This window comes from Procambarus clarkii, chromosome 28, assembly GCF_040958095.1.
Source record: "Procambarus clarkii isolate CNS0578487 chromosome 28, FALCON_Pclarkii_2.0, whole genome shotgun sequence".
Classification (NCBI taxonomy): Eukaryota; Metazoa; Arthropoda; class Malacostraca; order Decapoda; family Cambaridae; genus Procambarus; species Procambarus clarkii.
Window position 1 is genome coordinate 9,667,606 of NC_091177.1, and position 288,358 is coordinate 9,955,963.

Below are 288,358 nucleotides of genomic sequence, written 5' to 3' on the forward strand. Positions count from 1 at the left end.
CAAATAAATAAATAAATGTGATTTCAGTAGAAATCCGGTTGTAGGACTTTCACAAGTCAGCAGTGGTCTAGTGGTAGAGTACGCGACTGGCAATGCTGAGGGTCGTAGGTTCTCGTCCACCTCATGGTCCTGTAGATTTTCGCATTGATATATGTTACGTTGATGTGATTGTGTGTTTCTGAAGTTGGGGAGTAAGGTGTAAGACCACTTTGCACTTCCACCCAAGTGCTTGTGGGTCATATGTAAAAACTTGGACTGACTCTATTCAGTAGGGGCCTTCAAACCCAGGCATTGCTGCTTGTGAACCAAATTACTGTGCTACAGGATTCAATGTGCCAGCTAGGTTTGGAAAATTAGCTTTTGAATCTCTTGACACCTTACCTACTGATTTTAAAGTACTGACTGTGGCTGGTTGGGTTAAAGCTTTTTAGCTTAATTAGTCTCTACTTGGAGCTAATAATTTTAATCGGCCTGCATTTTTTTTTTCTTTTAATGCAGTGTCATTTGATGCTTCACTATTTTCAGTGAGATATGGTTTTCCTATTGTCTCCTGGTTTTAAATTATAAAGACTTGGACACAAGCATCTTCTCTCTAAGAAAAATATAAGAAAATTCACTTTTGTCGACAAAGTGGTAGACGGTTGGAACAAATTAAGAGAGACGGGGTTGGAGGCCAAAACCGTCAGCAATTTCAAAGGGTTATATGACAAAGAATGCTGGGAAGATGGGACACGACGAGCGTAGCTCTCATACTGTAACTACACTTAGGTAATTACTATTGGGACATCATTTTAGAAATCTAAATTTGTTTGCTCCCTCATATAACATGCATCCTATATTGTGAAAAGTTATCATAATAGTTTAGGCTTTATGCTTATAACCTTGTCGTTGACAAGAAACCTTTCTACATGGAGGCACATTCTTATTTTTATTTAATTATTTTTAGTTTACACCATTTTACATGCATGTAATTTTTTTTGGATTCTCTTGGTTATCCATGTGTGGCACTTATTATTTTATTTATTGTTTATTTAACCATTAATTTATTTTAAGTTTTGGATTATTTTTTATTTTCACCTCCTGTCACTCCTTGTTGGTAGACGTCAGCATATCACCTTCGGGTGAGCATGATTCACGGTGATAACCGAGCTATCATCGAAAATCCCAAAGGACCTTCGGTATGCGATTTAGGGTTCTAAGTAACGTCAAAGCAGAGATTTTGACAGACGATTAACCCTGGACCGGCCCGATAGTCGCAGACCTCAACGTGGTGGGCCGGTGAACATGGAATATCACACTGTTGTAATGGTATTCCATGGCCAACTTGCGACTATTAGTTAGCTAATTTTGTCGAACATGCAATATCACATTACTGTATGTATTGTAGTGGTATTCCATGGCCAACTTACGACAACTATTAGTTAGCTAATTTTGTCAATTTTGTTTATACATAAAAATTCTTGTACTGTACCTTTGTACTTACAATTTATTACATTACTGTATTGTTAAACTTGTACAACAGTAAAAAATCTCAACATTTCATATATATTACTTTTGCACATGTACTGAACATTGTCAAAGTTTGTATAAGTGTAAGAATCTTTTTGACCCTTGTAAATATTATGTTTGTTTAATATTTGCAGTAGAATTGTTTTGTAATGAAGGTATTATTTTGTTACATTCATTACTGAAATGTCAATGTTACATGACCTCCTTTAATTGCTTGTGTGTACTTAAGCACACTGCTTAGTTGTAAATTTTTAAACATTGAGGACATTTTGTTTTTTTACTAAAAAAATTCATCTTACAGCTAGGCAGGCATCCAGTGAAAGTCAACATGCCTGATTAAGTGCCTATCCTGCTTTGGGAGTCAAACCCATGCTCTTTCGGTTTTGGACTGACTTGACGGCCGGGAACGATCCGGGTGTTCTCAGGTTCTAAGGAGTAATTTCATATTGACCTATTTGCTGCTAGGTATACATAGGCACTGAATGAAAGTAAACGTGCCCGATTAAGTGTCTGTCAAGCCGTGGGAATCAAACCCAGGCCATTTTGGTTGTCAACTGACTTGATGGCCCACGATGAAAATGTTAAACAATGGGTGTTCTCAAAATTTTACGGAATAATTTCGTATCAATCTGTTTGCTGCTAAGTATACATAGGCACCGAGTGAACGGTAGCATGCCCGAATACGTCTGTCCTGCCATGGGAGTCAAACCCAGGCTATTTTGGTTGAGAACTTGACACGAATGCCCACATCCTCAATTGTTGATACTTGAGGATATTCTCGGGTTTTATTGAGCACTGTAATTTCATATTTACCTATGTGCTGCTGGGTGTATGAAGGCACCGAGTAAAAGTTGAGGTGCCTGAATTAATGTCTTATGCTGCCATGGGAATCAAACTCATGCCAGTTTGGATGTGAACTGATCTAATGGCCCTTGATGTATTGAGGATATTCTCAGTTTTTGTTAGGAATACTGGTACAGTACTTCCATGTATACGTGTTTACTGCTAGGTATTCACAGGAAACAAGTGTCCGTCCTGCCATGGGAAATCAAACCCAGGCATTCCAAATTACTGTCTGTGCTTCAGGAATCAATGTACCAACTAGGTTTGGTTAAACATTGCTTTTAAATCTGTTGACATTTTACAGTTTTAAAGTTCTGACTGTGGCTGATTGGGTTTAAGCTTTCTACAAACCCAGGCATTTTTGTAATGCCTGAATTAATGTCTTATGCTGCCGTGGGAATCAAACCCATGCCATTTTGGATGTGAACTGATTTAATGGCCCTTGATGTATCGAGGGTATTCTCAGTTTTTTAGGAGTACAGTTCTTCCATGTATACCCGTTTACTGCTAGGTATTCACAGGAAACAAGTATCCTTCCTGCCATGGGAAATCAAACCCAGGCATTGCTGCTTGTGAACCAAATTACTGTACTGTGCTACAGGACTCGATGTCACAACTAGGTTTGGTAAAACTTAGCTTTTGAATCTCTTTGCCACTTAACCTACTGGTTTTAATGTTCTGACTGTGGCTGGTTAGGTTTAAGCATTTTAGCTTCATTAGTCTCTTCTTGGAGCTAATGGTTTTAATCGGCCTGCATTTATTTTTTCTCTTTTTAAAGCAGTGCCATTTGATGCTTCACTATTTTCAGTGAGATATGGTTTTCCCATTGTCTCCTGGTTTTAACTTGTAAGGGCTTGGACACAAGCACCTTCACACTACTGGGACATCATTTTAGAGACCTAAATTTGTTTGCTCCCTCATATGACATGCATCCTATATTGTGAAAAGTTATCACAATACTTTAAGCTTCATGCTTAATAACCTTGTCGTTGACAAGAAGCCTTTCTACATGAAGGCACATTCTTATTTTTATTTAATTATTTTTAGTTTACACCATTTTACATGCATGTGATTTCCTTGGATTCTCTTGGTTATCCATGTGTGGCACTTATTATTTTATTTATTGTTTATTTAACCATTAATTTATTTTAAGTTTTGCATTATTTTTTATTTTTAACCCCTGTCACTCCTTGTGGGTGGCCGTCAGCATATCACCTTCGGGTGAGCATGATTCACGGTGATAACCTAGCTATCATCGGGAATCCCAAAGTAACCTTCGGTGCGTGGTTTAGGGTTCCACGTAACGTCAAAGCAGAGTTTTTGACGGACGATTAACCCTGGACCGGCCCGATAGTCGCAGACCTCAACGTGGTGGGCCGGTGAACATGGAATATCACACTGTTGTAATGGTATTCCATGGCCAACTTGCGACTATTAGTTAGCTAATTTTGTCGAACATGCAATATCACATTACTGTATGTATTGTAGGTGGTATTCCATGGCCAACTTACGACAACTATTAGTTAGCTAATTTTGTCAATTTTGTTTATACATAAAAATTCTTGTACTGTACCTCTGTACTTACAATTTATTACATTACTGTATTGTTAAACTTGTACAACAGTAAAAAATCTCAACATTTCATATATATTACTTTTGCACATGTACTGAACATTGTCAAAGTTTGTATAAGTGTAAGAATCTTTTTGACCCTTGTAAATATTATGTTTATTTAATATTTGCAGTAGAATTGTTTTGTAATGAAGGTATTATTTTGTTACATTCATTACTGAAATGTCAATGTTACATGACCTCCTTTAATTGCTTGTGTGTACTTAAGCACACTGCTTAGTTGTAAATTTTTAAACATTGAGGACATTTTGTTTTTTTACTAAAAAAATTCATCTTACAGCTAGGCAGGCATCCAGTGAAAGTCAACATGCCTGATTAAGTGCCTATCCTGCCTTGGGAGTCAAACCCATGCTCTTTCGGTTTTGGACTGACTTGACGGCCGGGAACGATCCGGGTGTTCTCAGGTTCTAAGGAGTAATTTCATATTGACCTATTTGCTGCTAGGTATACATAGGCACTGAATGAAAGTAAATGTGCCCGATTAAGTGTCTGTCCAGCCGTGGGAATCAAACCCAGGCCATTTTGGTTGTCAACTGACTTGATGGCCCACGATGAAAATGTTAAACAATGGGTGTTCTCAAAATTTTACGGAATAATTTCGTATCAATCTGTTTGCTGCTAAGTATACATAGGCACCGAGTGAACGGTAGCATGCCCGAATACGTCTGTCCTGCCATGGGAGTCAAACCCAGGCTATTTTGGTTGAGAACTTGACACGAATGCCCACATCCTCAATTGTTGATACTTGAGGATATTCTCGGGTTTTATTGAGATTTCATATTTACCTATGTGCTGCTGGGTGTATGAAGGCCCCGAGTAAAAGTTGAGGTGCCTGAATTAATGTCTTATGCTGCCGTGGGAATCAAACCCATGCTATTTTGGATGTGAACCGATTTAATGGCCCCTGATGTATCGAGGGTATTCTCAGTTTTTTAAAATTACAGTACAGTATTTCCATTTGTACCTATTTAATGCTAGGTATTCACAGGAAAGAAGTGTTCATCCTGCCATGGTAATCAAACTCAGACATTGCTGCTTGTGAACCAAATTACTGTGCTATAGGAACCAATGTGCCACTGCATTAAGTTGGTGGATTTCATTTAACTATCTACCTTTGAGCTCAGGAGTTTGTACTGACCTAACTTTATAAAAGTTTTTTGGTTTCTGAATTTTCCTGATATACAAATTTCAAGAAAATCTTAAAATAAATCTGAATCTTGGAATAAAAAATTAAATATTTAATGTGGGTGTTTTATTGAAATAAATCATTTCTTAGGTTGAAAAGAAGCAAAATATGAAGGTCCTGCCTCAATTAGATTCACAATTGTGACTTGTAAGCCAATATAGTGTAATTTTTTCACTTTGGCTACCCATGCTGCATTAATACGTAAATTACCTTCATGTCATTTACCATCATACAAAATTATATGAAAATCCTTGTTTTGAAAAAAAAAAAAATGCATTTTTTTTTTTTTTTTACTTTGTTCTGAATGACACATGTCTAGTGAGAGGTAAGGTAAGTTCCAATAAATGGATAAGATTGTACTTGACAGCAAGAAATGTGGCCACATTAGAAATATACTGGAGGGATAAAGTTTTTCCAAGGTTCAGTTCTAGACCTATTGCTATTCCAAATTCATGGATAGACCTACTCAAGAAATTGCATTCTAGTACATCAGTGTTTAAAGATTAAACAACAATGAAATAGTGAAAACTGATGACCAAAATCCAGTAGCGAGTAGACAACTAACTGGTAAAGAATTTAAATCCAACAAAAATAAAATTAGAAAAGGTTGCAGAAGAAATCTACAGATATCTGAGAAGAGGCTTGAATGTGACTAATTCTAGTACTAATACAAGAAGCTCAATAAACAGAACAACATAAGGGTCATACAGGAAGCTAGTAATTAGTTTTACAGTAAAGAGAGACCAAATAAATTATAAACAGTATTGAACTTTACTAAATTTTATTAATGAATCCAATACTCAATTAGTTAACAACTAATATTTATTGATAATTATAAGATTAAAATTTGAATAACAGTATTTACAGTCATCACAAAATATTTCAAAAGTTTAATAACCTTTCCCTATCATTATTCAGTTTTATTCATTTATATTTTAATTAAAAGGTATAACCATTCAATTTTATCTGAAGAGGAAAATGTTGCCCTTATCTATGGTGCAGTACACTTTTTTTTGTCAGCAATTTGAATTTAAATAATAATGAAAGCACGGAGGGAGAAGGAGACTTAAACTCTAGTAACTTGCGCACGTCGTCTCTTTGAGTGTCTTCTTGAAGCTTCCAACTGTTGATATTGAGGAGATATTTCTCTGAAGATGTCAACCTGCTCCTCCTCTGGTATTGTTGCTCTGAGAAAACAAACATGTAATAGAAAAATACACAAAATATACAGTACATATAAGTTAAAGAGCTGGTCTAATTTATTGCTCACCTTTGAACTAAAAAGTTCTTTGAAATATGGAAACTAAATAGTATCTTATAATAAATCTGTATACAACTGAAAATCATGATTGCTTTAGTCCATAATATCTATACTGTAATAAGACTGAATTTAAGACAAAAAAAAAAAAGAAACTTCCACTGGGTTTCAAAGCCAAAGCTTTATCCTATGAAGCAATTATGCACTTCACAGGAACTCATTGCACTATTGGAAGTTGTGAAAATACTTGAGAAGCAATTAGCCTAAGTTGCATTGTGAATATAAATGAGATAAGGCTACTTTTTTTTATTTTGTGATTTGCTGTCAAGGTAGTTACTTGTGGGAAGTGTTAACAAGTACATCAATTGTCTGAAGTAAGTTATTGCCACAATGCAAATGTTACTTTGCTAGCTAAATCATAAATAAGCCATGTAGGCACTGATATATAATGATAGATCAATAACAATACATACCTGTAATCTTTCATGAGATCATACTTCTCCCATGGTTTCTCCAGCAATTTTGCACGTTTATAGAATTTTTCAGGTAGACCTAGGTCCATTACGCCCTGTAGATTTTTTCTCTCCCACCGCTCATGCCATGGCCGACCTCTTAATTGCACCTGAAATGATAAATGCGGTTATCATATGGTAAACAAGTGAAGATAATAACTGCTAAATACATTAATATTTGGTTGAAAATGCTTTGCTTAAATAAGATTAATTTACAATTTTTTGTTCAGGTAAGCACTAATCAGACTTTACACTGCAAGCCTTATAAAATGCTCACATATACAAAAAATTTACATAGGTACATGTACCAGCAATTTTTTTAGTAGTAAAAAGTACCAGCTTTTATCATTACAGTACCTCTATTTCCCACTTTTATAGTTGGAAGAGATAATAAAAAAAGTAATTGAGCAAAAGGTTATAGACATTAAACAATAATATATTAAATAATACTTGTCCATCACAATATAATTCATAACACAGTATAACATCATAGATAAACAAGCAACTACTGTACCACGATCCAGCAGTAACCAACCATTTCATAACACCAGATATTCTGGGCTCTTTATGCAATATGGACACTTGATAAAGGATATCTATAAACATGTTAAAATAATTATCTAAATCATAATGTTTTACACCACCTACTATTGACAATTCCAACTACAAATACTAACAATGTATTATACTTCAAAGAAATTCAAGAGATGACTAATCTCCAACACTAGGTGAATTTTACAATAGGGTTGGATATAGCTTACTTGAATTCCTGTGGACACCCAAGATCTTTGGGATATTATAAATATGCAATGCATATACTAGTGAAACTCTTAAAGACTGAGAGATGAATACCTGGCTTAGAAACCACACTGCAGTACTCAATATCCTAGCCTCTACTATCATGTCATCTACAAAAATATTTAAGTTAATTTCTCAGTTGGTGTTGCATCTACAGACAAGATTCTGGTGTCATTTTATAAAACATCTCTTCATTAAATTCATAAAGATTCCCTAAAGGTTAATAATGCATATTTAACATTGAAAACCAATAAATTTTTAACATGGCTGGTGACTGCTCTACATTACCTTAAAAGTGTGTTAAAAGTTATTCTTAAAGATCAACATTCAAATACTTTGAAATTGCTACACCTTACATTTATGCCTCAGATTACTCATGTAGTTGTGAAGCGTTCTCAAAAGAAAACCTACAATTTGTGGTGGTAAAACGGCATAAAAAGGATACATAAAACAATTTGAAATTAACCCACAAGTTTCTAGTACTGAATTAATTAATTTGTCTTGTTGGTAAAAGAGCGAGATATTATGAGTGAGAGAGGGAGGGAGCATGCATGTGTAATTACCTAATTACATAAGTGTACAGTATTTACAGGATGAAATCTACGCTCACGGTGTTCCGTCTCCTAAGCACTCTTGTCATATAACGCTTTGAAATTACTGAAATTATTGTATGTGAAAATTTAAATTACTGTGTGTGTAGTGAGGGTGGAGGGGTGGCAACTGCACTACAAGAACCACAAATATAAAGTAATGTAAAGCATTAACTCGCAAAACCTAAGCAGATGAGGAGTCACAATAATGTGGTTGTAAATATAATAACCAAACCACACATCAGATGGAAAAATGACGACGTTTCAGTTCGTCCTGAACATTATCAAGACACATGCGAGGAAAATACAAAACAAAACCTACCTTTAGAGGATTAATTGGTACAGGAGCTCCTTCCTGCAGAATCTCAGGTATCATATCCAGAGGAAAGGTAGAGTATTCAGGTAAAGCATCACGGAGATACAGAAGCTCATCATCCAGACGCTTCTCCAGTCGCAACACCTCAATATTTTGAATTAACGGAGAATACATTTCATACCTGATTTCAATGCCTAGAGAAAAAGAGAAATGAGATACTGTATAAAGTATTTTAAAGGATGTGAAGGATGAAGAACATACAGTATTTTACAGTACATGTTATCAAAAATTAATTAAGACAATTATATACATATATATGTATATGTATATATATAATTATACTTATATATTTATTTTACTTCCATTATTTAAGCCAAATTAATTAAGGATGGGTTCTGTCGGCGTGTACTCTCGAGTACGGCTTTCAAGCTCGTACACTTACATGTGTTGAACTAGGGTCCAAAATGATAATGAAAAATGTCAATTATTTTCCTCCATGTTTTTTTTTACTTACCTTGATGATCAATTACATTTCGAAGAATAAACCATGATCGTAGACCTGTTCCACCACGTTGAATACAAATCCCTACAAATCGATTTGTTTTGCCTGAAGCATTGGGATCTCCAACAGACACAGCCATGATGGAACCTACAAGATAAAATCTCTCAGATAAACATGTTCCATAATTATGAGAAAATGCAAATCCACATACTGTAAGCAATGAACATTACTTCTATAATGAACATTTTTGTTTCCATATCCATATCATGTTAACATTTTTAAAACTTAAAAGATGTGAAAAATGCCTCCCCTCATTAAATATTTAATAGTTGTTTGTCAGCCCTGGTTCTGTCCAATGAAGTTTGGATTGGGGAAAGATATAGAAGTGGGCATTGCTTAGAATACCTTAATCATAAATTTCATCATTTAGGACATTTTCCAGTGGTGTATCCTGCATGTTAGGTATTTTTTGCTCGTGTTGGTAAAATTCCTGTAGTGAAGTAGCACATGCTCACCTAAGATAGCATACAATATGTGAGACACGACTTTGAATATCTTCTAATAGATAATGTTTATGTAAGAAAGCAGTGTCCAATTCTTATTTGTTTTTGTCATCTCAACATATAATGATACTATAACTGCATTATCCTGGGGCTCAACATATGATGACAACCACACTTTAAGGGTTAAATTTCAGTAAATCACATTTGAGCCTCAAGACCATGCAGCCATCTTGCACCTAATTCTGTGAACTTTCACCAGAGCATAGGTAACCTGGCACCTCTTACCAACTAGTGTTATATGTTCCCATACATTAAATGGGTCAGAAACATAACTCAGTAATTTGCTATAAAAAAAATACATCATTCTTTTGGTCCATACAAGTTATAGAATACAGAAAGGAAAAATTTATAGATTGAGTAATGAAAAATGATAAAATAAATAATAAAAATAAAGAAACGTTTACCTACCAACATAAAACTCAGGGATTTCCATAATAGCCCTGCGTGCCAACATATCATGCCGTTCCAGCTTTTCGCGGAGTCTGTTTCTCCATTCAGGTTTTGGATCAGGCAGAAACTCTGGAAACGCTATCCTGGTAAATGAGAGCCAAATTCAATGTATGTTTTAAGTGATGATCCTTATGTTAAGTGTCCAATAATCTAGATATTACCCCAACATCAATTGATGAATATCAATTATAGTACAGATTGCAACATGCTTTACAAACGCAGAGTATCTGAAAATGCCAGTTCCCAATTTGGGTTGAAGGGGTGGTGGGGGAGGTCTGTCAGTGGTTGGGCAGGGATGGGCTCAATCCGATAATGCTTATGACACTTGACCCCGTTGGCCAGAATTTTGTCTTTAATTGTTGATGTACATCATATATATTTTTGGTTACAGATTTTGTTTATTAACATTATTAGGATAATAAAAATATATACAAATACTTGTTTTATGAATGTTATTGTATTAGACGGAAACTCTCTAGGCTATTTCTGGCTGGCAATCTAATGAGCTAGTCACCTACCAGCAGGTTCTCTTGGGGTGAGAGGGAGAGCAACAGTGAGGGTGGGAGGGAAAGCATCAGTGTGGGTGGGAGGGAGAGCACCAGTGAGGATGGGAGGGAGAACAGCAGCGAGTGTTGGAGTAAAAGCATCATTGAGGGTTGGAGGAAGAGAGGCAGTAAGGGTCCTAGGCAATGAGGGAGCACCAGTGAGGATGGGAGGGAGAACAGCAGTGAGTGTTGGAGTAAAAGCATCATTGAGGGTTGGAGGAAGAGAGGCAGTAAGGGTCCTAGGCAATGAGGGACTGAGGTAATGAGAGAGAAATGAGGAATTTGTATATGAAGTTTTTGAAAACAAGAGCGAAGGGAACGAAACAAATATACCTGTAAATTAAAAAGTCTTTTACAAAGGTCTCCAAGAAAGCTCACATTGCACCACCTGCACCTGACTCATCACATGTTGACCCAAATTCTTCAACATCTGAGGTTACCTCATCACTATTAATCTCCACTTCAGTCAACCCAACACCACCAACATCCACCACCACCTCTTCCGTGTACAGTATATAACAATGCTCCATCAACAATAAAAATCAAGTTAGAAAGTGGATCAGGACGTCTCGTATTGTTTTGAGTACAAACAAAAGACTGTCAAATTATATCTTGAAATTTTAAATTTTTTCCCCCAGATTTTCAGGATGACAAGACCACATATATAAACACAAGTTATCCGACTAGTCTCAGCCCCGAGGGGGTTTGTAAAGCACGTGGCTGTCTCAATGTATCAGATTGAAGAAAATTAAGCTAATATCAATGCTTTATTATCTGTATAAAGATTCATTGTAGGCTACATCTTAGCAAAATTTTAGTTTATCTCTGAATATAGTATCTCTAGTTTTGATGCTTTGTGTTCTCTTTCCTTTAAGGGGCTGGCAATATGCAAAATCTCCTTTAAAATGTCTAACTTTATGTAGGGAATAGTACCCAACCACTTGGACCATCAAGGATAAAACCCTGAACCTGCAAGGAGCAAGTACCAACCAGTTCATGTGGATGGGAAATTATTATGTCCTTTAATATTAATTTTAGCTTGTTTACTTCACTATTACTGTATTTATTTAAGGCAAAGTAGAAAAATACCTGAAGTCATGAGGCATTTGTAGCTGTTTTTCACTGTCACCATCCTGAGCTTTCCTATAGGGAAGAACTTTTGCTGTTGAAACCTGGGCAGGTCCTTTTCTAAACCATTTAAAACCTATGAATGAAACGCAGGTAAAATTAAAATGTTACTGTATATGGTATTTTGACAAGGTCATGAACTTGAATTTTAGTTATTTAGTGCTGTAATAAAACTATATTACATATAGTTTTATAGAAATTATATATATATTACTATATATAGTAATATATCTCTATATATATTATATATATTAGATGGGTAACACTTATAACCTTATATCTGCTTAAGGGGATTCTGTAAATACTGTAAATGTATATGGATTATTCACATAGGGTAATCAATGGAAGCAATCCTGGCCTCCAACTTCAAATAATAATTTTAAATTAAAATATAAATGCCTCCCAGAAAAAATGTCTAAAATGAACCAGATAACTGCAGAACAAAATTTCTTATTTGGTACATATAAATTATAATTTGTAAATGTACCTATTATAAGAAAAAATCCCTTAATTGATTTTTTTTCAAAATATTTACAAGGTTAGCCGGCACCCAGTGCCAAAAAACATCATGGGGTCTGAATGTGACCCTGCCACGCTGTTCCATTTTTAATTCTGGCAACCCCAACCAGCCAAATTTCATCCCGGGCCACAGATCATTATCTCTGACAATCTGAGTGAAATTAGGACCAAGCGTCTGGCCTCCAACTTTGAAAAACTCTCTCTCTCTCTCTCTCTCTCTCTTATATAGAAACAGTACAGTATATGAGTGAAGTTATGTGTATGGAACTGATGGTAATGTTAAATGCCAATGTATGATTTGATCAGACCCAGTACAATAAGATCATATCACAAAGTATGCATACTGTAGGTAGTGCATTGTAAACTTTCCACCACTGTTCACTAGATGGGTGTGGGGTGCATGATTAGTGAGGATGCAACTGGTTCACCGCAGATGTTAATTGTTCGGTTTAGACTTATGGTCCAATTCTTGAACCATTTGTGCTATAAAAGGCAATTTATATATTTATATATATTAAACTGTGTATATAACTTAACACATCTTATCATCCTTGAGAATGAATAGGTAGTATAGTCGGGTTCGTTCTCGTCACACAATCGAGAATTCTGGGCTCGAATCCCAGGTGGGACAGAAATTGTTGAGCGCATTTCCTATCACCTAATGCCTCTATTCACCTAGCAGTAAGTAAGTACCCAGAAGTTGGCTTGTTGTGAGGTTGCATCCTGGGGGAGGTCACGGTAATTCGACCCTGGGAGGGACCTCTATATAAACCTATCGTATAAATATACTTTGGCTGCCTGTCTCCCGACACAATAAATTATTATTATGAATTAATTATCAGATTGCAGTGTGATAGCTAAATGAATTTGGGGAATTGGTTTCTAAAATAATTGACAGTGTATCCCTATGTACTTAAATCATTCAAATTCAAATGTTTATTCAGGTAAAAGTACATACATAGAAGATGAGATACAAACATAATGTTGGATTTATAGAGCTAGTACATACAATACCTAAAGCCACTAATACGCTTGGCGTTTCGGGCAAGGTGTGGGGGGAAAAAACACTTAAGACTAAAACTTAATACTAATTGAGATTCAAATATAAATTGTGTTGAAATGGTTGGAGGGGACATGGCAGAAATCAGCAATTAAACGAGTTGGTCATTGAAAATAACACATGGGTTGACATTCAGGGGGTAAGGCAGGTGATGGAATATGCAATTCGTTCCTATTTAAAGATATTTCTCATTTGATTAAAGGGCATTGTATCACATAACATACCTGAGAATTGTCTTGGTGCGCTCAATATCCTCGTTGAGGTGATATTCTTTAAGATGAAAGAAGTTTTTGTGGTAATGCCGGCCATTTTCATTTGTTTACTTCATCACAGTTGCCATACGTGGTAGCAGGGAACGTTTAGCTTTGAAAATGGTTCAATCAATATAATGAATTGATATACAAAATATAGGACAACAAATATATGGCACAACAAATATATTGCACAATAAATATATATAGCACAATAAATATATATATGAATGTTTATTTAGGCACGAGTTCATACATAAAAGCAATAGCGCAATAAATATATCGTTGAACAAATATTTAACAAACAAAACATAAAGCCCAATAACCAAGTAAATGTACTCTACGACAATTTAGAGCACAATATAATTCCACGTGACTAGCCATCCTATGAAATGGGAGTTATTAGATGAATTCACAGCTAGTCTTTGATCTAAACTGTAATTCGTTATACAGAATAGGGTAGAATACACATTTATTTATTTATTTATTTATTTATATTGCTGTGTATACCTAAACCTGTTAATAAACAAAATTATTTGCAGGATGCTCGTATAAAATATTAATATTTGTAAATGTGTATAGATTTATACTAATCGTATATTTTAAGCTCGAAGTGTATTTATATTTATAGGTTGTTAGTGATGATAACTATAGCTGTTTTTTTGTTTTACATAATGTTTTGGTGACCATAATTGATGGTTTATCAAATATGGTAATATCAAACAACCTTATCATTGTGTTCATTGCTGTCTTCTTTTATGTGCTAGCCATATGCTGTATTGTGACTACCAATTTTTGTCAACTACCATTCAAGCTGTCATTGCAATCAATCTTATATTGTTTCTGCTGTATTGTGCCTACCAATTTGTTGTCAACTACCATTTTAAGCTGTCATTGCAATCAATCATAGCTACCTATGTGCTTTAATATACTGTACCTATAATTTTCTCTCATTTTTTTTTTCATTCCATGTAATCTGTTAGCATTTTTTTGTCTATAAATTTTGCAAGTATTTACCTCCTTAAAATTTTCTTAGATTAAGGACCTGCCCGAAACGCTGCGCGTGCTAGTGGCTTTACAAGACTGTAATTACCATAATTGTATCCTCACATTCCTTATGTACATTCTTGTATATGCATAAATAAATAAATAAATAAATAAATAAATAAATAAAGTTTAAGTAAATTCTCGCGGCGTTGGCACAACTATGCACAGGAGACCTCTGGCGGGTCTGATGGATACTACTGTTACCATGGCAATACAGACGCCGCCTCGGACACTGGTGCAAAAATAATAATACAGCATTAACAGCGATAAAACTACGTTGGATTGTGTATCGCAATCTCCACTAATGTTGAGTTGTATATTTCATCAACTGAAACTTGAGGTGACTAAAAAAGATTTCTTCCTTTAATGATTGCAGTATAAAACTAGATAATTACCAGAATTTACCTGAGAGCCATTAAGACTAGTGGCCTCGATGATGACAGGAAGCCGGCTGCTTGTCAAAGGTCCCTATTTGCTATAAATAATAAAAAGTGCAAGAATAATAATAATAATTATTATTATTTTAAATCTCTAGTTTTATACTAAAGTTAATCATTTTGATTTTGTTCATTTATAAATATCCCGTTTGCTAACTGAATGTAGTAACTAAGTGATTGTAACCTATCCACCGCTGCCCACTGGATGGGAGGCAGTATGGAGGATACATATCTCAATTATGATACTAGCTTTCCATATAAGCCAGTTGCTTAATTTAGAAAATATACTTGGGATCGGTCTCTAGCCCATTGTTGATGTGACGATGTGCATTGAATTTTGTAACTAGCTCATTAGGATTGTAACTTGCTTAGCTACATGAATTGTTGGGTTCATCCCTGAGCCCATTATGTGCCTCTGTAAACCTTTCCACTACCGCCCATGATGGGTATGCGGTGCATAATAAATGAGCTAAACTAAACTAACTTCATTTATCATGACCCCAAGATTCATCCTATGAGCTGTAGTGGAAAAGTGAGAGGCATAATGGGCTCAGGAACTGAACCCCAAAGTTCATTTAGCTAAGTAATTTGCAATTTTAAAATACCTATAGTTGTAATTAAATAAATGTCAAATCTTTTATGCCAAAATTGGTTCAAGTATTGGACCACAACATTCTCAACGCTAAACAGTTTATATCTGTTTTGAGCCAATCGGTACTTTTTACATTAGTAGTAGACATCCATCAGTCTCTGGAGACTATGAAGTTGTGCTCTGGTTGTCGGTCTGGAGTGGCCTCTCCAGGGCGCAAAGCCAGGGTAGGTTGATATGGGGGAGAAGCTGTCACCCATGCAGCAGGTCATCCCCTCTCCACGGCGCTGAAAGTCTTCAATGAAAAAGCAAACGCCAATACGATTGATTCCAGCGCCGTCGCAGGAACTATCAGAACGAGGTGGAAGGTAACATCGAACTGCCCCCAGGGGCTCCAGCTCCGGAGGTTACATCGAAGTTGGTAAAAGAAGGCATTTATGAACATTAGTTCATTTATTATGCACCCCATACGCATCCTGTGGGCAAATAGTGGAAAGGTTACAGATGCACATAATGGGCTCATAACACTTTCTTCCGTAGTGCAAGGGAGATTTTTGAGGTGCAGAGAATGGTAGTCAATTATATAAGGACCTAATGAAGATCACGTAGAACATTCTGACATATTTAACATTAATATTAATGTATTTTCAGGAAATGTTTTAACGGGTTTTAGTATTTCTTTAAACCTTAGCTGTAGTTCGCTTACAATCTCACTTTTATTGTTCACACCGAGATATATGTATTGCCTGCTTAATCTCTAACTCTTGAATGCAAATCAGTAGGCTTGGCAAATTCTCTCAAAGTAAAAATGAACGCAGTCAAGCACTGTATATAGTGATACAGTGAGGGTAATCTTTTTAATTCCTGAAAAATAATTACTTTATTTTTTCAGAAAAGAAGATGGCCACCGGAGAGAATTTTTTTTGCACTTCAGTCGGAGAGAAGCGAGGCATCCCACCCCTCAGGCTACAGCGTAGTCAATCAGCCCGTCCACGGAAGCCTTTGGACGCTCGTGCCTCCGCCAGGATGCGTCTTCCGTCTGCAGTTGTCAATTCTAGCAACACCCAAGGCCATACATCTCCACCTGACCACGCTGAAACCATCATGGAGGAGCTGGAGCTCACAGAAGAAAGACCCCGAGTGACACAAGAATCCCGTAGTGGTAGTATTGAAACTGACTATCACACCAAATCATCAACCAGTAGTTCATACCACACCAGTGACGCCTTTACATCAGCACCTTCATCTCAGGAGAAGCTAAAGACACACCTCTTGCCTCTTAAGCATAGCAGAGATCAAGAAATATCTCTTAAGCGACCCAAATCCTCTGTTGTGAAGAGTGATAAACAGAAGAAACTGAAAGTTAAGACACAACCAGCAAGGGAAGTACTGATGGTCCCCGAAGAGGAAGACATGGAGTTTCCTCCCGTGGTCCTCGATTGTTTCAAGACAAAGGCTGTGTTAGCCAAGGTATGTATTATTTGCCGATGAGTCACAATAACGTGGCTGAAGAATGTTGACTAAACCACACACTAGAAGCTGAAAATACGACGACGTTGTGGTCCATCCTGAACCATTATCAAGTCGATTGTGAAGAGACGATTAATTGATGAAGATTGATGAAGAGTAAGCCACCCAAAAGGTGGCACGGGCATGAATAGCCCGTAAGTGGTGGCCCTTTTGAGCCATTACCAGTATCAAGAGCTGATACTGGAGATCTGTGGAGGTGCGGCTGCACCCTGCGTAATGGAAGATGTCTCCCGTGTGTCCCCTCTGAAAGAGACGATTGATTGATTGATAAAGATTAAGCCGCCCAAAAGGTGGCACGGGCATGAATAGCCCGTAAGTGATGGCCCTTTTGAGCCATTACCATGGAGATCAGTGGAGGTGCGAGTGCACCCTGCGTGACGGGAGATGTCTCCCGTGGAAGAGACGAGAAAGGCACAGGCATAAGTAAGGCAAGATTATTGCCCCCTACAAATCCTTTATCACACCTATCTTTCGACTTGCTTTTACCTTCCTCTAACATTTCCTCCTCCTCGTCCCTTTCTCACCTTACTTATGCCCGTGCCTTTTTCGTCTCTTCATTATGGGCTATTCATGCCCGTGCCACCTCTTGGGTGGCTTAATCTTCATCAATCAATCGTCTCTTCACAATCGACTTGATAATGGTCCAGGACGGACCAAAACGTCGTCGTCTTTTCATCTTCTAGTGTGTGGTTTGGTCAATATGTTTTATTTATTCGTCTTTACATTAAACATTTATTTGAGTAGTTTGTGTATTCACAATGAGAAAACAATGAGAGTATTTTGTTTTAAGATTGTAGCTTCCATAGTACTTTAATTGTTGTTGTATCTTGGATTTATTATTTTATATAGCTGTGATGGTTATTGTATTAATGAAGGTGAAGGAAAGACCCAATATATGTGTAAGTATATTAAAACCAAATTTTCGGATGCAACGTACATCCTTTCTCAAAGTGCTGTAGACAGTGTTTAGCAGAACATTACTTACAGCACCTTACAATGTAGTTACAATGACGACAAATAATACTGTATTTGTTGTCATTGTAACTACTGATGATGGCTCCTGTACGTGGACCTATAGTGCTGTATCGGTCGTTACTCTAGTACTGCTGAGAATGGTGCCTGTGTGTGAACCAATAATACTGCATATTAGTCACTAACATTAATAATAGTGGTCCCTATATGTGGACCTATAATAGTGTATGTGTCGTCACTGTAACAATGCTAATGTGGTCCCTGTATCAGGCATTATGTTACTGTATCTGTCGTCACTATAGCACTGCTGATGGTTGTCCTTATATCAAGCACTATAATACTAAATTTGTCGTCACTAACGCTGGTAATGGTGGCCTTCAGCGTGTGAGCAACGTGTTGACCCCCAGTGAGAGGATCGGCTGCAACTTCACCCCATACTCCTACTTGGTGAGGATCCCGCCAAGGTTTCCACAAGGCCGCCAACACTACTCCGTTCTGCCCTACATACTCCAATACAACACTAGGGTTAGTACTACACCTCCAGCCTGTCCTGCATGTTCCAATACAATGCCAGGGTGAGTATCTCCCCTATCTCAATCAAAATCCGCACTTTGTTTTAACCCCTCAATCTTAATATTAATTTATAAAACTACCTCTGGTGAAATTTTGAAGGAAATTTAAATTTTGAATGGAAATAGTTTAAATTTCACCAATTATATTAGGCTTCTTTGCATATACATCGGTCTTAAGTGTACTCGTACACCATGTATAGACCTGTCTATATATATTCATGATTATAAATAACATAAATCTTATAACTTTCCACCATGTTATGTAAAGTGATTCAAGTTTACAGCCTCCAAGGAACCCAGAGAGCCGGGTGGTGGTCCTAACGAAGTTACTGCAGCGACGGTATCGAGTGTGGGCGTCCTCCCAGGCTGCCTCTGCTAGGGCCCGAACTGCCAGGACTCAGCTGCTCTCTCAGCTCTCGGCAGCCTCCTCCACAATGTCCACTGTCAGGGTCTCTCCAGCCGGCCTCAAAGTCATTGAGGAGTTTCATCTGCAGGATCTCTTGAAGAAACAAGAGCAACGCGCAAAAATTGAAGCAGAGAAGCTCAAAAAGACGAAAGGAATAAAGAAGGTAGGCTTCAATTTGACCCATGGAATAAATGGTAAAATGTTAGAATGAACAAAACAATGGTTGAAGGGAAGAAAACAAAGGGTCGTGCTAAATAGAAACGAATCTGAATGAATAAATGTGATAAGTGGGATGTCCCAAGGGTCCATTTTGGGACCTACCTAAGGTCCCAAAAAGCTAACCAAACTCTTGGTTAGGTCCCTCAATAAGCTAACCAAACTCTTGGGATAATCAAACGTACTTTTGACTATAAGGAAACGAAGGTAATGGTTCAACTGTATAAGTCTCTGGTGCGCCCCCCATTTGGATTACTGTAACCATGCATGGAGACTTCATTTCCAGGACATAGCTGCTCTGGAGAAGATGCAACAAAAGTAATTCCAGAGCTAAGTCGTCTCTCGTATCAAGAACGCTTGAAGGGTACAGGGCTATGAACACTGCAAACCAGGCATGGCAGGGACGAATCTCATTGAAACTTAAAATACTGAACAAGTTAGAGGATGTTGATCCGGATATTTTCTTCAGAAGGTCAGATGTAACACAAACTTGTTGCGGTTTCAAGCTCAACAAGCCATAATGTTGGACTGAGAACAAGAGACGTTTTTTCACCCACATGGTTATTAACCCATGGAACCGCCTATCCACTGAAGCCGTAACTGCCAAAACTGTGCCGAGTTTTAAAATATACCTAGAAAAGATCATCAAGGCAAGTGGGAGAGGGGGGGGGGGACCTTCGACAAGCCGCCGGCTTCCTGTCCTCGTCGAGGCCACTAGGGTTAGCGGCCCACAGGTAAATTAGGTAAACTTTGATTAATTGCACTGAGTTCTCGTCCTGAGCTCAAAAAAATAGTTTTTCGTGTTATTTTATTTATTTATTTTTATTTATTTATGCATATACAAGAATGTACATAAGGAATGTGAGGATACAAATATGGTAATTACAGTCTTGTAAAGCCACTAGCACGCGCAGCGTTTCGGGCAGGTCCTTAATCTAAGAAAATTTTAAGGAGGTAAATACTTGCAAAATTATAGACAAAAAATGATAACAGATTACATGAAATGAAAAAAAAAATGAGAGAAAATTGTAGGTACAGTATATTAAAGCACATAGGTAGCTAAGATTGATTGCAATGACAGCTTGAATGGTAGTTGACAAAAAAATTGGTAGGCATATTGGTAGGCATGTTATTTAATATCACTAATTTTGCTTTTGTTATATTATCATATATCCAGATTAAATTTAATTATCAAACTATATCAGTAAAATTAAAGTATCTCATCCCCCGCCTGATGGTTCAATTTGCTTTACAAAAGAGTATTGGTAAAGCTAGACTAATGAAGAAAACGTTGAGAAGGTGTGTCTTCTGACTTGCGTGTTGTGTTGGGTGCAGGTGGCGAGGAAGGTAAAGCCTCCAGTGAAGTACCGGGAGGCCTCAGAGCTGCGTGGGCTGGAGGAACAGCTCCAGCTACAGAGGGAGGCCGTCGCCCGCCGACCCTCGCCTTCCCCTCAGGACCTCGCTAGGTAAATCCCCTCCTGCCGCCATCTTCCCCTTCGCATCACGACTTCGCCAGATGACTCCTTTCTAATTTCCCCTCCAGGTCCTCCCGCCCTCACTGAAGTCACGTATTTTCAGTCATGGTATTTACATTATTTATTTTGCAGGCGATGAGTCACAATAACGTGGCTGAAGTATGTTGACCAGACCACACACTAAGGTGAAGGGACGACGACGTTTCGGTCCGTCCTGGACCATTCTCAAGTCGATTCAATCGACTTGAGAATGGTCCAGGACGGACCGAAACGTCGTCGTCCCTTCACCTTCTAGTGCGTGGTCTAGTCAACATTATTTATTCTCTTTATATGTTTAATCGTTATTTTCTGGGACCTTATTTTTAATTATTTACGGTTCCCGGTGTATTATTTGGCATCTGAAAATAAACTCTCTGATCTACAACATTCCTTCCTTGGGTTTGGTGAAGGTTCGACCAATACCTGAGTCTAGGGATTAAGGACCACCAGGTGACATCTCCGCCACCTAACCTCCTGAAGGTCGTCACTCTCGACGTCGACAAGATGGTCCTCCGAAACATCAGGTAACACTCCCCTTACCGTTTTCCTATACTACAACGTATCAAGAATAGCATATATATAGCTACTATATGGTATATGAACAGAATGTAAACTGTTGCGTCCCGGAAAGTCTTACTCCTCTCCAGCTTGGAATTGTATTACTTTCATTTAAATTTCAGCTTTAGCCATTTATTTTCAAAATTCCAGTTCTAGCGACTTGTCAGAGGAATTTATTCTGGTTTATGCAAATCAAAAAGCATTAAAACTTCAGGGTTTTTCACAAAATCATAAATAACAAAGTTGGACATGGTAACAATATTTAAGATTTCTTTAACAGTTCAGTCAAGGAAGATAAACAGTCGTCACAGATTGATTGATCTATTAAAGATAGGGCACGCGAATTGTAACACTGAGATCATTTACTAAGTGTATAAATGTGTTACTGAAGGTAAACAGATATCAATGGAAATGTGTTCACGATACACAATGCAAAAAAATATATTCACTTTTAGATGGTCATCGATAATACCTCTTAACATGGCGAGGAAAGCACAACAACATACATATAATTAACTTACACGGAGTTCGTTTGTATGGACAGGTTCAGGCTGGTGGTGAGCGAGCTGGTGGAGGAGCTGCGACAGTGTTACCTGAGGGGGGTGAGGATTGCTGTCCTCAGGTATGCCCTCCTGTGTCCAGCCGTCAGGGCAAGGTAAGCAGGCGATGAGTTACAATAACGTGGCTGAAGTATGTTGACCAAACCACACACTAGAAAGTGAAGGGACGACGACCCTTCTTTTATGACCCTTAAGATTCGACGACGAATCTTAAGGTAAGATTCTGTGAGGGGTATACGTAATTCAGTCTGTATAACCATAGTGACTTATATAACTATGCCAAAATGGTTATATAGCACTGGTTGTAATATGGTGTTTAATTGGGTCATTGTTTCCCTCTGACGGGAGTGTGGCGTTTAGAAGAATGGGATAATTTATTAGTCATACTGGTTTTTGAAGAGTTTGTTAAGATAATATACACTTTATCGGTATTATTTAATGCTATCTCTAATTCTGGGTACTTGGCATCCTCTGGTGAACCTCCCATCTTTAAAACATATGTAATATTGTATCTAAAAAAAAGGGCAGTGTCGACGGGTTTCGTTGCTTGCACTGCCTAGCATTTTATTAAACAAACAACCTTTCTTAATGTCACTGATGCACTGTTATTTGAATTCTGTATATTACGTGCATCAAAGTATCGGAGAACCACGTTACTGTATTGAATGACCAGTATGTCACTGGTTCACTGAGATTAAGAATTCATTTACAATTTGTTTGTGACTTTATACAAAATTTTAGCATATAAAGTAAGGTCTTACATCCTTCATAATATATATAAGCAGCTAGCACTAACACACGGGTGGGACCTCAATATATTGTGCGGTATGGATCAACACTTTCACACAGGTGGGACCCCACATTGTGTGGTGACCATCAGCACCAACACGCAGGTGGGACCCCACATTGTGTGGTGACCATCAGCACCAACACGCAGGTGGGACCCAACATTGTGTGGTGACCATCAGCACCAACACGCAGGTGGGACCCCACATTGTGTGGTGACCATCAGCACCAACACGCAGGTGGGACCCAACATTGTGTGGTGACCATCAGCACCAACACGCAGGTGGGACCCCACATTGTGTGGTAGTGGCCAGCACCAACACGCAGGTGGGACCCCACATTGTGTGGTGACCATCAGCACCAACACGCAGGTGGGACCCAACATTGTGTGGTGACCATCAGCACCAACACGCAGGTGGGACCCCACATTGTGTGGTAGTGACCAGCACCAACACGCAGGCGGGACCCCACATTGTGTGGTAGTGACCAGCACTAACACGCAGGTGGGACCCCACATTGTGTGGTAGTGACCAGCACTAACACACAGCCGTGATCATCACCAGACTGGGCATCAAGGTGGCGCCTGAGAGCCACGAGCCACTAGTTATCCGCGCACCAGTCCCCTGGCACCAGAACTTCATCACCGGCGCCCATCACTGTTACCACAACCTCTTCGCCCTTAACCACCTCCTCAACACTCTCGACACCATCTGGGAGGAAAGGTGAGCTGCTCCACGACAGTTTCTATAAGAACTTTGTATCTTGAGTACCGTTCTTACGGCTGAGATGGTATACTAATTACTGCACCAAGGCATATATAAATCACATCTCTTCCTCGCCTCTCCACACTCTCTTTCCTTCCTTTTTCCTTCACATTTCCACATTCTTCATTACACAATTTGTGCAATGAGTATGAGTAACGGCATAGAATTCCTTTTGAAGATAATCGAAGAAATCATACGAGCTAACAAGTCACTTCCCAGTTAAGCGCTACCGCAGGGATTATTATAGATTCTGATATTTCTTAAAGAGTGGAACTAGGACCGACTTTGAATGGCCTATGTCACTCATATACCTCCAGGTATCATCTTGTAAAATTGGAAATCTGGCCTCCTACTGTGGACAGTCAGGTAGACAAACAAACGGACATATATTCACTTCTATAGATGTAGATGTAAAATTACTGGTTTATGGAATTTGACTCGTACAGCTTTCACATCTATTTTGGATAATATTGATCAGGTGTTTCAAATAGTATTCCTTTGCATATAGCTATTGTACATCTTTGCTATTAAGCATTTTATTGCGGTTTAAACAGTTTGTGTTGGCAGACTTAATAATTTCCAAAACTGTTTTTTTTTTACTAGTCATATTCACCTCAGTGTAGTACTTTTAATAGGCGCGCAGTTCAAGAGTTAACAGCGATGCTACGGCTGTTGGTTCTCTTGGTTCACGTCTCTCTTGGTTCAGGTTCGCTAATTTGCGCTTCGTCAACATGGTGGTCCTGACCGGGGCAGACGACCACAAAGCACCCACACCAGAGACTCTGGAGAAAGCCATCAGGGCCCAGTGTGCTGACACCAGAACCGTTCTCCTACAAAGGTAAGGGGCGCTTAGGACGTTCATAATGTAATGATACATAGGCACTGTTTGCCAAGAATTCACGTTCAATTAACATTATCAATGTCGATTCAACTTTGAATTAACCTTACTCGTGCATATTTTGCCCACTGGGCTGGGAGCATGGGAAGGCGATCTAAACCTCTTAATAAAACTGCAAGCGCTCTCACCACCGGAATATTTTTCATATTACCAAGTGACTCTCATAAGTACGTTTGAATTATCTAATGACAAACGTTTCCCGTGGCTCTTCCTGGGTCAGGTGGCTTCCGGCCGTGGCGCGGGTGTTCGGGGAACAGGTTGAGTCATGGCGGTCGCTGGTTCCAACCGACGTAGCCGACAGTCTCAGGCAGGTCCGACGCTTCTTCAGCGCCGTCAGGTCCCGAATGTCTCTCCAACTGCGGCGACTCGTCCTTGACTCCATCAGCGACTTTCGTGATTGCCTTGTTAAGCACCAGGTTAGTTAGGTCAATTATTTCAAAGGTAGAAACAAATGGGCAGAGTTTCTTTCACCATGGTGTCTCTGTTCAACTAGCAGTGAATAGGTTCCTGGGAGTTAGACAGCTACTACGGGCTGCTTCCTGGGGATGTGTGTGTGGGTGGGTGTGTAAGAGTAATATATGTAGTAGACATAATAGAGAAAAAAGATTGGTTAAAAAGGCGGGGTCCAAGAGCTAATAGCTCGATTCTGCAGACACAAATAGCAAATATACCCACACACACACACACACACACACACACACACACACACACACACACACACACAAAATAAGAGAACACCAGAGAGCAGGAACGAGTACCTGAGAGTGAGGAGAGAAACAGAGACAGTATGAAAATGAAATTGCGAGTAAAACCATGACCCAACTAAAACTGCTCCACAGCCACATCAGCAGTAAAGAAACAAGTGACGAAACTGAGAAAAGGGAAGAACAGATACACAGAGAATGACAAGGAGGTGTGTGAAGAACTCAATAAGAGATTCTAGGAGGTCTTCACAATAGAGGAAGGAGAAGGCCATTCACTCAGAGAGGAGGCGACAAACCAAGCAACCTTGTAGGAATTTAAGCTCGCCAGTCATGAGGTTAAAAGGAATCTGTTGGAGCTGAACGTGACAAAGGCTGTTGAGCCTGACAGAATCTCTACATGGATACTCAAAAATGGTGTACTAGGGTGTACTTTCTTGAATTGAGAGTACCAAGCCGACGCTGCATACTACACTGTACTAGGCTTAAGTATGTGATGTGCAATGTTCTCAGCTGCGTACTAATATTTCTAAACGCTGTTCCTTTCTTTACCAGGAAATGTTTCAACTCTATTTTTGTTATATCTAAAATAATTGTGTTTGTGGTTTTCCAGGCTGGAAACGACTATAGTGGGGAGTACATAGAAGAGAGTTTCATAGAGCGGGCAGTTGTGGAGGTGTCAGTGACAGTACAGGATAAAAAGGTGTTGTTCCGTCCACCCTTACCAGAGACCCATGACCGCTTTCTTAGCTGTCTCTCAGCCATCATTGAACACAATCAACGCATTCCCAGAGTCGAGAAACTCCTCTTTCCTGGTATGCATAGGTGTTAATATGTGTTTCCGTACTAGCTATGTGTGTGTCTCTACCAGACATTAAATCTAAACACCTGTTCTGAACGTGTGTGTGTGCTGCATTTTAGTAGTCAACACACAACATTCCTCTTTAGACTGCATCAGTTCTCTATAAATAATATGTCGTCCCTGGCAGAGATGTCGCGGCGACGGCTGTACCTCCACGCTGTGAGTGCTGAGGAAGAGGCTGTGCTGACGGTGAAGGCGGAGGTCTCGGCCCTCTTCAACGCCAACGCCCCGGGACCTTACACCTATGTGGCTGTTTACGACCAATACACGCACTTCCTCGACGACACTACGCTAAATACCGTGCAAGACTTCATTAAGAACTGTGGCATCTTGAAGGTGAGCCTCTCGGGCTGTGGGGGGGGGGGGACAAAAACATGATGAAGTGGAAACAAGACGACAGGGAACAAAAATATTCGATAAAAGAATAATAAAATAATTATGAGAATAATGTAAAGTAACTGTCAATTACACGATGGCTTTGAACACAACATTATTTCCATTGGCTATTTACTCATAAATAGTTTCCATTTTACGTAAATGCCTTCTACCATCTAGAGGGAGAAGAAACATTAGGTCACTTAGTCTTTCAATTTTATTGCAACGTTTCGTCAACAACGTGATATGTTTGGTAATATACAAATGGCACGGAAAACACGAGTATACTAGGATACTAAAATTATATTTAAGAGTTAAAGAATCCAATTATTGGAGTTCTTAGGAATGAATAGGTCTTAGGTGAAGCGGGTCAGATGAAGCGGGTGATATTTGTCTAACCTGTCATGCATCTCAGGGTTTGAAAATATTATCTACAACCCTTTTTTACTTTATTTTGTAATGATTTTTTTAATTTAATGTATTAAATTTTATTCCATATGGTATGACACATAACTATTACATTTCTAGAACCTCTTCCAGCGTCGGACACATGCCCAGGATGTAGCAAGAAACAGTAGTCATGATACAGAACTTGTGGTCCATTTACAGGGTTGCTTGTGAGAGTAGTTACCACACGGCATTACATCATTAATTTCTGTAAGTGTGTATTATCACTAACTTTCACAATGACACAGGTAACCAGCTTTGACTGAGATAAGACATCCAAGTCTTTCCTTCAGGTGAATTTGGAGTCTGGCGTGCGGAAGGAAGTCAATGCTCACAGAACAGCCATGTTGGAGGTGACACATTACTGAATATCCATTATTACACTGTTCTTCTTGTACATATTACTGTCTTTTGTCTCGTAATCTTCCATGGGTTGTGTTTCAACTCGTTACAGGAGATTAAAAAACTCTTTAATAAGAGTCTCATCGTAGTCTTCTTTCTTGTGCTATAGCAAAGACCTCGAGGCTACGAAGTAGCCTCCGGAGGTCACCTCCCCAGCTGTTTGCACAGCAAAAGCAAAATTTTATGATCGGTGTTCTAAACAGCCAAACACAGCTGAGAATTTTGGCATGATATATTTTTCTCAAACAACGTGCCTCAAAATTCTTGGTGTTTTGCACCCCATTGAAACACGTGTGTATCATGAAATGCCTGAGAAGTTGCTTATAGAACTGAAACCTTCCTTCACAATCCTGTGTACATGATTGTCATAATTGGCTGCCACCGAAGAACAGTGGGTCTCGCATCTTCAGGAGTTATACAGTAGTTGCATGGCGTTAACATGTGCAGGACGTGAACAAAGGTTGCAACAGGGAATATGAGCTCTTCTCTAGTGTGCGCCAACACTGTGGCCTACGGAACGCCAATAAAGGTGTAGGCTGGTGTCATATCTCAGGGTGTAGTGAGAACTCCCTGAGCTCGTAGCTTGAGATGTGTGTGGTAGTCGTTGTTATGGTGGAGCACATGTATTTTATACGCTTTCCAGCTAATGGAAATATTTTTCGTGATATACAGTAAACATTTTGTGTAGCCCATGTATATTGTTCGAGTGTAGAGATACTGTATATATTTTTTGTGTATATGACTGTATATTTTGAGGAAGTTTTTTGTACAGCCATTGACTGTGTACAGAGTCAAAGGAACAGGCATGTGCATCACAAGGATTGGAATGCAGCCAGAGGAGGAAATGTTCCCTTCGTCCACCTTTACATTGTTAATGCGGCCAACATGACGATCCGCAATTCTCTTATTACTCTTCGGTTGTTTAGCTTTAGTGATAAAGATGCATGTATTAAATAATACGTTCTCGAGAAGCATGTATTTCCATAACACACACACACACACACACACACACACACACACACACACACACACACACACACACACACACACACACACACACACACACACACACACACACACACACACGCACGCACACACACACACACACACACACACACACACACACACACACACACACAAACATTTGTGTAATTCAGATGTGCTAATCTAAAATAGAATTATCTTAGTACTCAACCATCAAAATGGCTCTAGGAGAGAACTTGCAGAAGCTGTGTGAATATGTATGATGGGACACGCCAACACCAGCTGCTACGAGAGATGATCTCCTGTCATCATGTCTGTCTTTCCTGGGACATACCTCCTGTCATAATCAGTCCAGACTCATTCTCTGAGACTATAGTTAAAATTCAGATCCTTTATTTGACTTTAGAAGACATTGGAAAAAGTAATAATTAACCAAGCCTACTAAATAACTCTATTTATTGTATTCGTCGTTGGTCGGTTTGATGAGGCGAGGATAACAAGTTATCCTGGGTTGTCCCACAGAGTCAGTCATGGTGATCAAACGCTTTTTAAACCGTAATTTAGAAATAAATTAAAATCCATTTCACTTGAAATAAATAAATAAATAATCTATTCCCTAAATAGCTGTCATAGAATTCAAACAAATATTTATTATTAACATAAATAATATTAATCGAAATTGCATATTTAAATAAAATATTAACACATAGTAGTCAACATCTAGTACTCTGGCCCTTGTTTACGCTGAGGAGAGCGGTGTCAGCCACTGGTGCTACAGCGTTTTGTTGGTGTTCTCCAGGAGGGCAAGAAGCTGCTGGCCACGCTGCAGCAGCTGGGCGGCCAGGTGGTGCAGCTGAGGGACTACGTACCTCTTGGACTCGTCCTTCTCAACTGTCACGATATCAACCACCTCCTACACCAACAGGTGATGTACCTTCCACACACACATGAATACGCAGTATATTGACCAGTCCACACACTAGAAGGTGAAGGGACGACGACGTTTCGGTCCGTCCTGGGCCATTCTCAAGTCGATTGTCGCCCATAAAGATCAAGATTCTCAAGTCAATCGACTTGAGAATGGTCCAGGACGGACCGAAACGTCGTTGTCCCTTCACCTTCTAGTGTGTGGTCTGGTCAACATACTTTAGCCACGTTATTGTGACTCATCGCCTGCACGCAGTATATCATCATCTTACTGTTTTAATTCGTTACAGGAGATAAAAGAAACTCTTATAAGTCTCTTCGTAGTCTTGTTGTCTAACCAGTTTAAAAGTCCTATGATAGTATGACGAGTGATGGGGAAGACTGGAGAGAATGTTCACTACACTACATAAACCCAGATTGTCAAAAGGACTTTGACATGATGTCTTACAGGAGATTAATTTTATAAATGGAAAAGCTACCAGTATTTTTCTGAATACTATTCTGCTGATTATAAAGTACATGACAAACAGAAGTGCAGGTCAGAATGTTTCAAATTGATTCTTCACCCCAGGGTTCAGTACTCAGACCCACCATCTTACGGATATACTTAAACTAAGTGAAAAAATCGATGTTTGAAGACGTTACAAAGTAACAAATGTAATAACAATAATTACTTGCATTTGACCAATAATTACTTGTATTTGAGCAATATTTGCCTGTATTTGAGCAATATTTGCTTGCATTTGAGAAATATTTCCTTGCAATAATCACAGGAGTATAAACACGGTATCATGGGAGTATCTAACCCAGCTAGTCTTACGTTATACAAGATTGTCTCCTGAATCTATCTTCCAAAAAATTAATCTTATGCTGAAAATAGGTACAGCATGGCTCTTTTCCTGCGAAACTTCCCAACACGCTATATGTTCCGCACCTACAACCCCCCTTTTCTTCCTCACCAACTCTAATACTCCCCTACGATATATATTCTTTTAACACGTCTCACATTACGCTTCAGCTTCAGTTCTGCAATTTGTAGACATGACTACAAAAAAAAGGTGTATGGCATGGACAAAAATGAATATAGAAGGGGTGATATTTTTACTGAAGATATTAACCCTATAAAGCATTACATTTAAATGTAGGTAATTATCATTTCTCTTAAGACTGAATCGTTTCTACCTAACAAGTCAATTAAATATAGTCGACATTATGTGAATAATGCTCTTAATCAATTAATCTTCTTTTTTTCTCTAGAAAATGTTTTACAGACAAGTTGTATAAATTATCCTTTATATGTTTCACAGGTGAGGGAGTTGACGGCGTCCATATTGGAGTACTTCGTAGTTCGCAATAAGGAGCACGACAAGGAGTGAGTAACTTAGTTTTATGCTTGATTCATTATATATATATAATGTCTGCCCATAGTGGGAGGCCAGGCATTTGGGGCTAGCCTCACCCAACTTTCCAAGCTAACACATTGGGATATATAAGTGACAGACCAATCGGAGTCAGGCACTACTCGGAACTTTTTTGTTCCGAGTAGCTGAATCTAAAGCAATGACAACATCAGAGTCAGGCCCAGTGCCACCATTTAGGAGATATCAGCATCTATAGTAACCCCTCTGTGATTTTTATGGTCTGAAATCGGTGATGTTTTTCCGTAGAATTTTTAGCAGTTTTTCTGGAGTTTTGTAACGAGTTGACTAGTTCACAGGTACCTATTTACTGCTAGGTGAACAGAGACATTAGGTGATAGGACACGTGCCCAACAATTTCCGTCCCGTCCGGGATTCGAAGCCGGGATTCCCAATTGTGAGTCGAGAACGAACCCAACTGTACTAACGAGTCCCTCAAATGTATAAGTAATGATATAAGTATAGTATAAGTAATTTTTAATGTAAGTGTTGATATAGTGTCGACAATTCTTACAGTGTATGTCGATCATTTGACGAAATGTCGACGAAGCTGAGCCAGGTGACGGACGTGACAGCGGAGATCGTAGAGCTGAGTAACTACCTGCACATCTGCTCCTCCCAGACCATGACGCAGCTCCTCCAGGAGATACAGAACGCCACTGACCGGCTCATGTTCCTCTTACAGGTAGGGTCGAGCACCTGCCCTCACCTGTTACCTAGAGCAGGTGTGTAGCAGGTGTGTCCAACATGCGGCTCGTCACCCTTCCATATATGTGGCTCCCTGCTTACTTGCACAGTTTGTGAGCACAGTTTAACTCCAAAGCACTGTCTATGTATTGATAAATTACTGTTTTTGTATATTGTGCCCATTCAAGGGTAATGTGCTTGTAGGTCATATAGCGTATGATTTTTGGTTATTCTCAATCAAGTAGATATCAGTTATTTATAGTTTTAAACAGACCACCGGACTAGTTTTAAAAGTAAATTCGAAAAGTAATTTTTTTTTATTTTCTATTACAATTGATTTAAGTAAAGAAACAGAAAAGAAATTGGTGGTGTAGTGGTAAGACACTCGCCTGGCGTTCCGCGAGCGCTATGTCATGGGTTCGTATCCTGGCCGGGGAGGATTTACTGGGCGCAATTCCTTAACTGTAGCCTCTGTTTAACGCAACAGTAAAATGTGTACTTGGATGAAAAAACGATTCTTCGCGGCAGGGGATCGTATTCCAGGGACCATAGGATTAAGGACTTGCCCGAAACGCTACGCGTACTAGTGGCTGTACAAGAATGTAACAACTCTTGTATATATCTCAAAAAGAAAGGATATACATGAACTGAATGATATTAGATGGGCTCGAGAGCTAGTTTAATTCCATCTAACACAAAACCATATCGGTGTTGTGTGTTTGTGTGTATGTATTCGCCTATTTATACTCATCTATTTGTTCGTACAAGATCAAGTCTCAGTTCTAGCACCCACTTCTGGTACCGCTTGTTTCAGTCGTCGTTCGTTTAATGCAATGACTCCCGATGTATCAAATTCAAATGTTTATTCAGGCACATTATTCATGTACATTATTTATTCTTGTACACATGTATCACATCGTTTAATCTTTTAGGGTGGTCGTCTAGTTCATTTAATTTTCCTATTATTTTAAAGCTAAGGTCTCTGTTATGCCTTCTTCCTCTGTTGTATTTTTTTAGCTTTGTTTAGTTCAGCTTCTTTAACATTTCTTTGTACTGGGCAACTGTTCTCATTAGAAAGATGTTCTCACCTAGTTGTGCTTGAACTTCGGCTCTTTGATCCCGCCTCTCAACAGTCAATCAACTGGTGCACAGATTCACGAACCTATTAGGCTCTATCATATCTATATTTGAAACTGTCTGATCTGCCTCCACCACATCACTGCCTAGTGCATTCCTTTGTTATTCAGTAGCGGTGATATGACCTGATTCTAACTAATCTCCTTGACCTTATTCCTGCAATTCATTTATCATTAACTTATGTGTGTATATATATATATATATATATATATATATATATATATATATATATATATATATATATATATATATATATATATATATATATATATATATATATATATATATATATAATATATAAACTGTATATAAACTGACGGGTTAAGTGTTATATTTATGGTCGTAAATAAATAGTCAGACATACCGAGAATTCATTGGTAATTCAGGTGTGCGCAGGTGTTATGACTATTGAGGCCGCCACTCTCTTCATCAAGCCATATTGGTCGAGAGCTAACAGAGCAACAGTGCTGAGGGTTGGAGTATTGCCGGCGCACGCCACGCAGTGGACCGATAACCGTTCAGCGTTGCTATAAAGGTGGCAGGTGAACTGTATTCTTAAGCAGACTGAGTGAGATGACCGCGTTGATAAGGATAAGCGTGTTTGTGGCAACAGCCATCGCCACTGTTGCTTTTGGCCCAACGTTGGCTCGTTCCGTTTATTGTGGAGGACACGCAGATCTCCAAGTTGGTTATTCTATCTCCATTCGTTCTCCCAACCATCCCTACGCTTACCCAAGGCCTTTGAAATGCATCTGGACAGTCTCCTCACCAGCAAACACGGTTATGAGGCTAATCTGTCCCACTTTCCATGTAAAACCAAGTAGTAAGTGCCAAGACGATACATTCTGGGTCTTTCCCAGTGCCAATATTTACGATGTAGACGGCAAGTACTACTGTGGCACCGGTACTTTAAATGTCCTCATAAATAATAACAGCTTCGGTGCAATATTCGAAGCCAGTCCCATATTCTATTTTGATTATTATACAGGCTTCAACTGCAAACTTACGGTGGAAAACAAGATCATTACATCCACTACTATTTCGCCTAAAACCGTAACTTCCAGTATTACTGAACAATGTGGAGTGAAGGGAGCCTCAAGAGTTGTGGGAGGTCAAGATGCAGCTGTGAATGAGTGGCCGTGGCAGGCAGGTGTCCGCCGCATGTCTGACGGAATGTTATTCTGTGGTGCAGCGTTAATATCTTCCCAGTGGTTAGTGACGGCGGCTCATTGTGTCGTACCTTTCACTGTACAGGATATCTTTGTAAGTTTGGGGGATCACGAACTGAAGCTGGGAGAAAATACACCCTTCACAAGGCACATAACTGTCGCTGAAAAGATCGTACATGAGAAATTCAATCCTCATACCGCCAATAACGACATCGCTCTAATTCGTTTAAGTGGGTCCGTCAAGTACAATGCAGGCATCAGGTCGATCTGTCTTCCATGTCAATATGTCAAGTATAACCTGAGCGGGGAAAACGGCACGGTGACTGGCTGGGGAACTGTCAGCGAAGGTGGGAAGCAGAGTGATGTCTTGCAGGAGGTGGAGTTGCCCATCCTTACAACTGATGAATGTAAGGCGCACTTGAATGAGAGCGTGACGGCCAACATGATATGCACCTATCTGCCAGGTTACGATGCATGCAAAGGCGATTCTGGAGGCCCACTGAGCTGGCTGAAGAAGGAGAATTACTATTTAGTGGGAGTGATATCCTTTGGTATTGGCTGTGCCAAGCAGTCTCTCCCAGGTGTCTACACCAAAGTTGCCAACTATTTGCAGTGGATAGAGAAGAAGTCCTCCGTCAAGTTTTGTTCTTAAACACTCAAATGTGAATAATTTATAATATGAAATAAGTGAAACTTTGACAAATAACGTTACGTACAAATAACGTTAAGTATGACGTCATTCCTATTCCTGTGAATAGAAAATATCCTCTAGTAATTAATCTGCATGGTAGGAATAACCAACGTATCTTAGAGATTAAGATGATTTTACAGTTACACGTTACAATTGTATCATGAGACAATTGTTTTGGGTTCTGTGATGATAAGTAGTTATCAGGAGATGAAGGGCAGGTAATGAGACTAGACTATGAATTCAAATCCAGGCTGACATTGACCAGTGATGGGCTTCAACATTAGTACCACTTGGAGATGGGCTCCAGCAACTGAACACTTAATGTTGAATTCAAGCAAGTGAGCACCTGGTGATGGGTTCCAACAAGTGAATACTTAGTGATGGGCTCTGGTAAATGTAGACCTTGGAATGGGTTCTACTAACAGCACTGCCTCTCCTCTCTGGCTCTTCGAACTATTCATCACATAAAACAAATTGTTATCCTCATTTAGTCAAAGATCTACAAACCATACAATTATTAAATCTGGATGCTTGAAGTGCATACATTAAAAGTTTTGAACAAGATACTGAAAGTTAAAGCGTTTCAATACCTATTATTTATTTATTTATATTCAAGAAGGTACATTGGGGATTAATAGAGAACATAGAAATTGAGTTGATTTTACATTCTTGTAAAGTCACTAGCACGCATAGCGTTTCGGGCAAATCCTTAAACTAACAGATAATTTTAGACAATTCACAGCAAAATTGACAAAAAAATGTTTACAGGTACTTTACAGCGTTACTGTACAGGTACAGATAATTTTAAGTAGAATAATTACAGCAAATCGTCAAAAATGTTTACAGGAACATTGCAAGAACTTTTGACACAAAAGCAGATTAGAATAATAACAATACACAACAATGAAAGGATTACTAGGTACATTATGACAACATTCCAGGGTTATACATTGGTTCAATGAAGTAAAATATGAGGATCATTTCAAGGAATAATGCAGCAGGATATGTAGTCAATACAATATGTTCTCTGTTAATCCCCAATGTACCCAATATTAACAAATTATTTTAGAAAGTACAATATTTAGTGTGTCATATTCTAAGGCAAAATTTATTTCCTGTCCCATAATATATGAATGAGATCCACTCTATATAGAAATAAGTTCTAGATATTAATGTTTTTCTTGCCCGAAACGCATTGCGTAATAGTGGCTTTAGGCATTGTATGTACTAGCTCTATCTATATATCAATCCATTAATGTAACATCACTTGTATGTATATACCTTACCTGAATAAACATACTTATACTTATACTAAATAAAAAGAATTATAAATATTATCTTTTATTCCGGTAGTTCACATTTTCTCTATTCTTACACTCCAGGTAGTTGAATTTCTGAACCTCTCCAGATTTCTAAACCTTAACCCTATCAGACCGGGATCTGGATTCATCAAGCTGTTACGTAATTACTTTGGAACCACCCATTGGCGTCTTTGTTTACATTTTTTTATGTTTACTAATAAAATAACATATGTACGAAGATAATTAAAATCAATCAAAATACTCCTCAAAGACACAGAACAACCAGAACACTTACTAACAATAATCACATTCATATTAGCATGAAATTTTTTTCATGCTAATTTTTTTTTGTTTGAAATTCAGGAAGGGAGGAAAGATGAGAACTCAGAAATCCCTTGAAATTCATACTGTAAGAAAAACAATTCGAGGCCACACCCAGCACTTTTCCAAACCGCCCAATTACACCTGAGATCGTCTTTTCTGTCATTTTAAACGGAAAGTCTCGAACCGAGGCGAAACTGAAATGCTGGCTGAACTCCGACACTTGTATTGTCTCTTCACCCCGTGGCGGGGAAAGCACCGGCTCCTCAAACTCTCGTAAGCAGTCAGTAAACATCTTGAGGTTGCCAAGCTTCACCAAGACTATTCCACTTGACATCTGCACTCCTGCAACATCCTCGATCTTCGCCTGAAGCACATCTCAGATAACCACAAAGACCACGGTGTAATCAGGCTTGCTGGTGGGCTGCACAACCCGTCCCGTCCTCGACTCAAGTCCATTACATCCAGCTAGCGGTCAACCCCACAGATGCATTCATAAATTTTAACATGCTGTTCATTCAAAACAGAAATTTTCTCAAACATAAATTAATATTATAATATATTAGCATATTGTGTGTATATATAGGCATAGGTAAGGTGTTTAGGTTCTGTTGGCCAATTGTACGTGGGTGAAGCATTTACAGCGTTGTGGTTCGAACAAAATTCGTCAGTGAAGCACTTGTTCCGGAGCTGTTCAAACGTCAACAGTTGTGAGTCGTGTGTAAACAGTTTTTCATTCATAAACAGGGGGTTTGGCGGGTGCATGGAATGATTTTTGAGTCTTTGTTTGGAGGAAGGCCTTTTTATACACACGACTCGCAACTGATTTCGTTCGAACACTTCCCGAACAAGTGCTTCACTGACGAATTTTGTTTGAACCACTAAGCTGTAAATGCTTCACCCACGTACTACAAATAATCGCCAACCGAACCTAAACACCTAACCTAACCTATACCTATATATGCACAACAGGCTAATATATTATATTAATTTATATTTGAGAAAATTCCCGTTTTGAATGAAGAGCATGTAAAAATTTATGAATGCGTCTGTAGGGTCGACCGCTGGATGGAATGGACTAGAGTCGAGGACGGGTTGAAGATACCCCATCCAGTCGCCGGGGACCCAGCCTTACGACCGGTAACTTGTTTACAATTATTAAAAAAAAATGATGAACTCCGAAGCACTAGAAAGGATGTTTATAACAATACTAACATTTTACTGGGAAATTTTCTGTGTTAATATTCTCGCAACCATTACAAAAAATGCATCAAAGACTTCGACATATCAATATTCTTAAGACGCAAAAATATTTCTTGCAAATATAAATTGACTAATAGACATTGGGAGCCAAGCAGAGTAAAAAATAATACAAACACTATACAAAATTTTGAATTTGTATTTTGAATTTGTAATGAAAAAATAATACAAAAGTACACGTCAGTTAAATTTGCCACAGCACTGACTGAACTAATAAGTAATATTAATTATGATATTAATAAGAAACTATTTATAATATTAAGTAGTTCAGTCCAGGACTAAAGTATATTTACTGGTTGACCAGTTAGCCTTTACGGCAGCTTTGATAACTTGATAAACGCTATGCGTGCTAGTGGCTTTACAAGAATGTAAAATCAACTTCATTTCTATGTTCTCTCTTGACCCCCAATGCACCTTTTTGTATATAAATAAATAAACTCTCCCGTGGGCCACAACACCAGACCTAACCCAGGTGTGACGAACATATCAAATATATTTGAAGAAACAGTTGATTGATTGACAATTGACAGGCGGGCCCAAAGAGCCAGAGCTCAACTCCCCTCAAGCACAACTAGGTGAGTAAAGATACAGGAAAGAATACATGTCTAATTATACAAGAGTACATGGATAGAAAGACATTGGTATAGGGATACATAAGATTCTTATGTATCTTTTGTATGATTTCTTACATTTCTTATGTATGATTCCCCTCCCCCCTCTCAACATTCTGCCGGATGTTGAGGGGGGGGGGATCCGGCAAAGCCCCCCCCCCCCTAACAGCCAGGACCAGCTGCTAGGACGCACCCCCCCCCCCCCCCAAAAAAAAAAAACAACAACGGCAAAACAGAATTTCTGGGTCGAGCGAAATTTTAATTTAGGAGTGGGGAAACCATTTTAATTAAAATATATTTTTATAAGCAAAATGCACTCTCGTATATATCAAGAAATGGAATACACTTTCATACATACATATACACACAGCATATATACATGCTGTGTGTATATATGCTGTGCGTCATATCTCTATTTATGTAATTTAATATTATTTATTTATTTACATGAAGGTACAATGGGTTTGTGAGATTACATAATACTGGTATTTTTACATTCTCGTAAAGCCGCATAGGGCAGGTTCTTAAACTAAGTAGATCAGATAAGATGAAAAGTACATTGTACCAAAATTGTATTTCAATATATAACTTCAAGATAAATTGACACTGGTGAAGATTGAAGTACTCAGGATATACTCAGTATATTCTGAGTACTAATTTTGGGGAGTGGGTACCACAAGATAGTGTGAGTTTGAAGCACAAGGTAGGAAACTACCTTGAGGTGCTTCCGGGGCTTAGCGTCCCCGCGGCCCGGACGTCGTCCAGGCCTCCTGGGCTATGAGGATGAAACTATGAGGATGAAATTAGGTACTTTTGTATTTTACTTTTAGAATGAGGCATAGATTGAACCTATTTTGAATTCATTAGGGAGTGAGTTCTATGGACTGGATCCTTTTATTTGCATGGAGTGTTTATACAGATTTAGTTTGACTCTGAGGGTGTCAGAGTCAATCCAGTCAAGTCAGATATTTCGGGTGTGATGCTCATATGTTCTATTACACCTATCAAGGAAACGTTTCAGATCAAGATTAGTATTTAGGAACAAGTTTTTTTTTTACATGTAAATAACACAAGAGAATGAGTGGAGTGAGTGTATGTGTAGCATGTATAGAGATTTAAACAGAGGGGCTGTATGTTGTCTGAAGACAGTTTTCTCGTTACAATTTTCTTCATGCTCTGTCACGGCACATTAAATTTCGGATTTTGGTATAGAAACATATAAGTTTTGCAGCTGAATCTTCTATACGAATAGATGAAAAATACTTAATTTTTTAAAATTACGATATGGGATTTACTACTAATAAAACCAGAGCTTACTTGTGTTATATAATCGTTGAATCGTTGATTCGTAGGGATGTGATATTGATTAAATGTCACTTATGTGATTCAAGTTTATGCAGAACATTTCAGTATTTAACGAACCTTTTATCTTTTTTTCATATTGAAAACTAAACTTTTTACACCAAACGAAATTAATGTACTTGTTCAATATGTTCAGAACCCACATACATATTAACATATGCGGGTATAACGTATGCGGGTTCGATCCAATCCATATTTTCACGTCTTGTTCAGTGGTAATCGATTTATTGTATCCTATCATGCATATATGTCCAGCTTGATGCAGGCTAGGATAATCAGTCAATATGTAGTACTGTCTACCACATTCTAGTCCACTACACTTCTGTCCACCACATTCTAGTCCACTACACTTCTGTCCACCTCATTCTGGTCCGCTACACTTCTGTCCACCACATTCTGGTCCGCTACACTTTTGTCCACCACATTCTGGTCCGCTACTCTCTGGTCCACCACATTCTGGTCCGCTACACTGAACATGTACCAAGAAGTCAGTGTCATACGGATCATCTCTAATTCTCCCTTCCATGACACAGTTTGGACGGGTGCCAGAGGACCAGGTGCCTCTCATCAACCGCATGTATGCCTGGCCACACAAAATACAGGAGGATTTTCGACTCGCCGAGACGAGACTCTCCCATAAGCGAGACTTGAAGGAGACGGCACTCAAGGCTCGCGTCGCAAATTTCGAGAAAACGTGAGTTTTTAGAGTATAATGCTAAGAGTAGATTAATATGTAATATATTTACACATGTACATCAACATATTTTTGGGATGAAAATGACCGGGATTAAGCGTAACAATTCTACGGAAAATACGTGCCAGATTTTATTTCAAGACTGAAAAACACAGAGGTCCCTATAGATGGTAATATTTCTTATAGCATGGCACCTGGACCAACGCCTATTGGCCTATGATACTCGTATACAACCATGTTTCGTGTGTGAAAGTTGAATGAGGCTAACTCCAAGCATCTGGCCTCATACATCGTACAGAAAGACAGATATTCTGTTTAATACTGGTAGATATAAATAAAATGAGGATTCTATGATAATGCCACATATATTCCTAAATTGATTAAAGTGGTATACAAGGTCCTGAATGACATTTTCTGATTTTTAAAAACTATTTTTATCCTGGGTAACCATGTATATTCAGCTGATGTTGCCCGTTTGGCGAGGATTCAGGAAACCACGATCTGTGTAACTCCCAGAGCTATATATATTTTCGGTTACAGTAGAACTTTCTCTTCCATTTGCTTTTGTGTGTTTCTCATGTCCTCAGCACCCACATTCATTACATTACATCTACTTGAGTTAAAACTCTAGCGACGTGCTCGTGATTCTTCGGCACCGCGTGTCGATTCACGCACTGATTACCCGTGTGAATCATGTTTTGATTCACACAAATTACTCGTGTGTATCTCCAAGCTACCTTCCACAGTCTTCAAGTATACAACAAGGAATTAGAGGACTTGCGGGGCCGAGATAACTTTATTATGAAGGAAATCCGTGTCGACACCATGAAGCGGAACGTGGAAATGCTGGACCGCCTAACCATGCAGTTCCAGGAGGCCAAGACCGAGCTGCAGGTGAGTTGTTTATGGAATGTGGTGTGTGTGGGCGTGCTGTGGGCGTGCTGTGTGTGTGGGCGTGCTGTGTGTGGGCGTGCTGTGTGTGGGCGTGCTGTGTGTGGGCGTGCTGTGTTTTGAGTGTAGCATGTGTCGAGGTGTTATTTCAGGGTTTATGTTAGGAGTATTGTGTGGGGGTTAGTCTTTGTGTGGGGTGGGCTGCATGTGGTGTATGTTACACGGAGCGTGGATTGGATATTCAGTTGGCTGTGGATGGGGGTTAGTCTGTGTGGTGGACTGTTTGGATATGTCTGTATATTGACTAGGCTGTGAATGAGGTGGACTGTATATATGATACGTGATGGGTAGTGTGAGGTGGGCTGTGCCAGATGATGTGGATTATATTTAACTCCTCTTGTGCATGCTGAAAGAGGTTAAAAATGCTGAAAGTATGAAGGGATTACATGTGACAGACCAAGTGAGTGACCGTGGGAGAGGGTTAACACCCGAGTATGAATGTTATGTTTAGTATGACATGTATATATGTCTCTATACGAACTATCATCGGCGGATAGTCACACATGTTCAGTTGTTTAAACATTGTGCGATGATCATACTTGATGAGCATTTGATTAATAAACACTTTGTTGGTTAATGAATTCTTTTTTGTGAACACTTGATGAATACATGTTTGGTGAACACTTTTTTGGGTAAATCATATTTGTGAGCATATGAGTTTTGAGCGCTTGCTGACGAACTCCAATCAAATGCTCTCCAAACAAGTATTTATTGAGTAAAACATTTGTTTGGTAAACATTTAGTGATTACTTGATTAATATATTTTTGTTCTGTGGAGGGTAGTACCCGGCATTGCCCAGGTCTGCCCGTTTGTCTTCACTTGCCCCCCCTTCCCCACCCATGTATATAATTAGAACAACAAGGAATTAGAGGACTTGCGGGGCCGAGATAACTTTATTATGAAGGAAATCCGTGTCGACACCATGAAGCGGAACGTGGAAATGTCTTCACTCGTCACTTCACCCATCTCTCTCTTTCACAATATTGCTAACAACACAATAAGAGGAAGAATCGGTGTGTCTTCATAATTAATGGAATAATAACATATTTGGAAAGTTGGTAGGTCGGCCTTCAGAAGGATAATGCAGTTTTTTTGATCTGTTTTCTACCACAGACGTGGCCACACGTCTGTGGTAGAAAGTCCTTGGTAGAAAGTTCTTCTGTCCTCCATGGACAGGGTTAGAGATTTATAAGGCAGTGGGAGGAGAGGTAACTGTATTGAAGTTACGTATTATATGGTACTACAGCCAAATTATGAATAGCGGAACCTTTATCTTTCCTAGTACTGGTTAATAATATCACTATAAGAAAGACTACTCTTTTTTTATTCTTATAAATACATCTTTACAATTAATGATATATTATAAATAAAAGTTACCCATTTGCTTTGCATGTGGGAAAGTGTGGGGTAGTCTACGGTAGGAGGCAGCTGTGGGAGAAGAAAAATTATAAGTGTCGCTTAACTGTTACTACGGGCATGTGTGGAAAATGGCATATTCGGGTGATATACGTGTTCAGTAAATACCTTACGATGGGACACTTTGTTTGATGAATACCTTCTGACTTAAGTTTTTCCCTTGAAGAGTACATAGTAAATAATCATAAAGAGGTTTTAATGAAAGCTTACGCTGAACTGTTATATTAGTTGCTATATATAGTAATATAGAGCCTTCCATGATCAGTATATAATGCCGGCCAGCAACGTCAATTACTCCTTGGAGAGGACCATAATTTCTGCATTACGTCATGGACTGCAATGACCGTGGGCGGTGCACCTGTGTGTATCCAAAACTTGTGGGTAAATAGTTTTCTTCACGTGCTCATATATGTTTGTGTGTGCGCGCACACACACACACACACACACACACACACACACACACACATACACACCAAAAATAACCTGGTAACACATCTGGAGAGAAGGGACTTCGTGACAAATCGCCAACATGGGTTCAGGGAGGGTAAATCTTGCCTGACTGGCTTAATAGAATTCTACGACCAGGTGACAAAGATTAAGTAAGAAAGAGAAGGCTGGGCGGACTGCATTTTCTTGGATTGTCGGAAAGCCTTTGACACAATACCGCATAAAAGGCTGGTACATAGGCTGGAGAGACAGGCAGGTGTAGCTGGTAAGGTGCTCCAGTGGATAAAGGAGTACCTAAGCAATAGGAAGCAGAGAGTTACGATGAGTGAGACTTCAGATTGGTGTGAAGTCACTAGTGGAGTCCCACAGGGATCTGTACTCGGTCTTATCCTGTTTCTGATATATGTAAATTATCTCCCGGGGGGTATAGACTCATTTCTCTCAATGTTTGCTGACGATGCCAAAATTATGAGAAGGAGTAAGACAGAGGAGGACTGCTTGAGGCTTCAAGAAGACCTAGACAAGCTGAAGTAATGGTCGAACAAATGGTTGTTAGAGTTTAACCCAAGCAAATGTAATGTAATGAACATAGGTGTAGGAAGCAGGAGGCCAGATATAAGGCATCATCTGGGAGATGAAATTCTTCAAGAGTCAGAGAGAGAAAAAGACTTGGGGGTTGATATCACGCCAGACCTGTCCCCTGCAGCCCATATCAAGAGGATAACATCAGCGGCATATGCCAGGCCGGCCAACATAAGAACGGCATTTAGAAACTTGTGTAAGGAGTCATTCAGAACTTTGTATACCACATATGTCAGGCCAATCCTGGAGTATGCAGCCCCAGCATGGAGTCCATATCTAGTCAAGGATAAGACTAAACTGGAAAAGGTTCAAAGGTTTGCCACCAGACTAGTACCCGAGCTGGGAGGTATGGGCTACGAGGAGAGACTACGGGAATTAAACCTCACGTCGCTGGAAGACAGAAGAGTTAGGGGGGGACATGATCACCACATTCAAGATTCTCAAGGGAATTAATTAATAGGATAGACAAAGGCAGGCTATTTAACACAAGGGGCACACGCACTAGGGGACACAGTTGAAAACCAAGTGCCCAAATGAGCCACAGAGATATTAGAAAGAACTTTTTTAGTGTCAGAGTGGTTGATAAATGGAATGCTTTAGGTGATGTGGTGGAGGCTGACTCCATACACAGTTTCAAGTGTAGATATGATAGAGTCCAATAGGCTTTGGAACCTGTACACCCGTTGATTGACGGTTGAGAGGCGGGACCAAAGAGCCAGAGCTCAACCCCCGCAAGCACAAATAGGCGAGTACACACACACACACACATACATCTACCACACGCACTTAATTACACCCTCCAACACCGCACCCACGCACACACACAAAGACACGTGTACGGGAGGGTTCTAGCTATGAGAAAAACTAAAGAAGTTGGAACGCACAACACTAGAATGAACAGTGAGTACAAAATAACGACATACACGTTTCTAATGGAAAATTGACAAAATAGAACATAGACAAGTTTGTTTGATGGATCCTAGGTTCGAATTCCCGGATAACTTGCTTTTATTGTTTCATACGAGTGTGAACTGAGTTTTCCTTGAATAACGGGGATCAAATAAAACCATGTCAGTGTCCTAATGACGTGTTTAAATGTGCCCTAATCTTACTAAATTGAAACCTATATCATCAAAACTTCAAATATGGAAATTTCCATAAGCCGTAAGCCTTGTAGGTCTACGATTCTTTTGACCCAATATAGTTGCGTACACATGAGATTGGGACACACCCAATTTTTAATTTAATAAGAGTCCTTGTCTCTAGAATTAAAGCATTATTATGTCATTTTGGATTTTAAAGTCACGTACAGTAGTGTTTTGGATAGATTATTTGTACCATGTTACAGTTCACGAATGCCAAAGGTATATAGGTCAGGTATAAAGTGAAGTTTTGGGGACGTGACGAGTCAAAGTTTTCTTCTGTTTAGGCAATCAACGAGGAGCAGAGTCTATTGAGCTGGGAGATGACCAAATTTCCGCTGCTGCAGTCCATGATAGCCCTAAAGGAGCCATACGACAAGCTGTGGCACACCACCTACGACTTTCACCAGAAGTACGAGCGCTGGTACAATGGTAAGCTGCGGAACGAGTATCACACTCGTCTCCCCCACCTCGTTACTCGTGCAGTTCTCGGCATGAAATGTTTATCAGTAGTAATTATATTCTTTAAAAATAAACAGATTTCGTCATCAAGATCACACCGAATGTGTTTAGTAAACTACACTAGACTTTATAATAAAGGCTACGTGGATTATCTAATTAGACTTAGCTTGGACCTAGGGTCCGTAGGTCTAAGACTGCCTTGGGGCCTGACGGCTGAGTGGACAGCGCTCGGGATTCATAGTCCTAAGGGTCCAGGTTCAATCACTGGCAAAGGTGGAAATAAATGGGCAGAGTTTCTTTCACCCTGATGCACCTGTTCACCTAACAGTAAATAGGTAGCAGAGTTAGACAGATGCTACGGGCTGCTTCCTGGGGGCGGGGGGGGGGGGGGGGGGGAGGGGTTTTGTGTGTGTAGAAAAAAATCAGTTGGTTGATGGTTGAGAGGCGGGCCCAAAGAGCCAGAGCTCAACCCCCCCCCCCAGCACAACTAGTTGAGTACTTGCCATGAAAACATCCTAAAGTATCTGAAACATCATCTATCTGATTTAACTGAGGGCCACATCTATTATTGCATCGATAACCCTTAGTATTTTGTATGTATGAATCATATTCCCTTTGGTTCTTGTCTACAGGTCTTTTATTATGTTTTGTTTTCTGTAATGAAAGGTTAGTTTAATTTGTTCATTTATTATACACCCAATACCCATCCTGTGGGTGGCAGTGGAAAAGGTTAGAGGCACATAATCTGTTTGATATATTTAATTAATTTTGTCGGGGGGGGGGGGGGGAACCAGTTTATACTTACTGTGCATGTTATGCTTATTTCGAGATCATCCCCTGAGGGTCGAATTACTGACCCTCTCCGGGATGCAATCCAACAAGCTGACTAACTCCTAGGTACCTATTTACTGCTAGGTGGAAATGGGGCATGAGGTGATAAGTAACACACCCAACCATTTCTGTACTATCCGGGATTTGAGCACTGAATTCTCAGTTGTGAGTCGAGAATGAACTCGACTGTACTACAGGGACCCTTAAATGTATGCTGCATGTGGATGTTGCCAAATAATACATTAGTAGGTATTAAACTATAACCATGCATGCCCACAAGAACATACTATTTGTGATAAATATGTAAGTGACAAATTACATGAATATAAGGCTGCCAAATTAGAGCTTATACAAGTCACATTGTTCACAAGAATATTCGCTAACGGATTTTTGAAACCTACCTAACTTGACCTAGCCTGACCCGACCTGACTAACCCAACCTAACCGAGTGAAGTACAGTATAACCTAAGCTAATACATCTTAGCATAACAATATACTTGGTTTTAACAAACAAAATAAATAATTATAAAACAAGCTTCGTCGAATCGTCTCGAGTCCGAAACAATCATACCCCAGCTCAACCTAACCCAACCCATCTCATCCCAACCCAAATGAGCCCAATACATCTTAACATACGCTAATACAGCCTAACATAATAATGTACTGTATACGGGTTTTAACAAACAGAATTAAATTTTTTTAAATACTTTTTTTTTTTAATGATTTGGAGGATGTTGATCCAGACAATTTCTTCAGATCAGATTTACCTGAATTTAACCGAGAGCCACTAACGAAAGGGGCCTCGACTAGGACAGGAAGCCAGCGGCTTGTCTAAGGTGCTCCCATTTGCCTTAATAATTGTTTCCAATTTGATTTTGAAATTCAACAAAATCTTGGCATTTACCCAAGAAGTCTGAAGAAAGAAAATCACATCTGTTAATTTATATTGTACAGTAGTTATAAATTTTTCTATAATGTAGTCCCTTTTGTACCTTTTCATCTTACCTGTCGGCTTAGTGCCTTCTATTGATAATTACTTGCTTCATCTTATCTGATATGTTAGCATTTTGGGCAGGTCCTTAATCTATGAATGTTAGTGGCTTTGCAAGAATGTAAAAATACCGATCTTTTGTAATCTCACATACCCATTGTACCTTCTTGTAAATAAATATTATTATACTGTAATAATAATTTATAAGTAACACAAACAAGGAGCCCATGCCCCTTAGGTAAATTCAGATAAATTCAAAAACTTTTCTCAAATAACCTTCCTCTCCTGCTCTTCTCACCTATTTTACACATCCACCAGGTCCCTTCATTGGGCTAGATGCGGAAGCCATCAACGAGGAAGTGGAGGCCATGTGGAAGACCATGTACAAACTCACAAAGACCTTCATGGACCAGGTGGGTGTGGAAGACGAAGTGAAAATTCACCGATTACGTTTAACTCGTAATATGGTTATTAAAGAAGCAGTTTTTACAAGCGTCTTTTCTTTACGTATTATGTTTTAGGGCAGGATAAATCATACATTTTGTTGATACGAGTCTGTGATTTTCTAACCAATACATAAGTTTCTGTATTAATAATCCTCCATATTTGTTAGAATTCTTTAACGTGTCTCGGGGATATGTGAATAATGAATAATGGGTTGGTAATGAAACACTCTTAGAAGAGACAGGTGAAAATCTAAATAACTCCTCCATTAATAATAAATAAGTACAATACAGTATCTCCAAAATATTTATAGGAATGTAAAATATACACGGTCATATTGATAAGATTTTAATGTCTTCGGTTTCTCATTTCTGTTTTCTTCTAAAGCATTTTTTAAATTGGATGTCGAGGCATTCTAAATGATTTTAAATGATTATACCTGTACATACAGTATTTAGATGATTAACACCATAATCACAGGTGGAAAGTTTAGCAAGTTGTTACTTAATTTTGTTTTTAATAATTGGAGGATCAGTGTTTGTTGTTGCATCAGTTGTAATTAGCACTTCATTGTTTTTGTATTTAATGCTCAAAAGATCAATAAATAAATCTATCATATAGTACAGCCTATAAAATTTGTATTTTAAAATTTTAGAGAAATTATTTCAAAAGTCTTGCATGTTTTCTTGGGACTTTATATTTTAAAGTGTTGATAGATCACTCTGTCTGTGATGCCATTTACTGATACAGTACCTTATTGTGAATAATTTGTTTATGTAATTTTACGGTTGTTTAAATAGTTTCTTTTATATATTCAAGTTCAGAGTGATGGGATATTTATTATCCATGTCAGCAGTTATATCAGAAATGCTTTGGCTAATTAGTGGCTTTATGAAATATAGAAGACACTTTGAAGTTGTTAAGTTCACTCTGAATACGAGATAGAATTTATATAATTAAATGTAAAATCATCTGAAACTCGGTGTCACCAATCCTTGTAAACTTCATGCAAAATAAAGTATTGATCATAAAATTGCACTTGTGTAGCATTGAATGTGCTGTTTAATAAAGCCCTTTAATTTAAAGGATGTTGGTGGTTTTATAAACAAAACATTAGCAACAAAATGTGGAATGGCAACAGCTTGTAGGTAGCACTTTGTAGTAGTTAGGGGGAAAGCTTAATTTACATAATTCATGTTCATCATGATCACAAGCTTTATGACATCATGCCATATTCTTGTATTGTTTCTTTTAACCAGCATCAGTAATGTGTTTGAAGGACACATCAAAGAAATGTCCGAGTTCTGCAAAGCATGTTTACCAAATTTTGGCTGTACCCAGATGCAAAAGTTCTCCATTTCTTTTACCCAATACCTTATTTCATCCATTTTATGTAAGTAATAACTTATTGCATATCTAGGTTGGGTCACGTCGTGTTGCAGAATATGTCAAGGAGCGCATTGAGAAGTTCCGCCTCCATGTACCTGTCCTCCAGTGTATCTGCAACCCTGGTCTCCGTGACCGTCATTGGAATCAGGTGAATACATGAACATGCATCTAAACTTGTACAATCTAATTGTAGCCAATATACATAGATTTTCTATGTTGGGTCTTTAAACATAGATTTTCTATGTTGGGTCTTCATGTTTAATATGCTGTACCTATTCCTTATACCTCCAGCAGTATTATATGATCCTTGACTACCATACTCATTCCACCTTAGTTTCTTTGCTGAATTTATTCTTTCTCTTTTAAAACAGATATTATTGTATTTGCATTCACCCTTATTCCATAGCCTTTGTTCAAGGACCTTGTTTATTTAGTGTAATATTAAATTTCCTTTTTTCTTTCTCTTTTTCTCATCTGATTCAATTTCTCCAAATGCTTACATCAGCACTGTTAATTACACCTATGCAAAGGAGCAGTTGCAGTAGTATTGGTAATAGTAGTATTGATATAGTAGTATACACATTGGAGCAGCACACTGGCATCCACTACAACTGTGTCTGTGTGTCATGTGATTGTGTTGCAGCTCGGTGAGCATCTGGGTGCCGAGCTCAACCTGACACCAGAGACCTCCCTGGCTGACATGATTGAAGCTGGTCTGCCCTCTGTCCAACGCAAGCTTGAGGAAATCAGTCATGCAGCTTCCAAAGAGTTTAGTTTGGAGAAGGCATTAGAAAAAATGAAGGGAGAGTGGGCCAATGTCGTCTTTGAGTTTAAACCCTGGAGGTTAGCACTTTGTTCTTATGAAATTCAGTACCTCAAAGTTGTTTGTAACTGTATTAACTTTATTTTTCTTTACTTAATCAGTCCAGTTTTTAATTCTTGGTGTAGTCTGGACTTCCTGGATAGATTTGCATGGCATTTGATTCTTAATGGAAATCATGCATTTTATTGTCAGATTTACTGATCTCTGCCTGAACCACATGTATTTTGCATATTAGTAGCTTTGTACAACATGTAATTTGTATACTTACTAATAGACCACTGTAACATGTTTCAATGTATATTGTGTAAGAAGAAATTTATTATAAATTTATAATTAAAATATTTTTATATATTATTTGCTTACCATAGCTACCTGGTGGGTTATTTGCTATGGTTTAATTGTCAACTTACTAGGTGAAGCAACATTTAAATTTTGCTAGAAATTACCTACTTAAAATTATTTGTTACATTAAGGACCTGCCCGAAACGCTATGAGTGTGTGGCTTTACAAGAATGTAAAAACATCAATGCTTTGTACTCTCATAAACCCAATGTGCCTTCCTGTATATATGTAAATAAATAAATAACATCAGGGTCTTTGGCAGTGAACATACAGTACTTTATTTATTTATTTATTTATTTATTTATTTATTTATTTATTTATTTATTTATTTATTTATACAGTATACAAGAAGGTACATTGGGTTTATGAGAGTACATTTCAAGAATGAAATTTTTACATTCTTGAAATGTACTCTCATAAACCCAATGTACCTTCTTGTATACTGTATAAATAAATAAATAAATAAATAAAGTACTGTATGTTCACTGCCAAAGACCCTGATGTTATTTATTTATTTATTTATTTATATTGTATATATATATACACGAAGGCACATTGGGTTTATGAGAGTACAAAGCATTGATGTTTCTACATTCTTGTAAAGCCACTAACACACATAGCATTTCAGGCAGGTCCTTAATCTAACAGATAATTTTAAGTAGGTAATTTCTAGCAAAATTTGAAGAATATTAATGGGTACATTGTAGTAAAATTTGAGAATTATCAACAGGTACAATGATTACAATGGTGAAGTTGCATGGCTTAGGCATATATATTGGAGGAGTGGGTAGCACTAAATACAGTGCGTGTTTAATCATAAACTTAATCATTATCTCTAGTTTATTCATAATTATTGTAATTAAGATGTTAAAAGAATAATGATGTCTATGATTAAACTTTAATCATAAACAATATGGATGAAGGTTATTAAAAATTAAATACACATCATAAGTTATGATACAAAAGCTATTTACAATACTGTACTTCATAATTGCTCATTATAGGTTCGTGCAACATAATGTGGGTTAAAATAAACTAAAAATTTATATAGACTACAAGAACCTAATCAGTTTTTACACTTGTAGTTTCCTCTCAAAAAACATGTCTAGTTACTATGGAATAACCTCTTTGCCCATCATGGGGTTATGTACTGTGAAATAATCTCGTGGCCGTAATCTCCAGTGGCCTCGATGACAGAAATCCAGAGGCTTGTTAAAAGCCTTCCCTATTATTCCTGAGGATTTTTGCCAGCTTATTTCTCCTCTTATGAGCATTCACATTTAGTCTCATAATTTAAATTAAAAGTTTCCTGCATTGTAAATATTTGCATTTTCTTTTAGCATTGAAGATGGAACTGATGCTCTGAAATGTTTGACAATTAGCAATGTACATCATTTGACTTTTATTCTTGATCCATTTTATATAATCACATGATTATTTAAAATTCATATTCAGTAAACAGTATCACTGTATATAAACATTAAAATTTTATTTAATACTTTTAGATTCACTAATAGCATAGCAAAATGCTAGGTTATAGATGGCTTAGCTCACTGTCAATATCTATTTGGCCCTCTCTGCTCTTCAGGGAAACAGGAGTGTCCATCTTGGCAGCAGTGGATGACATCCAAGTGCTACTTGACGAGCACACCCAGAAAGTTCAGACTATGCGAGGATCACCATATGTTAAGCCATTTGAAGCAGAGATCCGTACATGGGAGGAGAAGCTCCTGTCCATGCAGGACATTTTGGATGCCTGGATTAAGGTGAGGTGATACTGGTCTTAATACTGCCATAGACATTGTGGCCAGCTGCACGTACTACTGCATAGAACTGTCTTGTTGTTTTTGTGTGTGTTTTTATGCCATAACACATTTATTTGTTTAAGTTCTAAACATATGTATATATTTGATTAAAGTACATAAACAGTAATTGTAACCAAATAATCAAGAATGTCGAAATTAGTGACCAACGATAAAAAGCCTAATGCATATACTAATTGTGAATACATTTTGTAAATAGTACTGTCTTGCCTGGTTGGGCTTTAGTATAAGGTAATGTCTAACTTGGTTGGATCTTTCAAATTAATTCCAGAATTTGAAGATATCTTGACAGTTCTAGGTTACAGTACCTGTAGTAGGTTTCGCCTACAGTGGTCTCAGTGGTGTTCAGTCTCTTTGCTAATCTTATTAGTTATATTAACCAGAGATATTACCACAGTAACAAAAAATCTAGCTCTAACTATGAATTAACACACCACTTTTGTAATAACCATTGACACTATGAAAGTTTGTATTCTTCATAGTGCCAAGTGACCTGGCTGTACCTAGAGCCCATCTTCTCATCCGAGGACATCATGAAGCAAATGCCTGTGGAAGGGCGAAAGTTCACCCGTGTGGATGCCACCTGGAGAGAGTTGATGGGTACTGCTGTGAAGGACCCGCATGCCCTAGTTGCCACTGAACAACCCAACATGCTTCCCAGGTGTTTTCCTCTGTCCATAAGAGTAGACGTGTACTAGTGTAGTTTAATACTCTAATGTATCAGGTACACATAGGTATACTCATCAGTATACACATAAGATCACGCAGAGATACAGAGAAATTAAATAATTACGTAAGAAGAAGGCCTGGGTTCTTTTCTTGTTCGGGGAGGATTAACTGGGCGCCAATCCTTAACTCTGTAGCCTCCGTTTACCCAACAGTAAAATGGGTACCTGGTTGTTAAATGATTTGGCGGGTCATAGTCCGGGGAACATTAGGAATTAAGGACTGTCTTCCCATTACTCTTGTTCATATAATGATTGAAAGTACTGAGAGTTTTGTTCTACACCACCTTCTCACTTTTGTTCCAACCATCTACCACTCTACTGTATTTGGAAAAGTGAATTTTCTTATGTTTTTGACAGCTTTGTTTTATTAGTTTGAACCTATATCATCTTATTCTTGACGTTGCAGTTTTCAGGAAGTCATATTTGTCTGTTTTGTTGATTCCTGTTACTATATTGTACATAGTGATTATATCACTTTTATCTTCTAGCTTTGATATATTTAATGCCTTTAACCTCCTCTTGTAGATCTTGTTTTTCAGTTCTGGAAGCCATTTAGTTTTTTGTCATTGAACATTTCTAGTTTAATGATGTAATTACTTAAGGTGTAATTACCTAAGTGTAGTTACAGGATGAGAGCTACACTCATGGTGTCCTGTCTTCCCAGCACTCTTTGTCATGTAACGCTTTGAAAATATTGACAGTTTTGGCCTTCACCACATTTTCACTTAACTTGTTCCAACCATCTACCACTTTTTGCGAAAGTGAACTTTCTTGCATTTTTTTGGCAGCTTTGTTTAGTTAACTTAAATCTGTGACTTCTTGTTCTTGAAGTTCCAGGTCTCAGGATTTCTTCCCTATCAATTTTGTCGATCCCCGTTACTATATGGTACGTACTTCTTGAGATGTGTGCACCATAAAACCACTGCATATACCATCTTTGGTTTCACAGAAGTCATGAATAATTCATTAATATTTTGCCATCTATGTATTTAAGAGCAGTTCTAAAGTTGGAAAGCATAGCATATGCTCTGCACACAATGTTCTTTATGTGATCCTCGAGTGAGTTTTTTTTTTTATCCAGAACCACCCTTAGATATCTCTCACTTCAGAATTCCTTTCAGCTTTTTCACATAATTTGTAGTTTGCATGTGCCATATTTTCTCCTATTCCATATTCCATAACATAACATTTATTCATATTAAATTCTTTTGCCAAGGGTTGCTCCCTACACTTAATTTGTCCAGGTCTTCTTGAAGGGCATGAAAATCAGCTAAGTGTCTTATTTTCTCTAGTAGTGAGACATCAGCAGCAAACATGTTCATATAATTCTGCATTCCTTCTGGTAGATTGTTTATATAGCTAATGAACATTACTAGTGCTAGAACTGAGATGTGAGGAGAAATGAGAAGGTGGTGGATGCCAAAACTGTAGTTTAAAAACAACATATAACAAAGACTACTGGGGAAATGGGATACTAGGAGCATAGCTCTCATCCTGTAATTACACTTCGTAATTACAACATTGGTATATACTGTACATAAATAATTCAAATGAAATGAAATGAAAATAGGTGAAAATATTAATGATAAAAAATTCTCCTCCATAGGTTGCAGGAGTGTAACCGCCTTCTGGAAGAAATACAAAAAGGCCTCAATGACTACCTGGAAAAGAAACGCCTTTTCTTCCCAAGGTCAGTCACTTATTGTTTGTTATTCCTGGTTTTATGTCTCTGAGGGGCATTGCAAAACCTGTTTCCCCCAGTTTTGTGCAAAAAAAGATACATATATTAAATAATAAATCGATCAAAATATCCCTCTTCCATTCATTACTTATATCTTTAATAGATTATACAGTGTTGGGGATAATTGAGCACTTTCACACTAGCAGTCATTAACAGCTGCAACCCACCATCTCATAAGTGCTCCTCATATTGTTATATACATAATAAAAACTAGCAGCAGCAATATTATTATTATATTAACTGTAAAAGCTGTGATGAATTTCATATTGGTCAGATATGCAAGAAATACCAATATTTAATTAGCTTAAATTAGGTAATTTATTGTACTGACATGGACATATTTATTGTAATTCATTAAAATAAAAGCATCTTAGAAACTTGTTAAATATCTGTAGTTTGATTGTAAATTTTTCCACAACAGGTTCTTCTTTCTGTCAAATGATGAGTTGCTGGAAATTCTCTCTGAGACAAAGGACCCCCAGCGTGTGCAACCTCATCTCAAGAAGTGCTTCGAAGGCATCAGTCGTCTCCACTTCTCATTGCAGCAGGAGATCGAGGGCATGATATCAGCAGAGGGCGAGCTGGTGCAGTTCAGTAACCGGGTCATTCCCTCTAAGGCCAGAGTCAGTATTCATGACTCTTTCGTTAGTTCCTACTGTATTTTTTTACCCATTGTAATTTTTTGTTGTGTATTTTCCTCATTCATATTTTTGCATCCCCCCAAAGATATAATATATTGTAATTTTTGTTAATTGCAGCCTGTAAATTTTACATTTAATTTAAATGTTTTAATTTCTTTATTGGTAAAATTGGGACAAAGAGTAGTTCATTTTTTACCAACTTGCATTTGTCTTGTATTGTTGAGGGCCTGGTGGAGCGTTGGCTGGTGGAGGTGGAGGAGATGATGGTGCAGAGCATGCAAGATGTGGCTGTACGTGCCGTTGAGAACCATCCACTTACTCCACATCGCCAGTGGATTACTCAGTGGCCATCACAGGTGGTGCTGACAGTGGCACAGATTGTGTGGACTGCTGATGTCACTTCCATCCTTCCTAATAAAGGACTTGAGGTAGTTTTTGGATGACAGGGTCTCTCACCACTGTCAGTAGATAAGTGTACAGATGGCTGAGGATCTCACACCTGTCGGTACATAAGTTTATAGATGATAATTATAATATTTTATTTATGCAAGAGTACATACATATGATACATGAACATTTGAGAATTTTAAGATAAGTGAGGTACAATACATAACTCACACCAGTCAGCAGACAAGTTTGCAGTTTATCATCTTTGCCTTTGTCTTTCTTTCCTTCCCTCTCATTATATCTTTAGTATTTTCATGACTTTCATCTCTATCAGCATAGGATTCCTACTTTATAACCTTTATCTAGGATCCTCCTGTACCCCCTCATCCAGAGTACCTCCTCCTGCACCCCTCCTCCAGGGTCCCTCCTCCTGCACCCCTCATCCAGGATCCCTCCTCCTGCACCCCTCATCCAGGATCCCTCATCCAGGATCCCTCATCCAGGATCCCTCATCTAGGATCCCTCCTCCTGCACCCTTCATCTAGGATCCCTCCTCCTGCACCCTTCATCTAGGAGCCCTCCTCCTGCACCCTTCATCTAGGAGCCCTCCTCCTGCACCCTTCAACTAGGATCCCTCCTCCTGCACCCTTCATCTAGAATCCCTCCTCCTGCACCCCTTATCCAATATCCTTTCCTTTATATGCTACTGTTGTTATCATGGCCACTGATCTGATTAAATTTAGTAAATTCCAAACTTGTTTGAATCTTATGTTGGCAGCATGAAACAATCAGGAGTTGCATGTGAGCATCTACTTCTGCCATACAGTAATTTGTTTCTTACAACACACCAAAACTCTTCTCTCTTGCACTTTAATAAGGAGCATATGGTACTTAATGTGGTGTAATCCATGAATCGATCATTTTGCCCAAATAATATTGAATTTAGGAATGTTTTGTTAGTAACCTATTAGCAGCTGCAGAATAGGTATAAATAGTCATTGTTAACCATTTCATTTTATTAGACTGGCAGCATAATAATGACCATATTTCTGTTATATTCATGTACTTTCTTATTATTTTTGTGTTTAAGTGAATAAGTTAGGTGATTACTTCAGCTTTTGAAGAAATATCTACAAAATATGGAATATATCATTGAAGACTGCCTAAAATCTGGTGTAAAATGCTGTTGGTGATGGTGTGTGATCCTGCAGGAGTATCTGGAAGTATGCGACACCCGCATCAAGGAGGTGGTGAGCATGGTGCGGGGCCAGCTGGAGCATGGTACTCGCCTCACACTTGGCTCACTCATTGTTACCTATGTCCACGGTGAGGGATTCTGTCTTTGTTTATCCTTAAAGTTTTCTCTTTTTTTCTGGATCTTTGTACAGATCTTCATCAGCTTTAAGTTATACTTACTGGCTCTCTCTCCTCTCCAGATACCGTTTTACTTACAACTGTATTCTCACTTCATCTCCCTGTCTTTCTTTCTACTTCTTGCTTGACCTTCGAAAATGTGTATGAATTATTGTGTGGGTTTAAATATATGTAGATTTGGAGATTTTAAAAATGGCATTAAATTCTTTATAAGTAGGAGACTAATATGAAAACAGGAAAAATTAAAATGGATTATAATGCAGGGGTGGGCATAAGACTGTTTTTCTACCTGTCTCCATTTTTTCTTCTTTCTGGTTCTTTCATTACTGGATTACTTACCATCTTACTGGATTTCCTTTTCTTACTATGTTTCTTTCTTTCTAGATTTCTCTCTTCATTGAATTATCTCCATATTCTTACTTGATCTCTCTCCTTATTCCTGGATCATTCTCCTTGGATCTTTCTAATTCTTTTCATTAGATTACTAATTATTTTTAGACCTTTCTCTTTTTACTTGATCATTAGTTCCTCAGTGATCATTCTTATTATTTTTCAAATCTTTTTATCTCTAGACTTTTCTCTTCTGCTGGATTTAATATCTTGCTCTTTCTTTTCTCTTTGGATCTAACATGTTGATCTTTCTCGTCTAATTGGATTTAATAACTTTTCTCCTGGATCTGTTGTGGAAGTAAGTATGTATAGCAAATTATTTTTCCTGCAGTGCAGATATATAAAGTTAAATGTGTTCTTAATATATAATATAACACTTGCCCTTGAGTCTTCATGTATACTGTTAGCATTGTTGATTAGATGTACTACTGTACTGGTGTAATGTTAAGTGTTCTAATGTGCTTTTTATGAGATCTAATACTTTTCGTATCTATACGGTATGCTGTAATACGTGTGCTTGAGATGTAATGTTTGGTAACACATACTTATTAGCTTTTTATTCTAATATTATTAATTTTTTACCTCAACAGATGTAATGAAATGATCTACACTTCTTGCCCATGTATCTTACTGTGAAATAATTTTTGGCTCCTACTACAGGTCGTGATGTAGTTCAGGAACTGATTCGTAAAAGAGTGGATTCCGTGACGGACTTCACATGGGTGTCGCAGATGCGCTACTACTGGGTTAACGAGCTTGTCCAGGTGGACATGATTATGACTCGTCTCCAGTATGGCTATGAGTACCTTGGCAACACCTCAAGGCTGGTGATTACTCCATTAACTGACCGCTGCTTCAGGTACATGAGCATTACCAGAATATTTGATGTCGAATTCTGTTATCTCCTTGGCTTCTATTGCTCTAATCATTGGCTTTTATCTCTCTTTTCCCCTCCCCCCATTGCTGGTCTTTATCTGTTCTCTTCATGCTTTGTCTATTAATCTCTTCACATACAAAAATTTAATCTTCATGTACACCTGGTGTCCTCTTCGAAATACTATGTACTCACCTAGTTGTACTCACCTAGTTGTGTTTGCGGGGGTTGAGCTCTGGCTCTTTGGTCCCGCCTCTCAACCGTCAATCAACAGGTGTACAGATTCCTGAGCCTATCGGGCTCTGTCATATCTACACTTGAAACTGTGTATGGAGTGAGCCTCCACCACATCACCCCCTAATGCATTCCATTTGTCAACCACTCTGACACTAAAAAAGTTCTTTCTAATATCTCTGTGGCTCATTTGGGAACTCAGTTTCCACCTGTGTCCCCTAATATGTGTGTTAGTGGCTTTGCAAGAATGTAAGAACACCAATGTTATCTAACTATTCTTTGTTATCTATTTATACTTTACCCATTTTAGTCTTTGTAAATACCATAAATACATAAATAAATAAATGTGCACGTTTTATACTTTTTTCTGTGGGGGAGCCCCTTCGGCTCCCTGGAGCTATCGGGCTAATATTCGATACATTAGACCAGGGCTTTAGTCAGTGAAGTTCTGCCTACCAGGCTGTGGTGACATCATGCTTGTTTGCTTGTTTTTGACTGGGGAGTTCTGCTTACTAGTTTGGCTTTCGGTTTGCAGTTTTTAACCAGCAGTAGTTTGTTTTGGAATTCCTACATTTCTGGGTGCCTGACCTGGTAGACGGCAGACACAGACTGCTTCCAATTACATGGGGGTGTCTATAGTCTATTGCTCCTCGTGCCTCTCTTGAGGGGGCCAGGTTCTGGCGCTGGTCCCCCGGTAGGCCCAGAACTCCATCGATTGACTGTTGCCATGGTCTAATACATACACATCAGCCTGGTATAACTCCGAGGAGCCTCTGGATCTTACTAAGAAAATTGCGTTTCATTACATTCAATACCTGGTTTATACAATAATGAATTAAAAATAAGAATTAAAGATCTTAGGTTTCCTGGAATGTTGTTTTAGCATTGTGTGTTTTAATTTGAAAAATAATGGGAGTATTATACACAAGCTTCCACACATCATTATCATATATAAGGTTCCATTCATTACTCTGTGCCTCTCCTCTTTGGTTAGGACACTGATGGGGGCCCTAAAGCTGCACTTGGGCGGGGCTCCCGAGGGCCCAGCTGGCACGGGCAAGACAGAAACCTGCAAGGACTTGGCCAAGGCTGTGGCTAAGCAGTGCATCATTTTCAACTGTTCTGATGGTCTTGACTACAAGGCCATGGGCAAGTTCTTTAAGGTAATGCAAATACAGTATTACACACACATGCACACTCACGATGTTTATGGTTCCTGCACCTTAAGGCATTCCAAAAAATGGATTTCAGTATTAAGAAATATGAGCTACTGGGAAAGATTAATGGCTCTGGTGCTAAAACCTCTAGAAGTTTTTATTCCTGTATTTATAATGAAATAAAATAGGAAGATGGGACAATTAAATGTAAAAAAAAAATCCTTTTATAGTTGTTATAATGCTGTATATGATAAATACATAGCTATGTAATCCTTTGATGTTTTGTAGTCTAATGGTTGGTGACCTTAAGAGCTTGTAACTTGTTTGACTCTTACTGCAATTCTCTGCATTTATCTGATATTTGGTAATATTGTATATGAAATGGATTTAAGGAACTAATCACACCCACAGGGTTTGGCACAGAGTGGGGCATGGGCCTGCTTTGATGAATTTAACCGCATTCAACTGGAAGTTTTGTCAGTGGTGGGGCAACAGATCCAGACAATCCAGGCTGCTGTGTCTCGCAAGGCTCCCAGATTTATTTTTGAAGGGGTCGATTTGGTTTTGAACCCCAGCTGCAACATCTTCATAACCATGAACCCTGGGTAAGTCCTTCTCTATCCTGGTAAACATGAAGATAAGTCCCATCTGACATTGATTAAATTCTGCACATTGGATAATATATCTAAGCTTTTTTCAGGAATGGGGTGATGTTGACACTTCATATTATGAATTCTATCTTTTTCTTACAATTTTAGTTCCTGTGAATGTGGCTGATGCAGAAGTTACAGGAAATCTACATTATAGTATACTGTATTTTGTACTGTACTTTGAATTTCAGATATACACATTATTTAGGGGAAAACTGTTAAAAAATAATATGTATAATTTATCTAACAAGTAAACTTTGTAGGTACGGTGTGAGGAAAGACACAAAGGTGTCATGTCAGCGTTCAGGGGCAGGAAGCAGCGAGGGTGATTGGGCCGCCTGGTAAGGCAGTGGTGGCGGCACTCTCAGAGTTGGGTTCCTTCTGGTACTTGAGTGGCTAGACAGCATGTGACTAGTACATAAATCCTCATGCTGTCTCCAAGTTCCTCAGTTAACCGATCTGAAAAAACAGGAGCTAAAATATTGTAGTTTTATATTAACTTAAACATTGTGATTTATAAAAATTAAAATTTTATACAATATAACAATTTAAAAATAAAATTTAACAAATACAAATTTAATTTAAAATTAAAATTATCAATGACCAGACTATGCCATACAATGAAAATCAAAGAATTAAGTCTATTGCTAACAAAATAAGTTGTCACTTTATACATAAGATATTTTTACTTAAGCTTCTCTGGTAACCTTTTGTTTGTGTTGGGTAATATAATAATTATCAATACCAATTTGTTAAATTGCGATGCCATTTTTCAATATTTTAGTTACCTTGGTGAGTTGAGTGTCCCAGTGGTCCTGAAGTACTCGTGTAGTAGCAGAATTTCTGTATATGAGACAGAATGCATGGATGACCCCAAACACTACACATGCATGCTTTGTGTAATAAAACAACTGTATATTTGGCTCCTTAACAATTACTATTGATGACAGCTGCAGCAGTATTCTATAACACTTTGTACATCTTACTTTTGCCATGCCAACATTGACTTGTTGGCAGTGATTATGTGCCTTTGAAACATATTATAAATAATTATATTTATTGTATTCACTTTTACCCTGCTGTCATGAACAGTAAGTTTGTTGAAAAGTCTTAAAAAGTATAGTGTGTAATGGTTCGTGAAGTCCCATAAATGCATACATGCACGTTAACTAACAAGCAGTGTGATGTAATGCAGCTTGTTGTGTACTGGCTCCAAGATAAAGCTGCCCTTGGTAATAACCTAGAGTATTTGGGTTTACAGTGTTACTTCTTTTCATTCATATTTTATCCATTTCATTAACTGAAAAATATATTGCAGACTAAAATAGAAATGTATTGTAAGATTTATAGAAGGATCTTTAATTATGTTGACTGTTATAACTAATATATTTAAGAACGAGGTTTAATAAGCTGTGCTCGAGTAGTTTGGCAAGCAACTAAAGAAATTCTTCCTGGATAGAATCCAATCATCAATTTTGCAGTGGGAGATATATATTAAAAAGAGAAGGATACCATGTGGAGAAATATATTTTGTTTCTTTGAAATGTCTTGACATTAAAAGTATCTTACTTACTAATGATGATAAAACTAAGGGTTCTATCTTCACTGAGCTGCTTAACACGACATAGTTTGTTTTTCTGGTTTTCCTATTGTCATGTGTTTCCGTATCTGGAAGATGCCTCATTGTGCCGATACTTAAAATGCCTTTTATTTCCATATTGTTTTCTTAAATTTGTTAAGAATGAGAGAATAATTTTAATGTTTATGGCTTTGAGTCAAAAGAATTTTATGACAGTTTAGAAAAAAAAATACACCATATAAAAATCACCACCACCACACCACTCAATCACAAACCCTGATTACCCTAAATACCACCATTCTCCATCTCCCCACATTTACGCTCTTCCTCACCCATGCTCTTGCCCACACATGCTCTTTCCCACCCACTAGACATCCACAGCATACATATGCCCAAACCTCCCTTTTCCACTACTACCACCACATCTCCATCAAAATTATGTAAAATTATTTCCAAACTTTACAGTTGAATATTTTTTTATTTTCAGAAGTGTTTAATATAAAATAGTAGTTTTAAAAGTACTGTATTGAGTTGTCCCATTAAATTATGAAATGCATATTAAAACTGTAATCATTATGAATGAGGGTAGAGCAAAGTTTGCTATGACAGTAGTATTGCAGAGGCCTATAACCTTTCCTTGTTAGTGCTTTGGCACAGCGGCTGGAGAGAGGCAGCGAGTTCATTACTAGATGCATGAAAATTAACTAGTCACTGTCATAGTCATGGAGGGAAGGAATTGGGGAGTAGGAGGCAACATAGTTGTAGTTTAGTCTCAGCAGGGTACCCTGCTGCTCAGAGCAAACAGTAAGACATAGCAAGCCATAGAGAACACAGGCAAGGGAAAGGATAGAAAGAGAATATAAAATGAAATTATTATGGATCAACACAGTTCATATTCATTTAATAAGTTACCGTTAATTAATTTTTATTTGTTTTTTGTCTCCTTGGGATATTAAAACTTAAATATTTAACATGGGCAAACTAGGCTGATCCATAATGATGGCAACATTTCAAGAGTACCTTAAGATTACAAATATTGCTGCCTTTCCTCAATGTGTATGTGTGTGTATGTACCTGATTATATGCTCTTACCTTTATGTGCTTTCAGGGAGGTATAATTAACTACTCTGTTTGCCTGTGTCTGTCAGTTTGTGTACATGTAAGATTGGCTATGTGGGTGTTATATGTCAGGGGAGTGAGAAAAATTGTGTGGCATGCCAAATTTAGGCCCTAACCCAACCTGGAGGAGGCAAAAAGATCATACCTGATTAATATGCCACTCTTACCAGGTATGCGGGTCGGCGCGAGCTTCCGGACAACCTCAAGGTACTCTTTCGCACAGTTGCCATGATGGTACCCGACTATGTCATGATAGCCAAGATCGTCCTCTTTTCGATGGGTTTCGTCCATGCTGACAGGTTCGTTTATCACTTAACAATAACTAAATTAGTACACACTAGTTAATGTGTTTGATCAAGTTCATTATGCATACAAGATACACACTTTAAATACTTCTTGAGTGCCTCCTCCAGTCACAACTGGTTTTAAGTTTTCTCTGGAAAGGACATATGGAGCCCTCAATACTGATTGAAGCTGCTGGTAACAGGCTACTTTTTATTTCCCAGGTAGTAACATTAATGGATGTTCTAAAGTCAAAATCACATCAGTAAAGTGGAAGTTTTAGTTTTAATGTACCACAAGAGTCTGCATATAAATTTCAGCCCCACTTCTGAGCAGTGATTAAAAACATTAAATCATTTGGATAAAATGAAAGTACTTATTTGTTTCACCTAATTTAAATTGAATTATAGATTAATTTGATTGACTTTTAAGATTTTTACAAAACTTAATACACTCTGTCAGTGTCATGACACTCATAATAAAAGAAGTTTATACAACAAATGCAATGGATTAATTCAACTGCTACAAAGTGGGTAAAGATGTTCAAGCAAAGATATGACAGATTGTTCACTGTACTTTGTAATTCTAAAGTGTAATTTCCTACATGTAAATACAAGACGAGAGCTACACTCGTGTCCAATCTTCCCAGTACTCTTTCTCGTGTGATGGTTTGAAACTACTGTGCTGACGGTTTTGGCATCAACTTTCTTCTCTCTTAACTTGTTCCAATGGCCCACCACTCTGTTTGCAAAATAGAACATTCTAATATATTTTGGCACCTTTGTTTCATTAACTTAAACCTATGATCTCTTATTTCTGAAGTTGTAGATTTCAAGAATTTCTTTTTATAAATTTTATCTATTCCTGTTAATATTTAGTATATAGTGATCATATCATCTTTCTTCTTTCCTCTAGCTTTGGCATATTTAATACCTTTAGTCTCTTCTTGTAGCTCTTGTTTTTCAATTCTAAAAGCCATTCAGTAGCATTTATTTGCACATTTTCCAGTTTATTGATGTGCTGTTTTGAGATATTGGGCACAGTACAACCACTGCATATTCCATCTTTGGTCCCACAAACATTGTGAACAGTTTCTTCAGTGTTTCACCATCCATGTTCAGGCGATGAGTCACAATAAAGTGGCATTTATTAATGTTGATATCTATCGTTGACACCTTGGCATCTATCTCCCAAGTATTATTCCATACGCTTATTTTTTCCAGGTCATTTTGAAGAGCATGGCACATGTCAGTCTCTTATCTTCCTTAGTAGCTGAGCATTATCAGCAAACAAGTTCAGATAAATCTATATTTTCTTTAAGGTTGTTTGTATTGACAAAGAATATTATTGGTGCTAGACCCTTGTGGTAATCCACTGGTAACATTTCTCCAGACTGATGCATTGTCTCTAATTACTGCCCTAATTTTTATGTTGATTAGAAAAATTTTCATCCACGGCAAAAGTCCTTTTACCACCCCTCCAGCATTTTTCAGCTTCCAGAACAGCCTCTAGTGTGGGACTATCAAAACTTTTTTTTTTTTAAGTTCAGATAAATGCAGTCAAACCAACCATCTCTTTCCTGTGAAGTCTCTGATTCTGTCATAAAACTAAGTAGATTGTCTGTTCATTATTATGAAATTTTTAGTAATGGTGTATATCAGTTTCTTAAATACTGTACCATACCGTAGTATTAAAACTATTTTGCAATGGATTTTCTTGTGGATATTGCTTTTTAATTAATTTTTGTGCAATGATGTGACTGTAATATTAATTAACTTGTTAATGTATGAAAATTAATCATTACAAAAGAAGTGCTTTGACAGCTTGGCACGGAAGATCATTGACACATACCGACTGTGTTCAGAGCAGCTGTCATCACAGCATCACTATGACTATGGTATGAGGGCCGTCAAGGCTGTTCTTCTGGCTGCCAATAACCTTAAGCTCCAAATGCCAGATATCTCTGAGCCGCAGGTTGTCCTCAGGGCCATCAAAGATGTCAATCTACCCAAGTTTCTGGCTCAGGTGTGTTGCTCTAGTAGATCTCTTAGGTATCAATATCTCTAATGATTGTTTCAGAAAGATGTGATTATTCACACTGAATAACTACAATGTGCAGGACATTGGGTGGTCGGTCTCTAGAGTGTGGTGAGGCAACACAGATTCAAAATTACTGTGTGAGACACCACAAATTAGACAACACAAACCCTCACACAGTCCAGGACAGCATAATCTCTCACACATTCCATAACAATACAACTGCCCATATACTCCAGAACAACACAGTCGATTACATTCCAGGACAGCATTTTCCCCTCACACTCTCCTCTGGGGATAATGAGAAGTAACCATGGGTGTATTAATATGTGTGTGTGTGTAATTCAATGTACTCGAGTAATGAGTATATTGAAATAGATACAAAAGTGTGGGGAACACTAGGAACAGAGTGCTACATTGTGTTGATACCAGGGAATACTAGTTGTGTTTGATGTCAGAGAGCACTAGTTGTGTTTGATGTCAGAGAGCACTAGTTGTGTTTGATGCCAGAGAGCACTAGTTGTGTTTGATGCCAGAGAGCACTAGTTGTGTTTGATGCCAGAGAGCACTAGTTGTGTTTGATGCCAGAGAGCACTAGTTGTGTTTGATGCCAGAGAGCACTAGTTGTGTTTGATGCCAGAGAGCACTAGTTGTGTTTGATGCCAGAGAGCACTAGTTGTGTTTGATGCCAGAGAGCACTAGTTGTGTTTGATGCCAGAGAGCACTAGTTGTGTTTGATGCCAGAGAGCACTAGTTGTGTTTGATGCTAAAGAGTAGTTGTTTAACACCAGGAAGTGCTACATTAAGTATGGATCTTACAGGATGTACCACTGTTTGAAGGCATCGTGCAGGACTTGTTCCCATCAGAGAGACACAATGCCATCATGCCAGATGCTGCACTTGAAGCATCATTGAAGAAGACAATGGCTGACAATAATCTCCAGGTTTGTGCTAAATCAAGGTTGTCATAAGAATAATGAATATTTATTTCATAAAATTAGCATTAAACACATGCACACACACACATCACATGCATTGCCATCTACAACCCCTCATTTATTTGATTTTAAGCTTTATTTTACAAGATTGCTTACATGAAAAACTACACTGTATCATCACAGGATGTAGCTCTCATAGATCTATATGAATGCCAGGCAGGAAGTGATAATGCATTGTTCATTACCCTTCTGTATTGCCACATTGAGGTACTGGCAAAACTTAGAACAACAATCCTTAAGAAAGCGATCGATGCTTTTATTACAGGTACAATGGTTTTCTTGAGCAAAGGGGGCAATTTTTGTTTATGATCTAGTTCCTTGTATATATGGGACTTGACTTTTCGATTAGCAGAATTGTGGTATATTAGAAAACAAAGCACTCCCTGCTGGGTATCTGGCTGTGATGAGGCTCCTCTTAAGAATTTTATTGACTTTTCTGCGCTTCGAGTGCTTTATCAGAGAAGGCCATGCTGACTCTGTCAGCTTCAACCTTCAGGGAAACGAGCCCCCTTCAGAAAAGGGGGGGGGGGGGGCTTGTTTCCACTGTGGGTTATTAGGATTTCAGTAAGCAGTCATATTCACCTAGCTTCAGGTTGTTCTGCATTGGCAAATAATTCAGAGAGTAGGTTAACCTGTGAATGGGCAGACATCTTGTGAGAATGTAAAGGACATCATGAGCATTAGTGTCTTCAATCCTTTTATACATCTTCTCATGTACTGATCTTACTAATGACCATGTCACTGATATTCATTTCAACAGGCACTCAGAGGAATGTTCTCCAGGATAAATTATGCGTATTTCAGGCAAAACATCTTTTACTTGAGTTATAAGGTATTAGTTGAATGAGACTTGTTTTACTTGCAATAATTCAGAGTGAGGCCTAGAATGACTTTCATTCTTGAATTGTTCTGATGTTCACTAGGAGTTGGTCTGTAAGCCATAAGGGTGCCATATCCAAGAACTAGATATTAAGATTGCTGAACAGGTTTTCTGTGACTTCTTTAATGTCTAAAAAGGAAAAAAGAGTGGCAAGGGGGATTACTCTCCTGGGCCCCTTTACATGAGTTAATGTCATGTTTGCCAAATAGTAGCTTGTAATCCTCACTGTTGCATGTGTGTATGAATAGATAGAGGGGGAAAGAAATGATGATAAACACTATAGAATACAGTGCCCCTTGTGTCCACGTTGAAGGAACTTAAAGTTCAATTTGATCAGGACCTTTGGTATGTGATGTTGACAATGTATACTTGATCTAAATAAATAAATAAATAAAATAAATATGTTTATTCAGGTAAGGTACATACATACAAGTGATGTTACATTAATGGATTGATATATAGATAGAGCTAGTACATACAATGCCTAAAGCCACTATTACGCAATGCGTTTCGGGCAAGAAAAACATTAATAACTAGAACTTATTACTAATTGAGCATAAAGAATAAAAAATGTTGAAAACAAATACAAATAAAGATAAAAAAAGGGGGAACATGACTGAAAAAGCAGCACAAATACAATAGGTTGACAAACAGTGTTGATTAAAAAAAAAAATAATAATAATAAAATAAAATAACAGACATGGGTTGACAATAAAGGAGTGAGGTGGGTTACAGGGAATTTATTAGGTAGTGTTTAGTTTTTATCTTAAACTGGTTGAGAGAGGTACAGTCTTTAACATGGTTGGGAAGGTCATTCCACATTCTGGGTCCCTTGATTTGTAGAGCATTTCTAGTTTGATTAAGTCGTACTCTAGGAATATCAAAACTGTATTTATTCCTGGTGTGGTGCTCATGGGTTCTGTTACAACCTTCAATGAAGCTTTTGAGGACATCTACATAGTTTGCCACTTCACAACAGTAGAGAATAAAAATATTGCTGTTTTGGTTTTAACCTTTTGAGTGCCACAGCTAACTCAGTTAACTTGAGCACCTTGAGACAATGGTTCAATTCATTATAAGTCATGAATTTCACTACTGTGAGTGATCAAAACACACCTCTTAAACATTCCTTGCCTCAACTTTATAAAACAATTACTTCTAATGTAATACAGTACATATATATGCTTCAATGGAAAATATTACTACACATTCACTGAGGACTTTAGACACATATTACAATTTGAAATGCTAATTTTTAGTAGTAAAGTAGTAGTAAAGCAATCAGTCACCAGAGAAATCTGCCTTCTGATCTAGTCACAGGTAAGTCACAGGTCAACATAAGCATTATGTCATGACATTCTAGGATGTGCCGTGGTTCCGGGAAAAGATGGTGCAGCTGTACAACATGATTCTGGTGCGTCATGGTGTCATGGTGGTGGGAGAGCCACTGAGTGGCAAGACCCGTGCTTACCAGGTATGTGGGCCTGGTAAGGGCCAGAAAAAAGTATTTTGGACAACATTTGAAGAGTAAAAATCCATTGCCAGCTAGGCTTATTTTTGTTTGAGATTAACAAATTACATTTCAGACCTGTTTCTTCCTTAATAATAATGCATTTTGACTGAATTTAATTTTAGTTTTGAATGCAAGAGTTATACTGGATGACAATCTTTTCTTAAAGGTTGTTCCTCGCATAATACTTACCTATATTAAATTTAATTTTGTTTGTTGTGTAAGGATGTGCAATAGAAGTGGGAAGGGCAAAGGAAGGAGAGCTGTGCAAATAATGTAAATAATAGTTTTCAAAGCAAGAAAAATTATGTTATATAATATATGTATGTATAATATATATATATATATATACAGTGGTACCTCGGAATGCGATTGTCCCTGTATGCGAGGTTTTCGGAAGGCGAGGTGTATTTACTCCAAAAATTTGTCTCGGAAGGCGATGGTTACTTCGGGAGGAGAGTTTGGACGCGAGTTTGTTGATACGCGTACAGCCGACCTAGCGCGTGGTGGTTCGGCGATCGTCGCCCCTCCGCCCCGCCGCCCCTCAGTTTATTATTGTCTCGCGCTCAGTGACTACCCCCACATCAATTCTTCTCGCGGATTTTCAGTGTTTTGTTGGATTTTTGGTGATTTGTCTATACAATTTGTTATTATATATCTCACCATGGGTCCCAAGAAAGCCAGTGGTAAGGATAAAGGCCAGAAAGCTCATGTGAGGATGACAATAGAGGAGAAACAAGAGATCATTCGGAAGCATGAGAACGGTACACGTGTTGTTGAACTTTGTAGGCAGTACAACAAAGCCACATCAACAATATGCACTATACTTAAGAAGAAAAATAAGATTATGGGTGCTAAAGTGGCAAAAGGAGTAAGAACATTAACGGCACAAAGACCACAAATACTTGAAGAAGTGGAAAAGTTGTTATTAATTTGGATACACGACAAGGAGTTGAGGGGTGATAGTGTTTCGGAGGCCATTATTTGTGAGAAAGCCAGGGTGTTGCACGAAGACCTTCTAAAGAATACCCCTGCAACGAGTGATGCAGATAAGAAAGAGTTTAAGGCAAGCAGGGGCTGGTTTGAAAAATTTAGAAAGAGAAGTGGTATCCATAGTGTTACAAGGCATGGGGTTATGTGATGTGATTATGGAAGGGGACTCCCCTTCCAAACAGTAACTCCTCTCCTCCTCCCCCCTCCTCACCATCTTCCATACGCCTACAGCACTCGACAGCAAGGTAAGTAATAACTGGAACACAGATTTGTAGGTTTATTTAGATGAATTAGGTAAATTAGGTATAAAAATTTAGTTTGATGTGGGGTTTTTGGGGTAGTCAGGAACGGATTAATTCATTTCCCTTTATTTCTTATGGGGAAATTAACTTCGGAATGCGAGTTTTCGGAAGGCGAGGCGTCTCCAGGAACGGATTAAACTCTTATTCTGAGGTATGCCTGTATATATATATATATATATATATATATATATATATATATATATATATATATATATATATATATATATATATATATATATATATATATATATATATATATATATATATATATATATATATATATATATATATATATATATATATATATATATATATATATATATATATATATATATATATATATATATATATATATATATATATATATATATATATATATATATATATATATATATATATATATATATATATATATATATATATATATATATATATATATATATATATATATATATATATATATATATATATATATATATATATATATATATATATATATAATATAATATAATATAATATAATATAATATATATTATATATATATATCAGTGGCCAAGTGACTATTACACTTTGCTTTTGCACAGGAAACCCAGATGTATATATACTTTAATTATACATATTTATATTAATAAAAATATATTTGCTATATTTTCTGGGAGGGAGCCCCTACGGCTCCCTGGAGCTATCCAGGCTGATTAGGATATCCCTAACTTTGGCATCAGTCGATGTGAATGAAGTTCTATTCCTACCGAGGACCACGAGTCAGGACCTGGTCCCCTCAGAGAGGCACGAGGAGCAATGGCCTATAGAAATGCACATGTGATTGTGGAGCAATGACATGTGCATTTCTATAGGCCATTGCTCCTCGTGCCTCTATGAGGGGAGCAGGTTCTGACTCGTGGTCCCTGGTAGGCCTAGAACTTCACCCACATTGACTGATGCCAAAGTTAGGAATATCCTAATCAGCCTGGATGGCTCCGGGGAGCCACCGGGACTCGCCCAGAAAATGGCGTTTCATTACATTCAACACTGGTTTTTTATTCAAATATTTCATAATTTATCATGTACTATATATACTAAATAGCCCCTAAATGATTAGATTAAGAGTTAGTGAGATTTGTATGCTATTTAAATGCAAAATTTTTGTATTAGAATATGAACTTGCATCTTGATCACACTGTGTGTCAGTAACATAGCTGCCTGTTTATAGCGGAGATCACAGCATCTGTATATACACTGTAGATATGGGCACACTGATAGATCTATAGCTATGGAGGCTGTGAAGAAAGAATCTGTAGTTGATGTGGTTGTGACATTGCAAGATATACTAACCTAATAGCTTACAGTGAATATACATGATAAATTAGTTTGTAGCAGAAGTAAAACCGTATCTGACAAAGGTTGATGAAAAGTGGCGTCAGTGAAGCATGTGAATGTTTCAAAACTAATCATTTAATAGTTAACAACTCTGTTGGCCATGAAATTTATAAATAAAGATTCTAAATAAATAATAATGTAATACAATTTACTTGAAAGTATTCTCATACTTGAGCACTGCTAATTCAGTCTTTCGTAAATCTTTTGTTATTAGTCATTTCATCGTAATCATGAGAATAATACATTTCTAATTTGCCTTTGTCAGTAATCCCACTGAGTATCCCAAAATAACATGGAAATTTTGTTATGTCACAGCATCTGAGGACTAAAAGTAGTAATTAGAATGTGTGTATTTTGTAAATTTTTGGGGCATTAATTCTGTGAGATAAGAGACTGAAATAGTTTACAAAGACTTTTGCACACTTGTTTCTATAGTAAGCACTTCTTTATCTGGTTGGTAACAAGTAGGAAGGTGTATTGTTGAGTAAAAGATGAGTAGGCTAAATAAAATTATGGTAGTGTATTGGCATCTGGTATGTAAGAGATATATGCCTTCAACTGCAATACAATATACTGTACTGTAATTCTATGATAATTAGCACATAATATATGCCATATTATTAACAAGAATAGCAGATTACAAGGCTATTAAGTCAGGTCTCTAAACAATTAGAACTACTCAGTATATTACTCTTAGCAATTCTAATCCCATTTAAACTCAGAAATTTCTACTTGCCAAGGCAAGATCGTCGATAATCATTCCTACCAACAGACACTGGCGGAGTCGTTGCAGAAGAAGGGGCGTCAGAGGAGACTGGGCATGTTCAAAGCTGTCGCCAAAGGGGTCTCTTATATTAGCATTTTGTTTTGGATTGTTGTTCGTACTGGAGAGTCTGGTTGCCTTGGTTGATAGTCCTGGATGTCGGCTGACCAAAGTTGCTGCTTATATTTATTTATTCGAACATGGTGTGTTTGGTATTATACAAAATTGAATATTATCTATTTTGATAAGCTAATCAGAATTGAAAGTTGGTAGTCGATCTCGGGGAAAACCCCCCACAAAAGACGCCATGTTCTCAAAACCATTTTTTATTTTGTGTGCTAATGTTTGCTGAGGCAAGAGTGGATGAACTGTGTGCAGCATCACCCAATCGCAGGCTGCCTGACTTGCCCACCTATCTTCACCCTCACCCTCATCCTTGCTATACTCACCCAGACTGGCTCTTCCTCTCCACTCACTCATTATGCTCGCTGCAAGTGGCAAAAAAAAAAGTGTCCACAGAAAGCTATATGGAATCTATAAATATTTTTATAATTATATGACAGCAACAAAAATTTCCTATGGGCAATTTTTTGGGAAAAAAGAACTGTCATTCTAAGCACTTCAGGGTGACAAGTCATTATGAACTCTTATATCTTGTATTTTACGTTAGTCCATCATTAGCCAGTCAGTACTACTTTATTGAGCAAATTCTCATGCATATTTACTGAAAATTTATCATCCCTATATTGACTTTTGGCCATGATTATGTTTTGAATGTAACAGTTGATATTTTATTTTTAGTGTATACATACAACATATTTTTTTTTTTGAGATATATACAAGAGTTGTTACATTCTTGTACAGCCATTAGTACGCGTAGTGTTTCGGGCAGGTCCCTGGAATACGACCCCCACGAAAAATCGCTTTTACAACCAAGTACCCATTTTACTGTTGAGTTAAACAGAGGCTGCAATTAAGGATTTGCACCCAGTAAATCCTCCCTGGCCAGGATACGAACCCATGACAAAGCGCTCGCGAAACACCAGGTGAGTGTCTTACCACTTCACCACGGAGACTGGTAGACTGGAGACGGGAATGTAAATATTTTTTATATTATGCAAGCCCTATGAATGATATGCTGTGATCTTAATATGACATTTGTTAATACTGTAATACAAAATTATTTATAGCTTGTTAATGTGCATAATGATGTCCTAACCATAACATTTTTGACATAGTGTGATCATCTTGGTGTGCTGGGGACAAACTTGGTTCAAGGGATTCCATGAATAGGTTGGCCAATGCAGCACTAATGGGGGCTTTATTGTCATATGTGATTTGTTGATGTTAGAATCGAGAGCCAAAGGATAAATAATTATAAAGACTAGGTTTGTGTGTCCTTGTTAGATTTGATAAAGACTTACAGGAAAAACAATATCTGCAATTTGAGATTATTCTCTTCTCATTGTCTCTGTATATTTGTATTTTGTTGATGATGTGTGCAACTCTACTGTATTTCTTAATTTTGTATTATAGACATTCTATCCATTGAAAAATAATTAATTTCTGGTTCATTTAAATTTTTTCAATGGATAGATGTCTGTAATTCAAAGTAAAGAATACAGAGTTGCACACATAACCCCTTCCATGACAGTTGTTAAGATTTTGTGGAATTTTGTATACATATTGCATTTCAGTTTAATATTAAAATGCTAGTCTTCATAATTACTTATCCTTTTGCTCTCGAGTCTAACATCAACAAATCACATATGACAATGGAGCCCCCATTAGTGCTGCATTGGCCAACCTATGCACTCGTAGCGTTTGCCCGAAGTGCTACGCATGCTAGTGACTGTTCAAGAATGTAAGAACTCTTGTGTATATATATATAAATAAAAAAATAAATAAAAATATTTATTGTTCTGCATTTTGGAATGATCTGCACAACTTTAGAAGTCATGCCATGATAATTTATTTTATAATATGTCAACATTTGTAAAATCTCATTACTATATGTTAAAAATAAAGTAGTAGTAGGCATCCATCAGTTTCGGGAGACTATTTATTTATTTATTTATCTGACAGTGTCAGATCACAGAGGAAGAATTGAAACAGGAATTTCCTTAAGTACTTTCATATATTAATACATCTTCAGAAGGAATAGGAATCCTGTTTACTATTCCTATTCCTTCTGAAGATGTAGCAATATATGAAAGTACTTAAGGAAATTTCTGTTTCAATTCTTCCTCCATGGTCTGACACTGTCACATTTTTCATCACATGTTAATTTTTGTGATTTACACACATTTATTTATATATATACAAGAAGATACATGGGTTTGTGAGAGTACATAGCATGATGTGTTTACATTCTTGTAAAGCCACTTGTACGCACAGCGTTTCAGGCAGGGTCTTAACACTTTGGCACGGGCACGATGCAGTATTGCGTCAAAAATTTATTAGACGAATGTGCAAGAATGATGCATCGGTGCATCAAAAATTTAAAAAATTCGGCCTGCTTTTGGCTTGGTTGCAGGTGGGGTGCGCCGCGGTTTTTAACATTATATGCATATACTCCTGTATGGAATTTTATTGTGAACACATTGATACCAAAATGAAAGACCTAGGACGAGAATTAAGGTGACCAAAGTGAAAAGAGTATACACATTTTTTGCTCTTGGGCGCTCACGGGTAACACGCTGCCAATTTCTCGATTTCGTGTGGGTGGTATGCCTTGTTTGTGTTCTTTATATGCATATATATATTCCTGTAGGGAATTCCATTGCAAACACATTGATACCAAAATGAAAAATATAGGACGAGAATTGAAGTGACAAAATTTAAAAAGAGTGAAAACCAAAATTGAAAACCACGTGTTCCCGTGGAAGGCCCGGCCCACCTTGGGGTGGTCTGGCGCTCACTTGCCCAAAGCGCGAAAGTGTTAATCTAACAGATAATATTAAGTAGGTAAATTCTAGCAAAATTTATAAAATGTTAATAAGTATATTTAAGAAAATTTGATAAAGATTAGTAGGTTTATTAAAGCACATTGATAACTTTAATTGGTAGCATTAATAGCTTGATTAATAATTTGACAAAGATTAGTAGGCACATTAAAGCATATTGATAGCACATATAAGGTGAAAGCAATGATCACAAAGGGAAAGTTGTATGGCTTAGGTACATATATTTTTGGGGATTGGGTAGCACACAATATGTGTTCAATATAACAACCATGATATCAGATGATATCAATGATTTGAGTGGCAAAGTTATAAGGCTTAGGTACATATATTGGGGGATTGGGTAGCACTAGATACAGTGTGAGTTTAAAGCACTAGGTAGGAAACTATGAAGATGAAATAGGTATTTTTTTTGTTTTGTTTTTGAATAAGGCAAAGGTTGGACAGCTTTTCAATTCATTAGGGAGTGAGTTCCATAGAGTAGGTCTCTTTATTTGCATAAAGTATTTACACAGATTAAGTTTGACTCTGGAGAGTTGCGCTCTATGGAAATGTGCTCTGGTTATCAATCAGGAGTGGCCTCTCCAGGGTGCAAAGCCAGGGTAGGCTGATACAGGGAAGAAGCTGTCACCCATGCAGCAGGTCCCCTCTTCCTCTCCACAGTATAGAAAGTCTCCAATGGAAAGGCAAACGCCGATACAATTGGTTCCAGCACTGTCACAGGAACTGTCAGAACTAGGTTGAAGGCAACAACGAACTGCCCTAGGGGCTCCAGCTCCGGAGATTACCTCGAAGTTGGTAAAAGAAGGCACAGGGACTCTTAACCCGGAGACTACTGTGGTCAGGGCAGGAGAAGAACCACCTCAGTAAGGGCAAGAATGACCCCAGCCTCCTGAAGCAGAGCTTGGGATGCATAAGCCCCAGGAGGTGAACGTCCGAGCCCTGCACCTATGGGTTCCAGACAGAGATCGTCACAGCCCCCTTTAATTCGAAGCCGGCTTCCTTCATGCCCCAGCAGAATAAAGAATAATAATTATTAATTAATTTGAATGGTTATTGTAATAATATAATTAATGAATAATTATTATTCTCCCTTCTGCTGGGTTATGAAGATGACCCAGCAGAAGGTCATCTTTACTTTAATACAAATACTTTAAAATAGAAGGAATACTTTAAAACAAAGTGTGGCATTGAGTGTGTGAATACATGAACAAAGTGTGGTAACTACAATATTACCTTAATTTACCAGAGGGTCACAATCCATCTACTGGCCTCAGTGGTACAGGAAGCTGGCAGCTTATCAAAGGTCCTCAATTTTTCCCTGGTGATTTTTTTATCTTGTAGCACAGTGGTCTGTCATTGGCTCACAACTGAGGGTCTCTGCTTCAGTCCATGGCAAGACAGAGATGGTTATTCCATAGTCATGTTTCCTTTCACCTGATGCATCTGCTAATCAAGCAGTAAATAGATACCCAGAAGTTAGGCAACTGTTGTGGGTTGCATCATGGGGAAGGTTAGTAGTTGGCCACGGGGGACCTTGATACTTTTAAGTACGGACTTTTTTTCCCCGACACATCTGATCTTGCCCATATAGGTAAATGTGACTGTTTGGTTGGATCCTGAAAATAATGTAACTCAAACTGCTACTGCTTTAGCAAGAACAATGAAGACAATTTGTCATATGTTAAAAATCTTGGATGCTACTATTATGTGTATCAAGAAATACAATAACAAAATTAGTTATAATTATGAAGATGCCATTTTCAGAATACTGTATGATAACTTAATAGTGGATAATGAAGTTTCAGATCAATTGCATGTTAATTTGCAAAGTACTGATTGACTCCTTGTAATTAACGAAGTGTAATTACCTAAGTGTAGTTACAGGATGAGAGCTACGCTAGTGGTGTCCCGTCTTCCCGGTACTCTGTCTTATAACATTTTGAAATTACTGATGGTTTTGGCTTCCACCACCTCACCTAACTTGTTCCAACTGCCTACCATTCTGTTTACTAAAGTGTATTTTCTTATATTTCTTCGACAGCTTTGTTTAGTTAGTTTAAATCTATGACCTCTTGTTCTTGAAGTTCCATGTCTTGGGAATTCTTCCCTATCAATTTTATCGATTCTCATTACTATTTTGTACGTAGTGATCACATTGCCTCTTTTTATTCTATCTTCTAGTTTTGGCATATTTAATGCCTCTAACCTCTCCTCACAGCTATTGTCCTTCAGTTCTGGGAGCCATTAATTGCATGTCTTTGGACTTTATCCAGTTTGTTGATGTGCTTCATAAGATATGGGTACCATACAACCGCTGCATATTCCAGCTTTGGTCTAACAAAAGTCACGAACAATTTTTTTAGTATTTTGCTATCCATGTGGCTTTAAAAACAAAATTATTAGAGTTTAGCAGAAGAAGAAGAAGAAGAGGCTTGTTCCCCATTCTTTACTAAATGCAGTACCAAGAATTTATTTACTGGCATGCATCAGCTGCATGTGAGGGACCAACATTTTCATACAGCCACTCTTCTGATGGATGACTCTGTTTTCCTATTATTTCCTTGGTGATCCTTGGTTCCCTCACTAATTTATTAAATGATTCTGGTCCTTCACTTGGCTCACATCTATCTGATGTGATGATGAATTCAAGAACTTAGATTAGATTTAGTTATTTGAGATATTCTGGAGCACTGATGTGTATACCTCATTGCTCCAGCATTGGCTCTGGAGAAAGTTATTTTGCTTCTTGATGATGGTAATACAGGCATGGCACATTAATAGTGTGTCTTGGTTTTTGGAATACTTTGGAAAGATTGAATTTAATCATGTATGTTTGGAAAAAAAACTCAAACAGAAATCTTGCAATACATGCACACAATCTTTTGTTTATAGGTTTTAGTTTACATAAATACTGTGTTTTTTCTTGAGATTGTCTTTTCTCTTCCCTCTTCTTTAAAAACATTGGAGTCTGTAACTGGTTGAGTCAACTGCACCTTTCTTGTTTACTGTACTCTCATTCATCCTTTGGGTTTGCCCAAGCTCATGCTCTTTTTTGCTCTCACTCTTCCTTTAGATTCACCCACACTTATCCTTTGGATTCACCCACACTCATTTTTTAGATTTACCCACCTTCATCCTTTGGATTCACCCACATTTATCCTTTGGAGTCACCTACACATCCTTTGGATTTTGTATTCATCCACACTCACCCTGTGTTCATTCTCATTCATCCTTTATACAAAGTTTTCAATACTGTGTTTAATGTTCACAATTTTTTTTTTTTAACGTTTTGATATCGGAGGTAGTCACAAAGTAGCGTATGCATGATGCTGTTGAGGGTCCGCATGCGACCAGCAAGGATGACGTAGAATGTAAATGGACCATAATTCTGTGCATGGAAGCAAGTGCCTGCATGTGTATAGTGTTTTGGTCATCTGCATGGTGGTAATGCACCAAGAATGTGGAGGAAATTTATGATCAACATTTTCAAAGTGATGGTCTTTTTATTTGATTTTGACATGCATAATGAAAACCACTAGCTCAAAGAAAAAATGTCTAGTTCTTTACTGTATTTGCCTGTTTTGTAAACTGAATTGAATCCCTTACATGTATTACAAAAACCGCTAAATGATTTTTTTTTTAAATGTATCTATTTTCATATATTACAGTACTTGTATTGTAACTCATTACTGTTTGTAAGAGTCCACCTCTAATAACATTCTGCTTGATAATTTTGAAATTGGTCATTGTACTTATTACAAAATTTTAAGACAAAGGGAACACACATCTTCTTTTCACAATAACATAAAGTTATCTTAATCTTGAGCAGTGGTTGTGGTGATGAATTATAAATGTGGCGCTTCATTTTATTGTGAGTTGAAAGTGAACACAGCATTTCTTTTTTACATTTTTATCCCTTTTCTTAAATATATATATATAGAGTACAGGTGTTTTACTGATAACGATTTATTAGTAAAAAAGTACACATTATAGTCTGTGATTTTATCCTTATAAAAGGCTTAAAAATAACTGCAACATTATTTTTAATTTCAGTTATAGCGTACATTATATTAATAATTCATGTCCCCTTTCATAAGAACTCACAATAATTTCAGGCACCACTTCTAACATGAAATTTGGCTCATGTTCTGCATTTCAAAACAGGGTCTGGCGACAGCTTTGGACAAAGTAGGGCGAGAGAGGAAGATGGGTGAGGAGCGTGGTGTACAGTACAAGATTATCAACCCTAAAGCTCTTACACTGGGCCAACTCTATGGTGCCTATGACCCTTTTTCTCATGAGTGGTCTGATGGTAATGCTGTACATCTTGTAATAGCTTGAAGGAATGAATTTGATATGTAGTTGATTAGTTGTCAAGACTCTTTAATTAAATTTATTTATTATGTACCCCATACCCATCTTATGATTGTTTGTGGATATGGTTAGATTCACATAAAGAGCCCAGGAACTGGGAGGTGAATTCACCCCAATTTACTGCTAGGTGAACAGGCACATTGGGTGATAGGAAATATGCACAATCATTGGGCAGAGAAAAAGTTTAAGTGTGGAGTGGCTATGAGGGTAAGCGAAAGAAGGGGAATTTTAGTGGCCCATTCAATATGGATTTACAAGTAGTAGTGATACCGTGGTAAGTGTTTTGTGCTAAGTTAGGTAGTATATGTGTAAATTGGCACAAGAAGCTGCCAGTGTTGTGGGAAACAAGGATGATGAAGTATTAATAAAACATCGTAAAATTCAAGTTTACATACAAAATACAATAGAGGTGATAAAAGTTTTACTTGGTTTACAACTTTATTTATTTATTTATTTATTTATATAAACTGAATATACACCTACAACTGAAGTACATATTCAGAAGTATATTCAGGTACAACTGAATATAACAAGTTGCATTGGTCATCAGGGGCTTTGTCTTGTTTATACAGTATAGGGATTTTGAGATTAAAAGAACTAGACTGTTAAGTGACAAAACTCATTTCACTAAAATCAGCATGAGTGGATGGATGGTTTGGTGTGTTTGGGCATATCCTGGTGAGGATAATTAGTCTGTATTCAACAGGAGTGCTGGCCAAAACCTTCCGGGAGATGGCAGTGTCAACATCTGAGGAGCGAAGATGGCTGGTGTTGGATGGGCCAGTTGATGCTGTTTGGGTAGAAAACCTCAACACTGTCCTTGATGATAATAAGAAACTTTGTCTTATGTCTGGAGAGATCATTCAGGTGAGTTGCAGTGGATGACAGAATAAAACTGTGCTTAGCTTATAGATGAGGACCTCAGTGAGGACTTGATGACTTGCCTTATGTTGTATGTCAGAGATACGTTGTTTCTCTCCTTCCTTTGAATAGCTAGTTGATGTTAGTGATAATTAGTTGTATAGCTATTAAGGAATAAGGTAAAGGATGCCAGCAATGAGCCCTGTAGGTTGTATAAAAGGACTAGAAATGGTTCATTTAATATTTATATTGAGCCACTTTCATGGTGAAACAATAACTTTTGATGACTTTAAATTTTAGTAATTGTAAATCTAATCATCTTAGAGACTGAATTCTAAGAATAACCATCATTTATCATTTTCCAGAGCTTGAACGTCTGTTGTAATTTTGTCTCCAATTCTCAAAAATTTGGGTTTACTGTATACAGTGATACCTCGGAATACGAGTGTCCCTGTATATGAGTTTTTCGGAATACGAGCAGGATTTGCTCGGAAAATTTGCCTCGGAAGGCGAGGGTTGCCTCGGAAGACGAGGGTGTTGATACGTGTATGGGCTGACTAGCGTGTGGTAGCACGGCAATCGCGCTTCAGTTTACCAGTGCCTCGCGCCCAGTGACTATCCCGCCTGAATTATTCTCAAGGATTTACAGATTTTTGTCGGATTTTTTGCCATTTGTGCATAAAAGTTGTTATTATATATCTCGCCATGGGTCCCAAGAAAGTCAGTGGTAAGGTTCCACCTAAGAAAATAGTTGTTAGTAGAGGCAGTAGAGGATGTCCCTCTAGGGTGAATGTATTAAAATCATTGGAATATGCTGTCAAACACAGCTGTTCATAAATAGGCAACAAACAGCTAAAGAGATAGCTGACAGTTAAAGAGTCGATCAAAAGCTAAAGTTCCATAGCCCAGTAGGCGAGGTCTGACCTTGCCAGTACATTTAGATCATGTACCACACACACACCATGATTTTAGCATGTGACAGTAATAATGTGAGTAAACATACCACACTTTACCTGTTTCATTCATTCTAGATGCCTAACAAGATGAGCCTTATCTTTGAGACGTGTGACCTGGAGCAGGCATCCCCAGCAACCGTATCTCGTTGCGGCATGATCTACATGGAGAGCCAACAGCTAGGCTGGCGACCTCTCAAGGTGAGGCATACCAGCAAGAGGTATGTGGTGAGGTATCATGATCAGGAGTTATGTATAATATATATATATATATATATATATATATATATATATATATATATATATATATATATTATATTATATTATATTATATTATATTATATTATATTATATTATATTATATATATTATATATATATTTTTTGGCAGGTCCTTAATATAACAGATAATTTTAAGTAGGTAATTTCTAACAAAATTGAAATTTTCATTTAACAGGTACATTGTAAGAAAATTTGACAAAGATTAATAGGTACATTTTTGTAAAGTTTGAGGATTATCAACAGGTACATTGTAGCATAATTTGAAGATTATTTCGTGGTGTAATGCAGTAAAATATGCATTCTAAAATATGGCTCAAAATATGTAAAATATATCAGTATAACAACCATGATATACGATGATAACAATGATTACAATGATAAAGTTGTATTTCTTAGGTACATATATTGGGGGTTTGGGTAGCACCAAATGCAGTACAAGTTTAAAGCACTAGGTACGAAACTATGAGGATGAAATTAAGTCAACTCTCGTATCAGGCACAGTTGAGGGCCAATGAGCTAACAACACTGCATACTAGGCATGACAGGGTGGATCTCATTGAAATTTTTAAAATACTAAATAGTTTGGAGGATGTTGATCCGGTCAATTTCTTCAAAAGGTCAGATGTAACACAAACAAGAAGCAATGGTATCAAGCTCAATAAGCCACAATGTAGAACTGTGAACAGGAGATGCTTTTTTCACTTACAGGTGTTATAAACCCATGGGGCCACCTTATCCACTGAAGCTGTAAATGCCAAAACTCTGTTAAATTTTAAAATCCAAATGGAAAAGATCATAACAAGTGGGGAGGTACCTTTGACAAGTCACCGGCTTCCTGTCCTCACTTGAGGTCACTAGTGTTAATGACCCTCAGGTAAATTCAGGTAAATCTATCACTTTTGACTGACCAAGGCTGTGATAGTGAATAAGCGTTTGCTTTGCTGGGTGTTTATCATTCTTACAAATCCCTACCTTTCATTCTTTAGATATCAGTGTGATAATTGCATTCTTTTAACATATATGAATTGTTCTTGCTTATTAAATATAATGGTCAAGAGTTTCATTGTTTAATCTGTAAATTCCTCTAATGTTCTTGAATACTGTTTGCTAGGTGGGATACTTTAATGTTTCTTTGTTTTAATTAACACTGTTAGTTCACCCTGAGTAGAAATCATTGTTAAACTAAAGAATCTAAGATTTGCTTCATTATCAACTAAGAACAGGTGTAATAATTTTTTTTACAAACATATAACTGATAGGTATTATGGTATTTATTTTATGCAACTTTAAAATTATATATGAGAAGCCTTGCTATTATACAGTAAGATGTGACTAGGTATAATGTTTGCTGAGAAGTGTTTCTTTGTCCTCCAAAATAAAGCTTATTCTGTTCTTTCACACCAATAAGTGATTTGTGTTTACTTTATCAAGTAATAACTTCAAAATGTTTTATCAGGTAATTTATGAATATTATTCTTGTGTGCCTTCTATTTAACACTAGTACTGTACATGGAATGTTTCTGAGAGTTTATAATATATTATATTATATCGGGAGTACATCAGTATCAATAAAATTATATCAGTAATATGAAATGAAGATCTGATTTTCCATAAAGAATTCAGTCAGAATTTTAAGAAAAATAAATAAATTTCTTAGTCCATAGATATCTTTGAATACTTGATGTTCATTGTTCAATTACAAAATAATGTGGCTGTTTATGACTCTTAGTGAGAGTATTTTCAGTGTTCCTGGTAACTTGTAGATATAGACAGGCATTATTTTGAGAATTGTTTTGCATACTTAGGAATTTTGTATAACTCATAATATTATTAGAATTATATAAACTAAATTTAGCAAACAATGAGGGTACGTATATTGTACAACCAAAATTTTAACTTGTATCTAGTTAGATAAAACAAACACAAAAGGCATAATTCCCAGCTAAATATATACTGTACTTGGTAATTATTATTTTCATACACCTGTGCAGGATTCGTATATGTCTAGCCTTCCGGTGGCAATCAAAGGGGACGTGAAGCAGATGGTAAATGATGTGATAGAATGGCTCATGCCTCCAATCTTTGATTTTGTTATGAAGAAGTGCAAGTTTATGATCCACACCTCAGAGCTGCATCTTTTCCAGGTGAAATTATGATCCTTCATTTTCTTTTATCAGTGTGTAGTAAATTGCTAACTTATCAATTTACTACACACTTTTTTTCTGCTTACCAAAAATGGCCCACTAGATACTCAGATTAGTCGTCGAAGCTTCAGCGTTCGAGCAAGCTCGGCATCTCACCCACTTAAAGTTTGAGAATAGGTTGAGGATGTTTCGTCCCCAAGGCCTCTAATCATTCGCTTTACCAGATGAAATTCATCCCACGAGTTTCAGCTATCCTGAGGGAAACTTCAGAAATTACTAGCTCATTACTGCCCTGTGTAATAGTAAAAGTAATTACCTAACTTTTTACCCGAGTGTCGTTATAGGATGAGAGCTACACTCATGGTGTCTTGTCTTCCCTGTACTCTGTGTTATATAACACTTTGAAACTACTGAATGGTTTTAGTATCCACTGCTTTTTACTAAACATGTTCCAGAGAGAGCTACCATTTTGTTTGCAAAAGAGAACTTTCTCATTTTTCTTTAACACCTTTATTTTCTTATCTTGAATCTATGACCTCTTGTTCTTGAAGATGCTGGTTTAAAAAAAAATTCCTCTGTGTCTGTTTTGTTGATGTGTTACTATTTTGTTATGATGTGATCATATCATCTCTTTTCCTCATATCATCTAGTCTTGACACGTTTAATGTCTCCAGCCTCTTCTCATAGCTCATTTTCTTAAGTTCCAGGTAGCATGCCTTTGCATCCTTTCCAATTTGTGTCTGTGCTTCATGAGATATGGGCACCACACACTTATAGGAACATAGGCTCCTGTCACTGTGCTCTTTTTATGGTCCTCTGGAGATAGCTTACTATCCAGAATTACTCCTAGATCTGTTTCCTTATCAGAGGTTTTAATATCTTGTTACACAATTTTTAGGTTAAGTATGACCTGTTTTCACCTATGCCACATTCCATTGTGTGATATTTATTTATGTTGTATGTCATCTGTTATATGTGACTCCACTTGCTTATTTGGTCTGGGTCATTTTGGAGGGTAATACAGTCATCTAATTCCCTAACTCTTCCTACCAATTTTGCATCACCTGCAAACATATTCATGTAACTGTTTGCCCTCTAGTAAATCATTTATATAGATAATAAACATAATGTCATCTGCAAATCTGATGATGTGGTTTGTAATATTCTCTTCTATGTCATTGATGGATATGACTAAGAGAGATGGCCTCAAAAATTAAACCTTGCTGTACCTCCACTCACCACATTTCTCCAGTCAGATTCATTTTCGTTTAGGACAACCCTTTGCTTTCTTTGTTTTAACCATTGTTTTATTCTAGTAATTTTCCATTTAAAATATTCTGTATGCTTGTAATTTCCTTGCCAGTCTTTTATGAAAGGCTAGCAAGAAAAGTACAGGCACATAGAATAAATGGCAGAATACTAGAATGGATAAAACAATAGTTAAAACAAAGAAATCAAATGGTTATCTAAACAGAAATAAATCTTTCTAGAGAAGTGTGAGTTTGATAAGATATTTAATCCTTGTACACTCTCTCTCGAACACTAACATGAACTTCACTCCACCAGTCCTTCTCTCGGATGTTGGACTCCCTCCTGGATGAGGTACGGGAGGCTGGCAAGCCTTTGGGTCCGAAGATCTCAGATGACAAGTTAACAACCCTCCTGCAGTACCTCATCACATTTATCCTTCCTTGGACAATCGGCTCCACCATCACTGGTGAGAAATTACTTGTTATCTTCCTATAAACAATTTTTATTTATACTGTAACAGGGTGTATATTATTTTTTATTTAAGTATTTTATATATTGGTCATGCTTCTTACATTCTTTATTGTCATGTTTCATAATAATAATAATAATAATAATAATAATAATAATTAATTAATTAATTAATAATAATAATCTTTATTCACAAAAATGTATGTATAATAACATAAGAGTAATGTACAATTGTAGGGACAGGAGTTACACATAATAATAAAGCCACTATTACGCAAAATGTTTCGGGCAAAATGCTTATTAACCTGGATGATTAATAGGGTATAGGTAGTTAAAGAGTAAAACTTTGTGCCATATCCTGTAAAAGACTTTCTCAGCAGCTTGCTCTGCAAAGCAATGGTGTCTGATCAGACATGGAGGGGAGGGGGGACAATGAGGAAAGAGTAGCCTACATTTCAACTGTTCATTGTCATGCTGTGTAATGTGGAAGAGCTTCATCTCCTGGCCAACAGAGTTTTATCATAATGTAAATCCATAGTGTTGGCACTACTACAAGCAGCAAGGAGTACTAGTGTGGAAAAATTGTGAGGCTTTTGTACCAGAAATAGCTACATTTGATGATATGCATATTGGTGACAATATGAGTGAAAGTCAGTATTGTATGGCTTATTTTGAGGAGTCGTTCATAAAACATCTCATTGAGGAAACCAGTTGGTATACAGTGAAACTAATTACAAATGGCTTATTACCAACTTCATGTTTGCTATCTTGAAAAGACACAACTGTATCTGAAATGTATGGATTTCTTGCAATGTGTATGATGATGCAACACTCAGGAAATATATTTCATCAGGATTATTGGAACAAAGACAGCATTGTTCCAACTCTAGTTTTTGGGAAATACATGTCTTGTAACAGGTTTCTGCTACTTTTAAGGTACTTCACTTTGAAAATAATGATATTGTAGTTCCAAATGATAGACTGTGGAAAGTGAGGAAAGTGTTCAGTGATCTGAGGGAAAAGTTCAGGGATTTGTTTGTACCAGGCCAGAATTTAGTGATTGATGAATTGCTAGCTTTTTTCAAGGGACGTTTTGCTTTCAAGCAGTTTATCACATTGAAACAGTACATATTTGGACTGAAATTCTTTGTGCTTCATGATTATGGAACCAAAATAGTGACAGAAAGGACGCTGTATTCCAGTACCAACATGCCCATTCATGATCCTCATGGATTTTGGATTTTCAGGCAGTGTGGCAAAGACACTCATAGAACCATTGCTGAACAAGGGGCACACTTTGTATACTGACAATTGTTATACCAGACCCTTGCTAACTGCTTGAACATAAGACTAGAGTCTTTGGCACATTAAAGCCACATAGGAAAGAAATGCCAGTAGCAGTGTTCAGTACAGGTATTTAAGTAGGTGATTGTCAGCTCAGAAAAAACTGCAATATTTTATCGGCGCATTGGAAAGACAGACATACAGTGAATATATTGACAAGGATTTACACTAGTGAAATGATAGAAGTGGCAAACAGAACTTTGCAACACAGATCTGTTTAATAAGTTATATAAACCAAATTGTCATGGACTATAATATAAATATGTGACTGGTGGATAAATGTGACATGATGGTAGGTGCTGTTGAATGTGTGTGTGGAAAACTGTAATGTAGACCAAGAAATTGTTTTTCAAGCCTTCAGTCTCTTTGAATCCAGCTGTGGTCTATATTGGTTCGCTTACTTTCTGATTGGGGTGGGGTGGCAAAGTGTCAATGGCTCTCTGCACCTCTTTGAGGCACCTAAGTTCTGGCTCTGATTCATGATAGGCTAACATAATGCCATTAGTTGATTTGACCTAATAGTTGACAGCTATCTCTGCAAAATAGCATTCAGGAAGTCACTGGGGTTCATGCAGAAAGAGGTATTTTTTATTTCTCAAACATAATTATGCTCACATAGACATTATAATTACAAATGGAAGCAAAGATACAGAAAGCAGAATGTATGTATAAATGTCAATTTTATTGAACATAGTAAATGTCCAGGATGGGATTATATAATAGTTGATATTGATAGTTGGTATTTATGTTGCTGACCTGAATGACGGTGGATCTTTTCTCTTCCCTCATCACCAAACTGAATGCAGGCACAAGCCGCCGGCTGTTTGACCAGTTCTTCCGCAAGTTGCTGCTGGGAAAGGTGGATTCAGCGCCCCGGCCTGAGAGCTTCAGGCTTACTAAGGGGTGAGTCCTCTACTCCTCCATTGCATCAATACCATAGTTATATTGCAAGATACATTAATTCTTACTCATAACTTGTGAAGAGTATTTGACTAGTACTTTTCAGTGTTACAATAAATTAAGCTAAATATTCAGAAACTATCACATAATAATTGCAATTGATTATTATTATTATTACTCTTTACATTGGTTTAGTGTTAGGATAATTTTAGTTGGGTGATAAAAGCATTAGTTCAACAAATAGATTTTTTGTTTTGTTTTTATTAAATTAATATTGTTTTCCATAAAAGGGCATACTAGAATATTGCTAGAGTAGTACATACTCTTAGCCATTATGTAATCTAATTATGGACTGATTACAAGATCAGTTTCAAGGATGTGAAATATATTATCTGATATATGTTAACCACTAGTATGAGTAGGCTGGCCACTAGTATGAATGTGTTAGCCACTAGTATAACTTTGTGGGGTCATTAGTTTAAATGTGTTATTTACTAGTGTGTGTGTTGCAGAATGCTTCCCCTGAGTGTGTTAGCCACAAGTGTATGTGTGTTACAGGATACTTGTACTGAGGAGTGTTAGCCACTAATGTGTTTTGCAGGATGCTGCCGCCAGAGAGTGGCTCAGTGTATGACTACCTCTATGAGCAGGAGACACAACGCTGGATCCTCTGGTATGACACCATTGATAGAGACAGGCGTGTGATTCCCACAGATGCTAAGGTATCTTCCATACTTTTCTCATGCTCTCGTGTTGCTAGCTCTGCAACATTTTATATTGTATATATCCCTAACAAAATCATACAAATATAAATACAGTACATTATTTTTGCTTATAATAAAATAAAAATAATATACTAATTCATTGATAGCAGTGCTTGGAGAGGTTACAACACTGATTATGACTGGCAGGTGTCAAAATTACTGATCCCGACGGCAGAGACAGCGAGACAAGAATTCTTCCTAAGGACATGCCTGGATCATGATGTGCCTTTGCTTCTGTTGGGACCAACAGGCACGGGCAAAAGTGCTCACACTAATGCCTGCCTAGTTAACCTGCCCAAGGACAAGTTTATCATCAATACTATAAATTTCTCAGCAAGAACCTCTGCCAGTCAGGCCCAGGACATAATTATGTCAAAGGTGGATAGGTAAGCATCACCAAAGATGCACTCAAGTCCATTCTGTTCCTTTGCATCTCTATTTATTAAAACATTATTCTTACTCTTTATTACTCATCATAGGTTTTGAATAATTTGCATGTGTGCATCGTTCAATTTGTTTATTTTCTCTTGGTTTTAGATCTTCATTGGTGTGAAGAAAATAATGTAAATTTCCCATAATGAAAAGCATTTCTCATCTTTATATATCTTTTTCATATTGAATATTTTCTTTACAGTGATGACTTGTCATCTAATTTGGCTTATGTTAGACATTCATTATTCAATTTTTTCTTTCCTTAATTTAATCTACCTTAGGCAATATTTACATTGTACCGTACTGTATTGTACAGTACTGTATATTGGTAAATATAATTCTTGGGAATTAGTTTGCCACATTTGGTTAACTTTGTCAACTATGGAGGCTCAGTGGATTGATTTTATTTTCATAAGAGTTTTCTGTATTATTAATTTGTAGAACAGGTTTTGTTCCTCATTTCTAGTTTCATTTATTTCATTGACCTCTAAATTTGTCTAAATTCTCCATTGACATACCTTTCTCAGTGGTTATGATCTTCAGTCTTTGCCTTCCTCAGTATGTCTTCCATGTTCTGTATTATAAATTTGTAAATAGTGTGTAACCTTTAGGCAGTCTAGCTGTTTGTTTTAGTTTTTTAATAGGTTACATATTGTTGCCTTTTGCTAAGTTAAGTTGGGTTAAGTAGGTTTTAATATAATGAAAATTCTATTTACAAACTATCTTCTGTTTTAAATTATCTGTATCACTTAAAATGTGTACATAGTTGAGGCACATTAGTTTGTGTTGGCGATGTCCTTTGCTTTCCGAGATGGATGTGTAGTAGCTCAACTGGGTCATTTCAGGCGTCGAAAGGGTGTATTTGGGCCAGCAATGGGAAGGAAGTATGTGGTCTTCATCGACGATGTCAACATGCCACAGAAGGAGACATATGGGGCCCAGCCACCCATAGAGTTCCTCAGGCAGTGGCTCGACCATAAACACTTCTACGACAAGAAGGATACCTCCAAAATTGAGCTTGTTGATTCGGTAATTCGGAGTGACTTTGATGATAATTTTTTTGCTTTTATATTTATAATGTCACTAATACATATTAATGCTAATTTAAAAGTTGCAAGATACAAAAATTTGCTATAGAGAGTGACCAAATATATTCTCCTAATACTGTATGTATAAATAACATTGTTGTAAATAGCAGTACTGTATTATATAAAAAATGTTTGGATACAACTTGCAAATGAATGAGTTATGTATATAAAAACATTTTCTCTGTCAACTTTGTATCACATTACCTTGTTCCATAAATTGGCTGAGAGTAGATTAGTCTGACAGAATGTGTTTATACAGTGTAGTAATATTTTGCAGCTATTTCTGGGAGCGATGGCTCCCCCTAGTGGAGGCCGCAATACCATCTGTGGCCGGTTCACACGCCATCTCAACATTATCTGTATTGATGCATTTGATGACTTGACTTTGGACCAAATTTTTGGATCAATTGTGATATGGCACTTAGCGAGCCATGAGGACGCTGCAGTGCAGCGCCTCAATAGGGTGAGTGGCAGTGCTTATGGTGTGGTTCTGAAGTGTAGTATTCTTCAATGTATGGTTCTGCCAATAGTGTATAGTAATGTTCAGGTGTGGTTTTTTTGTTCAATAGACTACTCTTTAAGTTTGAGTTTGGCATATAGTACTCTGCCTCTCCATTATGTCTTTTATGACCACACTACCCCTTTCATGCACAAACAAGGTTGTTTTCAAGTAAATATGTGCAGTATGATCAAAGAAACAGTGAATTATAATAATGACATTAATCTGACCTCTCCTCCCAATAGGACATTGTGTGAGGAGCCTATGCTTCACTTTCTAATTATTAATGATATTGTTCACAACTCTTGCGAGACCAAAATTGGAATATTCAGCGTTATATGGTGCCTCTCAAGAAGCATATCAAGTAAGCTGAAAAATGTGCAAAGACATGCTGCTAAATGGCTTCCAGAAAAGAAAAACCAAGAGCTACAAGAAGAGGCTAGAGGTGTTGAACATCCCAAAGTTAGAAGATAGAAGGAAAAATAGGTGATATACTCATTACATACAAAGTACATTAGTAACAGGAATCAACAAAATTGACAAAGAGGAATTCTTGTAACCTGTAACTTCAAGAACAAGAGGTCATAGATTCATGCTAAGGAAGCAAAGATGCTGAATAAATATTAGAAAGTTCTCTTTTGCAAGCAGTGAATAAACTGTTGGAACAGTTAAATGAGAAGACAGGTGGATGCCAAAACCATTAGTACAATAGATTCAAAGCATCATATGATAAAGAGTACTGGAAAGCTGGGACACTAGCATAGCCACCCCAGGCCCCTCCACCTAAAAAACAAAGGAGGAGAGACAGCCCTCATTCATGGACAGCACTCAAGCAACACCGAATAGTGGCAACAACTACCACGGATCCAGAACAAACCCCAACACCAGCAGAATTCTGGAACATCAACGGAATCGGCACCTCAGGCACCCTATTCCAATGACACAGGCTCCAATTACAGCAGCATCACAGCAAGCATCTGCATCAGACACTGAAATTGAAGAGAACAAAGAGCTTGAAGAGCTGGAAGTCTCCTACATCCTCCCAGTACCCGCAGTCATACCAGGCAAACCAGACAGAAGCAAACCTTGTTACTGCCTTTACATCCCTCAGGAGGTATACAGCAAGTTCAAGGGCAACAGCAATACTAGGAAAACCCAGCTATAGAATGCAACTGGCGCAGCTCCAACAGGAACAAAAGCAAACTGCCTCACATAATGTTTCATCCACTATTCCATAGTGGAGCGATACATAGACCTCTCCATCCTGAACATAAATCACATCGACCCAGTCTTCAGGGCAGAAAACATGGAACAACGCGACTTCTCTACAGTAGCCAAAGACCCAGAAGGAACTCCAATACCAAAGCTTTGTTTCAGATATTTCAAGCAACATTACAACATCGTACCACCACAGCCAAAATCAAACCCAAGTTAAAAGAACGAACAGGTTCAACAACATCATAGGGAAAACGCCTCCTGCAAGCCAGACAGAACACCTCAGGTGAACCAGGTTGATATCACACCGCCTCATCACTAGCCTCCTGCCGCTTAAGAAGAACTCAAGCTAAAGGCTTGGACCGAAAAAACATCTCCAATCCACGGTGGAAAGGCCACTGAACTATCAAGCCTCCTCTCTTCACATCCAGATCCTCTTCCAAGAATTTTACCACCTCATCCTTCTTCCTCCCACATCCTCTCCAAGCTCTTTGGACACCAAAGCTAAAACTAGCATAGCTTTCATCCTGTAACTACTTTTAAGTAATTACTTTTACTCTCTCTCACACACAATTATAAACACACATATAGGAGTTCATATTTTATACTTTCATATGTTGTTATCACTATAATAGGTGAGTTTGGATAAAGAAAATGTGTTCAAGGGATTTAAAATTATTCAGGCAATATAAATATCTCCAGTAACATTGTGATTTAGAAGCAATGCGTGAACTTGAACTGGAGCTATTCTTCCTTGAACTGTTTAATGTATCACATATATATTTTTTCCATTTTTATATACTGGTTTGTTCCACTGTCAGGCTGTTGTGGAGGCCACACGGGAAGGTGTACAAGAAGGCTACCACCACCTTCATGCCGACTCCCTCGAAAAGCCATTACCTCTTTAATCTGCGAGACTTCTCCCGGGTCATCAATGGCATTCTTCTGGTGCCCAATGCTGCCCTCAGCTCGGTGGAGAAGCTGGTGAGGCTTTGGCTCCATGAAGTATATCGAGTCTTTCACGACAGGTTAAGCAGTGACATTGACAGGTGAATTTGTGATTTATAATTTAATTAAAGATGGGATGGTGACTATATAAAACTTAAGGATGCGACTTGGTGATAGTTGTATCTGGTGCTCTTGACCAGTAAGACAAAATTGATGATAAATATGGATAAATTTGTAATGGTAGACTGAAGTCTGACAATCAGTGAGACTATCCTAAGCAAATTAAGAAATTTTAGTCTTTTTGCAAAGTTTCCAATTTTCCTTGCACATTTTCTCATATGCATTATAATATATTTTTAGCTATTTACTAATCATCTTCATAATTTTGTCAACTTTCATTGTTTTATCTTGATAAAAAAAGATCACTTTATGGTTTGTCAATAAACCACTGTGCAACAGCAGACAATGGTAAGGATGTATAATAGAGTAGGAAAAAGACTCAAGGTTACCAGAAACAGGGCTAAGAGAGGGCAGTAAAAGCACTGCAAGCTTCTGAATCATGGCTTCCTTCACTTTCCAACTTACCTCTCCCAAACTTTCCTTCCACAATCCTCTTTAGGTTCGTGATTTTATGATTTTTCTCCCACCAAGTTTGTTGGAAATCTTTTCATATTATTTATAATTAATTGTGTTGGGAACAGACAGCCAGTGCATATATATATGTTAGGCTTACTTCGAGGTCCTCCCAGAGTTGAAGTACAGTACTAACCCTTCCGAGAATGCAACCCCCACCGTACCAGCATCTTATAACAACAATTAATAACAGTGCATTACTATGTTTGTTTTATTTTAGAATGAAATTTGGTTATTCCAAGGTAAAAATAAAAATAATTCAAATCTGGCATTGAGGAGTGATAATTAAGGCTGTATCCCAAAATATACAAAATAAGGAATGCTGGCATTAACCAAAAAAATTTCAGTGCATAAAAATGCATTGTCAGTCTTGCTGAATTGACTAATGGTTGCAGTCAATAGAGTTGTGTGAAGTGATGGTTCTTGCAGCTGCAACACCCACAAATAGTTGTCCATCATTACGTCCAGAACATCCTTATGTTATAGACCAGATTGGCAAAACAAGAGCAATTTCAATATTTTTATCTTTTTTTTTATCAAACAATTCAGACTACAAAGCTAGCACCAACCACCATCTGATCCCTAAACATGAATTAATTCCCATATGCTGAATCCCTAGCAATTTTCAGAATTCAAATTTGCCGTACCACTTTGGGGAACATTATGGTTTGAAATGTCTGGAAATGGATCTGTGCCTATCACTAAATAACCTCTTGTATCTGTCCCTAGACAGCCCTTTGCATTTACTACTAAATAAACATAAATGTAATATTTGGTTGCTCACTTACTTAACCGGCACCCAGTGGTACATTTCAGTGATGATCTGTAATCACAAACTATTACACTGTCAAACAACATACTGTATATATTTCATTATACCTTCCAGTTCTTTGAAGAACAATTATCCATTTTTCATAAACTCAGGATCGAGTTCTTCAACATTGTGAAGGAGGTGAGTCAAAGAACCTTCCGCATGCAGCTGAGTGTCGTACTGGAACACTTGGTGCCTGCAGGAGAAGCTCTCAATCCTCACCATCTTCACAACCTCATCTTTGGCAACTATATGATCGCAGATGCTGAGACCAAAGTGTATGATGAGGTGAATGCTAAGGCTTGTTGTACAGTATCTAAAGTATACCCAGGCATTAAACTGTCTTGATAAAACTGTCTTTGATAAAACTAAAACATCTTGATATTGTAACTTTTATATTTAAAAGGACATCCATATTTGTTTGTCTATAATGTAATTTATATTGGCTCAAATTACTATTTAAGATGAAGTATTGATTGTGTATAATTCTCCATTTTGCAGTTCTTAATGTCTTAATTTAATAAAAAAATTCTAACTTGGTAAATGACCTCAAGTAAGACACAGGGCTTGGACTGGTCATTAACAGCTGTCAACAATGTAGAGTGTAATGTTTGTTACTATTATGACACAAACACAAAGTATAATAGTTTTAGATGTATTTTGATACAGTTTAGTTAGAGTGGTTTAAGTTTGAATGGTACAGTGTCTTGACAGTTGAGTCATAAGATGTTAATGATGGCGGAGATGGCGATGTCTGGAAAGAGGATATTTTGTGGTAAGTACATAATGTTATTATTGTTGGCTACTATGTTGTTAGACTGCAAGTTGAGGTAGATCAGAGGTAGTGTTGCTTCTATTTGAGCTGTGTTGAGACTTTTTGATGCAATGGTCAGACAGCCCATCCCAGACATCCCCATCTACCTGACCCCTGTTTTAGGCCCAGGTTGCTCATGTCAAGAACTGAAACAGTCTGACTAGCTGCTAATCAGACTGGTCAGAACAATGGATGAGTTGCTGCAGGAGCTGCATTGCCTGGTGGTGAATGAGAGTTGGCAGAACAAGCTGTAAGTCCCTTATTGTGCAGGGTAACAGAATGCAATGGATGTTATAGAAGAGGCTGTAAAAAGAGCAGCTGGAGAGATCCATGGCAAATGTCACAGCTGTGGCAAGGTTGCAGGCAGTGGTCTTTGCCATGGAGTAGAACCAAGGTGAGCAGTAATGGTGGTGGAAGACCTGTGAGCAGCTATAGTGTTGTTTATCCATTCTGATAGGACTGGGTATTTTGTTACTGGGGTCACCAATGTAATACTTGGTGTATATTTAGATAAATATATATTTGATGTATATTTGATACATCTTAGTTTCAGTGGTTATTGTTCGAATGGTATGATGGCATTGTGACAGTTGAGTTGTAAGATGCCGCTAATGATGATATCTGGGAAGACAGTGGGTTATTGCAAATCTGTGGTGTTATAGCTGTTGGCTGCTATGTTGTGAGACTGTCAGTTGAGGTAAATCAGAAGTGGTGTTGCTTCTTGCTGAGCCATGTTAAGACTTTCTGATGCTGTGGTCAGACAGCCTTATTTTCCCCCCGTCCACCTGACCCCCTGTTTTAGATCCAGGTTGCTCATAAATTGGTTGATGGGAAACTTACCTGGTATCTGTTGGATGTTATTAGTATTTCATGGAATTTCTGGGATTATATTACAAATGTAATTAGTGGTATGTGGAATTCCTGTAAATGTGGAATTCCTGGTATAATTTAAATAGCTGGTACATTATCTCTAATGTGGCTGCTACAAGAGGAACACTAAACTCAGATCCTTATGATGAAGAGACCACTTAAGTGTTCCTTAGATCACTTTTCACATTTTAAATGTTTGTCTTCACTCTGAGTACTAAAAGATGTGTAGATTAGAGTACCTCTGGTGTGTTGCAGGTGCAAGACATGAATGACCTGAGACAAGTGATGGAGACATACCTGCACGAGTACAACATGATTAGCAAGTCACCTATGTCACTTGTGATGTTCCAGTATATTATCCAACATGTGTCCAGGATCAGCAGGGTGCTGCAACAGGACTCTGGCCATGCTCTCCTTATTGGATTTGCTGGTTCAGGCCGCCAGAGTGCTACCAAGCTGGCCATCTTCATGGCCAACCATGAGCTCTTTCAGGTGAGGCCACTGAATGAATTAAAGGGGCTCTGGTAATACAGTTAGGTTCAATCCTGACTGACAGCTGGGAAATCTGGGTTCGAATCCCAGGCAGGACAGAAATGGTTAGAATGTTTCCTTTCACCTAATGGACTTGTTCACCTAACAATAAATAGGTACCCAGGAGTTTGTCAGCTTGTTGTGGGGTTGCATCCTAAAGAGTCATTAGTGGGGACCTCGATATAAGCCTAATGGTGTGCTGTACTGAATACACTGGTTACTGTCTGTCTCCCGACACAAAGAATTATTAATATAATGAATTATTGTAAAAGTTATAAGCATGATATGAATGGAAGAGCAGATACAGTACTCCCAAGGTGTGAGTGTGTGAGAGTAAATTAGGATTAAGGACTTACCCAAAATGCTATGCATGCTAGTGGCTGTACAAGAATGTAAGATCTCTTGTATAAATAAATAAATAAATAAATAAATAAATAAATAAATAAATAAAAAGAACATATTTTAAATTTTATATGCAATCCCATAGATAGAGGTGACAAAGACCTACGGTGTAGCAGAGTGGCGGGAGGACATAAAAAAAGTGCTGATGAAGGCTGGAGGCGACGGGAAGTCCATTGTGTTTCTTCTCACTGATACACAGATCAAAGATGAGAGTTTTTTGGAGGACATAAACACATTACTTAATACAGGGGAGCTGCCTAATCTATACACCAATGAAGAAAAGGCAGAAATATTAGAGAAAATACAAGCTGTTGCCAAGGATGAGGTATGACTGTTATCTTCATATGTATTTTTATTCCTATTGTTCTAAATTATATATCACCTTAACATTATAGTCATTTAGAATTATGATATCAGTTATTTAATATTTGGATGATGCAAGTAACCTGCAAACAAATAGTTGAAATAAACAGTTACTAATGTCAGTTACTCTTCAAATTAAAATTAATTTTTTCGTAAGTGATCATTCTTATATAAAATTGGTCTTGTTTATTAAATTCATGTATATTGTTCATTTATACATGAAAATAATGATATAAATAATACTGTATTGCTGCTGCCTTTGCTGCCCTTGAGGCACCATTATTATACTGATTGAGGGGTGATTGAGGTATTAATTTAAAACATTTGGCTGCTACATCTAAGCTATATACATTGGCGAGTGTTAATAAAATGAACACCTATATCTGTAAAAAAGAAATCATTTTAATAGTATGTAATAATAATTCATCAGATGAAATGACAAATACTGTATAAGCATCTGATAGCTTGTGTTTTAGTATTCTATGGCATTTGAATCTACTATGTAATCATGTAAGCAGCATTCTGTATTTCAGTCTGATCCAGATTTCACCAAATATAAATTTGATCAGTTGATACAAGGGATTATAATTAGGATATACAGTATCTTGCAGCTTGAATCATCTTTGGTTTATTATATTTTGTCTAGGAAATACTTTACATGCATTTATATGAATTTTTGAGTACTGTAATTGTTTTGGTAATTAATGGTAATGATTAAGAGTAATTGTTTGATAATGAATTATATACTATATAATATAATTGTTTTCTTTTAAGGAGTTTTTCTTGTATATATATGTTTCTAGGAGGGCTCCTTGTTGCTAACCATCTGTATAACTCCAGACATGTCACACCAGGACCTTGCTTTTGAGCCATTAATAACCTTCTAAAGACCAAATGGCGAAACCTTATTCCCCCTCGTAGAGGCACATAGAGCAGAGAATGCTAGAGCACCTTAACAAAGAAATAAGACACTAGAAGGGTAGAGTAAGACAAAACAGACAATAGCAAGGAGAATCTGAATCTCTGAATGAGAGACATATGAGGAATTAGGCTGACTCCCAGTAGTGTTTTAATGACTTGCAAGGGCTTGGTGTGATGTGTGTGGAGCTATCCAGTTGGTTAGCAACCGGGTTGCCACTGAGGACCCACCAGAAAAAAGCAGTTCATTACATTCAATGCTGTTTTCTCTAATATGACAAAAGATTAGGTCAATGATTCTTACATGAATCTTCCATAAGTTTATGGTTTTCTTCATTTGGAAAGGAATTGGAAAATGTCACTAAAGGACATATTTTACTGAAGCACACTTCAACATTTTTGGAGAGAGATGGAAAAATGAATACATATTGACAGAGGTGAAAGATTTCATGTTAGATGAAGAAACATGAGGTGTTATTCTGTTGAGGGAACTGGACAATCTTGCCCTCCATCGTGATTGGTTTGCTGGGGCAGTATGTATGGTGTAAACTGGTAGTTCTGTCTTGTGAATGGTAGGAGGTGTGCAAGTGCATGCTGACTGTTGATAATTGGATAAGTGTTTGGTATACAGTATAGAACTGTACTTTGTTCATGCTACAACCCATCCTCAGTTTATGTTCATTCCATCCAGCGGTCGACCCCAAAGATGCATTCATAAATTTTAACATGCTGTTCATTCAAAATAGAAATTTTCTTATTTAATAATTAATATTATATATTAGCATATTGGGCATATTTATGCATTGGTTAGGTTACGTGTCTAGGTTCTGTTGGTGATTATTTGTATTTGTAGTATGTGGGTCAAGCATTTACAGAGTTGCAATTTGAACAAAAGTTGTCAGCGAAGCACTGTTCGAGAACTGTTCAAATGTCATCAGTTGTGAGTTGTGTGTAAACTGTTTTTCATTCATAAACAGGGGGGTTTGGTAGGTGCATGGAATCACTTTTTGCTTTTGTTTATGAGGATGGGCTGTATGTTATGACAATGTACTAATTAATAATTCATATGTGTGCTGAGGTTTTCATTTTGAAAAAATTCACTGATAGCCTTAATATTGGCTGTAAATACAAGCTTTCTTCTCTTATGTCATATTGCAGGTGATGTCTTCAATGCAAAATGTTATTTTAGAACATAAAACTAGAATTCACTGTCTTGGCCTGCATAGCATAAGAATTAACTCTAATTTTTCCTTTAATTTTTTAAACTGTAAAGCAATGATTAAAGATATGCACGTTAATAAATTCCCTGCATGTTCTGAACTTCAACTGTCAACATAAAATTTTAATTTATAGATACTGTACGTGAACATTTATTTTGTACGATATTTTTATATAAAGATTTTGTTAGACTATTTTGAAAAGTTGACATTTATTTTGTATAGTATTCATTGTTTTGAAAAGATATACATTTTTGAATAGTTATCTGATGGGCTTTTTTAAATTGTTATAACTCATCAAATTGTTTAAAATTTTCTTTATAAAATATCAATAAATAATGTATAGAATGTTATAGTTATAGCATTAATATGGTGACCTAGGATGGAGTGTGGAGGCGTGTCTTTGTCACCCTCTGACCATGAACTGGTGCTTCAGGTCCTGGTGATCCAGGTACTGTTAGTCCAATTGCTGGTTCCCCACGTGCTGTTGCCCCAAGTACTGGAGCCAGAGGTATTGATGCCACAGGTCCTTGTGCCCACCTTATGCAACAGGTGCTTTTGGTCCAGGACCTGGTGATAATCTCACTAGCCATGCTCCTCCCTTGAACACACCATTAATAACTATCTAAATCTTAGTGTCTAAATCACACATTATTTTCCAGGGTCTTGACGTGGTAAGAATGTTAAGTTAATGCATGCTATAAACAAATTGGAGAGATCCAAGTTAAATTTTCATGATCAGATTTCAGACCTTCCTGAGCACCCAATGTTAGAGCACCTCATGTTAGTATGGTCAAAACCCCTAAATACAGGGAGTTGTTCTCTGTTGGGTAGATAGTCTGTGTGTGTGTGTGTATACTTGTGCCACACTGAGCATGCAACAGTGAGAGCGATGCTGGTGTGACACAGATCTCCTCTCTAGTTCCTATCTTTCACAGTCTTGCATAAGCAGCATCAGCTTAAAACATCACTAATTTCATAGGGTAGCCCATTGTAAATATCTAATGCAGCCTGCTGTAAAAATTTGATAAATAATCATGTATGAAACAGGAGTTGTGACAAACTAGCCACGTGATCACTATTTTCATAATTGTAGATAAAATTAGTTTTAAGAATTTTAAGTGCACCATAAGTAGTTATCTGTATCCATGGCATATTTAACTCTATATACAATATTCCCCTAGATTAATCTAGGCCTGGGACATGAATATACCAACTAATGATTCCACTTTTACTACAGAAGTTAAGTTCTAACAAATATCACTTGTTATTTTACCATATACCCAATTGTCCTATATATACAATTATGACCAAACATTTATTTATTTATTTAGTTTTATATAAGAAGGTACATTGGGTTTGTGAGAATACATAGCATAGTATTTACAATCTTGTAAAGCCACTAGTACGCGAAGCGTTTCGGGCAGAAAATAAACATGGAAAAATAAAGAATATTTGCTGCTAACAGTGGTGCAAATATTATTGTTATAGATTTATTCAATGATGAGTCTGTAAAATTTGATCCAGTAATAGGTCTTAGGATCAATATGTTATGATGATTTTGCTATTCATAACATTTTTACTTCCTCTATTGTAGCTATAAAGATATTTTTCTTAATGTGCACTATAAATTGTATTGGCTTGTGTATAGTGTTTGGTAGCAGCAGGATGTGGCTGTGGTTCCTTGCACCCCGAACACCCTCAAACAATAGTTTCTAACTCCAACACTTATGTGATCCCTTTCACTGAAGCATCAAAGTTTTGTATCCTGTCAGTATCTGTAACTTTCTTTGTACAGTGGTAAAAAAGGCATGCAAAAATATATCATATGGTTGCAGAAACTGATTGCCATTGAATGAGGAAGAACATGTTTGAGTAAACTAGGTTGTCCATAACTGTAAGAGCTATGAATATGAGCATGTGTCATTAATAGAATGAGCTACATTGAGTGTAGGATATATGTGAGGAGATGCTGAAGTGCAGCAATTTGAGACAAGTGTTAAGGTGTAGAGAATTGTCATAGGGTGATTTCTTTGATTAAAGGATTTCAGTGGTTTCAATTTATAAATTAATGCCACTGTTGTGCACACAAAATGACATTACACTTTCCATTCAACTCTTGTTTACTAGCAAGATTCTATAAACGGTGCCTAGTGAATTACAGTATCACAATTTTATTTTAATTTGTCTGAATATGCATTCTTATATTTCCTACATCAGATTTTCAACATAATAGTAACTTTTCTGACATAAACATTACATGATCTATTTTTTATATACTAGTACATTCACAACCAAACTGCATCTCAAAGATTAAAATATTCCAAAGATTAATATCTTTCTCTTCTTATAACATAATCTACACACAAAATTTATATTCAAGATTTCACACCCTTTTTGATTACTTTAGTGTTTATGAATCACCACACAAAATTGTTGACAGGCAACATTTCGTTAAACAAGCTTTCACAAGTTTCTAAAATACATGAAGGAATAACGAAATATATACAGCTGGTAGATAAAATGAAGGAATTTAACATTGTTTAGCGGGGTGTTCTGTATAAAATGTGAGTTTCAAGGAGTCGGTCGTGGACCGGAGGAGTCAGTCATGGACCGGAGGTGTGACAGTGTGATCAGAAGTGTTAGGACGAAATAAAATAATTCAGAGTGTATCCAGGGATTTTATTTTTTTAAGTTTATTAAAATTCTTTGCTGTGTTCAATTGTTTATTTTGATCTTTGAATAGTAATTCATTCTCTACATCATTTTTGTTGAGCATTTTTGCTTTTACTCAGTCCATAGTATAATGTAAGTCACTGTATGAGATGCAAAGAGTGTTGATATTTTTTGGTTCTCGATGCGTATTTATGTTCCCTGATTCTGGTATAAGTATATATAGTATTATATTTATTTGTATGTTGGTATTTTTTGGCGCATGAGCAGACATGCTTGAATATCCTAGCTGCACTTTATAGGTTAATGTGACACTCTTCAATGAAGCAAATAAAACTAGAAGTTACTTAGAAAATGCTGCTATGCAAAGCATCAAAATCATTGAATAATACAAAGTATTTTTACATATTGCTCCACATCTGACCTTACTTGTGTTAAACAACATTATCAACTGCTGGGCCTTGTCTATTAGATGATAACCTACATTCAACATTGCTAAACTCCTTTTTTTTTGTCACCCACTCTACAGTGGTTATGTATGTATATACTGTATTTACCTTCATATTTGCTTAACATGTGAATATGTACACGGTTCAACAAAAACTTGTCTCAGATAGATTCACAATCTTACATGATGTTTTATTAACATATTTTTTTGTATTGTTAATGATTTATGTATTACTTTTCACCAAGATATTATTTTTACATAGAGCAAAATATAATTAATATTTAACCCAATTTAACTAATATTAACTTGGACATCTGTTATTGAAACATATTATGATTTATTAATGTCCCTAGCCTGTCTGTTATTCCTCTAAAAAGCGCAGCCTCTGTGCAGTAACATAGCCTCTGTCTCACCAAGGGCAAGAAGATGGATGCCTCACCAATGACCCTATTCGGGTACTTCAATGAGCGGGTGCGGGCCAACCTGCACCTGGTGGTGGCCATGTCCCCTATAGGTGACACTTTCAGGACCAGGCTCAGGATGTTCCCCTCTCTCATCAACTGTTGCACTATAGACTGGTGAGTACAGCTGAAATACATGGGATAAAATGTGTTCTCTTATATCCTCTCACATCTGGACATCTGCTGTGCCAGGTGAGTACGATGGGCTCACCATAACCCATGCTGCTTGGAACTTTTTGTTCTGAGTAGCTGAATCTAAAACAACAGCAACAACAACAACAACATGATGTTGTTGCACTGGTATATTATACCTTGATGTATTAATGCAGTGCATGATGATGCTTTACTTTTGTTGTGTAAGATAATACAATTATATGTACTATAAAATAGTGTGATGATATAGTTCAGAGCAGCTTTGTGTCAATGCATTGTTTAGGAAGGTGATAGTGAGGTATTTAGTATTACCTTATCTAATGTACCTATAATAATCAGTGCATACAATAATTTTTATCTAGATGGAGAAGTTAAGGACAATATCATGATCATATAGCTGAAAATAATATTTTAGTAGTTTAGTATTAGGCTTTAAGCCTAGTAACCATTTGAAGATTATTAAGGGTACCATAATGACTTGCTGATATATATTTTAGTCATAAAAATAATTCAAGATTAATGTAAATTTTAGGATTTATACAACGAAAAGCAGAATACACTTTGGTGTATATATCATCCTGTGCTTTTATGGTGGTATGGAGGATTATATCGTTGCATTAAAGTTCAAGTAGATTTATTATTACAATAAAATAAATCTCAAAGGGTTAGAGTAGCTTAGACTACCCTCTTTCCTGAATTACAAGTCCCTTAATAAGGCTCACAAATAATCCAATTCAGAACACACATCCTACTTATATATTATTGCAGTATAGTAAGGATTTTTTTTTTTAATGTTCGATGTGGAGCAGGTTCATGCCCTGGCCAGACGAGGCACTGGAGATGGTGGCGACGACACTGCTACAGGAAGTGCAGATGGATACATCATTGGTGGCCCGCTGTGTCACCGCCTGCAAGTACTTCCATCACAGCATAAAAGTCCTTGCTAACAGGTAGTGTGTGTGTGTGTGTGTGTGTGTGTGTATATGTATGTATGTATGTATGTATGTATGTATGTATGTATGTATGTATGTATGTATGTATGTATATATATATATATATATATATATATATATATATATATATATATATATATATATATATATATATATATATATAATATATATATAATATATATACATATATATATATATATATATATATATATATATATATATATATATATATATATATATATATATATATATATGCGAACAAGCCTGAATGGTCCCCAGGACAATATGCAACTGAAAACTCACACCCCAGAAGTGACTCGAACCCATACTCCCAGAAGCAACGCAACTGGTATGTACAAGACGCCTTAATCCACTTGACCATCACGACCGGACATAATGAGGTATAACGACCGGACATAATATATATATATATATATATATATATATATATATATATATATATATATATATATATATATATATATATATATTATAAGGAGGTAGTAACAGTGGCATTAACTTGATAGTCTTAAGTAAAGTACAAGTATAGTTATATTGTACATGAATTTATGAAAAAGAAAAGCAACATAACAGGAGGGGGGGGGGACTAGGCTGTAATTTTGGAACATTACATAAGTAGGAAATGTCTGTTATAATGTGAGTTATGCATATAAATAGAATCAGACATAGTAATGGGTGTGATTACTTTGTGCCCACTTACATGGCATACAATGACAGATGACTAGATCACAGTTCACGATACATATGTTGAACACAATTTTTTTTTCACTAATCTATGAGATGTGAGTACAGTATACAGAAATAATAAGCAGTGTGTGTCTGGTAGGTTCTATGAGCAGCTTCGGCGAAGGTACTATGTGACACCCACCTCCTACCTGGAGATCGTCTTCACCTTCAAGCAGCTGCTTCTCAAGAAGCGTTCAGAGATTCTTACCCTGAGGGACAGGTGAGGCTCCTACAGCTCTTTTCACTGCTTCATTAAGTTGTATCACCCTCTGCTTTCATTCTCTTGTAGTCATAATTCACTGAAATTAACTTAGTTTACTTCCTTCCCCCTGGCTCCTAAATTCAGTCAGGTGTGTAGAATAACTCTCACAGGATAGATCCACCTCACTAGGCTACCTGGGGTTCACAACACCATATAGTGCATTCTTTAGCATGTTTCTATTATAAGTAAAAATCTGTTCAAACTTTATTTTGTCAGAGGTGAAAGGAGTGCTAAGAAACTTCATGCTGTCGCTGCACCGAAAGACGCAGGTAGGACACCACCATACAGAAGGTGGTAGACCTGCATCAGAAAATCCAAACCCAAATAATAGTGGAGAATGTCGAACCAGAAAGGTACATCACTGGGCCAATCTGCTGAAGGAAAGGGAGCCTTTAGAATGTCTGAGTATGAATGCCAGACTAACATAGCTGGAACAAAAGCTGAGCCAGCCACCAAGATTCAGAAGGATCACCTTGCCAGATTAAGTCTCCATCTTGTACAACACCCAAGGCAACAACTGAACTAGGGGAAAGAGATAAAGGAACTCCCCCAGTTCCTCCGGTCCAATCAAAAGGCAACCACCATGCAAGCTTCTTGATTGGGAAATGGAGCCACATAAGAAGAAAATCGCCAGTTTCATACCGATGTGAAGTGATCCACCTTGCAGAGCCAGAGGAAGGACACCAATGGAAATGGAATGGACCATCATCGATGGTCCACAGTTCACAATTTTATTCATAAGAATGTGTACACAAAGAACATAAGTTTACCTGAGTTTACCTGAGAGTCACTAACACTTGTGGCTTTGATGAGAACAGGAAGCCGGTGGATGAGACAATTGTACAAAGAGGAGTTACTCATGCAAATGAAGCCATTAATATGCTAAGAGTTTTGGGCAAAACTTCAAATATTATTGCTGTTATTGTGAATATTAAATATTGCATCAATATTCTAAACCTACAAAATCTAAAATATAATAGTATTTGCCTTTCTTCATTAAGTATTAGTGAAAAACTACAATATATCAGTGACAAAATTTTCTTTGCCATTCATATATATTAGCTCACTTCTCATATACCCAAATAGTATAAAATATTACCCCAAAAGATGTAAAACTCAATTTATTCAACTTCAATTATGCGTGAAATGCTGCATGTAAAATATGCAAAATGGAAAATAAATATATACCTGATCAACCAGGCTGTGACTCGTACGTCAGGCTGCGAGCAGCCGCGTCCAACAGCCTGGTTGATCAGTCCGGCAACCAGGAGGCCTGGTCGATGACCGGGCCGCGGGGACGCTAAGCCCCGGAAGCACCTCAAGGTAACCTCAAGGTATATGCTATATTATTTGTATCATTAATATTATTACTATATTACAGTACTAACCAATTTTGCTATTAACTATTCCTACTCCTTAGGTACGTGACTGGTCTTGAGAAACTGAAGGAGGCAAAGTTCTTGATTACAGAACTTCAGGAAGAGCTGAAATTGTTGCAGCCTCGTCTGGTGGAGACCTCAGCCAACACTGAGGCACTTATGATTAAGATCGAACAAGACACCATCCAAGTCGAGAGGAAGAAAGAGGTTTGGCTGTACTGTAGTTGTTACTAATCTAAAACCCTGATTATTACTAATGAGTTGAGGTAATCGGTGTTGCCCACTTAAAGAATGAGCCTTTTAACATTTACACTACAATTTTTAGCACTGTAGCATCTTTACTCCACTCTTTTTCCATCACTGTAACATCTTCATTAAACATGATTTCCAACATTGCAAGATCTTTACTCACTTGGGTCCATGGTATTCCCCAGAAATCAAATTTCCTTGGTTCATACTTAGTTACAAACATTGCAAAGTCTCATTATGATCATAATTCAATTTAATAAAAATTATTAATCTACAACTGGATCTCTTAGACATTTCAGAACCTGACTTTTGAGGAATATGAGGTCTTCTAGTGCCCCCCCTTTCCCCTCTCCTTGTGAACCCTGGATCAAAGACCAGTTTTCTGTTTGTAAATGAACAAAATAGTAATCATTGCTGAAGGCAGAGAGCCTAGCAGTTGGATGCCTACATATAGTCTCTAACCTTTCATTGGTTGAATAGGGCTAAATATGCAAAGTTTGGTTGAATTCCATTCAGTAATTTACAAATATATAGTACTTGTATAAACAGACAGATGTTTTTCTTTATTATTATAAATAAAAATGTAAATACAATCAAGAATACATGTTAAGTTGATCCATATGCATGAACACTTTTTCATTCTCTTTGCTTAAATTTTTTATTAATGTGTCTTCACATGCATGTATCTCTGAAATTACTCTGTCCCACTAAAAAAATTAACACTTCTTAATTTTATTGAATATTTATTCGAAGGAAACCTCTGATTTCAGTTGGTGGCTGCAGATGAAGCAGTAGCCAACAGAAAGTTTGCAGATGCTCAAGCTATCAAGGATGATTGTGAAAAAGAGCTTGCCAAGGCAGTTCCAGCTCTCAATGCTGCCACGGAAGCACTTAACACTCTCAAGCAAGACGACATCCGTGTTGTTAAGGCCATGAAGAATCCACCCTCAGGGGTCAAACTCGTGAGTGTACTATAAATTAACACTTTGCGCAGTCTGGTGTGCGTGCCCCCAGCCCACCCTAAGGTGGGCCTGGCACTTCCCAGGAGCTCGCACCCACACTAAAATGTGTATACTCTTTCCAGTGTTCTGACCTCAATTTCCATGCTACGTTGTTCATTTTGGTATCAATTATTCACAATCTAAAGGTGCACATTTGAAAACTAGTCCCATAATAATAAAACAATAAATGGAATTTTAAAAAATATTTTAATTTTGGATGCAAAATGCGTCTTTGCCGTACATCCGTAGATTTGATTATGGACGCAATATCTGTTGCTGCGAGCTGAAAGTGTTGAAACACTTGAGCTGCAGAACATTCACACACTCAAATGATCCTGCAACTCTTAATTATACTTCTTGTGCACATGCTTCCCGATTCTACTCCATATGCATCTCTTTATTTCTTACATAATTGCATAGTTCCTATGATTGTACTCCAGCCAACTTTTTATGGTGCCTGTAATAATATATGTTTAATTACACACAAAAATCACAATAGCGTAATGCATCATATGAACAAATTTGAACAAATGATTAAGGCTCGTCTGGGATCCTCTCGGACATAGATTCGAACCCTCATCATGGCCCTTGTAGATTTGTTTATATATGTTTAATCTTGAATTATGATTTGGATTGTTTGCTAGTACATATCTCTTCACCCACCCTGCTAAACCCTGCTACCTCTATACTTCATACAAAATGAGGGGGGGAAAGGTTGAACCTCAAACTATTTTTTCTCCTAATTATCTTGTTGCTGCACATTCACCAATCTGAGTGACACCATTAAGCTATGTTTATTTTGTACTATTGCATGGACATAAAATGCCCAAATCTAACAGAAGCACTTATTGGAGGCCTGTCCTAGCATAAATTGCTGGCAACTGTATGAAATATGTTCAACAGCAGTGAAGGTTAACTTACTAACTATCCTGTCACTTAATGATATCTTTTGTCAACCAGGCGAAGCCGAGTTGTCACCTGTCTCCTATATAGTATTTGTCACTTTGCCACTCATCTTTGTTATTTTGCTTTTCACATATTTGATATCGTGCCACTCGTGTATTTGTGTATATGACACCTGGCCAAGTATGTATTTGTCACTTTGCTTCTCATGTATTAGTCACCTATTCACTCTATTCATGTATTTATCTATATGTTTTTTCCTCCTATGCCAAATAAATGACTCTATATTTACTTTCTTTTCTGTTTGTCATTTATAAATGTGAGGCGAGTCTCCAAATCACACGTCTTTTGCAAACATTACGGATATTTAACTGCATCGTAAATACCTACTATATCAAAATTTTAATCAGACTCAGAATTGTTTATGAATAAATTATTATTATTATTGTTATTATTATTATTATTATTATTATTATTATTATTATTATTATTATTATTATTATTATTATTATTGTATCAGGTGATGGAAGCTGTGTGTGTTATGCTGGATCTCAAGCCAGACAGGAAACCAGACCCCAGTGGTTCAGGTAAAATGGTGGAAGACTTCTGGGCACCATCACAGAAGCTACTGGGGGACATGAAGTTCCTCCAAAACCTGCTGGTCTATGACAAGGAGAGCATCCCAACAAAGATCATTACGCACGTCCGCAACAAGTGGGTTCCTAATATCTAATTTCTTCAAAACATTTGAAAATGCATACACTGTACTTGCAAACACTGACAAATGAAACATAAAAATTAATAGAAATTAAACAAACTGATACTTTAACTAAGACAAAACATTTTTCTTAATAAAAATAAATGCTAGGCTTAATATACCAGTCATTGTATAGTTTCAATATCATTTTCACTTCCTGCTTTACCATAGATCCTAGTGTCATCTGTAAATTTGATGTAGTTTGCAATGTTCATTGCAAAATGAGTTGGCAATGTAGTTTGCCAAAAAATTTGACAGCTAAATATATAGTTAAAAACAGCTAACATACTGTATATAATCAAACAAAGTAAGCCATTATAAATATAAGTTATGAATATAATTACAGTACTGTTTTCTGGCAAAACTCATATACCATGGGGATGATAAGTCACTAACTGCATGTTCCTACCAGGTTCTACTCGCACCCGGATTTTGACCCCAAGAAGATACGGATGGTGTCAATGGCATGTGAAGGGTTATGTCGATGGGTGCGAGCCATGGTCGTCTATGACCAGGTGATCAAAATTGTGGCTCCAAAGAAGCAGGCATTAGAGGCTGCTAACCATGAACTGGCTCTCCAAAATGAGAAGCTGGAGGAGAAGAGGAAAGAATTGAGAGAAGTAATGTTTGAATTGTTTTCTAGACTGTTTTCAAGTTATAGCCTACTAATATCTTGCATCTAGGCTTAGTACAGAATAAAATACATACCTCATTCTTTGTAACTGGTATGTTAAAAAATCTTGATTATCTTGAGTATATGCATGTCTTATGCAGTGTCCGTAGCGTAGTGGTAAGACGCTTGCCTGTCGTTCCTCGAGCACTTTGTCCTGGGTTCGTATCTTGGTCGGGGAGGATTTAATGGGCTCTGTTTTAACTCAACAGTAAAATGGGTACTTGGTTGTAAAAACGATTCTTCGTGGGGGTCATATTCCAGGGAACATAGAATTAAGGACTTGCCCGAAATGCTACACATACTAGTGGCTGTACAAGAATGTAAGAACTCTTGTGTGTATATGTATGTATGTATGTATGTGTATATATATATATATATATATATATATATATATATATATATATATATATATATATATATATATATATATATATATTTATATATATATATATAAATATATATATATATAAATATAATAAAAACACATCTGTATAAATATATATATATATAAATATATATATATATATATATATATATATATATATATATATATATATATATATATATATATATATATATATATATATATATATATAATATAATATAATATAAAAAATATGTGTGTGTGTGTGTAAAACATTTCTTTGCTTTTAATACCTTATCCAGGTGACAGACAAGCTTCAGGCCCTTAATGATGAATTTACCAAAAAACAAAAGGAGAAGAAAGACCTGGAGGATTCCATAGTCAGGTGTGAGCAGAAGAGGGATCGATCAGAAAGGCTCATCGGCGGCCTCGGTGGTGAGCGGGATAGGTGGGTACTACTCTTGTTCCTCTTCATTGTAGCCCAGTATGTAGAATCAAATTAAACACATGATAAAATAATTACCAAAAACTTATTAAATAAATAAGTTAATTTCATCAGAACTATATTAAAATAAGCATGTTAGAAGAAAAATGTAATTAAATATAAATTAAACTAAATGTGATAAGAGGCTAGCCTTCTCAATATAAGGAGATATTCCAATCACTAGGAAGGCAACTTCGTTTCTTAGTACGAGAGTAAATAGCATCCTTCATGCCCTCAATAATCATTAAGATACCTGTATTTGTAAATAAGTTTTACCAGTACAAGACACTCCAACAACAGGTGTCACTTCAGAATCTCTCTTAAATACATGGATGGTGAAATGCTAAAGAAATTGTTCTCAACTTTTGCAAGACCAAAATTTAAATATGCAGCAGTTGCATGTTGCCCACATCTCAAAAAACACATCTGTAAAAAGGAAAGAATGCAAAGACATGCTACCAAATGGGATCTGGAACTGAAAACAAGAGCTATGAAGAGAAGCTAGAGGTGTTAAATATGCCAAGCTAGAAAATAGAAGGAAAAGAGGCAATATGATCACTTTGTACAAAATAGTAACAGGAATTGACAAAATAAACAGAGGAATTTTTGACACTTTCAACTTCAAGAATAAGAAACCATAGTTTCAAGCTAAGGAAACAAAAGTGCCAAAAATTATTAAGAAAATTATCTTTTGCAAACATATTGGTAGACAGTTAGAGCAAGTTAAATGAAAAGGCAGTGGATGCCAAAACCATCAATAATTTCAAGGCAGTATATGACAGAGTGCTGAGAAGATGGGACACCACGAGTGTAGCTCTCATCCTTTAACTACACTTAGGTAATTAAATACTGAGGGGAGTTGTCACAATAGAAGCCAGTGGGACTTTTGCCCACTCTCAATCTACATTACCTTCAGCAACGTATCTCACTCTACCTTCAATAAAAGCCTCCAAACTGTCTACCCCCTCACTCTACTTTCCTCAACCCCCCCTTCTCATCTTCCAATCCTGTTTCACCTCCAATAATTTAACCACCCTCTTTCAAGGATAAAAATATTAATTCAGTGTATCTTTTTTTATTTAATTTTTCCTTATCTCTTTACACACATTTATTCATTTAGTTTTTTGGCTTAATCTAACCCAACATAATCTAACCTAATTAAACTTAACCTATCGTAGATCAACATAACCTAATCTAACTTTAACCCAGCCTAACCCAGGATAATTTAGTGCAGCTTAACCTAGAATAATTTAGTCCAGCCTTCCCTAATGATTTATAGTTTTATTAATTAAAAAACAAGCTATGTAAAAAACATCTGTGTATGATTGCCTGAAATGTTATGTGTGCTAGTGGCTGTACAAGAATTTAAGAACTCTTGTGTATAGAAATAAAAAAAAAAATTGTGACCGTACCCCATCACATTCCTTGTCCTATGACCCTCCCAATGTTCTCAGGTGGAGTAATGCGGCACAACAACTGAGCGAGAGCCTGGAGAATGTGGTGGGAGATGTGCTCATCGCTGCAGCTGTTGTGGCCTACCTTGGAGCTTTTACTGTTGAGTACCGGGAGGTATGTTCCTTACTAATAGTTTGATAATGTTTACGTAAACTTCTAGTATATAATGTGTAAATCAGTTCATATAAATTACAGTTTATATCATTATTCTTTATACAGGAATGTCTTAAAGATTGGCACCAGAAGTGCCAGGAACTAGGAATTTCGTGTAGTTCAAATTTCGTCTTGTACGACACTTTGGGTGATCCTGTGCAGAGTCGAACCTGGCAGCTTGCAGGACTGCCAGTTGATGCTTTCTCAGTTGACAGTGCCATCATCGTGGCTCATTCCCGCCGCTGGCCACTCATGATCGACCCCCAAGGTAAGCTTTGCCACACGATCATCCCTCATGGTAAGTCTTTTTAAATTATCAACTTCTTGATAATTTTTACTACATGATCAACCCTTAGAGTAAGTTGCCACATGATTAACTTCCAGGTTAAGGTAAATTTCAAATTTGCACTGTATTTTGTGTAACCCACTCACATAAGATATGTGCTTAAGTTATCATTTTTCAATTTTGCTACAAATTACCTACCTAAATTTATCTGTTAGATTAAGGACCTGCCCAAAATGCTATGTGTGCTAGTGGCTTTACAAGAATGTAAAATCATCAATGCCATGTACTCTCATAAACCCAATGTACCTTCTTGTATATATATAAATAAATAAATAAATAAATAAGTTTTGCTACATGATAGACCAACAAGGTAAATCTACCCACATGATCGGTCCCAGGGTCAGTCTTGACACATAAATACCAACTTAAAATAACACTGTTAATCATTTCTGAAGCCAGCTTTTGACATGGTTGAAGATGTTCCTTTGTTTTTCTTATTTATGCCCCATTCTACCTCATGATTTTGCACTTGTCTGAATTGGAGTCTAGTAACCATTTGTGTGGCCATGCCTGCAATTTGGTGGCATATGTGTGTGTCTTTGTAATTGACTAAGTGTAATTACCTAAGCAAATTTACAAGATGAGAGCCATGCTCATGGTGTCCCATCTTTCCAGTACTCTCTGTCATATGACACTTTGAAACAATTTATGGTTTTGGCATCCACTGACCTCTCACTTAATGTCTTCCAGCTATCACCACCCTGTTTGTAAAAAAGAACTTTCTAATATTTTATCAGCACTAGTGTTTTTAACTTCATTCTCTTGAAATTGCAGGTTTTAAGAATTCTTGTAAATTTTATTGATTCTGGTAACTATTTTGTATGAAATGATCATGTTGCCTCTTTTTCTTCTATCTTCTGGCCTTTGGGATATTCAACACCTTCAGCCTTTCACCTTAGCTCATGTTTTTCAGTTCCCAAACCTGTTTTGTAGCATGTCTTTGCATCTTTTCCATTTATTGATGAGCATCTTGAGATATTGGCATCATACAACCACTGTTTGTTTCAATTTTGGTCTCATGAAAGTCATTAACAGTCTCTTTAATATTTCACCACCTTTGTATTTAAAAGTGATTCTGAAGCTGGAAAGTGCAACATATGCTCGTTGCATAGGGGAGCCGGTCGGCCGAACGGACAGCACACTGGACTTGTGATCCTGTGGTCCTGGGTTCGATCCCGGGCGCCGGCGAGAAACAATGGGCAGAGTTTCTTTCACCCTATGCCCCCTGTTACCTAGCAGTAAAATAGGTACCTGGGTGTTAGTCAGCTGTCACGGGCTGTTTCCTGGGGGTGGAGGCCTGGTCGAGGACCGGGCCGCGGGGACACTAAAGCCCCGAAATCGTCTCAAGATAATCTCAAGATCTCTCAAGATATTGCACAATCTCCTTTATGCAGTTTTCTGGTGACAGCCTAATATCCAGAACCACCCCTAGATCTCCTGTGTCAGAGCGCTGTAATGCCTTTCCACATAATTTGTTGGTTTGTGTGTGGCCTATTTTCTCCAATTCCACATTCCATAGCATGGCATTTATTCTCTTTGATTTCTATTTGCCCATTGTAGTTCCATACTTATTTTTGTCCATGACCTGGAGAAAATAATTGTATTTTTGTCCATGAAAAAGGACAAGAGAGTTTGACAATTATCAACGTCTCTTATCATCCATAGTGGCTTAGTATCAGCGAAAATGTTCATACAGTTCTATATGGGATTATTGGAGAACCATTAAGTGCCTGTCGTAGAATTTCTTGGACTGTGGAATTCTTAGGGAGAAGTTGTGTGGGATTAATGGGAACATTTAATTGCCTGCAATAGAACTTCTGAGAACTTGGATCAAACTATATTACTCTTGATACATTTTCTTGATACATTGACCATACTTGGTCTACAGTTCTGTATTCCTTCTGGTTGACTGTTCAAATAGAAAATGAACATTCCTAGTGTAAGAACTGAACCCCTGTGGCACTCCACTAGTAACACACTTCCAGTCTGATACATACAGTGTGTGTGTATGTATGTATGTATGTATGTATGTATGTATGTATGTATGTATGTATGTATGTATGTATGTATGTATGTATGTATGTATGTATGTGTTGGGGTGGGGATGGGGGGTGAAAGATGGATGTGCGATCGACCTTATCAGATAAACAACTACAGTAATTGTAAATTGCATGTTATTTATGAAGTAAATGACATAATAAAGTAATTAACATATGATAACATTTCAGTCATCCTAATGACATACCTGATTTACCTGAGGGATCACCAGCCATAGTGGCCTCGATGAGGACAAGAAGCCGGCAGCTTGTTGATGGTCCCCCATTTATCTTGATCTTTTCCTGGTATATTTTGAAATTCAGCACAGTTTTGGCAGTTATAGCTTCGGCAGGTAGGCAGTTCCAAGTGTCATTAACCCTATGGGTGAAATAGCATCTCCTGTTCTCAGTCCTACATTGTGGCTTGTTGAGCTTGCTCCTTGTTTGTGTTACATCTGACCTTTTGAAGAAAATATCAGGATCAACATCCTCTAACTTGTTCAGTATTTTAAATTTCAATGAGATTCCCACTGTCATGCCTGGTTTGCAGTGTTTTTAGCCCATATCACACTTTCAGTCAAACCACACACCTGACCATACTACACATCAGGCTCTTCTCCATACCTGGCCCTAACATACACACATGGTCTTATCACTTTGTATTCCATCTGTAGTATTATGACACTAGAGTACTGTCAACAATGTTTTTCAGAAAAGACAACATACTGTACTCTAATATTTTTCCATTCCAATTGCTAAAAGACTGTGTATCTGACATGTACGTATTATATGTATGTAACTGCAATCTATTTTTCACTGCCAGGCCAGGCTAATAAATGGGTGGTGAACATGGAGAAGGAGAATGGGTTGCGGGTGGTACGACAGACTGACCCCTCCTTCATCAGAGTTTTAGAAGAGGCACTGCAGAAAGGACTTCCAATGCTCATCGAAGGAGTTGGCGAGGATTTTGACCCCATACTTGGTAAAGATTTCATGTCTACCTGTTAGGCCTTGCAGTGAGAAGTGATAATTTATTCATGGCAATTTTGTTATGATGCATCACTAGACAATAAATTCAGAGATGAGAAATATTAATATATCTACATATGTAAAATAAACCAATATTGAAGAATATATATATGATAACTTTTGGAAATTAACATTGATTTAAGAATGGCTGTGACTTTGAAACATTAAATACTGGAGTGATTTTCCAATTTTTTTTCTTTAATTTCTACATTCTTATTAACAGTCTCACTTATACAGTACTTAAATATCAGTAGGCTTAAGTGACATTATTTATAATCTTTGCTTTGCTATTTCTTCCAGATAGATTATTATAGCCATTTCAAAATGAAATATTTGTACCTTTTTTTTTTTTTTTGACAACCTTTGTATATAATAACCTTAAAGTCTGTAAACAAATGACTTTTAGAGCAATACATACTGCTGTGAAAATATATACCAATGTATGTTCTACCACCATTACCAGATCCGGTATTATTGAAGCAGACATTTAAGCAACAGGGTGTCGACCATGTGCTTCTTGGAGAGACAGTGACAGAGTACAACAGTAACTTTCGTTTGTACATTACTACCAGACTTAGAAATCCACACTTCCTACCACAGGTCACTGTTAAGGTATCTCTACCACATGATTCTCTGCAAACACCTTTCAAGTTCTATAATTTTTATTACTGCTGTTCAAGTAATTTGTTCTATAATTATGTAATATATTGTAACCAAAGTGTGAGGTCAGCTAATTGGGTTCAAAAGTGCCATGAATGAAAGTAAAATTAAGAAACATTTGGTATATAGGGAAATCTAATTTTACTACGGTATTTTCTTTCTAGTCATGCTTCTTCTTCTTGCATGCCTGCATTTTATTATAGAAATGAGCAAGTAAAATAATATTTGGGGATTTTAAAGCCTTTGATAGTGTGTCTAATCAATACTAAATTTCTACCAAGTAGCAATGTTGCAGGTGCTGGTATCCTGTCCATCATTCATATCTTGTACTAAGTGATTGTCAAATATCACAATCTAACTAATTTACATGGTGCTTAAATATTTTCTTCTTTCATGTTTTATTAAAGCTATTCACAATAACTGCAATTCTGATGTCTCACTAATTGAAACAGTGTTGTTAGTATATAAGATTTCCCAGTGGTTCACACATTTGTCACACATCAGTTAACCCTCCAAACCAATCACATATACTTTTTCCTGTCATTACTCCATAATGAAAGCAGAATTGGCTTCAAACACAATACAGGCACTGTAATGTTTTTAAAGGCCTCCTCTTGTCACTTTAGAAGCTCTTCACTGTTTCAAATATCCTCTCTCTCATATATAGTGCACTCATGTCATATTTATTAACTAAGCTAAGCTTTTTCTAAGCCCAGAAATGCATATACAGTACATAGTTATTTATTTATTTTTCTTTGGTGGAAGGTGGTGGTGCTGAACTTTCTAATTACAAAAATGGGACTGGAGAACCAGCTACTGGGCCTGGTGGTAGCTCATGAGCGCCCACAGCTGGAGGAGCGTAAGAATCGTTTGCTTGTAGAGTCAGCCAACAATAGGCGAGCCCTTCAGAAGACTCAGGAGAAAATTCTTGAGGTCCTGTCTACTGCTGGTCAGAATCTTCTGGAGGATGAGAAGGCTATTGACATCATGTCATCCAGCAGGGTGAGTTTCTTTTGGAAGGTATAATAATTACTACGGCCATTACTAGAGGTTGTGCTGATCCTTTTAAGACTCTACAAGTGAGTGTGATATTTTCCTTTCAAGCAGAAAGTTTCCATTCCATTGTAACTATACATTATTCTCAGTGCATTCTGTAGTTTCTAAATTGCTTTTCTCTGGAGCTCTTAGGAACTCCAAAGTGTATGTGTCTTAATTATGAGAAAGACATGTTGTTTTATCTAAGAAGACCTGCAGAGCATTTCATTACAGGTGATAATTTGTCTTATTTCTGTGCAGATAAGAGATACTAAAACAAAATTCTGGAACACTGCAGGTACTCTCACAGGAAATATCAGCTAAAGAGGAGGTGGTACAGCAGACTGAGCAAGAAATTGATGCTGCCAGGGGAGCTTACAAACCTGTTGCAATCCATGCCTCGGTTCTGTTCTTTTGTGTGTCTGATATGGCTGCCATAGAACCCATGTACCAGTATTCTCTCGGATGGTTTATCAATCTCTACCTTCAGGTATTACCAGCTTTTTGATTTTGGTGCTGTATTGAAATATTTGTATTTTTTTTTTTAACTTTTGAGATGTATTAAAAAAACTTTATAGTGCTATCAATTTAACAATAATCATTAAATGAACACCATCCTGAAATTTCCTTACGAAAAGATGATCTTTACTGCTTGGAGATGACCACAATGTCAGGACTGATCATAAGATTGAATACAAGTGAATTCCATATCAGTTCATCACCACTTCCACTTACTGCTGCCTTTTTACTAAGTTATGCACCTTAATAATTCATTTATTCTTGTGGCAGTTTCAGTTATCTATTATTATTACTGCTTCACCATCTGAAAGGAAAACAACACCACTTTCAAAACAAAGAAAATTTGTTTGCAAGTACAGTAATTGCACTTTGTTATTTATTAATAATACTAGTAATTACTTAGTGCCTGAATCATAGAAATTTGAAAAATGTTTGTTTCTAAATATTTAATTGGGAACAATGATGATTGTCATGATAAATTTGTTTGCTGGCTTTGATCTAATGTTTTTTAAATTTTCAGTGAGGATTATGTCAAGGTGTGGTAATATTTTAGCCATCAAGACTGAAAAACATTAGGTACTTGCCTGCTAACTCACATTGGTATGCTTCTGATCTTGCTTGAGCTATTTTATGTGCTTAACCACTGCACTGCACAACGTGCCTGTAGGCGCTCGACAGGTGGTGAGCAACGTGCCTCAGAGATCTTATAGGTATAGCGTATGATTCAAAACTCCCGCAGCTACATGGGGTTCACATCAGCTTCCTCAGGGCTCTTGTAAACAGATGCCATTTAAAAAAAAATCATGGGCAACATTCTTGGGTGTGAAAGCCTCAGTACTGAGTGAGCAACCAAGGCTCTTGCATGTAGCATGAGCTCACAGCACTGCTGTTTAGCTTGTGACCACAGCATTGCCTAATAATGTCAAAATATATATGTAACTGGTATTATTTAGCCATGATGGTATTACAGAAGAGCCTGAGTGTGATAATGACTGTGTGCAATGTTCAAATATCAGTGAATCAATGCTGTTCAAGATGTTCACAGTGCTAGCCACAGCACCACAGCATTATTTCATCCATTTAGGAATCTTCAAACAACTTCTTATGTTCCTTTACAAAATAAACTTGGTCAATTATTCATTTAGAGGATTTAGTGACCAGGATTAGGATAATACCAGGATTGTGGTGATAATTAGCACTGTGCATTGTATTGTGGGAGGAGGAATTTTGGCGAGATGGGAGGGAATAGAGGTAGCGTCACTGTGTGTGGTAGCCACTCTTGTTTGGGCTCACCATACTAGCTTAGTTGTTCACTTTGGTGAACACAAATGTAGAGACTTATATATAATGTGTATGTGTATATAGTGTAATAATAGCAACAAGAGTATGTTGGGAGGAGCCATTTTGGAGAGGGAGGTGGCATTGTACTTGTAGCGTCGTCATCTGCTGTGTGACTTGTCATGCAGTGTATGGTGGCCACTGTGCTGTTTGGACACAATACCAGCTTAGTTGTATAGTTATGGTGAATAAAACATGTGGATACTTATACATAATGTGTGTAAATAGTGTAATAAAAACAATAACAGTACGGTGGGAGGAGGAATGTTGGCGAGTAAGGTGTTGGAGGAGTGAGGGAGGACTGGCTGGGTGTGGCAGCTCACTCTTGTTTTTTTGGCTCACCATACCAACTTAGTGGTTAGTTATGGTGAACACATATGTAGATGGGTATATACAATGTGTGTATATAGTGTAATAACAGCAAAAACACTATTTGATTGATCGTAGAATATAATATATATATATATCACATATATGAACCATATAATTTTGAGCATAGCGCTGTTCCACACTTTGAACTATATAAATTCCACAAATTACTCACTTTTAAATAATATTACAGCAAAAAAACAGAGAAGAACCAAATGAGAAACATCAAAATAATTATGAAACATTATATTCGCGGCAACTGCTGCCCCACGGTGGAGCTGACTGACCCCGAGTGCTCCATCACTCAGCGGGCATAATTTGCTCAACTTCCCAGCTCCATCACGGTTAAAATGTGCCACATACAATATTTTTTTTTAGTTTCCTATGATCAGAGTGCATTTTAACAATATTAGAAGTGAAATTGGTCTTTTTCCAAGAATTTACTTTCTGCGCACAAGGGGACGGGGGTGCCATATTTGGAGCCCGAGCAGCACAGTGGTTAATAACATGATAGCTCAATGAAGATGTTGTAAACTTTAAAAATTTGTCTTGCATATGTAGCAGATAGTAGTCGATAGCATTCTAAACAATGTTAATTCATTATACTGTACATGTTTCGTGTTTTTAGTTGTGTGTTATATGCTCTCAAATCCTTTTCAGTTTCTGACACATGGAGTTTTTACCATCCTAGGTTGTATTGTTTGAAACCTCCTTTTCCTGATATACGTGTTTCTCTTCCTCTTGGAAGAAGGGCCCCAAATTTAACCTTTTTTTTTTTCTTTTTGGCTATGTTTGAAGTGACCTGAAATTTAGAGCCTAAGTCTAGTTTTACACCCGATCACTGTTTATAGTACATCTGTAATTACTGTACTGTCATTCTTCTGTCTGAGTTCTTTTGTGGTTGGACATTTGCTTAATTTCACAGTGATATCAAGCAGGTATCAAGCAGCAACAATTTTGGCCTGTAGATATTAGTGTGGTCATAATTGAGTCCTGTAACACTTTAGCTTGCTGTAGTTGAACACTAACTCTGTCACCATACCATGAAATTGCCTAGTTTTTGAATTCATAAAAATGCTCTGTGTATTTCTAACATATTATACAGTGTATCAACCTAGGAAGCATTAAAATACTATATATACCTCTACCTTCTCTCTCAGTTTTATCTGAGGCATGTTGAGAGCGTGACACATAATTTAAGGAGATACCTTAGGGTCTTTAATTAAATATTTAAGGTTTAGAGTTTAAATAGGAATACTCAATATGTAACTTTTTAATATTTCAAGTAAATTATTAACAAAAGAAGGCACCATTGTTAATAATTTAAGTACCATAACTCATTTATGAAAAGACTTGTTTAATTAAAATGATGTTTGGATAGACATGGTGGTTTATGAGGACTTGTTGCGCTTTGTTTTTGTGTAGTACTGTATACTTAAAAATTGATATATTCAGTCTATCAGGAACTCGGACACCAGTGAGGATGTGGACATAAGAATCCAGCTGCTCAACACCCACTTGACACGAGCCATCTTCCTCTCTGTCAGTCGCTCACTCTTCGAGAGAGACAAGATTCTTTTCTCCTTCATGCTGTGTGTCAGGCTCCAGCAAGCGCAGGTACTGAATTTCCATCAGGGTATAGAGCTAAGCTTCAGTCTAAACCTGTAACTAACTGATCTGGCACAGCATATTCGAAAGTCAAATGATGTTTAGAAGGTTACAGTGCCTAAATACTTACCAGTTAACTTCATAGGCGATAACTGCTTGGTAACTCAGTCATCTTTCTGCTAGTTTAAAAATAATCGGGTCATATTTGTGCATTGAACATAATATTGTGCATTGAACTTAATGTGTATATGTAATTTCCTCTTGAAGTTTGTGTACTCAGCTTAAACATTTATTGGCACATTGGCTTGAAGCTAATGCATATTTAATGTGCATATAATGTAAATGTGGTGATAGTGCTATAATACTAAAATACTGTAGTACTATTCACATAAACACACACAACTTTACTATTTTAACTTACATTTGTGTAGCAGAGGTAGTAGCTGGGTAATTGTTAAGGTTTATATGGCACATTCATACATTTACAAGGGGAGTACCACAGTGTTCAGTTCTTGCACCGGTACTGTTTACTGCCTATATAAACAACCTACCAGAAGGAATGCAGAATTATATGAACATGTTTGCTAATGAGGCAAGTATTCTAGGGAAGATAAGAAACTTGGACAATTGTCATGCCCTTAAAGAGGTGCTGGACAAAATAAGTGTGTGGAGCACCACTTGGCAAATGAAATTTGATGTGAATAAATGCCATGTTATGGAATGTAGAATAGGAGAAAATACCAGACACACAACCTACAAATTATATGGAAAGGAATTAAAGAACTCTAACAAAGAAAGATCTAGGGGTGATTCTGGATAGTAGACTGTCACCAGAGGAACACATAAAGGACATTATGCTGCCCTTTCCATTCTTAGAATTACTTCTTATTACATGGATGGTAAAACACTAAAGAAACTGTTCATGACTTTTGTGAAACCAAAATTGGAATATGCAGCAGTTGTATGTTGTGCGTATCTTAAGAAGCACATAAGTAAACTGGAAAAGGTGGAAAGGCATGCTACAAAATAGCTTCCAGAACTGAAAAATGAGTTATGAAAAGAGACTATAGGCATTAAATATGCCAAAACTAGAAGAGAGAAGAAAAATATTTGATATGATCACCATGATCTGATAATTTGCAAATTATTTAAGTTTTGTAATGTGTTGTGAAAAGGTGTATACAGGTAATGTGTATGTGTCAGGGAGGAGTATATAGATGATGTGTATGCTTCAGGAAGGAGTAGAGGAGGACGTGTGGAGGTTCCTGTTGACAGGTGGGAATGGTCTGCTGGACAACCCACACGGTCCTTCCCCAGCGCCTTGGCTCTCTGACAAGGCTTGGGCCCGCTTGGTACAGGCTGCTGACTGTCACAGGTACTCGCCCAGATGTATTCATACTGATGTACTCGTCTACAACTTGCCTATAAGTGCACAACTAGGTGCATTCACCTAGATGTATTCACATTTATTGGGGGATCTTTCACAAGCTGCTGGCTTCCTGCCCCCATTGAGTTCACTAAGGATAGTGGCCTTCAGGTAAATTCAGATAAATACATTAATAAACACACCTTATTGTACTCACTTAGATGTACAGTACCCACATAGATGAATTCACTTAGATATGTTTGCAATATAAACCATCATCCCCTCTTATAAAGAAATTTGGCTTGATAGGTAACTCACTATTATGTATTATTTATAGTTATATCATATACATCTGAATTTAGCAGCGCTAGTATGCATTTTAACAAAACTCAGAGCAAATTAAATAAAATACATTGCATTTAACTTTGATAGTCATTTACTATCTCTAATAATATTTAATTTTTTACAATTTGGTGATGGTGAGCAGCTTATCTGGAATTAAGGAGCATGTAGTGAGCAACTTGGAGGCCTGGGAGAAGGTGTACAGCTCTGCAGTGCCCCATAAAGCCACTTTTCCTCACCCCTACCATCATCTTCAAGGTCTCCATCGTCTTGCTCTCCTCAAGTGTATCAGGCCTGATAAAGTCACCCTAGCAATTCAGGTAATTTCTAGCTCATTACAATTATTTGTTATATTGTAACTATTTTGTTAAATACAGTTCTTGAGTATATAAAGGTTGGCCCAAAATCAACCTAGAACTAAGTCGACTCTCATATCAGGATTGGTTGAGGGTCACAGGACTAACACTGCAAGTCAGACATGAAAGACTGATGTTGACCAGACCACACACTAGAAATTGAAGGGACGACGACGTTTCGGTCCGTCCTGGACCATTCTCAAGTCGATTGTGATGAGGACAGGTAGGGACAGTCCTCATCACAATCGACTTGAGAATGGTCCAGGACGGACCGAAACGTCGTCGTCCCTTCAATTTCTAGTGTGTGGTCTGGTCAACATACTTCAGCCACGTTATTGTGACTCATCGCCTGCATATGAAAGACTGATTTCATTGAAACTTTAAAAATATTGAACAGTTTGGAGAATATTGACCCAGACCACATCTTTAAAAAGTCAAATGTATCACATACAAGGAGCAATGGTTTCCAGCTCAACAACCCAAAATGTAGGGCAGAAAACAGGAGATGCTTTTTCCCCATAGTTATAAACACATGGAAGTACCTGCCTGCCAAAACTGTAAATGACAAGACAGTGCTTCAATTCAAAATACAACTGGATGAAATCATCAGGAAAAATATGGGGGGGGGGGGACACCTTTAACAAGCCATCTGCTTCCTGTCCCCAATTTGTCAACTAAAGGTATGGTGGCTCTCATGTAAATTCAGATGAACTCAGGTTAGTAGCCTGTACATAATGCTGTAAGGAAGTCTGCATTTTCCTGTACTGCTTTTCCTTGTGGATCTGTTTGCTGATAGTCAGGGTAGAAGTTATACTCCCATCAAATCTTGACTCTATCACTTCCAAGTTGTGTCCATTCCCTCATATTGTAGTTCCATATTTTTATTCTCTGTGCCACATGTCGTGGACAGTTATTTTTGGCGAGACTTTGAAAACTTAGTGATCGTATTGTGTAATATATAAAACCAGCATTAAATGTAATGAAATGCCATTTTCTGGGCGAGCCCCAGAGGCTCCCTGATGCTATCCAAACTGATATGTGCTATATTAGTTTGGGGTCATCAGTCACAGGAGTCCTTATGCCTACTGGGAACCACGAGACAGAACCTGGCTCCCTCAGAGAGGTGCAGGGAGCAATGGCTTACAAGCACTTTACATTTAAAGTACTGTATGTTGTAATTGCCATCAACTGGGGAACCACCCAGCAAGAGAGGCGAAACTAGAGAGGCCACAAACTGGTGAAAATAACGACTTACATCTGAACATAGCAGAACTCCCCCAGAAAGAAAACAAACAAGCAACTAGCACTACCACTCATTAGTGCTAACCACCCCCCCTACCCGATAGAGGGGAAGGGGGAGTCAGCTCAGGTGAGTCAGCAGTCCACCATTCCAGGTCTTGAACAATGAAGACCACAGACCGGAGGGAGGTAGGAAGGTTGTCAGGGAGCCTCCGGGGCTCGCCCAGAAAATGGCGTTTCATTACATTCAATGCTGGTTTTCTGTGGGGAGCCCTGTTGGCTTCCTGAAGATAACTACTCACAGATAAGTAAAACACAGACTTACCCGGGAGGCGGCAGCACCGCAGACCTCAAAGCAAAGAAGAGACTGACTGCTGCAATAGTCTCCCCAATGCAACAGAAGGACGTAGAGGGCCCGGGATGCATACAAGAAACCTGGCAGCCAGTACCCTGTGCGACCTCCAAAACACCTGTGCCAGAATGTCGACCCAAGACATAATATCAAAGACAGCAGCAAGAGCAGCATACTACTTCACATAACGGGCATAAGAGCAGACCACAGACAACCTGAGACACTCGAGCTCTGTAACAGAGAACTATGGAAACCTGATCCACCCAGAGTGCATCCACCATTACTGAAGCAGTGGCCCATAGCTAACGACGTAAAGTTGCCACCAGACACAACACATGATGATCAACCCCCGGCCTATCCAATCAAGCCTCCGCAACAACAAACCTTCCGGAAGCCAGCCGTCATATTCTTCGCCAGAAAAGAAGGGGACAGCTGCAAACGAACCAAATGAACGGAATCCCTGGCGCCAGAGAAGAGCATGAAGCTCCCCAACCTGACCCCCAGAGGCCTGAGCCAACAAAAACAAGGCTTTCCAAAAACAATCTCAAACTGAAAGGGTCACGGCAAACCGAGGAGAAGAAAGAAGGAAAGAACCCGGTCCAGAGACCAAGATGTCTTGGGCATTGGGCAGCGCATGAGCAGGCCAGAGGGGTAAAACCGCATGAGAGAGCTTGCAGAATTGAGCAGAAACGACATCCACCCTGAACGCTGCTGCGACTCCACCAAGGTCGCACAATAAAAAGCAACAGTTTTCGGCATTAAATGCCAGTCCAGAATAAGCCAAGAGAGAAAGTACAAAACAACTGTAACCGCCACAGACAAAATTGTATGAAGGGAAAGGAAATGGTGGAAAGATCACTAAGAAATTTCATACTGTCGCTGAGTCAAAGACAGCAGGTGGGACACCATCAAAGAAGCCACCTGATTACCATACAAATGGCAAAACACCTGCTGCAGCAAAACCAGACGCGACGAGCAGAAGAGTTAGTCAAAACAGCAAGGTATCTCACCAGCCCAACCTGCTGAGAGAGGTGGAGCCACAGAAAAACTCCTAGGTTCGGATACCGAACAATCAGCACCTGAAACCAAGGCTGGGCTGGCCTCCATGGGGCCAGAAGAATCACACTCCCCAGATAGGATTCAAGTCGAGCCAGAACCCAGAGCATCAGCCGGACCGGGAGAAAAGAGGTACAGGAACCCCCCACCATGACCACTCTTGCAGAAAAGTGTCCACTGCCACGGCCTCGTACTCAGGTGACGGCGCCACAGCAGAGCTACCCGAAGCGACCCGCCCCATAGAGCCACGGACCGAAGAGACCCGTCCCCATGTCCACACGCCTTACCCGGGTCGTGGTGGCCCTTCTGTGTCGGTTAGGTGTTCGGGTGTTGGCTTACCTCGACGACTGGCTGGTTTGGGCTCCCATTCAGTCCGCGTGTCTGCTTGCCAGGGATTTGGTGGTGGGCATAAGAACTCCTGTGACTGATGACCTCAAACTAATATAGCACATATCAATTCAGATAGCGTCAGGGAGCCGACAGGGTTCTCCAGAGAAAAATTGGCTTTAACCTATCCTCTAGAAAGTCAGCTACAGCTAGACGATTTAGAAACCATCCTTCAATATTGCATTAGTTTCAATTATATTGTTCTATCAAAGAATGTATTTTAATCACATTACAACTCATATAAGTATTATCAATTTATGTCTTAGATACTTCACAGTATACTTAAACTATTGTCCATACTTTTTGCAGAGACCATATGAAATGTGCTATTTTATTAAAATGTTTAAGATCTCCATCCAGTGTCTAATGCACAATGAGCTTATAGCAGGTACAGCTAAATGTTTGCTTTGCCACAGTGTATGTAAATATTTAGTGTACTGGAAACAATTAAATCTTCTACATGCAGGACCTCATAGCTCAGCAGCTGGGAGAAAGGTACCTTTCGCCCCCACAGTTTGACATTTCATCATCATACGATGATTCCACCTGCAGTACTCCACTCATCTTTATCCTATCCCCTGGCACCGATCCAGTAGCTGCACTCCGCAGGTACTCGTCTCCTCACACTTATTTATTTATTTATTTATTTATTTATTTATTTATATACAAGAATGTACATTGGGGGTTAAGAGAGAACATAGAATGAAGTTGATTTTACATTCTTGTAAAGCCACTAGCACGCATAGCATTTCGGGCAAGTCCTTAAACTAACAGATAATTTTAAGTAGATAATTCACAGTAAAATTGACAAAAATTTTTTACAGGTACTTTACAGTTTTACTTTACAGGTACAGATAATTTTAAGTAGATAAATTACAGTAAGGACTTAACAAAAACCAGCGTTGAAAATAATGAAACCCCATTTTCTGGGTGAGTCCCGGAGGCTCCCCAGAGCTTACTAGGGTGATATGCTAATGTCAGACTTTGGCATCAGTCATGTGTATGGAGTTCTTACGGGCCTAACAGAGACCACGATCCAGAACCTGGCCCCCTCTAGAGAGGCAAGGAGAACAATGGCCTATGGAAACCCCCTTGTGATTGGAAGCATTCTATGTTTGCCATCGACCGGGTTAGGCACCCAGAAAAGTAGGCGTCCCAAGACAAAACTGGTGAAAATTCTGGTGAAAATTGCAACCAAAAGCCGAACGAGTGGATAGAACTCCCCAAACAAAAATGAGCAAACAAGTATGACGTCACCCGTTGTCGCGCTGCTGTCTGCGCAGCTCCCCCGTCCCCGGGAGGGGAAAGGGGTAGCCCCAGACCCACCGTACCGGCGATCCACACCCCAGTTCTGAGGCTGGATGTCAAAACGCGTGAAAAAAATGCCGACTGGAGGGAGAGAGGGATGCCAGGAAGCCTCTGGGACTCGCCCAGAAAATGGCGTTTCACTACATTCAACGCTAGTTTTCTGGGGGGAGCCCCTACAGCTCCCCGGAGCTAACTACCCACAGAGGAAAAGAATAGGGACTTACTCGGGAGGCGGTTGCTGCTCACTCCTCAACCCGAAGTCGAGACAACTGGCTGCATCTGCCGACCCAAAGTGACACAGTCCCGACTGGGCCCAGGAACGTTTACAAGGTAACGAGCAGCCTGGACCCTGTTCAACCACCAAAATCCCCACACCCGAATGTCAGCCCAGGACATATTGCCAAAGACGGTGGCAAGAGCCGCGAACTTGCGGATGTCATGGGCACGGGGATAGACCACAGGCTGGCCGGGGGAGGAGATTCGAATGCCTCTGTCGCCACACCAGAAGGAGCATCCCTTGAGGCTGCTCGAGTCTCAAGACCAACTAACTCCTGCCCCGACTCCGAAACCCTCAGACGTTTCGGGGCTGGAAGCAGGGGAGGGGGACCAGAACGAACAACAGAAGGGGAAGGACTAGGAAGTGCAGACTGAACCAGGGTCGAAGCAACCTCCACCCCCAAGTCTGGGTCCCTATAAGCAAATCAGGGCAGCTGCGGGGCATCCGGGTGAGCAACCAACTGAGCGTGTTGCAACAAACAAAACCTAGAATGCCTGCGCAGACTGTACCCGAAGATGATCATCGATCATCCACAGATTGGGTAAATTGAGTTACCAGCAAGCAGCAATACTCACAGGACTCAAGGTCGAAAGTGTCACTGGCCCAACAGGCTGCATGACGGAGGCAAAAACAGTGAGGGTCGCCCTGAGACAAGGGGACTGAACAACCCTCAAACCCGCATGAAGCAAGGGGGGACCCCGGGGTCACATCCATCGGACCCACGCATCCCCTATGGGATGCCCAGGGTCCTGAGCGTTTACTTGAAGAGGACTCATGCTCAGGTAAACCCAGGCAGTGTACTGCTAACCGGCACCCAAAACTACTAAACAAACTATCTAAAGCTGAACACCAGGGACGTGTACACTCACGGAGACCATGCAGGGGGCACCACCAAGTATCAGGGTGAGGGGTCAAACACCAGTGGCAAATAGGGCAGAAGCCCCCACCAAGGCAAAAAGAAAAAGAAAAACAAAACCCCTGCAAGAGGACAACATACCCCAAGGAACAGAGTCAGCCGCTGTGATAAGTGACAACAAGCTGCGCAGTACCCTGCACCCCTTACTAGTGCGAAAACTGCCTCTTACCCTAAGGTAAACTAGGGAGACAAAACACCCATGTACCCAAAGGGCGGCTGAAAAACCGAGCAGTTAAATGGACCCACAGAGGCAGACCCCGAGAAACTTGTGGAAGGTAACCCTAAGCTCCAAGGGCAGTACTTACAAGGCACCTAGGGAAGGGAACCCTAGGCACATGCAGCCCAAGTACTGAAGAATAACTCCCGACTCTCGCACCCCTGGAGTACAGCCGCCACACACAAGGCACAGCGCCGCAAAAAGACTGGAGCCAGAGCAGACAACCAAGCCAATAGCATCAGCCTGAAGAACTGGGGTGTGGATCGCCGGTGCGGTGGGTCTGGGGCTACCCCTTTCCCCTCCCAGGGAGGGGGGAGCTGCGCAGACAGCGGCGCAATGATGGGTGACATCATACTAGTTTGCTTGTTTTTGTTTGGGGAGTTCTATCCACTCGTTTGGCTTTTGGTTGCAATTTTCACCAGAATAGGAGTTTGTTTTGGGACACCTACCTTTCTGGGTGCCTAACCCGGTTGATGACAGACACAGAACGCTTCCAATCACACGGGGGTTTCTTTAGGCCATTGCTCCCCTTGCCTCTCTAGAGGGGGGCTCGTGGTCCCCGGTAGGCCCATAAGAACTCCATACAAATGAGTGATGCCAAAGTCTGACATTAGCATATCAGCCTAGTAAGCTCCGGGTAGCTGTAAGGGCTCCCCCAGAAAATAATAATAATTTATTTACAAGAGAGTACAAAGGGTTTGTGAGATTACATAATATTGGTATTTTTACGTTCTTGCAAAGCCACTAACACCCAGTTTTGGGGCCGATCCATGATATTAGTTACCCTCCCGTATATTCAACCTACTTAAAAAAAAATATGGGAATGCATATTCAGTGCTGAATATATGCAAAATATATGGAGTTTTTTAATTTAAATATAGTTGCTTCATTTCACTTTAGTGGTTGTACATTATGCATATAAATTTCTCAGATTTGCTGGGGAGAAAGGAATTGGTGAGGAAGACGTGCAGGTCATCTCCCTAGGTCAAGGACAGGTCAGTAAATATTGCAAATATGTTGCACTGCCTTAAAAACCATGCATCTTTACAAAAAAAAACTTCTCTTGAAATATTGTGTAAATATGGCATTCATTGCAACATTGTCTTAAATTTTTAAGTAAAAGATTTTAATGCTATAATTTCCTAACATTATAATAACTGTCAGTTATGACTCTTACCTGCACCAGAGTGTATAATGAAAGACTTCGACAGGGATCACTGGCGGAGAGCATGATACAGCAAGGGGCAGAGATAGGGTGGTGGGTGGTCCTGCAGAACTGTCACCTGGCAGAGTCTTGGATGACTCGCCTCGAAATAATTTGTAGCCAAATATTCCAGTCTTGCTCAACGCACCCAAGCTTCCGGCTGTGGCTCACTAGCTATCCCTCGCCTGCTTTTCCTGTGTCGCTGCTACAGGATGGTTAGTGGACTCCAAGATATCTCTAGCCTTTGATTCAATGATAACTCTAACCTAGGAACACCAAAAACCTTTAACCTTAAACTCCAAGATGACTCTAGCCTTGGATTCAGTGATAAACCTAGCCATGGAATTTAAGATAACCTCATCCTTTGACTCCAAGTATACCATAGTTTTTAACTTGCTCAATACATAAAAATAGAATATTGAAAATAGTGATTTATTAGTCATGAAGACAGTGTGAAACTGATTTTTAAATTTGTATGTTATTTTGTAAAACCTTTACTATTTGTAGGGATCAAGATGACAAACGAGCCCCCACGAGGTCTTCGTGCCAACCTGCTCAAGTCCTATCACAGTGATCCCATCAATGATCCTGAATTTTTCAGTGCATGCCAGAATCAGCCACTATTCCAGCGTCTCCTGTATGGCCTCTGTTTCTTTCACGCTCTTATCCAGGAACGCAGAAATTTTGGGCCACTTGGCTGGAATGTTCCTTATGAGTTTAATGAATCAGACATTAAAATTAGTGTGAGGCAACTGCAGGTACAGTATTGAGATATTGGCCAAATTGAATGTTAGGTTGATAGCCTGAGTAGGTAGGTAGGTATCTTTGATTAAAGAGGAAGAGATTGCCGGGAGTAAAGATGCAAAGCATAACTACAGTAACTATTACAGATACAATACAGGGTAGCATAATGAAACACTAGGCAGTGCAAATTTACACTTAAATCTATGTGCTATTTAAAGATTATTGTATAGTGTGTACTGTATTATAGAAATTAGTCATTTCCCAGATATATTCACTAACAGATGCTACTGACTGAATGTGAAGGAGACGAAGTGCCCTTGGAGGCGCTGATGTACTTAACAGGGGAATGTAACTATGGAGGACGTGTCACAGACTCCAGAGACCGCCGCCTACTCGTCTGCCTTCTTGCCAATTTTTACAACCAGGAATTCATTATTGATGAGACGTGAGATTTAAAGTGTGATTAACTTTTGCCATTGATATGAATGGAGGTTTTAAATATACAGGTTTATTTAATTTTAATCAAATTATGATTTTTACAATAAAATTAGATACTATAAGCTTTCATTAACTTATCACATTCTTTATGACTGCAGATATAAGGTGTGTGGTGTAGAAGGGTACCAGGTGCCCTCAGCTAGAACCTGGCAGGACTACGTCGACCACATTGCTAGCCTCCCACTGTCAGCCCCGCCTCAGGTCTTTGGCCTACACGAAAACGCTGATCTTGCTAAAGACCACCGAGAAACTGATCAGGTTAATTCTATTATATTTACAGGAAACAGATAAATATATTAACATTTATTATTTATATGGTAGCATAGAATAATTATAAGTGTAAGCTATGTTTTTGCCTGCTTATACAATGGCACCTCCAAAAATCCAGACCTTCGTATAGAGTACCCCGTTTAAAATTTGGACCAAATCTACCCACAAGGTTTCCCTTCTGGAATTCATATTTCAAAAATAAAAATCTGAATTCCAAAGGAGATGATTAAATGAGAATGAATGGAAGCAATAGGTTTGTTTTTAACATTGTAGGAAAATTTGCACACGTGCTGATTTCATATAATTGTGAATAGTTAATGAACAATGTACATCACTGGCATTGCTTGTGATAATAAGCTCCTGATAAATGCATGTCCTGCAGAAGATAGTTGCTTATCTTTCCTCATATGTGCAGTCTTAACATTTTTAGTTTGCAAAGAGAATTAAGATAGCATTTTTAGCAGTAACTATTTAGTTTTGTAGGAAAAGTTTCCTTTTACATATCTGCTGTGTATTGCCACTACGTAATAACACAATACGTGTTGCAGCTCTTTCGAGGAATACTGCAACTTGAGCCTCAGCTTGGTGGTAATGCTTCGGGGGACATGGCAGTGGTGGTATGCGACCTGGCTTGTGAGATCCTGGCTCGCTTGCCCCCACAGTTTGACCTAAGTGAGGCAGAGCAGCGGCACCCAATCTGCTATACACAGTCCCTAAACACTGTCCTTAGACAGGTACTGCCGTCCATGCATTAACTTTTATTTTATCATGATCATATTATGACAACAATATCAAAGAATATCAATACTTTATTTAGTTCAAATAGTTTAATGTGAACTACTCTTTTAAACTTAAGTGTTATATACTTAATTTCAGCAAAGGATAGCCAACTAAGGTATTTAACTTTTAGTTTCATTACAACTATAATTTACATATGATCAAGCTCTTGTGCATCCTACAGGAACTACAGCGTTATAACAGACTGATTGCAGCTATGAAAATGTCCCTTAAGGCTGTGAAGAGAGCAGTAAGTGGTGAGAGCCTCATGTCAGATGAGGTAGAGGACACATACCAAGCGCTGGTTCTGGGTCGTGTGCCCCCAGCATGGGAGACCCGGTCATACCCATCAAGAAAAGCCCTTGCCCCATATATCAGTGACCTTCTACACAGGTAACCAGCATCTCTAAACATGTTCCAATTTTATTTGGCTTACACAATATGAGAAGTGTTTTGTTAACCCTTGTTAACATTATCAAAGGTAGAGTTAAAATAGTTAAAAGTTCTTGTGCTGCAGGATATAGCCAGGAATAAGGTGAAGTACATCACTTATGGGTCAATATTACAACTTAACAATATCCTATGCACAATGATATCACATTAACATGATGTATCAATGAGAAAAGCAGCAGGAGCCACGAGGAGGATTTGAACCCGTTCACTTGGTACTCCCAAGCTAGCGCCTTAGACCACTATACTACAACATGGTCAAAAGCAATGCAACCTGGGATTCAGCTGAATCCACTAGGAGTCTTGAGGCTCCCAACTGGAGTACTCCCAGCTAACTTGGGAGTAAAGTACCAAGTAAGTGGGTTTGAATCTTCTTCATGGCTCCTACTAATTTTCTTACCAATATCCTATGTTTCCATGATGGCTGGGGCAGCATATTGTAAGTTTTGTCATGTTCTCAAAGATGGCAGTGTAGTTTGGTGAACCAAGCCAAGTTAGTTGGCTTGGTTCACTTTATATATAATGCCTCAGCAATGTCCAGGTTTCTATTGTCATTGTATTTGTGTTGTTTGTCAGGATGTTTCTGGTGATGACTTGATTATGTGTAAAGACTGTGTGTTCCTTGATTCTTGCTGTTTGTGCATTCTTAAGCACCTTGTAAGGGGTGTTGTTGTCTTGCTTATGTATTGAGTTCCTTGGTGCTGATAGTTCCCAAGTGGGCATGGGAAGGCATAGATGACATTTGTCTCTTTCAAAGGTTTTCTTTTGTGTCAGGAGAGTTTGGCAGTTTTTTTGCTATTGTATTATATTATTAATTCAATATTCTTGTTGGTGTCAGTAGGGAGTCACATCTTTATCAGTAATGCTTTTCAGAACTCTCTTTCCCATGTTGTGAGCTGTATAGAACAAGTTCCTGTAGGATGAACAAATCCACAAGGGCCATGACGAGGATTCGAACCTACGTCCTGAGAGCATCCCAGACACTGCCTTAATCGACTGAGCTACGACATGGTATAAGAATTGTAACCAGAAATTCTACTGAATTTTACTTGGATCCTGCAGCCTCTCCGAGACACAAACCAGGATTTTACACAATTCCCTTACGCACTTGAGCTATGTCAATAGGCCGTTCTATCTCTTCGCCCTTACTTCATTACACACTAAATTCAGTAGAATTTTCTGGTTGCAATTCTTATACCATGTCGTAGCTCAGTTGATTAAGGCAGCGTCTGGGATGCTCTTGGACGTAGGTTCGAATCCTTGTCATGGCCCTTGTGGATTTGTTCATTTGATGCATCACGCAATTGTGATTTCTGTGTTTTCCTGTAGAATGTTTTAATATGGGGACAGGCAGTGTGCTGTTGTCTGCTTCGTCTAAGGTTGCATGGTAGCTCACTTCCCTTTTAATGATCTCTTCGACATATCCGTTACAGTATCCATTATTGACTAGGACTTGCTCTACTGATTTTCTCGTCAACCTGCTTCCAACTGGAGCTGTGTGTGAAAGCATGGTTGTGATATTAGTATTGACAACACTGCTTATACTTATCAGGGCATTAATGAACATTCTTGTACTGGTTTCCTTAGTGTAGACTGCAATGTGAATGCCACCATTCCTTTCCATGACTGTTACATCTAGGAAAGGTAATGCACCTGAACTCTCAATCTCGTAAGTGAACCTTGACACTGAACTTCGCTAGAATGCATTCTTAAGCAGCAGCAAATGCTCAATATCTGGTACCCGCAGGAATATGTTGTCTATGTATACATGTCTATATGAAAATCATTTTTGAGGCACTGGAGAGATTGAACTTACATTCTGGTGATTCCCAGACACCTGCCTTAACCGACTTGGCCATGATGGTACAAATGTTGACCAGCCTAGAACTCTACTGAATTCACTCGGAGGTTATGGAGGCCCCAAACCAGAGCCTAACAAGAGTTTTACAGTTGACCCAACCACACTTTGGCCTATAGTAATGGCATTGACACCTTTATGCAACACTTGGATCTCACTGAAATCACAATGATGTGATTGAACCCACATTCTGGTTAAAACATGTTTCTGGGAATCACCAGACCATGGGTTCAAGTCACTCCATTGCCTCAAAATGATTTTCATTGATATACTCTATGGAAAATTATTTCTCAAGATGCCAACATTTGTCATCATTACACTGCTTTTACCAATTTTTCATCAATTTTAATAGTATAGTAGATCCAAATTGTCCTATAATGACTTGGAGTTCTTGTATCAATATTCAAATTGTTCTGTAGCAATTGTGAGGCTTCATAAATTTATTTCATATATATGTCTGTGAAACAGTAATGTGATGGGAGGTCTTATATTTTCCCTAGGTTAAAGTTCTTCCAGCGGTGGGTGGACGAGAAGATTCCTGACGTGTTCTGGTTCTCTGGAATGTTTTTCCCCTACACCTTTCTCACTGGGATACGCCAGAACTATGCAAGAAAGCATGCTATACCCATCGATAGGATTTATTTCCAATTCAAGGTTGTACTTGTGTTATTGAAGCATCTTTTTCTTGAAATTAGATAACTTTTTTGTAATTGTATATTTTTAGTTTACAGTATTAAGATAAAGTTGTGGGTCCTACTGCATTGTACACATTTTACTCATTAGTGAAGTTAAAAGTTTAGGGTCTGGAATAAAGACAAAGATTTGTGTGTGTGTGTGTGTGTTTGTATAAGTACCTAAGTGTAGTTACAGGATGCGAGCTATGCTTGTGGTGTCCCATCTTCCTGGCACTCTTATCATAACACTTTGAAACTACTGATGGTTTTGGCTTCTACCACCACCTCACTTAATTTGTTCCAACTACCACTCTGTTTGCAAAAGAAAACTTTGTTAAACTCTTAAAAACTTTTTAGCGCCTTTGTTTCCTTAGCTTGAAACTATGACTGCTTGTTCTTGAGGTTGCAGGTTTCAGAAATTCCTCTTTGTCAATTTGGTCGATTTCTGTTATTATTTTGTAAGTGGCAATCATATTGCCTTTTTTCTTCTGTCTTCTAGCTTTGGCATATTTAACACCTCTAGCCTCTCTTCATACCTCTTGTCTTTCAGTTCCAGATCTATTTTGTAGTATGCCTTTGCACCATTTCCAGTTTATTTATGCCTCTTGAGATACTGGACAACATACAACTGCTGCATATTCCAATTTTGGTCTCACAAAAGTCATGAATAGTTTCTTCAGCTTTCACCATCCATGTAATTAAAAGCTATTCTGAAATTGGAAAGTGCATCATATTCTCCTCGCACAATGCCCTTTATGTGTTCCTCTGGTGAAAGTCTGCAATCCAGAACCACCCCTAGATCTTTCTTTGTTGGAGTTTTTTAATTCCTTTCTTCATAATTTATAGGTTATGTGTGGTCTATTTTCTCCTATTTTGTGTGTGTGTGTGTGTACATATGCAATCACCTATTTGTGTTTTTAGGGAGAGAGATCTAGCTCTAAAGGGAAGCACCCACACCTCTGTATCATATTCTTTCATAATACCTTCTGCACCATTCTATCTATCTAACTTCCCCCCCCATCCTATCCCAAATCCTTATCCTGATCCCTTCCAAGTGCTATATAGACATAATGGCAGTGGTGCTTTCTCCTGATAGTTTCCTCCCCATTTTCTGGGAAAAAGGGAAGGAAACCTCACAGTTAAAAAGAACTACAATTCCTAGTATCCACACATGAATTATTACAGCCACATGTAGTAGCCCCACTGGAAATTAGTTGGCTAACACTTAGCAACCTTACTGAAAACTAATTGACTGCATCTGGTAACCTCACAAGGAATTAGTTTGGCAACAGTCTAATCTCACTAGGAATTACATATATTCGTATATTAATACATCTTCAGAAGGAGTGAAGGAGTGACTCCTTCTGAAGATGTATTAATATACGAAAGTACTTAAGGAAATTCCTGTTTCAATTTTCCTCTGTGGTCTGACACTGTCATATAAATATATTATATATACAGTATAATATATATATATATATATATATATATATATATATATATATATATATATATATATATATATATATATATATATATATATATATTATAATTTATTTATTTATTTTAGTACATCGACTAATGTTTTGACAGCGACAGGAACCTATTGGTTCCTGTCGCTGTCAAAACAATTAATAATTATATCTCAGTCTTAATCTGTCCTCATATCCCAACCATGTGCTATATAGTCAATACTGCCTTAGTGCTTCTTCCTTACAATTACCTTTTGTGTAAGCACAGGTGATGGAGAAGGAGGTGGAGGACATCATCCAGGAGTGCATCAGACCTAACTTCGTTGAGCTGCCCTGAAATTATCAAGCGATTGCCCACGCCTGACATGCGCGGCCATTACCAACATCACGACACAGACCTCGAGGATGATGATTCCCTTTCTGACGATGATGAATCTGTTCAGGATGAACGCGATATTAAAACTGGAATGAAGGTAAAGTTTGGATAATATTGGCTGAGAAGATCATTCATCAAAATAGTCTCTGTAGCAAGATCAAAATACACTAGTCTATGGGTATTCAACCACATTCAGGCTGCCTTGAAACAATTGATCAGTCTCTTTTCTAACATTCCATTGAACTTTATCTCACCATAAATATCATAGGTCCATGATAATCTCATTAGGACTGATTGTCTTTTTAACCCCAATATAAAAAAAAACAGCATTGACTATAATGAAATGTCCAATATCTGGGAGAGCCCCCGGTGGCTTCCTGAAACTACCATTGCTATTAGTGTACCACTACTTAGGTTGCATCAGCTGCAGGAGTTCTATTAACCTACTGGAGACCAGAACCTAGCCCCTGGCAAGAGGCACTGGGAAGTGGTGATATTTATGTAGTTATTTATGTCACCACTGGGAAAGCAATGAAAAAGTCAGCAAGACAAAACAGACCATTGCTGGCTTCAGTGGAGATCACAGCTTCTAAAACCACCGAAAGAACTCCCCAACTAATGTAAACAAATGATCAAAATCTCTCTGAACTAGTGCAAGCTTGTTGGAAGGATGCGCATTCTTCCATCGGACGGAAGGAATTCTCCCACTGGATGGATGTGGCATCAACAGGCCATTGGCCGTGGAGATAGGAAGGAACTGGGACAGACCATCTGCGAGAAATGTTGGACATCCTGGACATGAATGGTAGAGAACCAAATCCCGAGAACTCAGCAAAAGAACTATACAAAGTGTCCAGTTCCAAGAGTCATTTATTGCAGTTCATCTCCCCCCCCCCTAAGTTGAGACAATGAACCACGAGGGGAACAGTCTAAATGGAGCCAGAGCACGGAACCTGGAGGAATCCAAACCCCTCTGTAGTGCATTCCACACGGATGTAAACTCCCAAACCATATTATGAGCTTGACAAAGGAAAGGAGATCAACAACTCTGGCCAGTTTGGTGAGCGCAGGGTCACAAAGTCCCAGCCCAGAGCCTAGCAGTCTGTGAAGATGTCAAGCAAAAGGGAAGGAAGGCACCAGGTAACTGAACCCCAATATGCCCAGAGAGGAAGATATCAACAGCAGCCAGCACAATGCCAAACCTCGCTAGAGGAAATACGAAGCAAGCAAAGTTCAGGCTTTCACACAACAACTCGAGCAATTGCCGAGTCACCCAAGGCCATCTCAACATCAACAGACGGTGAAGCTGCAGCCGAGTCAAGGCTGCAGGAGGAAGGGAAAGCGAAGCCAACCGAGAGTCCCAAAGGAGGTCCACTCAAGTTCGAACTTAGGACGGAACTAACTGGGACTTCTGCCAGTTCACCAGGAACCCAAATCCAGCAAGCTGGGAAAGAACCAGATCCCTGGCAAGCAGACATGCAGACCGGCTGGGAGCTCTCACCAGTCAGTCGCCGAGTTATTCCAAAACTCGACACCTAACAGGTGAAGACAAGCCATAAAGATTTGAACTGGATTGAGCCCCACAGGACAATGGGGTCAAAGATGTAACCGACCCTAACAAGCAACATGGCTGAGGCAAAAACAATGAACGTCACCATGTGGCACAGATGAAGTAGAACTCTCAAACTCGCGCAAAGCAAGATCAGGTTCATAGAGGGATATCCATGGGACCACTGAACCCATAAGGGATTACCAGAGCCTGAATGGCAAACCCAGCAGGTCATCTAGGCACTGGGACACTGGGATGCTATGCCAGACCTGGTTATGAACAATAAACCATCACAGCCCGGTGCAGTTGGCTGTGAAGATTGATCTTTGTGCACTGTAGTGCAGCTTACAAATACCCAGTGTGCCCCACCACCCTGTCACTCTTGACCTGAGTAAAGGCAAGAAACTCCAAAGAATCTGACTCATCCACGGCAAAATCTACCACAAGTGAGAAGGGCCTCTAAGGGATCGATTCCTGAACACTCTAAGGAAGATAACCTTGGCAGCAAATGGGTAGCACTAGGGAGCACACAAGGAAGAGAATTCCTGTGCACATGCAGCTCAAAGTACTCTTAACTCCTGGCTCATGCTACACCTCAGTGTACAGGCACCAGCCACAGAGCAAAGCCACCACTTTCCTGAAACGCAGAACACTGGAGCTAGAGCAGCAGAGGGGCGACTCGGTATACTATCATTACCTATTAGAAATGAGGGCAGTATAGCCGGCTGGCCACCAGCTGCCTCCTCCTCCTCCTCCTCCAACGAGTGGGGGAGGTGACGTGAACGAGCTTGCACTAATTTGGAGAGATTTCTATAATTTGTTTACTTAGTTGGGGGAGTTTTTTTTTAGCAGTTTTAGAGGCTGCAGTCTCTATTGAAACCAGCAGTGGTCTGTTTGTTTTGCTTTCTGGTTTCTTCCCTGGTGGTGACATAAACATCACTCCTTGCACCTCTTTAGAAGGGCCCAGGATTCTGGCTCTAGTCCCAGGTAGGCCATAGAACTCTGTAGCTGATGTGACCTAAGTAGTGCTCCACTATCAGTGATAGTAGCTTCAGGGAGCTTCCACAATGGGCTCTCCAGAGATAACAGAAAATCTTTATTTAATATTTCCTAATATATACCTCTTCAGAAAAGGAGGGATCCAGTTTGGTGAGGAGGAGGAAGGAGGAGGAAATGCTGGACAACAGTGATAACCAGCAGAGCCATAATGAAAACTCTGATGATATCATCTATCAAGTTATCCCTCGCCAGGCACATGGAGGAACCTATACCTGGGTCTGTATCACCTACACCAGGGTCAGTACTAAGACAAACGGCTTGAGAGCATATATTGTAGAGTAGGATCACACTTGGGATACTCACAAGAAAAATATATGAACTAGGTGAACAGTTTAAATTATGTTAACCAGGAAAATAAATAGATCTCTATGGGTTGACGGAAGTGGTGGGAGGAGGATGATGTAGTACAGAGGTGAAGAAAATTAGTGGGATGGCCAAATAGCTTCAATACCCAACCTTTTTTCTCTTCTTTCTCAAACTTTTTTCCCCCTTACTGCCTCAGCTCAACCTTGCCTCTTTTTCTTTCCTCATTTCCTGCCTTCCTCCACCATATCTCAAACTAAGGAATGTGCAGTTAATTAACATCATTGTGATCTTTATCAGAGGTGCAATTACTTGACCACCAATGGCTGACTCTCCAGTGACCAGACCACCAATGGCTGACTTTCAGTGACCTGACCACCAATGACTGACTCTCCATGTGACCTGACCACCAAATGCAACATACTGTACATCATTTTTATATAAGTCACTTAGTCAAGAGAAGTATGGATGCTTGAGTTTAAGAATACTCTTTTGAAGTACTGATATATGTCTTTGCAGGGATTTTTCCTAGAGGGTGCCCGCTGGGACCGTCAACAGCACTGTCTGGCGGAAATGTCAGCCAAACAGCTTCATGACCGCCTCCCTATTATACTCTTCCAGCCTGCTATCCTACCAGACATGTCTCACAAGGAGGGTATGTACCAAACTCATACCTGGAGAGTTTTGATAATCAAGAGAAGTGGTAAGGATGTTTTTAACATTGTTAAGATTGTTGTCCAGGATTCAATTCCTGGGTCGGTATAGGCATTTGGGCACATCTCCTTACACCTGAAGGCCTGTTCACTTAGCTGTAACTAGGTACCTGGGAGTTACTGAAGTTGACTATTGTAGGTTATATCCTGGAGAATGGCTAGCCATTGGCATGGGTAGGACCATGATAAGCTTACAGACTTCCTTCCCCAACAATGGATAAGCTTTTAAACGTTCACAGTAACAGCATCCCAGTGGGCACCATTGGTTGAAAGTGACTGACATTACATACTGTTTACTATATAACGTCAGTTACTGTCAACCAGTGGTGCCCACTGGGATGAAGCTCTTATAATTTTAGATGAATATACTTGACACATGATTTAATTAATTTTTTATCAGGGTTAAACTATAATCCAAATTACAATACGATTTAAGAAAATCTTATAAATAAGATTGGGTAACATTAATGTTATTTCATTATTACAATAATATAAATAAATAAATTTTTATTCAGGTAAAAGTACATATTTTCAAGATGAGTTACAAACAGAATGTTGGATTTATGGATAGAGCTAGTACATACTATGCCTAAAGAAACTTTAAATGTACTATGTATATATATACTGTAAACCAAAAAGTGGAATACACCTCATGGTGCATATATCACATTGGATTTTCCTGTATATTTCTTTCAACATAAGATACATGAAGCATAACAAAATCAAGCAAACATTTTACATGATATGACTTAGTGTCATATTGTTCTCATAAGATATAAATGGCTAGAACACTTCTATTCTTTGCAGGTGTGAGCTGTAAACTTGAGGATGAGGAAGTTGATAATGGTACATACCATTGCCCTGTGTACCGTACAAGTGAGCGGTGTGGTACTCTCTCCACAACGGGGCACTCCTCTAATTACATCCTCGACCTGGTGCTGCCCTCCTCCCTCCCACAGAATCACTGGGTGAGCCGTGGAGCAGCAGCACTCACCCAATTAGATGACTGAACAGCATGCATACTCCTTTTCAGTTAGATGAATAATAGACAACAGTGTCTGAGCATCATCTCTAGGTTACTCTTATCAAGCTGGATGTCTGAACATTATCTACATGTTACCCTAATCTAAATGAATGATTTGAGACCTGTCTACAGGTCACTGTCACTCAGCTGGATGCTCAAACACTATGCTTGATCATCATACATTGTTCCCATTTTTTTGCCCAGTATGCAACTCCAAATATCCCCAGTTTGCTAACTGTAGGTAGTAACTGAGTGATTGTAACCTATCCACCGCTGCCCACTGGATGGGGGGGCGGTGTGCAGGACAAACATATAAATTTTGACACTAGCTCTCCACATATGTCAGTTGCTTAATTTAGAACCTGTACTTGAGGTCGATCTCGAACCCATTGTTGATGTGATGACTTATATTGAATTTTGTAACTAGCTCATCAAGATTGTAACTTGCTTAGCTAAATGAATTGTGGGGTTCAGTCCCTGAGCCCATTATGTGCCTCTGTAACCCTTTCCACTACTGCCCACAAGATGGGTATGGGGTGCATAATAAATGAACTAAACTAACTGCAACTACAGTATTTTCCTAGTTAATAATTTCATAACTATTTACTGCAAACTGTGGAGTGGCTATTGTACTTTCATGTATTCATATCTCACTAATGGTATTTGTACCTGAGAATATACAACCCAAAATTTCCTTTGACCACTAATTACTCAACATAAATCAGCAATCACAATCCCAGTATTACATTAATAATAATAAGTGTAATAATCCTATTACACACTCCAATCGCAGTAAGCTCCCTCCCTGAAATCCCTAAATATGTAAAGTATCAAGTCACTGCATTCTATATGTACAAAATTCTGCACTGCAGTGTTAATCCTGACCTTAAGCACTTCTTTAAAGGCTATAACACAACCCATAGGCATCATACAAGAAACAAATATATTTTTTATATCCCAAGAGTGCAACTTAACCAAAACAAAAATGCTCTGCAAATCAAAGGTCCTAAACTGTGGAAAACCTCCCAGATGAAATTAAAAATTATACTTATCTTGTCCAGTCTAAAAGAGAAACTAAGAACCACCTTATTAACTTTATATAACCAATTTTCCTAACCTTTTCTCATCATACATGTCAACCTGTGCTTTGCTGTTATTGTAAACATTACTTATTTATTACTGTACCTCATATTTGCTGTTACTAAATACAGTACTTCTGTTCCTATATACCATAATGCATTGTATGTTATTTTTCTTATTCTCATCTACTTAAATTTTTTTTTTTAACTTTGTATGTACTGTACTGTTAAAGCCGCTGTTTATAAATATCACTTATTTAATTGTAGGTTAACAATTTATAAATGTATAAACTTAAAGAAGTTTAACTTAAATAAACTTAAAGAAAATTGTAGGCTGTTTATTTAGTTAAAATTATTATCTGCTGTTCCATTCAACATGTAATTGTCATAATTTTTTTAAATTTTTCAGTTCAATTCAGGCTTTTGATCTGAATTATTTTTAAATCTTAGTTTTCAAGATTTTTTCCACATCTTGCCTGAAATGCTGAGTGTATTAGTGGCTTTAAGCATAGTATATACTAGCTCTATCGAAAAATCCAATATTCTGCTTTTAACTCATTTTGTATTTACTTTTCCCCTAAGTAAACATTATTATGTCTCTAAATTTTTTTATGTTAACCTGCTTCTTGTCAGTATTAAGTGAGTATTACATCATCAAATCTTTATTCAACCTACCTCTTTTATCTTAAGTTATGTCCAAAACACACACTGCATATTAGTGGCTTTATGCAATGTAATTGTCTTTCCGATGTTTCTTCCTTTGTTCACTACCGCCCACAAGATGAGTAAGGGGTGCATAATAAATTAACTAGCCTAAAACTTTATGTATCGTATGTATGTACATTTATATAAGTAAATTAATGCTACCTAATGCTTTAACTCGCACTGTATCTAGTGCTACCAAATCCCCTAATATATGTACCTAAGCCATATTACTCTACCATTGTAATCTTTGATATCTTCTGATATCATGGTTGTTATATTGAGTGCATATTCTACTGCATTATTCCTTGAAATGATCCTCAAATTGTGCTACAGTAAACCAATGTATAACCCTGATATTTTATCTTAATATATCCTAATGTACCTAGTAATCCTTATTTATTTATTTATTTATTTATTTATTTATATATATACAAGAAGGTACATTGGGTTTGTGAGAATACATTGGATAGTACAGTATTTACATTCTTGTAAAGCCACTAGTACGCGCAGCGTTTCGGGCAGGTCCTTAATCTAGCAGATAATTTCAAGTAGGTAATTTCAATCAGAATTGACAAATGATAAAGATACATTACAAGAGAAAAATGAGATGAGAGAGATAAGTAAGTATATTAAAGCACATTGTTATATTAAAGCTCTGATTGATTACATTGACAGCTTGATTAGTAATTTAAACAAGATTAATAAACACCATACAGCAGATTGACAGCACATATAAGACAGCAATGATCACAATAGTAAAGATGTTCAGAATGGGTATATAAAGATTGGGAGACTGGGTATAAGAAAACAGCAATGATCACAATGGTAAAGACTACCTTGTTCATTATAGTGTTTTGTTATTATTATTGTGTATTATTCTAATCTTTTTGTTTACCTGTAAACATTTTCTGTCAATTTTACTGTAATTTATCTACTTAAAGTTACCTGTACCAGTAAAGCTGTAAAGTACCTATAAATATTTGTTGTCAATTCTACTGTAAATTATCTACTTAAAATTATCTGTTAGTTTAAGGATTTGCCCGAAACACTATGCGTGCTAGTGGCTTTCAAGATTGTAAAATCAACATTATTCCTGTGTTCTCTCTTAGCCCCCAATATACCTTCTTGTATATAAATAATTACATAAATAATAATAATAATAATATTATTACTGTATTATGATTATTAAATTGTTAGTTCGTGAGCTTGGCTGCATTGGTAATTTCCTCGTCTCCATTTATTATGAAGCTTGTGATAATTTCTGCAGCTAACTTGTATTTAGGTATTGTATATTATTAATGCAGAATAAATGTTAACAACTTACAGTATTGTGACCTACTTCTCCTAAATGTAGAAAACAAATTTATATGTACTATATGTAGAAAAACTATTTCAACACCACCATCATTACACTTTACATTAGAACCAGCATGGAGATCAAAAGTGCAAGACAAAAGACCAGAAGGAACAACAGATGACATTGTAGTCGCTGTAGAAGAGGTAAGAAAACACAGAGGAACTACATGTGATAAAATTAATTGGACCAGTCCTAATCTCACCATGACAGGTGAAGGAGGCTGCAGAAGTACTTTGTTACCTGTTTTCTAAAATGCATAATATATTGCATGAAACAGGAAATTTCCCAGATATATGAAAAAGGCAAATTTAATCCCAATATTAAAAAAAGGGAATAGTAAGGAGGCATAAGTACAGTCTGGTGTCATTGACAAGTATTCTGTGTAAGGTGCTAGAGAAAGTAAGCATGTTGGGAATTTTCTGAGGCCTTGCTCTGGACTATATTCGTTCCTATCACAGTGACAGACACCATTGTATTTATTATGTAGCCATCAATAGCACCTCCCCCACTCTAGCATTGACAGTGGGGGGTGCCACAGGGACAGCATCTTGGAACCACTCCTATTTCTTATACAGGTGTATACATCAATGATTTGCCAAATGTTTCTAACATTCTTAAACCTATACTATTTGCTGATGATACAACCTTCATCTATTCTGACCCCAACCCCCACACACTAAATAGTATTGTCAACAATGAAAAAGTCCACTCATGGATGTCAACCAACAAACTTACACTAAACATAGAAAAGACCTACTACATTCTATTTGGAAGCAAATCATCAAATCAGATTCAACTTCAGATAGACAATGTTAACATTACCATTAATTAACATTATAACAATGTTAATTAATATTAATTAAAATAACATTATTTTACTAAAATAAGAGGAAAAATGAAGGCTTGGTTCACAGTATTTTCCTATATTGTAAAAAAATCACTTTACACTTCCTCAAGAAAGAATGGTGTACGAGATAATGTTGATGTGATAATGGAGATAATGATAATGTGATAAAACACTAAATAATGTTGTCAATAATGAATTAAAAAAAAGTCCACTTATTGATGTCAACTAACAAACTAACACTAAACATAAAAAAGACCTACTACATCTTATTTAGAAGCAAATCATCTAATGCAATTCAGCTACAGATAGACAACATTAACATCAGTAATAAAAATGATGGAAAGTTTCTTGGCCTATTCCTAGACAAGAGACTCAACTTCAGCACCCACATTCAACACATAACTAAGAAAGTCTCTAAAACAGTTGGAATACTCTCCAAAATAAGATATTATGTTCCTAACTCTGCTCTCCTCTCACTATATTATGCACTAATCTATTCTTAATTATGGTATCTGTGCATGAGGGTCTACCACTGCAAACCACCTTAAACCCATCATCACCCAGCAAAACTCTGCTATCAGAATAATAACAAACTCTGCTTTCAGACAACACTCAGCTCCCATGTTTAAATCCTTTAACTTGCTAAATATTAACTCCCTCCACACATTATCTTGTGTCAACTACATTTACAAAACCCTGTTCTTAAATGCAAACCATGCTCTGAAGCTCTCCCTGGACAGATGTAATAGGACCCATTATCACCACACCAGAAATAAATATCTCTTTGATATCCCCAGGGTCAAACTCAATCTGTGTAAACACTCTATGCAAATTAAGTGACCTAGTCTATGGAACTCACTCTCTAGTGAATTGAAAAGCTGTCAAACTTTTGCCTCATTTAATAACAAAACCAAAAAGTACCTAATTTCATCTTTGTACTTTCCTACACGGAGCTTTAAATTTGCTCTATATCTAGTGTTACCCAATCTCCCATTCTTTATTTATTTATTTATTTATTTATTTATTTATTTATATATATACAAGAAGGTACATTGGGTTTGTGAGAATACATTGGATAGTACAGTATTTACATTCTTGTAAAGCCACTAGTACGTACAGCGTTTCGGGCAGGTCCTTAATCTAGCAGATAATTTTAAGTAGGTAATTTCAATCAGAATTGATAAATGATAAAGATACATTACAAGAGAAAAATGAGATGAGAGAGATAAGTAGGTATATTAAAGCATATTGTTATATTAAAGCTCTGATTGATTACATTGACAGCTTGATTAGTAATTTAAACAAGGTTAATAGACACCATACAGCAGATTGACAGCACATATAAGACAGCAATGATCACAATGGTAAAGATGTTCAGATTGGGTACATAAAGATTGGGAGACTGGGTAGCAAAAGATACAGATAAACAAGATTTATAAACACCATACAACAGATTGGCAGCACATATAAGAAAACAGCAATGATCACAATGGTAAAGATGTTCAAATTGGGAACATAAAGGTTGGGAGATTGGGTAGCAATTGATACAGTGCAATTTTAAGGCAAAAAGTGAAAAACTATGAAGATGAAATTAGGTACTTTTTAGTATTGATTTTGAATGATGTAAAAGTTGGACAGCTTTTCAATTCAGTAGGGAGTGAGTTCCATAAACTGGGTCCCTTTATTTGCATAGAGTGTTTACACAGATTAAGTTTAACTCTGGGGATATCAAAGAGATATTTATTTCTGGTGTGGTGATAATGGGTCCTATTACATCTGTCCAAGAAGAGTTTCAGACAAGGATTTGCATTTAAGAACAGGGTTTTGTAAATGTAGTTGACACAAGAGAATTTGTGGAGTGAGATTATGTTTAGCATGTTTAGGGAGTTAAACAAGGGGGCTGTGTGTTGTCTGAAAGCAGAATTTGATATTATTCTGATAGCAGATTTTTGCTGGGTGATGATGGACATGAGGTTGTTTGCAGTGGTTGAACCCCATGCACAGATATCATAGTTGAGATAGGGATAGTGCATAGTGCATAATATAGAGAGATGAGAGCAGAGTTAGGAACATAATATCTGATTTTGGAGAGTATACCAACTGTTTTAGAGACTTTCTTAGTTATGTGTTGTATGTGGGTACTGAAGTTGAGTCTCTTGTCTAGGAATATGCCAAGAAATTTTCCATCATTTTTATTGCTAATGTACTTAATGTACTTTAATGTACTTAATGTACTTTATGTACTTAATCCAAACAAATTTATCATTGTGTTCATTACTGTCTTCTTTTATGTGCTATCCATATGCTGTATTGTGCCTGCTAAGTTTTGTTAAACTACCATTCAAGCTGTCATTGCAATCATTCTGAGCTACCTATGTGCTTTAATATACCTACAATTTCTGTCTCATCTTTTATTTTTTCATGCCATGTAACTGTTATTATTTTTATAAATTTTGCAAGTATTTACCTACAGTACTTATAAGTTTCTTAGATTAAGGACCTGCCTGAAACGCTGCGCGTACTAGTAGCTTTACAAGATTGTAATTACTATTCTATGTATCCTCACAATCCCACTGTACTTTCTTGTATATATATAAATAAATAAATAAATAAATAAATAAATAAATAAATAAATAAATAAATAAATAAATAAATAAATAAATAAATAAATAAATAAGATGCAGGGTGGGATAACTGGGAAAACACTGAACTGGGTAAGTGAGTACCTGAAGGACAGAAAGCAAAGAATCACAGAGAAAAAAGTTTTCAAGCTGCATGGATGTAACAAGTGGGGTCCCACAAGGCTCTATTCTGGGGACACCGCTGTTCCTAATTTCTGTGAAGGAACTATCCAAGGGAATGAGCTGATATATGTCAACATTTGCAAATGACACCAAGTTTGATGAGGAATAATAATAATTCATTGTGTTGGGGGACAGGCAGCCAGTTTATACATGCAACATACAGTACATTCTAGGCTTATATCAAGGCTCCTTTTTCCTCTCTTTCAGGGTCAAATTACTGACCCTTCCCAGGGTGCAACCCCACAAGAAGCTTACTAACTCCTGGGTTCCTATTTACTGCTAGGTGTGCAGGGGCATTAGGCGATACGAAACATGCCCAACCATTTCTGTCCTGCCAAACAATTCTCGATTGCGAGTCGAGAGCAAACCCAAATGTACCACCAGGACCCTCTAATGTAATGTAAATGTAAAATTAATGTAAAAAGCAGAGGGGGGACTATAGTAAGTTACAGGAGGACCTTGCAAAACTCCAGGAGTGGCAGACAAATGGTTGTCAAATTTAAATCCCAACAAGTGTAAGGTAATGGAGATGGGAAAGGGAGAGACAGGAGACCTGAAGGTATTTAGACCATAAGGAAAAGGTAACTACGGGAATCAGAAAAAGAAAAGGTTTAGAAATCGATTTACTGTAGCTCCTCAATTAACACCAGAGGCATACATAAAAAGGATAACATCAGCAGCATATGGGATGCTAGCAAATATAAAAACAACATTTTGAATTCTAAATCAGGACTCCAAAGCAATCTACACAACATTTGTTGAACTAATAATAATACTAGAAATAATACTGGAATATGCAGCATCAGCATGAAACACACCCGTTGTGAGGCATAAAGTCAAAATTGAAAAAGTAGAAAGGTGCAACAAGATTGGTGCCAGAGCTAAGAGGGTTAAGCTATGAGAATAAGCTAATGGAAGTAAATATCACAACCCTAGAGGATAGAAGGAACAGAGAGGATATGATCACAACATATAAATATTTATATTTTACATCGGTATTCACACTCGAAAGGTTGGATGACATCCCATCACCCACACAAATGTTTGAAGGAGAGAAGGAGAATAAATTTAGTGATACCCATAACATGCGAAATAATTACAAAGAACATTGGCAAACTAAAAGACTCTAAAGCCCCAGGTGTGGATGGAATCCAGTCCAAAGTCTTAAAGGAACTGACAGAAGAACTATGCCTGCTGCTGAAACTATTTTTCACAAAACCCCTGGACCAAAGGGTAGTCCCTTTAGATTGAAAATATGTAAATGTTGCCCCTATTTAGAAAAAGGCAGAAAGAGCTCAGCAGAAAACTACCGGCCAATCAGCTTGACATCACACATCTGCAAGCTCATGGAGAGAATTCTCAGGGAGGGAATTATTCATCATCTTTCAGTGAACAATCTTGTACAATCGAAACAACATGAATTTGTTAAAAACAGATCCTGCCTTACAAATTGGCTCACATTTTTGGTAAAGGTAACCAGCTACTCAGACAAATCCTTCGGTGGATGAAGTATACATGGATTTTGCTAAAGCTTTTGATAAGTTACCACATAAAAGACTGGCAAGGAAATTACAGGCCCATGGAATAAATGGTAAAATATTAGAATGGATAAAACGAAGGTTGAAGGAAAGAAAGCAAAGGGTCGTGATGTGCCTCTGTAACCCTTTCCACTATCGTCCACAAGATGGGTATGGGGTGCATAATAAATGAAATAAATGGAAACGAATCGGAATGGAAAAACGTGATAAGTGAGGTGCCACAAAGTTCCCTTTTGGGACCTACCCTTTATGTCTTATACATCAATGACATAGACGAGAATATTACAAACCACATTATCAAATTTCCAGACGACACAAAGATTTATGGTGAAGTGGAAAATGATAACGACATTGAAGCATTACAAAGAATGCTACATGAATTCCTCAAATGGTCAGAATACTGTCAAATGCTTTTTAATATCGACAAATGCAAGACCATGCATGTGGGGCATAATTAACAACCCACGCCACGACTACCAAATTTATAGCATTACTTTACAGCAGATTGATGAAGAAAGAGACCTTGGAGTCAAGATCCACTACTCATTAAAAGTTGCACAACAGGTGGGTGCAGCAGTCAGGAAAGCTAACCAAACTCTTGGGATAATCAAGCGTACTTTTAACTATATTTTGCCTTAACTTATTTTGCCTTTTGCCTAAAACTTTTGCCTTATTTAAAAGCAAAACCAAAAAGTACCTAACTTCATCTATTTAGTTTCCTACACTGAGCTTTAAATTTGCTCTGTACCTAGTGTTACCCAATCTCCTAATTTTTATGTAATATCAAACAACCTTATCATTGTGTTCATTGCTGTCTTCTTTTATGTGCTAGCCATATGCTGTATTGTGACTACCAATTTTTGTCAACTACCATTCAAGCTGTCATTGCAATCAATCATATATTGTTTCTGCTGTATTGTGCCTACCAATTTGTTGTCAACTACCATTTTAAGCTGTCATTGCAATCAATCATAGCTACCTATGTGCTTTAATATACTGTACCTATAATTTTCTCTCATCTTCTTTTTTTTTCATTCCATGTAATCTGTTTTCATTTTTTTGTCTATAAACTTTGCAAGTATTTACCTCCTTAAAATTTTCTTAGATTAAGGACCTGCCCGAAACGCTGCGCGTGCTAGTGGCTTTACAAGACTGTAATTACCATATTTGTATCCTTACATTCCTTATGTACATTCTTGTATATGCATAAATAAATAAATAAATAAATAAATAAATAAATAAATAAATATAAGGAAAATAAGGTAATGGTTCAACTGTATGAATCTCTGGTTCACCCCCCACTTGGATGACTGTATCCAAGCATGGAGGCATAATTTTTAGAAGGACATGGCTACTCTGGAGAAGGTGCAACACTGGACAACAAAAGTCATTCCAGATCTAAGTCGTCTCTCGTATCAGGAACGCTTGAAGGCCACAGGGCTAACACATTGCAAACCAGGCATGCCAGGGCGGATCTCATTGAACCCAATGATGATGTGACGACTTATAATGAATTTTGCAACTGGCTCATCAAGATTGTAACTTGCTTAGCTAAATGAATTATGGGGTTCAGTCCCCGAGCCCATTATGTGCCTCTGTAACCCTTTCCACTACCGCCCACAAGATGGGTATAGGGTGCATAATAAATAAACTAAACTAAAACTCATTGAAACTTTTAAATTACTGAACAAGTTAGAGGATGTTGATCCGGATATTTTCTTCAGGTCACATGTGTAGCGAGTATATTATATAAATAATATACTCGCTCCAAACTCTCATTAGCTTAATGAGATGGGTTTGTTAAGTCTACTTAATTCACTAATGAGAAAACTCAAACAAGGAACAACGGTTTCAAGCTCAACAAGCCACAATGTAGGACTGAGAACAGGAGATGCACCCCCAGGGTTATTAACCATTGGAACTGCCTACCCGCCGAAGCCGTAACTGGTAAACTGTGCTGAATTTCAAAATATATAGATCAAGGCAAATAGGGGGGCCTTCGACAAGCCGCCGGCTTCCTGTTCTCATCGAAGCCACTAGGGTTAGTGGCCCTTGGGTAAATCAAGTAAATCAGGTATAAGAATATAGATAATAGGTACAATGATAGCCACTTCAGACTAAGAGAAAGTAGAACAAGAGGACACAGGTGGAAGCTAGAAAAAGAAATAAACTGAAGGAATGTAAGGAAATACTCGTACGCTGTACTGGTAATCAAAAAGTGGAATGCACTGGAAAAAAGAAGCTGCGGAAGCCACATCCATCTACAACTTTAAGGTTGTTCACTTGAGACAGTTAAGCAAGTCCCAGCTGTGTCTGGGTACAAGTGACAGGATGAACAACCCAGCGGGTTTTCTTCCTATTGGGGAGTGTTGTACATGCTGCTATGGCGGTATGTCCACTCATAGGATGAGTGGTACTGCCCAGTAAACTCGCCCCTACGGGGCAAAATTAAAAAAAAATTAAGACCATTTCGATAAAGAACTGTAACAACAAAATAGTTAAATTATAATGCAACAGGTACAATTACAGGATAGTAGGTGGAGCGTAAAAAGTTAAACCCTCAATCCACCGTAGACACAGTTAGGCGACTGTTTGGCTAGTACTGCCAAAACTATCACCACCATATTCATCACCACAATCAATCCCACCATCCCATCTTTTCCACAAATACCGTCACCACCGCCATAAACACACCAAAACCTAAAAAAATATCACCACCACCAACACCATCACAAACACGACCACAAAACTCACCATCATCACCACCACAATAACTTATCAGCCAGCTGTTAATTTACATCTTTATTGAATGTCATTATTTTTACCTTCTCTCTGGGGTAATTTGCAATAATTGCGACGTGAAATATGATTAGACATACTGAATTATGCCAGCTATTCTGAATGTCCACTTAGCTGCCAGATGTCATTACATCCGTGGGACAATTTATGTCTTGTCACTCATCTGTCATCAAGCATCTGTATCAAGGGGTCCCGGTAGCATAGTCGGATTCGTTCTCGACACACAATCGAGAATTTCGGGTTCGAATCCCGGGCGGGCCAGAAATGATTGAGCACATTTCCTTTCACCTAATGCCACTGTTCACCTAGCAGTAAGTAGGTACTCAGGAGTTAGTTACCTTGTTGTGGGGTTGCATTCTGAGCAGGGTCAACAATTCGATCTTGGGGGGGGGGGGGGAAAGACCTCGATAAAAGCCCAACGTGTACGAATACACCCTGGCTTCCTGTCCCCCGACACAGTGAAGTATGAGTTAGTGAGTGAGTGACGACTTATACTGAATTTTGAAACTAGCTCATCAAGATTGTAACTTGCTTAGCTAGATGAATTGTAGGGTTCAGTCCCTGAGCCCATTATGTCAACAAACTTTGTAAAATCTCTTTATGTATGTACCTTACCTAAATAAAAATTATTATTATTATTATTATTATTATTATTATTATGTGTCTCTGTAACTAGTGAGTGAGAGATGGTGGGGGGAAAGATTAAGAACGAATAATGATTATTTGCGTAAAGGGAAGTTTGTAATTACGGAATGGACATACGGTACTTAAAAAAAGTAGAACACGTCTATAAAACGATTTGACGTACTTACACGGACGGATTGAGTTTGAGGTGATGCGGCTCATTTAGGTGGAACGGGGATGTTCTAAGTAGTGGTCGGGTGGGAGAGGGACACGTTGCACTTATATCATTATAATACACATACTTATATAGCGATGAAGGAGAAAAGATTTAGGGGCAAGCAGGAACGCACTTTATTACAGGCAAGAAAAGGGAAAAACTTGTGTAAAGAAGAACATAAGAATTAAGGAAACTGTAGAAGGCCTATTGTTTCATACGTGGCAACTCCTATACGTCCACTCTACCCGCAGAAGCCGTAAATGCCAAGACTCTGTTGAACTTTAAAATCCAGCATGAAAAAATCATCAGGACAAATGGCCGTGGGACCTTTAACAAACCGCCGACTTCCTGTCCTCTTCCAGACCGCTAGAGTGCCATAGTGGCACTCAGGTAAATTCAGGCTTCTAGAAGTAAATCCCAGTGTCTACCTGCCGTCCAACATTTATGCAATGTTTTTTTGGCTTTAAATTCAGATTCAGATTCAGATTCAGATTCAGATGTTTATTCAGGTAAGGTATATACATACAAGTGATGTTACATTAATGGATTGATATATAGATAGATCTAGTACATACAATGCCTAAAGCCACTATTACGCAATGCGTTTCGGGCAAGAAAACATTAATATCTAGAACTTAATACTAATTGAGCATAAAGAATAAAAGATGTTGAGAACAAATACAAATAAAGATAAAAAAAAAGGGGGAAACATGACTGAAAAAGCAGCACAAATACAATAGGTTGACAAACAGTGTTGATTAAAAAAAAAAAAAAAAGAAAATAACAGACATGGGTTGACAATAGAGGAGTGAGGTAGATTACAGGGAATTTATTAGGTAGTGTTTAGTTTTTATCTTAAACTGGTTGAGAGAGGTACAGTCTTTAACATGGTTGGGAAGGTCATTCCACATTCTGGGCCCCTTGATTTGCAGAGCATTTCTAGTTTGATTAAGACGTACTCTAGGAATATCAAAACTGTATTTATTTCTGGTGTGGTGCTCATGGGTTCTGTTACAACCTACTATGAAGCTTTTAAGATCAGGATTGGCATTATAGTTTAGCGTTTTATATATGTATAATACACATGAGAGAATGTGCAGAGACTTAATATCTAACATATTAAGAGATTTGAGTAGGGGTACCGAGTGATGTCTGGGGCCAGAGTTGGATATTGTTCTAATAGCGGCTTTGTGTTGGGTAATTAGAGGACGTAAGTGATTTTGGGTAGTAGAACCCCAAGCACAAATACCATAGTTGAGATAAGGATAGATAAGGGATAAATAAGGGATATAAGGGATAAATTCTTATTAATCATAACTCCAAGATCCCATTTGCAATCAGACTTTGCAATCTCAACACCATCCAGCTGATATCCGGTAACTTTATCATTTCTTAACTTCATAACCTTACATTTGTCAGCACTAAACTGCATCTGCCAGTCTTTTGACCATTTCAAAACCCTTTCCAGATAGTCCTGATGTGATTTTGAATCTTCCGAGTTAATTTCCCTTCTGATTTTCGTGTCGTCGGCAAATTTGCAAATATTGCTGCTCAAACTTGAATCTGTAATCATTAATATTTATTATAAATAACAGAGATCCCAGGACAGAGCCTTGAGGCACTCCACTTACAACGGTTTCCCACTCTGACTTAACTCCATTTATACTCTATGTTTCCTTTGGTATATAACCTGTAGCAATTATATTAAGAAGTAATTTGCTGCTTTCATCAATAACCTCGATGCTATCATCACTACTCCAGCTGTTTTCATCAATACCATGGGCTTCATCAATAACCCAGTGGCTCTCATCAATAACGCCATGGCTTTCAAATACAAATACAAATATTTATTTAGGTAAAGTACATACATACAAGGTAAGATACAAAAGTTGATGGATTTATAGATAGAGCTAGTACATACAATGCCTAAAGTCACTATTACGCAAAGCGTTTCCGGCAGGAAAAACACTAAGACTAAAACTTAATACTAATTGAGATTAAAGTAAAAATTGTATTGAGAAAAAATAAGAAAATAAAATGAAAAAAAGGGAGGGGGGGCGAAACATGGCAGAACAAAAGCAAAATTACAATTTGGTCAACAAATAGCATTGTTTAAGATAGAAGTCATGGGTTGACATTTTGGGGGTGAGGTAGGTTACATTGAGTAAATTAGGTAGTATTTAATTTTTATCTTAAACTGGTTGGGAGAGGTACAGTCTTTAACATAATTGGGAAGGTCATTCCACATTCGAGGTCCCTTGATTTGTAAAGCATTTCTAGTTTGACTAAGTTGTACTCTTGGAATATCAAATAGGTATTTGTATCTGGTGTGGTGCTCATGGGATCTTACCTTCTAGGAAGCTTTTAAGGTCAGGATTGACATTACAGTTCAGCGTTTTATATATATATATAAAATACACATGAAAGGATGTGCAGGGACTTAATATCTAACATATTCAGAGATCTGAGTAAGGGTACCGAGTGATGTCTGGGGCCAGAGTTAGATATTGTCCTAACAGCAGCTTTGTGTTGAGTAATTAGAGGACGTAAATGATTTTGGGTAGTAGAACCCCAAGCACAAATACCATAGTTGAGATAAGGATAGATGAGAGAGTAATAGAGTGTCACCAGGGCAGGGCGCGGTACATAATATCTGATCTTAGAAAGAATGCCAAAAGTTTTTGAAACTTTTTTTGATATATTTAGAATGTGTCCCTGGAAATTCAGCTTGCGGTCAATGAGAACGCTAAGGAATTTGCCATCTACTTTGTTACAAATTTGGGTATTGTTAATCCTGAGATTTATTTGATTTGAGGATTTATTGCCAAACAAAATATAGAAAGTTTTGTCAATATTGAGGGTGAGTTTGTTGGCAGTTAGCCAGTGATGAACTTTATTTAGCTCAGTATTCACTGTGACATTTAGAGCAAGGAGGTCAGGACTGGAGTAAATGAAGGTCGTGTCGTCAGCAAATAGAATTGGTTTGAGATGTTGGGAGGCATTTGGAAGGTCATTAATGTAGATGAGAATCATTAATCATTCCATTAATCCTTGATGCTGTCATCAACAGCCCCGCTACTTTCATCAACAGCCCCACTACCTTCTTCAATAGCCCCACTTCCTTCATCAACAACCCCGTTGCCTTCATCAACAGCCTCATGGCCTCCATTAGAACATAAGCAAATGAGCTAAGAAAGAAAACCGCTTTGCCCCAGGACATACTTATATTATTATATTACATACGTATATTACATTATTATACCACACGCTCGCTATGTTTTAAATGCTCTGCCTTTCACTGAAACATTCTTGTATATTATATAAATAAATATATTTATTGACTAATATAAAAAGGTACAATGTGTTGTGAGAGTACATAAGTTTGTGATACATGGGAGTAGAAATAGCCTAAGCTACTCTATCCCTTTGGGATGTATTTTTTCTTATCTCAATAAACATACTTGAACTTGAACTTGAGTTTGTGATATTCTTGTAAAGCCACTAACTCGCATAGCGCTCAGGCCGGTCCTAGAGCTTAACAAAATGGAGGATTATTTATCATTTAATACAAATTAATGCATTGATATATGATATCAGAAATTGAATTCACATAATTTCTACATCAACATATAATGCCATTAAATATAAATTATACTGTTGAAGCTGCATTTCTAGATTATAAAATACTGTGTGTGTTAGTATCACAAGATACTGCTTGAGTTAATAAGAGAAATACTGTGAAGGGGATACTGTGAAGATGAAATTCGGTATGCAGACGATGAGTCACAATAACGTGGCTGAAGATATAATAACTTGATAATGGTCTAGGAGGACCGAAACGCCGTCGTTTCTTCATATTGTGATGTGTGGTTTGGTCATCATGAAATTCGGTGCTTCATAGTTCTATTTTTTTTAATAATTCATTGTATAAAATATAAGTTGGACAATTTTTAATTTATCGCCGAGTGAGATCCACACACTGAGTCCTTTTATGTGTACAGAATTTTTGCATAAATTTAGTCACACACTGGGAAAATATATTTATTTCTGGTGCGATGTTCATGGGTTCTATTACACCCACATAGGAAATATTTTAAAACAGGATTAAAATTTAAGAATAGACCTTAATAATTTCTAGCTTCCTAGAAGGTTGTAACAGAACCCATGAGCACCACACCAGAAACAAATACATATTTGATATTCCAAGAGTACGACTTAATCAAACTATAAATGCTCTACAAATCAAGGGACCCAGAATGTAGAATGACCTTCCCAATCATGTTAAAGACTGTACCTCTCCCAACCATTTAAAGATAAAAACTAAGCACTACCTAATTAACTCCGTGTAACCTACCTTCCCCTAAATGTCAACCCATGTCTGCTATTTTAAACAATGCTGTTTGTCGACCAAATTATATATTTGCTATTTTTCTGCCATGTTCCCCCCCATTTTTTAATTTTATATTATCTCAACACAATTTATACTTTAATCTCAATTAGTATTAAGTTTTAGTCTTAGTGTTTTTCCTGCCCGAAACGCTTTGCGTAATAGTGACTTTATGCATTGTATGTACTAACTCTATCTATAAATCCATCAATGTTTATATCACACCTTGTATGTATGTACTTTACCTGAATAAACATTTGAATTTGAATTTCAAAACAAAATTGTAATCTCTGATAACTATAAAAATATATTTTTTAAACCTAAAGAGTTCCATCCATAGGCCTATGTATAATAATAATAATAATAATAATAATAATAATAACATCACCACTTAATATTAATATAGTATATAATATAGAATTACAAATAATTATAGAATTAATTAATTCTAATTATATAATATAAATAATTATTATAGTATGATATAGAATTATATAATATAATATAGAATTAATATATATAATATAGAACTACAATTTTTGACATTATATATATTTTTCACATATGTTTTTACAAATTTACTGTTTCACCTTGTAATTTAAAATTCACTGCAAATTTTGTTTTAGCTTTGAAGACCTCTCGCAACGCTGTGTGTATATTAGTAGCTATGTAAAGTATGTACCACTTAATCACCGACATATCTACTATCTCAACCCACTGTACCTTCTTGTCGATAAATAAATAAAACAAACATTGACCCTTTCGCTCGGATGCTTTCTTAGTCACTTCTATACAAGCCCCAAGTTCACTTAGTTTCCACTGGGTGCTGACTCCTGCTGGCGCGAACTCACTTTGATGTTGTAATTGACTTGCCTCCGTCCGTCATAAAAACTCATCACCAGCTGATCCAGTGTTCGGTCAACTACCCTGCTGAACCTGCTCAATAAGTCCCTTTACCCCGGCATTTTATGGAGTGAAATTGAGTTGGTCAAAGGAATAGCCGTTCATGAACATTCATTTTATTTGTAAAATCTTTGATAGCTATTGCTACGAAGAATCACTGTTGGCGTTATCGTTTTTTTATGAACACATAAATGGATATAAATGTGATGCGATATTAATTTGTGCCCGGACCATAATGTGGCTCTAGGTTCTGTAATTCATACTTCGAAATTCTTGTCCAGTGACTTTGTAAAGGACGCAATGGACACCTTTCAGTTACTTTGTCGATGGACATTATATAGAGAATTTCTCTGATGATTTCCATGAAGACATGGGAAATCGGGGATGAATTTTAAGAGCAACCTTCATATTCCGTTGTAAGCTTGATTTTGGAACTTTACACTCTGGCGAGCATCTGGCAATCGCAAGCCTTGGTGATCACCTGTTTGGCGACACCAAACCCTGGTAAGCAGCTACACAGAACAAGCCTTGATGAACACTTTTCTGGTAATGGTTAAGCCCTGTCGAGCACTTGACTGGCACTGGCACCTACTTAGCAATTGCAAGCACCTGCCTGGCAAGGACAAGCCCTAGTGAGCACCTGCCTTGTGATGCCAAGTTCTGATGGGCTCTTGCCTGGCAACACCGAGCCCTGGTGAGCAACTGCCTGGATTCACGAAGCCCAGATGAGCCACTCCTTTCTCCCGGTTTGTCAAACCGTTAAAATACAACCGTTCTTCCTAACCAAAAACGTACGAACGCAAGCAATCCACCTGGTGCATGGTGCATGACTTCCCCAGTATGTAGGAACCTGTAGGTGTAAACGGGTTCTGCTGAAGGACTGAACTGAGAAGTAACTTTTACTTCGCAAAACACATGTTCTTGTGTATAGTGAAAATCAAATCTTAATTACATTGGGATAAAGTTAGAGAGCGGTAAAGTTACACACACCTGGATGATGTTCCTCAGAAAAGAATACAATAACAGGTCACGTGTGTCCTCACCCTTCCAGCTCCGTCTTCATCGCTTTTTTAACCTACATTAAAAAAGAAATGCAAGGGGCAGACCTCTGCAGATACTTTACCAAATAACATTACATAGTAGTGAAAACGTATATAAACTTTACACAAACGTATATAAACTTTACACAAACGTATATAAACTTTACACAAACGTATATAAACTTTACACAAACGTATATAAACTTTACACAAACGTATATAAACTTTACACAAACGTATATAAACTTTACACAAACGTATATAAACTTTACATCTGACGTTCCAGTTCTTTGGAACGTCAGATGCGTTCCAAACAACTAAGCAAAAGAACTTTAGTTTAGTTCATTTATTATGCACCCCATACCCATCTTGTGAGCGGTAGTGGAAAGGGTTACAGAGGCACATAATGGGCTCAGGGACTGAACCCCACAATTCATTTAGCTAAGCAAGTTACAATCTTGATGAGCTAGTTACAAAATTCAATATAAGTCATCACATCAACAATGGGTTCGAGATCGACCTCAAGTACAGGTTCTAAATTAAGCAACTGACATATGTGGAGAGCTAGTGTCAAAATTTATATGTTTGTCCTGCACACCGCCCCCCATCCAGTGGGCAGCGGTGGATAGGTTACAATCACTTAGTTACTACCTACAGTTAGCAAACTGGGGATATTTGGCTAAAATTTCTGGTAGCAGATCATTTTGAATGAAATATTGACACATCGCTGGAACATTGGTTATAGAATTGTCTCTAAATTCACGTATCTTTTCGCACTCCATCACATAGTGACGGAGGGTGTGCGAATAATTTTGTTGACACAGTTTACATTTGGTCAGGTCTACATCAGCAGATAATGAGAATTCCCAGAGATACTTGTAACCGAGTCTAAGCCGAGCAGTAGTAACATCTAGAAGTCTGCTGATTTTATTGGATGATCCATAGATGTGTGGCTCCTCTTGCATGATAGTATGATGATAGATGGAATTACTGGTGTCAATTTCACTTTGCCTCAGATCTACAAGATCTTGTTGAAGTTCTCGGTGTACAGCTGCTCTCAGATTGCTCATTGACAATCCAAGGTTGAGATAAATATTTGCTAGTGAGTATTTTCTCTCGCATTTTAGACTTGATTATCTGCCTTCAAATATTGGTACGTGCACTTAGACTTTTCTGAACATATATACACATAAAACGGCAATTGTATCTTCTGTGTATGCAATGTCAATCTCATCAGCTCTCATCCCTTGCGGTATTTGCTTCAGGGATTCATGTAAACCAAAGCATTTCATTTCAATAATGGATCGAGCCCCCTCAGCTTATTGTCTATTTATTTGTAGTGTGTAAATTTGTTGTTATCTATATTTTAAGACAGTATAAAAATTAAAAAGTTAAAAAATTACTTCACGATGTTAAGCTCAATTTTAACACGAAAAACATAACAAAATATTAACATGCAGAGGATACAACACTTTCTCAGGTTATGCTCGTCCAAGCTGCCGAGGGTCCCAAAGACAGTTGTAAATTTTAGCCTATTCTGTAACCAAAAACTATATTTCTCGAATATAAATTTATAATAATAAATATTAGAATTATGTAAATAGCTATGTTACGTGTTTGGGTCTTTATAACAATATGTACTTGCATTACGCAGATTTAGAAAGGTAGCTTCAAAACGAAGAGAACGAAGCACTGTTCAAGGAAAGTTCGAGCGCAGTTAGCCGTAAATCATGTAATTAGTGTTTTTCATCCATAAACAAGGGAGGAGGGAGGAAGGGGCGGCTGGATTAACGAACATTTGGCCATTGTTTATGATGACAGGCTGTATCTTCCCAGCTATGGGCAAAGCTGTTACTATAGCCAGGCACAACGGCACTTGTGCTAACATCAGAAGATATTACGATCGATTAAATACATGTACAAGGGAAAAGCTCGCTTCTTCCTGTGATCACAAATATTCTAAGATGGATAACAGCTTTGGAAAACCCTTGTAAAGGTCCAGGATGATTATTTCCTAGCCTACCCTTGAGGAAACTGAAGGAATGAGGCATTGGAAAACAGGACCAGTTTTGAGATATACAGAAGGACTTTATATTCAGCCTCCCAGGAAATCAGATCACCCAAGATAAACTAGGAAAGAAACTTTGCTCAATACATAACGAAAGATCCAAAGTCTTTCTATACCTATATAAAAAAAAAAACATAAGACTCAGTAGGACATTTATTAGACGAGACCAACAAGTTATAATTTACGATAAAAGGTCAGCCAACACTCCGAATGAATACTTTGCATCAGTGTTCTCCCTAGACAGATTAGACAACGTCCAAATACCCACACAAATTAAAATAATTTTGAGGCAATGGAGTGACTTGAACTTGTGACCTAGTAATTCCAAGACGCCTGCCTTAACCGGTCGGCCATGGTGGTACAAAAGTAGGCCAATCCAGAGTTCTCTGAGAGGTTCTGGACGCCCCAACCCGGGGCCAACCCAGGTTTTTACAGCCAACCCGACCACACTCGGGCCTGCGGTAATGGCGTTCACACTCTTATGCCCCAGTCAGATCACGACCACATTAATAGCGTGATATAGAAATGAAAATAATTTTGAGGCACTGGAGTGACCTGAACTGGCGACCCGGTGACGAGAACAACGACGAATAGAAAATGATTAAATCAGAACTTGTAATAATGAGAATTTCTTGATACGTGAAATAAGCGGCTAATAATCAGACTTTATATATAGGTATGAGACGGAGGAAGCGCTGTCAGTAGATGGAGAGAAGAGACACTGGTGTCCACTTGTGTCCTGAAACATAGAACTGATTACCTGAATTTACCCGAGGGCCACTAACACTAGTGACCTCGACGAGAACAGGAAGCCGGCGGACTTGTCGATGGCTCCCCCCCCTCCCTCATTTGCCTTGGTGATCTTTTCCAGTTGGACTTGTAAATGCCAAAACATAGTTTTGGCATTTACGGCTTCGGAGGGTAGACCGTTCCATGGGTTTATAGTCCTGTGACACATATTTAGGCCAATAGAAAGATATCAACACAGATATCCTTGAATATCTGTGGCAATATCTCAAACTGTGTCAATCTTTCTCTGTCTCTGTCTGTCTGTCTCTGTCTTTCACTCTCTCTCTCTCTCTCTCTCTCTCTCTCTCTCTCTCTCTCTCTCTCTCTCTCTCTCTCTCTCTCTCTCTCTTCCATCAAATAATAGCTCTTCCTTATGAAGAGTTTCAACGTTGCATTGTTCGTAATGAATGTTGATATCATCAATCTGCGTGCCGATTGGAACCATATCGCTTTATAGGTTCTCTTCTTATGTTCATAAATGATGGAGTATGAAAGGGAAGGGATGTAAGATGGGGGCAAGGAGAAAGAGAGAAAAGCAGGGAGTGATATAAGGAGAAATGAAGGAAGAAGACAAGCGGAAAGAAGAGACGAGATACGCAGGAAGGAAATGATTGAGGAAGGCAGAAATGAACTAAGGAAAGGAATGAGAAAATGGAAGGAGAATGGGAAGGAAGGCAAAAGAGGAACGAAAAGAGTAGTAATGGAGGGCAGGAGAAAGGACAGATTGGAATGAGAGGGAAAGGGACAGGGAGTTATGAGGACAGGGAAGGACGACAGGGAAGGAGGACGGCAGTAATAGACCGTCCGGACCGGAGTGCCGGACCAACCGGGCTGTGGTGGGTATGTGGGCCTGCGGGCCGCTCCAAGCAACAGCCTGGTGGACCAAACTCTCACAAGTCAAGCCTGGCCTCGGGCCGGACTTGGGGAGTAGAAGAACTCCCAGAACCCCATCAACCAGGTATCAACCAGGCAGGGAATGAAGAAGAGCAGGGAAGGGGAAGGGCAGGAGTGAAAAAAGGGAAGGTCAAACGTTGAAGGATGATAAAAAAGGAACAGTTTTGTCCCTGAACGAAAATATTCGCCAGAAAAAAAATGCGGAAACGCGACAATTTAGGGCGGGCAAAGTTGGCTAGAGCTCCCCGGCCGCCAACACCCTCACAATCAACTCCCAGTGGCAGTGAACGATACCATCCACCATCAATAACTCCTATAATACCGCTATCCTAAACGTCATCAATTACACTATTAGAAACACAACCAATAAAGGCATAAATTCCACTATAAATTCTTCCACCAATAAAACAAAACTATTCAGGTAAAGCTATCAAGTGCTCAGATATTAATGCTTTCAATAATGCCACCTATAGTTGGCTTCGTTCTAGACTCACAATCGAGGATCCCGGGTTCGATTTCCGGGCGGGACAGAAATAGTTTGAGTACGTTTTCTTTTATCTGATGCGCCTATTCACCTAGCAGTAAATAGGTAGCCGGGAATTAGGTAACAATTGTGGAGTTTCGCCTTGAGGAGGGTCTGAAGTTTGACGTTGGTGGGGACCTCGACACAAGCAAAACTTATATATATATATATATATTCTTAGGCTTCCTGTCCCGCGACAAAACGAATTAATAACACCTACAATCAGATACCTCACAAAAAACACTCCCTCGTTCACATCATCATAAACGCCCTCACTATCGGATCCCATTACAACACGCAATCTGGACCGAAAAGTACTCACATTTCACTTCTGTGTTACAACTCTGACCTGAAAGGACTCTACTCTCTCTCTCTCTTCCCTCCACATGTAATAAGAAATAGATTCCTGGAGAGGCTCGGCCCGTTTCTCTCTCATGCCAACGGCAGCATCACTGATCAATACGGACAATATCTCGTCCCAGCGAAGGATCAATATTATCTGGGTTCTGGGTCGGGATTATGGAACACCCATCTAATGAGATGGAAACATCAGCTTAGGGGGGCATAAAGAGGTTATACAAGAGGATGGTCCTGAGATGGATAGGTGGTGGGATGCGAGATGATGAAAGGAACACGGGCGGAGGGAGAGGATAAAAAGGGAAGGAAACAGGAATTAAATTAATAGCAAGAAGGTTGCTTTGTGGTATATTTATACCTAGCTGTTCTTACCTCCTTTTAGCGGGGAGGGTTGGGGGAGGAGGTTATCTTGAGATCTTGAGATGATTTCGGGGCTTAACGTCCCCGCGGCCCGGTCCTCGACCAGGCCACCTTTTTGTTACACATCCCTAGGAAGCAGCTCGTAACAGCTGTCTAACTCCTGGGTACCTATTTACTGCTAGGCGAACAGGAGGAGGAGGAGGAGGAGAGGGTGTATACATGTGTTTTTACCGAGAGTAAATATGCTTTCGGAGATTGAGCATCGGTTTATGACCCACACATTTCTACCTGTTGGTCTTCATTGGTATTAGTCACCACCACCACCTCCCCTTTTATCTCTACTTCCCATACACTGAGGAAAAACTCTGACGTCCCTTCTCTTGCCCATCAAAATGTGTGTAAGGAAGGTGAGGGGACGTGTGTGTGTGTGTAGGTCGATGGGTCGATTATTTGGGATCAACAACGTATCCGATCAGCAGTAAACAGGGGTCTTGACCCCTCACAAATTAGAATTTTACTTGCCTTATCACTCCCCTTTTCCTCTAAATAATTGTTTATCTGCTTCTCTCCCCTTCTCTTCAAAATATTTTTTTCTCTCTCTCTTTCCTTCTGCTGATAGAGCTCACATCAGACCCCAGAATGTAATCACATAAAGGCTGGCTATGTTAAATGGTTCGGCTTACCCAAGCCTTCTATGACCTGTTTTTCAATGTATTCCCATCCATTTAGACTATGTACAACATTTAGGTGAACAAATCCTGAGGAATAATGGTGGGAGGGGAGGGGATTGACAAGCCGTCGGCTTGCTATTTTCGTCGAGGCCTCTGTAGACAGTGACCTTCAGGAAAAAAACTAAAAATAATAAGATTATTGATTATGAAATCACAACAAGAATACTGCAAATAATTCTAATATGATGCAGCAGCCCGTCGGTCGAGTCTCCATGTTGTGACTACCATTTAACATTACTACTCCACACATTCCTGCCTCTTTCCTTCATCTTCCACTCTCACCAAGAGTGGAAGATGAAGCACCATACTTCATCTTCCAAGCACCATACTCCATCCTCAATCCTACACCCGTCACCCCTAAATCCCCACCCTACAGCCACTGCCCGCAACTCCCACCCTCCACCATACACTCGCCATCCTAAACCCTTCATTCATTACCCTCCAAACTCATCTCCCACTCATCTCACCCTCCACCCTCCACCTTCTCCCCTCCACCCTAAACCTGCTGCCCGCACGGCGAGCAGTTTTAGCAATTCATGTTTTTATTCCGTAACTTAATTTTGTAAACAAAGAATTTATTTATGCTAGGAAGTTTGTTTTGTTCTTTGTAGCACAGGGGAACGAGGGAGAATATGAAGATGATGGCGGAAGATGCAACTGGAAGATGATGGAAGGAGACGAGGCAGGAAGATGAGAGAGATATACGAGGTTGGGAGATTGGGGTAGAAGAGAAAAAGAAAGGATATGAAGGGTGGAATATAAGGAGAGGAAACAAATTAAGATGAAAAGAGAGATGATGGGCATAGTTGTAAAAAGAAAATGATGAGTGTAGAAGATGAGAGGAAGGTGAGAGAGAACGACACGTGAAGATGGCTTTGTAGGATAATGATAGAGGATATTAGGAAGATGAAGTATGTTAAAGGAAAGAGATAAACGTGAAATATGAGTAAAATATGAGGCAGAGAGATAAGAAAGGTTGATAATGGAAAGAGGTGAAGGTGGGGAGATTAAGGATGATTTAGGAAGGAGGAGAAAATAGGGAGATGAGAGGGAAAGATGCAGAAGGAATAACAGATAACGCGGAGTAACAGAGGAATATGAGGAAGGATGTGGGTAAGGATATTGAGTAAAATGTAGAGCAAAGAAGAGGGGAAGACGATATGAGAATGACAATGAGGAAGATAAGGAGAATATGAAGAAGGATGATGCGTACAAAATGCTGAAGGAAGACTGGAGAAATGTCAGGATGGTGATGCAGAGAGGAAGATAATTAGAGATGAGGAATGAAGATGAGAGAAAGAGATTAATGAAGAAGTTCAGACAAGAATATGAGAGAATAAGACTGAGGACGAAAATGAGACAGAAGAGAGAGAGAACCCTATTTTAAGAAACAAAAAGAAAACGAGAGAAGACGGTCTTTCTCTCTCTCTCTCTCCCTCTCTCTCTCTCTCTCTCTCTCTCCTCTCTCTCTCTCTCTCTCTCTCTCTCTCTCTCTCTCTCTCTCTCTCCCTCTCTCTCTCTCCCTCTCTCTCTCTCTCTCTCTCTCTCTCTCCCTCTCTCTCTCCTCTCCTCTCTCTCTCTCTCCTCTCCTCTCTCTCTCTCTCTCTCTCTCTCACACACACACACACACACACACACACAAATAAACTCGAACTCAACCCAGCTGCAGGAACACAAAACATTTGCTCTGGTGCCAGAAAACACAACGCATAAATTACCCGTCCCCCCTCAAACACACAAAAGTTAACAGCATTATGTAATTTACCTCCAAAACAGCAACTCCATTTTTTCCATTTTCCAAGCAGAACAAAATTCATTAACTCAAATTTCCCCCGCTTTACTATTTTCTTTCCCTCGTCCATTTTTCCTACAATACTGTTTCGTTTTTGTCGCTACTTTCTCGTTTCCTCTCCACGACTGTCCCGTTTCTACTTCACTTCTGTTCCAATTCTTCGTCATTACTGTTCAAATTCACCATCGTTACTGTTTCAATTACCCATCATTACTGTTTCTTCTACATTTTCCCTGAAATACTGCTCAGCTTCCTCCTCACTGGAACGAACTACTTGTCAACCTTAGAACTGCTTCCCCTCACACACTGTCATACTTCACAGTACTCTTTACCTTAACACTACCTACATTTCACAGTAGATGGGAGAGGCAAGGGAATTATCAGGAGACAGTGCTTAAGTCAGTATGACTAGCATTGAGCACGAGGACAAGGAGCTTGGATACGAGGACAAAAAGCTTGGATACGAGGAGAAGGAGCTTGGATACGAGGACAAGGAGCTCGCATACGAGGACAAGGAGCTTGGATAGGAGGACAAGAAGCTCGTATACGAGGACAAGGAGCTCGGATACGAGGACAAGGAACTCGGATACGAGGACAAGGAGCTCGGATACGAAGACAAAGAGCTTGGATACAAGGACAAGAAACTCGGATACGAGGACAAGGAACTCGGATACGAGGACAAGGAATTCGGATACGAGGAGAAGGAGCTTGGATACGAGGACAAGGAACTCGGATACGAGGACAAGGAACTCGGATACAAGGATAAGGAGCTCGGATACGAGGACAAGGAACTCGGATACGAGGACAAGCTGGAATATAACGACAAAGAACTGGAACATGAAGAAAGGGTGAAGAAATGATGCCCCAACCACTGGACCACGGGGGATCGAACGCTAACCTTGCAATATGTAAGGTTGTCGCTCTCCCGATCGGTCCAAGTGGTTGGGCACGCTGACGAGGGGAGAACAGACGATAAAAGCGTCGAGATGGAAGTCTGACAGCTCAAGGTTAACATGCTAATTGCGGCTCAGCACACCTTGTGCAACTAAGCAGAAGGGCAAACTTTATTTGCTCTGCTGGCAATGCCGAACGCTCTAATTAATAGTACTAATTAAAATCACTTTGATGTATTGAATTGCCAAATTATTTTATTTTCATGTAGATGATTTTTTTAATTTGATTATTGCGCACATGAACGCACACACACAAGTACCACGCAGACCCACGCTTGCAAGCACATGCCCACACACACACACAGTTTCAGGCAAGCCATATTTCCCACTAGTATGAGACTAGTAGCTGTCAAGCTGTCAATGTAATCAATCAGAGCTTTAATATACCAATGTGCTTTAATATACTTACTAATCTCTCTCATCTCATTTTTTCTCTTGCAATGTATTTGTTATCATTTTATTAATTCTGATAAAATTTACCTATTTAAATTATCTGTTACATTAAGGACCTGCCCGAAACGCTGCGCGTACTAGTGACTTTACAAGATTGTAAATACTATGCTATGTATTCTCACAAACCCAATGTACCTTCTTGTATATAAATAAATAAATAAATAAATACATACATATTGACCAGACCACACACTAGAAATTGAAGGGACGACGACGTTTCGGTCCGTCCTGGACCATTCTCAAGTCGACAACAATCGACTTGAGAATGGTCCAGGACGGACCGAAACGTCGTCGTCCCTTCAATTTCTAGTGTGTGGTCTGGTCAACATACTTCAGCCACGTTATTGTGACTCATCGCCTGCAATACATACATAAATAAATAAATAAATAAATAAATAAATAAATAAATAAATAAATAAATAAATAAATAGTAAGAAAGGGAAGATAAGAAGAGGAAAGAGTGATATTGGTGACACAAAGGAATGTAAATATTTAGTCACAGCTACAGGTTACTCTGACTGAATCAAAGAGATAATAGGAATGATCAGTGACAAGGTTAATAGTGACTATGACTTACATCCCAGAAATATCAGTAGAAGATTCTGCCAGTAATATGATTACCTGATTTACTTGATTAATCAATAATTTAATCCAGCGTCTTATAGCAAGGTTGCTAGTCGCGGCAGACGTCAACCATTACAATATTTGGAAACAATGAACTCACGGAGAGACGTGAGAGCAAAGCTGGAAGAGCAGAGTGGAATGTTTTAACCCACCATTTTAGGAAGGAAACAAAGAGGAAAAATAATTTCCTCCCATTTGGACTAGCCCAAAGGACTAGCCATCAAACACACACCGAAACTACGACGTTGGTACAACGTTCGAACAAGTTTTAACACCTCCTAACCAGTTATAACAACCAATATAACAGGTTGTAACAACGTTCTAATACGTCATTAACACGTTAAGCCAAGATGTAACAACTTTATTACAAGTTGTAACAAGCGGAAAATAGAGACAGTTTCGGTTTGTGTTTCCAGGGTAGCCACAGGAGAATTACCAATTAGGACATTATGGTAATGATTGACTGTAGTTTTAATGATCATACTGATTTTAGATTCGCGTGGCTCTGTATCCACACATCTGATCCACTCACTCATTTCACTATATGCGATTGCTATCTATGTTGCAATCTAACATGTATGCTGCGATCAGATTCTAAGGTTATATCATTTCTTCAACAACATTTACCAAGCTGTGGTGTGGTAATCTACTGAGATTATTCTGTCGTGAAATCGTAAGAGGTAAAATCTTTAATGAATAATATTTTATGCCAGATGTGCCGGTCACTTCATAAGTGATCAACAAGTATATGAAAATTGGTGATTCTGATTAAAAGTGATTATTTATTTTTGTAATATACAGGTGAGGATGACGCTAACGAGCTCTAAGACAACAACAAAGAAAGAAACAACGTTCCCCAGGTGATCAACGTTCCCTAGGCGATCAATGTTTCCCCAGGCGAGCAATGTTCCCCCAGGCGATCAACTATCCCCAGGCGATCAACGTTCCCTAGGCGATCAATGTTCCCCCAGGCGATCAACTATCCCTCAGGCGACCGACTGGCAACATTGCACCAACCCCGCAACGCTGCAGATCCTGCTAAATGCCCATAAAAATTCCGGTTTATGATTTCGTTATTACACAACCGAGTTGTGATTCACCCAAGAAACTAAACAAGTAAAATAATTGTCTTTAGTCTTCATTTAGGGAATATTTGGTTGTATTCTCAGGAAGTTTATGACAGAGAAACTAACAAAAGAATCTTTACTTATCATTAACTGATCTATGAAAGTGATTACTGCAGAGGATTTCAGAGAATAGTGAAAGTGAAGATGCGGGTTGAAGGAGAGGAGGAACAGGACGAAGATGACATTGGACATGGAGAAATTGAAATTAAATTCTAAAATATAATTGCAGATATCGACGATGGAAGTGAAGACGTAAGAAATATTTAATGAAGATGAAGATCAAGAAGCTAAACAAATTCAGAGAAGAACAAACTATAAACCCATAACCCCAATAGCCAAGGGAGCTGGTCGGCCGAGCGAACAGCACGCTGGACTTGTGATCCTGTGGTCCCGGGTTCGATCCCGGGCGCCGGCGAGAAACAATGGGCAGAGTTTCTTTCACCCTATGCCCCTGTTACCTAGCAGTAAAATAGGTACCTGGGTGTTAGTCAGCTGTCACGGGCCGCTTCATGGGGGGTGGAGGCCTGGTCGAGGACCGGGCTGCGGGGACACTAAAAAGCCCCGAAATCATCTCAAGATAGCCCCAGCACCGCATTTCCTAGGACACGCATAGCAGCATTAGCATTTCAAGCACAAACTCTTGATAAATGAGCCTTTCTAGCACATGCCGTAACAGCAGCAAAGGTCTTAATCATGCACTCAACCTGCATCAGCACTCATAGCACATTCCAAGCAGTGTTAGCATTCCAAAATATACGCTCGAGTAGCAGGAATACTTCTAACTCAAGCATTTCTAACACCAGTATGCTGGCACGTGTCCCGGCAGCATCAGTAGCCCCAGCACACGTCCCAGCACACGTCCCAGCACACCCAGGTAGTAGTCATTAGAATGTATAGCCTCACTAACCCTGTCTTCACTTGGGAGGTTCAAGAGCTTGCTGAAGCATAAGTTGCAACAGAGCGTGCAGTGAATTGGCTTATTATTCTTCCCTTTAAATACTAACACGGTGTTACGTGTGGACTAGTGTTTGCTCTGTGAGGGGCCAATACCTTAAGGAGTTCCTAAAATTGTGGAGTTAGGTTAGGCCCGGCCCCCAGGGAAGACAATTCCCAGCAAATAATACTTTAAAGTCTGTAGTCCAGAGTGATTACCCTCCTCCACTTGAAACAGGGTAAAATGATACTCTAATATAACCTTAGTTATTATTTATTAACCCCATAATAAACCCCCCAAAATACAATAAATACTTTACCAACTCGATCTAATGTTAGCCCCTTGAATCCACATAGACAGGAGACAAGGATTACAAACAGCAACATCCTAGTAATTTTTTATGTAATAATTAATATATTGCCCCACAGATGGAATATAAATTTATTTATACTACCCTTGTAATAACAGCGTGCACAAATGTAAATAATGCACGAGATTGAAACACTTTCTAGCTGTGGATATGACATACAATTTTTTTTAATGATAAATGACATCCATCACGACACAGCACCCAATATTCCTACACATAAATGCCATCACACAAACACCAAGTACAGCTTGTTTAAATGTTTTTTCAATTTTAATCATCATACGCCTCTGTTGCATCGATAAGTTAGGATAACTAATCTTTTATAAAGATCTAGCCCAAGATAAACAATTCCACAGAATCTTTACCTACTCAATGTTGCTCAAGAGACCTCGAGCATTTTGGAAACCAAAAAATTGCTAATTAATATATAACCAAAGTCAAATTGCGGCTGGAAAAGTTCTGTTAATTAAGACACTCTTCGCCAGAAAGATTAAAAAATGGCAATGTTGACACTAGCGGGGTAATTACTACCGCTCATTTCTTTGCTGAAGGCATAAGACGAACCTGGAGGAGTGAGGGCCTAGATTGTGGCTCTGGAGGCACCCAAAGCCCGTTTTATTTTTCGGGCTTGTAGGAGGTACATGGGCTGCAACGGACGGATTAATTCAGAAACCACTCGGAAGTTGAATATTGGCAGGGACGGTCAATTAATTTCAACAACCACTCGGAAATTGAGGACTGGAGAGTACGGTTAACTTGCGAATCAATCAGAAGTTGAGAACTGTAAGGGACAGCCAACTTCATTAGTCACTCTGAAGTAGATTACCTAGCAGGACAGTCAACTTCAGGAGACATTAGGAACTGGCGTCTTGTGATATTTGACAATTCTTATTCTAAAATCAATCATATCACCATTTTAATTGTGCTGCTATGTAGGCTGTGTTGTCTTAGCACATCACGGTCTTGTTTACTCTCAGACTATTTAAATACATTGCTATCTGCTCGTCTTAATGTTAATTTCTCAATTTGTCTCTTGAAAGCACTCCGATGATCTATTTCTTCATCTTCCTATTGATGTTACACTTTCTTCTATATTTATATCTGTTCCAGTTAGCATACTCTCTATTTCCCTTCCTCTTCTGTTCTTATATCTGTTTTCCCGTACCGTCCTACATATGAAGACCATCATCGATACCTACACACGACCTGACATTCACATATCTGCATGAATTAGACATCACATGGAACGAACAATGCGAACGTCATCTCAACACACTTTTCTAAAGAGGGTTCCCGCTATTGCCATACGGAGAAAGTTGACAAGGGAAGTTGATGAACCCTTCTGTCTCAAGGGGAAAGCTAGAGACAGAAGGGTCCGTAGAGACAGAAAGCCCCCTCTACCTCAGTGGGAAGCTGTCTGCCACATCTGTTCCTTTGGAAGCAGACTATCCCATCTCTCTTCAAGAATAACAGCCTATCCCCATACTTCAAAGAAATGTATCATAATCCCTAAAATTCTAAAAGAGAGCAGCTTGTCCCCTCTACTTCCTTGAGACAGAGTCCGTCCTTTTCATCTCCAATTTAAAACGTCTGCCCTCTGTTCCTGTGAGGGAAGTACCCTGCTTCCAATGCCTCGATGGGAAGCAGCTTTCCACAACTATCTTTACGAAGCAAAGTCTTCCACTTTTATATATAAAGAAAGCAGTTGGTCCTTTTCCTTAAGTATATATAATTCTTATAGCTGCAGTCTGATCTCGATATCTCTAAAGAAAACAGCCATTATAAATCCAAAGGAAGCTGCAAACAGGAGATCAGCTGCCTCTGTTGCTACAAAAGCCAGCTTCCTGTTATTTCCAAGGGAAGCTACTTGTTATTCTACCTCCAATGAAAACAACTTGTCCCTGTCTACAAGGAAGCAGCTACAACTCTTTATATCCAATGGAAGCAGCCTGCGCTCTCTCTAACTTCATGCGTAACCAAAGTGATCTGTCAATAAGTGGAAGAGGAAGTTTATGGGTAAACAACAACGAATAGTTCGATATTGATTTTGAACCTGAAATTAATAATAAATGGTGATAGTCTTTTGATTTTTTCCCTTACAACCGATTCCTTAATTCTTTAATTAAGTTCCTACAATAAAACTTCTTCTTCCTATTCCTCCTCCTTATCTTCTCCCTCTTCCTCCTACCTCTTCCAATCAGCCTAGCTTCCGGAGAAGTTATGTAAATTAAATTGCTTCACCGGGGAGCTTAGCAGGTCTCGGACTGAATGTCCAATCATTGGTTACTGTCAAACAAGAAGGAGTCAATCCTCAATACATTATGCAAACAGGATTAAGGTAGTGGGTCGCCTGGGTTACATTTAGTGTTGAGTTCCGCCGAAGCCGCATTTGAATGCTGAATTGTATGTGTCTAAAGGAAAGCAAGTTTGTGTGTGTGTATTCGCCTAGATATATTCACCTACATGTGCTTGTAAGGCTGAACATTAAATCACAATACTCCATCTCTCTCTCCTTAAGTTAATGTCCAATATAATCCCTAATAAATAAGTTTATAACATCAAGTAGACGTACCATTTACAGATTGAAAACCTCCCTTCAGTGATCGTGTGTGTCACTCTCTATCATGTGAACACTGTCTTAGTGATTCTCTTGCTGTTTTAGATTCAGCTACTTGGAACAAAACGTTCCAAATAGCACGGCCTGTAGTGAGTCCGTACTGAACTTACTTGGCACACGACCGGGGCTGTGCTATAATTCTCTTGTTATTGTTTTAGATTTAAATACTCAGAACGAAATGTCCATGTAGCACGGGCTATAGTGAGCCTGTAATGAAGTTCGGTTATTCGCGATAAACTTGTTACTGTGATATTTGACTCAAAGTTTTAAATGAAGGTGGGAGTTCCTTTTTTTCTCCCGTTTCTTTTCTGCTTCTGTTTTAGCGCACTGGTTTTAGTCTTGTTTTAATAACATTATCTTGGTGGTGGATATAGATTCATTGTGTTCACTGTGTGTCCCATTCTTCAACTGCTTTTCTAACCATTGTAGTCGCTGAGGACTTTGCATCTAATACAGCTGCTCTTGTTGGGTGAATGTTGAGTTTGATGCACAGGGCTATATATATATATATATATATATACATATATATTTCCAACATTCACCTGAACCGTACAGGCTTAGAGGCGTCTAATCGCAGATACCTGTCTTTACCACCAATCACGTGAGCTTATGCATTTTCTGTGCATGGAGAGAGAGAGAGAGAGAGAGAGAGAGAGAGAGAGAGAGAGAGAGAGAGAGAGAGAGAGAGAGAGAGAGAGAGAGAGAGAGAGAGAGAGAGAGAGAGAGAGAGAGAGAGAGAGAGACTGAGTTCAGCCCATCTTAATATGTCATATCTACATATGAAGCCATGACTGGAGTCTGCCATCAAAACTTCCCTTCCTAATCCAGGCAATTTCTTTAGTTTCCTGACATTAACAAATATTTTTAAATATCCCCCTGAATTATTCGGGTACTTAGTTTTCACCTTAGTTCCCCTGTTCGTATCCCAACCAAGTCAGATAAACTCTTCTCTTAGCCCTTTTTTCTCGATTTTTTTATTTAACTCATGATCATATATCTATTTTTTCCTCGTTCCAGATACGCGATATTTAGATATCTTATAGTTTACATACAAGAGTTTACATACAAGAGTTTTACATTCTTGTAAAGCCACTATTACGCGTATCGTTTCGGGCAAGGTCCTTAACCCTAATTTCCCCGGAATACGACCCCGCCGAATCGTTTAACAACCAGGTACCCATTCACTGCTGGGTGAACAGAGGCTACAGTTAAGGATTGGCGCCCGGTCAATCCTCCCCGGCCAGGATTCGAACCCAAGGCAAGGCGCTTGCGAAACGCCAGGCGAGTGTCTTACCACTGCGCCACAGAGACTGCTTTCATCAAGGTTTATACTTCTCGCCTCTGAAACAATTCTGGTGTCATCCCTCTATACATGTTCCAGCTTTATATTGTGTTCGACGACTTATGGATATCATGTGCAAGAATTTGTCTAACATTTATGGTATATATGGCCCCCCTGAAGGGTTCCGTTTTCAAGTATCTGAAGGCAATTGTTATGCAGCTGAATATATGATGTGTGATTCCTATGACAGGACTGGGATGATGTACTCCTAGGGCCTTTTCCCCCCATCATATTTATGAATTTTTTTCCCCTGCTCTTTGATACATTTTGACTGGCCTGCTATCTCCACCGTCAACACTTTTCCTTTCTAATAGTTGAACTTTAACAACCACTTGTTTAATAATTCACTCAGCTGATGAGGATAAGTGTCTTTGGGAATGAACAATAACTGCATACGTAACTTCACAGACAGCCTCGACCATGACTAGGGAGAACTAGAGAGTTTATGGTATAAATTCCATTGGGAAAACGCTACAATTTCCCTCTGTGAATAGCACAACTCAATATTACACTTAATAAAAATAAGCAAAATTCCATTTCAGTATCAAACAATTAATGTTCAGCCAATAGACGCGAAAGAATATTTAGATTATTTTACATGTATTCCTTTCCTGCAGACGATACTATACGCTGTGATAAAAAAATAAATCGAAATGGAAATAAAAACTAAAAATTGGGAACGTACATTTTTTTTCCTGGTATTTTAATACTCTGGTCGTGCGCCCTTCTCATGTCCGCATAAAATACGGCCAGCATGAATTTCAAAACTATTATTCATAGTAACAACTGTACAAAAATAAAAATTATGAAACTAAACACGTACGAATAAAAAAAATGATAATTTTGAAAATATAAGTTGACATACGAAACGAACTGCTGTACTAGACAGCAGCAAAAAGAAGCAAAATCAACACAAAAGCAATACAATTATCGACTATGCCTGTCTCCATCTCCCTGTCTGTCTATCGCTGCCTGTTTCTGTCTGTATTTCTGTCTATATGTGACTTTGCCTTTAGTAAGAATTTTTGTTTGAATTTCGTTTTTCGGAACATTTTCAAGGTTATGCAGGTAAGAGAATCACCAGGTTCAAAGGGGTCTCTATGGCACCATGCCATGCTTTACACGTTCAATTAGTGCCGACTCCGACCTGGTCATGTTAGGCAGGTGCCCAATACCAATTACTGGGAGAAATTAGGTGAGACCAGCCCCGAACATCTGGCCCTCCAAATTTTGGACAGACAGATAATTCCATTATAGATTACTAGATAGATAGGGTACCCCTCGGTGCCCGAGTCTCTGTTTCTCCCTTCCATTCTTCCTGCCTCCTTAAATCCTGTTTTCTCTCTCCCTTCCCTCTCCTATCGTTCTCTCTCTCCCTCCTTCCCTCCCTCCCTCCCACTCTCTCAACATGCAATATATTCACCCACCAAACACACAACCTTACCACAATGTTATTAATTTATTATTGTTACTTTGAGTCAACGTTTTAATTACGTTATGGTTACATTGCTAAAAATCTGTTTAAATTCTATGGAAAACCAAACCCACATTTCAGACTCCTTAGGAGTCGTTGGTTGTTACAACAGGAGCCAATCTTACTTAAACAGGGTCATCGGGATCGATCCTCAACCCCCTTACGACACTCTCCAAACAATTACAAATCACAATTGAAAATTGCCCGAGGCTAAGACCTGGCTTACATCCTGGACAGACAGATTTTCCCTTTTATTGATAGAGACTATCAGGCGGTACTCGACACAGCTCAGGACTGTACGTCTTCCTCTTCCCCCCCCCTTTCTCTCCTTTCTTTTTCCCCCTCTCTCTCTCCTATCACTCTCCCAAAAATCTCTTTCACTTTCTCTACTGTCTCTCTCCCTTCTCTTTTGTGGTGCAAATGTATTCTCTGTCTCTATCTCTCCGTACCAGTGATGGGTTTAGAAGGGGACCCTGCCTTCCTCCCCAGCTATTCTCACCTAATTGTGCTTGCAGAGCGTTGAATTTCAGCTCTTTGGTCCCCACCTTTCAATTGTTAATCAACCTGTTGTACAGCGGTGGTGGGTGGAGTAGTCTGGTGCTGGCTGGGGGCCATTGAGCCGTTAGCTTGTCACATCTTTCTAACACCCAGCCTCCCATCACCCACCAGCCTCGAGTCTTGTATTACAGCTAATTACCGGAAAAGCATGAGTTCAATTTGTTTTCTATTTTGCGGAGAGCAGTGTTTATTATTTTACAATATAGTAGGAAAAAATAATAATTACGAGTCCAATTATTATGATATTGTAAAACTGGTCATGGAGATTTCAAATAATTATGATTACACTGTCCTTACTCCAGTGGCCAAGTCTTTTATTTCTGCCTCTATATAGTCTGGGACACTACCAGCTTTGCTCCCCACAGGTTGAAATTTGTCACGTCAGCGCTCCACAACCCGGTACTCCACAGCCCGGCGCTACACAGCCCCAGCACTACACAGCCCGGCGCTTCACAGCCCGGCGCTCCACAGCCCGGCGCTCCACAGCCCCGCACTACACAGCCCGGCGCTCCACAGCCCGGCATTCCACAGCCCCGCACTACACAGCCCGGCGCTCCACAGCCCCGCACTACACAGCCCAGCCGGCGCTCCACAGCCCGGCGCTCCACAGCCCCGCACTACACAGCCCGGCGCTCCACAGCCCGGCATTCCACAGCCTCTTCAGTGCTAGTTTTATTTGTCAGGGGAAAAATCGCCTCAGGAAATGAGTCAAGCGTAAGAAGCAGTAAGAGGTCGTGAGGGACTTACATTCTCATGCTCTCTCTCTCTCTCTCTCTCTCTCTCTCTCTCTCTCTCTCTCTCTCTCTCTCTCTCTCTCTCTCTCTCTCTCTCTCTCTCTCTCTCTCTCTCTCTCTCTCTCTCTCTCTCTCTCTCTCTCTCTCTCTCTCTCTCTCTCTCTCTCTCTCTCTCTCTCTCTCTCTCTCTCTCTCTCTCTCTCACACCCGGCTAGTGTGTCTTCTCTCTCACCCGGCTAGTGTGTCTTCTCTCTCACCCGGCTAGTGTGTCTTCGCTCAGCGTAACCTTTCCCGAGTGCCGTCTCGCCAGGGAAGCGGGTCTTCCTCCTCGGAGGTTTTTGCTATTCGCCAACTGGCGCAACGGGGCTTGCGTCCTGGCTGGTGTCTCCGCTCTTAATGGTCAACTTCCCCACTTTGTTTCCCGTGAAAAATGTGCAACATGTGTTCCTCAACCACCACCACCACCACTCAACATCATCACCACCCACCTCCCCACCACAACCACCACCCAGCTAGTGGTTTTGTCTGTAAATTAAATTCAATGCAGCAGGCGACATAATTTGAGCTAAACTGTAAAACTCTGCTGGAACTCCTGGAAGCTGTCTGAGTAACGAGTCGGGAGTCTATATTTTCAAAGTTCCTCCGGTGTTCACACTCTGGAGTGCAACTAGGAGGAAATAGGAACACCACACTGAAACATTTTGACAAGTGTCGCACGATAAAACAATGTGTTACTCGGGGCCCTTTTTCACGATTTGACAAATGTTAAATTTGCAGTGGTTTTGGCTAACCAGAAGCGTTCGAAACAAGGCAAGCCCACCTAGCCTATCGAGGCCAATTTTCACTTGCTTTTAATTTCCATAAAACAGCACAATTCTGACCCTATGGTCAATAGCATAAAAATAGCATTGCATTAACTGTGAGAGACACGTTGCTTGCGCTTTATTGTCTCAGTTCTTATATATTTTCCTCTACATTTTCCCTCACACTTGAAAAATATTTAAATATTAAGTTATGCTGAAGCACACTCCTCCTCCAACTTACTACGATTATCTTGCTGGCTCAGGTGGGTGAAAGTGTGAATTCACTTACTGAAGAGTGTTCAGAGCAGGAATTAATGCCTCAGAGGCTTGTCGACACATTACAGGAATTCTGACCATCTCAGCTGAACGCGGGCGGATACTTGTTATAAACTTTATCCGAGTCTGGATGAATTACAAAGCTAATGAACAGCAAAAGATAAATGTGAAGAGAGAATTGTCTATGTTTCAAGCTAAAGCATATGCTAAATACGGTTTAATTTCAATTCAAAATAACTAGTAGGTCTAAGTGGATGATGTGATGCAAATTGCATAGTGAAAAGCCGGATGTTATGACGCAAAATTGCATAGTGAAGAGCTAGTAGTTTGTGATGCAAAGTTACATAGTGAAGATCTAGTAGATGTGATAAAACTTTTTTTTAGCATCACGGAGCTAGCTTTTTGACACACAGTACTCCCCTCTTCATATAGTCTAGGGTAGCTGCACAAATGCACATGTACCTAATATATTAAAAAAAAAAACAGCATTGTTACAACGTTACAGCGAAGTAACAAGAGTACAATGACGCTGAGGTTACTTGGTGTTAGCACATATATTCCACGTTTTGAGAGAGAGAGAGAGAGAGAGAGAGAGAGAGAGAGAGAGAGAGAGAGAGAGAGAGAGAGAGAGAGAGAGAGAGAGAGAGCGTGTGTAGGGGAGAAGAGGGATAACAGAGGGGAAAGGGGAAAGGGGAGAGACGACGGAGAGATGGGGAGGGGATAGAGGGGGTAGAAAAGGGAGAGAGAGAGAGAGAGAGAGAGAGAGAGAGAGAGAGAGAGAGAGAGAGAGAGAGAGAGAGAGAGAGAGAGAGAGAGAGAGAGAGAGAGAGAGAAGAGGGAAGGGAGAGATGTTGGGTGGGGTAGACAGGGATGAAACAGTAGGAGGAGAACAAGAGGGGGGGGGGGGAGATGGGGTGAGGAGGGGGGTGGAGAGACGATTTTATGAGGAGTGTGAGGGGGAGGGGAAACAGACTCGGGCACCGACGGACTCTCCGACTAGTAAAAACAAAAACAAATATAATTACATAAAGTAATTCTCAAAAGGTTGCAGAAACTAAACTCTCCCAGTGCTCTCGCAGGCAAAAATAACTTGACTAGAAGAATGTATTTATGTTTCTTGGGCAAATATTTTCAAGCATTGGAGGAACGCAGTGAAACAGGAGTATAGAATTTTATTTAATTAATGCTACCATGTTTGGTGCGTGTGTGGGTGAGTATGAGTGACTAGAATCCCCACGGGAGCCGGTCAGCCGAGCGGACAGCACGCTGGACTTGTGATCCTGTGGTCCTGGGTTCGATCCCAGGCGCCGGCGAGAAACATTGGGCAGAGTTTCTTTCACCCTGTGCCCCTGTTACCTAGCAGTAAAATAGGTACCTGGGTGTTAGTCAGCTGTCACGCGCTGCTTCCTGGGGGTGGAGGCCTGGTCGAGGACCGGGCCGCGGGGACACTAAAAAGCCTCGAAATCATCTCAAGATAATCTCAAGATAGTTCCTGCCACTCAATCTTCAACTCATATAATCGTTCCCGAATCCCTTGGGTTATATTGTACCGTTTTCTCAATCTTATGAGTGAATTTTTGCTTCGACTGTGTCTCCCGAGCTCATCTATATCTTAGCAGTAAATTCGCGAGAGTTCCTTACGGGCTCACCATATCCCGTGCTACTTGGAACTTTTTTTTCCGAGTATCTGAATCTAAAACAACAACAACAACAACGAGTTCTTTATATCACTCTAACTCTATCATGTGTTCCCTGGTGACGCTTGGGCTGGACGGTAGAGCCACGGTCTCGCTTCATGCAGGTCGGCGTTCAATACCCGACCATCCAAGTGGTTGAGCAGCATTCCTTTACTCCCCCCCCGTCCCATCCCAGATCCTTATCCTGACCCCTTCCAAGTGCTATATAGTCGTAATAGCTTGTCGCTTTCCCTCTGATAATTCATTTTCTAGTGGCGCTTATATGTAGTGATTCCTGTTTACCATAACAAAAACATGTATGTATGTATACACATATATAAAAAAGCATGTATGTATGTATACAATATGTATACATTTATATATAGTATACATGTATACTATAACCACATTAAAGAACACTACTTACAAACAGTTTTTTATATGGTCAAATCTTTTTACAAAACGGAAAGAAAATATGTATTTACTATAAAAAGTTTAAACTCTTAAAAAAAGCTGTTGAGCAAAATAATTAAACAAAATTCATCATTTTATACATATATTTTTTTGTATTTTGCTGAAAATATAATTTTATTTTAATCTCTGCATTTCGAGGAAGTGTACATTATTTTTAATGCTGAATCGACTTGGGGAAATAATCATTAATTGTTTCTAATTCACTTCAGAAAATATGTACTAAGCCATTTTAGTTAAAGCAAATAACGAATGCTCCGTTTTCATTAACTCCACAAAATGATCAGTACCTTTGTATAATTCCCCTAACAAAATAATTAGGAAAATTATTGTAGTTCAATCCACAAAAAAATAATAATTTGTTTATAATTGTTGTTGTTTGTTGTTTAAGATTCGCTACTTGGAACAAAAAGTTTCAAGTAGCACGGGCTATGGTGATCCCGTAGTTGTTTATAACTATACATATGTATAAACAATCATTGCATAATTTATGAATTCTTCACCTGACCAAGTTCTCTGGATCCTCCTCAACATAAAGACATCCAACTTCTCAATCTAACCAAAACCGCATGAACCTACACAACCTACTTACCCTAACTAACCGATTCATAGAAAACGTGGATTTCGGTGAACCGATACCTTTTATAGTTTGTTCCATTTGGTTACGCTAGTTACCATAACGTACCGTAACGACGTTATGGGTAACTATGGTATCCATAACGACCATGGTTGAGAGGACGGGTTGAGCGAACGAGATCGTTAAATGCGTTTCGTACAGGCCGTCCTTATACCTAATGCACTTCATTTTAGACGATCTTAACTCCCCAACATACAAGCTGATGTAATTAAATAAACTTAAAATACCTCAATTTAGAGGCTTCGTCTGCCCAATTAGAGTCTAAATTGAGCCTTTTATTGGTTAGAAGGTAAGGGGGGGGGGGGGAGAGGGAGGGGAGTTATTATGGGGGAAAGCGCCAAGCCATTAAGACTATATAGCATTGGGAATGGGTCAAGATAAGGATTTGGAATGGGACGAAGGAGGAGAGGGGAAAGAATGGTGTCCAATCACTTGGACGGTTGGGGATTGAACGCCGACCTGCATAGAGGTAGACCATCGCTCTATAGTCCAGCCCGATTGGTTAGAAAGGCTGTTGCTGACTTGACGTCCTTTTGTGTGAACATAAATGTACGAAATCATTTGCTATTGGTCTGGAAGGGCACTATTCCTCCCCCCCGTCTCATCCCAAATCCTGATCTCTTCCATATAATATATAGTCGCATGTTGTTGTTTACGATTCGCTACTTGGAACAAAAAGTTCCAAGTAGCACGGGCTATGGTGAGCCCGCAGTGTTATATAATCATAAAGGCGTGGCGCTCTCCCCTGTTAGTTCACTCATTCTTTGGTCTAGCAAAAAACACACAAATTTAGAAGCTTGTCATATCATGAATCTGACCTTCACATGTACAGGATCAATCATCATCAGCATTGATCATCATGATTGATCATCATCATCATTATCGTCATCATGATCTTTGCGTTCATTATTATTTCGCTGCTCTTTTCATTTCTTCCGTTACTGCGTTACTTCGTTACCTTTCCTTTCAATGGAAACTGTCACATTATTTACTGCCACCGCTGCTGTTGTCCTTTGATGATTTTTTTTTGCTGCTATCTTTGCAGTCTGAGGCAAAGTTATGGAACTGCCTTCAGCGAGAGAATTTATGGGAGTCATTTGTTAATGGAGTCAGGCAGGCGTTAATGGAGACGCGTTAATGGAGACGATTGCTCATGCGGATTATAACAGTGGGAGGCCCATCGTTAATAGCGGTCGCCGCGTATTAGAAACATAATATCCAAATATGCTCTTGTTTCTTACCACACACGCCTCTCTCTCACATTATCCTCTCTCTCTCTCTCTCTCTCTCTCTCTCTCTCTCTCTCTCTCTCTCTCTCTCTCTCTCTTTCTCCCTGTTCCAATCACTTCCTTCTTCTACTTTATCGTTCTATATTCAGTTATATTTTCTCGCCAATCTTCCCTCCATTTCGTATCCTACCGGTTTCTCTTTGTTCACACAGTCGTTTATCATCGCCCTTTCCTCGTGTGCCCCATCCACCAATATCTCTCACTCAAGGTAATAAATAATTTTGGAGATAAATTATAACTCACGCTACCCAGTGATCTCTCCCTCTTATTTCTCTTATCATTCTTCTCTCAGCTTCTTTCTCTCGAAAATTGCTCACTCTTCTTCAACTTCTCATCAAGTTATTTCTTCTCCTCCCCTAAACTTCTCTGTCCTTCCGACGTGACTTATAAATCGTAAATTAACGTCTTCATTCAATTCACTCTCAAGCATGTCATATCGCACTGGTTTCTTGGGCTTAAATCACTCTTATGTTGGTCTCTTTAACTCGGTAAGCAGTGAAGTGTATTACGAGGGTCACCTGAGTTTCTCTTCAGATCTGTCTAGACTGGAGTTGTACCAGCTCCAAGTGACGACAGTTTAGTATTCCAAAGAGATAACCTTGAATAAAACGTCTTCTGGTATGTGACTTGCCAGTTTCACTTTCATTTTCTCCTCTAATTTCATCTTCCTTCTAACACACTCATTATGAACAAATCCACAAGGCCGTGACGAGGGTTCGAACCCTCATTACGGCCCCTGTGGATTTGTTCATATGATGCATCACACTATTGTGATTTCTGTGTGTAACACTCATTATGTTAGGGGTCGCATGTGTTGAATAACAATCACAGTTGACTTAGGTCTGAATTGTATTTTCATTCTCACAATCTCTCTATCTTCCCTTTGGTGACTCGATGAATACATTCGCCTCTGTGCTTGTATTTTCTGACCAGCCTCTTCTCATTATCATATTCACTTTCCCCTCTATCTAATTCTTTCCCTTCTCTTCCAGATATCGCAGGTTTCTCCTCTTACTCCTTGGGAACCTTGACATCTCTCCTTTTTTTTCTGACGTCAGTGGGTGTCCTTGCTCTCGATTAATTTCCAGGAACTCTTGTATCTGTAAGTTTGCTAACTGATCGGAAATGTTGACAGCAGATGATGTTCCCAATCCTTGCTCCTTTGTGACGTATCTGTATGTACACGCTTCTTTTTCCTTGTTCGGTTACCCTGGAGTCGCTTGCTTCCTTGACATGCGTGGCCTTCCAATTTAGCATGCGTGTGGCCAATGACAATGCTGATGTGAAGCTCGAGAAACAGAGAGATGTGGTAAGTAAAAAGCCAGAGATGTGGTAGTCGAGAGTTTACGGGAGGAGGGATGTTAATGAGAAGTGATGGGTGAGGTGCATGGATTAGTGGTATGGGAAGAGAAGGGATAGGAGGAGAACGGGAGAGGGGAGATTATACAATTTAGTGGAGATGGGGGGAAGCGATGAGTCAGGAGAGATCTTCTTGTTGAAACGGAGAAAGAAGGGGAAAGAACAGGAAGCAGGAAGAACAGGAAAGGAGTTTGGACACTTGACTTTTAACCGCCTGACCAAAAGGCGGATCCTCAGTCGTGTGGCCAAAGGGAGATATCACTCTTAACTGTTCACGAGTCAACATATCTCTTCGTCTTATCCATAACCAAGTCTTGAACGCGTCATGTCATTTTTTCTTCGTTATTGTCCCTTCCCTGCTTACCTTTCCTCTCTCTCTCTCTCTCTCTCTCTCTCTCTCTCTCTCTCTCTCTCTCTCTCTCTCTCTCTCTCTCCCCCCCCCGTCTTCCTCACCTCTACTTCTGATATTTATATTCTGAATTATTTTACTTGTCAAGTACACTTCCATCTCCTCATTATTCCCGTGATCATCTACTCGCCCTCTTTTCTCTTTCCTCCTCCTCCTCGTCCCCCTCCTACTACTTCTTCCCATCTACTCCATCAACTACACTCCTCACCACCCCTCCATCACCCTTCCATCAGATCCCCTCACTGAGTGACTCTCCCTCCCAGCACCTGTCACAGTGAGTTAAGTGTGGCGTTGCTGGTTGCAGTGATCAATAATGCAAAACGATGACTCCCCATACGAAGGGAGAAAACCCAGAAGTTAAGTATAACGGAGAGATGCGGTGGGAATAAAATTATGAAGGATGGGATGGGGGAAAAGGGATGTGAAATTGAGATCAAAGAGGACAGGGAGAGAGAGGTGGGCAGAGGAAGGTAAAGGGGCAGGGAAGGATGACTGGAGACAGGGAGAGAGAGAAAAGGAGATAACAGAAACAGATGAGGAGGAATGAAGCAGGGAGCGATAGAGAAATGAGGAAAAGATGGAGAGAGAGAGAGAGAGAGAGAGAGAGAGAGAGAGAGAGAGAGAGAGAGAGAGAGAGAGAGAGAGAGACAGAGAGAGAGAGAGAGAGAGAGACAGAGAGAGAGAGAGAGAGAGAGAGAGAGAGAGAGAGAGAGAGAGAGAGAGAGAGAGAGAGAGAGAGAGAGAGAGAGAGAGAGAGAGGACAGAGAAAGGTCGGGAAAGAATAACGAAAGGTAGGAAGGAGGGGGGGTTGTTCCAAGTGTCCAATTAGGGAAAGGAGGGCTTTCTACCAATCACATTTCGGAGGTTAAGAATCAGTTCGGTTGATCCGTAATTAACATAACCAACAGCTGCCTCTGAAAAATACGTTTTAACTCTTTAAATAAGAAACATGCTATTTGGCTCACTCCACAGTCAGCATAATATTTAGCTCTTTTGCATCCGTATTCATTCTGTGAGCGATAGCGCAAGAATGAATTACAGAGGATACAAAAGGTCCTGATCAAACCTGTGTGGGGTATTTTTACATTTACAACTTACCTGCACACCTTATAATTATAATGACAGCTAGCAACAAACTTTCTGCATTACAACAATCATGAATTTACCATACATTGGAGGTAAGTTTTTTGTAAATACCAAAAAATTATTGTAAATCTACAAGATTTACTGTTCATGGTTTTTAGTCTACACATCACACAATTTATTCACTAATCATTCATGTCATTTATCTACTAGAAGCAAAATATAATACATTGCAAGAATTTCAGAAATAATATCATTTGTAATAAGAAGATTTGCCATTTAATGCAACTCGAATGTAGATTTATACCTAAATTAACACATTTTTTCACAAGTGAAACCTAACTCTCTGGAGTTTGGCTTTGTTCATATATTTTACTTCCTCTAGATCCTCATACAAGCCACAGCTGCAAGAGATACTTGAAGCCTGGTCTTATTCGAGCTGTGACAACGTCCAATATACATTTTAAATTTATAATAAATTTATTTGCGTGATTTATAATTAACAGTACATTCATGAATATTAAAATAAGATGAAACATTTCCCTCTACACCTGCATACATCCATATACATGTATATGTAGACACGAATACGTCCTCACACATACACTCACATACATGTAAATAAATGAAAAAACACACATGCCGTCACACCCCGCAACACAGAACTCGGCAAATTTTATATTTGAAGGCAAAATGCCAAAACTATTGAACACAAAATAATAAATTTGAACAAGGACAACGTATAAAATTTTATTATTTTTACTATAAATGTACCCAAACATTTTTGTTTTATGTTCACATATAAAGCATATTCGTAATTTCTTTGGCTGCAAATTCTCCTTGTTGACTTAATACTTGCGTCTATATTAATTTCAAAATAAAAAATTGCAGTGACTTTCGGAAACAATATTCCAGTGAAAATATACTAGAATGGTCTGAAACTATGAAGGGTTCAAAGTACATAAGGCATGAAGCAATTCACTTATGATTTTGCACTTAATTCAGACCTTGGATGAATGGGAAAGATTGAGACATCTACGTTTTCTAGGCATCGAACATGTTAGGTAAAGTGGGTTGTTTGGGTTTGTACGATTCTGGTTAGATTAGGAGATTGGATTACTTAGGGAATGGCGAATCAAGAGAAAAGGTTGGGTGGAGAAAGCTGTTTTGGTGACTGTGGTTGTGGTAATGATTGTGTTTGTAATGGTGGTGCTGGCAATTGTGGTGATTGTGAAAATTTTGATGGTGACAAAAGTAATAATAACAGCAAATAATATCTACAATGAAGAATACGAACAACTCAGCTCACCATACGCGGAATACAAATGTATCGTTCTCAAATAGTGAAGACGTCGCCGAATACATATAGAATCAAGGCGACCAACAGTGCTAGAATCGCCAGCACTCGACACCTGAGAGTTGACAGGCTGTCAGCGGGTCGTCGACGAGCTGTCAGCGAGTATCAGCAGGCGTCACCGGAATCTTAATAAAGTAGACCAACACGAGCAAATATCTGACAAAAATTGGCTAACAGAGAACTCAATATAAAGGAAAACCATGGGAATTTTAACCGAATCTGCGAGCAGATGCATTTCATAATAAATAAAAAGACAGATAGAGTAAGATATAGAGATCAAGAGAGAGAGAAATATCTATATGTATTTAAAGTTACATCTGGTGTATGACATACGGTGTCATACACCAGATGTATGACTCCCTCTCCCGGTATACGGTGTATGATTTCCTCTCCAGGTGTGTATACCATGCAGAGATACGGCTCCTCTCCTCCCAGTAAATATACAGGTATATGTGTCTAAATGTAACGTCAATCGTCGAACATATAGTTAATATGTTCCTTCCGAAGGATCGACATCAATGTCGATAGACAAACTTTGTTGCTCTCTGGAGCAGGGGACTCGTAAACATTATGACTTGTTCAACGCTGTTGCAGGAGACGTTGACTAATTATTTTAGCAACACTAACAACGCCAGTGGCACTAACAACGCCAGTGGCACTAACAACGCCAGTGGCACTAACAACGCCAGTGGCACTAACAATTCCAGCAACACTAGCAGTAGTGTACAAAATAAACGTGAAAGAGCAGAAGCAACTCAAATAAACGCCAATAGGACTAACACTATAACAAAAGTACATATAACAATAGGACAAATAACCAAAGAGCAGGAGCACTAATAGCTACACAAGTCCAAAGAGCAGCAGCACTAATAGCTACACTAGTCCAAAGAGCAGGAGCACTAATAGCGACACTAGTCCAAAGAGCAGGAGCACTAATAGCGACACTAGTCCAAAGAGCAGGAGCACTAATAGCTACACTAGTCCAAAGAGCAGGAGCACTAATAGCTACACTAGTCCAAAGAGCAGGAGCACTAATAGCGACACTAGTCCAAAGAGCAGGAGCACTAATAGCGACACTAGTCCAAAGAGCAGGAGCACTAATAGCTACACTAGTCCAAAGAGCAGGAGCACTAATAGCTACACTAGTCCAAAGAGCAGGAGCACTAATAGCGACACTAGTCCAAAGAGCAGGAGCACTAATAGCGACACTAGTCCAAAGAGCAGGAACACTAATAGCGACACTAGTCCAAAGAGCAGGAGCACTAATAGCGACACTAGTCCAAAGAGCAGGAGCACTAATAGCGACACTAGTCCAAAGAGCAGGAGCATCTGACATGTACCAACTGCCTCTAACATATACACCATCACTTCTCTCGGCGCTCCCATCAATGGCTTTGATGGTTCCCACTTGGCCTGTGTGCTGCTACACCCTCTCGCTCTGCCATCATCAAGTTGCTATATGAGCTTGACCACTGTCCAATACTCACCCAGCCCTTCCACCTACTACCCATTCCACCCTTTACCTTTTACACCCATTATCTTTCACTCTAAGCCCTTCACAATCTTTGTCCTCCAACTATCTTACACTCATCCCACCTCATATCGTCTACCTAGCCCTCCCTCACCCCACATGAACTACACCTTGAGACCTACGTAACCAAACCAAATAAATACACACAGAGATCACACTAACGTGATGCATCAAATGAACAAAATCGGACGCAGGTTCGAATCCTCGTCACGGCCCTTGTGGATTTGTTCATTAAACCAAATAAAATCTATCCAGACTTGGCCACTACTCCACCCAACACACTATTAAGCTTTCTCCACACTTCACCTTTCATCTCTTGTGGCACCCAACACCACTTCACTCCTGCCGCTTCGCTTACTCTTCGTTTCATTCATCATGAAAGATTACTCTCTAAAAGTTCAGAACTCAAGATGGTCACGTGTAAGGGTGTGACGGAATGAATGATCATTCAGTGAAGATCTCTCTTCACTGAATGTCACTTTCCAGGGAGGTTGCATTTGAAATTGGTCACACCCGAACGACGTCACATCGAAGAAAGTGGCAACAAATGGGTCACACTGAAAAGAAGTTGATCCTATTTAAATCTCTCGCATAAAAGCATAGACAAATCTGTGATAATTTGTTTTCAACGCACTTAAAGTTTCTGGAGGTAAGTATCTTCATTTGTAACCTTTAACACACCTCAACGGCTTAAAAAGCTAACCCGGATCACGTGCCTGACACGACATATTTGAGGTAGGATTTACTCCCTATTTTACTTCAAAAATTACAAATCTGCTAGTGCCTGAACGTGACAGACCAACAAATGTTTTAGCGTCTGCATTCTACTCTCTGTCTTGGACAACAGCGTTTGCACTCTCCCTTGGTTGATAGCGCTTGCACTCTCCCTTAGAGATAGCATTTGCACTGTACTCTCTGCCTTGGAGAAAGCTTTTGCACTCTACTCTCTGCCTTGGAACTGGTGTAACAAGTACTATTGTCAAAGGCGTTGCACTGTAGTGGAGGCCATGGCAGACACCGGGGCTCACTCAGACGAGGGAGAATTGGTAGGGTCCTGATCGAGTAATTTCTCTCCCTGTGACGAGGTCTCTGTCCCCACCTGCGTCCAGGTGTTCAGGTGGGAGAGCTCGGACCTTCTAACTTAAATGGTTTTCCTTCATTTTTAGCGTGTTAGAAAGGAATATACATCTTGCACGTTCCTATGATTTCCCAACAACGCAAAAATATATTACCCAATTCACTGTTATGAAAAAGAGAGACCAACTTTTATAAATTGAAATATACAATATTCCATACATATACCAATACATATTGGTATATGTATTGCCATATGCATATATATACATACTGTATACAATGTTCCAGAACATTGTATACAGTACCTTGCGATAGGATGTAGGTTGTAGGATGTGATAGAATTTTCGGAATGAAAACCACCCGGAAATTAGTTTTTTAATACACATACACATATATTGGGTCTTTACTTCACCTTCATTCAAGCACTACGGCATTGTAGTATGTTGTTTTAGATTTAGATACTCAGAACGAAATGTCCATGTAGCACGGGCTATGGTGAGCCCGTAAGGCATTGTAGTAAGTTTTTCCAATATATATATTCCATGTGAGTGTAATAAGAAGAGAGGTGGTTTTCCTGACGAGAAGACCTTTATATTCTGGTCCAATATTCTCATTGGTTGGTTAGGGCCGTAGGTGTAAACTGCCAGTTTGGTCCATTGTCTCGTAGATGTTATAAGACGTTCCTAGATGTACGGTGGCTACGGGTAATTTAACGAGTCTGATGTTACGGCCTTTTACCTTGTCTAAATTTTTATTGTCAGTGTATCTGTAAAATATCTTGGTGTGGATTCTCAGGATCTCTCTCGTGATGGTCTGGTTACGTGAAGAAATTACATGATCTGTAAGGAAGCTGTGTTTCTTTAATATCAGGAGCCTTGAAAGTTAAGTGGCAGTCTTGCCTATATATTGAGAGCGTTGGGGGGCTGACAAAATGGACGTGTAAAGGCATACACAACCTTCATCACTTAAAAGGTGTTGCGGCTGGTGTCAGAAGACTTGATCATGATCAAATTGGCTCGTGACTTATCGCAGTAAAAGGCCACCACCTTATCTTCTGTCCATTGTAGATAGGGGTCACGTTTATGTTAATTATATCATTCAGGACTCTTTTCTCCCTTTTGTGAGCTGTAGAATAATTATTCCAGTATTAGAGTTTGAGGCAAGTGTTCCCTCTCATTTCAGGGAGATGCGGATATTTCCACCCATGGCTCCTCTAACATCTTGATCAGGTGTAGCTGACCCGTATCATTGTACTCGACCAGGTGTAGCTGATCCGTATCCTTGTACTCGACCAGGTGTACCTTACCCGTACCTTGTACTCGACCAGGTGTGGCTGACCTGTACCTTGTACTCGACCAGGTGTAGCTGACCCGTACCTTGTACTCGACCAGGTGTGGCTGACCTGTATCTTGTACTCGACCAGGTGTAGCTTACCCGTACCTTGTACTCGACCAGGTGTAGCTGACCCGTACCTTGTACTCGACCATGTTTGGCTGACCCGTACCTTGTACTCGACCAGGTGTAGCTGACCCGTACCTTGTACTCGACCAGGTGTGGTTTACCCGTACCCCATCACTCACCACGGTCCGACCGTTGCGGACTGACCAGAGGCAGCACCTCCCCCCAACTTCCCTTGGCCCACAGTGGTCATTCCTTGTCAATACACAGCTCGTTACCACCCTCTCCTCTTCACCTACTACCCTCTTCCCTTACCCCTCACATTCTCGCCCTGTCCTCTATTACCATTTTCCCCTCATTCTCAGCCACCCATTCCCTTTCCACTTCATCCCCCTTCCCCTACCTAGAACTCCAGGATCCCCATATCTTCCTCTCACGCCATTGACCCCCATTTTACCCTTCATCCAGCTTCTCCCCTCTTTGCCTAACTTTTCACCTCTCTCTCTCTCTCTCTCCCCCATCGTCCAGTTCCTCTCTACACCCTCCCCTTTTGCCCTACGCTCCCATTCTTTCTCCAGCCCTCCCCATCCAGTCCTACTCTCGTAAAGCCATTCCGACGGGTGCTAGAGCGCCTAATGTGCGTGAAATGAATATGAACCCGTTCCCTTTAGCGGCTAGAACATCGCTAATGGGCCATGATTATGCACTGGTGGCGTCCCGGATATGCAGCAGCACAGTCAGTAATCTCGCACTTGCATTATGGAGACGAGAATTTTTAACTGGACGGTAGTAGCAGTGGTAGAAGGCTCTCCAGGATAGGTGATGGCCGGTGTGTTGGCTAGTGTAGTGGGTGGAGTAGTGGGCGGTGCAGTGGCTGCTGTGGTGGCGAAACTGTGCCGCTAAAGTGTGACTTTAAAGGTGCGGCTTCAAAGGTATTGTGGTGTAGGCTTGACATATATGGCGTGGTGGCGATGGTGCGACAGCTAGGATGTGGCGTCGAAGGTGTGGTGCGGAGGATGTGGTGGTAAGGATATTTACATTTAGATCTATGAGTGGAGGATGACCTTACTGTTTCCTCTCTTATTTATCTCCACTTGTTTTCTGCCTGCACACCGAAACATTTCCCCGAGGTGCAGCGGTAGCGCGCTTGCTTCACGCCTCGCAAGGTATATCGGCTGTAATTCTCACTTGTCCTGACTTTTCCCATCAACTATCTGTTCCTTAAGGAGCATATTATCTATACATAACCTAGACCATCACAAGGGGTATCTTAACAACAAAATAATCGACAGATACAACAACATAAGACTGGACACCGGCCAAGTTTTATACATTGAAGCAAACCAAGCCACCTATCAACAGCCAACTAGCACCAAATTACACTCTATCAACTTCCAGAACAAGACGGAACATACAACAAACTGTTCCATCCATCATGCAAACAGGAGATTGATCAAAATACAGTGGACTGGTAAGTGGAATGCTTCACCTTCTCGTCACATTCACCTCATCCTCGGGTTTAAATCATGCAGCGTGAAACTTTGCAATCATTCAGACCGTGTCTTTGACAATGTTAACACTCAGCTAACGGAACGCATCTCTTAATGTCTGCCCAAATAAAACTGTAAACATGAACTTTGGAGAGTTAATTTTTCAACCTTCTCAAGTAAATAAAAAAATATATATTAGAGAGAGGTAGGTAGTTATCAGGGGAAAAGCAACCAGCCATCACGGCTATACATCACTTGGAATTGGTGAGGATAAATAATTGGGATGGGACGCGGGGAAGGAATGGCGCCAAATCTCTTGGATAGCCGGGGATTGAACGCCGACCTGCATGAAGCGAGACCGTCGCTCTACCATCCAATCCAAGTGCTTGGGGTATATGAGAGAGAGAGAGAGAGAGAGAGAGAGAGAGAGAGAGAGAGAGAGAGAGAGAGAGAGAGAGAGAGAGAGAGAGAGAGAGAGAGAGGGAAAATGTGGGAGGTAATGCACCAAACGCTAACTAAGCACAAACTTCACTAATGTTTAACACACACTCAACTAATCCATGTTAAATACTCATCCTGTTCACTAATTTGCGCCAAATACTGTTCAGGACTCAACAAACGCTTGTCCTGCATCACCTCTCGTTTGACACACTAAAGGAGAGGATTTTGTCGCTTCGTTCCATTGCAAAACCCCGAGATAATTACGCCCATAATAAATATTTGCTGTAGTTTCCCCAACCACACTCTTCCTTTCACAGCCTCAACCCCCCAATCACCACCCCAAACTAACCCCCACTGTAACATCCTTCTCAATCGCCAATCGCACCGAATCTTCCCTCATTTTAAGGTATATAAGAATGTTATATTACAGCTGGTCCCTCCAATCTGGGAGGAGCATTTTCCGCCCACCTCCACTCCCGTGATACCTCTCTCTCTCTCTCTCTCTCTCTCTCTCTCTCTCTCTCTCTCTCTCTCTCTCTCTCTCTCTCTCTCTCAAATTTCTAATGCGAAAGTATTAACGAATGCATAACAAAAAAAGATCGGATCTGAAACACAAAATTAGGGAATTACAGTATTTATTTACGATGGCCAAACCACACATGGAGTTTGGCCATCTTCACACAAGTGAAGAAACGATGACGTTTCGGTCCGTTCTGGACCATTATCAGGCAATGGTTATCATATCTTCAGCCATGTTATCGGGACTAATCGTCTACTTATTTACGACTCTTTTTCAGGTATCCGGAATACAGGGAAGTTGTGAAGAGTCATCGGAGACCCCGAGATAAATCCTCTAATGAGTTCGTTGAAGAGAAAAATGAGAGGGGGAAGAGAAACAGTGAGAGGCAGGAGGGAGAGTCAAGTGAGAGGGGAACCACATGTGGTTTCGGAAAATGTTGGATGAAAGATTTAAAATTCATGTTAAGAGTTCATAATACATAAATACGGAAAACAGATAAATTCATGAAATAGAGAGAAAGAGGGAAAAAAAGGGTGATTAAAGTGACAAAAGTATTGTAAATAACATTAAATAAAGTTTACTGCTAACGAGGAAATCATAATAATAAGACCATTAAATAGATAAATTTTAAGGCATAGTCATTGAATGAGCTGATGTAGGATAAGACCTCTTAGCTTACATTAATGACATTAATACCATTCTTAATGAACTCTAGGCTTATTAAAATATAGTGAGAAACATAGATCAAAAGACAGACATATTAACCACCCACAACATAATTATCGGTATATCTAGAATCATTATATATTATATAATGATTACCACTATGTTTGGCTTCGTACAGAATGTGACATACACTTTGCGTAATGTGGAGGCAAGTGCTGTGTTGTGTTCCTGTGTGTTTACCCTCAGGTCTGAGTGCCTCTAATTTGTTTTGAATGCATTTTATTGGCGAGTTCTTTGCTCCAGCGTGCTTTGTTTAATTGTGGTAATTTGTGAGGTAGTTTTTCTGGCTTATGGCACTTACTAGTTTGCGCTCGTTTAGAGGTGTGTATGTGTGTGTGTGTGTGTGTGTGTGTGTGTGTGTGTGTGTGTGTGTGTGTGTGTGTGTGTGTGTGTACTCACCTAATTGTGTCTGCAGGATCGAGCATTGACTCTTGGATCCCGCCTTTCGAGCATCGGTCGTTTACAGCAATGACTATGGTCCTATGTGTGTGTGTGTGTGTGTGTGTGTGTGTGTGTGTGTGTGTGTGTGTGTGTGTGTGTGTGTGTGTGTGCGAGTGTGCGTGTGCGTGGGTTTATTCACCTAGTTGTGCTTGCGGGGGGTTGAGCTCTGCTCTTCCGGCCCGCCTCTCAACTGTCAATCAATCAACTGTTACTAACTACTGCCATTTTTTTCACACACCCAGGAAGCAGCCCGAAACAGCTGTCTATCTCCCAGGTACTTATTTACTGCTAGGTATCAGGGGCATCAGGCTCAAAGAATCTCTGCCGACTTTGTTTCTCGCTGATGCCGGGAATCGAACCCCGGTCCACAGGATTACGTATCTAGCGTGCTGTCCACTCGGCCACCAGCGCCCCGTATTTGTGTGCACGTGTTTGCGCGTATTCGTGAGTAACTGTGTATATGTGTATATATTTTATTTTTACCAAATAAATCAAAGATTAGAATCACAGATACAAGTCAAACATGACAAAATATCGAAAGTAGATTAGAATTTATTAAATGTTTCGAGAGAGAGAGAGAGAGAGAGAGAGAGAGAGAGAGAGAGAGAGAGAGAGAGAGAGAGAGAGAGAGAGAGAGAGAGAGAGAGAGAGAGAGAGAGAGAGATAATATATAGAGCAAATTATAAAATCTTTTAGTCAAAAAGTTGACATAAAAACAGTCATTTTTTTAGATGTTGATCAATGTTTATAAAACAAATTCATACATTGAATTTTCATTTAAAAATACATAAATAAAATATGAAAACTTTGAAACCCGGCTAAATTTAGAGCGGAAAATTCGCAAGTCTATATATTTTTTGATACAGAAAAATATTATTCTCTTTGGAAATATAATTGCCGTATTCAAAATTAGAACTACTTGATGGCTTTGCTTTCAAAATAATTATTTTATTCATTATTTTGTAAACAGATCCATCACAATGATCACGTGATTGATTCATGTGATTGGTAAAGGCTGGGCGAAACTGATCGTTTGATTGGTTCTTATGCTGGTAAAGACAGAACAACGCTGACCTTATGATTGGCCAATTGTTGGTATGGTAACCGATGACGCTCTATATAACTCTGCATGTGCATAACTGAAGGACATATCTAGATATTCTCTATCTCAATCCATCTATTTTCGTTTGTTAGGTCATTTAACTCTACTCATCTATCTGGCCATCAATCACTGTTCATCTGTCCACATTCATCGCTGAAATCAAGCCATCTATCAGGACATCTTTCAACACTCATTCTAGGCCACTCATCAACAACCATCTCCCAAACTACCTAACTACTTCATTTGATTCAAAACGCTATCTCCATTTCTCAATTTACATATATCTACAAATAACAATCCATTTGCATGAATGTATATAAAAGCAGAATAATGTATATAGTCATCGGTCAGGGGGGAGTTTCAGGTGGACCCCAAGAACTAATATTAAAGTTTTTACTTGGTACTTGACAATAAATTGTACAATACGCGATTGTACACAGGACTTGCAGGAAATACTGCAATGGCACGCAAACACTGTGTTGTCCCCTAATTGGGCAGCCGTGAAGGGAAATTGTGGCTTGAGCGCCGTGGGACAACTACCAGTTGTGTAGGCCAGATTACTAAATCAAGTCCTCATTACACTCTCAATTCTTTTTATCCCGTGCAAATGTCACTCACCAACAGGTGAATGGCAAGTGACGAACAGCAAACAATGCTAATGGAGAGAATGTCACTACAAATTGTATTTTGACTTTACACGGGAGAGAGAGAGAAAAAAAAAAATCATGGCGTCGGAATAACTAGTTTCAGCAATTCAGTTTTGGACGGCGCGCAAGTCACATGGTTAATGACCGTCGGGGAATTAATGTTACAGCAGTTTGGGGGGAGAAATATGGACAAAAAACACACAGCTAACAGTGGGAAATTCCTTCATGGGGACTTTCAGCCTGCGTGCAATAGATTACATGCACTTCACGACAAATAATTACGGTTCACAAAAATACTCTCCATAATTTTTGCATACTGGCAAAGAGCAAAGTTCTCCCTCAAGTGTAATTTGTTGACGTGTTATGTGTGTGTGGGGCGGCGTCCGGTACACAAGTAGGCCCCACTGTTGAGCAAATACACTCTGGAGATCAAACACAGGTGAGGAGAGCTTCCCTTCCCAGCAGAGGGTGCCCTGGCAGGGTAAACTTATTTAAAGAGGAAATATATTGTCGATTCTTGCATTACCCGTTTATATGATATATATATATATATATATATATATATATATATATATATATATATATATATATATATATATATATATATATATATATATATATATAGGAAGGGAGTACCACCTCTAGCTGGAAGAAGGGGGACCCATAGCCTCGGAGGAAACCACGCATAACGCATTAGAGGGAATGTTTAGATCCCCTCCAATACAGTTTCTGTGTGCTTTTCTCCTACCACCCCCTTCCTTGAATATTTTTTGTGCTTTATTATGCATTTGATGGTTACAAGATATACATGGGTTGATACAAAAATAATAATGCAAAAAGGTGCTTAAAGGTTATGGATCTCTTGAAGAACACAACAATGGGAAACATTGATGAATGTCACAGACGGGTTCGATCATTGTTGCAAGTCAAACACTTCTTCGAATTCCTCTGAAGTTGGACTAGTGCCCAAGACGCAACAGGCATTTCCCCTTTGAATCGCAACACTGAGGCGCTGGAACAAGAAACTTTTTGCTCTCTGGTCTTTTGTAGCGCTGATCAATTTGTCCCCCAATTCCTTCAGGAACTTCAATGCACATTTTCCCCACGAACCGAGGGTCTCCGAGCCGATCGGAACAAAGCTGTAGCAGTGTGCTAGACCTCTGTATATATATATATATATATATATATATATATATATATATATATATATATATATATATATATATATATATATATATATATATATATATATGAATGAAAACTCAAGTCAAGTTTGGTCAAGTGATGGTCAAGCGGATTAAGGCGCCCTGTAGTTACCAGTTGCGTTGCTTCTGGGAGTATGGGTTCGAGTCACTTCTGGGGTGTGAGTTTTCATTCGCATATAGTCCTGGGGACCATTCAGGCTTGTTCGCATATATATATATATATATATATATATATATATATATATATATATATATATATATATATATATATATATATATATATATATATATATATATAATATATATATATATATATATATATTTGTTTTGTTTATAATTTAAATAAATTACTGACTCCCAACGACCTGAAAGTACTAGTATTAAAAACTATGATTTGTTCAGATCTGAAACCTATATCTATTGGCAGCACAAAACGTCCACCAGACTGTGCGACACAGTGGTTGCAAGGATCAGGTTGGGTTACCGTTACCTGTGGCAGGTGGCTGCAGGTGACGGATCTCCCAATCCTGAGCACTCCAGGTGCAAACTCTGTGAGCAGGAACTGCGGCATGATCTCCCACACTACATCACCGAATGCCCAGTTATTAGACCACTCAGACCCGTTGGCATGAGGTACCTGGAGCTTTGCAATTACTTTATTCACTCTCGTGTTCTTGAGGATATCCTAATATTGCACCCAAAATATAGTCTAGGGTAGCTGCACAACAGAAGATCCAAGAGCTGCCAGCTATCTTTTTCAGTGCCTCAGCGTTGCAATACAGAAGGAAAACGCACATAACAGTCTTGGTTCCTATCCAGCATCCAAGGATCTCGAGGAGCTCTGCAGCCTATGACACCTTTGTACCTTCTATGTAATCAACATTTTCCAGACGTAGTATTTAATCCCAAGAGTAATAACATCCTTATGGTTACGACCAGCCTGTAGGCGGGAACTCAGCCCAGGTGCTCCTTTTCACAACCTTCTTAACATTATATTCCTGTCATAATAACGTGGTAATGCGGGTGAGAGAGGTAGGAGGTTCCTCCGTTCCAGGCCGGGTGGGAGGGCCTGGAACGGAGACGTGTGGGGAGGGGCAGGGTGGATGGGGAGCGGCAGGGTAGATGGGGAGGGGCAGGGGTGGATAGAGAGGCGCGGGGGGGGGGGGCGGGCAGGAGGGAGTGGAAGCAGTGAAGGAGGCGGAGTGGAAAGAGGGAATAAATGCACAATAAGGCAGAACGAGAAATGTAATTATTTTAACAATTTAAGGGAGCGACTCTTTAGAGAGAAAAAAAATAGTTTAAGGTGAAAAAATTGAAATTGGAAATAATATTAAAGAAAACAAAAATTCACGAATAAAAAGCAAAAAACGCATTAAAAACACAAGCACATATAACACGTGGACCCCCCACTCAAAAAAAAAAAAAATCTCAGCGTTTCTCTGGCTCTTACGACAGAAACTAAAAAAATTACAAGAAAAGAGGAAAGGTAAAGAAAGAAAATTGGATTATGAAACCTTGTTCTAAAATCCACAGCCGATGGTGGGACACACGAGGGACTCTGGACGCAAAAGCTCCAAGTCGTCCCAGAAACTTTTTCCAGCATTGCAACTCAACAATGAACTAAGTATATTTAATTGTTTCAATGTTGCTTAGTTTACTTGTCCTCTAAGGTTTATTATTTTGTTAACCAGACCACACACTAGAAAGTGAAGGGGACGACGACGTTTCGGTCCGTCCTGGACCATTCTCAAGTCGATCAATCGACTTGAGAATGGTCCAGGACGGACCGAAACGTCGTCGTCTCCTCATCTTCTGGTCTGTGGTTTGGTCTTCATATCTTCAGGCCACGTTATTGTGACTCATCGTCTGCATCTGCTATATAGATATTAGTAAATCTAAATGCTTTGTGAAATGAGTAATGAATAGTAACAATTTAGACTAAAAACTAAGACCGCAGTGTGTGAACTCACGCAATATGACAAAAAGCGTTCTAGCCTCGTAGAACGCTTTTCAAAACGTAAATTTTTCAGAACGCTTTCAGAACGTAAATCAAAAAGCGTAGGAGCACTAATAGTATTCGTTTCCCCTCTGCTAGATGCCATACGGATTATAGTGTGCTATTTGGAGTCGCCAAGTTATACAAAGAACAAACTCACCGAGAAACACACATGAAGATTGCAAAGTTAATCCCTATAATAAGGAATCTTCGTAGACTGAAGTTTTAATTCTCTTGAGAGGGATTGAACGAGGGGCATTGTAACTGAAGAGTAGGAATGGAAGTCATAAATACAGGGGACGTAATTAGGGTGTTGAAATGATAAATCAAGTCAGAATACATGACAATGGATTCATATTGGACAAATATATATTTAGCAAGGACATATTAAGCCATTCATTTAGCATGAGGAAATTCCACTACGGCTGTGTGATGGGCACGAACCATTGCCAAGCCGCATATTCCACCACTAGACATATTTATATTTAGAGATTAGCCATTTAAGGACAACAGTGACATTTATATTAGGGATTAGATATTTAGGGACAGCAAGGACATATTTATATTTAGGGATTAGACATTTAGGGACAGAAGTGACACTTAGCAAGGGTATGCTAAAGTACTGATTGGGCAGTAGGGCCATGGGTGACTAGAACACTGCCAAGTAGTCATAGAAGAAAACCCCCTTGGGAAAATATTAAAAATAAGTTGGAGATACAAATGAAAAATAATTAGATATAAATAAGACGCCTCGCGCGGGGAAGTAAACCTTTTGCTGGGATATTTTTTTATGTTTAACGTATATGTATAGTTTTATGTATAGTTTTATGTGTAGTTAATTATATTATCTTTCTATCTCATTTATGTATTATTTCTGGGAACAGCCTCGTAAAAAAACACCTGAGGTACTTAAACTTTTCTATGTGAGGTCGAGGCGAGTGCTTCATGCTGGCGCTTCATATTACAGTATTGGTCTTACGTATGTATGAACAGGTTCTTGGACAATGTTACTATGACAGCTATGTATGCTTCATTTTGTGCGCATCATACAATAGGTAGGAAGTGGGTGTAGGCAGAGGGTGTAGTGAGTGTAGAAAGTAGACGTTAAAAATGTGTGTACAAAGTGGGTTTTGTGACCGAGTGCAGGATACGAGTATAAAAAGAGTGTGGAGATACGAGTGATGATCGAGTTCGGAATATGAGTGTTGTGAGTGCAGCAAAGTGTGTAGGGACTGGGTGTTGGGAGTGGGTGTAGTGAGTGTAATGGAGTGGGTGTACGAATACATGAAGTGGATACAGTTTGGAGTTGCTGTAACAAGAGTCAGATTTCTTCCAAAAAAAAAAGCACAGTGTAAATATTGACGAAGTTTTTTATAGCAATAGAAAAATATAAATTAAACAAAGTATCTGATTTCAATGGAAAGTGCACATTACATCATTATCAGGTATGCTGTCAGTGTTGAGTGTATTGCCTCATTGATGTACTCCAATAGTTCCGAGAGCCTCTCCATAGCTCCACAAAAGTTGTTTGAACATAACAGAACACCGAGAGGTTAAGAATATGCACCGACACCATTCTTGTTATTGGCCTGCAGAACAGTATTCTAATAACTCAGCCGATCAAACTCTCTCTAACCTCGATTGTCACACGAAATTTTTGGTCGAGATCACTCTCTTGAAATTCTTTATCTCCTCGTCCCTTCCCTCTCGTTCCATTTCACTCCTCCTGTGTGCCTGACTAACAATCCAATAAGGCCTCTTCCAACTTGGACTTTGCATGGGTGGGAGGGAGGACTTTGCATGAGTGGGAGGGAGGACTTTGCATGGGTGGGAGGGAGGACTTTGCATAGGTGGGAGGGAGGACTTTGTATGTGTGGTAGAGAGGACGTTGCCTGTGGCCCAGGGTGTTGCTAGACCAAGACATCTTCCATCCCAGAACACTGAGGTATTACTAGGCTGCCTCCTTCCCTACTCTCCCTTCCATCCCACCACACCGAAGGAGGTACTGGACTCCCTCCTCCTCCTCTCCACTCTCATCTAAGTCCAGGGACCGTGAAACGAACATGATTTAGCCCATTTAATCTTGTAGTTTGCATTTAGGACCTTAATTACTCCCGGGTGTGTGCCCGCCAAGGATCCTTCGAGCTTCAGGATCTCCACCAAGCGCTTGGAAGTACAATCTGGTTTTCAGACGATATTGCTGCAAAATTTTCGAGAACCGAGATGAGGCTGCGGAGAGGAGGTGTTTGGGGCTGGAATGGAAATGGGATCTTGGTTACGGGTGGGGTTGGGAGTGCAGTAACACCCTTGTGACGGGAGCAGTGGAACACTGGCAGGATACAAGTGTGGAGGAGATGGCTGTATTGGTACTGTAGTTGGTTCCTACCAAACACCCAGACTCGGCAGTGCGATATTTCTATATTTCTGAATGTTGCATAACACGTATCCTTATTCTCGAGCGATCAGGTTGGAATGTTTGTTGTGTGTGTGTGTGTGTGTGTGTGTGTGTGTGTGTGTGTGTGTGTGTGTGTGTGTGTGTGTGTGTGTGTGTGTGTGTGTGATTAAAATGGCAAGCCAAAATAGCAGTACAGTAATCGATACATGACCTTCAAACATTTGATTTCAATTTCTCATTAACTACGACCATGAAAGCGTGTTCTCACGGTCTAGACACTGAAAAAAAAACTAGTCACAGTATTAGAGGTCACCCGGGAGGTCCGGTGTTATTGCCCATCATGTTTTCAAAAAATTAAACAGCGATATATATATATATATATTTTTAATTTACGTTTTCTGCATAAAAAATGCGGCAAATATTTTCCCATTGCGATTTGAACGACATTTATCTTTTTTTTTATGAGGTGATAAACACTGGAATGGTTATCGCTTCTTTTCACACTGTGGCGTCATTGTACTGTCCTCATAATACACTTCTCATTGGTCGAGATTATGATAACGATACCAGCTATGAAATAATTTAGAGTGGAGCTGAAAAGAGCTTTACTTCGTTCTGTCATTTTATTTCGAAATAAAAAAAAATAGAGAAAGAAACTTACGGTAAATGAGCTGTGGAATTGGACGTGGAATTGTTGGAGGTCAAGTAATTGGACGCAGAATAATTCCCGGTTTGTAATTTTTTTTTTAAGTGCCAATTTTGGCAATGGCACAGTTTGTTATTGGATATATTCGGGGCAAATGGGGGTGCATTTTTGGAGTTGGCTTCTCATTAGGCTACTTTCCGACGTCCATTACAGAGCGGATACCTGGCGAGGCTTTTGTTTAAATTTAGTTTGTTGCATCCGAATTTGGCCTGATTACCCGTTTATTATTGTGAGAAAAGTACAACCGCTTGTAAACTAATACCTGAACACTAACACATTTCACAACAACTTTGCACCAACACACCAGTACACCAACACCTACACACCAATACACACATAGCAACAATTTTACAGGGAAAACTAGCTAGCAACTAAGGGAAACATACAAGGAATTTTTTGCTGCAAGAAAGAAATCTATCTTGAAGAGTTCATGGCTGATATTAAGTGTGTAGTGTATTACTACATATAGTAGTAATACACTACACACATTTTTCAAATTTTCCATCCCTTCTCCCCTGACTGCGATGACTAATAAGGGTTGATTCTATCAAATTTCTTAAAGTAAAGTCATTGTTGTAAATAACGCATTTGGATGAATCGCAATTGATAGAATGATTGGTAAAGTTGATATGCTATAATAATGTATTTGGTTCCTGTCCAGTTCTGATCGAATATTTAAGTTATGCAAGACATTTCGAAAGACTTTTCCCCCCCTGACCGACTAGTTGTATTCACGATCCTTGCAAGAGAATAAATAAACACACCCTGTAGGGAACGTCAGGGAAATTCCTGAGCTGTCATTCACGGCAGTGGTACTTTAGCATAACGTACCTATTTTTTTTGACACACTTGGTATATCTCTAATTTTTCCGAATTGTTTAGAACAGGATTCCATGCAGGGCTGCATACTCCATTACTGGTCTCACATATGTTTTGCATAGTACCTTAAATGCCTCCCTGTCAAAATTTCTGAAAGCTTCTACGATGTTGTTGATGTGTACCTCTGGAGTGTGTGTGTGTGTGTGTGTGTGTGAGAGTGTGAGAGTGTGTGTATGTGTGTGTGTGTGTGTGTGTGTGTGTGTGTGTGTGTGTGTGTGTGTGTGTGTGTGTGTGTGTGTGTGTGTGTGTGTGAGTGTGTGTGTGTGTGTGTGTGTGGATATACATACATGCACATATAATCCTCAGTTAGTCCGGTGCGGTGTTGACGGAAGCAGTTGAAGTATTAAACAATATTCAGCCAAACACGGGAACCACAGGAAGTGTGAAAGACAAGCCAAACATTCAATCAGAACTCAGAGGTCCCGAGTTGACTCAAGATTTGCATAGTGAATAAATCCCCCGCAGGTATTAGACGCGGGAGAGACTGAAATAGGGAGGGAAAATCCTTTTAATCTTAAAATCCTAAGCGTCCCTCTGGCCTCCCTCCCGTCCTCTTTCGGCTGCCTGTTCCACTACTTCTCACGGGGATTAACTCCATTATTAAGCCTCTGTTCCAACTGGAAAAAGCGGTTATTGGCTTTCTTTGTGAGCCTGTGTTTATGTGTTTGGCTGGTGGAATTTTTGTTGTGTGTGGTTTTGTGTGTATGTGCTCAGTTATTTGTGCTCACAGGATTGAGCAGTTAGCTCTTGAACCCCGGCCTTTATCAGTTGTCTAATGTACTGTTTCTTACTTATTATTCTATATCATATCTGCAATATATATTACGCACACACTTTTTGTCTCTGTTGTCATTATATCAACACATGACTTGATAATGTTGACCAAACCACACATTAGAAAGTGAAGGGACGACGACGTTTCGGTCCGTCCTGGACCATTCTCAAGTCGATTGTGTTATAGTCGACTGGTCCAGGACGGACCGAAACGTCGTCATTTCTTAATCTTCCTGGTGTGTGGTTTAGTCAGCATGTCTTCAACCACGTTATTGGGACTCATCGTTTCCATAACTATCCTTAGTTTTCATTATAACTATTCTCTTGCCCCTGTCGTCGCCTCCTCTTGTCTCTCACACTCGCTTCTTCCTCCTCCTGTCCTTTTCTCCACCCACTATCGCTTCCTCCTCCTTCTATCTATCTGCTTTCTCTCACTTTCTCCGCTATTCCTATTAGCTCTTCTCAAAGTCGCAAGCTTCCTTTCTCGCCTTTTTTGCCTGTCACCCAAGGTCATAGGCACCTCCCCCGACTGTCACCCAAGGTCCCAGGCACCTCCCCCGACTGTCACCCAAGGTCCCTGGCCTCTCCCCCGACTGTCACCTAAGGTCCCTGGCACCTCCCCCGACTGTCACCCAAGGTCCCTGGCCTCTCCCCCGACTGTCACCTAAGGTCCCTGGCCTCTCCCCCGACTGTCACCTAACCCCGGTCACTCGTTCCAGACGTCTGTTCCAGCCACTTGTGTTGCCCACATATTTATGCTTCACGCAGTTAATAACCAGTAAACTTCTGCAGCCTCCAACTTGCATAAACTTAATTTTCGGGTCTCTAACTTTGAACTCCGCAGCGGAAAGCCCGTCAAGTTTCACCCCTCGTGTGTGTGTGTGTGGGGGGGGGGGGGGGGGTGGAGGGGGGGTCAATTTTTGTTCCTTTTTTTCTAATTAAATAATTGATATGAACCCAAATGTTATTTTCCATCCCTTTTGTGTTCCTGTGTTTTATGTTTCTTAATTTTTCAATGGATCCCCTCCCCTAACCCTCCGTCCCTCCCTCCCTCCCTCTCTCTCTCTCTCTCTCTCTCTCTCTCCCCCCCCCCTCCCTCCCTCCCTCCCTCTCTCTCCAGTTAGAAAACGAGAATATTGGATGGAGAACGTGAGAATAAAATGCATTACACGATTTTTGAGAAGAGTAGGAAAACCGCAAATTCATGGATTAATAACCGGTTGGGAACATCATGAGCAGCTGTCAGTCAATCTACGTCAGCCATTTTTAAATGCTCTACAATGTTTACGTTCGACCATCTGCGGTGGGCAGACTTCTGATGGCGCAGATTGAAAAAAAAAGTTGGACAGGCATTTATAGCCGCGTTTGAAGTTGTCGGAATGATCTGAAACTGTATTCGTTGCCTCTATACCGATGAGGGAATATTTTCCTCTTCTCTGTTTAAGGTGGTATTATATAATAACGTACAGTTTTTTAATATATTAATGCTTCTTTAATGCCAATATCAATAAACTTTTGGGTTTGCTCGTTTTCCATTGTCATTTAATATTATATCAATGTTTAATGGATATTATTGTTCAGAATTATATGGCCTGACTGTATCCTTTGACTTTGATGCTGTATTCGTGCAGTTTAATATATATATTCATTGCAATATTTCTCTACTCACATATTACTCACATATTTAATATTATATAACTGCTTTCATAATTATATTCCGCGACGGTTTCCAACTTCATATTAGGAAGCGAAGCCTCGATTCAAGCGCTTTATTGCTATTAATTGAAATAAGGCGCTATTTTTAAAAGATTGCTTCTTATTGCAAAAAGGAGCAATAATTTTTGTTTATGTGTTAAACAGTCCTTCAGCCGAGTATATCCCCAGTGCCTTAACGTAAGAACGCACATATATACATACACGCATACACACAATACATACACGCGCGCACACACACACAACGTAACACGAGCGTACCCAGACACGATAACCTGATAATTATGTACGAATAAACACGGAAAAATATCATTTTGAGTGCTTGCTTTATTATTTTCCTCTCCTGTTTTAAAGTGTTTCTTCTTCACAATCATCTTTCTGTTACCTCCTCCATCCACTTCTGAATATCTTTTATTTCCTTTACTTCTTCGATGTGTACTTCACCTTCTCTACTTCGTTTTCCTCTTTTATTGAATCTCTTCTTCTTCCTCCTGTGCTCCTTCGCCCCTTTTCAACTTTTTCTTTAGTTCTTCTGCTTCTTCTCAAGTGAATCCTTAATCAAATCTTCATTTAGCAAACATTACATGGAAGACAAAACAACACTGTGGATCAACCCGCTTCTCAACTAGTAGGTCGCATTCTTTACGTTATGATAACCAACGATAGAACCAATGAAAAGTAACGTCCTACAAATATCAACGTTTTCTATCCTTCGGACTCTATAGGTTAGGTGGGTTGCTTGGGGTAGTAAGTTTCTGGTCACGTTTGAATGGTGTATTATTAGTGGTAAATCAAGAGAACGGGTTGACTACTTATCCATGACAACAACGATTAAAATGGTCAATAAAGACGCAGTCTCCGTGGTGTAGTGGTAAGACACTCGCCTGGCGTTCCGCGAGCGCTATGTCATGGGTTCGTATCCTGGCCGGGGAGGATTTACTGGGCGCAATTCCTTAACTGTAGCCTCTGTTTAACGCAACAGTAAAATGTGTACTTGGATGAAAAAACGATTCTTCGCGGCAGGGGATCGTATTCCAGGGACCATAGGATTAAGGACTTGCCCGAAACGCTACGCGTACTAGTGGCTGTACAAGAATGTAACAACTCTTGTATATATCTCAAAAAAAAAAAAAAAAAAAAAAAATATATATATTATTGTAATAAAATAAACAGAACTATTGGTATTACGTTACTTTTAATAATGCATGAACAAATACCATGCGCGTTATTGCTGTGCTGTTGCCTTCATGGTTATTGTCAGTTTCTGGTCCAAATAATGGCGTTGTTGAGGGCGGTCGTTAACGTGGTCATTAGAAGCGAACTTAGTGGTTATGGCTCCTTGTGCCGTTCTGAAGGACCCCTCCCACCGTTGTGCCTCCCTCAGGGAGGGAGGCACAAAGGAGGCCTTCACCTGTGAGTCCTCAAAAGTGGCCTAAATGTTTATTCTATTTGCACGCGACTGACAACCTGTCCTCGGGCTAGGCTCCTTAAAGAGGCGGCCATCTCCCAAGACGCATTCATCAACTTTACTGTTAACTTGAGGTTATGTTGAGATGATTTCGGGGCTTAGCGTCCCCGCGGCCCGGTCCTCGACCAGGCCTGCTTTTTGTTAGACATCCCCCGGGAAGCAGCCCGTAGCAGCTGTCTAACTCCCAGGTATCTATTTACTGTTAGGTAACAGAGATCATCAGGGTGAAAGAAACATTTTGCCCTTTTGTCTCCGCCTCCACCGGGGATTGAACCCGGAACTTCAGGACTACGAATCCGAAGCGCTGTCCATTCAGCTGTCAGGCACCTGTGTATTAAAATATATTTGGTCTCAAATTTAAGTTAATATTATTGCATACTAAAGTTCTACGAATGGTTAGACGTAGGTTAGGTTAGGTGTTTTGGTTCTGTTGGTGATTATTCAACCCGTCCTCAGACCATGTTCATTCCATCCAGCGGTCGACCCCAAAGAAGCATTCATCTATTTTAACATGATGTTCATTCAAAACAGGAATTTTATCAAATATAAATTAATATTATTTTACATTATATTGTCCATATTGTATTGTACATATTTAGGCACTGGTTAGGTTAGCTGTTTAGGTTCTGTTGGAGATTATCTTTATTTGTAGTACGTGGGTGAAGCATTTACAGCGTTGTTATTCGAACAAAAGTCGTCAGTGAAGCATTTGTTCTGAAAGTGCTCGAACGTCAATCAGCCCGTCCTCATAAACAAAAACCCAAAGACCATTCCATGCACCCGCCAAACCCCTTGTTTATGAATGAAAAACAGTTTACACACGACTCACAACTGTTGACGTTCGAACACTTCTCATACAAGTGCTTCACTGACGACTTTTGTTCGAACCACAACGTTGTAAATGGTTCACACACGTACTACAAAAACAAATAATCGCCAACAGAACCTAAACACCTAACATACCCTACCCAATGCCTAAATATACTTAATATGTTAATATATATAAATTATTAATTTATATTTGAGAAAATTCATATTTTGAGTGAACATCCCTTGCGTTCTCTATCACTTTCAGAAGCTGGACCTCGCTCGCGTTCTCTACCACTTCCAGAGCTGGTCCTCTCTTGCGTCCTCTACCACTTCTAGAGGCTGGTCCTTGCTTGCGTTCTCTACCACTTCCAGAGGCTGGTCCTTGCTTGCGTTCTCTACCACTTCCAGAGGCTGGTCCTCCATTGCGTTCTCTTCCACTTCCAGAGGCTGGTCCTCGCTTGCGTTCTCTACCACTTCCAGAGGCTGGTCCTCGCTTGCGTTCTCTACCACATCCAGAGGCTGGTCCTCGCTTGCGTTCTCTACCACTTCCAGAGGCTGGTCCTCCCTTGCGTTTTCTACCACCTCCAGAGGCTGGTCCTCGCTTGCGTTCTCTACCACTTCCAGAGGCTGGTCCTCGCTTGCGTTCTCTTCCACTTCCAGATGCAGGTCTGCACCTCTGGGCTGTATTCCAGTGCCTGAAGGCACTTATAATGTAAACTTTGGTCGTGGCTTCAACTTAACTGTGTATCAAATGAGACCGCAAAGCCTGCTTCCGCCAGTTACTTACTCCTTAAACGTAACAGTTCACAGAGCTGGTGCTTTTAGCTTAATTAGCTCAACAGTGCGCTAATTACTAAATAAGACGGGGTCATTCCAGGGCCACGCAGCCATTGATGCAGTTAAGACCGGCTCAAATATGAGGGTCAATAACTCGCACTATACGTGGGTTAATAGACCATAACGTCAAATGTTGCTGGTTTAATGATATTAATAGCACTGTAATGTTGATGTTTTCATTTAGTGCATCGGCATATGCTTTCAAAAGCATCAAATTTGAAGTGGTTTTTATTTAGAAGAAACGTTGTAACCTTGGCAGCCCGTCTAAATTCGGAAAACAGGCTTGTAGTTCAGTGCCTCTTGCCTGTCACCCTATGATTGTACCTTAGTGAGAAGTGTGTGCAAGCTGTGCGTGTTTGTACCCTAGTAAGTGTGTGCAACTATGCGTGTGTTCCTCGGTGTGTGCATACCTAAACGTGTGTGTACTTGAGTGTGCGTGTTTCCAAGTGTAGGAGTACACGAGTGGGGTTAACATCCGAGGGTCGACATGCACTCTAAGCGTCGATAGAATTCACCCTGAAATCACTCTGTCGATCAGAGGAAACTTTATCGCTCAGCAGTTCGTTACAGAGACAAATGATGCCTCGGAGTTGCCACAGAATTATCAGTGGGAATAGGATCCGCCAACGGAACCTTGAGCTTCAATAGCTTTCAATGTAGTTGATTCGAATGTGAAATTTGTTGTGTCAATTGCTACCTGCGTTAACAGTGTGTTCTTTACCACATTGAAATCACATTAGAAATAAAAGACAAAGCACAAAGACATTAGCGTGATGTATCAAGGAGAAAATCACCGAGTCATGAGATTCGAACCCATGCACTGGGTAGTCTCAGGGAAACTTTTGCCTGAGAGAACCCATTGCATAGGTTCGAATCTTCCTGGTGTCTCCTATGGATTTTCTCCATGTGTCGTTACTTTAAGTTTTGTTGTCATTAGGTGTCGTTAACTATGAGTCTACAATGTGCCGTCACCATTATGTGTAATTACCTTTATGTATCATCGATAAAGTGTTCATTGTTGCTTTCAAAATGTCTGTCAGTACGCGTCGCTGCCAGAAAGTGTTGTCAGTTTCGTTCCAGTTGTTGACCTTAGTCAACATAAAAACCGATTCGTCATTTACTAAATTCAAGAGTCTCCATTGTTTAATAAATATTCTAGCTTTTCAATATAAGCAACAGGAGTGAGAGAAATTAATTTCTCCTGCACCACTCGACCCGCTCCAACAAACATAATATCAACAATATTACCTTCACCACCACTACCATCGGCAACAACACCTGATACTTTTCTTCACCAACATCAGGCTCTCTGCTTCTCCACCACCAGACAATTAGTTCAACACCGCCAACATCTGACCTTCAACACCGCCATCACGTGACCTTTCCTTCATCAACACGTGACACTCATCCACTACCAACTCATCTCCAAACTCCAGTTCTCTTGAAATTCGCATCACGTATAAACTTCTGCTTCTTAAAGAGCTTTCCATTTACCAAATATTTCCGGACTTTTTTAATCACTCCGCCGGTCTCCAGTTTCCCCCAACTCCCCCGTGCATACAACGCTCTCTGCAAAATAGCGAATATTGTATCGTCAAGAAAAGGGTTAGTCAGTAAGACCATACCTCAGACCTGTATCCCCGAGATGCAATCTTTGTCAAATTACTATATACGAAAAGGAGAATTATTGCAGAGCATTTCTCTTGAACGTGGACAAATTACAGGAGAGAGAGGATTGAGTAAACGATATCTGCTTAAACTGACATTATTGGTAAATGGACTTCTTCAATCCCACAAGGAAGACAAGGAAGCTGCCAGTCAAAATTTTCAACTTTCAATAAATGAAACACACAGAGTGATCTACACAACTGTGGCTGACCAGACAAACTTAGCCACGCTTGAGAGGAAATACCAAGATGCGGACTAGTCAAACACAGGAAGAGAATGGAACTTTGTAACAAAGAATCAACACAGGGTCATAGGTCACTACTGCTTAATTAAACTAATAACAATGAATGACAGGGTGACAAAGATTAGAAAGGAAATAGAGGGAAAGGGAGACTAAATTCCAAAACAAGTAGGAAGTGTTTGATACTACTCCACTGGTATAAGCTGGGTCAGATTTCCCCAATTGGAAACATTTATACACACTGGAGAAGCAGATATGATGACCAAAACCAAAGTGGGTAAAATCATAGATAAAAATATTGTCTGTGAGACAGAAGAATCCGAATAAGAATCCACAATCCACAAAGGTACGTTCTAGGATTTACCATTCATGATTAATGCAAATGAAAAAGTAATGGAGAAGTTAATGAAGCGAATATGGACAGATGAGAGTGAACTACAGTTACAGGTGATCAAGACGTCAGCTGATGGACAACCAACTTTAACCAAATGTTGAGAAACGCGACAGACAGCCTTAAACTTAATCAGTATCAATCGTATGTTTATCATACAGTGGAGGCAATGATGTAGTCAACTACTGGAATATAGTATCTAAATCTTAATATTTTGCTGATAACTTTGTGATAGAAACATGCTTCTACAACACATATCCCTCCCCCTTCCACAATATCCACCCTTTACCCTTTCCACACTACCCATCCTTTTCCCCTTCCATAACACACTTTGGCTGTCCTTTCCATTCTCCCACTATTACTAATGGTCAACTTTAATGAAGGCCCAGATCCAAAACCTACTGGATCCTGATCATCACGGAACCTCAATTCAATGGGCTCTCAGCCCCACAAACCCTAAGCCTTAACAAGCCTCAAAGTCTTACAGACCTCAAGTCACACAGAACTCAGCCCTACGGACCCCGAAGCCCACCGATAAACTGGGCACATGCCGCCCATAAATCTGTATCAGTCTGAAACGGGCCAATTAACTTTAGCAAACCAAACACAACCCATAGGGAGCATCGTGTAGTCAGATCCAATTGGGATTAGTTATGTGCGCGAACTGGAAGCTCCCTGCGCCAGGCCGAAGCTGGAACACCCAGTCACATCCGGCTGATTGCTGCTGCAGTTGCCATGGCGTCTTTCTTTCTCCGATGTCTGTCAGGGCAGAAGAGCTAGAGTCTTGGTAATAGAGCCTCGGTAGATATTATTAGAGCTCGAGTCAGAGAAATAGAAGCTGGAACATAGGCAGTAGAGCGTTGAGAGGAGTAAACTCAATGGGTTTCTCAGAGAGTGAGGTGCTGGGGGGTAAATTAGTGGGTAATCATTAATCATCTTGAATTACTACCGTGTCCGCACAGCGGCGAGGATATAATGTTTACACCGAGAACCACCGTGGCTATTACTGCAGACCGGAGGAATGAGATGAGAGAAAATAAAGGCATATGAAAGGTTATCACACTTGGTAATAAAGCTCACCCTCTTTTGCATGTCTCTACCCTCATCATTCTTTTTCCCCCTCTTCTTCCATTATTCTTTCTTTCTTAGGACACATAAATAATGATAGTGACAGTATCAAGTTCAGCGTCGACGGGAAACCTATCTTCAGAAACTACTTCGTTCACTTTCACTCTCGATTACTCGACGAGACGAAGCATAGTGTAGCCTCCATATGCTTAAGATGAGTGCCAATTTATCACAGATTCCAGCCTAAACATTATATATCTTGTACTTTATAATGTAAAATTCAGAAAACGAACAAGAGAGATTTCCAACCGTAACACAACAAAACAGCTAACACCACTAACACCTGTAATAATGCCAATACAGCACAAAACATCCGCAGCACTCAGCACCTTCGTCAGAGGCAGCAACAAGGTCACGCTGGTAGAGCTATACTATACCCTTTAATAACTAACAAATTAGAATGTAGATATAAGAGAAAACATTCATTACAGTCAGATCTCATTATACTGGACGATCAACAACTGGAAAGGCAGGTTCCAGAGCTGGAACTCGGTCCTGCTGTACCAAATAGGACAATACAAATAGATTACTAGACACACACACACACACACACACACACACACACACACATATACACACACATACACATACAGGTAAACACAGCACTTGCCTTGACCTTCGACATACCCTTAGCTAGACATAAACACAGTCTAAAACAAACGAAATACCCTTTGCCACAAAGAAAGTTAGCAGCCATAACCTACCTCAACTATTAACAAATACAACGCCCAAAACCTGCCTCAAAGGAGTAAGACAAATACTCTTCGCTTCCTTCAACGGCTCAAATAATCCTAGAGGTCTCAGACTCATCAACAGAAATAAATACAATACCCTTATAGCTTCCCTTCAACTGCTAAAACACAAAATTCTTATCCTCCAGGTTCAAACAAAAGCAGCACGCCCAGCCTTCTTTGCCAGCTAAAACAACCCACACAAGTACAGGCGGTCCACAGCCTCTTTCCTCAGCTAAGGGGAGGCGATATCCTCCCACTAAAGACCCATTTCCTTAGGTATGCACTCGGGCTAACTTCCTGGACTAGCAGCAGTTCTTTGGGAAATGAACTTGGGTGGAAAATAGAAATGTCTTCGTCAATGTGTAGGAAATGAGTAGGGGTCGTCTGTTGGAGCATGGGAGAGGTATTAGAGAGGTAGAGGTACTGTTTGCATGTATGGGAGAGCTATGGAAAAAGTGGGAAGGTGCTGTTTGGAGATGTAGTAGTTACTATAATGGATTGAGATAGTGTGGATATATGGGAGAGGAAGAATGGAAGGAATACCAATCGTGTAGATGGGAAGTTTATTGAGAAATAAGTATGGGAAAATGGAATGGTTAGAGATAATGGAGGCTGGCGAAATAGGAGGGATGGGTGAAGGGAGAAGTTGGCAGGGAGAGGGAGGCAGTGGGAAGGAAATGAGAGGGCGGTAGGATGAAGGAAACTGAATAATGGAGGAAGAGAGAGATTCGAAAAACTGGAAAGAATTCGTAAGTGATGAGAGTGAAGCAAGAACTAAGGACTAATAAACATACATGCCAATGTGGTTTAACAGAAGTGGGGGTCCCGTAGTGCAGTGGTCAGCGCAGTCTGTTTACAATCGAAAGGTTTCCTTTCATCTGATGCCTATATTCACCTACCAGTAAATAGGTTCCTGGTAGATAAGCAGCTGTAGTGGGCTGCAATCTGGGGAAGGTCAGTCGATGGTCTATTGATATCTCGATAAGCCTAACAGGTTTCCTTTCCCCGACACACGATATTGGAAAACAGAAACCAAAAGTCACTTCTGATGTTCTCGAGAACCGGTTCACTTGATTTGCAACTCCATACAAATTCAGCCTCTTAACCGAACTAGAAACGCACATACCCAAGCAACCCACCTAACCTATCAGTTCAATGCATACAAAAAGTAGATATATATGAGCCGTTACTTTTCAAAGGAGGTTGCTTACGGGCTATTCATGCCCGTGCCACCTTTTAGGTGGCTTAATCTTTATCAATCAAAGAAGGTTGCATTTGTAACATTGGTTGTCATACCGTAAATAACGCGACCTATTAATTGAGAGGATGGGTAAAAAGACGGAACGAAGGAGTCATCACTATTATGTTTCAAAAGTCTTCATCTATAGCTGTGGTGAATTTTTATTTTGTATATAAAAGAACCATGATAATCACCGGTCAAGATTATATACCATTTTCATCTACACAAATATCTTTATAATTTCAGGGCCGCAAATATCTTCCATTAAGTCATTAACGAAAATGTCAGCACATTTCCTATTCACTTTTGAAATCGCGTTTCTCACTAATGTAAATTTCTCCGCAATTAATACCTATGTTTACATTTTTAACGTCTAACTCTAAGTCAAGAGAAACATTTGTAATAATTAATGTCGAGATGAAATCTGCAGGAATTAAATGAGATTTTCAGTAATTAACTATGACTGGATTTGTTGTTTCTTGTGATATAAACCAGTACGTTTGAACTTTATATATCTATATATATATATATATATATATATAAATATATATATATATATATATATATATATATATATATATAATATACATATTATATACATTACATTATATACAAGATTCGTAAAGTATTATATTAAAAATTAAATGATCAAACATACAAATTCGAAATATGCATTCGTATAGATACAAGAATTTATACACATATAACCTTAATTTCAGCCAAAAATGAAAAAGAAATTGAGGGCTTCATCCATTCTCGTAATTTTTTTCCTCGTTCCCAAGATGATATCGAATTCCTAGCGAGATTCCAGTCTCTCTTCACAATTCCAAGACAGTGCTGCAGCTTTTGCTACGGCTTCCACAGTGCACACGCACACACACACACACACACACACACACACACACACACACACACACACACACACACACACACACACACACAGAGGAAACTTACAAACACAGGTAATTTTATTACTCGTCAGAAGTTGAACAAGTGGCTGCTAATTTCCTGTTTTGCAGAAACCATCGACAAAGCAGACCAGTACTTCCTTAGACCTGACTAGTCACCTCTAAGGATCTAGGATTAGGGGCCAGAGAGAAAGAGGAACCGAAAAAGCGGTGCCCAAGATCTAGAAGTAGAAACATCTCCCACAAAGTTGTGACTTAGGATCATATGCCTAGAACCTAATAGGCCTATCAAGGGTTTGAACGGGCGCGCGCGAGCACACACACACACCTGACGGCTGATTGCAGGCCTGAGTGGGAGCCTGATGGCTGAGTGGACAGCGCTCGGGATTCGTAGACTTAAGGGTCCAGGTTTAATCCCCTTCGGCGGCGGAAACAAATGGGCAGAGTTCACCATGATGTATCTGTTCACCTAGCAGCAAATAGGTACCTAGGAGTTAGACAGCTGCTACCGGCTGCTTCCTGTGTGTGTGTGTGAGTTTGTGTGAAGAAAAACAAAATCAGTTGATTGACAGATGAGAGGCGGGCCCAAAGAGCCAAAGCTCAACCCCCCCAAGCACAACAAGGTGAATATACAGGCGTGTCCTCTCACCAGGTTAATTAAATTGAACCACCCGCAAGGTATTACCACAAAACTTGGAAGGTTCATAAAGATGAATAATTTATGATAAAGACAGTCAACTAACTTGAACAATAACTCAGGGTAGCAAGGGGCAAACTTGATCTCTGTGATATATTTAATATTCTTGTATACACCATAATCTTGTTAAACCACTTACAGCAATTACATGAATGAGTCTGATGAATTGTGCTCTGTAAAATACGACATGATTACATAGAGTCTGTATGTTGTTGTTATAGATTCAGCTACTCGGAACAAGTTCCAAGCAGCACGGGCTATGGTGAACCCGTAGAGAGTCTGTATGTATGCACAGCAGTGGATGTGTAGGGAGCCAGGACTGCTGGACGACAGTAAAATAGGCAAGCCGGGGCAGAGAGGCAACAGGAAGGTAGGTAGGCAGTAAGGAAGGAATATTGTTAGGGAAAGTGAAAGGAGAAACATAGACGTTCGTAAAGAAAGAAAAAAGGAAGAAATGGGCGAGTAAAATAAATGTAAACAATTTATTAAGGTTTTACAGAATTGTAAATCAAAGATTTAATATTTCGTAATTTTCTTTTAAATCTTTTATTTTTTTAATTTAATTTAGATAATTTTAATTATCTAAATCGATAATTCCTGAAGTGTTGCGATAGTTTCATAACATTTGAATGAGAAAAATCGGAGAGATTTATAATAACAATTACAAAAATAAGGTATATAAAACGCCAAGATTTTGTTACAAATTAGATACAAAATTAATTAAATTTCCAAGTAAACTAAATAACTCTGTACAAAAAAAAAATAAATAAAAAATACTAAATAATATTTAATAATGCAAAGGTTCCCTTGGCGTTATAATTTCTTTGTTACATAACTTACTGGTAGTCGCATTTCAAAGTTGAGCTACATATAGACATGAATTCAGAGCGGCTTGTCACGTGAGCTGTGTTCCTCGGCTGCTTGCGGACTACACAACCATTAATTTTCCTTCCGAACAGCCGTACAAGACCCCGCGAAAATTATTTCTAACTAATTATAAATTTAATTGCTATTATTATTGATTAAACCGCTAACCGGTTCACAACCAAGTCCTCAATAACTGCTGGGTGAACAGGGGCGAACAGTTAAGGGTTAGTGCCCAGTCTATCCTCCCTGTTTAATGCTCGAAACCAGTTGAAATCTTTTAATAATAAGCAAATATAAATTTGATATATTGAAATATTATCACGAATATTATTTAAATATAAAATCTAATAAAAGAGAAATATAAAGTTATATGAGTTGGGGTTGAACTGAGGACGGACTTAACAAGGAACTATGACTTGGGAATCATTCATCGAATCCAGAAATAAAATCAAAGACAAATTTATTCGAAATTAGAGCAAATAATTCGAAATTACCCATTACATTTGGTTAAAAATGAGCGCTCAGTTCTTTGAAATATTATTACAAAATTTAATAACATTCTTATTAGTAAATGTGTTATAATAACACAATCGAGGGACACATTCACCAGCAAGTGTACTAAAATATACATTATATATAATGTGTGTATATCACGAAAATAAACACGTGATTAAAAATGTGACAGTGTCATACCACGGAGGAAAATTGAAACAGGAATTTCCTTAAGTACTTTCGTATATTAATACATCTTCAGAAGGAGTGTACTCCTTCTGAAGATGTATTAATATACGAAAGTACTTAAGGAAATTCCTGTTTCAATTTTCCTCCGTGGTCTGACACTGTCACTACATATAATATATATGTTGTTGTGTCATGAATAACCCTGCCGGAGCTCAGTGGCCAAACCAACCTAGGAAAGTAGTAGTAGAAATTTTTTGACTAGCAAACTCACACTAACGTAATCTCAGTTGTTCTAGATTCAGCTACTCCGAACAAACGTCGCAAGTAGCACGGACCATGGTGAGCCCGTAATGAACTTGCTAAAGTAATCAACAACAACATGCTATGCAGAAATTGACTGCGGTAAACGGTATTCGTAATTTAGGTAAAGAAATGTAGGCACTAATGAGTCGTTGAAAACAACGCCAATTTTTCGTTAAGGAAATCCGTTGTCAAAGGCAAAAGACTGTCAAGAACTGATCACAATAAAAGTTCAGTAAATCCAAAAACTGAGTTATAAATCGCTTTTGAAATAGCGCAGATAACAAGCGCTCGCGTTAAACGCGAATCAGCCAAAATTGTGGTTTGATTGGCTGGGGCAGGAGGTAACTGTGGTTCCTCCTGGCGCCAGTTCAGCTGTTAACAATCAACAGTTTAGTAGCTAGTGCTTTTACCTTGATTAAACTTGTAACGCGCTAATCACCAAATAACAAGGATAAAAAGGCAATCCATTTAAGGCGGGAGACTGGAGAGTGTGTATAGGGGAAGGTGAGGGCGAGACGGGATTGATGGTGGAGGTGAGAGTGTGTAGACGAGGGGCCAAGAGGATAGACTGTGGTGGTGGTGAATGAACTGTATGTGTGTGTGTGTGTGTGTGTACTCACCTAGTTGTACTCACCTAGTTGTGTTTGCGGGGGTTGAACTCTGGCTCTTTGGTCCCGCCTCTCAACCGTCAATCAACAGGTGTACAGATTCCTGAGCCTATTGGGCTCTATCATATCTACACTTGAAACTGTGTATGGAGTCAGCCTCCACCACATCATTTCCTAATGCATTCCATTTGTCAACCACTCTGACACTAAAAAAGTTCTTCTAATATCTCTGTGGCTCATTTGGGCACTCAGTTTCCACCTGTGTGTGTGTGTGTGTGTGTGTGTGTGTGTGTGTGTGTGTGTGTGTGTGTGTGTGTGTGTGTGTGTGTGTGTGTGTGTGTGTGTGTATGTATGATGGGGGTACTGAGTTAGGGAGTGGGGGGGAATCTGAGTATGTGAAGCGGTATGACACTGGTTAGGTTAGGTGTTTTGGTTCTGTTGGCGATTATTTGTATTTGTAGTATGTGGGTGAAGCATTTACAGCGTTGTGGTTCGAACAAAATTCGTCAGCGAAGCACATGTTTCGGAAGTGTTCGGACGCCATCAGTTGCGAGTTTTGTGTAAACCGGGTTTCATTCATAAACATGGGGTTTGGCGGGTGCATGGAATCACTTTTGGGTCTTTGGAGAACGGGCTAGTTTACAGCGTTGTACTTCGAACAAAAGTCGTCAGCGAAGCACTTGTTCCGGAAGTGTTCGGACGTCATCAGTTGTGAGTCGTGTGTAAACCGTTCTTCCCCATTTATAAACAGGGGGTTTGGCGGCTAGATTAATGAAATTTGGTCCTTTTTTGATGAAGACGTGCTGACATTTTCAGATTTACTATTGAAACAGAGGACGTCAGCGAAGCACTCGTCCAGAAATATTCGGACGTCATTAGTTGTGTGTCGTATGTCGTGTTGGAAAGTGTTAGTCATAAACAGGGATATTTAGCGACTGGATATACGAGCATTTAAAACCCGTTCTCTTAAACAAAGGACAAACTAACAAACATATAGACATAATTCCACAGGCATTTGATTCACGTTTTACAATGCTTGAAACATGCATTTCTGTTCAGATTTCAAAATTAATTTCCGAAACAATAATATTATTTTTCCAATTGGTGTTTGGTAAGTATAAATATATGTACTGGTGTTGACATTCTACTAATATTTCAACCGTGGACGGTGACGATTCTGAAAGTGATCCCGATGGTGATACTGATCTTGATAATAATGGTGATGCTGGTGATATTATGATAATTACTTTGACAGTTATTGTAAATGGCATAGTTCCAGACAGCTAAATTTATAGACATTAAGAGAGATGAACTAAAAAAAAAGAAAGCCAATAATTTATAAGTAAATTTAATGATGCCATATTGGAAAAACTAATCAAATAATTCTAGTAAAGACAAATACAAAAATACAAGGAAGAATAAATATTGAATAAGGTTTACACAAATTCAATATCTGTGAATATTGAATTTGTGTATTCAATATTAATTCACAAATTTGTGAATTCACAAATTTCACAAATCAAACAAAAACATAAGGAAGAATAAATGTTGAATAAGGTTAACACAATAAGTACAGAAATGCCTCCTCACTCAACAACAACAGAAGTAAAGAAACCTATATGGTATAGTGACACACAGAGCTGCAGATGTCACCATCACATCCAGATTAAAGGAATCTTGAGACACTCAAAACACTCCAGGTATTACTGATACAATAGTGATTGTGAGAGTGCGTGGAGTGAAGGGACTCCCAAGTTGGCAGCCGAGGCGCTAGAGTAGGGCAGCAAGAAAGACTATTGATTTATGGCTTATACTCTGAGCAAGACAAATAGTCGAGAATCTTTCAGTTCTGATCCTCCCAGAGAACTATTGCAAGAACACACAGATGAACTTTATAAACTTTGTGGCTCTGTGAGCTTCATCTATTTATTTTTATCTAGAAGTTTAGATTTTCCATTTCAACTTCAAGATGAAAGATTCTTAGTCACCCAATTTAAGGACGAAGACTAAAAAATGTAAATTACTTTAAAAAACTGTGAAGTGGAAGAACAAAATATGAAACAAGGTTACTTATGTCCGTAAATAAGTCAGAAGATGGGAGGGGCTCCCACTTGGGACCATTACAAAGTATCAGCATTGTACACTTTCTTAATGTGCCGCTGCTAAAGTTTGACAAACGTTGTGGGTCAAGTCTTACTGGAGGGCTAGGAGCCGAAGACTAACATAACAATGAATGTGGTTAAGCGGAGAGGTAACGGTATGAGAGGCTGTAATTATTTCAGCAGGAAATCCAAGGATACAATTCTTTGTAATGTATCATCTATGGGAAAATGGAAGGTTGACTCGTTTGGTAGGTTCTAGGAGTAGAATCAAGTCTTCAAGAGCTAAAGTATTACAACTGGTGAGAGGAGAGCCTATGGACTGTCCCCTTGAGCTAGAGACTGGTTCAGGGGTGAGTGAGGGGTTAGATGGATTAGGACGAGATACTTGGGCAAATATTTTTTAAAATTTAAACTGGAAGGGAAGAGGAATGATCCTTTGGAAGGTGTAGGATGAAAGAGGAAGGGGAGGGGGATGAGAGGGGAAAATAGAGGCGAAAAAGGGGAAAGAAATTCTAGGATAGGTGGAAAGGGGGAGGGTTAGAGTGGGCTGAGGTAGGAGAGGTGTAGAAATTAAAGGACAATTAGGAAGCCCTTTACGGGCTCACCATAGCCCGTGCTACATGAACATTTCGTTCCAAGTAGCTAAATCTAAAACAACAACAACAACAGGAAACTCTTTAGACGAGGCCCTGGAGCTGAACCGACACACACAGAGCCTACGAACAGGGCTCATGAGTTGAAGCGCAATCTTCTAATATGTTTTATGCTGCACGTGTTGAAATTCAATTATGCAAATCAATCATAAAATGTTGCAAGCAACGTTATAAATAATTTATGCAATTAAAACATCCGAGCACGAGAGGCGCAGTTTATCCTACTCTTATCTTCTCCTTTCTCTATTCTTTCCTTATCTCTACCTTCTTCCCTTCACCCTTTTTCCTTGAATATTTTCTCCCTCTATCCTTACCTCACACTATTGCGCTGTCACTACTTCCCTCCCTTTCTCTTTACCTCTGCCTTTGCCCTAATATTTTCTTTACTTTTTTACCTTCTTTTCTCTCCGTCTCCTTGCCTTATTTTCTTACTTTTGTCATTTTTTCCTCCCTTCCCTTATGTCTTCCTTCCTTATACAGTGTCCCGCTGCATAAGTTGACACTATAAACTTACGAAGCATCCCATACATATACGATATTATATTCCAGTCAGCTGTATACCCTTGTGAGTACGTACACAAATACGTTATCATATTCCAGTCAGCTGTGTACCCTCGTGAGTACGTATACAAATACGTTATCATATTCCAGTCAGCTGTGTACCCTTGTGAGTACGTATACAAATACGATATCATATTCCAGTCTGCTGTATACCCTTGTGAGTACGTATTTACCCGCGTTTAACCCGAAGAATCACACATCAGTTACGTACCTCGGGAATTCCAATTCCTCGTGCAGCTTACACAGCTCTGAGCGAGGCTGGTTTGGTACGTAATACATTTTCCTTGCAACCGGCCCCATGGCCCAAGGGTAAAACAAGACCCAATTAAAGTGACTTTGTTTAGAAATGTTATTTGAACAGCGAATGCATGCGTTTAAGGGCAAATGGGTTAGAGTTAGACCGTGTACTCACCTATGTGCGCATGTAGGATGACACGTCTGAGTCCTTCGTAGCTGAAACCTTCCTACACCGGCTTAATGAGAGACAATAAGGGTCAAGCGATGTTGTGTACCTCAATGTAAACATTAGCGTGCCGGCGCTCAGTAGCCAGCGACGGCAAACAAGCCAAATGCAGCTAGAACGATTCACATCCACTCAGACCTGGCGGCAATTGTTTAAGTGAATTAGATCCGTTGTTATTGTTTACAGAGAGTAAATATTTATATATGCATGCTGATGGATAGTCCAAGAGATGCCGTTCCATTAGGATGAGTTTCACTACTTCATTCCTAAAGGAAAGTCTCCTAAATTTCTATCGTTAATGGACATTGGGCTTCTAAGGGTTTGAATTTTTGGTAGAGAGGGTAGACTCTGCTATTATTATTTTCGTAAAAAATCCGGCCCATTTCTACAACTTTCGGTTACGTTGAAAATAGATCATGCAATATACAGGCGATGAGTCACAACAGCGTGGAAAAAATTTACATTTACATACAAAAATTTACAACGTAGCTAAAGTATGTTGACCAGACCACACACTAGAAGGTAAAGGGACGACGACGTTTCGGTCCGTCCTGGACCATTCTCAAGTCGACTGTGAATGGTCCAACTTGAGAATGGTCCAAGACGGACCGAAACGTCGTCGTCCCTTCACCTTCTAGTGTGTGGTCTGCTCATCATGCAATATAGTTAATCTCTCTGTCTCCCCCTTCATCATACTTTGTTGGTCATAACCAAATACATACTTACTCCCCCTCCATCTTTCGCACATTTAATCCCGTGGGAACTGAACGCAAGACTCGGCTCTCCTGTTGAGGCTTGTGATGGAGATCTTGGTGAAGTTTCCCTTGAGGGGGTTAGTCGTTGGACCAAAGAAAGGTATCACACGGACTGAGGACTGGCAATGGGCTGCCTCAGGCAATGTAATCAGCAACGACAAGGGCTCCTTCAGCTCTCGTTTTCTCTTGGGTTCACCTTCTGAAGAGTTTCCATATTATATATATATATATATATATATATATATATATATATATATATATATATATATATATATATATATATATATATATATATATATGAATAATATATATATATGGGCTTCTAAGGGTTTGAATTTTTGGTAGAGAGGGTAGACTCTGCTATTATTATTTTCGTAAAAAATCCGGCCCATTTCTACAACTTGGGCCATATATATATGCCCATATATATTATAAGCCCATATATATTATATTCATTCGCATATAGTCCTGGGGACCATTCAGGCTTGTTCGCATATATATATATATATATATATATATATATATATATATATATATATATATATATAAACAGAGAGAAAGAGTACCAGAAGGAAAAAAGAAAAAGAGCATCAAGAAAGTTTACACAAAAATGAGGATTAAGTCTCATATTTGCCAGTAAACCTCCCTTGCAAAAAAGTTGTAATCCCCTGTTAATCCCAGCTCGTGCATATGAGAGGCCAGCACTCTCGTCTGCTCTTACCCCTGTCCACAAGAAATGGTAATTACATCACGGAGTGTTATGTGCTCTCTCTCTCTCTCTCTCTCTCTCTCTCTCTCTCTCTCTCTCTCTCTCTCTCTCTCTCTCTCTCTCTCTCTCTCTCTCTCTCTCCTTCACCCTGGACCTATTTACTTCCAGTGTCCGTCTTTACCCCTTTCCCTTCTTCTTTCGTACCTTTTCTGATTTTCACCGCCTAATCCATTCCCTCTATTTCAGTTCCTCCGATTCCTTTATTATGGTAAAAGAAGAACACAGTGGGAGAATTGGAATATCATACTCCCAGTGGCACACACAGGTGGTGATGTCGGGGCAGTGGCGACTCTCCAGGATAATTAAAAACATTATGAACCTAGCACCACTGATATGAAGGAACGTCACTAGTATGCAAGAGTACCACTAGTATTTAGAAGTACCAGTGGTATGTAGAATTCACACACACACACACACACACACACACACACACACACACACACACACACACACACACACACACACACACACACACACACACACACACACACACGATCCACTGCTCGTCGAGTGCCCCTTTCTTCCCCTTTACCTCATACACACTATCGAAGTACGAGTTTTTTTCGGAATCTGATATGATGAGGCACATGGCGTCTGCCTGAGACACGAACATGACGCCCCAGCTCTCAGGATCACCACAAAACACTGTGCTGGGGCATTCAATATCCTGAAACGTAATGGGATGATGTTTTTTGCTTGTTTTGTGGGTGAGTTTGGGTTCGGCATGGGGGCAGGGGGGGGGAGGTAGCTAGTCAATCTCATTTTATGCTATGCACTTCGGCTGTTGTTGAAGTTTCTTTCTTGGTATTTTTTTTATCCTTTTGCGCCTTTTGTAGTTTTGATAAGAATTTGCTGTTGTGAAGCGAACACGAAACAATGGTTCATAATATATGGTTATGAGAAATGTGAACTTCTCCTGAATGAAAATCCTTCTTGCAAGGAACATGCCATTGCAACATCTTAGAGTTCTCCAATTGCATTAAAATTTTAATAATTTAAAACCCAATCTCTCTCTCAACCGGTAGTACTCCGGTTGGGGAGAGATTCGAAGGCTGTGGTTTGTAATTACATAAATAACTTGGCGGGTGGGAGATTCGGAAATGACGAAAATGGCGCATTGATGTACAATTGATGAGGAATTGATGAGCAATTGATGCTGGTTCAGAGCTCATCCACGTGACGAGGTCTTCTCTACTACGAGAAATTTACAGCAAGAAAACTTTCAGGATTATGTTTGTCTAACAGAGGACCTGGTAATTGACAATTCGTTTGAATCACACAAACAGGCAATAAGCAGACACACGCGCATGCGCTTGTTTCCTCATTGAACAGATGGAATAAAGAATTTGGATAAGGCAAAAAATGATTAATTTTGAATCATCTTTTGCACTGTCAATAGGCAAATTAATTTCGACATAAGTGTTCCACAAAATGGTACACGAATATTACATTCAGGAATGCAAAGGCTGAGCAATTTACCAATTTTAGTACAGACGTACAATGGCGAAATTAAAATTTTCTTTCAATCTAAACACTTAAAACCGAAATCGATTCAAGTTGATTTATGGTCTATTTTTGGAACAATCATGAACCAGTAGCCGTTGTTGTTGTTGTTTAAGATTCGCTACTTGGAACAAAAAGTTCCACGTAGCACGGGCTATGGTGAGCCCGTTAACCAGTAGCCGTTCTGATTGTGTTTCACAACATGTCCCGGTAGTGACCCGGTACCACCGGGACTATCTTCAGCATGTCCTAGTAGTAAGGGTCCCGGCAGAGTTCGGGTTCATTCTCGACGCACAAACGAGAATTCCAGGTTCGAATCCTGGGATGGACATAAATGGTTGGGCACATTTCCCTTCACCTAATGCCTCTGTTCACCTAGCAGTAAATAGGTACTCAGAAGTTAGTCAGCTTGTTGTGGGGTTGCATCCAGGGCGGGGTCAGTAATTCAGCCTTTGGTAGGAGCGGGGAACCTTGATAAAAGCCAAAACGTTTATGAATACACACTGGCTTCCTGTCCCCCGACACAATGAATTAAATTATTATTATGTATAGAGGGAACAACGAAGTACTGTTGGTAAATTATAGGAAGCTGTCACAACGGCTTGTCCGATCTTTAACCCTCGCTATCATAGTCAGGTTTATATAAGAGGTGATTTTAGCGAGGTCTAATTGCTATCCTAACTCTGATTGTTTTCTTCCTCTTGTCTCTGTCTACACGACGGTTTGTCCATTGTTTGCAAAATGTTAGCCAATAGTTATCACGACTATATCAATACGCAATGACCCAACACACAGTATTAAGTCATCGTATTTCAAAAAGTGCGAAATTACCTAAATTCTGTTGCTTAGTTGTGTTTCGCAAGGAGAGACTGTGGCACGCTGACACCGGCATTTGCTGGTCCACAGTGTCATAGTTACTCCTACTACTACTACTACTACAAATACTACTACAAATACTACTACTACTAATAATAATAATAATAACAATACATTAGCATATTCAAGCAGAACACAATTATAAGTTAAACAATTACAGAGGCATAACGAGGGAAAGTGATAACCAACAATTCGCTTCCAAACCACCTCCTGAGTATACTGAGTATATCTTTTTGCATATTTTCCAAGTACACTCACCCGTTGAGTATACTTTCTGAATATTCCCGATCATATCAAATTTTGACAGATCAGACCTCCTGATATTGCCTTCCAGTGATCAACTTTAACTTAAACACTAATAATCTTTGTTCATTATACACATAATGTCCCACTAACACAGAGTGAACAACCAATCGAAACAATCCCATAATGGTCTAAAGTAAAATCTAGAATGGGATTAGCCTTTCAGCACTCGGATAAAGCTTTCGTCCTATACTAAATATTTTTAGTCTGTTTCTGCAATATTTGACTTATTGCAAATAGAATAAAAAGCTAATCCATTTGAACAACGATAGAAAGAGATGATATATCATTAATTCGGAGTTTGTCTGTCATTCCTTACATAGGAATCTGAATTTGGTATCTCAAGCAGAAAAGTCTTCCAAATCCGTCATAAACTAATTGGAAATGTCATTGGCACCGGTCGTTTTTAATTTTCATAAAAAAATTTAGCTGGTGGCATATTTGATTCTCAGGGAGCTTGTCAATAGCAGTCAGTCGAAAGATTATAACTGGTGATGATTATATCTTGAAATGGTATAATGACTGGGAATTAAATAGGCGGAATGTGTGTGTGTGTGTGTGTGTGTGTGTGTGTGTGTGTGTGTGTGTGTGTGTGTGTGTGTGTGTGTGTGTGTGTGTGTGTGTGTGTGTGTGACTGTTTCCGAGGGACAACGAGACTGCAGGAAGATATTATTTGATAGTCAAAAGGACAATGTGTAGAGTCCTGTATTCACCTAGTAGTACTAATCTAGTTGTAATTGCTGGGGGATGAACTACGGCTCTTGGGTACCACCTCTCGACCCTTAATCAACCGATGTATAGGTTCCAAACCCTGCTGTATTCCTTTGCGTGTTCCAGAGCACATACATTATTCACTATGTGACCTGGGAGGCATTCACCTTCACAACTATATCTGAAGTTGACAATTCGTTCCACTTGCATTTTTGCTTATTGCATATATATTAATGTTTGAAGCAATAGAACAGTCAACTGTCTATTGGATAGAGTGACTTGGTGCAAGGATTCTCAACAGCTATCAGTTACAAACGTATCCTTGGTTGTGTCTATATTACAACCTATTGCAAGCTTATAACGTTTTTATAAAAATAAAAATACGCACTCTTTTTCATAACCGTTTTTTTTATCGCGTATCATTAAGCGACGCTAAAAAATTAAAAACATTAATTAAACCAAATAACAATAGATAAAAGAAGCCGTTCCCGCGCGACTATTAACCATTAACCATTAACCAGACTCTGCTGCTCCTCCAATTTTCTCGTTATAATCTTTTACGCAATTCCTTTCTGACTTTTGTAAACACGGTTCGTTACGGCGGGCCAGCCAGATAATTAGGTTTTACAATTTTTTGTGTACGGAATAGTGATTTGCTTTCGTGAACTTTGTGGTTAGCTTCAACGACTAATTGCTAACTGTGATCCTGAGTTTGAGCTAACAGTTCTCTCCAAATGTTTAGCACCTGTTTTTCTCAGTCAAACTCTGCTAACTACAGAACTGTGGACGACTGAATTATGTTCTCCTTCATTCTCTCGCTGTAATCTCCTTCATTCTCTCGCTGTATTCTGTTACGTGTTATGGTTGACGTGTGAAAAATCGACGAAAACATTATTTATGAAATTTTGGGATAACTGGTTAATTTATAATTAAGGAGTGATATTTATCAATCACATGATGAACTTGTAAAATAGTTAAGTTAACGGATATATTGCGCAAAATACATTTATCGAAGTACATTGTAAGACAAGCTCAGAGAAGAGTTTAAATGGATATTTGCGTCTCCATCTGTTTTGGGCGTTTTATAGTAATCTAAAAATGTAGTCCTGCCAATACTTAGAAAAATAAGTAAAATTTTTTATTTTAATAAGAAAATTTTAATTTGAAAACTGTATGGGGTCCCAAGAGGTAAAACACAATTAAAAAATACTGATTTTTTTTCAAACAAATAAACCTTTCCCAATAAGCATATTGCTGATGCTACATTTGCGTCCGCACCATGCACAAGTTTTATATTACATTATCCATGACAAAATTTATTAAATTTTATCAAAAAAAAAATAATATAAATTTAACATTATAAAGCTTATATAAATAAAGTTTTAATTAACAAACCTAAACGACCTCCTAATCAGAATAACAGTTTGTCCCGCTGTGCGTTAAAACGAAGTTCAAACGCACAGCAGCTCAGTCAGAAGTCAGCAGACTGGCGCACAGTCGCACATCAGACGACACAGCAGCCAGCAGTCGCACAGCGGTCGCACAACAGCCAATCAGAAAAGGAGGGAGGGAGGGAACGAGGAAGAAAATTCCGTTTAGGACGAGGAAGTTAGGAATAGCTTAAAGGGTTAAAGTTAGTGAAGTGATGGGCTAAAGCAGGAAGGGCTTAGAGGAATTGACAGGACAGGTAAAGGATAGAAGAGTAAAGAATTATGAAAGTAAAACTTTATAAACATGAAGGGCTGGTGAAGAAAGGGTTAATGTAGGAACAAAAGGACTTAATAGGTCTATTATTCCATGCGAGACAGGAATAATAGATTTATTTATATCCAATGTTATTCATGAATTTATCCAACCTATCCATCAAATTTTCAAGTCAGTTTTCTTTTATGTTATTACGTAGGGTGTTCGGAAATAGGGTGACAAATCAATGGAACCATTTTTTTCTAAAAAGAAATTATCTAATTTAAATTAACTGATTCGCTGTTTAACGATGGTAAAAATGTAAAGAACCGTATTTATATCTCTGATGTTAAATCCTTTCATTCATTTATACTCTTCAATGTGGTCTCTTTTTCGAATTTAAGGAAATGTAAATTTAGTTTCTTAATTATCAGTTCATATGAAGGGCTTGTAACGTTCTGAGATTAACTTTGTCTTTCTTCTATGTATTCTCTCAAGATGAATTCCAGTCATTCTGTTGAACGGTGCATAAAACCGTTTTGCATAATCCAAATGGAATCACACAAGGACATGAACAATTTTGTGGATAAAATGTGAAAATATATTAATTTCTCTTCTCGCTATGAGAGGAGAAAGTGCTGTCTCTATGTGTGGAGGCAGCAATAACAGGCAGCTGGGATTGCTGTGAATTTATGATTAAGTAATTGTAAAATTGTAAAACCTAATTTATATATAATGCTGTGAATATATAATTTCATGCATAACAGGCAGCTGTTATTTGCCAAACCACTTGAAATGGACGGTAGAGCGACAGTCTCGCTTCATCTAGGTTCAATATCCAACCGTCCAAGTGGTTGGGCACCATTCCTTCCCCCCTGTCCCATCCCAAATCCTTATCCGGATCCCCCCCTTCAAATTCTATATAGTCGTTATGGCTTGACACTTTCTCATAGCTCCCCTTCCCCTTTCTCGATCTAATTCCTTGTAACACATTGTTCTTTTTCGAAAATTTGCGTATTGCCTTCATGGTTTCAGATCCTTCCTGATCATAACTTGGGATCCTGTTGTCCACACGACGTCTGGTACTTCTGTATTCTTGTATTACTCTTAATAACTTGGTAGAGAGAATAAAAACAGGGAAGGAAGTGCTTTAGGGAGTGATTAAAGAGTTAAAGAAATACGGGGTTGGGGAAGAAAAGGGTTGGAAAAAAAGGGGTCAGGGAAGAAATGGGCAAGGGAAGAAAGGGGTAAAAGAAGAAAGAATACAGGGAAAAAAGACGACATGGAGAAAAGGGTTAATGAAGAACGAGGTTAGGGAAGAAAGAGGTTAGAGAAAACAATATGCTAAGACTGAAATGTATTAATTAAGGGACAGGAAAAATTAAGGGAGAGGAGAAATTAAGGGGGAGGAAATTTTCTCCTTTAAATTTTCTCAATTTAAGAGAGAAAAACTAATTTTTATGTTATAGCGACAAATGATAAAAATATATATATTAAAGTTTTTCATGCATAATCTGGTATAATTATTTTTTCAATTTGACGAAGCTGAAGGTTTATTTATTATGGCGTAATGAGTGTGCGTGTGAGTGTTAATGTGAGAGTATATGTCTGTCCGTCTATCTGTCTCTCTCTGTCTGACTGTCTGTGTTATTTTAAAGACATAAATATGTAACATATTACAATTTTCCTCCACAATTCACATAAAATATGGCTATAAACAATTACACACAAATCGCATAACCAATACACATTTCTATCTTTCTTAAACAATTAATAAAAAAATTAATTTCAGTAAAGGACTTTTTTATGCATTACCTTTACTGTGACCATCACTCAAAGACACAGCTGCCGATACAGCAACATTATGTGACATTTAGTGAGAAATATTCTTAATTAATGTCTGGCTCTGTCACGTTAATTCCTTGGAGAAGATGGAAGGAAGGTGGGGAACGGAGGGAAAGAAAGAGAGGGAGAGTCAGAGAGGGAGAAAGAGGTCAGAGAGCGAGAAAAAGAGAGCTTTCATGAAAATGCCATAAATTTCATGATAAAAATAATTTGAATATACTTAGCAAGAGCTTCCACCTTCACCAGGCCAGGAGAAACTCGCATGCACTTCCTCTACAGGACAATAAAGTCCCATACACTCTGCAAGTCAGGAAAGCTTATGGCTACTCGTCACTGGGTAGAACAGATTAAATGCACTCTCTTTCCAGTTTAGGACAGTAAAGTTCCGGTGTGTTTCCTTTCCGAAACTGGAAGAGGTTTCGCGAGCACTTCCTTCAGGACCATGAAAGGTCGTATGCACTTCTCTCAGGACCATGAAGTGTGAACGTCCCTCAGAACCAGTAAAGTTCATGTATACCTCTCTCAGGTCCAGGAAAAGTTAATTGTATCTCCCTCAAGGTCAGTAAAGGTTGTGAGTACTTTCCTCAGCACCAATAAATGTCGTATACACTTCCCTCGGGTCCAGGAAAGTTGGTGTATACTTCTCTCGGGTCTAGGTAAGGTCGTGTGCCCCTTTTTTTGCAGTCTGCTTCCCTCCACGAGTCTACATCGATCCCGTACCACATTTCTTTACTGCTTCTTGGAACCAACATGCTTGTCTGCAGTAGTGCAATTGTTATACAACATGGACATTATATATATATATATATATATATATATATATATATATATATATATATATATATATATATATATATATATATATATATATATATATATATATATATATATATATATATATATATATATATACATACTCGACCAATGTTCCGTGTCACGTGTAGGGTCAAGTCGCACCCGGGTGTATAGTATCGCGTGCCGGATCAGGTCATAATCCTAAGCCTGATACACAGTGAGCCGCTGGTGCGTGTACACAGCCTGAGAGGGATCAGTGCTGCTCGTCCTCTCGTGTTGTCACGTCACAAGAATGATGTGCTAAATATCCCGAACCTACCCTAACCGAGGACCCGCGAATAGAAAACGAGGCATGATATATAGTATATCATATTTTAGCCGTTAGGGATTTTTTTATACGTCAAAATGCGTTGCACTATTCAAGATGGCAGGTTGATCATAAGATGGCCAAGGGATGTAGGGATGAAGGGGTAACTATAGGCCACCGGGGGGATTAATGGGATTAATGGGCAGAGGTGGGGTAGGTGCCCAGGTGGCGAGTAACTTGCTGTTACACCACTCCCACCCCTCTACTGTCCCCCCCCCACAGGAGTGCCTCTGGCACCAATATCGACTGCCAATACTAATCCTGTTGCTTACACCTTCAGGAGGCCCAGGTGGCACTCCTCCAGAATTTGTTATTAACGAGTACGAAAAAGTCCTCAGACATTCCCATGGAAGCTCCTGGATCTGGCGGCGGAAATGAAGAAAAAAAAACATGCTGAATTCCCATTAAAAGTAAATAATAAAACACATCGCATGATAAAAAGGAAAACAACAACAGCAACAATAATAATATTAAGAAGAAACCAGTATTTTTGGCAAAATATTTTAAGAATGCCCAAACAATAACATTAACATGGGTACGCAGAGACGAAGCAAAATAGACAAAGAGAGTATCAGAAAGTCATGCCGGCAGGTAGGTGAGTAGGTAGGATTTCAAGAATGCAAGCAAGGTTGGTAGGCAAACAGTCAGGCATGCAGGCAGGGAGGCAGGCAGGCAGGCAGGCAGGCAGGCAGGCAGGCAGGCAGGCAGGCAGGCAGGCAGGCAGGCAGGCAGGCAGGCAGGCAGGCAGGCAGGCAGGAAGGAAATCAAACAGGAAGACCAACGGGAAGACACACGACCACCACACGGATGAAAGATGCTCTGTTGTTCCCTTGCGGGCCCAGCACGCCCACCCCGTGGCTCATCACCAGAGGGTAATCTTGCTCCAGGCTCTGTTTTCACACTTTTTGTTCTGTGTTAAATCGCCAGTGCTTAAACAATTGTTGACGGGGGAGGATAAGTGGATGGGGAACGTCTGGGGATAGGGTGGGTCGGTGGAGATGGAAGATTGATAGAGGGGAAGGGTCGATGGAAGGGTTTGTTGCCTATATCAACGCCTTCCAACTCTCAGTTCTTATCACATATCCACTATTACAGCTGCATATCAAGTTATCTCTCCTCTCCGAGACCACAGCATTAGCTCTTTACTCTCAGAAGAAATGATTCCTTACATACCTTTTGCTGTCAGTGGTTTCCTTCCATGCCCTTTCGCTCTTATGTAAATAAAAAGGGAGGAATGAGGTGTATGGTGTCGGGGGGGCATGAGCCGGTGGGTTTTGGGTTTTATTATATAATATAAAGGTTCGAACATCTTTTTTTCGTGGTAAAGAAGGATCTAAGTATTTATGGTGATGCGTTTGGGTAATATTGGTAAATCTGCGTCGTGAAGATCCGTGGCTATGAGTAGGAGAATGTGGAGGTGTATACGGGATTGCGGATTTGTAATTTTTTTGTGTGAATGCTTAAATAATGTATTTATTGGAGTGAAAATCTGAATACAGACGGAATGTGTGTTAAAGAATGAGAGAGAGAGAGAGAGAGAGAGAGAGAGAGAGAGAGAGAGAGAGAGAGAGAGAGAGAGAGAGAGAGAGAGAGAGAGAGAGAGAGAGAATGCAAATTACAAGATAAAATATTAATAACGAACCATAGAACACTAAAGTGTGAATACAAAAAGAGTCCCACGGAATACTTTTGGGGTGCCCAAGAGGCCCTCAGAGCAATCATGGGTGAAGCAAAGATTTCCATAGAACTCTCACAAACCATAATGACGTTACCTTAGAGCGCTCTATAGTTAAACATTCACATTGTTCATTAATCAGACGGTCATGTTGTCATTTCCTCTTATGGTAATGAGCTCGTACAACCATGCCATCAAACTTCCATGCTGCTCTGCTCTCCTGCTTCCGTAATGTCATTCTGTCACACACTCATCATCTCCAGAGACACGTGTCAGCCAGAGGCTCTAGTGCTGTCTGTTAAATCCCTTCTCTATCCGAATGTATCTGTCTGTGTCTCGTATCAAGGTGTATACCATTCTCTCATTAATGTCATCAAAGTTTACTTTACATTGTTTAAACTTCATTCAATACCAAACTGCAGCGTCGGCTCCATTATAATGTCGTGTATTATGCAGACGTCCTCTCTTGGGTGGCATTGTCTTGGGAGGAACGGGGCTAACTCTCTCTGAGTAGTCAATTTCGCAACCATTTCATGCGCAAATTTTACAGGTAATCTCATCTAGACCGTTGGATTTTACATCAAGAAACACTGATAAGAAACTCCTCGGCTCTAGAATTTCAACATTTGTTCGTATTTAATTTTTTTTTGTTCATTTTTGTAGATATTCTACATATATGAGTTGTGATGGAGTTAATTGATATGTTGTTTATTTAATAATTATGTTTATAATTATTTAAAAAATTGTGTTTTATTATTATTAGGAAGTTTCTATATGGACGTTTCATCGTCGCCGGTGTCTCGATTCATAATTATTTAAACAGATTCTATTTTAATAAAGATTCTTAAATATGAATTACTCTTAAATTTATCTCTCACTTAATAAAAAGAATGCAGTTAAATTAAATACATATTTAACCACAATTTGTGATTTGGTATTAAACTGTGCAATTTCTGACAGTCACATGTCTGAACAATATGTCAGAATGATCTGAACACATGAGTTTTTCCATTTAGAAAACAAAGATTTTTTTTTATAAAACAATGTATATCCGGGCTGGATTATATGATATAAATTATTCTTTACACCAGAGTTCCTCCGTTATGTGAAGGTTGAGATTGTGCACTTACTGGCCTCGGCTGAGTGTGATGAAAGCCAGTATATGTGATTTATATATAAAACTCCCATGTTTTCATCTTGTTAGGTGGGCACATCAGTAAATAGTTTACCCATTGAGGGTTGTGATGGTCGAAATTTTCCTCCAGCACCATACCGAGAGAGCCGGTCGGCCGAACGGACAGCACGCTGGACTTGTGATCCTGTAGTCCCGGGTTCGATCCTGGGCGCCGGCGAGAAACAATAGGCAGAGTTTCTTTCACCCTATGCCCCTGTTACCTAGCAGTAAAATAGGTACCTGAGTGTTAGTCAGCTGTCACGGGCTGCTTCCTGGGGGTGGAGGCCTGGTCGAGGACAGGGCCGCGGGGACGCTAAAGCCCCGAAATCATCTCAAGATAAGAATACCAGTATTACAACACTTGTTACATAACACTAACGTTGTGAAGGAACATCCACAACAATCACTGCAAGGAAAATGTCAACAAACTCACAAGATAAAGTCAAATAATAAAACATAAAACAAGTACAGCATCAATAACAACAACGAAAAGTATAGTTAATAACAAACTTCTGGAAGAACAACGTAACACTTACCAGATTAAGGAATAAAATATTCGCTTCACACTTAAAATTAAGGGGGAGCAAGTTTTTAAGTAAATTGGCTTTAACGGCAAATTAATAAAAAAATATTGAGATGGAACGAAGTGTTATTGCCATTGACAAGATGGCCACCAGCTTCCCAGTGTCTTCGATATCCAATATTTGGGGACAATGAAAAAAGATAAGCACAGGAGACATGAAAACGGGAATAAAAGGAAGAAGAAAGTATATACGTAACAGAAATAATACTCTTTTGTACGGAAGAGAGTAAGTGAAGAAGGAAGAATTGTACAGGAAAACAGGAGAGGAGAGATGATGAAGCAGGGTCTGTAGAAGACGAGGAAATAGAGGAACAAAAGCAATAATAGCAGTAATAGAACGTAGTTGCACTTCTCATTAAGTGTGAATTCAACAGTAAACCTAACTCACGAATAGTCAAGATTCACACTCATGACTCACAAACCCCACAAACACTAAAACTCACAAACACTAAGACTCACAAACCTCTAAGACTCACAAACCTCCAAGACTCACAAACCCTTTACTCAAACACAGCCCATATTAAATCAGTCACCATAAACAGCACTCATAAACTCAAGCCTCACAAACCCAGCTCAAAAAAACTCTTCCCCTAAAATCCTACACTTAGCAAACACATCTGGCCAAAAAGGAATTTTACCATCCTATTGACACCTAGTGTTTAATCTGCCAAAAATCTTATCCAATTAAAAGTTAATTTATAAACATTATTAAATTTTTAATTAGAATCGAATATTTTATAACAACGTAAAATAGTACTTACTTTTACTATCACTACTACTACTACTACTACTAATAATAATAATAATGATAGACGATTATGCTACAAATAAATTTCCTCTATTTTCAAGATTATATCCATATATCAAACATCGAAAGAGCCAATGTTTTACCCGTGATGGACAATGTCATTTGATATAAGTAACTAAGTGAAATTGTATGGGAGTGCATGATTTTGTGCATTTGTTCACTATTTTAAAAATCTCTCCACTTAAGAGGGCAAACGCTGGATAGTGCTACTGGGTCATAGACCCACCATAGACCTATTATAAATCTAGCTTAACATTGCACACTAACGACAAGAGGCTGCGCTACGACAGAACAATGCAATCAAAGAGATTTGTCCACTAGTTGTTACTTGGACTATAGGGCTATGTCAACATTGAAAAGTAATACCGGTAGTCTGCAATACCCTTTGAAAGAGAGAGAGAGAGAGAGAGAGAGAGAGAGAGAGAGAGAGAGAGACTGGATTGGCTGTATGACAGAACAGCTGAAGCGGACCGAACCTCTCGTAAAGTAGTCTGTATAGTTGCTTAACAAAAAATTCTTTGCCAACGTAAAATCAACTTATTTTTATCTGAGAGGAGATTAAACGTGAAATATTATATAGCCAGAACCAAGGGGAAACGTGTAGCGAAAAGACGGTTCCGCGAGGTTACCTGTGGACGGGTTTTAGCATGGTGTAAGAGGATAGGGAAGAGAGGTGCACTCGGGGAGGTGTGTATTTCGGGGTGCACGCTGCTGCTGTTGCCTCACGTAATGCATTACACTGCGGAGGTGAGATGTGTGTGTGGTTGTGCCGAGCGAGGTGGTATGTTAGAGCAGGTGTGGGAGGGTTAAACAGGTGTGAGGCTTGAGCTGGTGGTGTATGTGTGAGAAGGTTGAGCTGGTGGTACATGTGTGGGAAGGTTAAGCTAATGGTATATGTGTGAGAAGTGAAATGGCGGATGGAATGGTAAGGTCGACCAAAAGGTAGAGAGTCTCAACCCCCCCCTCCCGTTCCCTCTCCCCTAACCCCTCCCCCCCGTCTCCCAACACCAGCCATCCCCCCCCAACACCAGCCACCCCCCCAACACCAGCCACCCCCTCCTTCTCTCCCAACACCTGCCACGAACCAACATCTCCTTAATTCCTTGAAATAAAACTTATGTCCAGCAATATCTCGTTTTACAATTACCATATATTTCCCTTAATGTCTGCCAAAGCATGGGGAATAAACATATGCAAACTACGTGCAATTTGTGAACGAAATGCATTTCCGAGTGACCTTTATGAACGAATAACACATGTTATTGCCAAAAACAAATTTTCAAAAGATTCATGTCACACTACATAAACTTGATGTAAAATGAATGAATAAATAATGTCATTTTTATGTATTACGAGGAACATTGCATAATATGTAATAGTGTTTTCATTATCAATATATATTTTGCTTTATAACTATGCAGTATTACTTTTGTAGTGTTGGAAATATGTAGTATTTGGTACGGACCTAAATCAATGTTCGTATAATTTTCTAATATTTTATTATTTGTGTTCGTATAATTCGTATAATCATTCTTATTTTTCGTATATGTTCGTATAATAATTCTTATTTATCGTAAATGTTCGTATAATTTTATTATTTTTTATTTGTATTACCAATATTAAATAATTTTATTATAATTGTTATTTTCTTCCTATTTTTATTAGTTTTATTATATTATTAATTTACAATAACGCAATAACTTGCAATCTGCTTAAAATGCGTGTTAGTAACATTGTAAGAATGTAAAAACACCAAAGTTATATACTCTTTTAAACCCAATGTACCTTCTTGAATATAAATAAATAAATAAACAAATAAATAAATAAATAAACAAATAAATAAATTATTGAAAAAATAAATTATTGAAAACCCAATTGAGAGCCCTACAACTCCAGGAAACTTCGACCCGAACATTAAAAATCAAAATCACACTAGATCCTGTGATTTGTGTCGACATTCTCTAGGATCCGCAACGAGAGGGTTGTTAAGAGGGAATGAGAACCCGGCAGAAATGTTTCTGATGCTCACATGTCGCATGGAAGTAAAGTTGGGAGTTACTTTAGTAGCATGTAAATGACTTTACAGACCATGACTTAGAACATGACTTAAAAACACCACACAGATGAGAACACGACTTTACAAACATTGCAGGTTAAACAAATGTAAAACACCTCCCTTGCAGTAATCACTGGTAGTGTAGAAAGTCCAAATTTCAACCATTAATATTCTAAGCATTGTAAATATATAATTTTAAGTAAAAATCATGCTGATGAGTCTTTATGACATTTATTATTAGTATTAACTCTAGTATTAATTCCAAATGTTTTAAGTTTCCTCTTGAAATCTACGCAAATGTTTCATTAATTTTAGTTTCGTCTCATCTCTGCTTGCTGACTCAACTTAACATTTCTCACGGGCAGTGTGTTTACTAACTCTACTTGGAGCTCTAACTTTGGGTTAACATATGTCTGCTGTCTCGCTGCACCTCCTGCAGTCGTATCTTATCCTAATCAGAATTTTCCTGCAGCTTACACATGAATATATTTAAAGTAAAATATATCTTACTATATTCAACGTGAGTAAAAATGCAGATTTCTTTTCTTCCTGCTACTCCTCTTTAGAAAATTGTTAGTAATAGTCAATACTTGCAATTATTTTACAGATTCTATTCTTCTATTTCTCTTATTCTATTTTTCTACACCAAATTTAGACCAATCTCACATAATTCCGTTATATTTCTTAGGTTATACAGGACACATCATTACAATCTATGTCTATAAGATAGAATGTCTGTTTGTCCAAGGTTGGAGGCTAGATGCTTATGGCTAGGATCAACTAACTTTGCATGGGAAATGGTCTCGAATACAGGACCTAAATGTGTACCTAAATGCATTAATAAAAAAAACATACCTAGAGCTTTGTAATTTATTCACTCACGCGTGTTCTTGAGGATATCCTCACGATGCACTCAGAATCTGTCAGTGCAGACTACTTATCACGTGCCTCTGTATGATTAACCATCCTGTGTGATGGGGATTTTTAGCATCACGTAGCTAGCTTTTTGACACACTGTACTCCCCTTCATATAAGCTAGGGGCAGCTGCACAAATGCAGATGTATCTAAATGTGTCAATGAAAAAAGGGAAAACAGGAAAATTTATTATTAAATGAAAATATGTGTCTGTTTAAGCTTGGTGGCCATACAGAGATGAGGGGGAAAAAGGATAGGAAGAATAAAGGGGAAAAGAGAGGAAATGGGGGAGGGCAGGGAGATTGGATGAGAGGGAGAAGGGAAGGGTGGGGAGAAGGGATAATTGGGGGAGATGGAAAGGAAGAAAGAAAAGGGAGAGAGGGGTGGGGAGAGGAAAAGTGAGAAAAGTTGAGGCGAGATGAGAGAAGAGGGGGGGGGGACAGGAGAGGGAAGGATGTGAGGAAGAAAAGAGGGAGGAAGAAAAGAGGGAGGAAGAAAAGAGGGAAGAAGAAAAGAGGGAGGAGAATAGGGGTGAGGGTAGGGACAAACTGCCCCGGGCACCGCCGGATAACCTTATCTAGTTAACACAAGAACAAAAGTGTCAAACATCACTCAATTGCGTAACAACCCATCCTTCTGTTTAGAGAGTACGTTTTGTAACTATGTGGGCCATCGTACATTTATTGACGTAATGAACAATTAGATCGTAGAATTTAGTGTTGTTTACTTTATAGAGTCTGGAAAAAATAATGTTAAAATTGAATCTTAAATACTTCTAGGCCTAGTTTAACATATATGTGTACTATATTAGGCCTTAAATAACACGTATTTGGTCTAGGATGGTAAGAATAGGTTAGGTTTTATTAGCAACATAAATACAAAACTTTTCAAGTTTGTCCAAATTCAATAGTTCCGAATTCTACTTTCTAATTGTGCATTAAGTCAATATATATGGACACAACGATGGTCCATATCGTTACTATAAGTACTGTCTAAACAGAAGAAAGGGCTGTGTGTAGTCACTGTTTGGTAAACACACTTATGTCAGCAAGTGCTTGTTCCTCTACACTCTACCATCATTCATCTCTAACTCACCGTTATTCATCTCTGGCTCACCATCATTCATCTCTAGCTCACTGTCATTCATCTCTAGCTCACCGTCATTCATCTCTGGCTCACCATCATTCATCTCAAGCTCACTGTCATTCATCTCTGGCTCACAGCAACTCTCCTCCAAGCTACATCTGCAATATCTACTTTTTATTTTAAATTTCATATACACTGATGTATATGAAAGTGTATATGAAGGTGATACAGTGATCTACCATTCACCAGTCACCTGCAGTGTGTCAAACTATTCTAACCCACTTGTCAAATGAAATCCAATTTGCTTCCCTTAGCTTAGTGAATGGCTAAATTTTTGCTCTCATTTTTTAGTAAAATTTACGACTAATATTTATAGTTAACTCCTTTTCTGTCTTTGGGTGACTCTATCATTACATTAAAGGCCTGAACACTTATATGACCATCTACAGCTGCGCCTAAAATAAAGTTTCTAATAAAACTATATCAAAATCTTCAGTGTCTTCTGGCAGGTTATTTTCATGGTGCATAACAGTAAATATATCTTTTTGACTGCATCATACTTTCTCCATCAACTTCTTTTCCCTCCCCCGCCATAAATACACATCTGAAACAACTTGAAAATCGCATCTCCACTGCATTTCCGCTCAGAAATACGAACATGAAGCACACTTTTTCAAGCTTTCAACACCAATCTCGTTGTCTCTTCAGAACTCAACAGCGAATTCCCAGAAATACATAAAGAGATCGTATTTCAGTAACTTTTGCAATATTCCGCCAACGATGCCTCTTCCCGCCTGCATTACCGAAGGAGAAAACTCCCATCACATATACATGGGTGTTTATTTCCCATCAGAATGTGGAACAGCGGTTTTCAACTTGGACTGTTTCCTTTGACTGATTTTCTCTCTCATCCCTATTTCATCCACATTATAACATTGCAAATCCACTAATATATATATATATATATATATATATATATATATATATATATATATATATATATATATATATATATATATATATATATATATATATATATATATATATATATATATATATATATATATATATATGTACTACACCACACCAAATTCGACTAAGAGGGTTTCATTACCCCTCATGTGATGAGCATTATCTTTCATCTCAGTACAGTAATGAACTAGCATCCACATCATTCTCTCACAACCTAACTCCTTTTCTCTCCCTCACTCATTCTTTCTCTCACACATATCTGGCTCACCAGACCTTGCATGCACCTCCCACACACATCAAGGTCTCGTAACTCACTCCACTACCGACCACCTTCCGTTACACAAAATATTTAGTCCCATTAAATGTTGCCCTCGGCGCCAGGAAATGCTTTTCTCCTCTGACAATGCAAATTATACATGCTTGTTTATCTACAAATTTTTGTATAGTGGATAATAGTTTTGCTGCCTGCTTACAGAGGTGGCTTTTCTCTCTCTGTTGCTTCACTCTTTCTCTTAGCCTCTACTCTCACTTCTTTATAATCTCTCGGCTGTTTATTCTTCTCTTATCGGTGCAGCTGTCGATTATTTCGGTATTAATGATCTGCATATCTCTGACAACGGTCTGATTGTTTGTAGAAATTATATGTTTTTTTGATGGAGTCTTGTTATTTGTGCATTGTCAGAAGCCCATAAGAGATGTTGCTAACTTTTCTATATATTGATATAAAGTCAAAACAGTATCTCTTTCAAGATGTCTGACAAGACACGAGGAACAAGACTCTATCAAAGAACACACAACACACTTTCAATGAATGAGACTAACACAAGCAGATAATTTACTAAAATTGTTAATATAAATTTTCATTCTAGTACAACCACACCAGTATTTGATATGCAGATCATATCAATTAACAATACACTTGCAGGCGACGAGTCACAATAACGTGGCTAAAGTATGTTGACCAAACCACATACTAGAAAGTGAAGGGACGATGACGTTTCGGTCCGTCCTGGACCATTCTCAAGTCGATTCTCGAGATCACAATCGAATTGAGAATGGTCCAGGACGGACCGAAACGTCGTCGTCCCTTCACCTTCTAGTGTGTGGTCTGGTTAACAATACACTGCTCATCATTCAGTTGGATCACCGGAGATTCCAACTCGGGCCTCAAAAATACGAGACCGTGGGCCCAAGTTGGAATCTCAGATGATCTATGTGAATGAAATGTTATTGCCCACGCTATTGTGGGTAACATCTTATAATACGATTCTTATTTAATTGACTTACATAGTCATTGACTAAGAGAGTAGAACTGAGAACTCAAGTTCACGAGTTCGATTCCAAAATACCCTTTTGTAACATGTTTCCTGGCTTTGTTGTAAATTCATCATTAATTAAAAGCGTACGAGTAACAAAGTCAAATCCGTTCCATAAAAAAATAATAATTTTTATAAGTGCAAACACAATACGCATATACAGTATAGCTCATGGATATGAGAATAAGGAACTAGAATATCAGGACTAGGAGAAGAAATATGAGGACAAGGAGCAGGGATATGAGGACAAAGAGCTGGGATATGAAGACAAGGAGCTGGGATTTGAGGACAAGGAGCTGGGACATGAGGACAAGGAGCTGGGATTTGAGGACAAGGAGCTGGGATATGAGAACAAGGAACTGGGATTTGAGGACAAGGAGCTGGGATATGAGAACAAGGAGCTGGGTTTTGAGGACAAGGAGCTGGGATATGAAGACAAGGAACTAGGACATGAGGACAAAGAGCTGGGATATGAGGACGCAAAGAATGGCGCAACTTGTCATCGGGATGAAACGTCGACCTGCATGAAGGGAGGTCGTCACTGTATCGACCACTACTCCTGGAAATCTGATAAGCTTGGTATGAAGCTGTGATTGCTTGCCAACCTTATTGTAGCCGCTTCTGGTGAGGTGGAAAAACATTTATTCACTTTATTAAACATGAGATAAAATTTGTTTACTCTGATCAAAACTAGCCAAGTATCCTAATCTAACTTGTTTTTATTAAAACTAACGCAACCAATTATATCTTAACTTTGTTTAACGTAATAGTAATTACGCCTATATATATCGATATGTAGAAAAATGTATGTATTTTAGCAATAATTAAAATAAACAGAGTTCAAGGAGCAATACTTAGCAGTAAGTAACATTTAGAGAGAGGCGATAGTAATGACAGCCACCCACTTGAGGCATTAAACTCAAACAGTCCTTGTGGCACTCTATCCACTCAGTCCTTGTGGCACTATACCCCACCCAGCCCTAGTGGCAGCAAGGCTAACCGGCCCTTGTGTATTGAACAACACGGCTGAAACCACTCACGACTACCTAGAACACTGGACTGGCGGGGTCGTGCCATCAGTGAACAAGTTGATAACTATTTTGATGGTACAGCAAAGTCGGCAAATACAGTGAACATATAACACTGTAGAGATTTAACAATTACCTCACTGATGAGGGTGATGAATAGGGTAAGTGTGCACTGGTAGTGGTGCCGGGGAGCAGCCCACTGGTGCCGGTTGGGCTAACTAAACACACTGAACAAGAAGCGTATTCTGGGTATAATGGAGGTTTCTAGTAACCAGTTCTGTTACCCAGTGGGCATCATATCCAGGAGTGACGTTGGTTCGACGTTTATTCAACGCTGAATCAACGTCGATGACGTTCATTCGGCGTTGTTCTTGGATGTTGTACTCACTGAGTAACGCATAAAATGTTTGAAGCATAAACTCGACCAACAAAATTTTTTTTTCTTCAAAATCCTTACCAAACGGACCATAAAGGAGAGAGCATTTTCTTAATATCAGTCATTGGGTAAACTATACGACAAAGTAAATTTGTAACATGACAATTTTTTCTCCTCAAAATTTCGTGGCCCACTTATTTTTTTATATTTTATTTATATATAAACATATATATTTTTACCCTTCAGCGTCTGGTGGTACTTTTTTGAACATATTTCTGGCAATAGGCTGGATCTGGCAACGAACAATGAACACCAGCCCTTATTAGCACATTTCTAAAGTTGAACTTTAATTAATTTAGTAAATCTAGCGCCGAGTTATTCTTTTAGATTCAGCGACTCGGAACAAAAAAGTTCCAAGTAGCACTGGCTATGGTGAGCCCGTAGTGGACTTACCTGGCAGAGGAGCGGGGTTGTAACTGTAGCACTCGAAGCCGTTTGGCGCTGTTTGTCGCCTCGCCTCTTGTACCGATTACTTGAATTACTTAGTTTGGCCAAGTTTGACCTATGGTAGGCAGTATTAGGATGTAAACGATACATTTAGGTTAGATCAGGATGCAAAGTTTGTTTTGGTTGAAATTAAAAACAAATCCTCTTGTACATAAAATTGAACATATATATCAATTCACAAGTTAAAATCTTTGAAAAAATCTTCTGTTTTAAGGAAATTCGGCTTGTTAGACAAATCTACTACGAATGTGTGTATATATTATATATATATATATATATATATATATATATATATATATATATATATATATATATATATATATATATATATATATATATATATATATATATTAGTTTTGAGCGAAATATGAATATGCACCAGAATGTGTTTGCACAAACCTTTACATCGCTCGTTAGTTGCGCTGGTTCGACAGAAAACGTTTACTACCAACATCAGATAATATACATCTAAATACTTCTATTAATTCCTCGCCCCTGTAGCGTCACTCCTGTCCCTCAGACAGTCAGTAGTGACACTGTCACTCCAGTCTCTCAAACAATAGTGACTGTCATTTCAGTCCCTCAGACATTTTTACTAAATTGTAAAATAAGTTGAGATGCCGGGAAGTAGTGTTGTAAGGAAAGGCAGTGAAGGGAAGATGAGGGGGAATGGAGAAGAGAGAAGAGCAAAGATCTTGGCAAACATTCGTGGATGCTTCATATAACCTATTTACTAACATTATGTATTCAATTCAATCCCTGGAGGTGGGCTCTAATACCAGCTGTTATTACTCCACTTGAAACACGTCTAGGAACCTTCAATTTGTGTCCCATAGTTTCTTGTTAGTCCAACAAGTTCTCTTGAGAAAGCTTATGGTTTACCGCGATCTCTCCATCACAAAAGGTGGAAAATCACAATACACGATCATGTGGTGAGATTTTGGAAGAGAGATGGTGAATAAACTGTGAACTATAGAGATACTGTATGTGTTAAGAGCTAAACGACAGGTTCAAAGAGGGTGTCAGAATAATTAATCCTACCTGACGTGGGAGAGAGGACACCTCCATACACTGGACAGTTAACAATCAAAAACCCTATCTACCAGGGCGGTACATGACTGGAACACACGAAACTTAGATACCGTTGACATTAAGAACTGTTGAAAACTCCCATAAACAAGCTCAATGAACTATTTGACATCATTTGTATTAGCCAAATCAAACCGTTTCCAAATCCCTATCGGAATCATTATATCTTTGTGACCTTTTGTGACCTTCTAACTTATGAGTATGTGAACGAATAATTGGAATATTGTGTTAAAAGTTGGTGAAGAGGACGAAAAGGACAACGAAGATCGAGTTCTGTGTTGCAATTCCAAGATCGAGTTCTTGGACTTCTTTGTTGCAGATGACAGTGTTGCACCTGCGGCACGGAAACGTCCGCAATATACATGCTCGCACTCACACACACACACACACACACACACACACACACACACACACACACACACACACACACACACACACACACACACACACACACACACACACACACACACACACACACACCATCAGAAATACCCAGGATAACAAATAATAAAGAGTTTTGCAAGAGGCTGGAGCTCCGTCATAATGCTTCCCACGATGTAATACCGCCTCTCCCTCCCTCGTATAATTGATTCACTTTGGCTGAAATATATAATCTATTTCCTTCTCCCGTCCCATCACTACCGAGGGCGATTGCAGCCATTACGAGTGTGATATATGTCAAGTATGAGAGCAGATGGGTTGCTGGGAGTGGGTTGGTATGCGCCCACAAGCGTGAGAAGGCTAAGAAGGGTGAGGGAGTGACTGGTGAGGGCTGTCAGTAGGGCTGAGGGCTGTCAGTAGGGCTGAGGGCTGTCAGGACGGTGAGATATGACATAAGTAGAGGTCAATCGATTAGGACGGGCATGGGGCTCTGGATGGATAGGGAAGTTATGAGATAATAGGTCAGGAGAACGGGGTTATTGGAATGGAGAGCAGGGGAGGGGGAGTTGGGTAGGTATAGCAATAAAAAGATGTCCGAGGAATTTGCACTATCTGCAAAATGTCCATCGAAGTTTGCCGCTCAATCACTAACTCTTCTGCACTGGTGAGGAAAAATACCAGCGATATTATTAAGGCAGAACTTCCCTCCTCCATCATGTTCCGCCCACTAAGATGCGGAAATTAATATTGTATTCTTAATTAATGGACGATACGTTTCTTATTTTTCATAGGATGTTTTCGTTGTATTTTGAGATTTTTTGGGGGAATTAATTAATGTGCAGCAGTGGACATTGTGGTGTAGTTTCCAATATAAGAAAAATAATAATGTCTAGCTACTTCTTACAGCTCTTTATCTGTGTTTATCTGGATGGAACATCAAGGAAAAATGTCTTATGGTGATTAGTGATCAATTTTCCTGACGCATGTGTGTCTGTGAGCGACTATTTACTTGGAAATTGATATGTTATCTAACGTTATATTGCCCACAACTTTTGCCATCTGGGGCCATCCCTTCAACTCTCGACTACCGTTTTTTTCATGAATGCATAAAAGAGTGCAATATAAAATCTTTCAAGCTGATTTGTTCCAGATGATAACTAATTAATAAGAAAATTTAAACGAATAAGGACAGCAAACGAATTGTAGAGGATATATGAGCCACAGGAGAGAATAGATAACACTTCAGAAGGACATAGGTAAGCTGATGAAGCGTTTAAATAAACAACAAGAATGTCTGACAAGTAGCTGTTTACATCAGAAATATATACGTTAATGAGGATATAGATCAATGGCGGTAGTGTCCGGTATACTATTATATTAGTATGCAAGAATACCTCATTTTCCGATAAACTGGTAAACTACGTAAAGGATATAGGAAGCCCGTTAGGTTTACTGAAGTCTTCATATTCAAGGGGACGGGCGCTGATAGTCACCTATCCACTTACTGGTTTGACTGAAAAATTTGCACATTTTCTAAAATCGGAGAAAAAGACTAATCGAGCTAAACTACTGAGGCTGAGACAGTTATATATCACAGCTGGGGAAAAGGAAACAAGGACATGATCACGAGATACAGGATACTAAGGAAATCCATATTATGAGAAGGGAAGCTGATACTCAGATGAGAAAGAGAAATATAAACCTAAATTACTTCACTGTGAGTCTAAGGTGAGTGAACCTAGGAAGGGAGTAGTAGAAACTAAAATTCATTAGAACGCAAATATGACATAACCAGTGGGATTATATTCTATATAGTATAGAATATAATCTATATTAAAGGCGTGTACTATAATTATATAGTACACGCCTTTCACAACAGCGGGTGTGCGCATGCGCCCTAGCCATCTTTCCTCTGTGTTGCCTTCCCTCCCTTTTCATACCTTCTCATTCCTTGCACCGTATACATGCTATTTCTTCTCCCTCCATTCCACCGCACATACCCTCCTCTCTTCCTTCTCACGCTCCACCCATCTACCGTTTCCTCTTCTCACTCTATTCGCCTGCTCTTATCCTTCCTCCTTATATACCACACCGACTCATACGTGGCCTGGCCGTGCTGGGGAGCATTTAATAGCATTATATCTAATAGCGCCAGCAGAAGCAAGCTGCCTCATTTGCATAACTGCTATACCAACTAACGGAATACTTGGGCAAGTTCAGGGGCTTCACCCTCTCGACTCTCCTGGTTATTTCAGCCTCGCTGGAATGTCTCAGCTCCAGTTTTTTTCAATATCTGCTCGTAAGTAGGCAAAATAGTGCAATTATTTTGTTATGTTTCTCGCTGAAAGAGAGAGGGAAAGAAAGAAAGAGAGAGAGAGGGGGCAGACAGACATGGTCAGAGAGATAGAGAGACGGAGACTGACAGAGAGAGACAGAAAAATGTGGGATGGTACCTGACAGACGAATGAAAAAAATGTATAATGAACGTCAATCTTTTAACATTCGTACCCGCTGCCATGTCTTTCCATATTCCGGAAGGAAAAAAAACAGAGGAAAACCAAAATTAGCATATTTAAACGAGCCTCAACTTTCATAATATTCCAAGCTGTGTGAAATGGCAGTATCCACCACCTCCATCAATCAAAACACACACCAAAAAAATAGGTATATCAACTGATCCTTGGAGCCGGATGATCCTAGGTGCCGGGTGATATAGGAGCCGAGTGATCTTAGAAGCCGGATCCTAGGGGTTCGAAGATCCTAGGGGTATAGGATTAAGATGACTCTAAGGGACAGGTGAACCACAGAGCCAGCAGATTCTAAATAATTTCAAGGGACAGCCGGCTTTCATTTAGAAAACTTTCTCTTACCTTCTCAAGAGTTAGATACTTGAAAATTAAACCGGTAATATTTCGTCCAGAAGGTTTCCCGTCGCCGGGAAATTAAGCTGGAATTTACGTAAGGAAATAAAATATTTTTTAATAGTTTTTGAAGGCGTTGTAAGGATAAATGGGTATAGTGATTGGATATTTTACGAAATATATGTTTTACTGCAAGTTTAATGAACTGGTGGTTATGTTAGTGATTAACGTGATGGCTGAATCAGTCATCAGTCAACTTTGCTAACTACCCTTACACTAAAGGGTAGTTAGCAGTGTAGTGAACCTCGCGTACTTCATTTGTTTTCGTCCCAGTGGCCACGAACCTTGTACTCATAACTCTTTGGACGTGTTCTGTAGTCATTCTGGCTTGACGCTTCTCCTGATAATTATTTTTCCTTACTTGCTAACGTTATAATGTGTGTGTGTGTGTGTGTGTGTGTGTGTGTGTGTGTGTGTGTGTGTGTGTGTGTGTGTGTGTGTGTGTGTGTGTGTGTGTGTGTGTGTGTGTGTGTGTGTGTGAAGTAACCTTTCTTTAAAATGAAGCTCTTTAATCTGGTAGTTAATAAAACTGTCGTGACCCTGCAGAGAAAAAGAAGATGGAAACTATCTCCTAGTAATTACCGAGTCCCACCAACTGTCTGCTAGTTTCGCAGGAGGCTGGCACCGGGGGTCAATTTCCTACCGTGAGGATATGGGCTTCCTGTTATTTGCTGGAGCCAAATGTTGCTAAGCGGGTGTTAGTAGGAAGTTGTGTTGCTGAACAGGTGTTGTCAGGTAGGTGTTGCCGTGAAGGTATTTCTAGCCACGATTCAGGGATAGAAAAAACAAGTATTTAATTTTAAAAATATATGTTAAAGTTTAACTGAAATACACAAACGATAACTTTTACGTCCGCAGGATTATCTGCTTATATAATTATATCAAAGATCACATAATTTAGACATTGAATTAGACCATCACCAGATAGATCCTGACCAGCAACACCAAAATAATCGAGATACAGCGGCAACTGAAGGGCAGACATAGCAGAAGTCCTTCACATCAAACACTATCATGCAGTTAAATCTAATGACAACTTATATTCAGATCCAAAATCAAGAGAGCACTGCCAGTTTACATATCAACAATCTCCCCAGCCGAGCAATGATTTGCCAATCGCGATTATTTAGTCGCGTAGATTAGGTAACCACCTAGTTTCTCATCACACCTGTTTGGAATACATATTGATTTATTTCTCCTTTTATTTTGACTTTCTATTTGCCTCTGAAGATGCCAAGTTATACCTTGTTGAAATGCATCATGGCCATTAAAAGTGAAAAAAGGAAGTTTGAAGAAATAATTTTTAAACTTTCTTCCGGAGTAAGAACCCAAGATGTATGGAAAAGATGTGTTCTAGAATAATGGGTCTAACCCCAATGCTACATTCAATAAAGCATTTCTGCAATACATAAATAAATAAATAAATAAATAAATAAATAAATAAATAAATAAATAAATAAATATAAATTGCAGAAATGCTTTATTTTAAATTCTCCTACCTTTATTTCCTATCCTAATTTTCTGGCAAAATAAAAAAGATACTTTTTCACTGCTATTAATATTAAATCTGACGTTGTAACTTAGTATTAAAAAAATCTAAATACCATGAACAAACCGAATACATTCTTTTACAGACCTTGCAACGGATTCGCAAAAATATTTCCTTGAATCTCTCGCCCAAGCATTTTAAAAATACATTCTCTAGAGGTTTGAGAATAATCCGAAATTTTATGAGTTACTTTTTTTATTCTTTGCCTCGACCAACTGTCCTCTCTTTCTCTCCGTTGCACTTTTCTCGCTAATTTTTCAGATATTCGCATTAGTCTTTGATATATTGTTTCACTCCTTATCGCCTCTTATGCACGATAAATATTTGTTTATTGTTCTATTTTCTGTGTACCTATTCATTCATATGCAAACACTACGAGGAGAGACTACAGGAATTGAACCTCACTTCGTTGGAAGACAGAAGAGTTAGGGGGGACATGATCACCACATTCAAGATTCTCAAGGGAATCGACAGGGTTGATAAAGATAGGCTATTTAACACAAGGGGCACACGCACTAGGGGACACAGGTGGAAACTGAGTGCCCAAATGAGCCACAGAGATATTAGAAAGAACTTTTTTAGTGTCAGAGTGGTTGACAAATGGAATGCATTAGGAAGCAATGTGGTGGAGGCTAACTCCTTACACAGTTTCAAGTGTAGATATGATAGAGCCCAATAGGCTCAGGAACCTGTACACCTGTTGATTGACGGTTGAGAGGCGGGACCAAAGAGCCAGAGCTCAACCCCCGCAAGCACAACAACTAGGTGAGTACACACTCAAACTCGTACGCATCTATTCACACTTTCTTGTAAACACGTGTTCACACACTCATTCATTCTAGATAATGTAAACATATGAAGATAGGAACAAAGTCGAGAGGTTCTGAGGACCAGAAAAAAATGAAGCTGAAACATCTTCCCCGTCTCACAGAAGTCAGTTTCAGAGTCGACATATCTGTAGACACAATAGCAGAATATCATCCTTCAGGAACGAACATAATGGAGTCTTAAGTGAACTGTAGCACAGTTGGCTTCGTTCTCAACACACAATTGGGGATTCTGGTGTAAATTCCCGACCCGGGGCAGAAATGTTTGGGCACGTTTCCTTTCATCTAATATATCTTTTCACCTAAGAGTAAATAGATACCCGGGAGTTAGGCAACTGTTGTGGGGGTTACATTGTGGCGAGGGTAGTAGTTCGACCTATGGGTGGGACCTCGATACATTAATTATATATAAATACAGGCTTCCTATCCCTAACAAAAATAAATATATTTATTTTAATATGTGTGAGACTTCCCCTCGAGCATCTAAGAGTGGAATCTACACCTGAATAAATAAGAAATAAAATTTGAGAAAGTGTATATATACAACAAGACTTGTCTCTGGTAATGGGAGAAATGTAATATGGTGAAAAACCCAAATAACTGAACCTCAACAACGTTGGAAAACCGGTGAATCAGCCATAACAACAGGATTTTAAGGGGAGTCGAATAATGCAGAAGGAAATAATATTCAAAATTGTAAAAGGTGAAATAAGGGGACATCGACTGTAGAGGCAAACGTATTACGGAGACGTCAAGATGTTATATTTGTTAGCTTAAGAGTTCTGAACAAATTGGAGCACTTGAAAAGATGTTGGTAACAGGTATTAATACAACTTTAAAGACGAATACTAAGTGCTATAAAAGCGGGCTTACTAGCAGAAACTCGAGCCTGCAAGGAACTCTCGGTAAGTTAATGCAGAGAAACACAGCAGTAAACGTGTGAACATTCGCTACACCACATCTAACAGAAGCACCGTACGTATATCATCTTAAAATGTTAATATTTGCGCAAGCAAAAATTCTTGCAGGATATATAAGCGGTCTCAAAATACCGGAGAAGCCTGGCGCCTGGCCCATCAGCTGCCAAAAAGAGCGTTATGCTCTTTGAGGCATAACGCACCTTTTTTATGTGGGTTTTCCCCCCATCCACTTTGGCAGGGCGATAGAACGACAGTCTCGCTTCTTGCCGGTCGGGGTTCGATTCACGATAGTCCAAATGCTTGTAGTCGCACTGGCCTAGCTCTTTATCCTGATTATTACTCTCCCCATGTATGCCTGGGGCGTAGGTTTCTCGGGGGTTTTCCTTTTCATTAATCCTCTTAAATAACTAATGACTATTATTTCACCCCTTTTCCTGTCCTTCCTTCTTCTATGTTGGTCACAGTAGTTAAGACTTTGTTTACTGGAGTTTGGTGTTTTATGGACCCTCCTAAGTTACAGTGATCGCCTGCTGCTTGAACCAACTAAGTTTTCCCATTTAAGTTTTATATATGAGAAAGATTACTCTGCACTTCGTTTGCCAACATCGAGTTAGGATATATTTTTCCCCCCTTTGTAAGGTAATTGTTGTTATGTCGTGTTTACTGCCAGCTTCAGCTAATCCAATAACACACACAAATAATAATTAAAGCAAGTACTAATTATATAAATAATTGAGATCATCAACCAGCCCCCCACCACTACCGTCCTCATCACAATCACTGTTCCTAACATCATCATCATAACTTCAAATACATCTTCTCAGACGCATACGTATACATAGAACCAAGGAGGATCATAAATTTAAACTAAACAATTGATACATGTGAGATTTGTTAACAAACATATACTGGACAAATTACAGAATTTTAAAATTAAAATTATATTTCAATCTGAAACATATCACTCAGATTTATTTTAGATAGTTTTGTATGGCTTTTCTGTGTGCTGTGTTTTTGTGTTCTCACCTAGTTGTACTCACCTAGTTGTGTTTGCGGGGGTTGAGCTCTGTCTCTTTGGTCCCGCCTCTCAACCGTCAATCAACAGGTGTACAGATTCATGAGCCTATCGGGCTCTGTCATATCTACACTTGAAACTGTGTATGGAGTCAGCCTCCACCACATCACTTCCTAATGCATTCCATTTGTCAACCACTCTGACACTAAAAAAGTTCTTTCTAATATCTCTGTGGCTCATTTGGGCACTCAGTTTCCACCTGTGTCCCCTTGTGCGTGTTCCCCTTGTGTTAAATAGACTGTCTTTATCTACCCTATCAATCCCCTTCAGAATCTTGAATGTGGTGATCATGTCCCCCCTAACTCTTCTGTCTTCCAGCGAAGTGAGGTTTAATTCCCGTAGTCTCTCCTCGTAGCTCATACCTCTCAGCTCGGGTACTAGTCTGGTGGCAAACCTTTGAACCTTTTCCAGTTTAGTCTTATCCTTGACTAGATATAGTCAAGGATATGATAGATGTGTATGCTGTGTGCTGTGTTTTTGTGTGTGTAGTGGAACTGGCGTTTGACAGCGCTATATTGCATTTGTGTATTTAGAGGCAACAGCACAATCTCAAATTGGTCAATCTTGTAAAACTTATGTATATGTGATTTATATTGTATTTTCTTAAATAAAGATAAAAAAATCTATATCTATAAATAAGCATATCTATCTGCTTGTCCGAGGTTAGCGTACACCCCAATTTTTATCAATAATTGCGGGCAAAATTGGGAATGTGCTCAACATTGATGGGTGAGGGTTGGCATCAATGAAAAGAATACAACTGACACGGAGTCATCAAGACACTCCCACGACGAATCTTGCAAATATCATAGTAACTGGATACTTAATTATTTGATTTTACTATAATGTCAAACAATATGCACTGATGTTTACGAAATAAAAAAATGTACACATTTGTCTGTAATATGTATTCATGACATCAACACCGGGTCCAAAACCATCATAAGCCCTCAATCCCTGATTCCCACCTTCCTGTTGCCTCCCGAGTGTCAGCCTTCCTCACAAAGACACAGACAGACGTCAAGAGAAGGAGAGAGAGAGAGAGAGAGAGAGAGAGAGAGAGAGAGAGAGAGAGAGAGAGAGAGAGAGAGAGAGAGAGAGAGAGAGAGAGAGAGAGAGAGAGAGAGAGAGAAAGAGAGAGAGAGAGAGAGAGAGAGAGAGAGAGAGAGAGAGAGAGAGAGAGAGAGAGAGAGAGAGAGAGAGAGAGAGAGAGAGAGAGAGAGGGAGAGAGAGAGAGAGACGGAGAGAGAGAGAGAGAGAGAGAGAGAGAGAGAGAGAGAGAGAGAGAGAGAGAGAGAGAGAGAGAGAGAGAGAGAGAGAGAGAGAGAGACGGAGAGAGAGAGAGAGACGGAGAGAGAGAGAGAGAGAGAGAGAGAGAGAGAGAGAGAGAGAGAGAGAGAGAGAGAGAGAGAGAGAGAGAGAGAGAGAGAGAGAGAGAGAGAGAGAGACAGACAGACAGACAGACAGACAGACAGACAGACAGACAGACAGACAGACAGACAGACACAGGCAGACAGACAAATATGAGCAAGAGAGACATCGATTGACAAACATACAGACACAGGCAGACAGACAAATATGAGCAAGAGAGACATCGATTGACAAACATACAGAGATAGAGACAGAAACAGAAACAGAAGACAGACATCTATCGACAAACATGCAGAGATAGAGACAGAAACAGAGGCAGACGACAGAGAGAGTGGAACAGTAGAGATACAAAGCCAGAGAGAGGGAGACACAGAGTCACAGATCGGGTACCCCATCTAGTTGTTCGTAAATAAATTTGCTGAAATAATTTTTGTTTAAATCGAAAATTTGACCACCTAACTTAACCTAAGCTCACCTACCTTATAAGACTTTAACTAAGTGTGCGTAAACTTAACTTGAGTACATAAACGAGAAAAATGATTTCGAAACTAATATATATGGACAAGTTTTTGGTTACCAAGGAGAATTATGATAGTGTAGAGCAACACGTCCATCGTCAAAGGATACTACTAATTCACTCATTATAAAACCTAAGTAATAAAAATATATTTTAACAATGAGAGTTTAGATCATTTGCTTATGTGTTCAACGAAACATTCTGCCAGCCGTGCGTAGCTTGTGGAATGGAGCGGAACCTTTTGGGTTATTTCCTTGGACTGTTCTTGGTAAATATTAGCTCTATGCTCTGGTGGGATTCCGTGGGAGGAGATGCACGACGTGGGTATGTAATACCCAGGTCCCTTTCCACTCTTTTTCTCTTCCACTCCACCTATTCTTCTCCACCTCTTCCTCTACCTCAACCAAGTCAGGAGCAACCTCCGGCCGGAGCAAGGTAAGTTACAACTTGCAACCCCAAAAACTAAACTCTCTCTTTCAGGTACCTCCACTAAAGAGAATGGAAACCGCGACCGAGTTACAACCTGGTAGGACTGAGGTCAGTGATATAGAACGTGAAGGAAGACCTCCGACGGGACACGGAGCGCAGACACAACTGCAACCTGCCCCCGAGATGAGAGGGAAGCCTTGCCAACACTGAAAACGAGGTCTGACATCGTGATTAAACCCCCGGATAAGGGAGGCACTGTCGTCGTCTGGAGACGAGACAACTACAGCCATGAGATGAACAGACATCTAGCGGACACAGTAACATACCAGCGGATCATGAACAAAGACACTGCCCTGAAAAATGCCCCAGACAAGAAACACAGTACTCAAACTTTTTGAAAACAAAGCCTGGGACGGGAACAGAGGACTCATGCAAGCGAGGGCAAGGAACGTCTATATAGTCTTTGAGTCTGCCATCCCGCACCTCTATCTTCTACCGAAGATTTATTAACCCCCAAGTGAAATAACAGGAACGTGGCAGGGGAGACCAGTACTGAGTGGCTGCCGGGCATCGACAAGTCCGGTTGACTGGATATGCACGGCCCTCCTGAACCCCCTCCTACGCCTTCTGCCAGAACGCCTTCAGGACACAACTGAACGAGATAGCAGTCATCACAGGCCCGGTCCCGAAGGACCCTGCTTTTTCTTAATGGAAGTGGTATCGCTCTATCCAAGCATGCCACAGAGAGAGGCAGCTGTTTTTGATGAAAACAGACACAGAATTACACAACAATGAAACGCAGGAGAATGGATGACGCCTCACAGACAGTTGTTAGAGGAAGCCATACTCCATGTAATGAGGGACACACTCCTTTAATTCGATGGTATGGCATATAGACAGACGAAGGGCACTTCCATAGGAGCGTCCAGTAGCGTAGCTATTGCAGACATCTTTATCCATATAGTATTTGAATGGGAGAGATCCCACAGAGAGGAAGCCCCGGCAGTGTACTACAGATACATAGACGATATCTTTGGAGTGATGGTAGCCGGACTCCCACGTCTAGAGGGTTTCTTTGCTTGGGCGAACACAGTCCACGGAAACATAAAATTTACCCTAGAACACAACGGCACCACAATAAATTTCCTGGACACCACGGTGTACGTGGACGAGACAACCCGACACCTGAACACGAAGGCGTATTACAACAACCCGTCCTCTCAAAATAACGTCGCTGTTCGCTCGTATTCGCGCTATGGCCGAAAACTGACGTAATTTGAAATGAAATCGGCTCAGTAAAGTGATGTACTGTCTCGTTTTCTGTTTGGGTCCTCCAGCTTAGTCAGTTACGTTAGGAGAGGACACTTTCAATTAAACTTTTTCATGACGTTTTGATCCTTTAGGAGAATTTCCTACCCTCCTAACCTACCAGAGGACCCTTAACTTACTGTTATTTTTTTAAATCCCAAATTTATTTTTCAATTTTTGTTAATTTTCAAATTACGTCAATTTTCGGCCATACGTGCAAACGGATAAATTCAGACGTAATTTGTAAGAGGACAGGATGAACCAACGAGCCTTCACACATATCTGAAGTTCGACTCATGCCATCCGCTAGCTCCGAAGAAACCATTACACTTCTCCCTAGGATTGCGCCTTAAAAGAATTAACAGCAAGGACGAAACCCCTCTACCCCCAGCTAGACGACCTGTGGGAGATGTTTAGGAGCAGAGGTTACCCCTGAGGAAACCCTGAACCACGTCCAGGAGAAACTGTGCGTGAAGACCAGAGAACAACTTCTCAGGCCCCCGGCCACACGGTTGGAAGATAGGATTTGGATCCTCTCTACCCTGTTCTTTCCTGGTTTTGCTGGGAAACTAGAACAGAAACTCTCAGACGTATGGACCTGTACGAGGGAGACATACAGTGACCGCCCTTCTTGGGTGAATTTCCCGCAAAATCCACCAATGATTGCATGGAAACGAGGCAAGTCCATCAAGGACCACCTCGTCCGAGCAGGTCTACAACCCGGCACCCACGATCCGACAAAGGAGAACGACAACTATGCCGACAAAACCCGTCGAAACTCACCAGCGGAGACCTAACCTGACACAGGAGCCTGCACAACACACCAAGGTAACTGAAGTATGCGAAGTGGTTAGGAGGTACGTATCTTTTTCCCCTCTGCAATATAATATATAAGTGGTCTAGTTTTGCGTACCCTCCTTACGGGCTATTCATGCCCGTGCCACCTCTTGGGTAGCTTAATCAATCAATCAATCGCGAACCCTCCATCAACCCGGAAGGAGCCCCACACACATACCTCGTTTGTATTCAATGACCGCCTTCCCTGTTCATTCTTTCAATACCTTGCTTTGAACTCCTGCCTCTCGCCAACCTGCCGTCTTTCAAAGAACTTTCAAATTAACTTTCAAAGATAATTGATCGCACAGTATATTTTCTTTTAAAAACATTTCAGGCAGACATGGTGAGGGGTGAAAAAGCAGCCCGTCATTAGACGTTAAATAATGCAAGCTCATTAGCCGGCAAAGCTTCAGCTTGGTACTTCACTTCAAAGTGTGCAAGCTTGCCAAGTATTCCACTCACCTGGTATTATCCTGGTATTATCCTGCTTTTTGATATAAAAGAAATGTAAGAGAAAAACCAAGAAAATGTGATAAAAGAATATGGTGAAATTGTTGACACATGTGAGGGGAAAGTGAAGAAGGGGTAATTAGCATAAGCATAATTGTGTTAACAAGGAATAAACAAGAAAAAGGGGATTGAGAAGAAAGATTATTGAGGACACGTGGAGGAGATGAGTGACCTCGCCCCCACCCATCCCTCTCTGCAGTCACTGGTTGCTACACAGAGCCACAAGTCACGTCCCCATTAATTGACGATCGAAATGCCATCACCCACTAATAAATTGATTCGATTGGCGCATCCGGCATAGTGCCAGACGTCGCCGTTAAGCGAAGAGGGGGGGAAAAGATCATTCTGTACCCCCTCTCCACTATTCACGCTGATGCTGTGACACCAACAGGGAGAGAACAGCGTCACACTGCGCGAATCTTTCCACCTTATGTTCACCCATTGACAAAGAGGACGCCGTGAGGGATTATGATGAGCCTCAGTTGACCTCTTACGCTGTGTCTTTTGGCACTGAGGGGACAGGAAATAGTCATTCTGTGCCTGTCTGTATGAATTATACTTTGACCCTTTGGCACTAAAGGGGGGGGGGGGGGGAAGGGAGGATACCTACCTTCTCTTCTTTGTGTTGCGAAGTTCCCTTTTCATTTCCGCATGTAGTGTAAGCATTACCTCTATCATATACATGCAGAGAAAGAGAGAGAGAGAGAGAGAGAGAGAGAGAGAGAGAGAGAGAGAGAGAGAGAGAGAGAGAGAGAGAGAGAGAGAGAGAGAGAGAGAGAGAGAGAGAGAGAAAGAGAGAGAGAGAGAGAAAAAGAGAGAGAGAGAGAGAGAAAAAGAGAGAGAGAGAGAGAGAGAGAGAGAGAGAGAGAGAGAGAGGGAGAGAGAGAGAGAGAGAGAGAGAGAGAGAGAGAGAGAGAGAGAGAGAGAGAGAGAGAGAGAGAGAGAGAGAGAGAGAGAGAGAGAGACTGTGTGTTTGTGTGTGTGTGTGTGTGTGTGTGTGTGTGTGTGTGTGTGTGTGTGTGTGTGTGTGTAAACGATGACTAGGCGAATAAGGAAATAATAATAATAATAATTAACTAAACCCACCAGCGTTGTGTATGAAAAGTAAATTAGTCCCACAGTATTCCAACAACCACTTACAGCTGAAAATTAAATTTAGTGCACCAGTGAAGTCTCTTATTGTTTCAAAAGAAAGAGAGAAAATGAGAGAAAGCGAAGAATAGAGAAGGAACAGGAGAGAACTAGATAAAATTATTATAATACAGAGAGATCGCCTAACGAATGAGATCATTTGGGTTGTATAGGGTGCCTAGGGTTAAGTAACGAGGCAGAGGGGCGCGTTAGTAGCCCCTCAGACTAACTCTGAGTGATAGAGCTTCAGACGAGGATGATCAGCAGTGCACCAGCCACACACAGATTAATGCTGGAATTTTTTTGGAGGGAGGCGTAAGGGAGATATAATCATAAATTTGAGGATTAATGCTGCTCGCTCCGTAAAGGAGATCACAAGTGAGTGATAAGATTGGTAGGTGAAGGGAAGGGTGGCAGTGGTAAGGGAAGGTGGCAGTGTTAAGGGAAGGTGACAGTGATAAGGGAAGGTGGTAGTGATAAGGGAAGGTGGTAGTGATAAGGGAAGGTGGCAGTGGTAAGGATTACTGAGGCTTAGCTGTTAGTGGGTGAGGCGAGGTAAAATGTGTCAAGCATGGCTCTAGGAGTGCGTGTCAAGCATGGCTCTAGGAGTGCGTGTCAAGCATGGCTCTAGGAGTGCGTGTCAAGCATGGCTCTAGGAGTGCGTGTCAAGCATGGCTCTAGGAGTGCGTGTCAAGCATGGCTCTAGGAGTGCGTGTCAAGCATGGCTCTAGGAGTGCGTGTCAAGCATGGCTCTAGGAGTGCGTGTCAAGCATGGCTCTAGGAGTGCGTGTCAAGCATGGCTCTAGGAGTGCGTGTCAAGCATGGCTCTAGGAGTGCGTGTCAAGCATGGCTCTAGGAGTGCGTGTCAAGCATGGCTCTAGGAGTCCGTGTCAAGCATGGCTCTAGGAGTGCGTGTCAAGCATGGCTCTAGGAGTGCGTGTCAAGCATGGCTCTAGGAGTGCGTGTCAAGCATGGCTCTAGGAGTGCGTGTCAAGCATGGCTCTAGGAGTGCGTGTCAAGCATGGCTCTAGGAGTGCGTGTCAAGCATGGCTCTAGGAGTGCGTGTCAAGCAAAGCTCTGACTAAAAGTTAAAAAAAAAATTCCACAGGAAACAGCCATTCTCTCAGCGAGTAAGATATGTGGGCACCAAGGCTTGTCAATGACGATCAAAGTCGAGGGTACTCACGGTACCAAGGTACCATTATGGTACCAGTACGAGGGTACTTACTGGATGAAGCCTTACACATAGCAAACCGGAATTTCACTGTGAATGTGGCGATTCGCAGGAAACAAGGCTATTCACAGAGTAACTGCACAGTGGATTGATTCTCCAGTAATATTTTAAGCAATTCTGACAGGCAGTATTGATTTGTTTTGATCGTATATTGGTCTACTTCTTTCACATTACTTAATTTCACTTGCCACATCTGGAAAGCAACTTCAAGTTAGAGCTGGATGATAGTGAACAAATCCACAAGGGCCGTGACGAGGATTCGAACCAGCAGCGTCTGGGATGATGTCGGACGTAGGTTCGAATCCTCGTCACGGCCCTTGTGGATTTGTTCATTGATGCATCACGCTATTGTGATTTCTGTGTGTACTGAGTGATAGTTTTTAGACTTCATAAATTAGCAGTTACCTTGCGTCTAAGGGCCGCACGATTGGTTTTGAATGATGGTATAATCGTTAACGATACCTTAAGGCTTAGGCCGTCTTGTTAATAAATCATACAGTTTAACGAAATACATATATATCACCGGCGCTCTGAATTATATATGACCTTTCATAATAATGATCTGCAATATGTATAATTCATTAATGAGTTAATAAATGCCAGTGTATAATTGATGACTAATTAAATTCGTTTAGTTGGGGACGGAAAGCCTGGTCGTTATGTACGTGTTTCGAGGTCCCCGCTCCATGGTCAAACTACTGACCCTTCCCAGGATGCCACCCCGCAAAAATTGCCTAACTCACAAAGGCATATTTACTGGTTGATGAACAGATGCATTAGGTGAAAGGAAACTTGCCCAACCATTGCTGTCGCGCACGGGAATTGATCGTGGGATCTCTAATTCTACTCCTAATTCTAGGATCCTCGATCCTGGAATTAGGAGTGTTACAAATATATATACTAGTCAACATTCTAGCCAACTGTACACTACTTACGTCTAATCTGTTCAGTGAACGACTGTGACTTTGCTTGATTCATGGTGATTAGGCGTCCACGAAGCCTGTCATAACTGCCTGTGAAGCGGTCCGCGGTCTATAACACAAATAAATAACTGAGGATTCGTTCCTTATGACGGACGAGAGCTGACTGACAATCTTGTCTATCCAATGAGAAACGTAAACACTATACGACCCTCACGCCATCTAGAGACAGCTATCTTAACTACACTTGTTAGTCTATTAGCATATTTATCCAGGTTAAACCCCGGTGTATATGTATATACACACACACATAAAAATATTAACATGTGTCAAAGCACCATCCAGTGACCTATGTAATCAGATAAAGGGGTCCACCAACTGCTAGGTGAACAGGCGCATCAGAGTGAAAAAAAACTCTGCCTGTTTGTTTCCGCCTCCGCCGGGGATCGGACCCGGAACTTTAGGACTACGAATGCCGAGCACTGTCCCCTCAGCCGTCAGGTTCTCAAAATGTTACCGGAACACGGAGCAACAACATCGGATCCCATTACTGCTCGATAGACTGATACTGTGAACTGGAGGCGGGATCCTGGAGGATATACCCACCAAACAAAGCTGGAAAATCTGGTTTGATTCTTTCCATTCATCCCCAACCAACATTCTCCTCCAATACCCATCCACCCCCCCCCCCTCTACGACCCCACGAGCCTATTGTTGTCATCCCTATTCTTCCCTTATTATTCTGCCCTATTCTGTTTATTTTATTTTATTCCTTATTTTGTATCTAAACGTCCCTTTCTCCTTCCTCTGATGTGCAACTATTTCCCTATTCCTCCTACTTTTGATTCTTCTTGCTATTTTCTCACTACTCTGTTTCCTCTATCTATCTCGCCTGCTTGTTATTCTTTAAAAATGTTCTCTATTCTGTTCCTCTCATCTCTCTTTCTCCTTCCTTCCTTCCTCTTGCTTCTTAGTAAGATTTACCCAACTTCTCGCTACCATCCTTCTCGTTCTTCTCCCCTACTACATTCTATTTCTATTTATTTCCCAGTCCCAATTCGTCCTTCCCTCCCCGTTCCTTCCCCACACTCCCCTGTCCAACCTCTGGGGTTGGACGGTAGACAGCCGGTCTCGCTTCATGCAGGTCGGCGTGCAATCCCCGACCGTCCAAGTGGTTGGGCACCATTCCTTTTCCCCGTCCCATCCCAAACCCTTATCCTAATGCCTTCCAAGTGTTATATAGTCGTAAAATGACTTGGCGCTTTCCCCCGATAATTCCCATTCTCCATTCCTTCCCCATTCTCCCCCATTCCCCCTCATCGATATCCCTCCCCCCTACTGCTCACGCCAGCTGTTCGACAACAGGTGTTAGGGGCAACCACTGTTGCCAATTCCCAATGTTTATCTCCCTATCTTCACCCCTTCTCGTATATTTTTTTTGTTCCATTATTTCTTCTTCGTCCGCTCTGCTCATTTCTTGAAATTGCTAAATTACCTTTGTGTCTGAATTGCTTAACTCGTAAAAATATTCATAGGGGGAAGGGTGTGAGTTCTCTTTCTTTTTATTGAGAGTAATATAATGGATTTGAGGGAGCGGTTCTTGCCTGTTTTTTGTTTTGTTTTGAGGATTGGCAACACTTGGTAAGGGGATAGGAAGCCAGGGTGTAAACAAGAGAAAAATAATTGCACAATTGTTAAGTCTTGTTACTGTTCCAGCTGCACCGAGGGACAGTGAAGGGGGGGGGGGAGGAGGAGGAACCAACGAGAGGGGAAATAGAGGGGAAAACGGCTGTGGTAATAGAGGGTTTGTGAGAAGACCAGCGTATGGATAGTGAAGGAGGGTGATAGAGGGTGAGGGAGGGATGTATGGGGTTGGTATGACGCGCAGTAATAAAGTTAAGTAATATATGCGAACAAGCCTGAATGGTCCCGGGACTATATGCGACTGAAAACTCACACCCCAGAAGTGACTCGAACCCATACTCCCAGGAGCAACGCAACTGGTAACTACAGGACGCCTTAATCCGCTTGACCATCACGACCGGACATAAGGAAGTGATAGCCGAAGCTATTTGAACCACTAATATATTAAGTAATATACGCATATGCAGTCACTTCCAGGCTTACAAGTGATGAAAAACAGCTGGGAGACGAATGTTACATGCGATAGACCAATGGCATGAACGCCACACACAATTAAAGTTTTTGAGAGTCATTAGGAGTCATATTTCTAGTTTTATGGAAAACAATAAACTTCATAATCCAGGTCATCGTGGATTTAGAGCAAAAAGATCCTTCCTTTCGCAATTACTTAACCACTATGCAACTTAAGGAAACTTACAATGTTTCTTAAAGAAACCTTTGAAGAACAAGAAAATACAGATGTTGTATATATAGATTTTGCAAAGGTATTTGATAAAATCGACAATGTAGTGATTACTCCTAAAATGAAATCAGTAGGAAATTAATTTGATTTGACTATGAAAAAGATATTAAAAAACTACTAACCAGTATCAACAAAATCCTCAACTGGGCAACAGAAAATATCACGATGTTTAACAGTGATAAATTCCAAATACTAACGAAATTAAAAACAAACACGATATACAGTGCACAATACCCAATCAGATTTCTCCATAAAGGGGAAATAACATGTAAAGAAAGTGGAAGCGGAAGGGGGGTGGGGAGGAAGTGCAAGGAGTAGGAGTAGAGAGGAAATGAAAGAGATTAGAAAAGCAAGGACATGGAAGGGATTAAAGCAGTGAGGAAACGGAATGTTTAGAACAGTGGGGAAGTGGATGGGCCTAGTATAGAGAGCAAAAAGAGTATTGAAAGAATTAGCGAAAGCTGGTTCCCTACATGAATTCAGGAATAAACATATCAGAACTCAACTTTGCCATTTGATTGAAAACGTAGGCATGGGTGCAGGAAACGGCAGTCAGCATCAGCAAACACATCACAAGCACTCTCGCTGGCACGCATTTCACAAGCGTTGGTCGGTATGTATACAATCTTGCTAAGTATGTATACAAACACACAGACAAACACATTCACAAGCACTCTCGCTGGCACGGCAATATACAAGCATTGGTCGGGGCATAAAACCCAGCAGTTCGTTCTCACAGCACCCTCATCCGTCACTGCCAGCCACTGCAAGGCTGCAAATGAGCCGTGGGCGAGTCACTGAGCATCCCAATGCCCCAGAATATTAAGTTATATACAGCCATATCCACCTCCCCGCCACTCAGTGAAGGACTGACCCAGGCTGTCAGGCCTGACACACCAGGGCACCGTACTAAAGTCCATCTCCACAAGACTTTTTTTCCTCTATATTTTCACTTTACTGTGAAAATCTGCTGACTTGAAGGATGTCCCTGTCTCACATTGGTCAGATTTGTTTTTTTATGGGATGCTCACGTGATGTATTTTCATCTCACGTTCGTCCAACTTATCTCCTCCGCCACTTTCACCTTTTCCTCTTTTCTTCCTCTCCCATTATTCTTTCCTTCTTTACGAATTCCGCCCCTCACCATTTCCTTGCTCCCTTCCATTACGACGATTATTAATTTCCCTCTGATGCAATGGACTGTGATACGTGTTTCGAAAAATACATTTCACTGTTGAGTTAGTGTGGGAGAGTAATGCAGCCTCAGAGCCAGCGCTGGTGACCACATGGTGTGAAGGGTTCAAGGAAGACTCTCCTCTCTCGCCCACTCTTTATCAAAATTTGCATCATGGTTCACTTTGTGGTGGACGAATGCTAAGAGGGTGGAGTGTTTGGGGGTGGAGTGTTTTGGGGTGGAGTGTTTGGGGGTGGAGTGTTGGGGGGTGGAGTGTTTGGGGGTGGAGTGTTTGGGGGTGGAGTGTTTGGGGGTGGAGTGTTTGGGGGTGGAGTGTTTGTGGGTGGAGTGTTTTGGGGTGGAGTGTTTGGGGGTGGAGTGTTTGTGGGTGGAGTGTTTTGGGGTGGAGTGTTTGTGGGTGGAGTGTTTTGGGGTGGAGTGTTTGGGGGTGGAGTGTTTGTGGGTGGAGTGTTTTGGGGTGGAGTGTTTGGGGGTGGAGTGTTTTGGGGTGGAGTGTTTTGGGGTGGAGTGTTTGGGGGTGGAGTGTTTTGGGGTGGAGTGTTTTGGGGTGGAGTGTTTGGGGGTGGAGTGTTTGTGGGTGGAGTGTTTTGGGGTGGAGTGTTTGGGGGTGGAGTCTTTTGGGTGGAGTCTTTGGGGTGGAGTTGTTTCCACAAGGAACCTAGAAAAGCTTCAGAAGTTTGAGATAAGGCTTTTTGTCCCAGAATTGCGAGGGATTGAATATGAAGAACGATTGAATGAACAGAACCTGACGACGCTAGTAAAAAGGAAAAAGATGGGAGACATGACAGACATGCATAAAATACTTAAGGGGATTTACAGGGTTAAATTGAAAAAAATGTTCACATTGAAATCCAATAGAATTAGGGGTGATGAGTGGAAGTTTGAGATTCAGATGAGTCATAGAGATGCTAGAAAGTTTTCATTTAGCGTAAAAGTAGTTTGAAAATGGTATGAGCTAAAAGAGCAGGTTGTGGAAGCAAACTCCATTCATATTTTTAAAAGTAGATGTGATAAGGAAATAGGACAGAAGTCATTAGCTTTAAACAATGACGGTTAGAGAGGCGGGGGTCCAAGAGCTAATGCTTTCTCCTGAGAGACAAATAGGTGAGTACAAATAGGTGAGGACATACATACACACGCACACGCGCGCTCACACACACACACACACAGACACACACACACAGGCACACACAGGTACACACAGGCACACACACACCAAAGAGCCAAAGCTCAACCCCCGCAAGCACAAATAGAGGTGAGTACATATAGGTGAGTACACACACACACACACACACAGTTGTGGGCGCCTAGTGGCTGAGTGGACAGCGCTCTGGATGCTTAAATCTAAGGACCTGGGATCGTCAAATGGGAAAAGTTTCTTTCACCCTGATGCCTCTGTCACCTAGCAGTAAATAGGTACCTGGGAGCTAGACAGGTGCTACGGGCTGCTTTCTGGTGTGTGTGTGTGTGTGAAAAAAAATAGTTAGTAGTAAGTAACAGTTGATTGACAGTTGAGAGGCGGGCCGAAAGAGCAGAGCTCAACACCCCCCGCAAGCACAACTAAGTGAATACAACTAGGTGAATACACACACACACTCGGAGTGATCATTAAATCCTGTAATCCTTTTCATCTGGAGCTCAAAAAGGTATCACATATCTTTTGATTCTCTGACATCACCAGGAGAAGCTGTGGCATAGAGGCGAGTCATACTCCCAGGTAATGCTGATCTTGAAGGATATTAAAAATGGTTCCGAGCCATTCACCACTTAATTAGTGGTCAATAACGAGATATAAAGAGGACAGTCATTAGCGAGAGATTGGCACTAGTGACAAAAATAAGAGAAATGGTCCAGAAGAATATACTGCGCGATTGATTATGGGGGAATTACACCCTAGTCAACTGCGGATTGGGGAGGGAAACAGGTTTTATGAAAAACTTAAGTTTAAAGCTTAAAAGCTTAAGTTTAAAGCTATAAAAGCTTAAGTGGGATGGACGTAGGGGAGAAGCTATGTATTGCACGTAATACTGAGGGCCTTTTGTGTAATTAAATTTGAAATAAAATACTTTAGACAAGCAAATGAGAGAGAGAAAAATGCTTTACAATATATAAATGCATTTATAATTAGAGAAGGAAGGTACTACCACCACTGGTGAGAATGGGGACCCATAACCTAGAACCTCAAAATCATTCCACTGGATATTGTAGGTCCTCATTTATGTTTTATCCTTTGGAAAATGAAGCGAATAAAAATATATAAATTAATCAATGTATAAAGAAGTGTGGGAGAAGAATACATATATTAAGACACAATAAGAATAAATGAATAATGAGTAAAGCAATAAATTGTGAAGATATTTATTGTTACAAAACAGAGGACCACCACTAAACCCAACACAGCCAGCGAGGGCCACCAGTACAAACCACTGGAAGATAACATCAATTCATATAATTCCTATAACTCACAATATTAAAAAACTCTATTATCCATTAAGTTTGCACAAATATTATAAATTATTAATTCAAAGAAATCACGAGTAAGCTGGAGTATGTTCAACACTCGACGACAATAATAAGGATCTGATAAGCGTCAAATTTGAAGAGGTTTTCCTGAACCTGAAGCGTTCAAACCTATAGCAACTCTCCTAACATACCACGGCCGAAGCTTATCAGTCCGTGAAAGCGTCCATATTACGGTGTTTATAATTTCACGAAAACATGTTGACTTTGTGGTCGACAGCGTCGAAAATGTGGTGTATTATATAAGAGATCTGGCAGAGCACCCTGAGGAAAGCAAAGTTTACTTGATGTTGTCCTAGTTAGGGAGCAACGAGAGAGAGAGAGAGAGAGAGAGAGAGAGAGAGAGAGAGAGAGAGAGAGAGAGAGAGAGAGAGAGAGAAAGAGAGAAAGAGAGAGAGAGAGAGAGAGAGAGAGAGAGAGAGAGAGAGAGAGAGAGAGAGAGAGAGAGAGAGAGAGAGAGAGAGAGAGAGAGAGAGAGAGAGAGAGAGAGAGAGAGAAAGAAAGAGAGAAAGAGAGAAAGAGAGAAAGAGAGAAAGAGAGAGAGAAAGAGAGAGAGAGAGAAAGAGAGAAAGAGAGAGAGAAAGAGAGAGAGAAACTTCGTGTGCCGGAAGTTTACATGCATGTTCTGACTTCCTTTATTTGACATTTCTCTTTCCTCTTCCTTCCTTGCTATCTTCATATACTCTATCTTTTCCACACCTTTTGTTTACTATCTAACCTCGTCTCTCCTCGCTTCATCTCCTAACCTCTCTTCATACTTTCCTATTCTTCCTGATTATTCTAAATCTTTCTTACAACTTTTCTGTCTTTATTCCTCCTTCCCTTCTGTCTTTACCTTTCTCCCTTTCCTCATGTTTCCCTTATGGCATTTTTTCCTCTTTCCACTCATTGTCTCCTCTCATTATCTATCCTTCTCGTCTCACACTCTTTTTGTCTCCGTCTCTAACTCTATCAAATGCTAATTTAACACGTTACAAGAAAGAATTTATGTGATAGAAAGCAGATTTTAACTGGAGAAAATAGTTTCTGTGACTCAAAAAATTATGATTTTTACTCATTCAAGAAGGACTGCAAGTTTAAAAACCACAGACCTCCAACTTCGTTAAAAAAACACCAGGGTAAGCAATGATTCCAACTAAAGCAACAATGATGAAGTGAAAATGCTGCTTCAGTGAAATAAAACGGTGATTCTACTGACACCAAAATAAAAGGCCACTCAGGAAAACAGAATCTCGAGCACAATACAATCATGTCCTTAACATCAACAATTCAAAAAATGCTGTTCAGCTAAACAACAGAGAAATCCCCCAGCTATTATTACAAAATAATATCCATCATTAATAGCAAAGAAGGACTCTCAAATCATCTCAACTACAACCCCTCCAATCCCGAAATAGCAACCAAACAAGAAGGGAAAATGAAAGGCCATCTACCCACTCCTCCCTTGACATCCCACTCATCTTACTGTAATCTCTTAAAGACCCCCTTTTCTTTTGATGAGCACGCCTTGTCTGCTTCCCAATTGACCGGAGGAAATCTGTTTCAAGTCCTATTTCCCCTCAGTTCAGGGTCACCCTATCAATGCATCCATCATCTGTCTTCCCCTTGGTCTTAGACCTCACTCTCTTGGAGGCATTTTTCCCCTCTTAACTCTGCACTATTATCTTCCTCCCCCTCTCCTCAGTCATCGAGGGGCGGCTCTGAATGCGAATGAGAACGAGCTCATAAACAATGGTTAATAAGTAGTTGAATGAGTTAGGACGTGATGGTGGATGAGGAAAGTGAGTGGAAATGTGAAGAACTGAGATAGAAAGGGAAAAAAGAGAGAGAAGGGAGGAGCGAGAGAGAGAGAGAGAGAGAGAGAGAGAGAGAGAGAGAGAGAGAGAGAGAGAGAGAGAGAGAGAGAGAGAGAGAGAGAGAGAGAGAGAGAGAGAGAGAGAGAGAGAGAGAGATAGAGAGAGAGAGACAGAGAGCCAGAGAGAGAGAGAGAGAGAGACATACAGAGAGGCAGAGAGAGAGAGACAGAGTGCGGAATATATTACTGATACATTAGTGGGAAAGGGAATGGGAGGAGGAGATAACGATGGGAGGAAGGGACAAAGGAAGGGGAAAAGGTGATAGTAGACATCATTTTCTTATTGGTATGGATTGAAAGGGTGAATGCAGGTTGATCAAAAGGAGGTTTATTGTGATTGAAATTGTAGGTTGGAAGGGAGGCGAATTGAAGAGGAATTTGCAGGTATATGTTTAAAGTTTTGGACCTAAACAGAGACGTGGAGGAAAAACATTATATAAAGGGTAACACTGCGATGAAGACTATAAAGAGAGGAGATATAGAGATATTACACGGGTGGGGAGGGAGGTATATGGTGATGGAAATTAATGGTAGGGAGAAGGACGGTAACTATACCCTGATGGATACTTCAATGAGGGTAGTGAAGGAAGCTTGCATGATACAGAGAGAGGGATAGAAAACATGAATAAAAATTATAAGGGAGGGAGAGGAAAAAAGAGTGATCAGTTTGATGATATGGATGTAGGGAGGGAGGGAGGGAAAGAGAGAGATGGAAGTAGGAAGGGAATGAGGAGGGGGTGGGAGAGAGAGAGAGAGAGAGAGAGAGAGAGAGGAAAGTATGAAGGCAGAGAGGGAGGAAGTGAAGAATATATGGAGGGAGTGAGAAAGATAGTTAGTAAGAATTGTAGGGAATGAGATACGGAAGAAAGGATTGAGAGATGGGGGAGAAGAACAATAGAAAGCAGCATTTACAAAATAGTAAATAAATAAATAAAAATATATATAATATATGATGTAGTAGACTGTAATATATGTCAGTGTTTTTATACCCATTGTCTTCTGCTTGTCCCCTGACCTGTACTCACCTTGATGTACTTACACACATGTATTTGCAGGGTCAAACAGGGCTCCTAGCCCCGCCTTCTAAACGTTTTTAGTTTTATGCACTGACTCATTTATCACGCTTTTATCTTATTTACATTTAAACTTTGAATCGAATTAGGTTCAATGGCTTCTACGTCTGATATATTCCACATATTAACAGCACTGATAATGAAAACAGTTTTTTCTGACGTCTCTTATAACTGATTTGCGTCTCTAGTTTCCATCCATAACCCCTCGTTTTGCTGTTCTTAGCTTTGAATAACGGTGCATTCTCTATTTGGTCAATTTCCATCAGAATCTTAAATGTTGCTATCATGTCCCCTCTAACTCTCCTTTCCTCCAGTGGTAAAGCCCATTTCTCTCACTCTTTCCTCACCGTTCAGTCCCCTTGGCTCCAGAACGAGTCTCGTTGCATATCTTTGGACCTTTTCTAGTTTCTCCTTGTCTTTTTCAGTTAAGGGTGCTGGGGATGTATATTCAAGAGTGGGGGTCTCACTGTGTGGCAGTGAATATGAGCAGCATCCTCACTGTTCTGTGTGGCAGTGAATATGAGCAGCATTTTCACTTCAACAATACCTAATTGAATTACTCCAATTAGGCAAAGTTGTATATTAATTTTGTCAGTAAATGTGTTAATAATAATAAAAATAATAATAAGGGAAGAAAGAAGGAAATAAAAGCGGGGGGAGGAAGAAGAGGAATACGGATCACAGGGAACAAAAATTGAGACAGAACGGAGGCATCAAAAGTGGAATAAGAAATATGACAGATAAAAATGGTAAGACTTGATCACAAATGTATTGTTAAACAAACTGATAATGCATTGTGTGGAACAGGGGATTGGAGGAGATTGGAGTAATATAGGTGAGATAAGGGACTGCAGTGGAAAGTAATACGAGATGGAAGGACAAGATATAAAGGTTAGGTTCGGTGGAGAGAGAGAGAGAGAGAGAGAGAGAGAGAGAGAGAGAGAGAGAGAGAGAGAGAGAGAGAGAGAGAGAGAGAGAGAGAGAGAGAGAGAGAGAGAGAGGAGGGGAGGGGAGGGGCTGGTGTTGGGAGGTAGACATGATAAATGCCTTGTGTGGTAATACTAAATATTCCATCTGTGTGACGTAAAACAGTATTTCCAAGGTCCCTACGGCATGCCGAAGTTATCCAGCTATGCCCAAGGTCCACAATCATGCAAGGGATCCCCAGTTCCCCAGTTAAGCCAGGGGTCCCTAGTCATAAAAAAAGTCCCCAGTCATATCATTGTCCCCAGCCATATCAGGGTCCCCAGCCATATCAGAGTCCCCAATCATTCCAGGTTCGCAAGCTACACCAGGGGGTCCCTGTCCATACCAGGGACCCCATCCATACCATGGTCCCGGGGAGGTAAACCCATCACAGGACCATTAACGAGCGAGAAAGCGTACCCTGGTGGTGAGTCCGATTTTTCAGGCCTCCAACAAATACGTTTATCTCTGGAAACTGCACCAGTAGTGGCCTTTATCGCGCTTCATGTCTTCATTAATTCCCTAGAAGAACTTTGCCCCCCAAGGAAATATCCATCTGGCATAAAAAGATAGTAATAACGAGGACGTTTTTCTTCTATTCTCAACAACTAGGGCGTTCTTCGTGCGTCCTTACAACGAGAGCGTTCATTATTTGATCTCAACATCGGAGGCGTTCTGTTGTGTCAAGGAAGGGGGGAATTTAACACTTTTAATTTAATATTCTATTCGAAAGTCTAATCTAAAGCTATTTGATAACATTGAAGATACAGTTCGACAGATTGTGAGAAGAAATTCAATGTATCCGATGTGTACATTCAGACACATCAGAAATATGCTTATCTCTGTACAGTTTAATATGTCCACAAAATGCATACTTCTTGCTTCACTCTTACCCGACATGTGTTGACCCCACATATTGCTTGATTACCGCTTCCTATCTTGAGAATAAGATACCAAATGATAGATATGAGCTTCTTTCAGTAACACGTTACCTTTACACCACAGTTTCGTCTATCGTATCCAAATAAATAATGGGACTCGTTGTGTCAACAAATTGGAGATTAAAATTTACGGTAATTTAAGCAATTCAGACATGTTGAAAATTACTATTATTGACACTAAATGTTATACAATAAATTGTAAGTATTCAAGCTTAATCAAAGTAGATTATATTCATAATATGCAGAAGGATGCTCCATCTGCATTCATACATATATATGTACAACAAAGCGCTGTTCTATCGTACAACAACAAAAGGTGTCTAGTCTTCTTGATGTGTAGATCAATTATACGCTGGAGTTATTAGTGTTAATTGTTTAAGCGAAATTAGAAACACCGCAATAGTGATACTTACCTGGAATATTGAGCAAGCTCCTCGATAAGTTAAGTGGATTGCCTAAAGTTCGGACGCTTCTCGTCAGGAAACATCACTCAAATTAGACGATTTTCAAATCGTGAGCAAGATGAGTAGAGGAACTGAATCGTTACAGTATTAACTAATCGAGGAGGGAGTTTCTGGATGGTTAGCAGCGAAGAAACGTTGAATTAAAACTTGTTGGAAATCACATTTGCTTTCTGTGCTTTTTAAAAAATTGCGAATCTCAGATAATATTTACGGAAAAAACTATAAAGCAGTGATTTATTTTTATGCTTTTTACATTTAACTAAACTTTTCGTATTCAGTTTTAATTTGCACGTGACAAACATATCTATTATTTATGCTGTTTAACAGTCGACCGGAGATACAATAGTATAACCAGTTATACTGAGTGTGAAAGTTTTGATGCAAATCATCCCTTTATATGCTTCATCTTTGAAATAATTGGTTATTATACACACATCAACTTCCCAATACACGTTCTTATACTAAATCAGCTGGAAATCAGCTTCATATTACGTGTGGCGACCAGTACTTGGGCGAACACATTTATTACCTAAGCTTCTAATTGTACCATCTTCAGAGAATTGTACCATCTTCACTTTGTATCATCTTCACTTTGTACCATGTTCAGAGAATTGTACCATCTTCACTTTGTATCATCTTCACTTTGTATCATCTTCAGAGAATTGTACCATCTTCACTTTGTACCATCTTCAGAGAATGCAAACAAAACAAAGGTGTATATATTATTTTGCTTTGTTCAAAAAAGCAGTTCAGAATAAAACATTCACAAACAACCTCGAGATTAGTATTTTGATCCCCCGTTGTCTGGGACAAGAAGACAACATTGTCTGGACAGGAAAACTCTACATAAGGTTTATGAAGCCTTCGTTGACCTGATTCCTGTTACACTGGAACACACTAACACTGGTTATTTATTCTGGGATATAATGTATTGATGCAGATCATCCATTAATACCTTTGAACACATCTTAAAAGATATATTTTTTCATAGCAACTGAAATATATATTTACACTTAAAAACAACTCGAACTATTCTGATTTTATCGCAGACTCCGTAACTCTGATTTCCCGAGAAAATAAATTAAAAATAAACGGAAATGTATACTAATTTTAGGAAAAACAAAAGCATTTGGTTTGCTTCTGAATACCATCTGTGTTGTACGGTATGATCAGAGATTGAGGAATAGAAAAATGTTATTTGAACTGATTCAAACGATACTGTGATGTTTGTTGTCTTTGGATATCAAATATCTTTAGAAAAATGTTATTTGTACTGATTCAAACGATGCTGTGATGTTTGTTGTCTTTGGATATCAAATATCTTTAGAAAAATGTTATTTGTACTGATTCAAACGATGCTGTGATGTTTGTTGTCTTTGGATATCAAATATCTTTAGAAAAATGTTATTTGTACTGATTCAAACGATACTGTGATGTTTGTTGTCTTTGGATATCAAATATCTTCCCAATCTTGTTGGCCAAAATTATTCATGTCCCCTTTTCAATACAATGTGTATATTTTTGGGAAAAACTCTATGATTATTTGTGTATTCCTGACAACTGTAATAGTGCCTAGTGTTGTATATATTTGTTTCCAAAGTGATGAGGGTTACAAATGGAAATCCTGCAAACAGTTAATAATTCAGAATGTAGGTTTGAGCTCCCATTATTTATTTTCTGAGCTGCGTTTCACTGACACATATATATAATAGTCGTGTTTTCTCTTAATACCATTATACAGTTAGTCTTCATGAGTTATATAATAAATCAACTCTGTAAATATTATCTTCCAAGTAAATCATGTGAGGTATAGCTAAACAAGTGCATAATGTTATGTACCACTAAGCAAGTGCATAATATGAAAAATAATAAAAAAGTTCATAACGTGAAGTATAACTAAACAAGTATATAATCTGTGGTGAAGCTAAGCAAATGCATAATGTGAGGTGTAACTAAACAGCTAAATAATGTGAGCCAAAACTAAGCAAGTGAATAATGTGAAGAATAACTAAACAAGTGCATAATATGAGGTATAACCAGGCCAATGCAAATATAATTCTTTGGCAGAATTAAATAATCTTGTTTATGTTAAGTCTCGTTATCTCCAGTACTCTACAAATAACTGCAAAGACATATATTATATATATATATATATATATATATATATATATATATATATATATATATATATATATATATATATATATATATATATATATATATATATATATATGGATTTATTTCTCTTTGATATCATAGAAACTTTTCTTCAGCATCGAACATAGCGATTTATTTCTTCGATATCGACAACAAGAATTAAGTTTTCAGACAACCAAAGCATTCTTTTTTCTCTGAGTCCGACAATACTTTGACTCTTTTTTTCTTCTTCAACTTGGACAATGCTCAGCCCGCTCTGTCACTTAATACGTAACATTTGTTCACAGAACTGATCAATACTTTACAAATACGACGTTACTGGTTAGACAAAACAGTTTTTTTTTTTACGGAACGTCAAATCGAGACAACGTTCTGAACAGTAAGACAGGCAAAACCTATCAAAGGTTTCAGTATAATTAACTGTGGTGCTAAACACGTTCTGGACCGAGTATGATTTAATAATATGATGCTAAAATAAAACTTGAATAGGGCTTGCAGGGGTGTGTGGAGTATTTTATTTCCTCCAAAAAAGGCGGTTACAGTTCTTAAAGTTACAGAAAAGTATGAAAAGCGCTCAGGACGTTGTTAAATATGATATGGATAATGCCAAATAGTTACATAACTCCGCAGGACAAGAATAATACCGTTCTTCTATGATGTCCTGCTGTGGGATCGTCCTTCAAAGATATCGGTCGTATGTGATATCGTGCTTGTGAGATATCATTTTGATGTAATATTGTGCATCAATGCTATCGTCTTGCAGTTAAATAATCTTGCAGTGATATCATCCCGCAGCGTACATGGCTGTGAGTTACACGCTTGAAAATAAATCTTCACAAAACCACCAGGAGATATCTCAGCTTCCTCCCCTCCAGAGGGTGTTTCAGTCCTTGCTATCATAACCGAGTTCATCGCAGGGAGTTGTGGAACACCAGCAGCTGTGGCCAGTGTGGCGTCTGTTTAACAACTGCCCCTTAGACCAGCACCATACCTGTTTCTCCAACACCAGACTTGGTTCTCCCACACCATACCTGGTTCTCCACAACACCATACCTGGTTCTCCAACACCATACTTAAAGCTCAAGTTCCATTTGCTGGTCTCAGATTTTCAGATAAATATTGTTTACTCCAATAATTAATATAAAACTCTACCACTATTAAAGTGTCTTACTGATAAATAAATTTACGACTCTAGAGAACGTTATAATCGCTCAGGTGCACTCAAAGCACTTCATAATGCTTTGCGAATATCTTAGTGTCTTATAAGTGCTATAGACACTAAGATATTGCTGTATTACAACGTGGAACATACACAGCAAAGATATCATATACTGAAGTAACATACATCCAATCATCATACATACATCCAATCATCAGAATAATACTGAGTTTAATACCTATTTCGTTTCACGCGTTTCAAGGCGTAACCTGATATCGTCGTTGGCAGCTGCTCCTGCACCGCACGTCGTAGAAATTGTTCATGCAACGTACCGGGGAAAATCAGAAACATGGAAGTGTATTGACCGATTTATTTTTAGCCTACCAAAAAAAAAAAACATTTACGCCTGCCTTGCAATCTCTCGTGGTGGAGGTATTGGTTCTCTCACAATTCGGGGATCTCTAAACCTCCTCCTGTCGCATTTCAGATGAAATAATATAAGGCGATAATCAGGAGAAAGCCGCTAGTCAAACTGTATCTACTACACTTTGAGAAATATGAGAACAAAGATCATGGATAAGAGGACGGAACGTTCCCCAACCACTGGAACCATCGGAGATCGAACGTCGACCCCGTAAGAAACGAGGCGGCTCCTCCATTGTAGCTACAAGTCATGCAGCATTAGCAGAGAATATCACCAAGTGGACGGGGCTGCCATTAGAGTGCTCAGGCGGTAATCAATGCTCTCCAGCAAACATGTCACGGCTGTCTGTCTCCCGTGAGATTCAGAAAAGGTTTTGCGATTTTGGAGTTACGTAAAGCTTAATTTGATATCCATTATTCACTAACAAGAAGTTGAAATCAATTGTCTGTTTTTAAGCAGCTAGGAAGCTTAACCTATGTAAAATTTCGAAACACACGTTGGTATAGCTAATGGTAAACATCGAAGTACACGTTGGTATAGCTAATGGTAAACATCGAAGTACACGTTGGTATAGCTAATGGTAAACATCGAAGTACACGTTGGTATAGCTAATTGTAAACATTGAAGTACACGTTGGTATAGCTAAAGATAAACATCGAAGTACACGTTGGTATAGCTAAAGATAAACATCGAAGTACACGTTGATATAGCTAATGGTAAACACTGAAGCACACGTTAGTATCGCTAATGGTAAACATTTGCCACAGATTCTAGCCAAACATTCTGCACAACCCCGTTACGAACGACTGTATAATAACATCTTCACGCCCGGGCTGGAATCGACTCTAAATAAGTTTCTTCGCCACTCCCGTTTCTCATCGTCAGAACGAGTCTGCTGGAAATATGCACTCATGGAAGCATGCAAAGTACTGTATCTGCTGGAAGGGGAAATCTCATTTGAATTCTTTGACAAACTGCAATGGAAAACGTATATTCACCAATTTACTGCAGATGGCCCTATATGCGCATGCGCAATATCGAGTAATTCAATGGCTGCTTCATGCATCATTTAAGGTCTATGTAATCATATATTTGTTATATTTTATGTCTTCTGATACCTACTGAAATAATATTAAAGCGCCTTTTAATCCTAGCAAAAATAAATTAAAATAATCCATTAACAAACTTAAGATCGAACCAATGTCCTCTAAATAACGACTCTGATTTTATTTCCTCCTTGATAGCTCATCAGGCATGGTTCGCCAAAGCACAGTAAAATATTATATTTTTTACACTCACGAAATTGAGGAATTCTTTCCTGCTGTTTCACATTTATGTTAAATTGAGCCAGAAGCGATTTAATGGTAGAAAGCTAATAATAATAATATTTTTAATAATAATAATAATAATAATAATAATAATAATAATAATAATAATAATAATAATAATAATAATAATCTAGCTTTAATACTACTAGGTCTAGATGCTTATATAGACTGAAAGGAAGTGTGATAATGGGTTAAGGTGAGAGAGGGAAAATTCTTTATGACGTCAAAGAGGTTAAGAGGCTTTAAAGCCAGAGAAGCCAGGTACGGTAAGGTCAGATAAGTGTGGATGGTGTAAGGTCAGAAAGGTGAGGAGTTATGCAAGTCATAATTTATATATATGTTAATTTGGCCAATAGGGGGCAGCGATGTTGAATTTAAATTGGTTCTTTTTTGCGTGTGTTGTATCTTAGTATTTAATGACAGGAGATTATATACACTGTCGTCGGTGTGCTTCAAGTTCTCGGTTCCTGAGTGTGATGTAACCGCTTTTAGCATTCCTAATTGGAATATACATAAAATATATGAGGAACAGGATGAAAATGGTGATATACTGGTGCTCGTCTTCGTGGAACTGATGGCTACATGTCCTTAGCATTCTGAATAGTTCCCCATTAACTTCTTTCATTATCTGACCTCACCCTACCTTCACCTCTCATTATCACCTTATAGACACAATTTTAGATGTACATTTATCATTTGTACATTTTACATGTACATTTAGATACATGTACATTTAGATACATGTACATTTAGATACATGTACATTTAGATACATGTACATTTAGATACATGTACATTTAGATACATGTACATTTAGATGTACATTTTAGATGTACATTTAGATGTACAATTTTAGATGTACAATTTTAGATGTATTTAGGTGAGGTAATTCTAATGAGAACGCTATACTAATGTTACTGTAACACTCGGAAGGGATATAATAACAAGGAGCTGGAATTAACATGAGGACTGAGCAAGAACTATTAATAATTAAAGATCAATTCTGCAAGAAACAAGTGGTTGGCTCTAACGACCAGATATACACAGAGTTTCCGACTTCTAGACAGTTTTATCAGCAAATTAAAAACATTCATCACTAGTGTTTAAGGATTAAGCATTTCATAATTATTGCGATGTAGAAATTATGAGCTGTTGATTTTCGGAATTCCATCCTGTTCTTATATACTTCCATTTTCGTTTATATCCATCTCTCTTTCTCTTGTTTTGCTTAACCCTTTAATCAAAGACCACCATTCTCTGCGATACTTTTTCTTAAGTAATGTGTCCAGTCTAATCCTCGCCCATGCTTGCTGCGACCACTTTGTCAATACTCGCTCGATACAGTTAGTTTGTTCTCACTGTGTTGTGTATTCTTACTACACAGTGGATCAACAAGGGCGTGTACTGTCAGAGTATTCTCACACGTTGTACCACACTGGGTGTCACTCGTATCACTCTGTGTACTTCCAGATCCTATAGCGTAGTGGTCTACGTCATCAGCTCACAGCTGAGGGTCCAAGGTTCTATCTCTGCACTGAGATTGAACCTCAATGAGTCAGGTTGGGTAAAATTTCCTTTCACCTGATTCCGCTGTTCACACAACAATAAATAGGTATCCGGGAGTTAGTCAACTGTTGTTGGTTGCACCCTTGGCAAGGTTACTGGTTTGCCTAGGGAGACTTCGATAAGCTCAAGTACAGGTTTTCTGTCCCCGACAAAGGGGAAAATATCATTAATTTTGCCTTTGCAGGAGACCTTTCATCCATTCCGATCCTCAATTTTTTTTGCTTCCTGTGATTCAGGTTCACTGCTGGGCCTATTCGACAGTTGTGGCTGCGATATTGAGAGAGATTAAAGCCCTTTATGATGGCTTGAAGTTGGGACATCTCGTCTTCAAACGATACGAATATAAGCGTCTCGACAGGATCTGACACAGAACGTTCGCTGTCGCGTGAGCATTTTGATTCAAAGTTGAACAATGGTTTGTGGCTGAAAAGAGATTATTTTATTATTACCATTATTATTATTATTATTATTATTATTATTATTATTATTACATTAGTAACGATAGCTTTCCGTTGTCATATCCTTTAGTTATCTGCTTGTTTAATATGTACGGTAATCTAATTAGTAAATATGTGTCAGCAAAACAAGTACTCAACTGGTCTGTTTATTCATTCTCCTTCCACCAAGTTCTGCGTTTGATTAAGACGTCAGTAGCTATTGTGAAGAACAGTTTTCCTTCACCGCGTACTCCCACCGTGAGCGCATATATTTGCATCATTAACTAAATGCTAAATAATGCATTCTCATCGTTGGCTGTATTTTAAAGCACTCGGCAATAAATAGAAACAGATATTTTATCTAATTCTGATGTGATGCATTTGTATTATGCAGCGATCAGATGATTATATTTTTAACGATTCATCATTCAATTTGTTTCAACTATATGTATTCCACTGGTCGATTGTAATTACAAAACTTACTACATTGCGAATGTGTAACCACTCTGCAGGTGCCACGGTCCAATACCATCTATTTATCCGGACTCCCCGGTGAGTTCAATTATTTTTGTAAGGCAACAGAGCTTGTAATTGGGTCAGGGATGGGCTTTGATAACATAAATTATCAACAATTTCCTTTGTAATCACTCACGTAAACTATTTCACGAAGGTGCCCGTTTGTTGAAAAGAGACAGCAGCAATAATTCGATATATATATATATATATATATATATATATATATATATATATATATATATATATATATATATATATATATATATATATATATATATATATATATATATATATATATATATATATATGCCGAATTATTGCTGTTGTCTCTTTTCAACAAACGGGCACCTTCGTGAAATAGTTTACGTGAGTGATTACATACAAGAGATATATACAAGAGTTCATACAGTGATATATACGAGATTACATACAGTGATATATACAAGAGTTCTTACATTCTTGTACAACCACTAGCATGCGTAGCGTTTCAGGCAGGTCCTTAATTCTAATATTTCTGGGAATACGACCCGCCAAATCGTTTAACAACCAGGTACTCATTTCAATGTTGGGTACACAGAGGCTACAGTTAAGGATTGGCGCCCAGTAAATCCTCCCCGGCCAGGATACGAACCTAGGACAAAGCGCTCGCGAACGCCAGGCGAGTCTTACCACTTCACCACGGGGACTGGTGACTTGATTATATTGATTAAACAACAAATGCAAGAGATATCATTCACAGTAAAAAAAATAGTGTCATTAATTTATTTTTCGTTAAGCAAATTGTTGATTAAATTGTATTGTGCTAAATCTATTTTTTGCAATGCTAAATGTTCATTGATGTAATGATTAGACATAATGAGTTGATGGTAACATAATGATGATAACGAGACATAATTACGTGGTCTTGAGACATTATGAGTTGATGGTGACACATAATGTCACCATCAAAAGTAAAAATATACCCGGATATATAAAAACAAATTATTATTAATTAGGATTATCAAAACTCTTTGCGTTCAAATTTGCTTTGAATTTCCACCTGAAGCTGTGGCTGGAGGTGGCTCCCTTGGCTTCTTCTCTCAACAAATTCCAGTGTGTTTACCACCTTTACACCGTACAACTGTTCACGTTTATCCGACTCATTTGCGTTTCCATCTTCCACTAATGTCATCTTGTCCTATTTTCACTTTATTGATAGAAGGCATCCGTGTTTACTTTGTACTCATCATCTACTCATCAATATTGCAAATGTGTCCATCACGTACTCTCTGGTTCTGATCTCTAGAGTTGATAAAGTTTCATTAACAAAGGAGATGTACACATTGGATTCATTTACTTAGACCACATATTCCAGGCACTAGCCTTGATATAAATATCTGCGTTTTATAAATTGCATATTCTGGTAATAGTCTGACGTAGGTGTTGTAAATTGTTTGAAAGAGCCTTTTTTTAAGGTTTATGTATGTCGTTAATGTTTGCTAGCTTTCAATTTAATATGAAGTTATTCTGTTTATGTGTGCTTCCGAGTTTGACATATTATCTTCACACAAATCTTGTTCATACTTCTGTAACTGACTTCCAGTTATGGTGTAGATTCCTTTCACACTCTCGTCCTAAGCTACATAACCTTACACGAAAACACTAAAACCAAAAGACGCAATTCTCAGTTGTTTTGGTCTTCTAAGTTTCGAAGAAACTAATTTGGACGATAATTTTTCGACGAGTTATTGCGAATTAGCACTAAGCTGAAGATTCAGAGGTGTGTTGACCAGACCACACACTAGAAGATGAAGGGACGACGACGTTTCGGTCCGTCCTGGACCATTCTCAAGTCGATTGTTGACATTCACAATTGACTTGAGAATGGTCCAGGACGGACCGAAACGTCATCGTCCCTTCACCTTCTAGTGTGTGGTCTGGTCAACATACTTCAGCCACGTTATTGTGACTCATTGCTTGCATTCAAAGGTGTGTTCTCCAACCTTTGCACTACTGGCAGGCATCTTCGGCCTGAGTATCAATGGATATTGCTCTGATATTTTCACTCTTATTCTCACACTTCTTTATGATCCGCATACCTAACTCATGGATCAATGCTCACCGATCAACTTGCAGAGTGCACAGGTATTGGGAAATATTTAAAAGAAAATTACCTCTTTTCGTGGATTCTTGGGATCTTTTGTCAACCCTTACAGACACAAGTAAATATTCAAAATATCCATCATAAATATATCCGTAATAAGATGCTTTAATAAATTTATGGAGTTTAGACACACGGTGTAATAGAAGTATGTCTCCTGCATGATATACCAGAGCACAAAGGCTGCTTCAGTATCACGAGACTTTACAAGATTCATGATCTGGACCTCAGAGCCCGGAACGTCAAAGGCACTATGACACACTTGGCATCATGAACACGCTCCCCGCACTTCTTGTTGAACTGGCGCGCTGTGTCAAGCAACAGGACACAGCACCAAGGCTGTGGATGCGCAGGTTCTCATCTGTTTCCATGCACAACGCCACGACATGTTTCATGCAATGAGATTGGTACGTCTTCACAAGATAAAAGCATTCCGATCACTGTCTTCTTAATGGTAACTCGATAGTCTGCTCGATAGTTTTACCCTGTCGTAGTTCAGTCGATTAAGGCAGTGTTTGGGATGCTCCCGGACGCAGGTTCGAATCCTCGTCACGGCCCTTGTGGATTTGTTCACTTGTTCGATAGTCTGCTTTCATTCTCCCTGTAGGAACATTTAAGGTCAGTCATAGGACCGGAGAGCAACTGAACGACGAGAGCGAAAGTTACTAGGTTTTGAGCAATAACAAAAGCAGTAGCAACAAAAACAAGAACAACAACAACAACAATAATAATAAAAATAATAATAATAATAATAATAATAATAATAATATAGCATAAAAACCTACACTTGTGTATTTTTTTTAAATTTATGTAAAGAATTTCCACCAAGTCTTTCGCAATCTCCTAATTGCTTTGTCAATGTCTGAGTGTGTGATTAAGACGTGACTTACCTCTCAACGTCTAATGATTAGACGTTGAAATATAAGTCTGATCCTAATCACACACTCAGACCTTGACAAAGCAATTAGGAGAGTGCGAAAAATTTGGTATACATTCTTTACATAAATTTTACAAATACACAAGTGTAGTTTTTTTATCCTATGCTATAATGTCCGTGAGAAGATATTACCATTATTTAATAATAATACGAATAATAATACTTTCGATAATAAAATAACATAATAATACTCGATTTCTCTGTTAAAATATGACCGAAAAAACTTTGAAATCTGGGAAACTAAGCCAATAATTTTGTGCGTTCTCGCCCTTCTGGAGAGCGTTTGATCAGTTCATAAAATCATAAAATATATCATAAAATAGCTAGTGATGAAGTCAATAGTAAACGCTGGATAAAATAAAGAGTAATAGAGAGACTAACCAGTGGTATAACAAATAAAATAGTGGAAAAGAAAGCCAGGGGTGAACACCGTATGACCACCAGTGAATGAATAGTCAAACAGTAAGAACTTATAGGGTCAAGAAACTTTAACAAAATCTGTAAAGCTCTTCTCTAAAATCCTTTTCACATTGTTCCTCAGGCTGTAACCCGCGTCGTATTGCTTCCAAGTCATATATACAATCTGATTTTGATTTGCTGATGTTTGCAAGAGGATGATATTACATTTCTGACAAACGTGCGCGTGCACACACACACACACACACACACACACACACACACACACACACACACACACACACACACACACACACACACACACACACACACACACACACAGATGGAGCTTGGATGCTAGGTGGAGGAACTAGGAGGCTAGTCACTGGATACCGAATGGGAGACGAAGTTCAACAAGAAACGGGTAGAGAGAATTACTCGACGGCCTTGAAGTTTGATTGTTTGCATTAATGCTATGACATTTGTGATCTGACGGAAGTTGTCACGTGTGTTTTCTCGTTGCAAGGTTTCAGTGGCAGTTCTCGAATGAGTTTGTATGATAGCATTTTATCAGTGTTCAGCAAGAGCATGTTCTAAAGCCTTTTGAATGGCTAGCATATCTGTTTGTAAAGTTGAACACCCGTTTGGGAGTCTCCAACTATTTACAGAGTTTCCTGCCTTAACTGCAGCTCCAGTTTCTTGCCCCAGCTCGTCTACTGATCCATTAGTGAAGTATGCGAAGCAGTCAGATGCCAAGTTTGCTTCTATATGCATCTGTGCAATATTACATAGGTGAGGATTACTCTGTTTTTTTTTCCTTCAAGAGCCATAATCTTAAAGTCTGCTGGCAGCGATACCCAAGGAGCTTGCATAACGAAATCTGCATGTATCTTGTCGACACCCTTCTCAGTGACTGTATTTATTATACAAAATGTATTGATCGTGTTTATTGCACAATGGGTCCACCTGTTGCTATTGGAGGCTCTTCTGTCTCGAGTTAATGCTCCAATGATTATATCTTTACGTTAACTGATTCTAGGTCTAGTCAATATCTTGGTCAGCATGCACGCAGCAATCCCTTTTACCCTTATTTCAATCGACGTTAGCTTGGTTTCTAGTCTTATGTACAGTATTTTAGTCCATCTGGGAGCCCCTGTTAAGACTTGCATTGCATCATTTTAAATAGATTATAAGATTTAGAACATAAGCCGATTACGGAAGGTTTCAAGGAAGACCTTGTCGGGCTTCAGAAATGCTCGGGAAAATAGTTGACATAATTTAACCCTGACAAATGAAGAACAATGATAAAAGAACAAAAGTAATCAGACTCCAAGGACATTATATGTTAAAAAGGGAAAACCTTCCGTAATCAGAAAAAAGAGAATGATCCGGAAGTATATATAACCATAAACATGATGCCAGAGTACCGAGACCCAGAGACACTTCAAAATGTTACACGACCAAAGATCACATTCACTCGAAACATATCTACCACCTACGGGCTATTCATGCCCGTGCCGCCTCTTGTGGCGGCTTAATCTTCAACAACAATAACAAGCCAGAGGAGCCCTTAAGAAAATGTCGTCAGCAGGATTCGCATGCCTAGTAGGCAGTTATATTAGTTATAATTCGACTTCTTTCTATATATTTCTTTTTGCTTATCTCCTTTCTTAATGGGTCTCTCTCTTTGTGAGCTCTATTATACGTAACCCTTACAGACTATTTCTGTCTTCCTATTTGGTCTCTCTGCGAGCTTTGCTATGCATAACCATATTTAAAAATTTGTTTCTGTCTTCTTCCTGTCTTTCTCCTTATTTGGTCAATAATAGCTTATTTATTCGTAAGCCTTTCCTTATTTAGAGGTTGCTTTATGTCTGTTTCTTTCTTTGTTCTCGTTATTTGATTGCTCTCTGAGCTCTGTTATTCATAACTCTTGTTACACAGAGTGTACCAAGAGCGTCATATTAATGAGGATTACCCGAGGGTCATTTTACAAGGATAAAAGCAAGCTGACTGTAATGACCTTAATTATAACCTTAATTCCCTCACAATTCCGAGGTGAATATACATCTAACCATTATCTTGTTTACTTAAGAAATTATAATTAAGCTACAGTGTAGGAAGATAATTGATCTAAAGTACAGGACGATGGCTGTACCAAAGTACAGGATGTTGGTTGAACTTAAGTACTGTATATATATATATATATATATATATATATATATATATATATATATATATATATATATATATATATATATATATATATATATATATATATATATATATTTCTCTCCAGCTCTTGTAAATGCGTTTCCTTCATAGATTAGCTGGCGGGTGCGCTTTGAAGTGAGTTACCTCTTTCCATGATTACATCACCGAGATGAAATTGTGTCATGTTCAAGATAACCACTGGGCAGCTTACAATGAAGGGAGACCGGCTACTGCAGCACACAATAACTTGATAACATAACCAAATGGAGACGATCATCATCTTTGTGTGTAGATGTAATTAATAGTGCCTGTTTAGCAGCAGATTCCAGGTTAATTTACACTTTTCTATGTTAACTAACGTGTGTATCGTACACTATAACCTTCACAGTTTAGCGGGGTAAAGTTAAACATTCCACGATGTTCTGGTTGTCTTCGAGTTTTTGCAGGGTTTAAGAGCGAGGGAGAGAAAGAGTGCCTCGAGATGCCCCTGGCTTAGATGCTCTTTCCTTACCTGCCTTAGACTGTATATGTTTTTCTGGTTTTAAGTCAATTCTCTAGCCTGAAGAATGAAAATTAAACTTAGATAGAGAGAGAGAGAGAGAGAGAGAGAGAGAGAGAGAGAGAGAGAGAGAGAGAGAGAGAGAGAGAGAGAGAGAGAGAGAGAGAGAGAGAGAGAGAGAGAGAGAGAATGAGAAATGTTTAGAATAACATATACTGGGCTAGTATATTTAAAACTTACATTCTTCAATATTGCTTATTATTCATTAGCACTTTACACCACAGCAACCCACCCTATTGTTTTGTGTATTGTTAGACATATGGAAAATTAGGGTTCTGTTGTTTATTTGTTTTTACAGAACGTGAATACAGCACTGTTAGAAACACAGAAGGTGAGCGAGGCACTGTTCGAAAATGTATATTTATTTTTTATTTTAGGGGAGAGAGAGGTGGGTTGTTAGTTATAGGACATTTGGGTAATGTTAATAAGGGTGACTATACGAAACAGCGCATTCAAAACCTTCTCGAGCAAGTTTGTGACTGAATTGCATCACTCTAAATGATTCATCAACGTAATATAAAGCAAAACAAAAATTGGTAACATGACCAAAACACTTAACTAATGTATAATAATATCTATTTATATTTTAAAAAATACAGTCCTTGATTGCACGGTGCAATCTTGAGCGAGCATAGCTTCAATTTAGTCTGAGAACCTAAGGAGAGTCTGACTGCATAGACATACTTATTCCTCTCTAAGTTGTTACATTTATTATAAACATTTTATGCAAGAGTCATTTCACTTCAATAACGTTCAGATATAGTGGGTGGGAGTCAGGATACACAGCTGGATAATGTCTCCCCGTGATAATATCACAAATCTTCCTGTAATCT

The 288,358-nt window shown here is 39.0% G+C and overlaps 6 protein-coding genes across 6 annotated transcripts; 3 read left to right on the forward strand and 3 right to left on the reverse strand.

Moving 5' to 3' along the window:
* Window positions 1-5,934: 5,934 nt before the first annotated feature.
* On the reverse strand, window positions 5,935-13,791 carry mRpL19 (mitochondrial ribosomal protein L19). The gene is made up of 7 exons (XM_045737337.1): window positions 13,636-13,791; window positions 11,794-11,908; window positions 10,118-10,242; window positions 9,159-9,293; window positions 8,651-8,838; window positions 6,902-7,050; window positions 5,935-6,357 (listed from the first exon to the last, which is right to left on the reverse strand). The coding sequence occupies exons 1-7, from the start codon at window positions 13,724-13,726 to the stop codon at window positions 6,237-6,239; spliced, it is 924 nt and encodes a 307-aa protein (XP_045593293.1). The 5' UTR covers window positions 13,727-13,791; the 3' UTR covers window positions 5,935-6,236.
* A 14,709-nt stretch (window positions 13,792-28,500) lies between these two features.
* LOC123755078 (dynein axonemal heavy chain 3-like) lies at window positions 28,501-144,517 on the forward strand. The gene is given in 72 exon segments (XM_069332650.1): window positions 28,501-28,539; window positions 29,082-29,207; window positions 30,517-30,581; window positions 31,144-31,352; window positions 32,848-32,924; window positions 36,939-37,073; window positions 39,700-39,860; window positions 40,607-40,754; window positions 44,687-44,831; window positions 47,002-47,096; window positions 48,548-48,664; window positions 49,160-49,359; window positions 51,270-51,447; window positions 51,987-52,165; window positions 53,839-53,922; window positions 54,395-54,596; window positions 54,839-55,042; window positions 56,213-56,327; window positions 57,426-57,624; window positions 58,868-59,036; window positions 59,442-59,635; window positions 62,549-62,677; window positions 64,484-64,685; window positions 65,519-65,641; window positions 67,939-68,049; window positions 78,651-78,798; window positions 79,567-79,727; window positions 80,753-80,875; window positions 82,946-83,098; window positions 84,665-84,815; window positions 86,968-87,064; window positions 87,663-87,783; window positions 87,973-88,211; window positions 89,103-89,286; window positions 89,623-89,829; window positions 91,906-92,108; window positions 93,565-93,739; window positions 95,391-95,627; window positions 96,154-96,393; window positions 102,105-102,265; window positions 103,111-103,251; window positions 104,102-104,221; window positions 105,684-105,849; window positions 106,662-106,853; window positions 108,316-108,509; window positions 108,965-109,172; window positions 109,892-110,037; window positions 111,528-111,642; window positions 111,748-111,949; window positions 114,887-115,045; window positions 115,556-115,704; window positions 116,518-116,754; window positions 117,086-117,277; window positions 120,469-120,630; window positions 121,857-121,996; window positions 122,475-122,649; window positions 126,186-126,328; window positions 129,369-129,432; window positions 129,649-129,856; window positions 130,149-130,399; window positions 130,667-130,830; window positions 130,982-131,141; window positions 131,702-131,887; window positions 132,115-132,323; window positions 134,739-134,892; window positions 136,653-136,715; window positions 136,717-136,857; window positions 137,413-137,542; window positions 139,159-139,296; window positions 139,439-139,584; window positions 140,191-140,326; window positions 141,192-144,517. Coding segments are annotated over 72 exon segments (11,400 nt in total). The 3' UTR covers window positions 141,395-144,517.
* On the forward strand, window positions 32,892-35,643 carry LOC123754978 (trypsin-1). The gene has a single exon (XM_045737336.2). It carries the CDS (start codon window positions 33,025-33,027, stop codon window positions 34,270-34,272), a length of 1,248 nt encoding a protein of 415 aa, XP_045593292.1. The 5' UTR covers window positions 32,892-33,024; the 3' UTR covers window positions 34,273-35,643.
* A 21,732-nt stretch (window positions 144,518-166,249) lies between the features above and the next one.
* LOC138369414 (coiled-coil domain-containing protein 70-like) lies at window positions 166,250-170,595 on the forward strand. The gene is made up of 4 exons (XM_069332651.1): window positions 166,250-166,276; window positions 167,750-168,070; window positions 170,054-170,112; window positions 170,496-170,595. Exons 1-4 carry the CDS (start codon window positions 166,250-166,252, stop codon window positions 170,593-170,595), a joined length of 507 nt encoding a protein of 168 aa, XP_069188752.1.
* A 17,954-nt stretch (window positions 170,596-188,549) lies between these two features.
* LOC138369415 (uncharacterized) lies at window positions 188,550-189,104 on the reverse strand. Its single transcript, XM_069332652.1, has one exon. The coding sequence runs from the start codon at window positions 189,102-189,104 to the stop codon at window positions 188,550-188,552; it is 555 nt and encodes a 184-aa protein (XP_069188753.1).
* Window positions 189,105-209,292: 20,188 nt separating this feature from the next.
* On the reverse strand, window positions 209,293-211,378 carry LOC123755077 (uncharacterized). The gene is made up of 2 exons (XM_045737554.2): window positions 211,282-211,378; window positions 209,293-209,768 (listed from the first exon to the last, which is right to left on the reverse strand). Exons 1-2 carry the CDS (start codon window positions 211,376-211,378, stop codon window positions 209,293-209,295), a joined length of 573 nt encoding a protein of 190 aa, XP_045593510.2.
* Window positions 211,379-288,358: the final 76,980 nt, after the last annotated feature.

What these genes read in the sequence shown, in the direction of transcription:
- mRpL19 (XM_045737337.1), bottom strand. Translation starts at nt 13,726, where the DNA reads ATGAAAATGGCCGGCATTACCACAAAAACTTCTTTCATCTTAAAGAAT. An exon ending in TACCAATTAATCCTCTAAAG is followed by an intron (nt 7,051 to 8,650) that starts GTAGGTTTTGTT and finishes TTATCATTTCAG; the next exon opens with GTGCAATTAAGAGGTCGGCC. An exon ending in GATCTCATGAAAGATTACAG is followed by an intron (nt 6,358 to 6,901) that starts GTATGTATTGTT and finishes TTGTTTTCTCAG; the next exon opens with AGCAACAATACCAGAGGAGG.
- LOC123754978 (XM_045737336.2), top strand. Translation starts at nt 33,025, where the DNA reads ATGACCGCGTTGATAAGGATAAGCGTGTTTGTGGCAACAGCCATCGCC.
- LOC138369414 (XM_069332651.1), top strand. Translation starts at nt 166,250, where the DNA reads ATGATGAGTGTAGAAGATGAGAGGAAG. An exon ending in AACTGGAACATGAAGAAAGG is followed by an intron (nt 168,071 to 170,053) that starts GTGAAGAAATGA and finishes TGTAATATACAG; the next exon opens with GTGAGGATGACGCTAACGAG. An exon ending in AAAGAAACAACGTTCCCCAG is followed by an intron (nt 170,113 to 170,495) that starts GTGATCAACGTT and finishes TGATTACTGCAG; the next exon opens with AGGATTTCAGAGAATAGTGA.
- LOC138369415 (XM_069332652.1), bottom strand. Translation starts at nt 189,104, where the DNA reads ATGTCAGATGCTCCTGCTCTTTGGACTAGTGTCGCTATTAGTGCTCCT.
- LOC123755077 (XM_045737554.2), bottom strand. Translation starts at nt 211,378, where the DNA reads ATGCGAATTTCAAGAGAACTGGAGTTTGGAGATGAGTTGGTAGTGGAT. An exon ending in ACGTGATGGCGGTGTTGAAG is followed by an intron (nt 209,769 to 211,281) that starts GTCAGATGTTGG and finishes ACTGGAATACAG; the next exon opens with CCCAGAGGTGCAGACCTGCA.